This window comes from Asterias rubens, chromosome 3 (assembly GCF_902459465.1).
Source record: "Asterias rubens chromosome 3, eAstRub1.3, whole genome shotgun sequence".
Taxonomy (NCBI): domain Eukaryota; kingdom Metazoa; phylum Echinodermata; class Asteroidea; order Forcipulatida; family Asteriidae; genus Asterias; species Asterias rubens.
Window position 1 is genome coordinate 16,739,636 of NC_047064.1, and position 250,838 is coordinate 16,990,473.

The 250,838-nt window shown below is 39.0% G+C and overlaps 10 protein-coding genes and 1 non-coding gene across 14 annotated transcripts; 5 read left to right on the forward strand and 6 right to left on the reverse strand.

Annotated features, from left to right (window-relative positions):
* The first annotated feature begins 5,201 nt into the window (after nt 1–5,201).
* LOC117288516 (isoamyl acetate-hydrolyzing esterase 1 homolog) lies at nt 5,202–15,028 on the forward strand. The gene is made up of 6 exons (XM_033769405.1): nt 5,202–5,591; nt 8,377–8,429; nt 10,540–10,738; nt 11,298–11,406; nt 11,965–12,083; nt 14,721–15,028. The coding sequence occupies exons 1-6, from the start codon at nt 5,373–5,375 to the stop codon at nt 14,889–14,891; spliced, it is 870 nt and encodes a 289-aa protein (XP_033625296.1). The 5' UTR covers nt 5,202–5,372; the 3' UTR covers nt 14,892–15,028.
* Nucleotides 15,029–26,113: 11,085 nt separating this feature from the next.
* On the reverse strand, nt 26,114–29,844 carry LOC117288334. Its single transcript, XM_033769147.1, has 2 exons — nt 28,499–29,844; nt 26,114–28,254 (listed from the first exon to the last, which is right to left on the reverse strand). Exon 2 carries the CDS (start codon nt 28,248–28,250, stop codon nt 26,139–26,141), a length of 2,112 nt encoding a protein of 703 aa, XP_033625038.1. The 5' UTR covers nt 28,251–28,254; nt 28,499–29,844; the 3' UTR covers nt 26,114–26,138.
* A 20,449-nt stretch (nt 29,845–50,293) lies between these two features.
* LOC117287953 (glycine receptor subunit alpha-3-like) lies at nt 50,294–91,200 on the reverse strand. 3 transcript variants are annotated; one of them, XM_033768613.1, is made up of 9 exons: nt 91,124–91,200; nt 80,386–80,456; nt 62,040–62,107; nt 58,235–58,461; nt 57,765–57,847; nt 54,542–54,676; nt 53,674–53,903; nt 53,025–53,114; nt 50,294–51,260 (listed from the first exon to the last, which is right to left on the reverse strand). In XM_033768613.1, the coding sequence occupies exons 1-9, from the start codon at nt 91,150–91,152 to the stop codon at nt 51,036–51,038; spliced, it is 1,158 nt and encodes a 385-aa protein (XP_033624504.1). In that variant the 5' UTR covers nt 91,153–91,200; the 3' UTR covers nt 50,294–51,035. The 3 variants fall into 3 exon arrangements, with proteins under 3 accessions (XP_033624504.1, XP_033624503.1, XP_033624505.1); XM_033768612.1 differs by having other exon boundaries at nt 58,235–58,479; XM_033768614.1 differs by lacking the exon at nt 91,124–91,200 and adding an exon at nt 82,843–82,983 and having other exon boundaries at nt 58,235–58,479.
* A 3,605-nt stretch (nt 91,201–94,805) lies between these two features.
* Nucleotides 94,806–124,307, reverse strand: LOC117288553 (protein timeless homolog). The gene is made up of 29 exons (XM_033769453.1): nt 124,059–124,307; nt 122,267–122,447; nt 121,224–121,377; nt 120,725–120,902; nt 120,034–120,135; nt 119,214–119,369; nt 118,350–118,483; nt 117,766–117,942; nt 117,125–117,212; nt 116,812–116,924; nt 116,213–116,317; nt 115,613–115,795; nt 114,396–114,486; nt 113,589–113,800; nt 112,385–112,563; nt 111,056–111,106; nt 110,365–110,443; nt 110,007–110,214; nt 109,283–109,431; nt 107,438–107,520; nt 106,833–106,959; nt 105,778–105,857; nt 105,238–105,443; nt 104,524–104,566; nt 103,753–103,983; nt 102,974–103,092; nt 102,072–102,445; nt 100,420–100,592; nt 94,806–96,586 (listed from the first exon to the last, which is right to left on the reverse strand). The coding sequence occupies exons 2-29, from the start codon at nt 122,367–122,369 to the stop codon at nt 96,441–96,443; spliced, it is 4,044 nt and encodes a 1,347-aa protein (XP_033625344.1). The 5' UTR covers nt 122,370–122,447; nt 124,059–124,307; the 3' UTR covers nt 94,806–96,440.
* Nucleotides 124,308–124,637: 330 nt separating this feature from the next.
* Nucleotides 124,638–124,709, forward strand: Trnat-cgu. Its single transcript has one exon. It is a non-coding gene; the product is annotated as a tRNA-Thr (tRNA).
* A 4,486-nt stretch (nt 124,710–129,195) lies between these two features.
* LOC117288472 (dnaJ homolog subfamily A member 1-like) lies at nt 129,196–139,630 on the reverse strand. The gene is made up of 7 exons (XM_033769350.1): nt 139,396–139,630; nt 136,900–137,070; nt 135,748–136,027; nt 134,043–134,270; nt 132,801–132,904; nt 132,027–132,153; nt 129,196–129,838 (listed from the first exon to the last, which is right to left on the reverse strand). The coding sequence occupies exons 2-7, from the start codon at nt 137,029–137,031 to the stop codon at nt 129,516–129,518; spliced, it is 1,194 nt and encodes a 397-aa protein (XP_033625241.1). The 5' UTR covers nt 137,032–137,070; nt 139,396–139,630; the 3' UTR covers nt 129,196–129,515.
* A 3,174-nt stretch (nt 139,631–142,804) lies between these two features.
* On the reverse strand, nt 142,805–152,014 carry LOC117288522 (fucolectin-1-like). Of its 2 annotated transcripts, none has more exons than XM_033769413.1 (5): nt 151,791–152,014; nt 146,646–146,784; nt 145,491–145,619; nt 144,649–144,738; nt 142,805–143,912 (listed from the first exon to the last, which is right to left on the reverse strand). In XM_033769413.1, exons 1-5 carry the CDS (start codon nt 151,863–151,865, stop codon nt 143,683–143,685), a joined length of 663 nt encoding a protein of 220 aa, XP_033625304.1. In that variant the 5' UTR covers nt 151,866–152,014; the 3' UTR covers nt 142,805–143,682. The 2 variants fall into 2 exon arrangements, with proteins under 2 accessions (XP_033625304.1, XP_033625303.1); XM_033769412.1 differs by lacking the exon at nt 151,791–152,014 and adding an exon at nt 148,396–148,505.
* Nucleotides 152,015–155,879: 3,865 nt separating this feature from the next.
* LOC117288240 (scavenger receptor cysteine-rich domain superfamily protein-like) lies at nt 155,880–163,443 on the forward strand. Its single transcript, XM_033769018.1, has 8 exons — nt 155,880–156,047; nt 157,406–157,537; nt 158,805–159,131; nt 159,374–159,727; nt 160,251–160,613; nt 161,044–161,237; nt 162,248–162,404; nt 163,016–163,443. Exons 2-8 carry the CDS (start codon nt 157,459–157,461, stop codon nt 163,117–163,119), a joined length of 1,578 nt encoding a protein of 525 aa, XP_033624909.1. The 5' UTR covers nt 155,880–156,047; nt 157,406–157,458; the 3' UTR covers nt 163,120–163,443.
* A 214-nt stretch (nt 163,444–163,657) lies between these two features.
* Nucleotides 163,658–176,103, reverse strand: LOC117288241 (glyoxylate/hydroxypyruvate reductase A-like). The gene is made up of 9 exons (XM_033769019.1): nt 175,963–176,103; nt 172,811–173,025; nt 171,914–172,042; nt 170,491–170,659; nt 170,062–170,135; nt 169,190–169,286; nt 166,850–167,120; nt 165,624–165,668; nt 163,658–164,753 (listed from the first exon to the last, which is right to left on the reverse strand). Exons 1-9 carry the CDS (start codon nt 176,004–176,006, stop codon nt 164,667–164,669), a joined length of 1,131 nt encoding a protein of 376 aa, XP_033624910.1. The 5' UTR covers nt 176,007–176,103; the 3' UTR covers nt 163,658–164,666.
* Nucleotides 176,104–176,302: 199 nt separating this feature from the next.
* On the forward strand, nt 176,303–215,301 carry LOC117288510 (transient receptor potential cation channel subfamily M member 2-like). The gene is made up of 26 exons (XM_033769398.1): nt 176,303–176,564; nt 179,067–179,163; nt 181,096–181,221; nt 183,566–183,695; nt 184,237–184,414; nt 188,685–188,854; nt 191,334–191,514; nt 191,779–191,956; nt 193,287–193,462; nt 194,012–194,109; nt 196,808–196,945; nt 197,422–197,475; nt 198,591–198,720; nt 199,298–199,499; nt 202,039–202,264; nt 202,733–202,819; nt 203,199–203,287; nt 205,034–205,178; nt 206,121–206,249; nt 208,600–208,848; nt 210,472–210,646; nt 211,199–211,349; nt 211,831–212,030; nt 213,125–213,257; nt 213,968–214,061; nt 214,814–215,301. The coding sequence occupies exons 2-26, from the start codon at nt 179,123–179,125 to the stop codon at nt 214,964–214,966; spliced, it is 3,633 nt and encodes a 1,210-aa protein (XP_033625289.1). The 5' UTR covers nt 176,303–176,564; nt 179,067–179,122; the 3' UTR covers nt 214,967–215,301.
* Nucleotides 215,302–219,555: 4,254 nt separating this feature from the next.
* On the forward strand, nt 219,556–239,997 carry LOC117288223 (multiple epidermal growth factor-like domains protein 6). The gene is made up of 8 exons (XM_033768992.1): nt 219,556–219,708; nt 224,519–224,617; nt 229,242–229,351; nt 230,536–230,631; nt 231,077–235,855; nt 237,065–237,176; nt 238,413–238,584; nt 239,255–239,997. Exons 1-8 carry the CDS (start codon nt 219,557–219,559, stop codon nt 239,396–239,398), a joined length of 5,664 nt encoding a protein of 1,887 aa, XP_033624883.1. The 5' UTR covers nt 219,556; the 3' UTR covers nt 239,399–239,997.
* Nucleotides 239,998–250,838: the final 10,841 nt, after the last annotated feature.

Sequence of the window (250,838 nt, forward strand, 5' to 3'; positions counted from 1 at the left end):
CGGGCTTTTTTTTTTCAATGAATAAATTGTTTTTCTCCAATGTTCAACACGTGCCGTGTGTATCATGCATTAAATGCCATAAAATTTGGGGGTGTGTCGGTTCCACTCCCTGGCAACTAGCCTCGCTTCGAAAATCACCATAGCACTAAGTTTAGTACGAGATGAAAGCCCTTGAAAATGTCCTTCTAATGGTGCTAAACTTGATTAGATTGAGCATTGATTTGGGGTCAAATTTATCCGTCGAACTTTTAATTTTCCCTGTGCACAAAAATCCAATAGGAAGGCTTGTTGAGTTTGTTTCTGAGCACAGCTGCGTACTTGTCATTTTCGGTATCAAGAACTCTGGAAGCCTCCCTAAAACTTTGAAATTCGTATGCAGGGACATGCCAGAATGATTCAGGTACAAATTCCGTCTTCCTAGCATTTTTAGTTCCAGAATGAATCAAGAGTATAGCTGAAGGTTTTTATAAGTCCGGGCTTTTTTTTCAATGAATAAATTGTTTTTCTCCAATGTTCAACACGTGCCGTGTGTATCATGCATTAAATGCCATAAAATTTGGGGGTGTGTCGGTTCCACTCCCTGGCAACTAGCCTCGCTTTGAAAATCACCATAGCACTAAGTTCAGTACGAGATGAAAGCCCTTGAAAATGTCCTTCTAATGGTGCTAAATTTGATTAGGTTGAGCAATGATTTGGGGTCAAATTTATCCGTCGAACTTTTGATGTTCTCTGTGCACAAAAAACCCGTAAGAAGGCTTGTTGAGTTTGTTTCTGAGCACAGCTGCGTACTTGTCATTTTCGGTATCAAGAACTCTAGAAGCCGCCTTTAAACTTTGAAATTCGTATGCAGGGACATGCCAGGATGATTCAAGTACAAATTCCGTCTTCCTAGCATTTTTAGTTCCAGAATGAATTAAGAGTATAGCTGAAGGTTTTTATAAGTCCGGGCTTTTTTTTTTCAATAAATAAATTGTTTTTCTCCAATGTTCACCACGCGCCGTGTGTATCATGCATTAAATGCCCTCAAGTTTGGGGGTGTGTCGGTTCCACTCTCTGGCATCTAGCCTCGCTTTGGAAATCACCATAGCACTAAGTTTAGTACGAGATGAAAGCCCTTGAAAATGTCCTTCTAATGGTGCTAAACTTGATTAGATTGAGCATTGATTTGGGGTCAAATTTATCCGTCGAACTTTTAATTTTCTCTGTGCACAAAAATCCCGTAAGAAGGCTTGTTGAGTTTGTTTCTGAGCACAGCTGCGTACTTGTCATTTTCGGTATCAAGAACTCTAAAAGCCGCCCTAAAACTTTGAAATTCGTATGCAGGGACATGCCAGGATGATTCAGGTACAAATTCCGTCTTCCTAGCATTTTTAGTTCCAGAATGAATCAAGAGTATAGCTGAAGGTTTTTATAAGTCCGGGCTTTTTTTTCAATGAATAAATTGTTTGTTTCCAATGTTCAACACGTGCCGTGTGTATCATGCATTAAATGCCATAAAATTTGGGGGTGTGTCGGTTCCACTCCCTGGCAACTAGCCTCGCTTTGGAAATCACCATAGCACTAAGTTTAGTACGAGATGAAAGCCCTTGAAAATGTCCTTCTAATGGTACTAAATTTGATTAGATTGAGCAATGATTTGGGGTCAAATTTATCCGTCGAACTTTTGATGTTCTCTGTGCACAAAAATCCCGTAAGAAGGCTTGTTGAGTTTGTTTCTGAGCACAGCTGCGTACTTGTCATTTTCGGTATCAAGAACTCTAGAAGCCGCCTTTAAACTTTGAAATTCGTATGCAGGGACATGCCAGGATGATTCAGGTACAAATTCCGTCTTCCTAGCATTTTTAGTTCCAGAATGAATTAAGAGTATAGCTGAAGGTTTTTATAAGTCCGGGCTTTTTTTTTTCAATAAATAAATTGTTTTTCTCCAATGTTCACCACGTGCCGTGTGTATCATGCATTAAATGCCCTAAAATTTGGGGGTGTGTCGGTTCCACTCCCTGGCATCTAGCCTCGCTTTGAAAATCACCATAGCACTAAGTTTAGTACGAGATGAAAGCCCTTGAAAATGTCCTTCTAATGGTGCTAAACTTGATTAGATTGAGCAATGATTTGGGGTCAAATTTATCCGTCGAACTTTTAATTTTCTCTGTGCACAAAAATCCCGTAGGAAGGCTTGTTGAGTTTGTTTCTGAGCACAGCTGCGTACTTGTCATTTTCGGTATCAAGAACTCTGGAAGCCGCCCTAAAACTTTGAAATTCGTATGCAGGGACATGCCAGGATGATTCAGGTACAAATTCCGTCTTCCTAGCATTTTTAGTTCCAGAATGAATCAAGAGTATAGCTGAAGGTTTTTATAAGTCCGGGCTTTTTTTTCAATGAATAAATTGTTTGTCTCCAATGTTCAACACGTGCCGTGTGTATCATGCATTAAATGCCATAAAATTTGGGGGTGTGTCGGTTCCACTCCCTGGCAACTAGCCTCGCTTTGGAAATCACCATAGCACTAAGTTTAGTACGAGATGAAAGCCCTTGAAAATGTCCTTCTAATGGTACTAAATTTGATTAGATTGAGCAATGATTTGGGGTCAAATTTATCCGTCGAACTTTTGATGTTCTCTGTGCACAAAAATCCCGTAAGAAGGCTTGTTGAGTTTGTTTCTGAGCACAGCTGCGTACTTGTCATTTTCGGTATCAAGAACTCTAGAAGCCGCCTTTAAACTTTGAAATTCGTATGCAGGGACATGCCAGGATGATTCAGGTACAAATTCCGTCTTCCTAGCATTTTTAGTTCCAGAATGAATTAAGAGTATAGCTGAAGGTTTTTATAAGTCCGGGCTTTTTTTTTTCAATAAATAAATTGTTTTTCTCCAATGTTCACCACGCGCCGTGTGTATCATGCATTAAATGCCCTAAAGTTTGGGGGTGTGTCGGTTCCACTCCCTGGCATCTAGCCTCGCTTTGAAAATCACCATAGCACTAAGTTTAGTACGAGATGAAAGCCCTTGAAAATGTCCTTCTAATGGTGCTAAACTTGATTAGATTGAGCATTGATTTGGGGTCAAATTTATCCGTCGAACTTTTAATTTTCTCTGTGCACAAAAATCCCGTAAGAAGGCTTGTTGAGTTTGTTTCTGAGCACAGCTGCGTACTTGTCATTTTCGGTATCAAGAACTCTAAAAGCCGCCCTAAAACTTTGAAATTCGTATGCAGGGACATGCCAGGATGATTCAGGTACAAATTCCGTCTTCCTAGCATTTTTAGTTCCAGAATGAATCAAGAGTATAGCTGAAGGTTTTTATAAGTCCGGGCTTTTTTTTCAATAAATAAATTGTTTTTCTCCAATGTTCAACACGTGCCGTGTGTATCATACATTAAATGCCCTAAAATTTGGGGGGGGGGGTGTCGGTTCCACTCCCTGGCATCTAGCCTCGCTTTAAAAATCACCATAGCACTAAGTTCAGTACGAGATGAAAGCCGAGATGTTCTCTGTGCACAAAAATCCCGTAAGAAGGCTTGTTGAGTTTGTTTATGAGCACAGCTGCGTACTTGTCATTTTCGGTATCAAGAATTCTAGAAGCCACCTTTAAACTTTGAAATTCGTATGCAGGGACATGCCAGGATGATTCAGGTACAAATTCCGTCTTCCTAGCATTTTTAGTTCCAGAATGAATTAAGAGTATAGCTGAAGGTTTTTATAAGTCCGGGCTTTTTTTTTTCAATAAATAAATTGTTTTTCTCCAATGTTCACCACGCGCCGTGTGTATCATGCATTAGATGCCCTCAAGTTTGGGGTGTGTCGGTTCCACTCCCTGGCATCTAGCCTCGCTTTGAAAATCACCATAGCACTAAGTTTAGTACGAGATGAAAGCCCTTGAAAATGTCCTTCTATTGGTGCTAAACTTGATTAGATTGAGCAATGATTTGGGGTCAAATTTATCCGCCGAACTTTTGATGTTCTCTGTGCACAACAATCCCGTAGGAAGGCTTGTTGAGTTTGTTTCTGAGCACAGCTGCGTACTTGTTATTTTCGGTATCAAGAACTCTAAAAGCCGCCCTAAAACTTTGAAATTCGTATGCAGGGACATGCCAGGATGATTCAGGTACAAATTCCGTCTTCCTAGCATTTTTAGTTCCAGAATGAATTAAGAGTATAGCTGAAGGTTTTTATAAGTCCGGGCTTTTTTTTCAATAAATAAATTGTTTTTCTCCAATGTTCAACACGTGCCGTGTGTATCATGCATTAAATGCCCTAAAATTTATGGGGTATGTCGGGTCTACTCCCTGGCCTCTAGCGTCGCTTTGAAATTACATATAGCACTAATTTTTGTACGAGCGGAAAGCCCTTGAAATTGTCCTTCCGATGGTGCTAAACATGTTCAGATTGAACAATGATTTTGGGTCAAATTGACCCGTTGTACTTTTGATTTTCTCTGTGCACAACAATCCCGTAGGGAGGCTTGTTGAGTTCGTTTCGGAGCACAGCCGCCTTCTTTAAATTTTCGGTAACAAGAAGTCTGGAAGCCGCTCTAAAACTTTGAAATTTGAATTTAGGGACACGCCAGGAGGACGCAGGTACAAACTGCGTCTCTCTATCGTTTTTAGTTCCAGAATAATTAAAAAGCATAGCTGGAAGTTTTTATAAGTCCGTTTTTTTTTCAACGCATATAAATTATTTGTTTTCTCCAATAATCACCACATGCCGTGTGTATCATGCATTAAATGTCCCAAATTTATGGGGTGTGTCGGGTCTACTCCCTAGTCTAGGTTCCTAGACCATTGGTGTTGCGTGGTCACACACAACCAACGTTCCGATTATGCACGGCAAAAACTGTACACGCTTGTAATGAACGAACGCTAGCGGGCGCTCTGTTTTTCTGATTTCATAGACCTTATCGCAAATACCAATGCGCAAGCGCAGACTGTTGAATGAGGTGCATTGTGGGATAGATATGGATGAAATTTTGATACCAGCAAGACCACAATGCACCTAATTCCAAGCTTTACGCGCGCGCCCCGGTATTTGCGATAAGGTCTATGTAGAGATCCGGAAATCAGAGAAACAGAGCGCCCGCTAGCGTTCGTTCATTACAAGCGCTTGCGCATTGCGTGTACAGTTTTTGCCGTGCATATTCGGAACGTTGGTTGTGTGTGACCACGCAACACCAATGGTCTAGGAACCTAGACTATCTACTCCCTCGCCTCTAGCGTCGCCTTTGAAAATCTCCATAGCACTAATTCTTGTACGATAAAAAAGCCCTTGAAGTTGTCCATCCAATGGTGCTAAACTTGTTTAGATTGTGGTATTAATATTTTACTCTGGGGTGCAACCATGGAGCAATAAACTCCATGGTGCAACGAACGAGCGACTGTTATGACATGTGTAGCGCCCTCCAGCTGCAGTTCTCGAGACGGCTGCATAGATACTGTATGTACTACACGTGCACAATGGAGTGCAGCAGCTGCAGCAGCTACACGTAGCGCGCCCCACACAGGAAATAAAGAAAAGCACATTTCTTTGTGCGTCTTTCTCGGCTCCACAATGAAAATGTCTTGGCCTAAAGTCATATTATTTGGAGACTCTCTCTCACAGGTAGGTAGATATCACTGACATTGAAAACATAAGTAAGTATCACTAGAAAGGTGCTGAGGATATCCAATATTATATCCATTTTTGTGAGACGACGTGCTATATATGTGCGATTCGTCGGGTGACCTGGGGTGGATTTCACAAAGGTAGTCCTAACGGGTCTTACTACTTGCCGTCTACTCGCCGTCAACTCGCCGTCAACTCCTCCAATCTACATTTAAAATCCACAAAAGAAACATAGAACTGTAAAGTATCAGCTCAAAGAGAATTCGCGAAAGTTTTAGGTCATATTTCGGAATAAAAATTGAGTTTTTTTCTCGTGAAAAAATTATCTCGAAACAGCAAAACCGTCGGCCGCCATCTTGCTTTTTCACATTGATTAGTCTTGGCCCAAGATGTCAATGATTGGTACTTTTTTTTTATCAACATAAAGTCGTTTTTGTGAATGAATTTTTACCGAAAACCATGAGAAATATGTAGTTTAGCCCAGACTTAACACTTCCGTGTCCCATTTATAAATTTTTCATGTAAATTTAATGAGTTGACGGCAAGAAAATGAGTTGACGGCGAGTTGACGGTAAGTCGGCGAGTTGACGGCAAGTAGTAGGACCGGTCCTAACTTTAGGACTAGTCCTAGGCAATGCTAAGAGATAGGACTGGTCCTAAGTTAAGACCAGTAACTCATCCTAACTTAGCTAAGTGCTGCGAATTCACGCCTTTTTCTTTTAGTTGACAAAAAATGCACTGATGCAATACCAATTGATGCCCTAATTACTTTCCTTTTTTTATTAGAAGTATGCAAAATACATTTTCACTGGGTGTGAAACCACGGTGGAGCACAACAACGTTTAATGTCGTCAATCAATTTCTGCTGGATAAACAAACCCAATGACCTGTTAAATTGGTTATTCTAATGGATAAATAATAGTTAAAATATTGTGTATTACTTTTTATTTTCTATGAACCTCCCTACAAACATTGCTTTGTTTTTTTGGATTTGCTTTGGGGTGGAACTGGAATTGCAATTATTTAATTAAAACAAGTGTAGACCTTCTTATTTTCCCATCATATGAAATAGGCCCTTGAAAAAGTAACTTTGTATCTAAGATAAGGGTTGTTTACATGAATATTCGTTTTCATCGTGCACTGACGCAAAAGACCGCCCAACGATATAACAGGTCAGAACGGATACAGGAACACAAATACAGTTAGCATTACTTCGAATAAATCACACCATTCAGGACTTAATTAATGCCGTGTCCGAAACTGTGTCGCCGTTTCGGACACGGCGAGGGTTCCTATACTTCAACACCCCTGACAGGACACAGACGCACTGAGCTAGCTTGTTGTCGCTAGCCGTTGCCGAAGCCGTTGCCGAAGTCGCAGTTTTGGACACACGGCCAAAAATGCGTAGGGGGCGACTGTCGTGACTGTGTTGGGGGCGACTTTGTCGGGGGCATTGTGTCGGGGGGGGGGGGCGACTTTGTAGGAGGCGACATTGTGAGGGGGCGAGTTTGTACCTGGAGGGGGTAAGCTTGCTAGGGGGCAACTTTGCAGGGGGCGACTTTGCGGGGAGGCGAGATGACTGGTTTCCACTCATGCTACTACACTACGTAATGTGTGTGCTTGCCGTCAACTCGCTGACTTGCCGTCAACTCGCCGTCAACTGATGTTCGTGCCATCAACTCATTAAATATCAACAATTTATAATGGGACATGAAAGTGTTTATGATACCTCTTATGGTTTTGGTAGAAATACAAATAGAACACAGGGCCACTCCACTTATAATCCACGCTGCATGAATGCAATCAGGGATAGGCAGGGTTAGGGTTAGCCGAGTGTGGCCCTGTATTCTATAGCATGTATAGTATAGTTAATCCTAACAAATATGCAGGAAAGCGCCCCCACCCCAGTTCACCTTGTTGTTCAAGCTCTGTGAAAAGCAAGATGGCGGCCGACGGTTTTGCTGCTTACTCAATTTTTTGTCCGAAATGTAACCTAAAACTTTCTCTAAAGAATTCTCTTTTATTTAGCTAATAATAGATATACTTTACAGTTCAATGCTTCTTTTGTGAATTTTAAATGCATATTGGAGGAGTTGACGGAAAGTTGATGGCACAAGTGAGTTTAGGGCGAGTTGATGGCTACAGTTGCGATAACGTAACCCTCCTGCCGACGGCGGAGCCGTAGGGTTACAAAGCTTTCACAATGTGTGCAGGGCGAAATGGTTAAACACGTACAATTTTGACATTTAGTTAGCAGATTTGCTCCATTTTTACCACTTTTGAAAATTATGACACAAATTCTTGGAACACAAACTTGATCCTCAATGTCTAATGAATCCTTCCATATCACTCAAAACACCATTGAGGAAATAATTTGAAGAAAAAGGACAAAAACTTACCAGATCCTGAGCGAAAGAGTAAAACATGTCCCAGGTTGAGAATTTGAATCTGAGTAGGGCGGAAATTTTCACAGGTTTGTTATTTTACGCATCTATTGAGATACACCAACTGTAAAGGCTAGTCTTACCAATAGTGTCCAGTGTCTTTAAACACGGTAGACCGATCTACATGTATGACATTTAAAGTTTGGTGATTTTTAGGTAGGAACTGTACTCGTGGGGTGTTTCCATAATTTTTTTTTTTGATTGACATTTATCCAGCTTATATAATCCTAATCAATTGATAAAGGTTGGTGTTTTTTTTGTCCCTTTACCCACACAGGAAGAGTACTTTATAATAAACCAAATTAATTTTGTTTTCTGTTTTCTTTTTATTTCAACAGTTTGCTTTTAGTGAAGGGGGATGGGGCTCATCTCTTGCAAATTTATTGCAAAGGTTTGTTGCCGGCAGATTTTTTTTAAAGTTTTTAAAAAGTTGTTTTCAGTGAATGATTTAACGTGGCTTTTTGGTCGAGTGCACACTGCACCCAAGCTCAGGTGTTTCTGATCAGCAGAGTGGCGGGTTTGAGTCCCGTTCCTGACACTTGTGTCCTTTTGTAAAGCAGGACATGGAACGGATGGAACATAAAGCCGTGGGTTCTGTGTGTTGTGTATGCAAATAAAATAACCCAGTTTGCCCCAGGGTTTTTTGATGGTTGACTGCAGATGGCGCCACAGCTCCCGGTAAAACTTTACGAATTATGTAGACCAAGCATTGCCAAGTAAAGAGAGAGATGGAGCCTTTTTATTTTGATATATGAAGAAATTTGAAATTATGGTATCAGCTTTTAATAATTTGGACTTGACTGTGTTTCTGCATATGTCACTTAACTTGATTGTATTTTTCTATTATCATGCAAAGCTTTAATCCCTACATTAGCTGATTACCCCCATCCCCAAACAAACAAAACAAACTAGAAAAAGCAAAAACAGTGTATAAGACAAAACTTATAATAAAAGCACTCCAAACAGACCGAGCAAGTTTTTGTGAATGCTAAACCAAGGAATTTTTGTTTTCCCTGAATGGGTTCTTTGCTGCTGTTTCTTTTGTTTCTCTCTGCAGCTCAATAAGAAAAGTTTGCAAACTGAGTCTGTAATTACTGTAGACCTTGCGGACAAGTCAATAATGTCTGTTGCGGTGACAGTCAAGGTCTTGGTACATGTACATGTCGTGCGTAGTGATTCAGGCTGAATACTAATTGACTAATCCCACATGAGACTGCACAGCGCGAGAGCAGTAGTCTCGCAGGGGGCGAGCAGTCTTGCGATATCACTGCTCTGGAGCAAAGCTGCTGGCTATTAACTAATTCCACATGAGACTGCACAGCGCGAGAGCAGAAGTCTCGCGGGGGGCGACCAGTCTTCCGAAATCACTGCTCTGGATGGAGCAAAGCTGCTGGCTATTGACTAATCCCACGCGAGACTGCACAGCGCGAAAAAGCAGTAGTCTCGCAGGGGGGCGACCAGTCTTGCGAAATCACTGCTCTGAAGCAAAGCTGCTGGCTATTAACTAATTCCACATGAGACTGCACAGCTCGAGAGCAGTAGTCTAGCGGGGGGCGACCAGTCTTGCGAAACCACTGCTCTGGAGCAAAGCTGCTGGCTATTGACTAATCCCACATGAGACTGCACAGCGCGAAAAAGCAGTAGTCTCGCGAGGGGCGACCAGTCTTGCGAAATCACTGCTCTGGAGCAAAGCTGCTGGCTATTGACTAATCCCACATGAGACTGCACAGCGCGAGAGCAGTAGTCTCGCGGGGGGCGAGCAGTCTTGCGAAATCACTGCTCTGGAGCAAAGCTGCTGGCTATTAACCACATGAGACTGCACAGCGCGAGAGCAGTAGTCTCGCGGGGGGCGACCAGTCTTCCGAAATCACTGCTCTGGATGGAGCAAAGCTGCTGGCTATTGACTAAATCCCACGCGAGACTGCACAGCGCGAAAAAGCAGTAGTCTCGCAGGGGGGCGACCAGTCTTGCGAAATCACTGCTCTGAAGCAAAGCTGCTGGCTATTAGCTAATTCCACATGAGACTGCACAGTGCGAGAGCAGTAGTCTCGCAGGGGGCGACCAGTCTTGCGAAACCACTGCTCTGGAGCAAAGCTGCTGGCTATTGACTAATCCCACATGAGACTGCACAGCGCGAAAAAGCAGTAGGCTCGCGAGGGGCGACCAGTCTTGCGAAATCACTGCTCTGGAGCAAAGCTGCTGGCTATTGACTAATCCCACATGAGACTGCACAGCGCGAGAGCAGTAGTCTCGCGGGGGGCGACCAGTCTTGCGAAATCACTGCTCTGGAGCAGAGCTGCTGGCTATTGACTAATCCCACATGAGACTGCACAGCGAGAGAGCATAGTCTCACAGGGGGTGACCAGTCTTGCTAGAACATTGCCAGTGTTGCGGGAATCACGGACAGAGTTGGAACGCTATCACTGCGACAGTCAATTTACGACTTGTTTACAAGTCTAAGCTTACTCATATTGTATCCTATTACATGTATTATTTTATAGGAAGTGTGACGTTCTAAACAGAGGGTTCTCTGGCTACAACTCCACATGGGGTCGCATCGCTCTACCGAGATGCATTCCAAAGGAAGACATACCCTACATTGCTATGGTTACCATCTTCTTCGGAGCCAATGACTCTGTTCTGGAGGAGACGAGGGGTGCTAAATTTGTCAGCCTGGACGACTTCTCTGCAAATCTGCAGGTAGTTTGTGACACAATTCCATTTCAAAAGTCAAAAGTTGTAATTTAATGGTGAACACTTATGTACACTAGCCCTTTTCACACTGTATTTCTTATCCCTGTGGAACACAGCCTCGAGAGGCTCAGGAGTTTTTTACCCCTTGGTTACCTCGGCACTCTTTCACATTGTATCACCATATCACCGGGTTTGGTTGAACACTACAAGAGTACCTACATGTATGGTTTTACCGCTCACCCCTTTGTGTACCCCAGAGGAGGGGTGGCTATTCACACCCTCCCCCCTCCTACCGGGGTATGCTCATTTGGTCGGTAGCTCAGGGTTTAAGCAATCCAAGCTTGGAAGGGCCAGCTGTTATTCCCAGAGATTTTGACGTCACAACTCTGTTTTTGTCTCCCAATGTTTCACAGGAGTTGAGCACATTTCAACTTATGCAAATTGTTTGTTGCAATTTGTGACGTTAGAATTTTTTTCGCATTTGCATTCACAGGAAGTGTGAACCAGACTTAACTTAATGCTTTGCTCAGCAATATTCAACCCATTTGACTCTTGTTTTTTACAGGATATGGTTCAGTATTTAGTAGATGGAGGCATGCAGTCAGATAACATCATTATCATTTCACCACCACCACTAGACGACAAAGTCTGGAGCAAGGGATGCCTGAAGAATGGTATGTAGTATGGGAAGCTGGTTAAGTTTGATGCGAAACACTGTTACAGGCCTGGGCCCAATTTCATAGAGCTGCTTTTGCACTAAAAAGCAGTTAAGCACAACAAAATTATGCTTACCAAAAGAAGGTTGCCAGCCAAACTACTATATTATTTGTACAATTTCTGACTGGTATCCTGCTCATTCTTGCTAAGCATAGAGCTGCTTTTACACTTACAGCAGCTAAGCACAACGGAATTATGCTTACCCAAAGAAGGCTGCCAGCCAAATTACCATAATAATTTGTACAATTTGTGACTGGTATCCTGGTTATTCTTGCTTAGCAGAAAATTGTTAAGCAAGTTATGAAAGTGTGCCCTTAAGTTTCATATTTAAGAGGTCAAGGCCATTTTCATTTAGCAAGGCCATTTTCATTTAGCAAATAACTTTGTCCCAAAAACCTGAAAAAAATGTAGCAGTACAAATCACAATTGGTGTTGCTATACCATGTACATGTAGACCTACTTTTGTGTTTATTATTTGAAACACCAGATGAGGGTCTCTGTGTTGTGTTTTACAGACAGTCCTGTCAATCGGAAAAACTCCAACACTGGGCTGTACGCCAAGGCATGCTGCCGAGTATCAAAGGAATGCTCCGTTGAATGCTTAGATGTGTGGACACTGATGCAGGAAGAGCAGGTAAGACCGGGGCATCTTGAGTGCTCTATTTGTCTCATAGTTTACCCCCTTTTTTGTGTTCTGGAAATCTCAGGAATCCTTTCGAAATATTGACTCTTTCGCGTACATGTAATACATGTAGACCAGTTTCAAAGAAACGATCATTGCGCTTAAAGTATTATTACCTCTGGTCACATGGGCTATTTGTTTCATACTTTAAACCACCTCAGCTTCCTTGGGAATATTAAGCTTGTGCTGCCATGTGTAAACATGTAGCCCACCAATACCCCCATCACACCAAACTCGTTCTCACTATGTTTTTAAAAATGTAGTCTTGGTGCAAGATATTGTTATTCACACTATCACTCAACTTTTGCGATCCACCCGCGCTCGCTCCCTCCTCGCCGTGCACATTACTATCATAGTGAGAATAAGTTCGGTGTGATAGGTGGGAGGGGGGTCAAGAAACATAATACATGTACTTGCCTAATCTTATTACGCATCAAACAGCACAATTTGTGCCAATCAAGAGGATCAATAGGAAACTTGAAGAAATGTTTGGGCTAATTTCGATGCATTTTTGTGAATAAGTTCTTGCATATTTTTGTGTGTGAATAATTATGCAGATTTGTGATTTACTATGTGCATTTGTGAACTTTTTATGAAGATTTGTTGAAAATAGTATGCACTGTCTGTGAATGTTAAATGCATTTATATTTGGAATGATTATGTGTGAGTTTGCATGCAGATTTTGTGAATAATGTGTATCTTTGTGAACTTTTATGCAGATTTGTGAATAATTTTGTGCATGTCATTCTCAATACAAATCACTGCTTGTTAGTAATAATAAACAAACCTTTGTTTTTTATGTTTCATTGAATTCATTTATGCCTTTACTTACATTAAGACTTTTCTCCAACAGTGCAGTAACTTTCCTCACAATATATTGAGGTGTGCCTAGAATATTTTTTTGCACAACTTTCATGACTCAAGCATTTCATGCCATGATGTAGCCCTGGCGGCCTTACACTTTCGTATTGTACTACAGTGACGTCCTGGACATTAGGGTACATTTCTGGGGCGGAAAATGTTCACAGCTTCATAACTCAAATCTTACCTCCAACATGCCACTAATTTCAACAGATTCACATTCCATGGCAGCATATATTTTTCTGCGGTGGGTTTTGGTCGTCATACATTCTTCACAAATTCGTCATTTTCATGAAATAATGCAGCTCCCAATGTTAAGAAATTCAAATTTTTGTTCGTACTCTAACAGTCTGCTGTGTGTACGCAAGACGCACAACGCGCAAATATTGTGTTGCGTTTGCGTGTTTACGCTGTGCAGTCAGGATAATGGTGACCAAGAATTCATGCGTCTTGCATCATGCGTCTTGCACGCGAATTTATACGCGTGCGCACGGCAACAGACAACTGTGAGAAAACAATCAAAACAGGAATTTTTTAACGTTGGGAGCTTCATCATTTCATGAAAATGACGGATTTGTGAGGAATATATGAGGACCAAAACCCACCGCAGAAAAATGTATGCCGCCATAGATTGTGATTCTGTTGAAATTAGTGGCTTGTTGCAGGTAAGACTTGAGTTATAAAGCTTTGAAAATTTTCCGCCCAAGAAACGGGCCTCAATAGTTCGGACTATGTATCTGTGTACAGAGGAAGAGTCCTATGTAGGGCTAGCCATGATAGTGCTTTATGATTAGTTTGAATTTCCTGTGAATTTATCTTTGTATGCATTTGTATCTTTTTAAACCTTTTCTTTTGTGTTTGATTTAAAAATGCAATGGCTATTTTATTCATTCATTTCCTTTGTAGAAACCTGTGATGAATATTTAATTAGGCCTACATGTGTGTGTTATCTGCTGGTGCACTTAATACCACGAGAGGTTTGTGGTAACACCATGTGACAATCACTTTTGAGTAGTGTTGGTTATCTGTAAACAGCTCAACGTTTTCAATCATTGTGCTCTGATCGTCTTCAGGAGAAAAGTTGAGTCATAAGTCCAAGCCTTCAAACGTGCTTTCAAAACCCTTTCGTTCTCAGCGCCTTGAATCCTTTGGCAATTTGGCGCTTATAAATTCTGTTATTATTATTTATTATTATTATTAAACAATCGTTTCTTTTTAGACCCTCAAAAAGAGATATTCACATGGTGTCACGGCAAAACTCTCTAAAGTTATACTTCCACCCTGCGAAGTTTCAAACCATACTTACCTAATACCTTGTAATTTGATCCCCTGATATTTCTGTTGAAAAATTTGTTCCAAGTTTCTGTAAGTTTCTGTCACATTCCTTACATGTTTTACCTGCTTGCCTTGCCTGTTAACACACAGACCTTGTAAAATTTGTTTCTTAATTTGATAATCTCTTGTTGCTGAATTTTGTTTGTGTGGTTTGATCAATGTTATCTGTAGATACTTGTTTTGTGAAGTACATGTACATGAAACCTACTGTATAAGAGCCATAATTTATTAAAAAGTACATGTACATAGTTTGTTGTGTACTAAATATCAATAAACGTAGAATGAATGTTATTGAGTATTATTAAATAGGCCTGCTACCCTATTATATAAATATTAAACATTATTTACACATGAACTATCAAATTAATTTACTGTTGTTGTTTGTGACTTTAGAATTGGCAAAGGTTCCTGGTGGATGGTCTTCACCTATCCGAGGAAGGTTCCAGATTCCTCGGACAACATCTTCTGAGAATGGCAGAGGTAAGAACAAGCAAGCTCTCGACGCAACTCCCCGACTGGAAAGATATCGACGTCGCCAATCCTGAAAAAAGCTTCCCCTCATGAAATTTCAAAGGCTCTAAGGTTTGTGATTGTTGTTAAATCATGAAACTGATGAGAGTTCCCGCATCTGCGGAAATTTCTTTGGGTATTTTCCTAAGCCTTATGGACGTTTGCAGGGCTTGGACTTAATACTGGACGGCATCAGGCCCCAGGCTAGTTTGCATCGGGCCAGGAAACTCATGACAGAATAAGTCTGGTGGTCTAGTTTGAATAATAATACCTCACCCCATCAAACAAATATGTTCAAAAGCTGTCTTTCGAATATCTTTCAATTGTTTTGGGTATTTATGAAAGTTGTACCCATAAATAACGATAACCGTGACATTGCTGAATCATATTTTGATTCTGGTCTTGTTAATAAATTTTTCGTGGCCAGCACAATATTTGAGGAACATGTACAAGCCCTGCAGTACGATTCACTGAAAGATTCACTGAATGCCTAGAACCAAAACAAGTTTTTATATTTTTTATATTTGTGCATCTTGCCATTATACACAGGCGTTCACATGATTGTGCTGCTCCTTACTGTGTATGTGAATAGCGTGAATATAACTTTGTTGTAGGTGAACCCAACCCCTTCTCAAAACTAATATAAAACAATTAGAATCCAACCTTGATATCTATTTAGGGGTTAAATATTTATATTTATAAGGTTTATTCCACTTGTGTTGTGGTTCAGGGTGTCATAGTCCAGTGTTTAAGAGCATCGGACTCTGGCTGAGTCATGGGTGGGGATCATGTGGGTTCGAATCCCAGTCATGGTCATTGATCAAGATGCTTTACTATAAAATTGCTTCTCTTTACCGAGGGTCACTAAAATTGGTTCCTGCTAGGCTAGAGGTTGATATTGTGTTTGAAAAAGTCACTGGAGTGCAACGGCAGCTCAGGGCTGTGTACTCCCCAGGGAGGTGAGAAAAAGTAAAGGAATGTTATCGGCCCCATGACAATGCATGACCAGGGCACTGATGTGAAGCGCATTTAGACATTATTGTGAAATGCACTATTATGAGAACTACATGTAGTTTACAATGGTTTACTAATCATGGAGACCACCCACCATGTTTACATGTCCTTCCCCAGTGGTTTACGCATCCCTGCCATAAAACATTCTCGTTGTGTGTGGCATTTCTACCAAGCCCGGGAGGCATTGCGCTACAATTTAATTGGCACTTGACAACCCCTGCTTTTTTTGTTAATTTTCCACTGTCTGGGATAAGTTTTGCTTCTCCAAAGAAAATTGAGTCCTGCTCTTTAGAAACAGGTCTGCAGGAGTTCTACCTGTACATGTAGTTGCATTAGGGGTGTATCGGTAGGTTATAAGAAAGTAAGCTAACTTTTGGTTTATTTTAAATTGTTTTTTTTTTTTTCTTCTTGGGTTTGGATCGAGAATTGCTGAGTAGTAGTGCTATTTTCACTGGTTGTACTGTTCTTTCTGCTGCTCCATTTGAAGCATGGTGATTTTGAGGAACTATATATTATACTGTCATACACTCATGAAATTCTCTTGTAATGGAAAACCATTCGTCTTTTACCTCGCCAATGAGATCCTTGATGACTAGCCTCTTTACATATATGCACTGTAGTCCCCTGTAGTTTGGAACTCTGTGGGATGAATTGATCGTGTTCTTATGAAATGGTCGACATTTGTATGATGCCGATGTACATGGACCAAAACCATCTCTCTGATAAACGACTAGTGTGGTTGCATGGGTTGTTCTCTTTTCGTCAATGGTCTCCTCATTTATGTCATTGTTATCTCCTGTTATCTCTAGCACTGTCAAATGAAAGACAATGGCCCATTTGACTCGGCATTGTAACTAGTTGTTTTGATCCCGTGATATGACAGATTACCATTCCTATACATACATGTAGGCTTGCATGCTTCTTGGGCATCTTTGTGCGAGCTTGAGAGGCACAATGGATAAATCGTTGGGCCAGCATTACTATGCGTCTTTCATCAGCGGCATTCCTACAAGTTGATCCTGTAAACTTGTCCCCTTCCTCTTTTTTTTTCTTTTTTTTATTCAAAAAAACACGTGGAATGATTGATTTCAAAGAAGTCATTGACATTTGGAGGTCTGATTGAAATGTCACAGTGGCACTTCCAGATTTCTGCTTTGATTATGTAGTTTGGCAAATCGATATCGTTTGCCTTGATCATCACTTCCTTTTGAGGTTGAATTTCCACTCTGTGGATTAATGGTGGGTGTATAACCAAGGAAGACCTCTGACAGTTAAGTTCCCTAGAGTGTGTAATGACTTATTGCTTAATTAAGGAAAGCCTGAAACTTGCAGTACTTTCAAGACGTTTTAATTCCAACAGATACGTGGCTGCTGTTTCACCTTTTTCGGATCTTGTGTGTGGAACTTAACTCTTTCGGCTATGACTAGCGTTTCGGGAGTGTAGTGGTTCTCGCTAGCACTTTTAACTCTTTAAATGACTTACATGTACATGTAGGCCTATCACTTGGTTTTCCTGGTGAGACTAAATTCATTAAAAGCAGACCATACAACTTTGGTCCAATCACCGTCAAAAATAGGCCTTTACCACTACATTTGTAGGTCTTCCGCAATTGCTTAAGTGACAAAGATTTGCTCTATGTGTTTCTACATGTAGGTAGAATTCAAACTGTTCTTCTCCCTTCCAATATTCACCTATCTTGCCTATATCAATGATGGCATTGGGTTCCCTATATGTTCCTATTACTTGGCTTGGAACTTTAGTATGAAACCCTAGTGCGTTTTTCTAAATGTACATGTACACCTTTTTTAAACACCCTGTGTTGTGGGGTTAGGTCTAAACAAGAGACCAGATGGCTGTTGTTAAAAAGAACACTTTGACATTACCTCAATCCTTTGCCAACAGAGGGCTCACTTCATATATTACCGTTTGCCAAAGAACTTATCGCAAATACTCACTACGCTCATTTAGGCGTGAAATGAGGTGCATGCTGAACTTTATGCAAGGTGTTGTTGAGGGAGAGGATATTGTCAGCATTCTTAACGGCTGTCCAGAGTGGTTCGGTTATACATTTATGCACGATACCAATTGACCTTGATTCAGCTTGGTAAACTTGGTCTCCTGTACTCTGCTACCGCCTTCAGAAGATTATTTGGATCAGGTAGTGCAGTTACAAACTTTCTAATGTGATCCAGATGGAAAAATCTAACGACCCCACCTTTAAATAAGATAGTGGCACGATTTCCAACGTATTGAGTTAGATGGTTGGACATCTCAAACTGATTTTGAATACGCCGTAAATGTATCTTCCACGCCGTTTTTATCAGACTGTCTGCTTGTTCTTGATGAGCTGCCTTACCCCTGATTCGCTTGGCTGAAGTGTGTGTTTTGTTTAACCACCAGCATAATGTCCTCGTTTTGCCTACATAACTTTACCCACCTCTGCAAAGTGGATTAACGGGTGCATTTTGCAATAGTGCGTTGCAAATTGACTGCAGGTAAATTTATATGTTGTCTAATAAAGTGTCCCAGTTGTTGACAACCACCGTCAGCAATTCTTCCTTGAGGATCTTGGTTTCTTATTAAACTGGGGCATAGTTGGCCCATGATCAGTCATTGTAGTACTTTTGATTGTATTGAGGATATGGTTTGTAACTTCATCTGGAGTCAATGTTGAATCAGTTACACTCTCTGTAAGGGGGGGGGGGGGTATAAAAGATAACAATTAGGGGACTATATCTATTCAATGTTGTACTTCCCATATTTTTATTCCTCGGATTTTCTCGTTTAGCTTGTAGACAACTTTTTCCCATCTGGCTCTTCATGGTCTCATCTGAGGTGGGGTACATCTTGAAAATGTGTGCTGAAATAGAAAAGAACACACTTTTAAAGATGTCGTTGGAATTTGATCTGGTGTTGCCAAGTGTTGTGACTACACTGGTTGGGGCTGGTTGACTCTTTAACCAGTTCTAGAGCGATGCCCCATTGAACCCCTGTCGGGATTTCACCCACCTTGACCCCACTAAATGCAATTGGTATCAAACAAACATCTTGGTGTTTAACATCATGAAAGAAATTGCATTTACAACTCACATGCCAATGCCTTCCTTTTATTTTGGTCTAGGGCTGTTTTACCAGGCCGAACTCCCATGATTGTTAAGGTTTTGCACGGTACATGTACATGTACTTGTGTCACAATCAGCTCGATCAAATATAGAGACAACTTCTCAACAGTTGGTGATGTTCTCTCACTGTTCTTTAGGCGTACTGTGTTAACCAGCACTCCGTATTTGGAATTTCCCAGGTATGCAAGATCTGTATGAAGTGGACCAGCAATTACAATTTGAATGACTTTGTGTAAGAGTCTCTGATGAGGAACAAGGCCGAACACCTTTTTAAAGTCCATGATTAAGTACATTGTACATAGTATATCGTCTGGTTGACTACTGCTGTCTAGGATTTTTGTATGGTCATCGACAGCCAGGGCTAGTTGAGCCTCACAAGATCGACCTTTGCAAAAAAACATGCTGCCTATTCTTAAGGACATGCTGTTTGAGATGGATCATGATGTTTGAATGGATTATGTGTTCAAGTAGTTTGCACGGAATTGATGTCAATGAAACTGGTCGGTAGTTGGCTTGATCGGAGCGATTTCCTTTATTTAATGTAGGAGAAACATTCGCATTAAGCCAATTATCAGAATGTTCTTTGTGACCGTAATTTAAGACTTTTGGTAGATCTGTTGGAGTATGAGCAATGTATCTGCACACACATTTAAGACAATTTGAGTGATGTTGTCAGGTCCTATGCTTTTCAGTAGTTTCAGTTCTTTTACGTTGTAGCTTTAATATGCCGCATGTTGTGATTTTAACTGGGGTATGCTGGGTTTTCCTTTTCCTAACTGTTGGAATGTTACTACAATCATCTTTGGTACAAACAAAAAAGATAGAAATTGCTTGTTGAAGTGGTTGCTTTCTTCAGTGCTGGCACAGCAACATACAATGTAGTGAGTGCCGACACTCCAGATGAACTCTTCCTCAATCTCTCTTTATATGGTGCACGTCATTTTATTGTTTAGTGATAGCCCTAAATATTAACGCATGTTTGTGTTACTTGTGGGTATAAAGATTGTCCTTGATCAGTCCATTAACCACGGTAATGTGTACCTGTTTAAGTCTTAGCTGAATAGATAACGAAATGAAGAACATAGCGCGCCAACATACTTGTTTGCGTTTGCTTATCATTTGACTGTCATTGCACATTTCATTCTAAAACCTTGTGTTAGCCACGACGAGGAGATTGGTGGCGTATTTTAATTTCAATCTTTGCAATACGAGAACCATTCAATTCACTAGCTCTAATAACTCGTTTGTATGAACCCATAGTATTACCAGGTTTGATATATTCAGCATTAAGGGTATTGGGCCGAATAAATAAAAACTAGCAGTTACTTATCCTAATGGCAAAAAGATGTTGCGTTTTCGAGACTCTTGCAGTAAATTACAAGAAACGTGGTTTAAATTCAGTTCAAAAGATACATAAGGGCGATTCCATTGTGACGGACGTTACTTTTGCACAAAAAATAGCCCACAATTTGTCTTGTATATTTTTAACCAAGGTATGCTGGGAAAGATAGTAGTTACAATATGATAGCTTAACAAGTCAGTAGTAATAAAACATAGTACGCAAGATCTTGATTTTCTTTCAAACTTTATTAGGGTTCAACAAACTTTTTGTGACGGACGTTACATTTGAACCCATAGTATCACCAGATTGGATATATTCAGCATTAAGGGTATTGGGCCGAATAAATAAAAACTAGCAGTTACTTATCCTAATGGCAAAAAGATGTTACGTTTTCGAGACTCTTGCAGTAAATTACAAGAAACGTGGTTTAAATTCAGTTCAAAAGATACATAAGGGCGATTCCATTGTGACGGACGTTACTTTTGCACAAAAAATAGCCCACAATTTGTCTTGTATATTTTTAACCAAGGTATGCTGGGAAAGATAGTAGTTACAATATGATAGCTTAACAAGTCAGTAGTAATAAAACATAGTACGCAAGATCTTGATTTTCTTTCAAACTTTATTAGGGTTCAACAAACTTTTTGTGACGGACGTTACATTTGAAAGACGAGCACTTCTGACTCTTGACATTTAGTTCAAAATCCCTGTGACTTGTACATATTTTTGAAAAATCCTATTGCATCAGTGTGTGAGGGTCTGAGGTAGCCATTACAAAATATTAAGTTTTCAACATCACATGGTATCAGAAGAAATCGGCCATTGAAGCTTGTGACGGACGTTACAATTTCTGTGACGGACGTTACAGTCTGTGAAATATCAATGTAAATTGCATTGCCCATGGAATATTAGGTTAAAGTTTTCAGAAATGCCTTGGTATTAACAATGGTATAACTCATCTACAATCAAATTGGAGATAACCAAGGTGGGAATCTTACATTTTGTACATGTACAAATGTATGAATCTTATTTGGCCTTATTTAACAAAATACTAGCACAGCCGAACAACATTGCATTCACTGAAGGAAAACAGTCTTTTGAAAGTATGTAATAAAGCAAAGAGCAGAAAGAACTGTACAACATCCAGTCTATAAATTTTAAAATGTTTCACATACATGTACATGTAACAGAGTGACCCAAATATTTAGGCCTGTACAGTATAACCACTGGTACCTGAACTTTCAAGTACCACACACACTACATATCAAATCCATGTCAGGGTAGTTAAAGAATCATGCACAAAAGACACACATCAACATTAGTATTTGATTCATGGGATGCCAATAGTTAGGTGTTCTGGCATTAGCCCTAAACACCTATTGTTTTTTTGTTTTTTTTTGTTTTTTAATTTGTGTATTACTTACTGCCTGTCAGCCTACTGTGTATATTAGTTTCATTTTATTCTTCCCTTCTCTGAAACACTTCCATTATCTCTTGAACCGTATTACTTGGGATTTCACCATATCGCAGGCGCCAATCCGGCTCTTGCACTTTCATGAGAACAAGGTTTTTATTCAGAAGAGTGATTTCTTCTCTCACTGGCCATCGGAATTTCCCATTCCCTACTTGCTCTAACCACTTGACAATAAGTACATCTTCTTTGTCATCAACAACCTGGGCTAAAAACCAAGACTTATCATAAATGGCAGCAATATATTCCCCTACATGTAGTTTAGGTGTTTCAGTAGTGGATGGCCCTGTGCTAGCTGTAGAGGTGGATGTTAGGATGGAAGCTGCAACTGGAGTTTGGCGAGACTCATTGTGTGTAGAAGTATTATGGCCATTGCTACATGCAGCCAAGGCATTAGCGATGGTATACTTCTTTGCTCGAGAGAATCTCTTTGTGATTATCTGCGTGACATTAGACTCAACAAGTACATAGTGAGTCTCTTTGATCCCATGAATTGGGAGGGCTTTTTCCCAAAGTTGACCAATTGCCATTTTGTCCCCATGTGCTTTGATCAAATCAGAAGGGACAAAGTAAGTTATTATGTTTGGACAGACATTTTTCGCAGTCGCTGCGAATGTTGCAGCATTTTTAACTACTGCATTCTGTGTTAGAACAGCCATCCAGACACAACGTTTCGCAGACCCCCCAATTCCATCTACTGGACCTTTACCGTGTGATGTGGCAAAATAATTCCAGTGCATCTTTGTCAAGGTATGTCTGAGCTTCAGAAAATTAATGAGAGACACAATATATCTATTCTTGAACTGACTAGAGGGTCCATCAGTCCAAAAAGAAACTTCATCAATTTCAGGTGACTTTGACTTGAGATCACTTAGTAGCATATCAACAAAAACTGCTATGCTTTGTTTGTCATGATCCAGATTATCAGACACATAGATGTGGGATTGAGGGGGCTTGTTTGGCTTTGTCCAAATGGCGACAGTGAAAACAGTCACCTGTGTCTGATGCCAGTGTGCACTTTGCACTTCATTTTGCCACTGGCAAGTATAGTTTTATGAGAAATCCATCTGAATTACAGCATTTTTGCTATCAAGATGAATTTTGTCGGTTTCAAAAGAAATGGCCTGTTGCTTTTTTATAAAGCAATGCTGGACGAAAGAACCAAGCTCTTGTACAATGGAATTATACAAATCTGACACCTTGCCTTGCTCCACTAATTTAACTACTCTTTTGTCAGCAGTATCCCACTTCCACCACTCAACAGGAAGATCAGTCACACCTTTATCACTGAGAGGAAAATTCTTAGCAAACATTTTCCCATCCTTACAAGCCTCACATTCATTCAATGTGCATTTTGTATCATTCACATCGCACACAACAGATGTAAGAAAATCTGAATTATATGTGGCAATGGTCTCTTCATACTTGTGTATGGTGTTTAGATAGTTAATCATGTTTTCATGTGTTTTGCAGTTGCATACAGAGTGAGGAGTTTTACCCATTAACAGAACATGTTTAGGACGTAATTCAGCGAACTTTGATTTTTTTACATGTACATCCTTATTTTCATCCTCAAAAAAAGCATGGGTTTCTTTGAGTGACATAATGAGATATCTTTTCTGGACATGATCTTTACCCTCCGGTGTTCTGATTGTAACATAGTCTTTTTTGCCAGGTGCCATCCGTGAAACATCATCTCTGTTGTAGAAATCTATGATTGTTTGCTTTGATTCTTCAGAGAGAGCATTCCCATGATGCTCTTTGTTTAGCTCTGCACTAACTGAAATACCAGTATTCTTAGCCAATTTCTGAACAACAATTTTACGTTTTCTTGGGCTGATAGGAAGGGACCTCTTTGCTCTGATGACTGCCTTGCCTAGAGCCTGTTTAGATCCATACACGCTCAGTGGGTTAATAGGCTGCACATTTGGGATTTTCGGTTCTGTTTCAAGTGCTTGCAGTTTTTTTCTTTGTCGAAATTGTCTGACACGCAGCTTTGTACTTTCTCTCTTTTGTGCAAGTTGTGACCTTGTTAGTTGTCTCTCCTTTGCTCGCTGTATGCGTTTCCTCCTCGCTTCAATCTCTCTAAATTCAGTAGCATTTCTCTGCTGTTTTCTTGCTCGGCATTCTTGTTGCCGGATCTTGTCATTTTTAGGCATGTTGAGCTTTGCAGGGCCCCATTCTAAAAAGAGAACATATGAACCAATCATACAGATTCAGCATTGCTACAAAAGATCAGCATGAGAATTCATGTACATTTTAACCTTTCTGCAAGTTGTTCAATTCTACATACATGTAAATATTTATTCTAGTGACTAGTAGCTAGTAGTACACATGTACATGTATGCACAATTGTGTACAAACATTCATGTACATGTATTGTTAACTTATAGCCTGACCCCCATCCCTTCAAATTGTCACGTCCTTTATTATTTATAACTTAAAAATAACTGGGGTGGGGGAAGAAAAAAAATATATCCAACTACCACAGGTGAATAATGTATTCAATGATGTTTTACTGTCAACCCAGTGTTAATCTACATTTTATGTAGGTCTAGCCAACCACCACTGCAGTAGGCCTAACCCGATATGTAGGCCTACGCCTATACTGCACACTACCATGACTACAATACAAAGTTTGTATGAGGTGTTTTTTCCTAATCAAATAGTTCTGAAACAGATAATTTATATAAAATTAACAAAGTTTCTACTGTAAAGAGTAATTGCTTACCTGACAAGAAGTACACAAATTGTTAAAGACAACAAAAAGTTGACTTTTTTTTATTGGTCTTCAGCACATGGTAATCATGTGGCCAAGCTAGAGGGCATGCTGTGACCTACTTTACATTCTCAGTCTGCTGCCCTCTGTTGCTCCTTGTAATAAACTTGGAAAAGTTTGATTAAAATACATGTACCATGGGTCTGACCAGTATAATGTTTACAGTCCACACTATAAACAATATTTTATGGTTAGCTTGTTTGCAATAATTTTATGTGTAAATTGTAAAAACTATTAAAAAATGCAAGTATACTGTAATTTACACAAAACTGGTCTAGTGTAACGTCCGTCACGTAACGTCCGTCACATTTTACCTATAAGAAAAATAAAATTGTTTTACTTAAAAAGTTGCAATATTTGCACGTATGAAAGACCATGACAAACTAGCATTTAATATCTAATGACAGGGGAAAAAATATTTTTGAATATATAAACAATTTAAAAAAGTATTTTTTTTGTGACGGACATTACGTGACGGACGTTACTTTTTCTAGGACAGATCCCTGCAGAGAAAACATAAAGCCCAACTCAATTTTTTTTAAAATTGTTACATAAGTATTCCATGCTTATTGTGTCCCAATCACATAAATTTGTGGGGCACATTCCAACTTGTACAAACTGAGCAAGAATGATGCCATAACTTAAACGCAAGAAAAATGTTAACAACAGCGCCCTCGGTGGCAGACTGAATAATTTCCCGCAGAGCGGAAAAATTTGACCCAACTTTGTATTTTTAGAAAGTTCAAGTAATTTTCTTTAATATGATATAAAACACTTACTGTAAAAATTATTTTTAAAAATTTACCCTCATGTCCTATTTTTCATGGAATCGCCCATAAGCTTGATATTATAATGTAGAGTTATCGTATTTTTGTTGAATGATGGGCAGTTCCACGGGGTCGGACGTACATTTCAGACACTTTAACAGAGTGTATTATTACAGTGGTAGTATCAAAAGCAATTTTTATTCTGGATAGAGGTATAAGGTGGTCAGTTAAGTTATTTAATAAAAAAAAAAATCATCCATATCTTTGGATATATATAAGACACTTGCCCAAAACACCATGGTGTCGGACGTACTCAGAGAAACGCCTTTTTCTGTAAAACAATATTTGGACTTCAAACTCTGTGATGTGTTTGAACTTTGATGATTTTTTTTTTAATTTGTGGATTCATTAGACCTCTGTCAACAAACATCAAGATAAGACACTTGTTTTGTAACTTTAAATCTTAAGAAACAGCCTTTATTGTATCGGTGTCGGACGTACATTTCTCAGTGTCGGACGTACCTGTCCGAATTTACAATTAACAAGTAGTTAACAAAACAGTTTAAAAGGTTACTTTTTAGGTGATTGGGGGCCTAGCATTTAGATTAACAGCATTCCATGCCATACTTAACAAGTTAGACAAATTATCATAAACACAAACTGCATCATGTAGCATAACAATAATATGTATTCAAATTAGCGCAACATGAACCTTTGAAAGCCTTGAGATATGATGGGAACATAGTGGTGTAACATGGAATGTACATGTGTGAGGCCGTAAAGTTTCCCAATGTTTGCAAATGTATCATGGTAAGTCAAAAGTGAATTGCCCTCTATTTCCAGCCACAATTGGAGGCTTAAGCTTCTCAAGAACATCTTTTCTGGCATAGAATATGTGATCTTCATCTTGTGGCCATTTACAGTGACTTCCTGATTTGTGCATGACATTCACTTTAATGTCTGCAATAAGTGTATGACCAAAATCTGTGACTTCTCCTGGAAATATGTCCCCATCATATCTCACTGCCACCCAGTCACCGATATGCAGAGTCATTTCTGTCCCCGCAGTTTCTTGGAGAAGTTCTGCTTGACTTGTGAGAGAGTCATTTAAGTCAGCTTCTTCCTCCTCGAGAATTCTCACCTCTGAATACTTAGTTGATTCTGATGTATCACTTACTACAAGAAAGTGCTTTCCCTTGGTTTTCACACTATGTATTTTTTGAGTGTTTGGTACTGAAACAGTTTTTTCCCAGTGGGTTTCTAGCATAGTTTTACTCTGTTCAATTCCTGTTTTTGGTATGAAGTGGATGCAAACATTTGGGTTTCTTTCTGCAGCCACTTGGAAGAATGACATTGGGGTCACAGCCTCAGCCTTACCACTTCGCACATACCGCCAAACAGAGCGTTGGACAGTTCCCCCCAAACCATCTACAACACCCTTCCCATGGGAAGTTGCAAAGAAGTGCCATCTGAGCTCTACATCAAATTGCTCTTCCCACATATGCAAGTTGGAAAAAAGAAATCTTTGTTTGAACTGGGAACTAGCACCATCTGAGAAGACACTTATCTTTTGGATAGATTGGTACTTCTGCTTCAAATCAGAAAAGATGTGAGTCATAAAAGCATGGACACTCAATTTCCCATGTAGGAGCTCATCTGACACTAGTACATAACTTTCCCTAGTACATGTAGTATCAGGGTTTGATTTAATCCATGCATGGGCTGTAAATAGTGTGGCCTGTCCATGATTCCAGTGGGCACTCTGTGTCTCGTTCTGGTGGGCTAGACTAGCATTTTCGGAAAAATCAACTTGTAAAACAATTTCCTCTCCATCAACATTTTTAAGCAACATTTCTCTGTACGCAGATTGCTTACGCTTTACATACACATGGACAAGAAATACTTTCAACTGATTCAATAGCTCTTCAAATGCCATGTGTACTGTTGATGTTATTTCAACTTTTTCTGTGTTTCCATCATTTTTTTGCCATTGACTATATTTAACAATTGACTCATCAGTGAGTTCAGGGGCAAAATCATGTATTTTGCCCTTGCACTCAGGACAGTCTTGCGTCATACACTCTTTACTGTTGGTGTCACATACAATAGTGTCAGTGAAGACTGATGTGCTTTCAGGAAGCCCAGTACATGTATCACCCTTAAGTGAAATCAATAGGAGCCTCACATTCTCATGATAGGTACAGACACATACATTGTGAGGGATGCTGTCAAACAGCTTAACATGTTTGGGTCTCAGGTCGCAAAACTTGCTCAGGCCAACAGAAATGTCATTTTCTCGGCAGAGTAGTTTATGAGCTTCAGACAGAGCCATCAGCATGTATCTAGCCTGCAATGTAGTTTTCATTTTGTTGCCATGTTTATCTGTGCTCCGTATGATAACGCGATCCTTTCTTCCAGGGGCCTGCCAAGATATGTCATCTTTCAAGTAGAATTCAATCACTTTTTTCTTTGTGTCCTCATCAAGCCCATAGTTTTTGGCCACATGTGGTTTGTTCATTATGACATTAACTACAACTTCTTTGGCAATTGCTGTTGCAACTACCTTGCGTTTCCTAGGAGAAGAAGGTAAGGAGGCCCTTGCCCTTTTGACTGCCTTCCCCAGTGACTGAGGCGATCGATAGGGTAACTGTTTTGAGGTTGAGGGTTTGGTTGCGTCGACCTCAGCATTGATGGCACCATTGCCACCTGCTCGTTTTGAGTAGCGAAATGCTTGAATTCGTGCATTCTCAGAAGCTCTGTGCAGAACCAATTCTGGTTCACTCATTTGGCTCTTAGCAAAAGCTCTCTCTGCTTTCTTCCGTTTCCTGTCCTTCTCAAGGTGGTCCGGGTATGCTTGCAGGTTTTCCTGTAAATGCGCTCTTTTTCTTGCCATCTTCTCTTTGTTTGTTAGTGGCATTTTGCTGCAGTAAAAAAGAATTAAAATAAAAAGATAAATAGACTACCTACATGTACATGCACTATGTACTTACTGAATCCTACAAACATGTATACTCTTCAGGCCAATTTGTATACTAATTTAATGAACATTGGTCTAAGTGCATTTTGCATTTAAACTTTTTAGCATTTCAGATTACAATACATTACACAAAATTCAACAAAATAGTCAAAATATTTTTGTTATTTTAAGAATAAGAAAACACCTACCTTGGCTATGTCTTTGATGATCTTCAGAAAGTTACATGCAGCACCAACTAATCAAGCTCTACCTTGTACATGTATAATGTCAGCTATAATAACAGTGTAATAACAATGTATAATAACAGTGTACTGGCTTCAATTAATGCAGTACATGTTGTAGGCATCACACCATATGCAATCTGAACTTCACAATATATGACCATATTAGGACATGTTTGTGTGTCAATGTTACTAATGAATATTTAATTAAATGCAAATAATTGAAACAAAGCAGAAGACTGTTTGGTTGACCTTCAAGTAGGGTTGGGCTTATGCAAATTACAGGTGTGGTTGTCTCTTCTATTTGAGTGTTGGGAGTGATTAGCAATACTTTTGTACATGTTTTCGAGGTGTCGGACGTACTGGTGTCGGACGTGCGAATAAAATGTACGTCCGACACCATGATTTTGTACAGTTAAGAATTTTTTTTAAAGAAACAATTACAGGTATAGATAGAGGGTATCAATTGTGCTTTGTACAGTAACTTTGACAATTTTCTGCCCAAGGTTGAATTCAGGAGATTAAAAAATCCACCTTTTAGGTGTCGGACGTACATTGGAAAAAGAAGTTTCCTAATATAATGAATAAAAAATTAAAAATATCAGAAAAATAAAATCCCACCCCATAATTTGGTTGTCATCAATGCACACTTCAAACAGTAAAAAAAAAAAAAAAAAAATATTTGTTCAGGATACAAACTAAGACAATTTTCTGAGACATGGATTTTTAACTCAAAATCACTATTTTTAAAGTATTTTTGCAGTCGAAAATATCAGTCGACCTGGTGATTATTTTTAGTTATAAATTTGATTTTAATAAACTTCACATAATAAGCTTTAAAATGGTGTATCATTTGTCACATAAATGCCATTTTGAAATTTTGGCAGTGAGGTTTACATTTCCGTGGAACTGCCCTGATGCAATAAGATAACAAATTAATTCAGGTCCGGAAGTGGTGAGTCATTAAGGATCAATAGGTGCCACTCGTTAACTGGTACTGGCAATTTTCATGGTGATTGCATTTGTATAGGATTGACCGAAATTAGTTTATGATGGCTTTTTACCTGGAATTAAATGAACGAAGCGATTAATTCCAAAGTCATTAGTCTTGACAGTATCACGCTATGGCACAATTTTATACTGAAGTTCACTCCAGTGAACCCTAGAGTAAACCTTACACACGATAGCTGGCATGGTACCGTTTGGTCTTATTTCGCACATTGGCTTCTCACATAATATTAACTACTTTTTTTATATATATTTCAATGCTGTCATACAAAACAATAATACAATAGCGTACATTTATGTCAAAATAAAACAAGCAATATAGTATGAGGTATGATTAGGTACACAATACTTCAAAAAAAAAAGAAGTAAACAAGTAGTAATTTAAAGACAACATTTAGGTGTAAGGTTAAGCAAAATGCTTGTGTGCCCTAACCTATTGACAGACAAACATGATACTAAGGAACACAAACAAAGACAAAGACAAGGGACAACATGGTCAGACGATACATTGTAGGTGTAGGCCTACAAACAACACAAAGGCGAGTCATCATTAAATGGACTCTTACTATTAAAGTCATAATTATAGGGTTATAAGGAATATGCTTTCGTGAAGTAAGACGCCGATTGCTACTAGTGTACCAAAGTATTCCCTATTTGAGAGACACAGACACACAGGTATACACAAGCTGACAGCTAAGACCAAACAAAGCAAACGATTAAAAAGAACACCATTAGAGTTTGATGGCATTACAGATAAGTATCTAGCAAGTAGTGTTTAAGTTTTCTTGAAAATGTACTGATTGTAGAAGGTTGCTTAAAATGTATGGGAAGACTATTCCAATATTCTACTCCTCGTTGCACAACGCTATTTTTATGAATTGAAGTTCTATTGTGATTGACATACAGATCCCCCTTCAATGCTTTACGAGTACCATAGGAATGTATTGATGAAGCTAAAGTAAACATTTCATTGAAGCTATTAGGTAACAGGCGGTATTTGTTCTTGAACATGAATTTACCCAAGTTCAGACAATACAGGTCATTAAATTTGAGCACTTTAAGTTCGGCAAATATAGGAGCTGAATGAGAAAGATAATTGGCTTTTGTAATAATTCTAACGGCTTTCTTTTGCAGTAGTAAAAGTTTGTTACATAGTGCCTTTCCGTGACCCCAGGATAATATTGCGTAATTTAAATATGAAAGAATGAATGTATTGTATAAAGTTAACAAAATCTTTTGCGGTAGAAAATATTTCAATCTATTCATAATACCAAAATTTTTTGAGATTTTGGTGGTTAAAACATCTATGTGTTTTTTCCAGGACAAGTTCTCATCAATATTAATACCTAAGAATTTACAACTCTTTGTTTGGTTGAGAGCACTGCCATTTAAACAGAGGGGTACATGGCGCACATATTTTCTTTGCCTAGCACAGAAAATGATATAGTTTGTTTTCAGAATATAATTGACAGTTTATTTGCTAGAAGCCAGTTACTTATTTTAACAAGCTCTACGTTAAGGTTTTGTATAGCTACGTCGACATTGTGGTGTTTATATAAAAGGCTTGTATCATCTGCAAACATACAGAAGGAGATTACAAATACGAATTACAAATACAAATTACAAATATCATTTATATAGATAATGAACAATAGAGGACCTAATACGGAACCTTGAGGAACTCCACAAGAAATATATTGATTGGGTGATTGTCTGGAATTATACGAAACAAATTGCTTTCTGTGTGTTAAGTAGCTCTTAAACCATTCCAGGGCCAACCCACGAACACCAATATTCTCTAATTTACTAAAAAGAATGTCATGGTTAACAGTGTCGAAAGCCTTGGATAGGTCCAAGAAAACACCAATAGAAAATTGTTTATTATCAATGGCGTTAATAATTTTCTCTAACATACTTGTAATAGCTAACTCTGTGGAACGTTGTGCTCTGAAACCGTATTGGGATTCTGATAAAAGGCCATGCTTGTCAATAAAACAAATTAGTCGCTTGTATACCAATTTCTCAAATATTTTAGAGAACACAGAGAGTAGCGATATAGGTCTATAGTTACCAATGTCATGTTTACAACCTTTTTTATATACAGGAACTACTTTAGCTATTTTTAAACTGTCTGGAAAGACTCCAGTGCTGAATGACTTGTTAAAGAGCAGCATCAATGGCTTGGCTAAAGCATTCTTTGCTTCCTTTATTACAAATGAACCTATACCATCACTACCTGGGGCTTTACCAGAGGAGAGTTTAGATATAACAATAGTAATTTCTGCTTCAGTGATTGGAGTCAGGTATAATGAATGAGGGCATTTATCTCCAAGAAAGGACTCAACAGACTGTCCAGATGGTGGAAGTTCCTCAGCTATACTATTACCGATATTCACAAAATAATTGTTAAAAACATTTGCTATAATCTTCATCGTTACTAACTCTCACATCATTATTAACAAAGTATGATGTATTTTGTTTAATCTTAGATTTACTGAGTAACGAATTAATAAGTTTCCACGTTCCTTTAACATTGCCCTTCTCTTGATTAAACTTTTTACACAAATACTGTTGTTTAGCTGTTCTTATCAGCTTTGTTAGAGTATTTTTATACCGCTTATAGATAGATTTATTATGAGGGGTTGGGCTATTGAGTAATTTTTTGTACCAGAATGGTGTAGTATAACTTGCTGTAAAGTTTTCACCCATTTCATGTAGCTAAAAGAAGCTTAAATAAAGCCATCAAGTCGAAGGTAGGAGCATAGACCTGTTGCATCAAAAGCCTACATGTATGTAATGTATGCTCTCGCAGTGAACTCCAAAAAATCAGGATGGCTTTGCCAATGAAAAAACAGAAGCACAATTGCAAATACTCTTCTTGTTCATATGATTCCCCTATGTGCTTTTGTTTTTTAATATACTGATGACAGTGTATACAGTGTCAAAAGCAATATTGGTTAAACAGATACAATATTAGACATTTAGTGCAAGCTGTCTGTTTCTAAGTCCTTTTCAGTGCCTTGCAACTTCTTCCAGCTGGTTATCTGAGAGTTGGTTAGGCCCTTCTGTTGAACCGTCATGAGGTCATTCAGCACCTTATTGGAAAGTTGGTTTCGCAATTTGGTTGTTATTCTTTATATCAGACATTTGTCTCCTACATACTTTCACTATGTGACAATGAATTATTGGTAATCTACCAATGATCAAGGCAGCTGCCCCAACTTTAGTAAGGATTGGGTAAAGCTGGGTATAGCCAGGCTTTAGCAGCTCCTTCAACCCTGTTCCAACCCCTACAACCTGGTGCTTTAAATTGGTGGCCATCAAAGCACGTTATGAGTACCATTCTCTCTCACCGTCAAATTGGTTTAGCTTGTAGTGGCTATCAGTTCATGATTGACAGCAACGATGACAATGTATACAATGTCAAAAGCAATATTGGTTGAACAAATCACTTTCACAATTTTTAAATATTTAGTGCAGGCTGTCTGTTTCTAAGTCCTTTCCAGTGCCTTGCAACTTCTTCCAGCTGGATATCTGTCGCAACCATCATGAGGTCATTCAGCACCTTGTTGGAAAGTCGGTTTTCGCAATTTGGTTTGTATTCTTTATGTCAGACATTTGTCTTCTACATATTGTCACTCTGTGACACGAAGTATTTGTAATCTACCAGCAGTTGACACATGGATGATCACAGCAGCTGCTGTAGCTTTAGTAAGGATAGGGTAAAGCAGCTGGGCATCTGAGCCAGGCTTTAGCAGCTCCTTCAACCCTGTTCAATCCCCTACAACCTGGTACTTAAATTGGTGGCTATCAAAGCACGGTACGAGTACCACTCTCTCTCACTGTCGAATTGGTTCAGCTTATAGTGTGCTAACAGTTCTTGTTTGACAGCACAGAGATACTCTGATGAGTAAGATCTTTTTTTACCTCTACTGCTTCATCACCATAGTCATCACATTCTTCCAAATCAGGAACACTCGATGGATCAAAAACCATCTTGGCACTGAGCTAGCTGACATCAGGGAAGCGTTCCTTAATGTTGTCAATCAACGCCAAGATGAACTTATCGTGGACCTGAAATTATTTGAAAAAGCTTTTTTCTTTCTTGTTTTTTACACAAAACATCAGTTCATAATCATTACAAAAAGTAAAATAATTTCAATAAAAAATTAATTGTCACATTTAATAATAATTAGACTTGTAATAATAAGACTTAATAATAATAAGACTTTTAAAAATAATGACATTATTTTGAAACCCCTTCTTTCATGTTGGTCTTGAAATCTGGTAGTTTTTGCCTGAGTTCTTCAAGCACAGTGCCTTGTTGCATTTTGGAGATGTTTCGGCCGGGCCTGACCTTTAGCCTCAAGAACTTCGATCGTCATCGTGTACTTGCTTCTGGATGACTTCAAAGTCCATTGAAGTTTCCTGGATGATAGAGGATACATGTAGTTGTAAAAGCGCCACTCCTTCACCAGTCGGGACAGTCTTATAGCCTTTGGATCTCCTCTCTCTAATCCTTCAACGTTGCAGTCTTACGATGTACCATCATTGCTGGTAGCGTCTTTGAAAGGGTATCTATCACAAGCCTGTCCAATCATCAGCGCTTTTGGTTAACAACTTAACTGCGTTTACAAAGAAATCAGGGTCTAAGTCATCTGGTGATCTGTGGTGGTGACCTTGACGTTGCATTTTTAGTGGTTTGCGACATGCAAACTGAAGAAAAAATGTTGTTCTTGCCACCTTTTGAGCAGTTCTTGCTGTATGCTTGGCATTTGCTTGTAGTCAGTGATGCGGAAGTCAAGCAGTGCTACATGTATTGATAACAGAAGTACGCTCCTCTCCAGTGCAGTTCTCATCCAATACAAACAGCGCATACCTGGTACATAATCATGCGACAGTTCGCGCCAACTGTAACCTGCGACATGCGTTGTGATTGCCAGAATGTGTTTGCATGGTAAGCTCTTGTATATCTTGAAGTCGATACACGTACATGTACATGTACATGATGGGAATGCCTCCTTAAACGAAACCGTATACATGGTCCAATGTTCCATCTTCACTGTCTACTTCGAAGATTGCAGGTTCTTGGTGTGCTATTGATTTAGATTGGGTGTTTTTCTTTGGCGGAAGCCGATCCAGACTGACGTTCTAGCCAATTTGCTGTGTTTATGCGTGCATTTTCCCGGTCGTTCCTGTAGCAGGTCACCCATCTTTCTTTTTTCTTTTTTTATTAACAATGCATTTCAATGTTATTTATTGCAATTAAACGCTGTTTTAGATTATTTCGTCACAACTTTACGTGAGGCTTTGTAATGGCTAACACAGTCAAACTTTAAAGCAATTAACGTGTAAGGTAATTATTAAAATTTTATTGGGTTTGCGGTAACACCATGTTCGTATAAAGGTCTCAACTAGCTGGCTCTAGTCATCATCAGGAGAACACAATCAACATTCATGGTGTTACCGCAAACCATAATACTGATACCTCACAATGCAATGCATCAAATCCTATACATGTAATTAGTATTCTAAAGAGACACAACAAACGGAGTTTAATTAATAGTAACATCAACAAAGGAAGATTCAACAACCCAGTTCTTATGACTTTCTGCGAAATGGTAATTATTGATGCGCAGCATGGAGTTGGCCTAAGTCATCGAGTCGATCTACATCCTTCTGATCTTTTAAAAATTGACTTTCAGTTACTTTGATGTCTTTTTCAATTGGCTTTGGACCTTCACGTTTCCCACAAATTTCCCTTTTTCACGAGGCAACATCAGGGGATGGTGTTCGCTAATGTGTGATCCTTTGTTTTTTGTTACTGAAGTGCGTGATATCCCTTGAAGAAAAACGATGATGAGATGGAGGAATTTAGGCCTGGCTAAATGATGGTTTTGAATGTACAGTGTGTAGTTCCCTTTCCTGATAAAGTCTCTTCCCCGAAATCAATATAGTCCAATCCAGGGTGGTTAATGAGCCTATCTGAACATCTTCTGGGACAGGATTGTCTCCCAAACTATTTGCTTTTATTAGCGGTATCATGCTCAAGCACAGACATTGATGACGTGCTGTGTCCCAATCCATTTAATACAGACCAATAACTTGGGCTGAACCGGTCAGGTGTCTCACAACCATAGACAATGCAGTATGCTTAGGTGTGGCCGACTTGCCTCGGCTTGAAAAAAAATACATCAGGTCTTAACTTATAGAAAGCAACTTTTGGTGTTCCTGAGAATTCAGGTTGACTTTGATTGTGGCTCTTGAAAACAACAAAAGTTGTACAGCTGATCTGGAACATAATGTACTGTTCAGCAATCTTCTGAAGTTGATGGTCGTGGTAGTGAAGTGACAGGTGAATTCTTCATTACATTACGTAGTGCAGCTGATGCAGTGAAGAGTGTGTGAAGATTTGTAGTTTAGGTAATCGGGTTTGGGCTTGACGATTTCAATATGTGCTTGAGAAGTTCAATAATAACTCACCACAATACGGCAATCTGGGTTTATGGATCGGTGCTCTGTTCGTGATCTGATTCTGTGAAGTGAAACTCCGAAGGACAATCCTTGGTCGGCGGTCGCGGTCAGAGTATCGAAGTTATATAGTTGCGATGCGATATATATAGTGTTCACACGGGGACAGACAACTGATGATGAACAATACTCAAAACAGTTAACAATAAAAACTCCAATGACTCCTCTGTAAGGTATAAAACTGGTTGTCAAAACTGCGAGGACTTAAAAGCAAACGTGTCTGGAAACGGGGCAAACTAACTGAAGGACGAATTTACATGTGCCCGAAAGCAACCAGCGAAATATCAACGTTAAACGATGCACAAGCCGTGCACCAACAGGAACACAAAACGGGCGATGATTGGTGGATTGAAAACACGTGATATCAATATTATTATATACAGGTACATGTAGTCACCACAGTAGTGTCTTGTGGAACTCTCTCTGCTTCTACAGCTGCTTTATTACCAGTTCTTTTTCCACCAGTTCTTTTGCAGCAAGAGAGTCGCTTGTATTTTTAGCATTCTACATGTATGACCTCTGATTTATTCAATTCAATTTAATTCATCACAACTTTAATTGTCCTACCATGGACGAAATTTACCATGCATACATGCATTACACAAAATAATTAATTACACACAAACAAAAATAAACTACTGGAAATATATGAGTGTGTATGGGGAATGTTTTTTCAGGCGTTTCTTCAGATTGTGGGACCAGTAATTAGTACACTCGACTTTGTCAACCTCTTGTATACATGTACACACTTGATGAACTTGCGCCGCAGTGATGTTAAAACAGACATTTAGTATTTTCAATAATCCTCTTCTGGATGACCTCTTCGCAGAACTTTGTGTAAGCATCATTGAACCTGGGTGCTTCATCCAATGGACCAGACCTTGTCAATATTCGGGTATACTCATTGTAGCAATGACGACAATTGAAGATTGGACAATTGAAGATTTATGGGTTGTTTTCTGCTTTCTTTTGAGTGTATTTGCAAACTTTTCTAAAGCTCCTGTCAAATGAGGCGCTGTCAACTTGTTCATCTCTCTCCAGCTCTCCTTCAATCTCCATGGTTTCTTGATCTTCTTCTTGGGTAAGTTCTACTACATAGTTGTAGCATCTTCCTTCTCCAGCATGGGTGTGCCTTCTTTTGCCAGCATGACATTACTTGCTCCAGAATATGAAGAGAGTGAACCAAGAATCACGCCCCTTGGCTACTTTGAACAAACAGGTGCCTGAGACTCGGGCTGTTCTGTGGACTTGTATTTAAGTTGCTGATGAAGAAATGCTGTGTTATCATATGCCAAAGTTGTTGGATTTCTTTTGAGAAAGTCAACTAATTGGTGTATTCACTGATGGTGATCGACCATAGGACTATTCCTTGTCCTCTGGCTTGCCATCCCTAGTGATCTGTGGCTTCATTTCAGAATTGCTTTCACATTCTGATCTTCATTCTGATCTTGATCGATGTCAGAAGTACGCTCCTCTCCAGTGCAGTTCTCATCCAATACAAACGGCGCATACCTGGTATAATCATGCGACAGTTCGTGCCAACTGTAACCTGCGACATGCGTTGTGATTGCCAGAATGTGTTTGCATGGTAAGCTCTTGTATTTCTTGAAGTCGATACACGTACATGTACATAATGGGAATGCCTCCTTAAACGAAACCGTGTATACATGTACCAATGTTCCATCTTCACTGTCTACTTCGAAGATTGCAGGTTCTTGGTGTGCTATTGATTTAGATGGGGTGTTTTTCTTTGCCGGAAGCCGATCAAAACTGACGTTCTAGCCCATTTGTTGTGTAAGGTAATTATTAAAATTTAATTGGGTTTGCGGTTACACCATGTGTGTATCTACTTGCCAGCCAGATTTGTGTTCATAAAGAAGTGTCTTGCTTTATAAAATCTACTATCGTGGGGTAGGATTTATCCGGTTGTTTGTGAGACTTCTAGCTCAAAAAGACCTGTCCTGCTTTTTAACTACTACCTGGACGGACTACTCCTTTAGTTTATAGTGGTTCGTTATAGTGAGTTGTAGTGAGAACCGGTAAGGTGTCTCCATAGACAATGCAGTATGCTTAGGTGTGGCCTGACTTGCTTCGGCTTGAAAAAAAATACATCAGGTCTTAACTTATAGAAAGCAACTTTTGGTGTTCCTGAAAATTCAGGTTGACTTCGATTGAGGCTCTTGAAAAAAAAAAAGTTGTACAGCTGATCTGGAACATAATGTACTGTTCAGCAATCTTCTGAAGTTGATGGTCGTGGTAGTGAAGTGACAGGTTAATTCTTCATTACATTACGTAGTGCAGCTGATGCAGTGAAGAGTGTGTGAAGATTTGTAGTGTCTTGTGGAACTCTTTCTGCTTCTACAGCTGCTTTATTACTGCTTTCTGTTTCAGTATTAGTACATGATGTGTCTGAGTCAACTACTGTCTCCACCAGTTCTTTTGCAGCAAATGAGTGGCTGTACATCAAGTTGCTTGTATTTTTTAGCATCTACATGTACATGTATGACCTCTGATTTATTCAATTCAATTTAATTCATCGCAACTTTAATTGTCCTACCATGGACGAAATTTACCATGCATACATGCATTACACAAAATAATTAATTACACACAAACATAAATAAACTACTGGAAACATATGAGTGTGTATGGGGAATGTTTTTTCAAGCGTTTCTTCAGATTGTGGGACCAGTAATTAGTACAGTCGACTTTGTCAACCTCTTATATACATGTACACACTTGATGAACTTGCGCCGCAGTGATGTTAAAACAGACTTTTAGTAATTCCGATAATCCTCTTCTGGATGACCTCTTCGCAGAACTTTGTGTAAGCATCCTTGAACCTGGGTGCTTCATCCGATGGACCAGACCTTGTCAATATTCGGGTATACTCATTGTAACAAAGACGACGAAAGCATTCTTCCTCACTTCCGAGTTCCTGAGTTCTATTCTTAGTCTTCTCCTTTTTCGTATACATGTCAACGATCTACACCACTGTTCTGTTTACTCTCTTTGCAGATGACCACTATTCTTTTTTCTTATTTTGACTTGCCTACTTTGCCTAAAGAACTGAATAATAATAAACTAGTGAAAGTTTCCTCCTGGTTTTGGTACAAACAGACTCTCTTAATTCAAAAAAAAACCCAAAATATAATGATCTTTTCCAAATCTAGGTGTTCCATCAATGACGCCTGTATCAGCAAAACCATGTTCCTGGGTTGTTGTCTATGACAAACTGCATTTAGTAGCCTCTCGTTCTTCTTTGGCTTGCTGCTTCTAACAGTTGGCCTGCAGTCAAGGTTTGGCACTGTGAGTATTTGTCACGCACAGTTTTCCTAGTTTTTTTCTCTCTTCTCCATCTGCCTTTTCTTATTGCAGACAATACAAACTCTTGCAGGAACATGAGGTTGTTCTAGGTTGCCAGGGATGAAGTATGATGAAGACCTTTCCTTCTCTGTGGTTTCTTCATAGGGTCTTGTTGAAATTGGAAATTGGTCCTTGTCGTCACTTGAATTCTTTACCTAGACATTAGAACAGTCAGCTTGCTTCACAACCACAAACTTAACATCCCCCTTTGCCCTTTCAATTCTGCCCTTTCCGTTCTTGGGTTTTGGCTGGCTCTCTTTTGCTTTTTACTGAAGTTTCCCTTGCACATGTTGCAACATTTAACAACACAGTCCCCCCACAGATTTCAAACATTAGGCCCACAAAGTTGATGAGTTGATTTCTTTGTTTAGCTTGGGGAAGTGATTCGTATGCATTCTGAATATGTCCTTGAGGACAATGGTATTAATAATTAGTCTCTTTGAACCAATGTGTCCACTCTGTCTGAGGAATAATTAAAGTTTCAGAAAGTTTCTGCAGAGGTTACATACATGTAGTTGTCAAGTGTAACAATGATCACACAGTAGTAAATAGCATGGTCTTGTGAAAATTTCATAAACTGGCACCATTTTCATGTACCGGTACGTGTAAATTGCTGGTCCTAACAGTTTAAATCAGTGTCAGCATTGAAGAACTAGATTTGTGTCTGAATAGTTTTGTTAAGAAAATATTGTGAACACAATTTCGAAATATGTTTCTTATACACAGACTTTTCCTTCTTTTCTTTTGCTTCACTTGTTTCTTCTTAAATATGTGGCCAGCAAAGCTAGCAGGGCATCAATGATCTCTGTTACCGTAAACAAGCTCCTGTTGTTCGCAATTCACAATTACCATATCAATGTGCTTTACAAGAGTGCCCTGGTCATAAGGACTAATAACATCCCCTTAATGTTTATAAGCTCCCTGGGGAGTATACAACCCCAGCTGCTGTGGCCCTCCGATGGCGTTTCCATACACAATATCAACCTCTACCCTCGCATGTACCCGTTTATACCTATGGGTGAAGAGAAGCAATTATAGTAAAGTATCTTGCTCTAAAGCCATGACACTTGTGTCCTTAAGCAAGACACTTTAACCATTGCTTCGTCCTTCAGATGGGACGTAAAGCCGTTGGTCCCATGTGTTGTGTAATGTATGTAAAAGAACCCAGTGCACTTATCGAAAAGAGAAGAGGTTCGCCCCGGTGTTCCTGGCTGTGGCTGCTGTATGCTCCGTAGCACCTTGTAAACCCTAATAAGGTGCTAAATAAATTGGGTCTCAGAATTCATCACTGCAATAACCTCTCTTTCTGAAAGTTTGTATATACTCAGCGCCTTGAGTACCTTGTTTGGTAGATACGTGCGCTATATAAGACTTTGATATATTATACTATTATTATTATTAAAGGACACAAGTGTAACGACCCAGAATCGAACCCACACCTGTGACTTAGCACCAGAATCAGAATGGAAAAGTTATGATCATGTGGAAGCAGTGCTTGGTGCTATGTAGTGTACAATATTGTAGACTCCTGCAGTCTGCTTCCAACCCTAAAGATTCCTGCATCATTGGTAGATTGACTCAATGACTTGAACATGTTGAACTCTCCACTGTCTCTGTGTTTGTAACTTTGTTGGGACACAGAAGGAATTCATTACCCTTTTCTTTATAGCTGAACAATCCGAACTGAAGCAAGGCTTGTGCTAGTTTGCCTTTAAGGTTTTTCTTTTATTTCAAGAAGTACTTTGTAATAAATTTGTTTTTTTACCCATACACCGATGTGTGTTAGCACTGTATTCTCAGTACTTTCCCCGAGTCCTTTGAAAAAATATCACAGGCATATTTACTGTGGTTGGATTGGAACCCATGACCCTTGCAATTGTAGAGCAGTGTCTTACCAACTAGACTACCAAGATTGCCCGGTAGCTAGAGGCAGTTCGAATTCTATGTTTTGGCAGCGGGTACCGCAACAATATATTAGATGGTAAATTTGCATTGGGGATAAAAAAGGGATGTGGGTTCGAATCCCACCCGAGTTATTATGCCTGTGATACTTTTTTCTCAGGACTCGGGAAAGTAGTGCGTATAGTCTTCAACATAATGTACAATGGCAGCTCGATTAATGTTTGTTAGAAAATGATTGTCCCTCGCGGTCAGGCCTACCTTTAAAGGCACTGGACACTATTGATTATTACTCAAAACAGTTATCAGTGAGCTGTTGATAATATAAAACATTGTGAGAAGTAACACAGTTTGTGTGAAAGTGATAATTTCAACTGATTAAAAGGCTTTATCGTGAAGCATTTTATTAGCGAACTGAAAGCACACAAAATTGTGCAACAAGGGTGCTTTTTCTTTCACTATTCTGTTGCAAATTCACTGACCAATCGAGCGTTAATGTTCACCAGGTTGTTTTTTTATGCATAAATATGTTGGGATACACCTAGTGAGAATACGTGTCTTTGACAATTACCAAAGGTGTCCTCTGCCTTTAAGATCCTCCCTGTATGGAAGTATTGTTTCCTTGGCAGAGACTGTATGCGCTCTAAGGTTTAACAAATCATACAAATCCAACACAATCCAAGTTTTGATAATCTTTGGTAAAGAGAAGCACAGTGTCTATGCTCAAAGAAGTCATTGTGCCATTTCTGGATGCGAACCCACATTCTGACACGGCTACCACAATTTGAGTTCAGTTATTCAAATCACTCTGCAGCATAGCAATGGTCCCTGAATTTTTCTTATGCTCATGATGTCTTTCAGTAGGGCGCCCTTGCCTATATAGGTCAAAGGAGGGTGTAAGTTTGCAAAACCTGTGCTGAATTATCTGCTCATTGTTTTATCTCTAAGATGGCGACTGATAAATGCATAAGGTCTATAAAAGAGATTTTGTGGATATGTCAAAAAGTAATGCCTTGTTTAAGAGGGTTGTGGGGGGGGGGGTTGAATCTGCCTTTTCATGTGAATACTTGCCAAAATATATTTGTCGTTGGCAGGAGTCTGGTTTTACACATGCAAAGGTGACAGTTTGTATGCTTTTGTAACCTTGTCCAATGTTTAAGCGTTGTTTATATGCCCAAAGATTTAAAATGAACAAGTGTGAACAATATGATTTACTGTATACATTTTGTTTTATTGTCTTCTAATTTTTATTGTATTTGCGCTTACATTTCTGAACAAACATCAGGCAACATCTGAAAAGACCAATGTCACACATTAGGCAAATTTAAAGGCACCCAGGAAAAAAAAGGTATTCAAATTTGAATGTTCAGACTTTTTTTCTTGGGGATTGTGAGACATTTTTCAAAGAATGACTTATGTGCTACCAAAGTGGTCTTGTAGCATGCACTCTGTGATTGTTTCAAAGTTGCCTTTAAACGTTGCCTTCTGTGACAGTGCCCAAGGGTAACAAGATCCAACACCAATTATTATTTTATTCTCTGAAATGGTAAACAAACAGTATGCGTAAAGCAAACAATTAACTGTTTGTTTTCAAGTTGCCTTAATTATTACAGTTTTTAATGACATGTCAAGTTCAGCTTTTGAGGAAATGATATTCAAACTTAAAGAGATGAGTTGCTTTCTGCCTTGTTTTTAGCCATACCTTCTAATATCAACTGTATACAAATGATTCGTCAAGTTTCTTGATTAACAATACAAATAGTATGGAGTTAGTAACATAACGAAATGTTGTATTATTTTAAATGTCCTGTTTGTGCTCATTAAAGCCATTATACACTTTCGTTAAACAGTATCATATTGTCCAAGGCCCACACTTCGTGTTTCACAACTTACATATAAAATAACAAACCTGTGAAAATTTAGGCTCAATCAGTCATCGGAGTCGGGAAAAAATAACGGGAACACCCACCCTTGTTTCCGCACGTTTGGCCGTGTGATGACATGTGTTTAAAATAAATCCGTAATTCTCGATATCGAGAATTTATAATTGTTTTAATGGTTTCTTAAAACATAAAGCATTTGCTGGAATAATATTTCAAGAGAAGTCTTTCACAATTACCTTCTGTAAACCCTATAAGTTACTTGTAAGTCTGTGAACTTTTTGTTTCTGTTCTGTTCCAAAAGTGTCCAGTGGCTTTAAACTGAAAGTAAAGGTATACGTTTTGTAACCGCTCTTTATTTGATAGGCAATACAACTTAAAGTACAGCAGCTTTCGATAGTATATAAAACGTTTTGAGAACCATTCCACTTTTTGAAGTACTGTGGTTATGGAAAAAGATATCAGTTTTTATCCATCAATTTAATGTTGTATCTCAGAAACGTCACTGCCCTAAACGTTTCTCGTAGTGTATTCCCATAACCGAACCGCACTGGGATTTTCGGCGACACCTAAAAAGCCCTTTGAATTTCCAGTTAGTTTCATTGTTTAATTTACAGTTTAATTTTTAAATTCATATTATTGAAATATACGAACGGTTCTGAAAACCAATTAATGTTTCCTTTGCAAAACTTGGTAGGAGCTTTTTTCAATTAAAAGTAATTTACTTGCAGTGTCCTTTTTCTGCATTGTTGAACGAGTTTTCCCATTAATTAACCACCGCAATATAGTGCTGTTCGTTACGTGTGTTGAAGCGTGAAGACACTGGACACTATTGGTAATTTTCAAAGACCAGTCTACACACTTGGTGTATCTCAGCATCAGAAATAACCAAACATGTTAAAATTTTGGCTTAATCGGTCGTCAAATTTGCGAGATAATAATGAAAGAAAAAACACCAGTCACACGAAGTTGTGTGCTTTCAGATGCTTGATTTCGATACCTCAAAATCTAAATCTGAGGTCTCTAAATAAAGTTTGTGGAAAATTACTTATTACTCGAAAAATACATTACTTCAGAGGGGGCTGTTTCTCACAATGTTTTATATTATATAACTGACATACAGATCCTCGTCATTTGATTGGTGGAACTTACTTCACATGACATTCACTATTACTCCCATCCGCATCGGCGATCAAAAAGACCTATTCGCCCATGGGGATCAGCATTTCCCATTCAACAGTTAGGATCATCCTTGTTCCCAATGTTTTTGAGCAGTACAGCGCCGGCGCGCCGCTGCTGGAACAAAGGAGCACCTGTGCAAAAGGTTGTGTTCCGATTTTGTGTGATTTTTCATAATGTTATACTATTTTTTTAATTCATAAAATGACAAAGATCTATATGTCAGTTATATAAAACAAATATTGAGTGGCTTTAATTCGTGGAATGGAAGGAATATTATCGCTCGGTAAAATTTGTACTAGTCCAGCCTCGTGAAATGGAACAGTCCAAATTTTACCTTGCGATAATATTCCTCCCATTCAACTCTGAGCCACTCAATATTTGTATACTATCAACCTCTCCCCATTACTCGTTACCAAGTAAGGTTTTATGCTAATAATTATTTTGAGTATTTACCAATAAGTGTCCACGGCCGGAATTAAGTTGTATACGTTTGGTATTGGGACCCATTGTTCTTTTAAAGGTGGTAGTTTTTTTGTTTGTTTTTAGGACATTGCCGACAATCTGTAGTGGTTAATATCCACACAATAACAATAATCTGCAATTGGAAAACTCAATCTGAAAAGCGTTGCTGCCAGTGACGCTTCTCATATTCAATTTTTGTTTGTCATAAAAAGTGATTTTTTTTCCATCGCAGTACTTCGAAGTGGAACTTTCTTAAATGCATTTCAAAACTTCTGCACTTCTTACCAGTATGTTTTTATTGCTATTTATTAATGTTCAAGAGTCATAACCAAACGTATCAAACCCTTTTGAGTGAGGCACTCCATACAAAATTAACAAAATTGTAAAGATGAACTAGTCACACAAACTTTTTATCATTGATGACTGGAATCCTAGAACTTCAGAAGCTTTCAAAAGTTTTAATCATTGTGTGAATCATTTCACTTCGAAGTTTTGTGGTTATGGATAAAGATACCAGTTTTATCACTTAACATGTGCATCTTAGAAACGTTTCTTTTAGAAACGTGTATCAGCTTGTGTATTCCAATTGCGGAATATTCTTCCTGCGTGGACATAACCGATCCAGATTTTAAGGAGATATATAAGAAAACGCGACCGCGACCACCTTTTGAAAATAAAATCTGCCTAGATTAGTTTTATTATATACAATGTATATCTACATTAAGGATTAAAACAATGTAACGATTAAAATAAAAAATAAAAAAAAGTTAAATGTTTCATAAAGCATGTTATTTCCCCAAGTGTAATTAATGAGTTAATGGATGTATTCGTGAGCGACGTGTACTGGTTAACGAACATGAAAATCCTTTGAAGGTGTAAAGGCTGTGTGTCCTGTCCGACAGTACTTATTCGATGGTGCATCTATTGGATTGTAGCTTCCACATAACGATTCCTACTGAAGTTTGACATGTTCACCGTAGTGCTGTAGTATCCCTGCGGCTTCTGAGGACACTGCCAGTTAAGCAGTCTCCCTATCGACACCTTTAATTGTGGATTCCGTAATCCGTACACCACGGGAGCTACGCCCAAATTACACAAATATATGGTGATGGTGAATTTGATGTAATTTGTCTCGCCGATGGCCAGAGTAACGCACAGGGGAAGACTGAATGTGATGGTGGCGAGGATTGGGAAGAAGATGTTGCTAACTATCTCATTCTGCGCCTTGCACCTCCGCCTCTGGATGTTGGTGCCCGCAAATGCCGAGTCGGGAGGTAGGGATGACACCGGTGAGGTGCAATTACGACCCCTTGGAGGTGACACGTGGCTCTGCTGACGTCTGAAGTGAGAGCGTATATGCCAATAGATTAGCCCGTACGAAAACACAATCACCACGGTTGGGATCGGGTAGTATAGCGCGGCCAGCGCCCTGTAGTACTGGGGTGTCAATGTCTGAGAAGCGCAGGTTCCGTTATGAGTGACGAACAGGGTCTGGTGGGTTTCTGGAACGATGAAAGCAGCCAGAGGTGGGAGTACCCATAAAGCAGTGATTATAACCGCCATCTTGAAATGAGTGAACAACCAGTTGTAGGTGTCAGGTCGTGTCACCAGGAGCAAGCGGCTGACTGCTATGGCTCCCGTGTTGAACATGCTCGTGCCGATTGCAGACAGTGTCCCCAGGCCGTCGTAGCGGCACTGCAGCCACGTCTCATAGCGGCAGATCATCGTGTAGATGTCCCATGCAATAGAGACACAGGTGAGCAGATGAGACAAGCAGAGGCTCATGATGAAGATGTTTGTGGCCGGGTGGTGCTTGAGAAGTGTGGACTTCACCACGGCAATGAGTACCAGCATGTTCGTGAAGAAACCGAAGATTGCGATCATGAGCCATGAAAGGCCTAGCGAGGCTAACATGAATAAAGTTTGGTCATCGTAGTCAAATATCGCGGAGCAATTCATCATCAAAACCTTGTTATTATTAGCCCGACTCCGAAATAATCCGTAGATTTGATAAGATAGTCTCACTTACCCGACACCCCAACTCGAAAGAGCATCTAGTCAGAACAATTGGATCTAGTTATAGCGACTCAATTATTCATGACCCAAATCGAAATGCTGTTTCTGTTGAGTTTATTGCTTCACCAGAACTATAATATATTATCATTGCCTTTAAAACAATTGTCACGCAACATTGTTTCTCCCACTTATGATCCCAGTTTCATTGTATGTTGAACGGTAGTCTTGGTGCAAGACGTCCCTGTTTTGTATTTCCACAAATTTCCGCCGCCCATAGAGGGCGCTATCACTCCACCAACCGCTATCACCCACGAACCGCTATCACAGGCCGCCCATAGAGGGCGCTATCACTCCACCAACCGCTATCACCCACGAACCGCTATCACATTCGTGGGTGATAGCGGTTGGTGGAGTGATAGCGCCCTCTATGGGCGGCGGAAATTTGTGGAAATACAAAACAGGGACGTCTTGCACCAAGACTAGTTGAACGGTAGCGTTTTGTGATTTTTAGCCAGCTTCAAGCAATATATAACTATCGGTTTTGGTGAGATGATGTAACCCCTATTCAGTGTTAACACACAATGGGACATAATTATATTCTTTCACTTTTATATGAAACAACTTTTTTATTTATATATTTCAAACATTGACTTAAAACGGTCGTGCAAAGTTTGTGAACAGTTCAACGTGTATAAAAACATGTTCAAGGCCAACTTTTAATTACCGGATAACAACTAGAAATTGAGTGTGCAACTTCCTTATTCGTCAGCAGATTCTGTGATAGCAGATTCATTCAAGGAACATTAAAGAATTGGTAAAAAAAAATCGTTTAAGATCACAGATTTACATACAATTTACACGATTTAATGATAGTAGGAAATATACCTTTAATTGATAACTTGATATCATTAGTGTATCACATTGGGGGGTTTTCTGGAGTTTTCTGACAAACTTGTGGCTGTGACTAGTCCTTGCCCAATACGTTCCTGTTGAGTTTGTAAAACAGGAGTGAGGGTCACTAAAGCTGAGTGATAGTGAATAACACCGTCTTGCACCAAGACTAGACTGTGACTCAAAAGAAATCGTTCTGGCGCCGCCATGCTGTTTCCATTGGCGAAAGTCGGATGAAACCAATGAGGGCTCTACACCATCTCTACGTTTTGGTTAATATTCAGTAACTTGTATCTAATTATAGGGGCGATATCTGCCCCCCCCCCCCCTATTGTAAAAATAACGAGCTGGAGGAGGAGGATGCAAAAGAGGGAGCAGTCCGAAGAAGTTTGTGAACAGCTTTCCGGGGTTTGGTGGGGGGGGGGGGGGGCACCAGAATCTCCTGCCACACCGGATCCGTTTTAGAGCGTACTTTAATCTCAGTGATTGAGGTTAATTAATATCGTTGGGGTGGTGTCAACTATAAAAACAATTGTAATAGGGGACTTTTGGAACGCTAGGTGGCAGCAGACTAACTTGGTAAATCCATTGCTCGTATAGTACGTGTGCTCGGAACAATAGGGACTTACCTAGTAAGTCTACTGCAACTCAAAGTTCCAAAATCTCCCTTTAAAAGGTGCATTCGTGATACAAGTGACTTACATACCTGCACAGCCCAATTTTATAAAACGTTACTAAGCACAGAAAGGTATTTCTTAAAGCCATTGGACACTTTCGGTAAACAGTATTGTCCAAGACCCACACTTCGTGTATCACAACTTCTAAATGAAATAACAAACCTGTGAAAATGTAGGCTCAATCGGTCATCAGAGTCGGGAGAAAATAACGAGAAAATCCACCCTTGTTTCCGCACGTTTCGCCGTGTCATGACATGTGCTTAAATTAAATTCGTAATTATCGATATCGAGAATTGATTGTTTCAATGTTTTCTCAAAAAGTAAAGCATTTCATGGAATAATACTTCAAGAGAGGTCTTTCACCATTACCTTCTGTAAACCTGTAAGTTATTTGTCAATCTGTGAATTTTTTATTTTTGTTTCTGTACCGAAAGTGTCCAACGGCTTTAACGGAAGCAGATTACCAGCTTAACTTATCTTAATTCACGCTGTTGTGACTGGTTCCTCACTTAATGTTTGCTAATCAAAGAAATTTATCAGCAGTATTTTCTGCTGAACAGCTTTATGAAACTGATTCCAGGGAACTGACATCCATAATGCAGTTTATAACATCAAAAAGGTAGTTCCAACGTGCCAATTGTCTCACTTAGAGTTAATAAGCTGCAAGTTTGTACATGACTCGTACTTGTAACGCCCGCGTTACGTCATGGATACGTGCGTAAAATACCGTTATTTAAATTATTATTTTCTCACGTGTATAAACCACATAGACCCCTTGCATTTTGACGACACACAAGCCCCCAATCAAAACAGTCCATTGACTATAAGGTAAATGAAGAGCTATCATTGGCTTAGAGTTCCGCGCAGCGCGTACAGATGTGCATGTTTCCATTTTTGACATCAAGATATCGGCCAATAGATTAAATACATGGATCGCTATTATATGGTCATCTTTGATGTAAAACAGTTATGTACGCGCTGCGCACATGACCTACCATGCCAATGACAGCCTTTCAAATTTCACGCGTGCAGGTTTCATCAAAGATAGCGGCCATTGCTAGGGGTCTATGCAAACCCAGTGCAAATTTTGTTATGTGGACGTGAACACCAACATTAAACTTTTATGCGCGCCCTGTTACGTACACCTTACACACAACATCAACACTACCTCTCGACCAGAAAACAACGTGCATTTAAAGATTCTATGTCAGATTTTTGGCCGATTTGACCCAAAAATTTTGATTTCAAATTCAATAGGTATTTTGATGGGGGTTTCATTTGAGCCATTGCTCCGCCAATTATTAGTAGCAGTGAAATAAAGTGCTCAAAATTATTTTTTGTCTGGATCCCGACCATTATTATCACGTGGCCAATTCTTATGTGTTTATAAGAAACGTTTAAATTTTTTTGTCATGGTTCCTGACCATTAAAGGCAGTGGACACTAGTGGTAATTACTCAAAATAATTATTGGCATAAAACCTTTCTTGGTGACGAGTAATGGGGAGAGATTGATGGTATAAAACATTGTGAGAGACGGCTCCCTCTGAAGTGCCATAGTTTTCGAGACAGAAGTAATTTTCCACGAATTTGATTTCGAGACCTCAGATTTAGAACTTGAGGTCTCGAAATCAACCATCTAAACGCACACAACTTCGTGTGACAAGGGTTATTTTTCTTTCATTATTATCTCGCAACTTCGATGACCGATTGAGCTCAAATTTTCACAGGTTTGTTATTTTATGCATATGTTGAGATACACCAACTGTGAAGGCTAGTATTTGACAATTACCAATAGTGTCCACTCCTTTTAAAAATAAAAGTTAAAAATGTTTTCGTTAGAGCTCTTTGAAATACCATTCACTCAAACAAAATATATTTTTCAATGTTTGGGGCCAAAAATCTTTAAAAACAATCTGTGAATGATCAAACTGTTTACTTCTTAAACTGATCCGACCTGACGAAGGGTATTTATTAGTGCCCCTCTTCACGAGGTTGGTTACCCACTCAACGTTCGAGCTACTCTCTGATTGATTTGAGCGTTGGCCTGTGTCGAGAGTGATTTTGTACCCAGGTAATTATACATACGGTAAATTAAAGGTGAAGTGCACAGCCACTATCATGGGTAGGCTTACATATTATTTTTTTTCGTTTCTTGGGTTATGAACAGCTGTTTGAAAACCAGTTGTTTTAAGGTTATTTACAATAATATCATTTAACGATCGCCGTGTCAATGATTAATACACTGCTTGAGTTTGTCGAATACAAAGATCTGCGAAGAGTTTACTCAATGTGTTTCAATTGGTGTCTTTGTAGCAAAAAGCGTACCCACGATTGTTGGCTGTGCGGAAGTCGATAGTTCTGGTAGTCTTTGTACACACAAAGGGGGGATCATAATTAACTTGTTTCTAGTCTGACATAAAAACTAACCTGTGTTTGTCAAATACAAGATGTACAAAGAGTTACTCAATATCAATGTTGTTCTATTAGATAAGTGTCTTTGTAAACAAAAAGTGTACCTCGATGATTGTGGCTAAAGTGCCGGCGGACAGATTTCCCTGGGACACCGAAAGTGCCTTAACAATTGTCCTGTGTCATCTCAAATAAAACGGCCAGTAGACAACGTTGAAGATGACGAAAGCGAGTGGAAACGTGAACCGAAATAATCTATCTAATTTATCGGCAGTCAGTGGTTCCCTGTAGCCTGGTCTCCGGACGGAGCCCAGGTTGTAGTGGCACTCAAATATTCCCAGGTGGTCTATCTTCTCGTTGATTCCGTTTCCAAGTTTCTTTGTATAATTCTTCAGCCGACGTTTATTCTGAAAGGAGAAGCGAATTTACGTCAAATTTAGTCAACAGATGCACACCCTGAAAATACAAAAGTGAAGGGACTTGATTCTAAAAATGTAATATTTATCGTCAACAGCTGCAGTGCAGTAATTTTCTTTAGGTAATTAATTTTTTGAGCAATATGAAATTGGGAATTAACAATGTGGCCACACGTCATTTGTCTATGTTGATGCGTGTCGGAAATTTTAATGAAATATTTTGTGAGATGTGTAGCGTGGTTTGAACAATCCCCCATTTACCCCTTCTCAAAATGATACACATTATCAACAGTTGCAGTGCTACTTACCAAGTATTTTATTTTGTAATAATTAAGTTGAGCAATGACCTTGCTTCCCTGTAAATCTGATTTGAATTTTAGAGTTATCAATGTAGCCACATGTCACTAACGTCTGGTGGAGCATTGATGCGTTTCAGAACTTTTAACAAAATCATTTGTGTTAGGGGGAAAGATTGTTGAAACCACTGTTTTTGTTAATGGGACTTGTTTTCTCAAAATGTTATACATGATCAACAGCTGCAATGCTACTTACAATTTTTTTTTGTAATTAACTTTCAGAGCACATACCATGTTTCCTTGTAATTCTGATTTGAAAACAGGAGTAAACAATGTGGCCACAGTCGCTTGTCTGGTGGAGTATTGATGCGTGTCAGAAATTTTAATGAGATCTTTTGTAAGTTAGACATGGGGACAAATTGTTGATAATTTCTCTGAACATAAGTACTACCCATTTAGGTAATGGCATCATTTACACAAAATGCACTAAATACATGCACTTTTGTTGTGGGTGCAAGGCCGGAGGAAACGTGTATTATTTATGTTGTTTATTAAGCTGTTTGTCAAGTGATGGTGGCTTTAGTGTTCCAATAAATCAAACCCACACCAGTCAGTGAGACTATAATATTAGCGTTTTAGTGCGCATTGTACTCTGGGTTGCAACATGCAAGTCTTCACGTCAACACTCTAAAAGAAAACGGATCAATTTTATACAAGTTTCGGGTCACACTGATGGGTCGGGCCCAAGCACTTAACACTCATCATCTCCCGTATCCTGGGTCTGAGGAGCCTGACCCATTTTTGGGTCAGGCTGACCCGGAAACTGGTCAACAAAATATATATATATATTTTTGTATTTTTCAGCCCGGCGTCAGTTTGACCCACTTGTTGGTAATTTTAATACAGACTTCTGTTCACAATGACCAAAAAAAAGTCAGCCGTCGATTTCACAAAATTCTTCCTAAACTTAAGACTTAGGACGAGTCCCAACCCAACCCTGCACTGTAGCATGCAGACCTTAAGATGAATCCTAAGTTAGGACGAGTTACTCGTTCTAACTCGAGATAAGACGAGTCCTAATTCTTTGTGAAATCGACCCCAGGCATCCTTAGACATTTAACCGGGTCAATTATGACAGGGATTTTTTGGGCGGAACTAACTTTTCAAAGAATGTAAATCTTGTTGTTAACGCCATTTAGGCCGAGGTATCACTTGGTCTATAATGGTGTAACGATTCAATGAATGGTGTTGGCAGGGGGGACCATTTTATACGCTACTTTGATTTCGCTTAGAGACGGTGTCGGGAAGTTCTGATGTCTTCCACACGGCAAACTGTACAATTACTATACTAGCGCCCTCATTTGAATCATCCTCATTCAGGTCAAGTTAATTTCCCATATGAATGACAAAGTTCCCTACTGAAACCGGATTTACAAATCTTTGACAGCAGTTTCCTTACCTCTATAATAATTAAGTAGTTGGCTCCAGCATACTCAAGTAGTGAGAAGAAGACAAACAGGAGACACACTGCTAACCACACGTCTATTGCCTGAGAATTTAGTAGGAAGGCAAAATAAACATAAGTTTTAGTTCAATATCACTCTGACTCAACTGATTTCTTCACACCCAAGGGAGCGAAGTCCAATGTATAACTTGTCTTCTGTAGTTTTATTCAGGCATTACGTGTGACGTTGGAGGTAGACTGGTCCCCTTTTTGTCATCCGCAAGGATAATAGAGGTGTTGGCTTTACATAACCAGTTATTTAATTGGTTGCAATGATTTAATTCGATGAACGTAAAGTTGGGTGAGCTTTCCACCTGTGTTTTAATTGATCTAAGGTGTTGCAGTTGCAGCTGACATGTCAAATGCAAGTAGGTGAAATGTGATTATCGAAAGGGATTGACGTAGGCTCAACGGTAGATCTCTAGTGTAAACCAAGATCCGCGAAATTTGACGTTAAATGTTGACTCTACGAGGGACGTTGTTTATGAGTGGTGACATTGGGTCGCAGCCTAAAACATTAAATGATACCATACTATTCGTGAATTGTTTCAAATAATATAGGCTGGGACATTAAAATTGAAAAGAGTGGGTATATGTGACTGACCTTTGCATACGTCACAAGAGGCATTGTCTCCTGTACTCCCGCGGTCATTGTCGTAATCGTCAATACAGTCGTTATGCCCAGCGACACCCTTGCTGGAGCCGCCTTTGCATCAATCCAGAAGGAAAGCCACGCTATGGCGACTATGAGTGAGCTGGGTATATACACGGTCAGAATATACGACTGGAGATGACGGCTAAAATAAAACGTCACTTTCGCCACGCTGTAATCACCTGAAAAGAGTGAGCAAAAAGAATCAAATGAGGGCGCTATATTTGTAAGACAAATCAGAGCTCTGAGTCAAGTATAATACACCGCTCCATGTGCCTTTAAAGGCACTGGACACTATTGGTTATTACTCAAAAGACTGTTAGCATACAATGTTACTTGGCAACGAGCAATGGGGAGCTGTTGATGGTATAAAACATTGTGGAAATGGCTTCCTCTGAAATAACGAAGTTTTTGAGAAAGAGGTAATTTCTCACTTAATTAATATTAAAATACTTTAAGCCTGAAGCCTTTAGGCATCTGAAACCATATTAATTTGAGCAGCAAGGGCGTTTTTTCTGTCATTGTTTTCTTGCAACTTTTATGACCAATATTGCGCTCAAATTTTCACCGATTTTATATTTTAGGTATTGGTGGTGTATGCTAAGTGAGATACTGGTCTTCAAAGATTTCCAGGGCTCTATTTCACAAAGTAATAAAATCCTCGCAAGACAAATCGCCAGTATTACCATAGTGATTTGAACATCACACGTTACTTAGCAACTATACGATTGATTTGCAGTTAAGATCAATAGCTCCTTGTGGAGAGCACCTATGCCTTTACGATGATTGAAACAATACATGTATAATGAGGCATCCTTACCGGTTGCGCCGTAAGCAATGTGTGTGATAGCCGTCTTGAATTCATCCAGGCTGAATTTAGGAATCATAAGATCTTTATCAATCTCAAGGGAAGAGTCAGTAATGTTTAGCGTCATCTCGTCTGAATTGTAGGCATCTGTATTGGAGATGAGATTAAAGTCAACAGCTTTTATACATGTTGAATTCACCATCGTCATAATTGAGGCTGTTTTTTTTTTAAAGATGTAATCCTCATCATGTGTAATGCCATTCATCTGTACTTCGTGCAGTTCTGGTTCATGTTGTTCCTGCATAAACCCTGATGTCATCTCTCCATCTTCTTCTCTGTCTACCTCTTTTACATTTTCTCTGTCTACCTTTTTTTCATTGTTTAATTGTTAGTGTAATTTCTTCGGGCAGTGTGTCCAGCCCATCTCCATTTAGCATGTAGTTATTGTCCTTGATGTCTCCTCTTACTTCAACTTTCTTTCGTATTTATGTGTATTTAACCCCGTATCTCATCGAGACGTGTAGCATCCCACATCCTTTGCTCTTTGTACTGTGCGGACTTGTTTCGTTCAGTTCTTAATGTTCAACTTAGCCCAAAAAGCACTGCTTTTGAATGTAAATTTATATCAATGGCTGACATCACGAGAGAACAAGTGAAGTTCGCGAAATTCAAACATACGCAAACATCAGAACTTGGGACTGGAATACCAAGACAGAGAAGACGTTGGAAGTTTTAACGAGGAGGGCTTCATACAGGAATGGACAAGCACAGCCTGATAATAATAATAGTGATGATGATAATGATGATGCATATCTATTATAACTTGAACCTTATGGCAACAGATGTTACAATCAGTTATATATGTTTCCATAAACACCGATGATCGACCCCAGTGGAAATTGCATGAGGAGGGCTTCGAGGTTGTAATGATGATGATGATGATGGTGATATAATAATAACAACTTTGATTGGCTGTAATTTTCCCGTCTTTTCTCAATGGATATGTTTATCTTTGTATACTTGTGTATGCCTCTGATGATGACGAAGGTCCGGTTTGGTTTGGTTTGAAAAATAAGGCCATCTCCCCTACTTGTTGTAGTATAAATTGATATCCGTTTGTATGAATCCATAACTTGAAAATTTCACAATAAATATACAATGACAACAGATGTTACATTCAGCAAAACATGTTTCCGTAAACATCAATGATCATAGCGGTGTATAATTTGAAGTAACTTAGCTGTGAAATGGCCAAACTGAATGCAGCACAAGTAAAACCTTACATTGGATTTATCCGTTTGGCCTTTAAGGTGTTGCAAATAGGCTTCGATTTTACCACATCCCCAGCGGATTTAGAGTACACACTCGAGGAATAAGACGGCCGCGTTTAATACCGGGCTTGGATGTATTGCTATTTGATGCGCGATTGACCGTGAGGCATCTAGGATGGGGAATCAAGCCACTGACAGCTTCTTCTTGCCACGTCTTAAAGGAGCTGGACAAAGGCACTGGACATTTATAGTGATTCTTCAAAATATTTGTTATCGTAAAGCCTTACTTGGTATTAACGAGCAGCGGAGAGCTGTTGATAGTATATTTTAAAGCATTGTGAGAAACGGCTCCCTCTGAAGTAACGTAAAGGTTTTGGGAAAGATGATGTCTCACTCATTCAAATTAAAAGTCTAAATTATCTAGTGCATCAAACGTGTTTTTTCTTTCATCGCAGCGTTAAAGACCAATTGAGTCGACAGATTTTTTATTGTCTGCATATCTTAGTATAATGAAAATACTGGTCTTCAACAAATTAGTTATCAAACGTGTCCAGTGCCTTTAAGAGTGAAACCCCGTGCTCGATAACGACAGTGTTTTCATCTCGTGTCTTTATCCATTCGCACGGTCCGACAACCACCGCATGAAATTTACAGCACAATTTTCTAATTTGACGGGAGAGAACCTATACCTCATCTAATTTCAGCGGAATCCACTTTAACAATTGGAGCGGGTAGCAAGCTTTGCAAGGCTCTATGTGACTTCATGATTCGCTGAGCTGCAGTATCCGCGGGGTCTAACTTTATTGCAGATTTTTTAGAAGGGGGTTTCTGGTTTCAGAAATTCAGCTGCTTGCTGAAAAGACTCCCCGAGACTGCTTTGTGGAAAGGTTTGTTGATGTAGAGGACAAGTGATGTCGTATTTTCCGTTACTTTGGTTTCAGGTTGCACTCGCAGTGTTTTTCGAGGAGACTTGGGTTTAAAACTCATCCCTATCATGGACTGGTTTCGTGTAACAAAGACGAAAACAGTTGAAAAGGGTACTTCCTTTCAAAAAGAATGCCTTCTTCTTCTGTGTATATGAAAGTTTGGCTGTATTTATATAAACACAAAAAAAGTATTTTGTAGCTCATTCAAGACATGACAAATATATAAAGGTCATTTTCCCATGCTGGACCCACTCTCTAGAATAATTTGCCTCTTCAAATTTCAAATTCGCATCATTTCTAGTATGGTAATTTTCAAGATTAAGTTGAAAACCACCTTAACTAATGTCGCTTATGTGTTATTGTTCTATGTCTTACTTTCCTTGCTGTGTGTGGTTTCCCTCTTGTGCGCCTGGAGCACCTCATTTGGTGGATTTAGGCGCCTTATAAATACTCTTTATTATTATTTTGTGTTTTTATGATTAATATTTTTATATATATTTAAATATACATGCTGTAAAAGCGTTGCAATTATTTGATGTCGTCCACCTTCTTTGTCTGAATCCCAAGTGAATAGGTGTCCAGTCTGACACGTTAGGTTAACTCCCCATCACCTGCCATCTTGCCTACCATCTCCACTTCTTTGATTGTATTTCCTGTACATGCATAACGTGATTCAGTATCTAAAGATACTGACTCTGTTTGCAGCTCGTTTCGCAAAGTGGTTTCCGGCATTTTCTGATTTGCGAGTTTCTTTTGTGTTTTGTCATCTTTCTTCAATCTGTAGAACCGAAGAACTCCGAAACATTGGACCATCACGCATGTTTAATGCGCATAGGTGGCCGAGCGCATAGTCGTCAATTTAATAATGGCACACTCTTATACAGATATGACACGTATTTTTTTTTGGGGGGGAAACACAGTGTGCTGGTTTTGGGCAGAAAGTTACGTCAGAAACTTGTTTTCGTCCATGGTTGCTAAAACGAACCCCCTATGGCCCTTTAAGTTTGACTACAGACGAACATTGATATTTTGACTTACAGCTCATCATTATGACCTGACATTCTTGTTTGTCCATCGGGAACTTGTAAAGATCCATGTTGCAGGAGAGCGTCACGGATATTCTACAACAGGAGAGAAGTGAAGAGAAAAAAATGTGGACAGCTTAAAAACTACGTCAACCTTTCAATGTATCTGCACGAGGGACGCGTGAACTGATCAATATACCCTCTACAAGGTTCCGGGTACTGGTTCGGGTTCTGACCCACTACTGGGGGGTCACTATGACTCGGGACCTGTCAGTGTGACCCGGAACCTTTTGCATGGGTAACAAAATGACCCAGAATCCGAATTCCATCCGGATCAGCCATTATTTGTTTGCAACTTTCATGACAAGTGTTAGTCACAACTTTCGAAGATTTGTTACTTGATGCATATTGGGATACACCAAGTCATAATACAGTTACCAAACGTGTCCAGTGCATTTAATGCAAACTGTCTAAGTGTCTCACCTCGAGCTCATCAAAACCGTCCCATTTGGATACAGCCTGATCATTCGGTTGTCAACCGTGACGTCATGGAATGTAGACGCCTTCTCGTAGAGAAAAAAGACGTCTGGGGTCCAGATGGAACTCATTCGGTCTCCTTTGAAGTTGACAACGCTCTTAGACGTGGTGTCGTTGGATTTCAGTCTGGGGTCTTGCCAGAACTCACGGAAGAACATCGTCATGGTGAAATCCTGGGTATTCGTAGACGACTGATAGTTACGGTTTAATAATAATGTTTTAATAGTTGATAATTCACTTGAAAAGTGACATTCATTCTCATTCCCGGGAGACTATTCATAACTTAGGACTAGTCCTAATTTAAAACTGGTCCTATAGGAGGTATTCAAAACGTATGGCTAGTCCTAAGTTAAAATTAGTAGCTCATCCTAACTTGAGATAAGGATAGTTTGAACTCTATGTGAAACCCACCCGGGAGAGTCGGCCTTTTGTCAAGGCCTTCGTGCTTGACAAACTCGTAGATCTGCGATCCCCAGCGACTGGAAGGGGATATCACGCACGAGAGTGGCGAAGCCACGAGGGCTTTGACAAAGGTGACAAAAAAGCTCACGATCAGTACTGATCCGGATTGCGAGGGAGGACCCGACTCATTCCTGGGTCAGTCCTGGCCGAAAGGTGCTAAAATTTTGATTTTAAGTTAGATTTTTTAGTATAGTTTGACATGGAGTGACCCCACTTCTTGCCCAGCTAAGCCCTGTAAACATTGAATCGTATGTCTCGTCGTTTTCAGTAACCCCTTTTTTATACCGGTCAATAATTATGCATTGGGAATAAGCCACTTGATATTTAACGCGTGCTTCATCCCAGCTGTTACTTTGAATCAAATCAGAGTCGACTGCTGAAACATGAAAGCGATCGAGTCATGTACGCACATTGCACCATGTTAGCGCCTTATCACACAACGCCTACGTCTTGGTGTGTATCGCATTACTCAATTACAGGTGAGACAAATGTCTCACAAATATCAAGTAGCTCATATCTGCCATATCTTATAGGGAAGTCATGTTTTGTACGGCGTTTATATCGCCGTAGTAGGTCTATCGTTATATCGACATGCATAAAGGATTGCCCCTTTTAAAGTATTATATTGCGTCAGATATCGCCAAACTATGCCGATGCATGATTCTCAAAACAATCGTTTTGTGGGTGGCTGTACGTTCATATAGAAAAAGCATACATGTATATTTATTGTAGTTTAGCTTAGTAAAGTAAGTTACGCGCAAGTGCAGCTCTCCACCAGATCCAGAAGCATCACATGGAAAAGCCCCAAAATACTACCATTTATAACAGTTTCTGAAATCTGTAAACAATGACTAAGTGTTTGATGGATCTTGAAAAGTTGTATTGATCGTAACTTGTTGTGAGGAGCGCGAGAGAAGGCTTTCAGACAACGAAGATTATTGACTTTATAGTGCGCAGTAGTTACTCTATACACGCACTTGTTTGATTTCATCCTTCAAATCTGTGATTCGTTGAGTACGAATCACGAAGTGTGGGCGTAAGAGTTGTTCGAAAAACTTGTTTTGTCTTTCCTTGGCTCTCCAGTAAGGACTACCACTTCAGTAAAATATAAGAGCCCCGAAATCGATTAATGTACATATTCCTTAACTGCACTGTCTATTTACTGTGCTAAAGATAAACAAAACCCATTAACTGAGTAAATATAGGGATAAGTTTTTTCAGATGACAATGCCAATGACCTTTAAATTTTACGATTTTCTGTGGTGAAGCGTGTCTTCTATAGTAAGCCTACACACAGGGTCCATGTGATGTGATTGTACCTGATACAAGTTCGGAATTTAGCAAACATTCAGGGTATAACATGAAAAAGATAATTTGCTATAGGGTCATCGCAGAGTTGTCCTTTCTTATAACAAAACAGGTAATAAAACAAACAAAAGTGTTGAGAATTGATGTTTGTGCTTTTCTTCTTTCCTTTCCACTCGGCAAAAATATGCAATAAAAATTGAACAAAATGTGAAAGATGATGCTATCAAAAATTTTAAGTTTTTCGGTGAAGTATTTCGCCAAAAGAAATGTTCTTATACAAGTTTATCCCTTTGAACGAATTGTTATGTTGTTTCAAAACGAAAAACAAAATAGTCATTATCCCAGAGACAAGGCACAACAATAAAACATTGACAAATTGTTAGTAGCTGGCTTATGGACGTGACATACTGTCGGTATCCCGACATTAACCCATTTTTCGTTTGTATCTTAATATCATTGTCGGCTTCTTCCCCTGAAAAACCCTTCAATGAAAGCTTACCTCAAATACATTTGTAATATTATGATGTGTTTTTGGTCAAATCAACCGACAAAAATAAACAGTCCTTGCATCTTCTAAATGACTACTGCGAATCATTAAAAGAGACGGAATACCAAGCTTAATGCCAATAGAAAGAGCAATTAATAAAAACTACTCTCAGTATTTTCTTGTTCGAGTGATTTATATTGACATTGCGGTGATTATGTTCTAGGCCATAACGTGGATGCGGTTATTGTCGGCAGAGACATTTGCGGATGAAAGGTTTTGAAGAATGATTGTGTTTTGATGAGTTTTAGATGACAAGATCCGCTTTAAAGACGGCGCATCTCCTTTTAGGAATTCTCAATGGCAATGCCGGCTTTTTGTTCGGAATGGTCTTGTAAGTGATTGGTTCAATGGGGAACAATGGATTTTGTTTAATCGGCTCAAAATTGTTTTGTTTTTCCTTTGTGAAATGAAAGAGGCTTTTGGAAGAGTGTGCTACGGTAGGGAAAGAGATGAAAAGTTAGACACAAAGTAAAGCATGGTATGGTCCAGTGCGTTTTGTGGAACCCAGTACAATTGTAGTAAAGAGAATATAGGCTTGCCTGTGTGTTTTCTGGTAGTGTGTGGCAGCAATGTGTCACCTTAACTTGTTTACCTTTCAAGATGTAGTGTTATTACCTGCTTTGTCTTAAGCAAAATAATTACTGACAATCTAAGAAAGAGATAAGAGGTTGGACGGGACATAAAGCCGTAGGTTCCCTTGCGTTGTGTAGAACCCGCATGCCTATAACTATCGTAAAATAGAAAGTGCTTGTCCTGTTATGGCATGGTCAATCAGATATGCGTCCCCTAACTTTTACATCTTTCAAGGCGTAGTATTATTTTTTCTTCGTCTCATAAAATCATTTCTTACAATCTTAACCCGATTAAGACAGAGTTGAAAGGTTGGACGGGACGTGAAGCCTTGTTACAGGGTCCAGTGTGTTGTGTAGTATCCGGTATACACTTATCGTACAGAGATGGGGCCTCCCCTAGTGTTTTCTCGGATGGCCTTACAATTGCGTACCTTGTATCGCTTTCAAGGTGTTGTATAAAGTTTGTTCTGAACAATCTCCATCTAATTGGGAAAGAGACGAAAGGTTGGACGGGACGTAAAGCCGTATACGAGCCCCGTGAGTTAATTGTGTAGAACCCGGTACACTTATAGTTCAGAGAAATAAGAGAAATGGCCTTCCTTTGTGTTTACTGGGATGGTATGGCAACAATACGTCACATCACCTTGTATCTCTTTCAAGGTGTCATGATCGATTCGTCTAATTTGTCCTTGTTCGACCCCAAATATTAAAAAAAATTACCCAGTCAGCTTCCCTTGTGGTTTATTTTTGTATTAATATATAATTTTGGTAGTAATACATGTATTTAGTCTTAGGGGAGATGCTGACATGGTTAAAATTTAAAGAAAAGACAAAACGGGGGAAAAAGAAATATAAAACAAACCATCGTTGATTCCTTGATTGTGCCCATGCTTTCAATGTACAAGTTCAGAAATACATCAACAGGAGGCCCTGCGTACATAACGAGAAGAAGAAAAAAACCAGAATGAAATTGAATAATTGTACATTGAATAATTTAGTTTGTGAAGACCTGTGCTTGGTTGCTCCGGGTGTGACCGTTAATCTAATAAGACTGAATGCTCTGGGCTACAACACGTGTGTCAAACTCCCGTTCATTCTCTATTATAAAGGTGTTTTTGCCAGAGGTCATTTTCCGTGACATGTTACTTTCGAAGAAAAGTCATGATCGAATCCTTGAGGACTTCTGGAGGAAAAATAAACAAGGCTTTGTTTGTTCGTCATCTTCGAAAAAGCATGAAGCTGTTTTAAGGGAAAGTTTACTTTGGTTCCTTCCTGTCGGTCTTTAAATCCTATATAAATGTAGATTGTTATTTGCTCAGTTTTTGACCTTACTCCCGCTGTGTTGATATACATTACAAGTAGCCTTTTACGATATTTTCACATCGATTTGTGGTGCACGTTTCATCTTTCTCAAGACGGCAACCGTCATTTAACTTTTGGCGAGAACACCCGCCGCCATCTTTGTTTACTTGGCTTAGTATATTTTAATTTTGATAAAGCTTACAAATTTGTGTCAATGGTTGACTTTTTGTTTTATTCTTTATTAAGTAATTTATGGCTAATTGTTTAGATAATTCGAACTCGAAGACGGAGAAACACCATTTCATATTGTCGTCCGTATTCTTGTATTTTCAGAACTTTAAAATAAAACAATGAGTGAATCAACATCAGTTGAAAAGCCACATTACACATAAAGTCTAACTTGTGAAAAATATTTTAAATGGTTGCCCCAATCCGGAGTGATTTTGGCCACGCAGGAAGAAAAGTCCGCAAATTGGAACAACAATCTGTTAAAACGTTTCTGACATAAACGTTTCTCAGATTCAGATTCTGGGGTATAAAAGATTACATCAGATTCGAATTCGGGGATAAAAATTGATAAAAGATTCATAACATTGATTGCTATAATTTTTAAAGCGATAACCAAACGTATACACTACCTTGCGGGGGAATACCATGCAGTCTATGTATTACAATGATTATAACCTGCTCAAAACATGTCCAAGAATAACACAAAGTTCATTTAAAGTGAAAAAAATACCCGTTTTGGTGCCCCTTTATGTCAACCTCACAGTCCCCCCAAGATGAAGAAATTAAAGTTTAATTTATGATCTAACTCAATCATGAGCAAGCAAGTGGACGGTCTAATTAATTAAGTGGCTGTGGTTGTGCAGTGAGCATTCCACAACCCACATTCTATTCATCATTGGGTCAAGCATGTATAGTGGTAAATTGAATGATGTAGTTGTGCGAGCTTTTCCGTAAGCATTAAAGGAATACGTTGCCTTGGATCGGACGAGTTGGTCTATAAAACGCGTTTGTAACCGTTTTTTATAAAATGCATAACGGTTGGAAAGATGTTTTAAAAGTAGAATACAATGATCCACACAAACTTGCCTCAAAATTGCGTGGTTTTCCTGTTACTGTGCGAACTAACACAGTCGGCCATTTATGGGAGTCAACAATTTGACTCCCATAAATGGCCGACCGTGTTAGTCGACGAGGTAAAAGGAAAACCGTGCAATTTAGAGGCATGTATGTGTGGATCATTGTATTTTACTTTTACAATATCTTTCTACCCATATGCATTTTATAACAAACGGTTACAAATGCTTTTCAAAGACCAACTCGACCGATCCAAGGCAACGTGTTCCTTTAATATTCAGTGGTGCCTAGTGTTGTCCGAAATGGTGTCAAAGTCACGATGTTTCAATAGTATTGCACGGGGTTGATCAAATCAAGCGTAAACCAAAGATTAGCGTGCGCGAGGCCACGTAAGCGCCGTAGCACCCGGTAAACCCTTATAAGGTGCTACACAATTGTGTCTCAGAATTCATCTCTGCAATAACCTATCTTTCTGAAAGTTTGTATATACTCAGCGCCTTGAGTACCTTGTTTGGTAGATACGTGTGGTATATAAGACTTCGATATTATTTTTGTTATAATATTATCGCTGGTGGTACCTTCCTTCGTACATGTTGTTGTTGTTTGGAATCTACACGGTTAATGTTTGAGATAATCAAGCGTCGGGACCCTATTTCTAAGAGGTGCTTAACGCTCGATTTGTTGCTTACTTCGCTAGTTTTCATTTCATAGCGCTGCTAGCTGTAGGCGGATGAACAGGCTAGACTGGTCCCCTCGGTATATATGGTCAGGTGTTTTGATTTATGTTTGATTTATGTTTACATGTACGTCGGATTTAACTGTGAATGTCCAGGATCATGAAAGCCGTGTCAAATGATTTGAGGTCAAAGTTGGTTATGTAGTATGTACTTTGCGAGTTTCCATTTCATAGCGCTGCTTACCGTAGGCAAACGGTAAGCCTTGCTAACCTTCCAGTGTTTACTGCACGAAATTTAACGTATTCACAATACAAATCACTGGTGAACGCGCAAGATGGCTGCCTAATTGTCTATAGATGGCACGAACATTTGCCACCCAAGTGCCGTTCCAGAGAAAAGTATTTACATTCAAACAATAAATGTCGTGGCCAGGCGAATGAGAGCACCGGACTCAGGCTCTGGTCCTTCTGTTCAGCAGAGTGTGGGTTCGAGTTCCGGTCTTGACACTTGTATCCTTGAGCAAGATACTTTACCGTAATTGATTTGACCTTTCAAAGAAGGGAGGGCTTAAAGCCGCAGCTCCCTTGAGGATTGGTTGTTCACATAAAAAGAACATATTAGAAGACTAATCGTGCGTGGGAGCTTTGGTATTTCTGGTTCAGACACCCTCGTTTAAAGGTTTCCTCTGGCTTCCGAGCCACATTGTTACCTTCACTCATGAGGCATCCTTGGTTTTATTGCCAGAAATTATATAATAACAATGACAATGAAGGACAAATCATCTGACATTTCGAGAGTGATTCACCATGACGTTGTATTAATCGCCTTTATGCACAATAATAAAAAGGACGAGAGACGATAAAACGGTTCAGAAACGTTTTAGAGGCCGAGTGACCATCGTGCCAGAATGTTCGGAAAAGCCCGCACTTCAGCTCAGGAAGTTAATGCACTCAACACAATTTGATAGCCGCTTCCATCCGTTGTAGATTGACTGAATTGTGTTTAGCAGGGTGTGTGATCGATCAAGTCTCGGTCCACTGTAGTTCATTTCAATTAAGTTTGTACCGTCAAAAGGCAATATAAAGTCATTACACGGTACGGTATTACATTACCGCTTTCTGTTAGTGGTCGAGGCATCGCAATAAAACCAAGAAGGACTTTTTGAAATTGTTGATTTAATTCTTGTCAGTGCCACTCAAGTAATTTGGTTTGTTCCACGTACATTTCAATGCAATTAAATACGACTTATCTATTTGACCAAGGTCCAAGGACGTGTTTATATCATTTCACAAATTAAGGTTCAAGGTATGTCGATAGTAGGTTTTTGCAACGCTTGCAATACATGCCCTTACTGTCCAATATGTCCAATATTGTCCTTAATAATGTAGAGACACGAAAGGGAGGCAAGTCCTCTACATGGGCGTCAATCAGGGGGGGACAGGGGGACATGTGTCCCCCCCCCCCCACCTTTTGAAGGGTGTGGACACAATATCAAATGTCCCCCACCTTTTTGACCACCTTTATCATGATCGCCCAAGTTCTGCACTATGTAAGACGAAACCCTGTGTCCCTATGGGCATTAATCTTGTGGGCAAAGGATGACACAATATCCCCCCTCAAAATATTGGCCATAGATTGCATCACAGAGCATGTTCCCCGTGTCGTTTGACCACCTTTATCATGAAAATCGTGTTTTGCACTGTGAAACTGTGGAGCACTGGAACACAATATTCACACAGCTCATTGTTCTGTTTCGTTTGCCATTTGGCCGCTATGATTGCACCACAGAGTATCTTGAAATACAAAATTTTCACACTCACGTGCTGATATCTTTGACAGTATTTGCCCCTAAAGCTTGGTTCATAGATCCGCACTTGAAGATGCTGTCAACCCAAAATGTTATACTGCTGCTTACATTTTACAGATGTTCTGTTCCATTCTGTATGCCTCTTATTGGCCTAAGATTGCATCACAGAGCATCTAGAATGCCAAATTTTCCCGGGCCCTTCTGCGGGCCCGGACCCTTGCCGTAAAAGTTTCGTACTCGTGAGCTCACTCTTCGACAGATTTTCCCCCTAAAACTTGGTTCATAGATCTGCACTTGAAGATGCTGTCAAACCAAAATGTTCTATACTGCCTCACATTTTAAAGATGTTTTGTTCCATTCTGGTGATGATAGGGATGAAACGCCGTCTGAGCATTATAATGCAGAAACAATATGGATATAACGAAGCTAATTGAGTTGCTTTGTAGGTACAATAACCATGATAGCAAGAATAGGTGCATCATAGCTTGACATAGGCCTTAAATTCCAACATCTGAGAGGGGGGAACATCTAACCTCAGATTCACTAGATTGCACCAGAGAGCATCTACGGGCTAAACAAATTCCGGGCTCTAAAGCGGGCCCCGCACCCCACGCCGTAAATGTTATGCCCCCCCCCCCCCCCCGCCTTTCAAGACGTATTGACGCCCCCTGGTCCTCTATATGCACTGGACACCTTAGATAGTATTGTCCAATACCATTATTCTCAATTGGTGTATCCCAACATTGTTCATTAAACCATCTAGAGAAACAATCTGCTTCGAAATGATGTTGTCGTGAAAAAGATATAAGTTTTCAGCCCAATTGTTTTTAGAAATGTTACTGTCATATACGTTTCCCATTATTCCCATCACGGAATATTCTTCCTGACCGCCTAGAGTGGTATCATAAAACGCTGCCACCTTTTGAAGTGACACTTTTTTACAGGTTAGTTTGATATTATATTTCTACATTTATATGTGTCTAAAGAAAACAGCTCCAAAAACCAACAGGTACATGTTACCTTTAAAGCTATCATGCTCCGTGTCGAAAAGAAATTAGGTAAACTTTGCCTTTAAGCATGACTTTTTTAAACGCACAATTAGATGGATCGTGGGACTCCATGGTTGCATGTGCGGTGATCCAGAGGGGTGTCAATCAATTCATTACACACGCAGGTGAAATATCAACGACCCTGTAGGGACATCTGAGTAATCCCCTCCACCTACCGGGGAGGAGGCTGAAGTTCGCTCGAACCCGTGTGCTGAGAATACATGGATTGATAATGCCTCAAGGGTGCTTAATCTGTTGATGCGAGGCGTCCCCCGTGAAGGAACGAGGGGAGTTAATGTGCCAAAGTTGAAAGATATCTTTTCTACCATTCAATGTGTGATATTAAAGTCAAACGTTGCTTCGATTAAGCCTTGTGCCTAACAGCTTTGTGAATAGTACATGTTTAAGTCTATTTATGTGTATGAGCACTACACAAGAAGCAAGGACCTTAGAACAAAAGAGGTCCACACAATGGATGGTTTTGAACACCATGTGGACATCCAACCGTCCACAGAGTATTTTCACACAATGGCCAAGTGACACAAATTATATCATATAATCGTAGTTTAATCTGAGACATAATTATGTATGCATAATATTTAATAACGTCATAATCGCTGGTGTGTGTACATGAATGCTGGCTGCTAATGTTCGTTATAGCTAGACATTCATAAGTTGCCCTCGGGTTGATTAAGTTGTCAAATTGGAGCCAGATGTATTGATATCGCTATCATCTTTGAAACAACATAATCTGCATTAAGATCGGACTATTACCATGCGTCAAAATCAGTAAACAAGTACCATCGGTGTAAGTTATGTTTGTATATATCGCTTAATGCAGACCGTATGAACGATTGGGATGGACTGCCTGCCATCAGGCAACCTAGATACTTGGGAGTTTACAGGGACGAGCCAGCGATTCAATACACATGTGTTTTTAATGCTTTCCACCATAGTCAAAGCTATTTATATTTAAGAAATTCTGACAACGCCAGTTTAGATTGTGCTTGGATCAGTCATGGCTTAGCATCATGTGGGAAGGAGGATAAAGTCAGCTTCAAAATATAGCAGGGGATTGTGGAACAGTTTAAAAGTAACTGAGAAACACTGCATGGTTGCATTTAAACAGATTTTCTTGTCACGTCGTGACCAAGGGTCTACTCTACTACACAAAGTAGCAAATCATAACAAAATTACGCTTACCATAATAAGGTTACCAGCCAAACTGCCATGTCACAAGTACAATGTGTGAATGGTATCCTGCTCATTTCTGCTCAGCAGACAACTTTTTAGCAATATTCTCTGCTTAAAGCAGCTCAATGAAATTGCTCTGGTGTTGTGAGCAGCATGTAGAGTGTGGGTTCGAATCCCGGTCACGACACTTAAGCAAGGCACTTATAGTTAATTTTTGAAAAGTTGGGAAGGTAGTAAATTTTGATTTTAAATCCAGCCAGGCCATCACTAGATGATAGCCATCTCTGTCCTTCGTGAAGGGGTGACCATGTCTCAGCCCCAGGAGTACATGTGGCAACGCGCCTCTGCCAGACGTTGATTTTGATCGATAGCACCAGCAAATCGGTTAAGTGTAGCCCTCACCTTGTAGTGGCCGTCCGGTCTTTTGATGTAAATTTGATCTCTCATATAACATATAACAAATCTGATACACATCTACAATATTGGTGCATGCTCAGACAAGATAAGATCCAGAACTTCCCGGTCGGCCTTTCAGAAATGACCTACACGCACAATGAGGTCTAAGTAGATTTGAGGTGCTAGGCCTCTTAAGTGCTTTCTGCTCAAGCTGAAGGCTGATTTTGAGAGAAAAACAAGTTAAGTTTTTAATCTTATCCTTTAATCTACGAAATTCTTTTTAACAGACATAATGCAATTCGAGATGAATAATTTTAAGCTCTCCAGGATTCAAGCTACTTTATATAGATTCTTTAAGATTTTTAGAAATTTCCTACTTTGTTATGTTGTACTGTAATGGGTTTTTCTCCGTGGAGATTGCAAGAAAATAATCAGATTATTGCATATAAACGCAAATCCCACGAGAGTTTTCTTATACAAACCATATAACAAGAGTGACCTTGCACAGTCCATGGCATTTCCTGATTGGCGAGATACCCCATTCAGGTCATACTGCACAGTGAAATCTCCTTTTACAGACACTGGACACCTTTGGCAATTGTCAAAAGACCAGTATTCTCACTTGGTGTATATCCCAACATGCACAAAATACCACATCTGTGAACATTTTTACTCAATTGGTCATCGAAGTTGCCAGATAAAAATGAAAGAAAAAGCCCAAATTGTTTGCTTTCTGATGCCCAGCAAAAGGCTTCAGTCCTTTATGTTTTAATATTTGAGTGAGAAATATACCTCTTCAATTTTTAATATTTGAGTGAGAAATATACCTCTTAAAAAGGAAAAAACTGTACTTCAAAGGGAGCCGTTTCTCACAATGTTTGCACTATCAACAACTCGACCATTGTTTGTTACCAGGTACGCAAACAATTGTTTTTAGTTATTACCATGATAAATGTCCAGGTCCTTTCAAATGTCAGATTTCCATCGGGCTTTATAATTTTGTGCCTGAAAATCTAACACACAGAGCTGATCATGATGGAATAGTGAAAACAAATACAAATTCTCATCAGAGTCTGGCATTACGGGAATTAAGCAAATAAATTCCGGTGAATTGTCTTATTAGGAAGGAAGCATTCTTTCAAAATTGGATAGATCCAACCATAGCCAATCTATCATCGAAAATAACATAAAGAACATGGAATCAGTCAACTAAACACAGTGTGTTCTTATTCATCAATGCGGAAACGTATTCATGCACGTTGGGCACATGAACAGTTTTGTTTGTGCATCAAGTCCAGGTATGCGGCTCTGCTGAGGTTCAATCTATTGTTTACCCTTTGCTCACTTTTGAAATTATGAAATAAAACCAATTGGTTAGAAGTCTATAACAGTTTACGATAGTATAAACCATTTTGAGAAACATTTTTTCACTTCGAAGTAATGTGGATATTTGGAAATAATATATAACTTCTATGCCCCAAACTTTAATCTGAAAAGCTTTCATGTAACATTTTCCGCGATCTGAAAAGTGCGACCAACTTCTCAATTTCCACATGTTAGTTTCTACAGATTTGTGTTTATCTAGGATCATAATAATCGAAAGGTTCCAAAAATCAAAGGTAATACTTTGCCTTACATAATCTAATAGCTCAGTTTTACGAAGCCGGAAAGGCAAGACAACATGCGTCATTGGCTCATTGATGCTGACCAAAAAAGACGTCAGAGAAACGTGTATGGGATAGACATATAGACATGGATGAAAAGTAGCATCGACTATCAATTAATTTTGTTTTCATCAAACTAAGGAGTGGTAGGTCTCATTCATTAACTCATTCATACCAAACCTCCTTCTCGTGTCCCAGTCCAGACGTTACACTAAACACCTTTTGTTAATGTTGATAAATTGATCTAATATATTATATATGTTTCTGTTTGCTTGTGTTATTAGATTGTGTCTAAAATGACGTATGCATGGACGTTTTCCTCCATGGTAGGACCAATAAACTGAAGTGATTAAATTTAAATTAATAGTGACACTGTCGGCAAAATAGCGACCAGTACCTTTATGTTATTTAAAACTAAATATTTAGACCCTCCACATTTTAATGACCACTTTTAATTTTTGAAAACAACCACTCGATGAAGTGTTTTTGTCACTACATTCAAACCGTTTTTACCACCACGCGAACTTATACCAAGGTTTTTAAGGAATCTCTGCAAAATACATTATTGAAAGGAATGCAAATGATGCTTGAACCCAGCGCGGAATAGGTGACAGTTGTTGACTGTCAATATTACTAAATGAACTTTGGGCTGTTCTCTTTACTTGTACACCTTTGATTTGTCTCCCCTACACCTTTGATATGTCTCCCCAACTCATTTAGAGATAGTCATTACATGGTGTTACCGCAAACCCTTCTATATCTCCCCATGTATACGAAGCTCATAAACAAAAATTGTTACGTTCCCTCGAAATAATACTTTGTTAACTCAGCGTTATTTCGCTTCCTCAAAATGTTATTTTCAGGTAACGAAATATTATTTTTGCAAATAGTGCACTAGTACATTTTTGGCGAACAAAAAGTGCTTGCTGGCCAGTTGCAGCTACACGTCAACAACTCAAAACATGGGTAACGACACAACAATGACGATATTCTGGTGTCAACTCTTGGCATGCGACCACTGATAATTAGATGCATGAGTTTTAGCCAACTTGTCAGACGGCACTCAGCTGCAAATAGTGCACTTGTTGGACAGTAGTGTGATGGAATCAGCTTTTTAGACAAGTCTCGCCCAAGGGTACATTTGCTTATCGTTTGCATCTAACCATTGATGATTCAAAATGTCGCAGTGCACTTGTGCACTTGCTGGCCAGTCACATTAAAAAAACTCAAAACATGGGTAACGACTCATAATTACTTTGGTGTCAACCCCCTTTTAAAGCTATCTTTGATTGATTACTGATCAAAATAAACATCAAGTCTTTAGCCAACTTGTCAGAGAGCACTCGGCTGCAAATAGTACACTTGTTGGACAGTAGTGTGATGGAATCTGCTTTTTAGACAAGTCTCGCCCAAGGGTACATTTGCTTATCGTTTGCATCAAACCATTGGTGATGCAAAATGCGGCAGTGGGATGCGGAGAAAAGACACACAGTGCAATTGACCACACGTTGGCTATGCGGCGATCGCTAAAAGGCACAACATAATTACGCTGAGAATTAAAGGCACTGAACACGTTTGGTAAATGTCAAAGACCAGTCTTCTCACTTGGTATATCCCAACATAAGCATAAATAAAAAGCCGTTTCAAATTTGGGCTCAATTGGTCATCGAACTTGCGAGAAAATGTATTTAAAAAAAAAAAAAAAAAAAAAAAAAACATTGTTGGACGGATTTTGTGTGCTTTCAGATAGGAATAAAATACTTCTGGCTAGAAGTATTTTAATATTCTAGTGATAAATTACCTTAAAATCTACGCTACCTCAGAGAGAGCCGTTTCTCACTATGTTTTATACTATCAACAGCTCTATAGCAATGCTCGTTACCAAGTCAGTTTTTAAGTTAGTAATTGTTTTGAGTAATTACCAAACGTGTACCCTTCCCTTTAAGAACATCCTGAAAGAACATCAAGTAAACATAACGCCGGGAGAGAATAATTCAGCCAAGGTTTCAAAACGTTCCTCTACCTTTCTAAACCTAATTGATTTGGTTGAATTGCGTTTTAAAATGTAATTCCCGTTCCGGTTCGAGAATGAAAAAGGCATTAGGCCTTATACCCTTGATCTGGATTTTCCGTGAAGCGTGTGTTTAATTTGAACGGAAGAATGCAGAGTTTTGCAGACAATGAACACAACAATTTAATTCATACTTTGAAGAAAAGGTAATTCAAAGAGGCTTTTGGCTGATGAGATTATTCCTTTGTAAGAATCTTCATTCTTTGCTCGACCCATATCTTCTGTTATTATTACTCTTGTCGGTTTGGGCGATGGCTTAAGGTTTTCTTTTTAAGATTGAGGATGCAATTCTTGAGTGCAGATTATTCGTTTGTACGAATATCAGTGTTGACTTTTCGATATTGCACAATGAATATTAACATAGATTGTTCATGTTTTTTATAACTTAGATTTCAGCCTTGCTGCTATGGGCATCGCGCCGCATCAATAAGCCTTTTGAGGTATGACCGACGTGATAGGTGTGTACTGTTCGGTTCTGGTCTATACACACAAATTTACCCAACCTTCAGTGTTGTAGTATTGTGGCTTATACCGCTCGTCCCAAACTCGCACTCGGGAAATGAGAAATTCAACATTGTGATGTACACAGTTTCAAATATACCTATATCATGGTGCCTCCATCTTGGTCACGTTCCACGTGACAATAAAGCATGTTAATAATCAGTTTGTAATAAGGAACCCTACTATTTTGTTCTTTCAGCCTCGGTTGAGTAACATTTATATCAAAGGGGGAAATTCAAGACGGCTGTCCCGTGATAAAGGTCAATAGACTCCTTGCATTGGCGCAATCGTTGATAAAACGTTCACTTTTTGCATTTGTTTTACATCAAAGATGGTGGTCAATGTGAAGTCATGTGCAATCCACCTATATAAGTCCTCAATGCGACTTGCATTTTTTCCACTCATATTATAAAGACTCCTTTTAAAGTATTTTTGTATGTAAGCACCAAATGTATATACTCTTCCCATTGAGACAACTTCAATTGGAGAGAATGTTTAAAAACAGCGTCTTTACAATAGCACGTCACTTACAACATTTGCTGCAAAGCCTTTTTTAATGAAATAATAACACTGTATCGGAGCAGTAGTGTGGCTGCATATCAGCCCCTACAGCTTCACTTTTCATTACAGAGCTTACAATAAAGAAATTGACACGTTGGAAACAAATTGCTTCCTTGATCATCGAGAGCTTGTGATGGAAGTATAGTCGGGTCATTAGAGCTTGAGTTATACACTTATCATTCCATTATAATCCCCTTTATAGGAGTGATGTGATTTATCAACATGATCCTGATGAATTTTAATCATTAGACTAATCGTCCGGTATATTAAGCGTTTATAAATTGTATCAAATCGCCTTATTACAGCTCGGATTACTTTAAAACTAACATGACTTCTGTCAGCCGCCAAATTAGCCGCAAAGCTGCTAAGTTAGTATGACCCCAAGACTTTCACTACAGTACTTTTGATAATTTTTTTCGAACGTTTTTTTTTTCCCCTTTCTTTATGGACACAAAAGAAGTGCATAAAGAATCGACAATGAATTTTTTAAGTGGGCGAAACTGAATAATACACCAAAATAATTCTAGTTAGATGTTCTCGGAAAATGAGTTGGCGTATAATTTCAGGATGCGAGCTGGTTTCTTATACTCATTATAAAAACAAAGTTTTGTTTTTAGGCATTTCAAAACAAGCCATCGTGGCTTCATGACCCTCATGTTTGCTTGATCCGTATCAATTACATTAAATATATTGTTTATTTTATTTTCATTATTACTTTTTTACCAACTCTTGACTGTCTGTACCGTTGTTAGCCTTCTGCGTTTTTTAGCAATATGGAAATAAATGTTGGTTGAATTGAATTGAATTGAATTAGAGATGGTAATTAATAACCGCAAACCTTTCCATATAATTTCGTGAAGATAATCTGGGAATTTAAGTTAAACCCATAAAGAATGACTCGGAAGGGTTACATTAAAAAGGATGCACTCGGAAAGGTATTAACTCAGAATAAACTCGGAAAATTACTCTGAAAGGTAAACCTAGATGGATGCATTGTTTTCCACAAATTAGAGACACTGGACACTATTGGTAATTGTCAAAGACCAGTATCACTTGGTGTATCTCAACATATGCAGAAATTAACAAACCTGTGAAAATTTCAGCTCAATCGGTCGTCGAAGTTGCGAGATAATAATGAAAGAAAAAAACACCCTTGTTACACGAAGTTGTGTGCTTTCAAATGCTTGATTTTCGAGATCTCAAAATCTAATTCTGGGGTCTCAAAATCAAATTCGTGGAGAATTACATCTTTCTCGAAAACTACGTTACTTCAGAGAGAGCCGTTTCTCACAAATTGTTTACTACCAAGCTCCCCATCACTCGTTACCGAGTAAGGTTTTATGCTAATAATTATTTTGAGTAATTACCATAGTGTCCACTGCCTTTAAGCTGTACGAATACAAAATAATACAAGTTGTTGCGGGTGTTAACAAATACTATGATTTTCTTGTTGTGTGTGTCACTAAACATGCCTGGGAGTCTTGATTCATAACAAACCATAGCACAATGTGTAGAATGATATGTTATGATGAGTGCATGGGATGGGATTGTAATTACCACCTGATAAATATACACTGACACAAGGATTTGTTGTTGTAGTGAACTCTGCCAAGAGTAAAACGCCAATTCATAATAATATAAGGGATTTCCCTTTATTTAATTCCATCCAGTGATATCCACTCATAAAGTATACCGGTTCCAATTATAAATACACTTTGCAGCCAATTCGCAAAGGTTCCCAATTCCTCACTTTGCGAACGGTAAATTTCCAATCCGCAAAGGTTCCCACTTCTCGGCGATTTGCCAAAGAAGGTACCAGACCAATTACAATTATATTATAATTATAAATGCACTCATTGACTGGAGAAAACTCCGGGTCAATGAGGTTCCCACTTCCAGCGAGTTGCCAAGAAGGTACCAAATTAATTTACTTCTTTATATACAATCACATCATTTTATTACCACCATATTTATCCATATCAATTCACATAAATTAATTTACCACTTCCTCACAGGCTACCAAGCCTATTAGCTTCTTGTTTATAGGAACAACCTAAACTTACCGCTTTAAGTGTAAGTTGTAATTTATTAGTCAACTCAATCTGTATCCCGTATGCCGTAATACCCTGACCCTTCCATTAACCCCAGGGAGGGAGGGAGGGCATTTTGCGCAACTATACAATCTATCTTAACTCCTCGGTGGCAGAATATTCAATGACGGTTCCCAGAAAGACAAGCACCCTTTCCCCGAAATGCATTGCTTTGGTTGGTTGAAAAGAACAGTGGAACCACGTCCGAATGCGCCCTGACAATCCCAATCGCTTAGCCCCGACTGTGCAACGTGACTATAATTATGCATATTTTCTGATGTTAAATCGGTTTACTGCGTTACGCATTCAACCCTGGTATGTTCAGACGGACGCAGGAAGCTGATCGCCATGGTAACCTGTCTCTTTCAATGTCTCGCGGGCATTCAAATATTGGGCCCTGTGTGAACGTGTGACCTAGTTTTCCGTAACATTGTGAAGCAGTGAGGCAAACCAATATCCAATATCGATGTTTAAGGTGGACATTCACTGTGTAAGCCCACGAGAATGTCCATTATCAAATATCGATAAACAAGGTAGACTAGACATCTACTGTACATACATAACAATGTCCAATATCCAATACCTTAAAGTCAACATCGATATTCGCTGTACAAACATGTGAATGCTCAATATATCCAATATCAAACCAACCGGTTATTCAAACCAACCATAAAAAAACCTCGACTCGGGTAACTGGCATTCGACATGGATGGAAAGTTGCCCCGGGGGTAGTACAGGTCCATTGGGATTTGAACATGCTCAATTAAACACAAAGTCTTTGTAAATTGGCAAACGATTTTGAAGCAACTCTTGTTGAATGTCCTGGAACACGAGACCTGCCGACAGGGGATTTGGGAATTTGCCTTGAAACTTTGAGATCTTGTTACGCTGTGACGCTAGTTTCAGGGTTTTTACTCTCTTTGGCTTTGAGGAGATAACTTTACATAACTCCAATTTTAGTATAGTAATATGGTTTTGATAGATATTTGTTTTATAGCTTATCGAATGTGAAGCGGGAAATTGTAAAGTGACGTAAATATTCAGTCATTAAAAAAGTGTTTAATTTTGAATTTTGATTTTTTTTGTTTTTTCAAAATAACCCTGATTTACAGGCAAAAAAGAAAGAAAATAGAAACATTAAAAAGTCACATGTGAAAAAAATTGAGATAAACACAGTCTCTTCTTGTTATAGAAACAACCGAAAACTGTCCCCGGTGCTTTCACAAGAACGTCTTACCCGTCCACGTTTAACGAGGTGAAAGAAACAAGTACCATGCAACGACATTACCAACGCCCACAAATCTGAGATACGGTTCAAGCACTAGTCCTTTCTCAGATTCAAATGAACTATTATTATTGGTTTGTTTCATAAAAACATTACAAAGAAATGAACAGTATGACAACCGATACGGTTGAATTGCACTAGATCATGTACGTTATAATAATAACAAATATTTAAAAAGAGCTAAAGGTTAAACATTTAAAACACACAATACACGATAGTTAAAACACACAATAGCTAAGTATTACAAACAATCCGAACAACAAACAATCACCCAGCACTTAAAACAACAATGAGACTTAACAAAAATAGACGTTAACAAAGGGACAAGTTGTAGATCCTGTCACAAGATAGATTGCACCTCCAGCTGTTATTTTTAATACTGCATGCCACTGCGAATGCGGTACTATTTTGACGTCACCAAACAAAAATATGCCCACTCCTGCGAAAAATCTGCTGCGAAAATAGCCCATGCGACGTCAACGTTCGAATATCATTCGCATTCACGTTCGCAGAAAGTATACACCGGGCTTAAGTTTGTAATATGGCCATAAATGTTTGGAGTATTTACCAATTATGACCCTACCTTTAATATGGGTATGTCATCAGTAGAGTTTTACCTATACAGTAAATCTACAATTTGTGGTTCAGATATATGCATGTTGCTTTGCAATTAAACCATAATATGTGAGACATAGGTTTTCCATCATACATTTCGCCTCGATCCACTATTGAAATCAACCGTTGCGTTTCACACTACGATTCGTTTATATTTATATTGAAACGATCCATCAACAATGCTCAGGTAGTCACATTCACGCCATCTCATCACCTCGGCGGCACCATCAGGTAAATTGAACAATATTGTTGAGACAGGTTGACATTATGCGTACGGTACCCGATAATCAGTTAAATGTAGATGGAACATACCGAGCGCATGAATCACAACCAAACCAGAAAAACATATTCCACTACCTGACGTCAATACGGAAGCATTGCATAGGATATTACACAAAATAAGAGGAAGCCGTACGTTTGACTTAGGCCTGCGCTAAACGTCGCGCTTTTGCCGTGTCGAACTCAATGATGATTTTCGCGCGACAAAAGTGCGGCAATAAAACGAATCGGTGACAAACGCACTTCAATTAATTAAAAATGGCGACGCGGGGAAAACCGTTGCTAAAGAGCCATGTGACATAATGACAATTCGAGCTGTGACACTAAAAATTGCCCACCTGAAAATTTAATTCGACTCGTCACGGCAAAAGCGCGACGTCTGTCACCAGGGCGTGCAACTGCCGATTAGCACGGCAAGCAGGGCTTGGCGTGCCACACGACGGTGTCGATATCAAATAAAACGTTTGCGCTAAACGTCGCGCCAATAAAATCATCTTTAGGCCTATAAGATAAGGCCTAATTGCGACTTAAAGTCACAATTATTAGATATCAGTCATATTTATAATTTCTATCAGATAATTATGATTTAGCTTAAAGTCAGTCCCTTTAAATCACAGTTAATATTTGTGGCTATGAAGTCATACAAAAATGAATTTTTTAAAAACATAAAGACATGACCTATGCCAGAAGTCATTGTACAAACTAAGTCTCTAACAAGTTATCAGTCATGACTTGCTATAAGTCATAATTATGAAATGTAAGTCATTTATGTCTTAATAATTGTCTTTCTCTCTCAGTGTCCCCTTTAAGCAGCTCCCGTATATGACAACAACAAAGCGTACTCTGATAAACACTTATCACGTACAATCAATATTTCTTCAAAAAAGGTTCCACGTTAGTCGATTTGTACCTCCAAGGTTCGTTGAAGACGGCATCCCGTAAATTACCATTATTTTGTTTGCATGGTAGTAAGATATCTCTAACAGTGTAATCAACCCTACAGCGAAGGGCCTGCCATTAATGTAACAAATACCACACTAACACAGCAATCTGTTTTAATATCGAATTCAATACGATACCAAGTGCTCATATAAAAGGTAATTGTAAGTTATTCTATTTCAAAAATGATGGGATGTATATGGCTCTCTTTAGGTATTGATAATTGTTGTTCTGTATAATCACTTTTCATTCACCAGAGAACGCCAATACAAACCCTTGAGTTGGCTCGTGTTCATGCGTACGCCGTTTTCTTTTTGTATATGTCTTGAAAGTGTGCACCACCACTACAGTGTAAGGTGATATTTATGTTTGGTCAAAACAATAGAATAGTTTTTCCAAGTGTGTTAGTTGGTCGAAATGATCTTTGTATTTCACCCAATAGTAAATATAATTATATTGGAGGAATCGATCAAATAATCGTTCACTCAATCAACCAATCAATCGTTCAATCAAAACAGTCATTTATAGAGCGCCAAAATCAAAAGTTTGCTCTAAGGCGCTGAGGCACAGATGAAAAGTTAGCAAGCCTGCTAAAACAGGTGAGCTTTAACGTGTGTCTGGAATGAAGTAAACTGAGCTGACATTTCTAATTTGTATAGGAAGCTTGTTCCACATTTTGGGGGCATATACAGAGAATGATCTCTCAGTCAAAGTTGATTCAAATAGAGAGTTCTTGGCCCATCAACAAAGGATCACGATGTAGATGGACGAGGGTGTCTTTGAAATGTCAATTGATACCCATTTTCTACATCCATGTGCATGTAAACTGTTGTATTCGCCTTTGACCCCGTGTTTGTCACTCCCCCATTAGCTTTGTGTGTAAACATCATTGTGGAACATCCTTTGGAACTCCCCTGGGCGTGCATATCCTGATAATGTACTGTAGCGACTGATAAACACACCGCTCTAGTGTTGCAGTCACCGAGTGTAAACATGCCTTTGTTCTGTACACTCAAAAAGGCAAATCATATTACTCTTCAACTCTGAAAACAACACTGTGAGAACGTGTGTAAGTCCACAAAGTGCTTCAAGGTCCTACACTTTGTGGACTTTTTCTGTTCTCGAGTCCATTCTTCGTTAAAAGCGTCGAAACACATTGTTCCGACGAGATAGTATCTCGACATACGAAAATAAATTCAAATTTCACATCCAGGTCTCCGTAAAAACCCTCACGCAAGTAATACTTTCATTAATCCATTCATTTATGTTAGTTTTTCCCATCCTCAAAGAAAATTGGCATTCTTTACATTATTTTATAGTAATTCGGGAAACATAAGGACATTATGTTTTTTTTAGTGAGGATGGAGGTCTCCAAGAAGTCAACTTCTTGGAAGTCAAGTGGAGACCCCACTCAAACAATAACAAAACATAGAACAAAACAACAAAATGAAACAATATTACACTTAAATTACAACTTAGATATAAGTACAGCTAGCATAAAGTAAACTCGAGGTTGGCAAAAAAAGTTAGCCGCTTATAAATATATGTTGATTAGTTGATTAATGTGATTGCGTTAACATCCTATTGACAAAATAATAACTCAACCTTGGACATAACCTTGTCATTGAGGGTGTATTTGTATGGAGGTCGGGAGCAATTATCAAAAAATTATAATGAACTATGTGTTTAACTCACCATTGCTGTTTGGTCGGATGCGTTGATCATAATCTGTAGTGTCGACACTGGCTACCATCTGACTGGAAACCCTATAGGGTTTCAAACAAGAAAGAGTAGTAAACGTGAAAAACACAACGATTGCATCGAGTTTGTTTAGCCAAGTTTATATGTTTGTTTTGTTCTCTCAAATAAACTCTCAGATCCAAGTCTCTCTCATATCTCCTTGTAACCTTTATATATCTTGAACCCTGAAACTTTTATCACATTACTCTGACAAAAAAGTAATTATCAAAACGTACTGGTATATTCCTGCCGTCCATTGTTTATTCTTCAGACATTGTTGTACAACATTGTGTTGCAAGCACTTAAAGTGTCTATGTACTTTTTGTAGGACAACAAACACAATGTCCACAGATTTACATTAAACTTGCAGAGTTTGAAGATAATGATAGAAGAAAGCTTCCATGAAATTATTAATTTCTGAGGCGCTGTAGTTTTTGAGAAATGAGTACAAAATGTTATGAACTGTCGTTTGTCTCAGTGATCATAAGACATTGTTCTACTCATTTCTCAAAAAACTACAGCACCTCAGCAACTAATATTGTAAGGTACGCTTTCTACCATCATTACCTTCAAACGGTGTAAGTTTACATGTAAGTCTGCGGACAATATACTCTGCAAAATAGTTATAAAATGTGGCCAACGGTCGTCAAAGTACACGAACAGAGAATTATATACTCTAAAGTGTAGATTAGTGACTGTAATGTACCACGAATCTACACTTTCTCGTTTATTCTCATGTGCATTCTGATAAGCATAATCGTTCTTTGTGATGGAGATAATCTCATTGGAGATAGTACAGCTTTTTACTGCAGCTCCGATTCAGCAAGAGCCGCACTTTTTAATCAAATTATATTTAAATAAAAATTATATGCCATAAAATTGTAGGTACCAGCAGCCATTGTACAACAATTACTTGTTTGAAAGTACGTAGCTTTGTAGTAAGTTGAATAGCCATCGGTGTTGAAGTAGTGATCTCATATGAAAATTACTATTATTTTGTTGATAAATTTCCCTATATTTATATTTTGTATAATTATGTTCCTAACATGTTTATTATGTGTATTCTTTCCCCTAAGTTTTTTTGTTTTACTTGAACAGTTTTATAAACATCTCCGTTTGTGTGTGAAGTAGATTTAATTTAATTTAATTTATTGTTTTACTCAAGACTGTTAATTGTGTTGTCTTTGAATAGTTTTGTCAATTAAACCATTGGATGGGGGTGTATAGGTACCGTGTAATAATCAAGTGATGTACTGTAAAAAAAAAACCCAAAAAAAACAGAACATCAGGTTGCAGCGGCCGACCGCACCGCGTGCATAAAATAAGAACAATAATAGTGCAGCATATCGATGTTGCTAATTCAATATTGCATATTGGATATTACCATGGGTTTGTGTAGTGAATGTCTATACCTTGTACATCGAAATTAGTGACACTTCCATAGGCTTGTACAGCAACTATCGATGTTGAGAATGTCCAATATCCAATATCAAAAAGGCAACATTGATATTCGCTGTACAAACATATGGGAATATCTAATATCAAACCATCAAACTATCTTGACTAGCATAACATGATCGCGAGTTGCTCATGCGACACTCACGGCTCCCGCTAGATTTCCGGACACTTCATTGTGATCGTTACTGTAATTACGTTGTCAGCGGAACATTCTGACAGCCGAGATGTTCAAATCGACCGTGATTGGAGATTGTGCCCTTCGAATTTTTTTAAAACCTGCACACAGTTCGTCAGGACAGTCAAGCTTACGGAAAACTAATATAATGGTAGGCTTTACTTTAACTGTACGCTATCGAAACTGATCGCTATTGTTTTTTAATGGCAGTCGCAGTGCTACTCAAGCGCATCACTTCAACGGTCTTTGGCACTGGCGCCAGATCAAAAGGGAAATAGTTTATTCAATTTCAACAGTTTCAATAGGCAGTTAACGGTGTTGTATGAAAATAATAGACATCGTAATTATCATGAAATTATCATGACACGAACTTAAATTGAATTCTCACTATAATAATTATAGCGTATGTTGACTTCAGGTTATTATCGTTTTGAAGAATATTCACACATGTCGGTCATCATGCACAATTTTGATTCATTTCAAAGGCTTATTTAAACCATGATCAAAGTCGTAGATCCCTTGGACTGGCCGCCACAGCCTCATCTGACGTCACACTTATAGATACCAGCCTGGAGCCTACGTCAACCCCCTTCCAAAAGCACCTTTAAAATCTCACTTATTTCATATTGAGATTCGCAGTCAAATCATACGAATATATAACACAAACAGCATTTTGCATGAATATATAATTTGTACTAGATGCATGCTGACGCAGACGACCGAAAGTGCAGCTTGTAAATATCACCTGTCGGACCTATCAAAACACATTTAAAGCTTACCGTCACTGCATGTTTATCTGTTGAAAGAATATTGTATCAAATGAAATCGTTTGTTCTGTAAAACCAATGCCTGTGCTTATCCTTGCGAACAAAGACAGGGGACCAGTCTATAACCGCCATCACTTAGTTCAAGCAATGGAAACGAACACTTTTCAATGACGGCGCTGTTTGGGCTTGTGGCGTCACATATAAGGGGTCTAAACATCGGTCAAATTGATTTGTTTTCCTCAGTTTTCAAAATATGTTTTGGGGTACTAACTGTCCCCCATCTTAACGAGCCATGATGATTCCCCTCTTACAAACAACCGGTGATGAAGTATATTAAGGCTATGCCCGATTCTGCATCGTATAGGCAGAACAAGTACCAAACCACTATAACGAAAAGCAAAAATTGATAAATGCAAGTTACATTTTTATCGACCTCATTACGCTTGCTCTCAAAATGTGAACATCTCGTGAGTACAAACCCTAAAACCATAGAGCAATGTCTATGGTTTGAGATGCTAAAACCCAACCCCAAACACGTAGCTGACCCCGATCCGTTAAATCGTTCGTTACAACCCGCCGGGGGGGGGGACCCAAGACCGATCGTTACCCATCTCAGCCTAAACCCCAAGGCCAAAAGTAAACAAGGCGGTATACTAACACGTTTATAAATGGTGACTTCTTGATTAAAAAGCTCTCGTCATACCATTAAAAGATGTTGGATTGTTTCCCTAAGAATCACTCGACCTGCAGGCCGTGTTCTTTCGTATCAATATTGCCTGTCAATATTCTTCGACGCGCGACAACGCCGACCGCTGCGCTCTCTTTGTATATTATTTCCTGTCGTCATATTTCCCGCCAAATATTCCGGATATTTCCCGCCGATTATTCCGCTGTTGACCATACACGGTATACTCGTTGATGCGCTTATAAACGGACAACAAATACAAGTCAATCATTCAATACAGAGTGCGCGGCAACGTAAATAATTTGCCCTGGCAAATAATGTTTTTTTTATGAGTAGTAGTACAAGCTCCGAAAGAGGTTGTGAGGCCGGTGTCAGATGCAATTGTGTCCGCCATGCAACACTTGCCCGCTCCGGACACTTTTGCATCTGCAATCGTGTCCGGGCTATGCAAACTTACTTGTGTTTTTTTTACTCGGAAACCCTACTATTGCCAAATAGAATAATATAGTCAGGTGCATGGGGAGTGGTTTCAGCTCCCTTTCGTACAAAACAACATCCCTTGAAAACTCAAAGAAGGAACTGAATTTACACTTGTTTACATAAGGTTTACTTTAAGTGCAAGTATAGCAATATCTATCATTTTCATTTTGTATGATAGTGTTTCCTTTTTGTGTAGGCGGCTCGATCGTTTTTGTTTATGGAGAAGTGCGCATTAAAATCCTTACTATTATATTAAGGCTCACCTTATTTTCATGTCGTTAATACAATTCATTTTACGATCGAGTCGTGTCATAATCTTGATGGGGGGAATCAAATAAAAAAATCAGTTCTTCAGATTACATGCCACGTATATATTATTTATTCTGGTCGTGCTCAACTGCTTAATCAGTTATAAATTACCTCCATGGTCACCCATAGGTCTATCATAATATAAAGCGCATTATGGACGTCCAGTTCAAAATTGTATTTTCTTCGGAACCCGATTATTTTCAGCTGCCGTGGATTTATTACAAATCTCATCCCACTCAATAACGACCAATTTTACATTATTAAGTAAGAATAAATTTTACACAACCGGAGAAAATAATGATGAAGCTCTATTGAAGTTTCATAGGGAAAGTATTCCTTTGGTTTTTGAACCCTTTAATTTTGTGTTATCCTTTTACAAATGTAGGTGCATACACTAAACCAACATGTGGAAATTTAATTTCAACGTGTCACGTTTTTTTAGATATCGCTTAAATAATAATAAATAAATAAATAAATAAATAATGTATTCATTTATATTGCGCCCATTCCATAAAATGTACACAAGCGCATAACAAAATAATTATAAAAATATTATATTGTACAACAGGAAAATATACAGCAATCCAAACAAACTGAAAATACAAGAACCTTACAGGACAATCCGAAGAGTTAAAATTGCAAAACAGTAAGACAGACCAAAACAAACCAGTAAAGGAACAATATATTTATATGCACAATCAGTAAAAAGCTTCTTTAAAAAGATAAGTCTGAAAGACAGATTTAAAAATATCGAGGCTGCCAGCGCTGCTAATATGAGGGGGGAGTTTGTTCCAGAGGTGGGGAGCACTATATTCAAAGGCCCTGTCCCCGCCGAGAGCGGCCTTACTACAACCAACAGGGTGACAAAGAAAAACACCCCTATCAGAACTGCGAAATCCGTAGCAGTCATGTCCACGCAGGAACTTTTTCAGTACATTGAGTACACATTCAAAGAAACCAGACAAAAAGTTTCTCAAATGCAACTTCGGGTGGATAGTATACAAATATTGACTGCTTCGAGTGCTATGGTTAAATACAATGACTCCCAAAGTGATCCCCGGAGCGTTCTATTTTCCCGAGGAGCAGCCGAGGGAAAATGGAACCGTCCGGGGATCACCGAGGGAGTCGTAGTTTTAACCATTGCACGAGTTAAAGCAGTCAATATTGGTTTTATAACACCCAACAGACTATGTATTATCTTCGTATATACACGTTATCGTTCGTCGTACGCGCGTTTCAGATACACAGATGCACAACTGATTGGGTTCGAGGTGGGTAAAAAGACGTCTGGGTACTGCACGCCGTGTTATAGTCGTGGGACTATCACACGGCAAAACGATGCACTATCACACGGCCGCCGTCTAGTAAAACTAAGACATATTAACCAATGGAAAGGCAGAATATGTGTAAGGGGTGTTATAGTGTTATAATAATCAACAGAGCTGCATAGGCAGAAAATATTGCTTAACAGCATGAGCATCAAAATGTTCACGTATTAAATTGTTATTTAAAGGCAGTGGACACTATTGGTAATTACTCAAAATATGTATTAGCATAAAACCTCACTTGGTAACGAGTAATGAGGAAAGGTTGATAGTATAAAACAATGTGAGAAACGGCTCCCTCTGAAGCTATGTAGTTTTCGAGAAAGAAGTAATTTTCCACGAATTTGATTTCGAGACCTCAGATTTAGAATTTGAGGTCTCGAAATCAAGCATCTGAAAGCACACAACTAGGTGTGACAAGGGTGTTTTTTCTTTCATTAATATCTTGCAACTTCGACGACCGATTGAGCTCAAATTTTCACAGGTTTGTTACTTTATGCATATGTTGAGATACACCAACTGTGAAGACTAGTCTTTGACAATTACCATTAGTGTCCCGTGTCTTTGAAGAAAAAGTTGGGATTCACCAAATGAAAATACTTGTCATTGACAGTAACCAAAGACTTCCAGAGTGTCTTTTTAGCAGCCACATGAAATGAAGCATAGGTTAATTGCTAGTTGGTTTATATTGTATCTCCTTATACCAAGCTATATTATGCTAGCAGATTTTTGTATAGGCCATGTACGTTCAACACAAGCATAATTACATTGCTGTTACACATAGGCCTATACCACTAAAGAACAAGTCACTTTGTGTGCGCTTTCTTTTGTAATTGAAATGATCAACGTACACAATCCATTGGTTCTACATCACATAACCAAAGACAATGTTAGTAAAAAGGTGAAATTTTGTATTGTTGTGTCCTTACCAATGAAATTACTAACTAGTGAAGTCGCTTTTCCTTTGATATCACACAGAGCCTGGGTATTTTGCACACAAAAAACTGCATCTCTTTTGAGAAGAGAGTGGAAATGTTTACAAAACAATTGTTTCGTTGTGCATTAGCCCCTGGCCACAGCATTATACAGGGTGCGTTCGTTTAGCTTCCCTGGGTCGACCCCGGTGTGTGTCAAAGGTTTTTTCCAGGACGAACGTGGGTAATTATCTGCACACTTTCATCCTGGAAAAAAAATACGCCACACACCGGGGTCGACCCGGGGAAGCTACACAAACGCACCCACTGTGACCAAGTTTATAAGAAAATCCTACAGAAATTCCCCCCGTTGATCAAGTATTTAAAGAAATCTAACAGAAATCTCCCGTAAAAACACATTACACACGAAAACACACATTATCAATGCAGCCCATATTTGGAGACATCTTTTGTTATTTTCTTTGTCCCTGTATAAATACTTAAGATTTTCCCATAGACTGTGTACACAACAATTTCTTGTGGAGCAGCCCGGGGCCTTATTCATGAAGCCTTCTTATGGGCCTTAGTAAGCCCTTACGTGTTACTAGTTCGTTCTTAGCGAGTTGCGTCATATTCACGAAGCACTCGTAACTTCAATCGAGTGCGTAAGTCCTTCGTAGCGTTTTCTTAAGCCCTTTTTCAACATTCTGGCCAACATTTTCGGGTGAATTGAGCTTTATGTCAATAACAACAACTTTTGATATTTTATACAATCCTTGCGACATTTTCTCAAACATTGCGAAATTTTGGAGAAGTTCCCTGACCTATTTTTTATCACTTTTTAATAAATTCTTCTTGATTTTGTTCTTTTATTGCATCATTATATAAATTATTTGTTTATTTAGTTATTTAATAGTAATAATAATAATGGGCATTTATAATGCGCCGGTATCCATCTAAAGATGCTCATGGCGCAGTGACACTATAAAAGTTATGAAGTCCTCATTATATAGATGAGTCTTGAGGGAAGTTTTGAACAAAGCTATTGATGGAGAAAGTTTAACATGATTCGGCAAGTCGTTCCATAATGAAGGAGCAGCAGAAGTAAATGATCTTTCCCCCCATGATGTTTTGGCCAGGGGTTTCTTTGAAAGATGTTTGTTAAATGGAAATATGGGGTTGGAGTCCTTCTGAGAGATATGGTGGTAAAGTGCCTTTTGATGAGCGATAGACATGCACAAGGATTTTGAAGATGATTCTGTCCTTATAGGTAGCCAATGTAGATCTTGTAGGATAGGTGTGATGTGTACTCTAGTGTTGAACCGGGTTACAATTCTGGCGGCAATATTTTGAAGGCGACACACGAGGTAAATTTATTATGCAGTCCATAGAGGAGAACGAGTTGCTCTGTAGTATTTACTTCATTTACTTTATTTAATTCGTTTAATACTTCGTTTATTTATTTATTTTGTATTTTTAGTTTAGGGGTAACCAACTACATTTTGTACTCTCATTGCATGTTTGCGTCGTGTGGAAGCTTGCGAAATCTCTGAACGTCATCCCAGTTGGTGATGAACCACTTTGGTAGTTCTGAGGACTTGTCCATCACAGTTGACTCTCCGCGAATTGTTTTGCCCAGGTGGCGGCCTTTCTCTTCAGCGTTACAACATCTTTGTTGTTAAGCACCTACCAATTCAATACAACAAGGTCAACTAACTTCACTATCTCAGTGGGCGAGAAACTTCACCTTCCAATGATCCACTTTCCTTTGCCTCCTCCTGTTGTTGCGGGACATGGTCTTTCTCCTTACTTTAGTCTGGCGCTCCATGTTTGCAGGATGATAAATATCTCCAAAATGACGCTGGCCAGTCTAGTCACTGTATAAATTACATAACAAATCCATGACTGTTCATCTCAAGCTCGTTCCCGCTTAAGAAGGCGTTACGAGAGTTTAGCAAGTAACGCAGTAGTAAAGCGATAAGAATGCTTCGTGAATAACACGTAAGGGCTTACTAAAGTCTTACTAAAGTCTTACTAAGAGCCACGTAAGTGACCGATTTACGAGGGCTTCATGAATAAGGCCCCCGGTCTTTATTTCCCAATGGAGTCATTTTGTTTCCCCTTTCTTCTTTTTCCTTGGTCTCCAGAAGGCACCGACTATTAGAGCTAGTGTTGGCGATACCGTAGAGCAAATGGCGATACCAAACTCAAACTCGATGCTGTTGTAATCGAAGAGTGGTGTTTGGCTTTCGGTTCTTGAGTATTTGTGTTATACATTTCAAGTACTTTTAGATACACCTCTGTTTGTTGAAACTAGATAGGAATGAATTTGCTCCTTCCAAAAAGAAAAAGTTAGGACCTCAATTCAATTCAATAAACATTTATTTCATGATGTTATTTTTCCACTATGCAAAGTTTCAAATCCTACTGATGTTAGTTTTATAGACAGGTAGGCCTATACAAGTATTAGTATGTATGTGTGAAAATACATTACACAATCATAACCAATGGACATGTGAAGCATAGTGCTTTGATGCTTTTCCATATCCTCACCTTAGTTGAACTCAGTGACATGTGCTGTTAGCTTTTCTGTCCTAACATGTGCATCTGCGATTTAACTGGCTCATTTACACATCATTATTGAGTACGGTACGCCAGCCATCATTGTCAAGGCAAAGCAGAGTCACTGTAAAAAAAACTAATGGTTCCCCCGTACAAGTTGCAGCCGTGTTTGGGTTCTGCTGGTTAGGCTATACGGCGCCGACGAGATTTATTATACCCAGTATAACATGTGTTTATTTGTAAAATAACATTATTCACGAATTGACATTATGATGCGAGTTCTTATAATGTGTGTTATAACGCTGCATGTTCACTTCAAAGAGATGGCTTAGGCACTTTCCTGATTCGGGCAATATCGACTCAAATCAACTGCCACCAAGGGCACGTTGCCACCTACTCCAGGGGCTAAAACAAGGTTACCCCCTTAATGGTCTGAAACAGGGTTACCCTCTTCATAAATTCCGTAAGAACTTAGGCATGGGTATCATCCTGGTTGGTAGAGCATAATGCACCACCTCTCCAACTTTTAACAAAGCACTTACGGTTGAGTGCCATACTCAATGGCACAAGTGGCATTACCGGGATTCGAAAGGTGGTCGCGTTTTGAAATATCGCCGAAAATCTGGAGCGAAAATGTCTCCGCAGGAAGAATTATCATGAACAAGGTTACACAATCCGAAAATCGTATCTGACTGTTACGCTTTTCAGGTTCAACTTTGTTAATATAACAACTAATATCTTTTTTTACATAACCGCATTACTTCGAAGTAAAATGATTTTCAAAATGATTTTTACTTTCGAAAGCTGCTGTATATGCTAAGCTTCTATATAAACCAAAAGTTGTTATTTGATTGTCATTCATTTTCAGGATGATTACCAAATATTAAAGGCACTGGGCGGCTTTGGTAATTGTCAAAGACTATTCTCACTTGGTATATCCCAACATATACATATAATAACAAATCTGTGAAACTGCTGTGAACATGATTTTTACTCAATTGGTCATCGAACTTGCAAGAGAACAATGAAAGAAAACACACTTTGTTGCAAAATTTGTGTGCTTCCAAATGCCTCTTGAAAAGGCTACAGGCCTGAACTTTTTAAATATATTATGACTGAGAAATTGCCTCTCTCTCCGAAACTATACGTTATCCCAGAGGGAGCAGTTTCAAAATTAAAATGTATACCATCAACAGCTCTCCATTGCTCGTTAACTCACAATATTTTATGCTAACAATTAATTTGAGTAATCATTAGTGTCCAGTGCCTTTAAAGGCAGTGGACACTATTGGCAATTACTCAAAATACTTATTATTAGCATAAAACCTTACTTGGTAATGAGTAAACGGGAGAGGTTGATGGTATAAAACATTTTAAGAGACGACCAATTGAGCTCAAATTTTCACAGGTTTGTGATTTTTTGCATATGTTGAGATACACCAAGTGAGGATACTCGTCTTTGACAATTACCAATAGTGTCCACTGCCTTTAAACCGCTAAAGTATCAAACCAGATTTACATAATGAATAGAGAACTTTCTCCATCCATTGGAATCAGCATCCATTTTACGGTGTAGTCGGTGTGTGCATGCATGCAGTTGTTTTCCTTGACATTGAAGTAAACCGACATTGGTAATAAATGCATCACTAAACGCATGAAGAACCTCACAGAATAATGAGATACTATAATTATTTATTGTTTTAAATATGACGCCTACTCGGTGTATAAACGGCTGTAGCCCGTCTTTAATGGGCCCTGTCAGTGTATCAAGGTATGCGAGATAAATACTAAACAATTTTTATAAACTAAAAATGGTCTTCCCCTCTCAATTATTCAAACTGTGTATGAGAGATTATACAGACCACAACAATTTTAATAAGCTCGATATGTTTAGGTTAAGTGGAGAGCTCTTCTTGAAACAATGGCATTTAAGCAGTCGCTTGTCAAACCATAAACACACACTGTATCCAATTTTGACATTAAAAAAAACATTTCAACATCTACACTGCAGTTCCTACCTTCGGTCGCCTGATACTAACCACAGCATGCCTATATATATTATCCATGCCACAGTGTTGCTACCTGTGCCCCTGACATATTCCTCCATTTTCCCGCTCAAACTGATAATCCCGTCGTCTGCTCTTAGCTCTATGTCATTTCAGGCAGGTTTTCCCCCGCATCACTGTCTGATTTGAAAAGACGCAAAGACTGACTTCTATACCACTGCGCAGCTGTTCGGTGATCGGATGGTTCATGCATATTCAACGAATGTAGTGCTTACTGCCTTGATTCTTCGCAATATGTTGATGTTCATGAATATTCAGTGTCAGCAAACTGTTACTCGTAGGCCTACGTCAATTAACGTGTCCAATAAAACAACCAATTCCCGCTAGCTTGTGTAAAACACCATTTGTTAGTCGTGTGTACGTCTAACCTAGAGTTGTATGTTTAGATGAACAACGATTGGCTATTGATTGTTTTGTTTAAAGGCACTGGACACAATTGGCAATTATTCAAAATAGTTTTTAGCATAAAAACTGACTAAGTAACTACAACATTGTGAGAAACGGCTCACTGTGATCAGAATTTCTCACTCAAATAATAAAATACTTCAGGGGCCGATTTCACGAAACTTAACGCAACTGCGTAAGTCCACTTGCGCAACGTTTACGGCGTAAGTTGCGCCATAAACGTTGCGCAAGTGGACTTATACGCAGTTGCGTAAAGTTTCGTGAAATCGGCTTTAGGCCTGTAGCCTTTTGTAGGCATCTGAAAGCTCATAAATGTTAAATGTTTGTGTTCAATATTACTCTCTTGCAACTTCGACTACCAATTGAGCCAACATTATCATAAATTTGTCATGTTATGCGTGTTGAGATACACCAAGTGAGAATACTGGTATTTGACAGATACCAATAGTGTCCAGTGTCTTTAAGGTGCCTTTGTCTATGTCATGATCATCACATAAAGCTATTCACAAACATTGATTCTCGGTCAACGATATAAAGATAATTTCCCCCTAAAAAGCTCGTTTTATATGTACGCAAATTGATTTCATTTATGAAATAATCATCTAAAAACACTCGGGTCAGATCCGCCCCCCGGAGATTCGGTCCGCCCACCCATGGCAAACTGTGGCCCTTTTTGAATCCACGGCTTCGGCTTTGGATTTGGCTTCAGGCTCCGTCCTCTCGTCTGAAGCCCCGATGAGGACGTACGCGAAGTACGAGCAAGTTCTCAGAGCATCCGCGGGTCCCAGTACACAAGGCTATATATAGCCTTGTTATTTTTTCATGCAAAAATTGATAAGTAAACAAGGCTACACTTTTTCATGCAAACAATTGACAAGCCCACAAGGATTTTGACAAATACACAAGGCTAACGCAATGTTGGACAAGTACACAAGGCTTTTTCATGCAAGACTTGTTCATGCAAACATTGATAAGTAAACAAGGTTGTAGCATTGAACACTTTTTTCATGCAAACAATTGACAGGTACGCAAGGATTTTGACAAGTACACTTTTTCATGAAAAATTTGACAAGTACACTTTTTCATGCACAATTTGACATGTACTTTTTTCACGCCAAATTTGACACAAGGCTATATAGCTTTTTCATGTAAAATATGACAAGTACATTTTTTCCATTTGGCGTGAAAAAAAAGTACTTGTCAAATTGTGCATGAAAAATGTAATGTCAAATTGGCTTGAAAAAGTTTACTTGTCAAATTTTCCATGAAAAAGTGAACTTGTCAAAATCCTTGTGTACTTGTCAATTGTTTGCATGAAAAAAAAAGTGTTCAATGCTACAACCTTGTGTACTTGTTCCAAAATTGCGTTAGCCTTGTGTACTTGTCAAAATCCTTGTGTACTTGTCAAATTTTGCAAATCTTGTCATCAAATTGTTCATGAAAAAGTGTACTTTTCGAACTTTTGCGCGAAAAACTGACTTGTCAAAAATGTGTTGTACTTGTCAATTGTTTGCATGAAAAAGTGTACAATGCTATAACATTGTTTGTGTACTTGTCAAATTTCGCATGAAATAGTCAAAAGGCTATATATAGCCTTGTTTACTTGTCAAATTTTGCGTGAAAAAGTGTACATGTCAAATTGTGCATGAAAAAGTTTACTTGTATAATTTTACATGAAAAAGTCACAAGGCCTTGTGTACTTGAAAAATTTTACATGAAAAAGTGTACAAGGCTATAGCCGTGTGTACTTGTCAAAATCCTTGTGTACTTGTCAAATGTTGCATGAAAAATTGTACTTTTCGAATTCTTGCGCGAAAACGTGTACTTGTCAAAATCCTTGTGTACATGTCAAATTGTGCATGAAAAAGTTTACTTGTTAAATTTTATATGAAAAAGTCACAAGGCTGTAGCTGTAAATTCTTCATTGAACTTTATACAAATCTGCCGCAAAAGAAACCATTCTTCATAGTTGCCCCTCGATGATTGTACAGTCTACCTGCAAACTTTACTATCTACTGCACAAGTGCTCATGAAGAACTTTGACAGAGTTCCACAAATTCCGTGCGATAGAACTTGTTTTCTAGTATTTCTACTTATAGAAATCGTGGCGCTGCTACAGAAAAATCAGGAGTTTTATTCCCCATAGTATTCGGGTTGATATTGTAAAACTCCCCCGTATGACCCGTAGAGTGGAAACTTATTACTGAGCCAGTAGGGCAAATTATTTACAAGCCAAACGGAACGGCCGTGTTTGAGCTACAACAATTACGGTGCATTTAAAAGATGCTTTGTCAGATTTTTGGCCGATTTGACCCAAAAGTTTTGATTTAAAATTCAATAGGTATTTTGATGGGGGTCGAGAAAGTTACAAGCTTTCATTTGAGCCATTGCTCGAAAAAGTCCGCCAATTATCAGTAGCAGTGAAATAAAGTGCTAAAAATTTGTTTTTGTCGGGATCCCGACAATGTGTTTTCTAAGAAACGTTTTAAATTTTTGTCATGGTTCCTGGCCATTAAATGTAAAAGTTAAACTTTTTTTCGTTAGAGCGGGTGATACTCTTTGAAATACCATTTTTTAATGTTTGGGGCCAAAAATATGACATAGCATCTTTAAACTACTTCTGTGACGTCACTCTACCATACAAAGGCTTAAGGCTCGCATTTATTTCAAATTTGGCGGGGTGGGGGGGGCGGGTACGGTAGCCTCGCCATAAGTAAAGTCTTTGTATCAGGACTACCACAAAGCGAAGTTTAAAGAGGATGTTTCTGAATCCATTTGTTAAAGGGAAGGTACACGTTTGGTAACTACTCATAACAATTTTACTTCAAGAACTGACTTGGTAACGAGCATTAGAGAGCTGTTGATAGTAGAAACCATTGTGAAGGAGGTAATTTCCCACTAAAATTATAAAATACTTCTAGCTAGAAACCTTTTATTCGTATCAGAAAGCACACAAATTCGTCCAACAAAGGTGTTTTTTCTGTCACCATTTTCTCGCAAATTGAGTAAAAAAATTCAAAGGCTTGTTATTTTATTGTTATGATGGGATACACCAAGTGAGAAGACTGGTCTTTGACAATTACCAAACGTGTACCTTCCCTTTAACTTCATGCAATTAAGAAAAATCAATGAATTATTTTAAGACATTGTCTTCAATAATTGTTGTCACATCCAGTCAAAAAAAATTACACAAAAACCTGAATTATCTATGATTATCTGGACTCTTTTATATAATAACGGTAGTGTTAAAAGAGAAACGTGTTTTTTAAGTATATATTTACATTATACTTATCACAAATTACCTGATAATGACAGTTCCTATTATAAAGATTTATGGCAATGTATATAGTGTCTATGTGTCCATAAAAATTCACAAATCATTAGGTGAATTTTTCTGTTATAAAAAAATAGTTACCAATTATTTTTGTTAAAGATCAAGAAAACATATTGTCCATCCTTTATATCTCTGCATATTTTGTTGTACGATTCAAGTATTTACTGCCCCCTCCCCCAGATTCAACACAAATCTGTTCAACCTTTCATTTATACAATAGTTGTGTTTCTCTTCAATATACAATTTCACCTGAAAGAAGGTTTAAAGGCACTGGACACTATTGGTAATTACTCAAAAGAATTGTTAGCGGAAAAAACTTACTTGGTAACAAGCAATGGAGAGCTGTTGATAGTATAAAACATTGTGAGAAACAGCTCTCTCTCTGAGGTAACTTAGCTCTTGCATTTTCGATTACCAGTTGAACCAAAATGTTCCCATTGGTTTATACTCAAATACAAAGATGATTGACCAAACAAACTTACTTGGTAAAGAGCACTGGAGAGCTGTTGATATTTAAAAACATTTTTGGAAATTTCACCTTTTCAAGTTTTTTAGTTTTATAGATCATCAAAACCAATTAAACAGCTTCCAGCATAAAGGCTTTCTCTGGTATCGGAAAGCACACAATTCTATGCAACAAGGGTGTTTTTGTTGTTGAGAATACAGGGCTTTGAAATTTACAAAAGGTATATCCTGCTCTTATTTTTTCCCTGGTTCAAAAATGTTATCATTACAACTATTTGTTTATCAACCTGCAATTAATTTCAAACAGTTAGAAGATTCGTGTGATTGCTAGTAATCATTAGATAATATCACATTGGCTTGCCGTGAGAGTCAAATCGAGGATGACTGATTAATTGCCGTGAAAAGCTACTTGAAGACAGATGTGTAACACACACTCCAAGGAGAGGTTGGAAGGGTAAGGAACACACAGTTGGTGCTGGAAGTGTGGCATAATAATAATTTAGTAAAGCGCCTTTCCAGCAGTTGCAATTAACTACAACAAAGCAAATGAGGACAGAGGACACCTATTACACAAACGTTAGTGAGGTTTAAGATGCTTTTTGAACTGGAGTTACTTCATATATTTTGTTCTTCATTTGATGTCTTTGTAACAAAAAGTGTACGGCCTGGGATTGTGGCTGTGAACAATATCTATGTGATATTTTGAATAAAAAAATTCTATATTTTGAGAAGGAAATAAATGTTGAGTTGAGTCGAATCAAAACCTAAAATTACTATTTGGAACATACAGCCATGCATTTTGCACGAGAACAGCGTGCAGCACGCGCAGATTTTACAAAAACGCCTGATTGGTTAGTAAACAACGTGGTTGCTTAATAAACTGCCCCAGGAACACGCTTGCAAGTGCAACTTGCCTGTAAAGATGGCGTCTATTGCAACTTATCTATACTTCAGACCCTCTTCTCTTCGATATAAAGTATGTAGCGTAAACTGACAAGTCTTGATGACGGAGCACCCCAGCTGCTCTCTCCTCCTGGAGACATTGATGGAGCAGAAAAATACTCTCTAATCTTCCTCGCTATCTGACTCGATGATGCGTCTCTTAGCAACCTTGTGCAGAGGCATGTCATCATCAGAGTCTTGGGTGTCCGACTCGAGCGTCAACTCAGTGAAGGGAACAGAGGAATTATCCAGACTGGCTGACGGTGCTTCTGCAAGAACATGAAAAATTTAAACACTGTTAGCTTGAAGGTTGTGTTACTATCTGTCACCCTGTTGACCAGTTGGGCGTCTGATGAGTGTTTTTTTGACACCTTGCTATTTCATCTTTCCTTTACAACAAACATGTGTGAGAAATTTGAACAGCTTATTTTTGGTTTTTCAATTGAGAACAAACCTAGTCATCCTTTTTTGAGGTTATTATAAAATCTGTGTTTCAGAAAATATAATTAGATTAGGTTGCTATAAACTGCTCACCAACCAAAAGGACCTATCAATAAATACAGAGAATAGTTAATGGCCTGACGTTTCGACCCATGTACATGAAAATTTAAACACTGTTTCAATAGCGTAAAGGTTGTGTTACTATTTGTCACCCTGTTGGTCAGTTGGGCGACTGGTGAGTGTTGTTTTGAGTGACACCTTGCTAGTATATCTTTTTTACAACTAGGATTAATGTGTGAGAAATTTGAACAGCTAAGTGTTTTGTTTTTCAATTAAGAACATATGTGACCCGCTCTGTGAAAATGAGTCAGATGTAGGCAATTTCAGGAATTGAGTTATATGCATGGCTGGAAAGAACACATCAGCAGCAGTAATTTGGTATGTGTCTAAGCTTTGGGGTGTATCGCGTTGCTGAGTTACTCCCGTATGAAATTAGCCACTACGCCTTATTTTTAAGAATTACAAGTAAAATGATATTTTAAACTACCATTGTGTGCAAAAGGATACAAATTAGACATAAGTATGATCACAAAATTGTTGTATTCATAGCTTTATTGCCTACAAGTAAGTGTTCTAAAGGTTAACCATGCAACTAAAGATCTTAAAAAGAAAAAAAAAACGATTTTATTTTTATTTTTATTTTTATTTTTTTCCCACATAAAACTGTTCATAACTTAATATTGCATTGGGCGACATGCGACTTATTTTCACAGAGTGGGTCACATATTTGGTCATCCTTTCTTTAGGTCGTTATAAAACCTGTATTTTCAGAAAATATAATTAGTTGTTCTGTTGCAAACTGCTCACCAACCAAAAGGACAAACACATCAATAAATACAGAGAATAGTTAATGGCCTGACGTTTCGACCCATGTACATGAATATTTAAACACTGTTACGTAGCTTGAAGGTTGTGTTACTTTCTGCCACTCCTGTTTGGCCAGTTGGGCGACTGATGAGTGGTGTTTTGACACATTGCTGTTTTACCTTTCCTTTACGACAAGCAATGTGTAAAGAAATTTTAACAGCTTATAAGTTTTGTTTTCAATTCAGTAAAAATGTTGTCATCCTTTTTTCTGATGCTTGTTAGAAAACCTGCCGGCCAACAAAAAGGACCTTCGGTATTAATACACAGAGTAGTTATAAATGGCATGACATTTCAACCTACAAAACTGTACAAACGTACATACATGCATGTACATGAAAATTTCACATGTGTTTGTTGTTACTGATACTTGATTGTTTCCCTAAATTCAAACCCTGACAGACACTTCCATGAGAATATTTTGAATTGGTAGTGTTAAAAGTACAGTTATGGCACACCTATCATGTGCCTAATCAAGCAATTTTGTATTTTATAGACTCAAAATAACAAATGCGTGGAAACACTTCCGACTTTTCATTCTACATTGGCTTAGCAAGAAGAAAACAAAATAAAACACCGACAGAGGCCCCGAAGCTCCACTCGAAATCAGCTAAACCCTTTGAGCCTGCACAAGCATATAGACAAGTCCAGTCATTTTAACTAAATCCATCCTTAATTGATCGTAAACATTCGCTGTCACACTCGGAGCACTCTTGCACTTTAGCACTGTCAAAAAACATCAAGTGGGGTGATCTCTAAAATAGATCGAAACGATTTGGTATTGATCGATACGATTCAGAGGAATGTTTCAGAATGCAATAACAGGTCTGTGTTTAAGTCTCTCTGAATTACTTTCATAATGAGAAGAAACAATCAAGCGTTTATGAATAAATATAGACACTCTTATAGCATCCATTATTGATTACTGCATCCACTACAGAATCTAAAATGACAATTGTTTTACAAACTGCATTTCAATTGACAAGGCCTCCATTGCCTGCGCTTGAAGGATTTGGGTACTTTCTGTAAACACAAAACACAATGTCAACAGGGTTGCATTAAACTTACACTGTTTGAAGATAATGATAGAAGAAAGCATACCGTACCTTAAACATGTTAAAATGTTAGTTTCTGAGGTGCTGTTGCTTTTGAGAAATGAGTAAAACAATGTCACGAAAGATACGTTTGAAAATGCTAAAATAATTTTCGTCTCATGATCACCGAGACGTAAATTTTTTCATTACATTGTTTTACTCATTTTTCAAAAACGACAGCACCTCAGCACGTAATATTTTTAGGGAAGCAGTCTACCATGATTATCTTCAAACTGTGTAAGTTTAATGTTAATCTTTGGACATTGTGTTTTTTGTCCTACAACACTGTACAAAAGTACATAGACCCTTTAAAGGCAACGTGGACACTATTGGTAATTACATAAAATAAGTATTAGCATAACACCTTTCTTGGTAACGAGTAATAGGCAGAGGTTGATAGTACAAAACATTGTGATAAACGGCTCCCTCTAAAAAAATGTAGTTTTCGAGAAAGATGTAATTTTCCACGAATTCAATTTTCAGACCTCAGATTTAGAATTTGAGGTCTCAAAATCAAGCATCTGATAGCACACAACTTCATGTGACAAGTATGTCCAATGACCAATTGAGCTCAAAGTTTCACAGGTTTGTTATTTTAAGCATTTGCTGAGATACACCAACTGTGAAGTCTAGTCTTTGACAATTACCAATAGCGTCCAGTATCTTTAAAGCCAGGCCTGTTCTCGTATTTTTTCCTCTATGAATTAGAGCCCTGACTCTGCATCCTCAAGATGATGTCTTAAGAACTCCACTGCTGAGCTTGCCCTTGTGTTCAGAGGCTAGATGAATTCTTGCAATTTACTTGGAGTAACACAATCTACGATTCTTGCATAGCTCATTAGTTTGAGAATGCCCGCCCTTCATTGATACAATTATCTCATCTCGTTTGGAATGAATCCTTGTAACTTCAACGGCAGGGTCCACTATGACCAATTAAGTTGAAGGTAATGCAATATACAGAATGCAGTTCATTCGTTAGATGATTTGCTCTTCTGGTTACAAAGTACTGTAAACTTCCAAAAATGTGCTGTCAACAATCAGGGATGGGGTACATGTACTAGGCTGTTTAAAAAGAACTAAACTGTGAGCTCAAAGCTTGAAAGCTTGTTAGCGCATAGCCTGCTTACATACAATTATCTTTGGTTTTAAAAACCCTACTCTGCAATCTGGGGTGTTCCATCTTTGGGTTTTCTTAACGAAAAAAATGAAAGAATAAAAAAAAAACATATTCATGGTTGTTGTGCTGTCACATAGCCTTCAAGAAAGACTCTGCTAGGGTCGAAACGTCAGGCTATTCATTATTCTTTGCATTTATACAATAAGTTCCTTCGGGTAGTTAATAATAATAACGACAATCAATATATTTTTATTGCGCAATATCCGCGAAATAAGGTGCTCAGAGGGGATAAAAAGAAGGAAAGCTTAAACATAGAAAGGAGAAACAGACAAGCGGCAAGAGGGAACAGTAAGATGAAGGGAAATAAAAGAATGAAAATACTACTGAAAAGCTGTTTGAAATAGAAATTTTTTTTCAGTCTGTCTTTAAATGTGTCCACGGTTGTACTATCCTGAATGTGTGAGGGCAACTGATTCCAAAGGAACGGTCAAGCTTGTTTCTCATAAATAAATGAAGTAAATCTTACCTTGTGACTGGCTCAAAGTCTCTTCAACCCTTGACCCCTGCGTGTCTCCCTCATTATCGCTGTCATCATCACTCGACAGCAACAACCGGCTTCTCTTAGCAGACGGCTTATTGGTTGATGAGGGTAGGGCATCACTGGTACCCAGGTCAATGCTAAGCCCTGGTTCCGCATCGCTTTGAAGATATCAAATAAAAAACACAACTTGTTATAATTGAATTTGAGGCATTGCATTGTGTGGTATCAATATACATCTCGTTTGTGGTAACACCATGTAAATATCTACTTGCACAGGTAGATTATGTTCTTTTGTCTTGCTTTATATTCTACTACCACGGAGTAGATATTCAGAATATGTTAGACTTCTCAGTTCTGAAAAGAACTGTCCTGCTTATGCACTACTATCTGCAGGGAAAGAAGATGATCGGCCGAGACTACTACTATAGCTTTAATCGATCGAGGTGACTTTACAAATTATTGATGCAAACGTACATTTTTCAAACACGACTGCAATCATGAAAAGTTAATAAGACTTGGCAACCTGTCTACCTAAATAAAATCATGTGTAAAAAAGTTGTCAAGATATTAAATATGAAAACACTTGACACCCAGCAGGAAAAGTAGCAGGATGTATTCACTTAGAGAGGTTTGCGCTAACACCATGTGAACATCTCTTTTGAGTAATGTTGGTTCTCAAAAAGAAAGTTCTGGTAAATCACCCGCACAAATTGTTTATCGAGTCCTCAGAGACATTGAACACTATTGGTAATTGTCTTAGACCAGTCTTATCACTTGGTGTATCTCAACATATGCATAAAACGACAAACCTGTGAAAATAAGAGCCTGATTGGTCGTCGGAGTTGCGAAATAACTATTTAAGAAAAACACCCTTGTCACACGAAGTTGTGTGCTTTCAGATGCTTGATTTTGAGACCTCAAATTCTAAAATTGAGGTCTTGAAATCAAATTCGTGGAAAATGACTTCTTTCTCTTTCTCGAAAACTACGTCACTTCAGAGGGAGCCATTTCTCACAATGCTTTATACTACCAAGATTTACCACCATTCTCCCCATTACTCGTTACCAAGTAAGGTTTTATGCTAATAATTATTTTGAGTAATTACCAATAGTGTCCTGTGCCTTTAACCACTTGTTTTGTTCAGAACCAGCACAACTCAAAAGTGATATTCACATGGGGTTTCAGAAAACCTCTTTTAGTTTATATTTCCACCATGCAAAGTTTCAGATCCTACTTAAGGATGTTATTTTTGTGTTGAAGGCACTGGACACTATTGGTAATTACTCAAAATAATTGTTAGCATAAAAATTACTTGGTAATGATCAATGGAGAGCTGTTGATAGTATAAAACATTGTGAGAAACTGCTTCCTCTGAAGTAGTTTTTTGTTGGGGAAAAATAAATTCTCACTCAAATAATATAAAAGGACTTCGGGCCTGAAGCATTTTATTAAGCATTTATTACATGTATCACAAACATTTGTGCAACAAGGGTGATTTTTCTTTCATTACTCCTTGCAATTTCGATGACCAATTGAGTCAAAATTTTCACAGATCCGTTTTGTATGCATATGGAAATACTGGTCTTTGACAACTACCTAAGGTGTCTAGTGCCTTAATGATTAAAAAACTGACCAACCTGTCATCATCTGAGGAGTCGCTCTGCAAGGCTCGCTTGACCCGACCTCTCTTATGAGCTGAGGATGTCGTAGGCAAGGTGGGGAGGCGGGTGCCTGTCTCATCTTCACTGTCCTCCTCATTGTCTCCATCATCCATCACCCTGGAAACCACCTCCGTGACGGGAACCTCCTCTCGACGGTCTCGTCGTTTCTTGCCTCCTTTCTTCTCTTGCCTCCTTGTCCTGGCCATCTCTTTCAGACTGTCATACCTCGGATTGGATTTCTTTTTTCGCTCGGCTGCCGACAGCGCTACGCCCTCCTGGGGCTCGATGGAGTCTGCCATCTGCCGGAGCTGGTCATGGCTGAGACTGCCTGGGATACGCCAGAAAGTTTCCTGCAGAAAGATTTTTAAAAAAACATCTTGATAAGATCATCTCATTATGCTGACTACAAGATCTGAACCAAACTACTTGGTTATCCTACAGCAGCATTCTCGAATAACCCCTTTGTATGAAAGTGGCCACAGCGTAGGGCAGGTTGTAGTATACATGTAGGCGTCTAAATGCACTTCAATAAAGCATGCAGCAGTCCTGGTTTGATTCACAGGCACAGTACACCTATGCACACCGACACCAAGTTGTGGCTCAGGTATTTGAATAGTATCGGCATTATTTGATACAGTCTATACTGACCAAACACAAGTCAAAATTCTCTCAAGCATGAGATTTGATACTTGAAAAAAAAAAAGGTAAATTTGATCAAGTACAAGGGATGCCAAAAATTCAACCACATTTTAGTCAGGGCAGCTGCGTGCGGGACACTTTTATCTGGACTGTGACCGCATTATTGCTCTTTCTTTCCAGACCTCTACGCGTCGCTCGCCCCCGCTTTGAATGTAACTGGGGCATTACTGGAGCTTTACCTCATGGCTGCTGGGTGCAGAAATACCAACTGTCTTGAGGAAATTCTGGAATACTTTATTGTCCATGGCGTCTTCATTCTCTTCTGACAAAGGAACAATCGGAATGGCCTGCTCATCTCCTGAGGAAAAAATAAATAAAAATACACAGATTTGTGTTACTTTCATGTTTTGATGACATCATTAAATGTGAGGATCTATACCAAACTCGGGCAGCCCTCTAAAATAGTAAAATTACATTAAAAGAGAAGTCAGGCGAAACATTTCACTTTACTCCAATTCATTTCTTCCATAAGTTCTGGTTGGAAGCCAAGGACTCCCAGAAAAGTCAACCAAATCACTATACATAGCCAAGAACCCTATGGAGAGAAGACAAAGAAGGAGGTTTCATTTTTAAATTGAGGGAAAAGTTGAAGGCAGTGGACACTATTGGTAATTACTCAAAATAACTATTAGCTTAAAACTTTACTTGGTAACAAGTTATGGGGAGAGGTTGCTCCCTCTGAAGTGGCGTAGTTTTTGAGAAAGAAGTATTTTTCCCTAATTTGATTTCGAGACCTCAGCATTAGATTTCGAGGTCTCGAAATCAAGCATCTGAAAGCACACAACTTTGTGTGACAAGTGTGTTTTTTCTGTCAAAGTTATCTCGCATCTTGAGCTCAACGTTTCAAAGGTTTATGCGTATGTCGAGATACACCAAGTGAGAAAACTGGTGTTTGACAATTACCAATAATGTCCACTGTCTTTAAGACGAATTGGGAAAAATTAAGAAGAGTTTTTACCATCTTTTTCTCTGTCCGCGGCTGTGCTCCTCAGCCCGTTCTGTATCCAGCGAATCTGTTCAGTAAAGCCTTTTTCCTGGACCTTTCTGAGGACATCTCCTAGTGGTAGTTCCCCGTCTCCGTCCTCATCCTTGTTCTCCCCATCACTTGAGGAGCCAGACTCACTCTCCGTCTCACTGTTATACGCTGAGGCTTCAGGAGCATCTGGCTTCGAGTGTTGAGCAAGGAATCCTAAGGGTTACAAAATAAACAAGGGTGATATCCATTTTTCAAACTTTAACTTTAAAAATTGAACCATGCCCGATATGGGACAGAGGGTAATCCGCCATATTTTTTTTCTCCAAAACTTGAACACACTCCTTTCCTCTTTTGCAAAAGTACTCCAACCCTCAAAGTGCTCTTGGATTACCAGAACGCAATGAAGACACCAATAGGTTCTCTAATAGACCTTTATCACGGTGCAGCCATCTTGAATTTCTCCTATGGATATCAATGTTACCAAACCGAGGGTGGAAGAAAAAAATAGGCTGGTTCCTACATTTGTAATTGTAAGATGATTAGTAGCATGCGTTATTGTTATTCGATGCAAGGAACATGACCAAGATGGACGCAGCTTGATAAAGGTCTGTACATGTAGGTTCACCATGCCATATTTTTGCACTAGCAGGGCCAATTAATCAAGCCCTATTTAGTGCCCCTGTTGTATGTTTGAATTGTCTGTTCCCCATCAATGTGCATATGGGTTTCTTTCTCCGTTTGAGAGTCATTTACCTTCAAAATCTGCCTCTTCATCCATGTCGTCAATAAAGTTCCTCTGCAAAGAAAACAAATATATATATAAAATGCTGTCGCCTTAAAGTAATTAAACAAGTTTTGTAAACATCTTGCAATGGTGAAAACATTCTTCTTCAGTAAAGCATGGTTACAGCTAAGCCAACTCTTAAGCTAGTAAAAAGGTTTCGCAAGGCACCATGTATGGATCCGTCAACACTTCAAGTGTTCACATGACGCGTAACCGCAGCTTCCGTGTTTTGCACATTGATATTTGAGAACGAATATGGGAGCTCATACACAAAAGTAAGAAAGAAAAAAAAAACGTTTTGCTGATTTTAGTTGTACTTTTGCCTTACATTAAAAACATTATCCCAGGTGTTGCTTATGAAGGTTCATTTTATGAAATAGATTTATGAGCGGTTTAGTCCACGGTGGAACAATAATTCGCAATTGGAATACACAATACCAGGAAACTGACAGTAACATTTCTACAATTCTTATTTTGGGGGGTAAAAACTAATATCTTTTTCCATAGCCATATTACTTCCAATTGAAATGATTCTTAAATAAATGCTTCATTCTGTCACAAGCTGCCGTACCTTTATAACCATGTAAGTTTTTATTGCCATTGAGCTTTAGGAATGATTACCAAACTTCCTTTAAGCATTACTCCAAGTTTATTATGAACAAAACCTATTGATTTGTACGTACTCCGTTGCCCTGAGGACCATCTTCCTCATCATCACTATCATCATCGCTGTTGCCATGGCGCCCCCTCCTCCTCCTGGCTCCTCCCTTGCCTCTCTTCTTATACAGCTCCTTGCGATCTTGCACCAATCCAAGACCCATGAGCTTCTCTATCACTTTGGCCTTGGATCGTTTCTCCGTCATCCCATTTAAGATATTGCCGAGGACATCTATATCAGAGAGAAAGATAGTTCAGATTAAAGGCACTGTACACTGTTGGCTATAAATAAAAACATATATTAGCAAAAATACTTACTTGGTTATGAGCAACGGAGAGCTGTTAATATTTAAAAATGTTGCGAGAATCGACTTTCTCTGAAGTAACGGAGCTTCGGAGGAAGAGGTAATCTTTTTACTAAAATATTTGAATCTGAGAAAGCCTCTTCAAGCATTTGAAAGCTCACATTTTTTTGCAAAAAGGTTGTCTTTCCTTTCATTATTTACTTGCAAGAAAATTCCTGAAATCTTGAAAAATCTTGATTATATCACATGCCTGGTCCTTACCATCTGAATCTCTGTGCTGCTCGTAGAGGTTACGAAGTTCAAGCTCGTGTTCTTCCCGCCAGATTGTCAGTCGCTTGGATCTGTGTACCGAAGATATATTAAAATCCCTCTTATGGTTTTTATTTATTTATTTATTTTTTTTATTTATGCAAGTCGCCAGACTTCAAGGCCACTTCAAGGTGTGGGCTACAATTATTTTTTCCAGAGGCCGTTGCCACCTACTCCTAGGGCTGAAACAGGGTTACCCCTTTCACAGTCCATACGAATGTAGGCTTGGGTATCATCAATTCAAAGCCTGGCCGGTAGAGCAGAAAGCACTACCTCCCCAATTTTATGTAGCAAGCGTCACGACCAGGATCCGAACCCACACCCTGCTGATCAAACACTTGTGCTTGAATCTGGTGCTCTTAACCGCTCGGCCATGACACTGGTTGCTTTATCTGTCACTTGGGGACTAAATTAAAACTCCAAACATGTCCCGAAAATGGAGACAAGTCTAATTTATCTGTTTCATCCGCCTCTTATTGAATTTCTTTGGCCCCTTTAGTGGGGTGTCATGTGGTTTAAAGCATCAAATTCAAGTTCTAGTGGTTAAGTCATACATGTAGGACTGGCGTTCAAATCCCGGTCATAACACTTGTGTCCTTGAGCAAGACTCTTGACTATAATTGCTTCTCTTCACCCAGGTGTATAAATGGGTACCTGCGAAGGTAGAGGTAGATATTGTGTTTAGAAAAAAGTCTTTGGAGCCCTAGAGTAGCTCGGTAGCTCGAAGCTGAGAAGATTTAAGGGCATTTTTTTGCCTAATGACCAGGGGTCGATTTCACAAAGCAAAAAAAATCCATTGTTATACAAATTATCAGTATCACCATAGTGATTTGCATTGTGACATCACACATTACTGAGCAACTGCGATTGATTTGCAGTTAAGATCAATCTTGGCTCTTTGTGAAATCGTCCCCTGGGCACTAATGTAAAGCGCATTGATACGTTATTGTAAACTGCGCTATTCTTTATTATAAGAACTGGTCATTCTTGTTACTGTTGACCGTTACCCTTTTTTCCGTTTGAGGTCAGCAGCGCTGTCAATGACCCCTTGCCTCTGAAGCTGAGTAATGATCTGTCGTCTCGTCCTGCTGTCATCGATGATATGCTCCATTATGTGGTCCACCACATCTTTGTCTGAAAATAAGGAAGATGAAGGCAGCCAGTAAAAACACTAATTGAGTTTTGTTCGTTTCTGAGAGGGACATGTTTGATTCACATCCATAAATAGCACATCATGTTTGCCTTTGGAACTTTGAAAAGGAAACAAAAATGCCTCCAACTCACCCAGAAGTGATCTTATAAAAGAAACCAACATTTTCAATGGAAGAGCTGAGCTGCTGTACATGTACTTCAAACTAATTAAGTTTTTATTGCAATTAACTTTAGTTAGCGATTACTAACCTTGGCCTAATTTCATGGCTCTGCTTACCATAAGCAAAGAACCGACCATTACGAAAGCAGGGAGTTCCCGCTTACGTCAAGCATAATCACGGGCTAGCAGGGAATTTTTGCTTGTGCACCTGCATACACCATACAACTAGGCATTCTTCGCTTACACAGCTAGAGCCATACAAAAATGGCCCGGAATGTTAAGAGAGGGATTTAGTCTTACCTCCTTCCTCATCTTTGTGTTCTTCATAGAGCTGAGCGAGTTCATGCTGCTCCTCCTCCCTCCATTCAACAGACTTCTTATTCCTTCAAAAAACAAAATTCCAAATTGATAATACAAAAAGTTTAATAGAAGTTAAATTTGCAATGGGATTATAGAATATTAAATTAGTTTTTTACCATTTCAACAATGTATGCTCAGAGACTTCCTTGAGTTCTATGACAAAATCACAGGCATATTACTCAGGTAGGATTCAATTCCACGACCTTTGCAATTCTAGAGTAGAAGTAACACCTACAGATCAAATTTGTCCATCAGAACATGGAAATAATTGTCCATTTTCAGTGAACTTTCAGTAGAAACAGAGAGTTGGCAGTTCTGCTCTGGTGCACGTGGTGTAGGTTTTAATAGACTTCAAGACCATATTAATCTAAACTTTACTGATTTTTGCAAGGGCTCAAAAAAACGGGGGGGGGGAACAGACTAAAGTAGAAAGAATATCAGTCTTGAGACGTAAACTGAACCAGTGTAGCAATAACTGGGACAAATCCATCAAGGCAAATTTTATGATGATTTCACTTCAGTCTTGTTATTGCAGCATCAGAATAAGATCCAGGCTTTCAGGGTCAATAAGGATTTTTACTCTGATGCATGTCAATTATTCATTTTTTTTCCCAGATAGAGTGATTTTCCTTTAAATAATTCATGAAAGTTTGACGAACACCTGCATGACCCAGATAGTTGTTTGACATATTGCATAATTGAGCAAGTGAACAAAACACAGTACCCGTAAAAGTTAAGTGACTCAATTGACAATCAGAGCTAAATGTCAGAGCAGCAAGAAGTGTTTCAAATTTAAGGCGATTTAATTTGCAAAGTAATAGACCTTTTCGCAAATTCCCTTTACGCAAGTGGGAACAGTTGAATAAGATGCATGCTGGTCTTGCTAGCTATGCTGATCTTGATCGCTAGCTATACCAGCATGCACCTCATTCCTCGCCTACACGTGCATAACAAGTATTTGTGATAAGGTCTATGTAGGTAACCCAATTGCGCCCTTAGTGTTGAAGTGTCTGATCCAACTTTGTGATTAGCACAGTTCACAATCAAAAATAAAGTTTGGGGTCGCGACCTTTGGGCTCACCCACTTTTCAATATTTGTTTTTAGCTTTGAGCAAGAGGGAGCCATTCATTTTCTGTTAGTATTTCTCTCTGATTTTAACTCTTTCATGGACTAACCTAGCGATTGGTTCAAATCCCTTCAGAAAATAGTTTTAAAATGAAAGCTAAAGATCGCACGGCCATACAGTTTTCAGAATAGGACAGAAAGACTCTTGAGGGTGCGATTGTGACCTGACACACCACAATATCACTATTATTGTTGTAGATATTTCTCATGAGGAACCAGAAAAAAAACTGTTGTCAGTGAAAAACAGGGGCAGTGTTGCAGCCACGATGGGCGGTGCTGGACGGGCCTGTCCAGAACAAATGTCGCCCTGCACTCTGAGCAAAATACACTGTGCTGCCCAGCACAGATTTCCCCCAGATTGCACTTCAGCAATGATGGCCCCATATCTAAAATTATTTTGTTGAACCGCTCCCCCTTGGTGGACTAAACTGGATTTAGAGCCTACCACTAGAATTGGTCTATCTACAACACTGGTGATAAATGATTACCACTGTGAATGATTTCCTAAGCAGAGCGAAATGCTACACAATATGTAACAGTTGCTAATCAAAAATCAGAATTTGCTAATGAACATTAGCATTAAGTGTGCACAAAATAAGCCCAGTCTAAATTTCCTGCTATGCAAAACTGCTTGAGGAAATCAATCCCTGAACACTTACTTCTTTTCCATCACGGCTCCATATCCTTCAGTCAGCTCATAAATGTCCCTAGTGTCTTTCCAGAACAACAGCTCCATAAACATCTTCTTGTTAGAGGCAGCCATCTCAAAAAACTTCCCCAACGCAAACTTGGAAAACTTCACTGTTTCCTATAAACAAAAACAGTTTGGGTTTGAACATGTATTTTCTCAGATTCCAACTTGGGGGCATAAAATCTATTATATTTTACGTAACCACATAACTTTGAAGAGAAATGCTTATCAAAACGCTTCAAACTACTGCAAGCTCCAGTATACGTGTACTTCTAAATGAAAATATTGCAATTTTATTGGCGGCCTTTAGTAATTGTCAAAGACCAGTATTCTCACTTGGTGTATCCCGACATGCATAAAATCACATATCTGTGAAAACTTTTACTCGATTGGTAATTGAAGTTGCAAGAGAATAACGAAAGGAAAAACACCGTTGTTTCAGATGCTTAAAAAAGGCTTCAGGCCTGAAGTCCTTTAATATTTTAATATTAGTGAGAAACTACCTCTTTCTCAAAAACTTGTACTTCAAAGGGAGTCGTTTCTCACAATGTTTTATACTATCAACAGCTCTCCATTGTTCGCTACAGAGTAAGTTTTGATGCTAACAATTACTCTGAGTAATAGTGTCCAGTGCCTAAAAACTATTGCTTTAAATGAGGCACCTCAGCCCACTGAGTTTGAGACCCCCCTACCTTCATGCTTGCGGTAGCTGCGATCGGGTCGTTCAGAATCTTCTGGAAGACCCTGAAGAGAGAGATCTGGAAGAGTAGAGGGACCTTCTCACAGTCCCAGGCGATGCGGTGAAGCATCTTGACGATGCAGTGACAGGTGAAAGTGGAGTGATTGCGATAGTCGCTCAAGAGTTTGACGTAGCAGCGGATGATATCGGGATGGCTAAATCTGGTGAGGAAATATTGTTTTTAAAAACGGAAAAATTGTATAATCCCTGTACACTTTTTTAAACATTATTGTATTCTTGAAACAGAGAAAACCCCTTCTTGTATCACTCTGGTTTTCGGTCCTGTTTATTGACCTTGTAGTCAGACTTACTTGTTTACAAAAATATTGAAATTGAACTCCTCTTCTGTCCTCTGACTCCGTTCTTCCTCCAGCAACTCATCCTCTTCATCTTGAAAATAAAACAAACATTCGATGTTGCAATAAAAAAAATAAATAATAATAATAATAATAATAATAATACAATGTAAAAGATTGCAACAGAAGAGAGTAAAATAATGGTCAATTCGTTTTTTACAAAGAGCCTCTCCTGTGTGCGCGTGATCACATGACTTGCAGGCCCCTTTTATACATGTACACACATGTAGGTGGAAAACTCGTTATCCTGATGGGAGTTTAAGAAGGACATCTCACTTTTATGGTTTCATGAAGAGACAAGTATCTTTGACTAATGGCAATTGGGCAATAAATGTAAAATAAAAAAAAACATTTAATTGAGAAGTTAAAGTTACAGAATCATATTGGAGGTGTGTTTTAACTCTTTAACGGGCCGCCAGCGACCGGTTTAAATCCCTTCAGAGAACAGTTGTTAAACAAAAACAATTAACACCCCACAGCCACACAGTTTTCAGAATGGGAAACAGGACTCTTGAGGGTGCTATTGTGACCTTGGGAGGGTCTGGTTGCCATTTACAAAAGAAACAAGTAAACACCTGATGTTTACATGTATAAATCTATCACTAAAATAAATGGTGCATGAATTGAAGAAACATTCGTATCGAACCTTCCATTTCTTCTTCGTCATCTTGTTCTTCAACAGGCGTGGGCACAACAACTGAATTAAGAGATGAAAAAAAAAAAACCACAAACCTATAAATAATTGTTGACAATTTACTGTTAGTTAGCCTGTACACCGAGTTATTGCGTAAAGTTTCAAATTAAAAAATTTAACCTAGGGAACTTTCTTCATGAGTAGACAGGAAGACATGTAGAGAGAGTAAACAAATTTCCAAAACTATTGACCTGCACATAAAGTTACCATGTATCATTGTAAACATAAAAATCCTAAATAAATCTTGTCAACGCAATTGTAAGATTTTTTCACTTAACATACAAAAAGTGGGTGACAAGTGGGTTACAACTTTCTAGACAAAAGGATGAGAGTTGCTGAAAAAGTGTGTGAGAATTATTGAAAAAGGTTTGCGCTCCTGGGTCCCCTCTCCCTTATTCTAGACCCCAAAATAACAGATGTTTCCAGGTTTACAAACTTTGTGTATCAACAATAATACAATTTGTCTGGACAGCAGAATGTGTAATATTTCTCTTTCTCTCTTTGATGACTGCTTTACTTCTACTTTTAAGAATTTCTTTTTGCACAAGAAGATTCTGAGAAAATTTGAAAATCAGGAAAAATCCTGACAAATCACACCCCGATAGACATAACGACCCAATTTCATAAAGCCAGTAAGCACAAAAACTGGCCAAGCACAGAAAAGTATTGCTTAAACGGAAACAGGTTACCAGCCAAAATTACAAATTTACACTGTTGTGACTGGTGCCCCACTCAATTTTTGCTTAAGGAAAGATATTTCTCTATCACTTAGATATAGGTTTTCTCAGTCAATTTAGGCAAATGAGCAGCCAATTTAAGCACCAAGCTATTCTATTTCGCGCGAAATGGTAGTGAAAAGGGTCATTCGATTTCGTTTTATGATTAATCAAATGTAATGTTGCGTCATTCGATTTGACAAAATAATAATTCAATTTAACAATTCATCAAAGCAGCATTCCAAATGGCAGACGCTTCTTGAGGCGTGTGTGTCACGAAAAAGAATGACGATATGCTTAATTGAACAGAGTGTTAAAGGAATTTGACTCAACTCAAAATGAAATTGAATGGCCAAATTCTGAATTTGAAACGCAGTAACAACTGGAGAGGCAAAACTGCTTTAACTCGAACGCATGAATATGAAATTGGCTGCTCAATTTCTTAATTTGACCGAGAAACCTATTTATGCTTAAATTGAAATTGGGCCCCATGCACTTTTATTTCATTAAAAAAGTCGGCGCTTTTCCGTGTACCATTAAGATTTGTAAAGTGGATTTTACAAACCATTGAGGTTGGTAAAGTGGATTTCTCTGAGTGCCATGAATTCTTCCTCTGGGCTGATGTCTGCCGCTCCAAACACATCATTCTCTGGCCACACCTCCCTGGCTGCTCTCAGTAGAGCTAAAGACTCCCCAGCCTCCCCCGAACGAAGACTTCGCTGGATTCGAACCATCCCGTCGGCTCTTTTGGGAAATGAGAAACACAAGATATCAAAACTGTTGTCAAATTCCACTCCATTGTACAAGACTCTATCCACCCCAGGGCTCTAATTTTACACTGGACCCAAGGTCGGTGACGGGCAGTTAACTCAAGACAGGACAAGTCCAGTGGTCTTGTTTTTATTCAATTCAACATCTTTGTCTCAAACAAATAATGTTTAGTGTTGAGTCTGAGTCTCACAAACATTTTTCAATTCTGCAGAGTATCCTCCATTAAATAGAAGAGATCAATCTTCTCTTTGTGTTTTGTTCAAATGAAACAGTTTAGATGATAAAACCGTGTTCTCGTTTTGTTTCTAGTCTCTTCTCATTTTGATTCTGGTCTTGTTAAAAAAATATCAGTCCAGTAAAGATTCTGAGCTACAAGTCCTGCGGTCTTGTGGGTTTCTCTCCCAAATTTGAACCCTGGTGTCACACACTTTATGCCTCAGTGATCCTAAACGATTCGGGAAGAGTTCGTGCTTCACGCACCAATACAACTAGTTTTCGCAAATCCTTTTAACCTACTGCCAGTCATCTTTTTAATTCTTAGTTCAGAAGGTGATAGGTCTTTGCTTGTTTGTTTTTTTAAGCTGTGTTTGATAGCTTTAATGGTATACATTTGCTTAGGTCTTCACTGGCTGGTCCTGTGTTTTTTTAAGCTGTGTTTGATAGCTTTAATGGTATACATTTGCTTAGGTCTTCACTGGCTGGTCCTGTGTTTTTTTATTTATGTTTTGGCTTCTTGTTTTTGATTATTATTTATAACTTCTGTCAAATCGCTTGTCGCTTTAGTTTTTCAACATGTATATGAATTTGAATTCAAATTTTTGTGAATAAAAAAGCACTACTTCGAATTGAAATATTAGAGTGCACTTTACTTCCCAAGGCTGCTACATTGTACCTCTTACCATGGCAGTTTTTGTTGCCATTAATTGCTAGTGTCATTACCAAACATATACAGACCCTTTAAACTAAATGATCTCTTGATGAGTAAAACGTTTTGTTACCTCTGTTCCTCCACTGGCAGCTCTGAGGCTGCGTCAAATGGGACCACATCTTCAGGAACGTCTTCTCTTCCCTGCAACATGGCTGAAAGGTCAGAGGTTATGTTATCCCATAATGCATTGAGCTCCTCATCAACTTCCTGAGGCTGGTCTCCATTTTGTTGCTGGGCAGTTGGTTGCCGTCTGCGACGCTTTGCCTTTTTCTTCTTCTTTTTCTAAAAAACAAATGGTCGTAAATCAAATCTTTTAGGAAGAAATTAACAAACATTTGAAGTTTGTGACAGAAGGAAATTTGCAGAAGCCAAAAGTCGTCATAAATTCACACAAACTGTCGGGCACTCTGGACCCTAAATTTAATATGAACTTTGGCTGAAGTTCTCTCTTAAAACGGGTTCCACAGCATGTTTTATATAATGGGTGTTTATCATGATATTAAAAGTCCTACAGAAGTACAATCTAGCTGAAGCATTTTCATGATATAGTTTTATCTTGATGAATTTTCATTAGTTTTGCGCCGGCATAAACAAATTGTTGTAGATCAAATCTTTTAGGAACATTTGAAATTTGTGACAGAGGGAAATTTGTAGAAGCCAAAGGCTGTCGTACATCCACACAAATTGTCAAGGTAAATTTTCTGTCAGTTTACAATGTTTGTTTGTCATACAACATGTAAATTGGAAAAATTGGTAAATCACATCTTGTTTGATGAGATGTCAAGTGCTTAAACTCTTTCAGTGGAAAGCGTACATGTACGATCAGTTTTATGTACTCAAAAAGAAATGTTCTTTTTCGTTGACTCCGAGTTCGTACCTGCACCATGACCGTCTTCCTGCCCTTGCAATATCTCTCCAGCATCTTGATGAAGGTGTGTGTTGTCTCTATCAGGTCCTTCAGGTACGATCTAAACATATCATTTAAAGATATTTCAAGAATTGTTACATGTCCTAAACCCTAAAATGACTGACGCAAGTATTGATGTACGTTTATAACATTTATTGTCAACTTCTTTGCTCCATGGCTGGAATGAACTCTAGCTCACAACTCAACTCTAATTATCACTACTTACAACAACTCAACAGCACGAGCGCAAAGCTTGAAGTGGCACGCGACTACACTACAATAATGAAGTAACATTAAAAGCATCTCCAAAGTTTACCAACCATCACTGATAGAATTATTTATAAAATTTGGAAAGTCCTTCTTAGAATTTGAAAACCACACGCACTGGCATGACTCCCACCAAATGAAAACAACAACTTGCACAATGCCAATAAAACATACCCTCCTTTGTTAAAATACTTATCAAACTCTCATATTGGTGAACTGATTAACGGATAGGCCTACTGATCTAGAACACCAAAGCTTGAGTCTGGTGTGCTTGACCGTCAGACGCCCTAAACATATCCATTGTAAATCTAAACTCATCGCATTTATACTGGGGATGACACCATTCACTGTGTCAACTCAATTTTGCTAGCGAGACCTTCCACACTGTATACAATTTGTTGATATGTGACTTTCACCTCTCTGGGCCCGATTTCACAAGCTTTCATGGCTAAACAAATTAGTAGGGCACCAGTCGCAACTATGTGAACTTTATGGAATGTTGGCTGGTTACCTGTTTTTGCTAAGCAAGATTTTCTTGTGCTTAGCAGTTTTTTGTGCTTACAGGCTTTATGAAACTGTGCTCTGGCCAACCAACAACGACCAGGAATGATATTTGGTCCTTGGAAAAAAGTAGGAACATTTTCCCAGGACAAGGGCTCAGCTACACATGGTGGTGGCTGTAATGGATTTTTCAGGCCTAATAATAACTTTTTTCAGATTTTTCCAAGGGCAAACAAATCAGAAAAGAGACTTAAGTATAGGAAGAATATCATGCCCTCATTAAATAGCTTTGTTTATTGGTTATTCCTTAAAAACCTTGTTCGTATTCTGTTTTCATAAAGTTTGGAAATAAATATCAGTTTGAACGAATGATTGAATGATTTACTTCCTCCTCATCTGTCTTCTCATACGTTAATTACCTTGTACATCTGACCTCGTCGTACTTTTTGAGTAACATCAAGAAAACCTCCCGGTACTCGATGACGTAGAAGATGTTACCCTGAATGACCTTAGCCGAGTCTCTGATTTTGAGGTCGCTGGACCGTGACATCGTATCCAGAGTCGCCATTAACTCTCCGTAGGCCTTCATGGCCAGATGCATTCTGGGAAGATACGTAAAAAATAAACTATCAATAAAAATAAACTCATGGGTACAACCACATAACAGTTTCGAACAGTATACACTTTCTCACACATAACATTCCTCATCTTTCTCAGCCCCCTGGGGAGTATACAGCCCTGAGCTGCCATGGCACTCCCGTAGCTTTTTCATAAAGTAATATCACTCTCTACCCTAACAGGTACCCATTTACACCCCTGGGTGAAGGGAAGCAATTAGTAAAGAATCTTGCTCAAGGACACAGGCGTCATGACCGGGATTTGAACCCACACTCTGGTGACTTAACCAACAGAACTTGAATTGGATGCTCTAAACCACTCGGCCATGACACCCTGGTTCAACTCTTTTCAAAACAAACAATAATGCTCTATAAATCCAAGAGAAGAGGGCAAGTGTTCACCTTTTGGACCAGGCTGGAGCTTCCTTTTTATCGGTTGTCATCATGTCCAAGTACTTAACAATTTGGGTTTGAACATAGTAGAAAGTCTGGACGGAAAAAGTCTCACTGTGGAGGAAACAAAATCAAATTAGGCCTGGGCGACTAGTGACATTTACTACTCGACTAGTCACGCCTCAAATTGTTAGCCACAGGCGCAATATAGTAAATTAAAGTCATGGATTGTGTCAGAGATGTCTGATTGTTTTTTTAAGTACATTATGTTGTTGTGAATAGTCGTGAGCGACTGATTGGTTCACCAAACAGGTAGTTCAGCAGTTAGTTTGGTAGGATTCAAACCCACAACCTTGTGATTGCAAGTTCTGCAGTCACTGTCAAATCAGCAATTAGTTTGGTAGGATTCGAATCCACAACCTTGTGATTGCAAGTCCTTCAGTCATTGTCAAATCAGCATTTAGTTTGGTAGGACTCAAACCCACAACCTTGTAACTGCAAGCACTTCAGTCATTGTCAAATCAGCAATTAGTTTGGTAGGATTGGAACCCACAACCTTGTAATTGCAAGTCCTGCAGCCTAACCACTGGACCACTGGACCACTGTACCTTATGATGTCTACCCTGAATTGATGAACTCGATTAAACGCCATGAAAAACCTCATGGTCCACAGGTAGAACGAGTCATCGTTTTCTTGGGCTCGTTGATGCACTATGTGATCCTGGCAAACATATAAAAAAAATAAAAATTTTCAAGAGTTTTGATACCTTTTGTAGATAATTTTTCGGCCATCACAGAGCAATGTTTTCAGGAGAGTTGTGTAAATACATTGTACACGCTAAAACACTTGTTGTCTCCTGGGATGATAACAATTATCGTGACATTGTTTTACTTTTTTCCTTGCAGTTTCACTATACTAACCTTAACTGCATGCATCAGCGAATTGTAACAGTTCTCCACAAACAAAATGCAAAATTCTTTCAGAAACAGGCGTATGCTAAGAGTAGATCTGTAACAAAAAGAAAGAATGACACATTTAAATAACAAGATTTCAAAAACACGCACCAGTAAACACATGACCGGACAAGTCTATGGTCTTGTGTTTCTCAGTTGAATTATAATACTTCAGTGTGTAATTAAGCCTTTGTGACAAATATATTAGTCTGATAAATGTATTTCAATTCTGTTGAGTATTGAAGTATACTTACCAAAAGAAGAAATTAGATAGATCTTCTGTTAGTGCTTTTTCAACACATTTTTACTCTGGTCTTGTAAAATAAATTCCAGTCCTGTCAAACAATTTGAGCTTCCAGCCCTACAGTCTTGTGGACTTTACCCACAAATAAGAACCCTGGTGTAACCCATCTAAACCCCAGCTCCCTACACCTTCCAGTTGCCATTACAAAGTTGATACTCAAAGTGAATAATGCAAAGTAGATATTCAAAGTGATTATGCAAAGTAGATATTCAAAGTGAATATGCAAAGTAGAAATTCAAGGTTAATATACAAAGTATATATTCAAGGTGAATATGCAAAGTAGATATTCAAAGTGGGCACATACCTGCGGGTGACTGATGTATCCTTCATGGGCATTCGATTCTTGGGCTTCTTTTTGGGTTCTTTCTTTTTGTCGAAGGTGATGTTGTTGCTGTTCTGGACGGCTGAATGATAGATGATGTCACGGTCACTGATAGATTTCAGATTCTTGATGCAGAATGTGCCACCGAAGCGTGAATGCCTGTCAACATGATTAACAGATTATTGTTAATAAAAATTAGAGCAATAACATCAGTGAGTGACGCAGAACAAATGATAAAGTTCTCATTCTTTTGCACCTACATGTAGGACATTTAACAGGTAAATATTTAGCTGCACTGGGTTCTTATGCGTTATTTTACACAACACACAGGATCTACGGCTCTATGTTGCATTCGAAGGAAAAGAAATAGTGGTTAAATGACCATGTTCAAGGACACTAGCGCCACTACCGGGACTTGAACCTACACTCTGGTGATCAGAAATACCAGAGCAGAGTTTAGTGTTCTTATCCGCTCAGCCAAACAAGCAAATCAAAATGGCCCAGGGTTGATGAACTTCAAAACCTGAATCTTCTCATTCGAATATGCTGATTAATTAACCCCTGACCTGGCACTTCCTGCCTTGACCTTTGCCCTCTTCTCAGCAAGTTCTCGTTGTCTGATCATCTCAAGCTCTTGTTCGTCTTTCTGTCTCTCACTGGCAAGCCTGGCTTCCCCAGCAGTAGCTACTTGCTCTGGAGTCTGCACATAATCAAACAAGGTTTGACAGAGTAAAACAACTGAAGACATTTCAACACAGTGTGTTGGGTTATAGTATTTGCAAAAAATAGTTAAAGGCCTGACGTTTTGACTCTAACATAGTCTTTCTCAAAGGCTCATTTATTTTTTAGAGGGATGCTAGTTTTGCATCACTTTTGGGTCTGGTAACTTACTGGCCTGGTAAGTTAACTTACCAGCCCAGTAACAGCAGAACAATGGAAACGCAGCTATGCTTTTAACTGACATTTCATTACCCAGACAGAACTCTTATGCACTAATGTCCAAAGGAATTAAAATGTAGAGTAGCGAGTAACATTGTCAAGACAACCACAGACCTGATTTTGACATTTTGTGATAGTTCAAAGTGGGTCTGTCTTTCTGTATTGACCCGATTCAACTGACATCATCATATCAATCAGAATAATCTTGGATGCGCCATTGGTGGGCAATGTCACAGTGTGCATTTAGTGAAGTGCGCATTTTAGGCAATGCAGCAAGTACACAGAAACCTTTTGCCCACAGAAATAGTGAGCATGGCACAGTCGCCGCCTGTGTGACATGCGTGCGATTTTGTCAACCCTTCTGGATTGGTAAGGATATAATTTGATCTAATTTACGGGAGAAATAATGATGGTCTCATACAGAATTTTAGCCATTCTTTTCCTTAAAAAAATTATTTCTATCCAAGATATCAAAAGGAACACACTCCTACCTGTTCTCTAAACATAAGTGTGATGATCTCAGCAGCATGCATGCACCACTGCTGTTCAGCCTCCGAGCTCGCTATGTACAAGATTAATTTATCCATCCCGCTCAGATTGAGGGCCCAGAGAACTTGATCATGGACGCTGGCATCGTCATCCGTACGCTGTAAGAGATTGATATTGTAAGTTAGCATACAAGAGCGAGTGGAATATGGAAAAACATAATGCTTCTGTGTCCCGTATCCAACAAGGGCGAAGGCGTGTGTGATAAAAAATTTATCTGCAAGCAAATTTCAAGCGTCGCATGTGACGATCAGCATGTGACCTAATGCACCACTTTTGAATTTACATTAAGGCGACGCACACCACACGATCTAACACATCCGTTCCGCCTCATGCCCTCTCCTTGCCTTATTCCTTGACCCACAACCTCGATGAAAGTTACTTGTAGAGGGAAATTAGAACTGGGAACAACCTCCAACAATTTCCGTCAGAATGCACAAGCATCTTCTGTCGAACGCCTTCTCTTAACGTACAGAATACTTTTATTAATCAGAGCTTGGTTGGTCTGTAAGCAGGTGTCGACAAGTTCCCTGTCTTACTACGAGCACCTGTGAATACTGTTTTGGCTGAACTTGTTCCTTAAACTGCTGGAACAGTGCAGTGAGATCAGGGCCCAATATTTCATAAAGCCTGTAAGCACAAAAACTTTCTAAGCACAGAAAAATAATATTGCTTGGCAGAAAATGGTTACAAGCCAAGGTCCATAATAGTCTATAGTGTAGTGGCTGGATTATCTGGGGTGACAACAATTTGAAACGGTCTTACCTTCTCATAATTGGGATCAGCTGGGACGTGCAGAATGTTCCTGACCAGTAAAAGAATCCTCTCCATCAAAAGAGTGTGATCCTCACGTCGACTTTCCCACTCCTACCAGAAAATGGGAAAAAGAGAAACAAATATTTATGTTTTTAAAACTTAAGCTTTACAAGAACAAAATAAACCAGAGCATAATTTTATCAGTCGGACTTACATGTAAGCCTGGCTCACACTTCTTGCGAATGCGATACAAATTTTGATGTCACAGGGCTGTTTTCACAGCCAATGTTTTGCAGGAATTCAGCACAGTCAATTGATGCAAATTTCTCGTTGAAAATTTGTGACTTCAAAATTTGTATCGCATTCGCATTCACGGCAAGTATGAACCAGGCTTCAGTCAGACTTTGTAAAATCAAAGATAGGTGTGTCGTGCTGAGTGGTCAAACGCACTGGCGCTGATGTCTCTGATCAGTAGAGTGTGGGTTTGAGTGCAAGACATGACACTTGTACTTTGATACTTGGTACTTGGTAACTCAGGCCTGGAATTTAACGGTCTTGTTATAATGCATGTAAAACAACGCAGTACAGTTATTGTTTAAAATAATGTTGTTGAACCGCTCGCCCTTGGTGAACTAAATTGGATTTAGAGTATACCACTAAGATTGGTCTATCTACAACACTGAGGATCACTACACTGTACCAAATCTAAGAGTTTCTTCAGTTTGCGAGCCAGAATTCCCATCACTTCCTCGTCAGCGAATGCCTCCTTGTAAGACTGGAGCTGCGACAAAACCTCCAAGAAGTAGTTGCGAAACATCTTGTCCTCTGGGACCTTTTGGAAGCATATCTCGGGCGACTGAGTCAAGTTAACCAAAAGCCTACATTCATAGAGAATAAAGGGAGTGGATGAAAAGGAGTTCGCACAAATTTTAGTAACTTTTAGAAGATACATAAAAAGTAGGGAAATGTTAATAACTATAAGGGAAGACCTATGAGTATCCCTTTTTTCTAATAATTTTGTTTGCCTTCTTACATTTCAAGCCAAATATATAGACTTCTCTGTAAATGTGATGCGCAACACAAGAATGGCTCATTATTATTGTTATTATTACAAATGGTACATGTAGAGGCTGCAGGATTAACTTTTAAGTTTTACTACAAAAAGAATTCCAGAAATTGGTTTTCTGTTGACGACAAACCTTATGCATGTCTCAAATAACTCTGTGTCTTTGTGGTATTGCTTGGCGATGTAGAGCAGATCATTCTGAAGAATCTGTGAGTTTCCAAGCTGCCGACGGATGTCACACGTTTCATCTTCCCGTCGAAGGAAACGAATCAGGTCTTTTAAGGTTTCTGTGGTGTGAGGAATTGAAAATAGTAATAATAATAATAATATTTAAAGATTGGTAATGCACACATATCCACCCTCTGCTGGGTGTTGAAGGAGCATTCATAAGTACCTCAGACAGTTTCACTATTCCTATTGGTGGAGAGCGCGTCACATTAGTGTGTATAAACCTTTGTTTATGACCGGTAAAAAGTGTAATAATTCATGGGCGTGACACGCGACCTTGCACCTGTTCTTATTAGACAGTTTCTTCATTCCTATTGGTCGAGAGCAACGGCTGAAACAGTTTTGCCACATCACGCGATATGCGCGACGCCCACAGCATTCCCTTATAAGGAGTTGTTTACCTGAGGGCGGCGCAGGGCTTTACCATTTCATAGCTGGAGGGGTGTTGTGTTGAAAGAAATCCTTTAACAATTATAATTTTTGCATTTATTCTACTTTTTGACCAAAAAGTTATGATGTTTTTGACCGAAAAGTTATTTATGAATGGGAATCAAAGTGTGTTGAATCGGTTTTCAACTAGTGGTTTAAAGCCGCCGAGGCCTGGTTCTTTATAATTCACCATGACTACGTCTCGGTAAAATTATCAAGAACCAGGCCTCGTTGGGATTAAACCACTAATTGAAAACCTCTTCACCACACATTGATTCCCTTATTTCAATTTCAAACAAACACATCCTTACTCAGACAGGTCTACACCGAACACCTGTATGTAAATATAAAAACACTACATATTGTTAGATTTTTTTCAACATATTTGATTAGAAAAATTAAAAAAAATTATTTTATGATGGACAGTATGTTTGGTTCATAAACAAGATGGTGCCAGTCAGGATTTGGTATAATTAAATTTTTTGGTCGTTTGGGTGCTTTCTTTATGAAAGATCTTACCAAGACAGTCTGGTTCTTTTTGATACTTATTCCCCTCCAAACAGCCGAGAGCGCTGCAGGCCGAAAGCAGCTCGACATTCATCATTGCAGACACCGACTCCATCTTCAGATTGTTCTAAAATGTCTTTCTTTCAGTTTAGTTCAGTTCTTTTTTCAATATTCTGTCCACACACACTATCATCTATGCAAATTATAAAATAAATATAAGCAAACATTCAGTCACATTTTTTTCACAGGATAGCAATATTGAATACCAAACCAGTCAAAGAAATTATTTATAAAATATAATAAAGTAAAGGCAAAATTAATTATAGCATTTTAGTAATTATGACAAACAATGACAATATACGTGATATAGATAACATGCATCCTAAACTCTCCTTCCATCATAATCACACATGGATGGAACACTAAACTATTTCATTGCTCCATCCGGCCAAGGGGACATGACTTCCAGGGGACATGACTTCCAGGCCAAAGGGGATGGACTTCATCCACCATATGTCACATGGTGGATGAAGTCTGGACAGTGGGTGGAGAGCCCTCAATCAAAAGGCATTGCTTCAATCAATTCAAATACAATGCTTGTCTTACCATGGAGCTATACAAACCATGGAGCTCCTTTTCATAGCTCCATGGTCTAACTTTACATATATGCGTCACGTGATATATGTGTACGACTATGAATGAACTAAGTAAGGTACTGACTGGAGTCTCTGACTCTGGACCCCCAACTAGTATAACTATTACCCACAAGCCAAGGTCGCAAGGAGTACAAAAAACGTAAGGGTATGTAATTCTATGCCCATCATTTGCCATAATGGTCTAATTTAACATGTTTAGTTAAATATTCATAAATACCTAAGACAGTTTATCCATTCTGATTGGTCGAGAGGACATCACGAGGGGTTGTTTGAACAGATGATCAGTAAAAAGTGTTATATAAAAAAAATAACATGGGCGTGACACGCGAGCTTGCACCTGCGCTTATAAAATACAGTTTCTTCATTCCTATTGGTCGAGAGCAACGGCTGAAACAGTTGCGCCACATCACGCGATACGCGCGACGCGCACATCATCTCCTTATAAGGAGTTGTTTACCCGAGGGCCTTACCATTTCATAGCTGGAATCTGGAGGGGTGTTGTGTTGAAAGAAATCATTGAAGAATTATTTTTTTTGCATTTATTTTACCTTTTGACCAAGAAGTGGTGTTGATGTTTTTTGACCAAAAAGGTATTTATGAATATGGGAATCAAAGTGTGTTGAATCGGTTTAAAACTAGTGGTTTCACTTTAAACCCGCCGAGGGCCTTGTTCTTGATAATTTACCTCAACTTCGTCTCAGCATGCTCAGTAAAATTATTAAGTCCAGGCCTCGGCGCGGGTTTAAACCACTAGTTGAAAACCTCTTCACCACTCATTGATTCTCTTAAAATTACTTCCCTTTTACTTTTTACTAGTAACATTAACAACTTTTTGAAACTTGACTCAAGGGGAGTCAAGCCTTTTGAGTAATTAAGTAATTTTATCCATATTATTAATACTAGTTAGCTTTACTTAGCTAGGACAGAAAAAACAGACAAGACATCAGCTATTTTTTTTTTATATGGTAATTGGTATAATCCAGCCCAATGGATGGCACTATTAACACACAATCCAACCAAGTCAATCATGTCAAACTAACACACAACACAACAGTCATCAGGAGTTGTTCATATTATTATAATAAAATTAAAAAATTACACACTAACACTACAGTGACGTACACAGTATTTTATTTATGCCTACTCACTCCACTCCAGCTCACCACCACAGCAACAAACCCCCACCCAACAGAACAAGAAGGAGTTCCTCTTCTTTCACAGAAGATGAACGAAGTATTAAGTATGCTGTCGTCAGTGTCCGTTTCACATCACATTCCGTTGAGCTACTGTTTGTGGTTTGATCGTATTATTCCATTCTACACGAAAATTCAATCGCAGTAAAATTCCGGTGTTTTTATTTTTTGTAGTGGCGCGCCAGTGTGTATAAATTTCCCGCGAAAGGCGAGTTCGATGACATTAGTCTGTTCGCCTGGAAAAATTTACATGTGAACTACAACAGGTGAACACAGGGCATGAGACTTCACAAGGTAACTCGACGTGAAAATACTTCGTATCGATAATGGCTATTGTTTATAAATTAATAAATAATTGTTTACTACATTCATTTTATATACAGTACACTTCAAATACATTTATTTATTGGTTGCATTGAAGTATAATTTATTTTAAATATTGTACTAAATGTTGTTTTTATTTGTCAATTAAGCGACCAAGGATGCAGCTATACAGTGTTTATATACCGTTAAATCACAAAGTGGGTGATGCATGGCTTGGTGGCCAAGTGGTAAGGCGTCTGTCTCGTAAACAGAAGATCGTGGGTTCGAATCCCTCCCAGGCCTGCTTGAACTTTTTTTATACCCCGTTTTCATGAACACTTGTGTGCTATGTTTTATCACGGTGCTTTTCGACCAAAGGTTCACTGTTTTTTTTTTTTTCATTTGTGTAAGTAATTGTTTATTGTAGTATTTTTTATTCAGGGTGGTTTTCAGCTTTAAAATATCCAATCAAATTACCAAAAATAGTAATTTTTTTCATTCAGTGATAATCAAATTTTAACAACAAATTAAGTAAATAAAGTGAAATGCATTGCTTAAACCATAGCTTCAACTAATAAAGTTCATTAATCTAAAACAGAAAAAGATCAATACAGAAACACACAAAAACAGTCAAATTAGTTTACCTTTTTATTGAAAGGTTCCCCCAAACTACATTACTGTCACAATATTAATGGAATGCTACAATATTTTATGAAAATAATTAATAAAACATGCGCAATTTTAATCAAAATTAATATAAAAAAAACAATATGTGCATAGTAAAAACCAGCCAAAATACCATGTCGTAAAACTTGTGACTATTAGACCTATCCTGCTCATATTCCTGCTAAGCAGGAAAGTTTTAAGCACAATTTTCTGCTTAGCTAGCAGCTCTATGAAATTGGCCCAGGACATGCACATCCAGCTTCAGGCAGAGCCTCAATATAATTTGTAATAAATACCCTAAGTTAATTTGATCCGCAATTTGATGATTACATTAATAAAGATACAGTAGCTCACCGGGTTATTTCATAGACTACTCCGTTTGAGATAAACATCTTCCCTAATTGTGCTTCAATGGACAATATTTAACCCTGATAGAATCTTTTCATTGAAGGAGTCTCAGAAAGTGCAAACTTAATCACTGTAGTAGCCATGAACCGCATGTAGAGAAGACAAGGAAGGAAGTTTTAGTTTTAAAAGCCCCATATAAAATTGTTTCAGGGAAAACCATGCAATGCAGTCAGGTAAGGACTGTAAAGTTGAAAACCCAATCCACATTGTGCCCCAGCAGGATTCGAATTTGGGTTCTAGAGATGGAAGGCGAGGAAAGATACCATTTCGTCAACAACCCGACTCGGAACATACGGTTGTCGGAACATAGGGGTGTCCGAAATATGGAGAAGTCACCATCAACATTATTGCACAAAATATTAACAAAAGCAAAGAAAGAAAATAAAAACACAAATATTATTGTTATTAACTAAATAAGTAGTTGGCACAATCCAATAGCTGCATGGTTGACTTATACAAAAATGGAAATTCCTAAAAATGGCTCGCTGGCCTTGCTTTCCCCCTTACTGAAGACCTGGAACCTCCAAGATCTTTAAATTCATCAGGTTTTAAACTTCATGTGCATCAACAGAAATACAAAACTATAGATCTGGACACAATGTGGACTATATTTTTTTCTCCAGTAAAAGCTTTATTTCTTTACAAGACTTGGAGAAAATCCGAAATCTGAAGAAAAAAATCATGAGAAATCACACTCCTGAGATTTGTATGCGCTTATATTAGAAGAAAAAAAAATTGATTTGTTTCGTTGGATGCTTTTTGGACAGAATGGCATAATTGAGATAAAAGTATCTAGTTTACAAGGACTAAGCTTCTGTATAGAAACATTTTGATCCATTTTGGATTGTGAGGTATGCATGTACCTGAAACAACATTCCAAGAGGTTTACAAACCTGATATTTCTTTTCACGACAACAAGGGCTGTAAAGGCCCTTGTCACACACGAGGCAACTTTTGCAGGCAAATTGGAGGCAACCAAATGCAGTGCATGCTACAGGACCACTTTGGTAGCACTTGAGTGATTTCTCAAACAATGTCTTATGGTTCGTAAGAAACACATGTGGAAGTTCAAATGCGAATGGATTCTCTTCTTGGAGATTGCCTGGAACTGGTTGCCTGTAAATTGTCTCTTGTGACATGACCCTAAGGGCATTGTCACACAAGGCAACTTTTGCAGGCAACTTGGAGGCAACCGACTACAGTGCATGCTGCAAGACCACTTTGGTAGCACAAAAATAATTTCTGAACAATTTCCTAAGATTCCCAAGGTGTATTGAAATGGAATTTTGCCTGGAACTGTAGCTGATTTCTCGAAATGCTAGGATTACTCCCATCTCGAGTTAGAACGAGTAACTTATCCTAACTTAGGATGGGTTCAATGCGTCCTAACGTCTATATTACAGAACTTAACTTGTCCCAAGTCTTAAGATAAATCCTAGGTTAGGAGGAGTTTGGTGAAATCATCAGCTGGTTGTCTCATGCGACATGACCCTGAGACTTATCTACAACATAGATATTGAGATCTGTGGATATAACATTGTATAATTTACTAAAAACATTAAAATTAATAAGGGAGACCATTTTAAAACAGACATTGTTTATTACCTTGTTAAAAAAAAATACAATAAGCTGAAAATTCCAGAAGTTTTTGTTTGTTAACCTGTTGGGTTCTCATAGGAGCTATATTGTCACACACTTCCCTGAACATTTCTTTCACCGACAAAAATCAAGTTTTCTTTTTTGTTTTAAAGGCAGTGGACACTATTGGTAATAACTCAAAATAATTATTAGCATAAAACCTTTCTTGGTGACTAGTAATGGGGAGAGGTTGATGGTATAAAACATTGTGAGAAACGGCTCCCTCTGAAGTGTAGTAGTTTTCGAGAAAGAAGTAATTTTCCACGAATTTAATTTTGAGACCTCGGGTTAAGAATATGAGGTCTCCAAATCAAGAATCTGAAAGCACATAACTTCGAGTGACAAGGTTGTTTTTTCTTTCATTGTTTTCCCGCAACTTCGACGACCGATTGAGCTCAAATTTTCAGATGTTTTTTTTATGCATATGTTGAGATACACAAAGTGAGAAGACTGGTCTTTGACAATTACCAACAGTGTCCAGTGTATTTAAGAAAACAAAATTACCTCAGAAGGCTAACAGACCAATCCACTCAGCCCTAGCTTTCAAATCACAACCTTGTAAATGGACTCTCAAGATATGGGGTTTCTAATCCACAGAGTGTGGGTTTGAGGCCTCGGCAGTGGCACTTGTGTCATTCGGCAAGCAGATCATACATGTAGTTGCTTCGTCCTTCAGATGGGACATTCACATTAAGCCGTAGGTCCCGGCTCCCATGTTCTATGATTGGTATTGCACTTCAAACAATCCAGAACACTTATGGTGGAAGAGTAGGCGTTTAACCCGGTGTTTCTGGTTCACATGGTGTACGCAGTTACGCCATTGTTTACAGGTTTCCTCAGGCTTGTAGGCTTAAGTTATAAATTGAAGTTCACTTACAGGGCATCCTTGTGACACTTTCCTGCTAATCAAAATTGAGTAAAACACCAGTCATAGATTATACTAGAGGAATGGTTTTAGTGGCTGGTGACCTTATTCTAAGCATTATTTTGTTGTGCTGAGCAATTTTGTTCTATAAAATTGGGACCAGTTCAAGAATGGATCAAAAGATGAAAGAAATAATTTCTCCGGGAAATTGTGACAAGACAGCACTTTTAAGGTCTTTGTGATGAGGTTAAAGACCACACACAATTTAAATATCACACACTACATTACGTTCAAAGTAATCAATATAAATGTGCATTCATACTCCAAACCAGTCAAATATAAATATTTAAAAAAAGTCCATGGTTGTTTTCTTAATTCACATTTTTTTTTAATACAGTAAACAAAACAACTACTGGCACAGGCAATCTGGGCCCAATTTCATGGCTCTGCTTACCGTTTGGCGCTTGCAAAAGCAGGGAATTATGTTCTCACGTCAAGCATATTTCACGGGTTAGCAGGGAATTTTTTGCTCACTGGTGAGAGTGTGTGTGTACTCCACGTCCACGATACTAGGTATTCAACACTTACACAGCTAGCGCAGAAATTCGGCGCTTGCGCTTTAGTGGAGAATCGTGATCGTACAGTATGTGTTGAATTTGGTGGAAAGCAGAGCAATGAAACTGGGCCCTGAAAAAATCGTTTATAATACTTCAGCTTGTACTAAAGGAGTGCACAAGCATATGAATTTAATATAACAATGCTCAAAAATCATATTTAAAAAAGATTTAAACCAAACTTTACATTACATTGGGTGAAAATAAACATCAAACTACGTTACATGAAGTAGTAGTTTTAAATGGACAGGTCTAAAATGAGCACCCATAAATAGATAAGCACATACAAAGGTTTATATCACATGTGGCGCTACATGAAGATTTGTGGCATCGTGAACTTTTAAAAAAATATTAAAAGGCATGGACACTATTGGTAATTACTCAAAACAATTGTTAGCATAAAAACTTACTTAGTAACAAGCAATGGATAGCTGTTGATAGCAAAGAACATTGTAAGAAACGGCTCCCTCTGAAAAGAGGTAATTCCTCACTCAAATATTAAAAGACTTCAGGCCGCCTGAACCCTTTTATTATGCATCTGAAATCACACAAATTTGTGTAGAAAGGGTGTTTTTATTTTTATCATTCTCTTGCATTTTCACAGATTTGTTATGCGTATAATTGGGATACACCAAGTGAGAATACTGGTCTTTGACAATTACCAATGGTGTCCAGCACAGAGTGGAGTGAATTACAGCCAAGTGAGTTTTCCTCGCTGGTACTTCATAAAGGTGGATAGTTTCATGTAATACCTCTCTCAATATATTAAAAACCTGAAGACAAGGGCGTCACTTGTGACGTATTTACTTTTGGTATTTTATTTGAGTATTCATGGCTCATAAAAAGTAGTATTCCTATTGTTTTCAAATAATAATAATAATTCTGTGGAATTGTCAAGAAGTCCTTTTTTTTCCCCCATCACTGGGTTTGACATTGAACTCCCCCTCCACCTCTTCCATGAAACTCATCTCCGTCTTCTTCGTACGCGTTCTCATAGCGCCCTCGCTGCTTTGGTTCGTAATTGATTAGATTCACCTCTTCCATGTCGTCGCTGACGATGCATTCGGGCCGTTCTGGGAGGACTGCTTCCAGCTTGGGTAGAGCATCCAGAGGGATCTGACCCGACTCTGGGAAGTCAACCTCGAAGTGGATGATGAGACGTCCCTTCTCGAAAGGTGACCTGTAGATAGGCATCCCTTCGTTCCGCACAACTTTCACATCGTCGTGTTTAATTACATCACCTGCGCAAAAAGTAAAGGACAAAAGTATTGAGGTCAAACAGAATGTCTTGGAACTTGAAGGGAGAAGACAGGATAGCTAAGCATTCATACAATAGCAGGGTTCTCCCCATGTACAAGCTGTTGGAGTATGGAGCCAATACACGCGTCGGGCTGAAACGCGTGAATATTGAACTTACTGTGTGCCAAAAAAGTGTGTGAACTGCGTGCCAATCTGTATGAACTGCGTGCTAAGCTTGGGTGTCTGGCAACTAGTGCGACTAGTGTCAAAGTCACACCTATTGATAGCTGACGATACTATCATTTCTTCAATTACTCGGTTAATGGTGCTGCCTAACTACTACAAAAATAGTCGTGCCTTCCTGCTTGGTCATTGGTGAACCAATTGTGTCACTCACGACCATTCCCGACAACATAATTTACCTACCAAACACAATCAGACATTAATGGCACAATCCTAAATAGTGAGAAGTTGCCTATTTTTAAAAAACAACATAACTTCAGAGAGAGCTGTTTCTCAAAATGTTTATACTATCAACAGCTCTCCATTGCTTGTTACCAAGTACATTGTAAGTGTGATGCGAACAGTTATTTTGAGAAATTACCAATAGTGTCCAGTGCCGTTAAAGTACATTGTACACCCGTTCCTGTACTAATCAAATAATGTGTCATTTAAACATTGCGATCAAGCAAAATGAGTCGTTTGTCAACCCAGGTAATTTTTTATTTTTTTTTTATTTTTGAAAAGAGCATAATCTATGCTTTAATACTGTCAAAACCCATGATGATACCACCTTTGGTTCAAAAGTTGTGGAAGTAGAGTTTAGAAATACAAAGAAATGTGATAGAATAAAACCGTGAAAAAGGAGTTTAATGTGAAGTTGTTTATTGAAAATGCATCGGCACAATTTGTTTCAATGCTAAACCACTTGTTGATGTTATTTATCAGAAAGGAAGTTCCCAATATAAAATAAAACATGCTGTACATGTAGCATGTGGGTTTACAAATGACTCACATACGTATCACATGTGTGGGTCTTGAAGAAAATTGTGCAGATTTCACAGACACTGAATAATCAGCCTTTAAAGGCAGTGGACACTATTGGTAATTACTCAAAATAATTATATCATAAAACCTCACTTGGTAACTATTGATTGGGAGAAGCTGATAGTACATGTATAAAACATTGTGAGAAACGGCTCCCTCTGAAGTGACGTAATTTTTGAGAAAAGAAGTAATTTTCCACAAATTTGATTTCGAGACCTCATATTTAGAATTTGAGATCTTGAAATCAAGCATCTGAAAGCACACAACTTCGTCTGACAAGGGTTTTTGTTTTTTTAATATCTCGCAACTTTGACGACCAATTGAGCTCAAATTTTCACAGGTTTATTATTGTATGTTTAGATACACCAAGTGAGAAGACTGGTCTTTGACAATTAGGGGCCTACCAATAGTGTCCACTGTCTTTAATAAAAACATCTTGAACTGTGATTCATCACGACATGACTCATACTTCCTGAAAGGATCTGGTTATTACAATTGCTGTGGGTGCCGTTATTTAGAGGGCTGCCCCTAGAGTCAGGGCTCAATTTCATAAAGCTGTTAAGCTGAAAATACTACTTAGAAAATTCTTGGCTAAGCAAGAAATGCCCGGTGTACCAGTCACATCCATAGTAACTGTATTTTTTGCTATAAAGCAAAGTTTTTGTGTGCCTAGCAAGTTTAGAGGCTTTATGAAACTTGGCACAGGACTTGTGTTTGTAATAGTCCGGCCGAGCGGTTAAGAGCAACGAATTCAAACTCTGGTGTTTCTGATCAGCAGAGTGTGGGCTTGAATCCCAAGCTGTGACACTTGTGTCCTTAAGCAAGACACTTAACCATTGCTTAGTCCTTCGGATGGGACGTAAAGCCGTTGGTTGCATGTAAAAGAACCCAGTGCACTTATCGAAAAGAGAAGGGGTTCACCCCGGTATTCCTGGCTGTGGCTGCTGAATGCACCGTAGCACCTGGTAAACCCTTGTAAGGTGAGCTACACAATTGGGTCTCGGAATTAATCACTGCAATAACCTATCTTTCTGAAGGTTTGTTTATGCTCAGCGCCTTGAGTACCTTGTTTGGTAGATACGTGTGCTACTATACATAACACTTTGATATTTGATTTAATTCGATTGACTGTTTGAAACTCACCTGCATGTGAGGTAATGACTAACTCTCTATCATCTAACGTCTTGATGATATGCTTGAAACCACAGAGTGCTTCAACCAGATCTATCTTCTTGTTGATAATCAAGTCTGTTCCTTTCCTCTTGAACAACTGGATCGAAAACAAATAAACAATATCAATAGACTTTCATCACGGTGTGGTTACTCCATCCCAACTCATTGTAACCAAACTGAGGCTGGATGAAGTAATAGTCTGGTGTCAGGCGCAATTGAATGATAGCAATCATTACTATTATTGGAAATAGGGAACATGATCAAGATGGTGACAGCGGAATAAAGGTCTATAGAAAGAAACTATAAATAAATAGTAAACTCCTGAAGAAGTGCAGAGAATACTGTTCGGAACGTCGAGATCATACCAGCTTTTTTCACAGTCAACGCTCCCACTAAAGAGATTAACCCATGGTTGACACAAATGTTTACTACTTATTCATAGTTTCTTCCTAAACAAAATCAATGTTTACAATATCTAGACTAGACAGTATTTATTATCATCTGCATGTGTCATGTCGTTTCAGACTAATACTTCGTTTCATTGCACATTAATTTGAACATTTGTATTTTTCTGTAATGCATTTTTAATCTGTTTTTGTTAACTTGTGCAAAGTTTCTTAGTTTGTTCACATTTTTAAGCTAGATATAAAGTGCCTCGGGACTCATTATTGGTTAAGGGCGCTACACTGATGAAAGCAGTTTGATTAATATTATAACGTGGACAACAGTTACATGTAGTTTTACCTTGTTTGGTTTCTCTTCAAGAACTATGATCATGTCACCTGGTTCCAGCCCTGGTTCTTGATCTCCTTCGCCGCTGAATGTGATTTTCTGCCCATCTTTCATCCCTAGTGGAGTAAGGGGAAACATTTTCAGATTAAACTTAGGATCTACACGTACATGTACATGTAGTATGTATTAAGGCCTTACAGGGTGTCATGGCAGAGCAGTCTACAGCATCAAATTCAAGTTCTGGTTTTTATCCGAGATTTCAATGTTACTGTCAAATAAGTTTGTCAGATGGTGTATTCCAAATGACGGATTATTCTTCCTACATTTTCATAGATTAAACTTCCAATCTAGTACAATGTATTATTAAGACCTTGCAGGGTGTTATGGCTGAGCGGTATACAGCATTAAATTCAAGTTCTGGTTTTTATCCCAGAAGAGTTACTTTCAAATAAGTTTGTCAGATTGTGTATTCCAAATTACGGCTTATTCTTCCTACATGTATACATGTAAGCTATGTAACCGCTCCTGATTCTTAACAGAACGGACCACCTTTTGAAATAAAATGTTCACAGGTTAGTTTTATTGTTCAATGTACATTGACATGGATTATAACAATCAAACGGTTACAAAAACTAACTGGATACGTTCCCTTCAAAATATAGAAAAATAAATAATAAAATATTAAGCCCTGTTAAACTTCCTGCGAAAGCGAATTTGACATTTAGTTGACGTCACAACTCTGTTTTCACTGCGATATTCGCAGGAGAGTCGAGCACAACTCAACTGCTGTGAATAATTCGATGCGAATTTGTGACGTCAACATTCCTATCGCATTTACATTGGCATGAAGTATGAACCAGGCTTTAACCGTTTCCAATGTAGTACATTCAAGGATATGATAGGCTGTTGACAAAAACTAACTGAACTAAATGAGCAGAAAGCATGAAAGCTTGTGACTGCAAAGCATGAAGTATTTTGAGTGCAAAAGCTTTCAAGTGCAATGCAGGCCTACTACGGTACAAGAACATGTACACCATGTATCTTTGGTTTTGAAAGGGCCTTCTCTGCAGTCTGGAGTGTTCCATATGGTTGAATCTTTATTTTCTTTATGAATCTTACATATCTTAATTACATGTATATAAAAAACAAAATTATAATAATAAGTTTGATTTCTTTCTGGGGTTGGGAGTTTAAAAAAACAAAAACATTTCCGATTAAAAACAGAGACACCCAATCCCAGCGCATATGATTTACCTTTGTCTATATGCACCTCCAGAATCTTGCTATTTTTGATGATTTTCTTTCCTTGGCACTGTTTACAGCGATCCTTCGCGCTGATCTTCTCTCCTTGTCCCTGGCAATCTCCACAAGCTGTTCGGATCTGTTGCACCATTCCCGGACCAATGGGGCTGAGATGTACCTGTATACGGGACCCCTTACATGTACCACAAGTCTCGACTGCACCCTTCTTGCCTCCGCGTCCTGCACACATGATTCAAGGTTAAATTCACATGGTATAAATTGTTAAAAGTGCGCATGTATTTCACCTCGCACTTTTCTTTAAAGACACTTGACACTATTGGTAACTATCCAAGAAAAGACCAGTCTTCTCACGTGGTGTATCTCAACATGTATGCATAAAAAAAAAACTGTGAAAACTTGAGCTCAATCGTTCGTCTAAGTTGTGTGCTTTCAAATTCTAAATCTGAGGTCTCGAAATCAAATTTGTGGAAAATTACTTCTTTCTCAAAAACTACGTTACATCAGAGGGAGCCGATTCTCACAATATATTACACTATCATCAGCTCTTCATAACTCGTTACCAAGTAAGATTTTTATGCTAATAAGTAGTTTGAGTATTTGCCAATAGTGTCCATTGCCTTAAAGGCTTGAACCCCTTTTTCAGGCATCCGAAAGCAGAACATTGTGTGCAAAAATGTCCCCATTTTAAGGCTTTATGCTGATAATTATTTTTAGGAATTACCAATAGTGTCCACTGCTTTCAAGGATACATCAGATACAAGTTCAAGAAATCAAAGATTTGTGTCTAACTTTATAATCAACTGAAGACAATTGAATTTCCACTTTTGATTTTTGATTATTTTATACTGAAAATCATCAGTACTCTCTTTGAACTACCCCCAAAGGATCATAGAATTGGAAACCACCACTGTTCCCGGTTTGATCGGTAGCCGTGACACTTAACCATTGCTTCGTCCTTTGGATGGGACGTAAAGCCATTGGTCCCATGTGTTGTGTAATGCATAATAATAAAAAAACAGTGCGCTTGTCGAAAAAGAGAAGGGGTTCGCCCCGGTGTTCCTGGCTGTGGCTGCTAAATGCGCCATAGTACCTTGTAAACCCTTATAAGGTATTACATAATTGGTCTCAGAATTCATCAGTTCAATATCTAAACCCCTCTTGCTGAAAGTGTGTATGTGTATGCTCAGCGCCTTTAGTACCTTTGATATTATTATTATTACATGTTTTGCGCCACATCATCTTGTGAACCATGGTGCTTTAAAAAAACAGTTTCATGCTTCAAAAAAGTAGCCCATAATACCATGCAGAAAAAATACTGAGCACTTTGTTAAATGCAACCTTATGGGTGTGATAAAGCACTATATGAACCATAGAGTTATAAATATAAGAACTAGAGGGCGCACTGGCCTATATACGCGCCTGGCATGCGCACAGGCCGCCCTTTTCTAAGTTGAACAAACAGGCATTGCTTAGCGTGTGTTTGTTCGGCCTATGTAAGTTGACAAAACAGCATCACATCAGCGTTCAATAAACACAAACTCCAACGTGTTCTTCATATTCAACGGGCAGACAGAATGGCCCGAATGTCTAATTGCGGTCCTATCGCGTTTGTGCAGGTAGCATCACCAGTGTGCCCTCTAGTTCTTATAACTTTATGTATAGAACCTATTATTATTATACAAACTTGTGTTCATACCTTCGCATTTATCGCACACTACATTCTTCTTGAGTGCCAGCTTACGCACTGAGCCGTTGTACATCTCTTCCAGTGACACCCCCAGCTGGTGAATGACATCTTTGCAGCGTCGCTCGTGCGTCCTCGAGTGGGTGCCAAAGAACATGTCGAATATATCCATGGGGTTGTGGCTGCCGCCCCCAGCACCGCCCTCCTTCAATGCCTGCTCTCCACCCTCATCGTAGATTTTCCTTTTCTTTGGGTCACTAAGACTCTCGTAGGCTTGGGACATAAGCTTGAACTGTTCAAACATAACATAAAGAGGGATGAAGTGACATCGCAGAGTTCAGGGGCCGATTTTCACCAAGACCTAATTGCCAAAGAGCTACAACTGAATACTAACCCCCTCCCCCCCCCCCCAAATGATGTTTCATACTGTACTACTTGATTACTACTTGACTATGGTCAAGCTGATAGTAAATGAGTCATTTATCAACAATCAGTATGGAGAAACAAGCCAAAACATGTCAACAGGGGTGAAATTGTCAGCGCCTTGTATCCTTTGGCAATTTGGCGCTTTATAAATACTGTTTTTTTATAAAACCCCTTTTTTTTTCCTCAGGTTTATCCCCCCCCCCCCCCCCCATCTCTTTAGTTTTATGGTACCAAGGGTGGTATCAACATGGGGTTTTGAAAAGATAGATTTAAAGGCAGTGGACACTATTGCTACTCAAAATACTTATTAGCATACGTACAGTTAAACCTTTCTTGGTAACAGTGATGGGGAGAGGTTGATGGTATAAAACATTGTGAGAAACGGCTCCATCTGAAGTAACAGAGTTTTCGAGAAAGAAGTTATTTTCCACAAATTTGATTTCAAAACCTCAGATTTAGAACTAGAGGTCTCGAAATCAACCATCTAACAAACAAAATTTCGTGTGACAAGGGTGTTTTTTTTTCTTTCATTATTATCTCGCAAGTTCGATAACCGATTGAGCTCAAATTTTCACAGGTTTGTTATTTTATAGTTATGTTGAGATACACCAACTGTCAATTCCACTGCCTTTTTAATGCTCTTTTCAAATGTTTAAACAAATCAGAAATGACCTGGGTCGACAAACAACAGATTTTGCTTTGAGCGCATCAGAAGTGTGAAATATTAATTATTGTTACCTTCTCTGGGTCTTCTGGGTTCTTGTCTGGATGGTACTTCAACGCCAGCTTGCGATAAGCTTTCTTGAGTTCCGTCTCCGTGGCGTTGGGTTTGACACCGAGCAGGTCATAAAATTTGGTCTCTTTCACCATGATGAGGCAGTTACGTCGCAATAAATATCTAATCTGGAGCTGGGACATCAAAATAAATTGGGATGAAGAAATTAGAAAAAGTGGATTTAAAAGCTGGCTAATTAAAAATACAGTATTTTTGAGATTGCGGAGTGGATTTTCTGTTGATGGCCCCAGACAATGAGATATCAAAGGATAAAGTCTAATTTTGGCGAGATAAAAAAAAAAAAAAAAAAGCGATTTGCGATTACAAATTTCATTGATCCAGACTAGTGCCATCATCGTAATGTCGTATCGTGAGGGATATAAACCTGTGAGGTTACGGGAGACAATAGCAGAAGAAACCAAAATAGTTCTAGGACTATAGCTAGCCCAGGTTGGACTCCTCCGTTGCAGGCAACATGACGGAGTCCAGGGTATAAAGGTGCCGTACCATTGCGAAAAAAATTCAAAAATCTGTTACAAATATTTCTACCAAACTCGGGAGCAGTCGGGAGTCTGAACTTTTACTCACATGTTCCTTACAGTAGTAGTTAGAACAACTCCAAGCCCTCATTATTTTAAAACTGTTGAATTTTCTCCTTTCGTGTTAACATTTTGTGAAAAGAAAATTGAAATTTACGTTTTCCGATCCCACGTCGTGCACTAACTTCTGTGTAAACACTTTGTGCACTGATCACTGGTGGCCACTAATTGCAGCCAAATCGCCGTCAACCAAACACTAAACAGATGGATAATAGTCACTGAGCATGCTGAGCAATTTACACAAAGCGCAGAACTATGCGATACGGAGCATTGACGTCAACTCTCCTCCCGACTTACTAGGCCATCCGTCGACTTTCTTGACCCCAAGGGCAAGTTGAGTTGTCTGACAGTTGAATAAATCATCCGTCGAGTTGTATGAACCGTTGAGTTGTCCGAACGGACGACTTGTCTGGTCTCCTACACTAGAGTCCTAGTCCTATGTATTACCATGGAGGTAGAATTCTACCTCCATGGTATTACTACATACATGTACTATCTACTATCGTATTCGTAGCGTCATACGTTATCGACCCTCATATGTTTTCGGTCCCCAACTTTGATTTCCGTTTATCGCGAAATTGTGCAAGCTGCACCGATGACAGAAGCTATGCAGTTTACTCACGGTCTGTATTTTCATCAGGCTTAATCATGCTGAGAAAAAAATTTCCTGTCGTTGGTTATGCTCGAACATTTATAAAATTATTAATTTTTGGTACTAATCACTAGTGCATTATTATGCCAACATTCAAATGAGTCAAAGAAACATCATCCAACCTCGAAAGTTCAAAACAAAATTACTATCTGCTAGATTGAGTTTCATTCTGCTTCAGTCACTAGATGGATCACACGAGGTGGTTACTATTTTGGATTCTATGGTGTGCAAATGTGGGGAAAATATTAAAATATTTTAAGTGAAAATGACAACAATTTTTTTTTTTATATACTCATGCATACTGTAATAAATTCCGATAAGCATTATAAATATTAAGTCTACATTAAAGAGAAAATATCATAGATTGGTTTCTTATCTCCTGAAACAAAAAATTACTGGTCTGAAATGGGGGAAAACGGATTGTTATGAAGTGTGAGTGCATCAAGGGGGGTGGGGTGTTTTACTTTCATGCCTTTATGATATCTCTGGATTCTATAAAGTTGCCATAATGCCTTAGGACAAAAATGTAATTAAATTTGTTAAGTAGTAATTGAATAATATTTTTGATTTATTTTGCACGCCATACTAGCTTCTGAATATTCAATAAAATACCAACCAATGAAAGGTGTGAAAACATATGACGTTGCTCCAGTGTCATGCATGCATTTAAAGCACTGTTAATGGCGGACTGTCTCTCGCAACGTAAAACCCAAACTTTGAAAATTTAAACACACCATGAAGTGAAAGTGTTATTGTTAAAAAAATGGACAGATGATTTGAAAAAAAAATATTTAGTTTTTAGTTGTGAAAAATTGTCCTGTTATCCTACTGAAAATACATGACACCAGGATACTTTACTAGTACTTAGTAGTACTACTACTACTAGCATTCCACTAACTAAGTAAAAGTAGTACTATCTACTAGTGTTTTTAATACCTTGCTTGATTGAATCATTGAATGAAAACAGGACAGTGGACTGGAAGGAGGATAAAGTTTTCTTTGTTTGGAGGTGAACAACCAAGATCACTACTTCATTTTCAAGAAATTATAAGGGGGGCCTTATAGTTTCTAGAAGTACAAGATCACTAACAACTGTAAATGTAATGAGACCGGCGAACGCAAAGGAAGGAAGCCGTTTACTACATACCTACACTCAGCGTTAATTATTATGCCCGGTTCATACGCCGTACTTAGCGTACGGAACTTACCCAGCAGAATCTCCACACAGAAAACCGTAAAATGAAAAGCACTCCCTTCAAAATCCTCTCCTATACAGTAATGCCAGTTACACGGCAGTCAAGATACACTTCAAGTAAATAATTATATTATACATCAATTCATCTAAAAACAATAATTGAGTCAGTGAAAACGTCCTGTGCTGGCCACTATTACCAATACTGTAATTTGCGCATGTGGTTTGCGGTGTGCTGTGTGTTTTTTATAATGCGCGTGCGGTTAAAATAGTGAAACTCACTCATTGGTCCCATGCGGAAAGTTCTGGAATGGTAATAAAAATCGGTTGGTAATAATATTATAATGTCGGAAGTGATGGGTACCAGGCACTTTTTTCCATTTTGTGATTTTCTGCCAATAGAGGGCTCTTTGTACAACCGTTACGGCGGCGGCTAATCGAGTCGTATGCCGGTTTCAATAAGCATCCGGAAGTTTCTCTAAAAATGCAGCAACACTAACTAAATACCAGCAAAACTAACTAAGCAGGGAAATTTAAATGAACAAAACGAAGTGAAAAACAGATCGATCATCATACGTTTGGACCGAAAGCCTCAGTGAATAAAAGGCCTTTTTGTAGTATGATCGTGGTTTATGAGACTGGTCTACATACACGGGCAATTATTTTGCTGTAAGAGGATTTACAAAATAATTATCGGGATGTACACGTGCAGGGGACTGAGCAGCAATGATTTACATGAAGTGAGCCCCCCTGATGATGTTACCCATATCCATAGCTTGAAGTTTACTCTTAAAAATACTAATAGTTGGTGCGTCGCGAATATCCTGTGGTAGTTTGTTCCATTCTGCAAAGGATCTTGGGAGGAAGGAGAATTTGTAACAGTCTTTGTTTGCAGAAGGCTTGATGAAGGCAGACAAAGACTGAAATTTGAAAGTAGCATAATTATAATTTAAAGTTACAATTGGTGAAGAACAAAAGATTGAGTCTCATTGTGCACTTTGATGATCATCATGAAGTAGGCCTTGGCGGATAGCCTGTATGCATGCTCTCATCGGCGGCATGCGTCATCTTCGCAACTTTGATCCATTTTTTACGAGGTTTTCTCAACGCGTACGGTCATCAGCATGCAGGGGCAGATCCACACGCAGGTTACGGAAGCGGGGGGGGGGGGGGGACACTGAAATTCACCGGCTACTTTTGAACCACGTGTGGGCACAATATTCAGATATTACTCACATCTTTCATGGTGACAAAAAAATAAGCATCATCATGAAAGTACTATTAAGTTTTAACTGACATCATCGTGAGGGAAAAGTTTCCGTATGGCAGCACCACTTTTTTCATTTGATTTGAAATAAAATAGTATCTAATTTACCTCAATGAGATATCCCTTTTTGTAAAAAAGAAAATAGTGAAAAAGTGGTGGCGCCGGACGGAAAGTCATCCCAACTTTTTACTGGTGACAGTATTTTTATGTGAGCAATAAGGCCAAAGGAATTTCCCATGAAAGGACAAGAAAGTTGTATTGTATTGTTGTATTGTATTGTGACTCTTGGTTACACCATTATTAGTTTTGTAAGGACTCGGGAACTAGCGGGTTTTTTTTTGTTTTTTTTTTTACTTTTAATGTTATTCATTATCACTAGCTAAGTTCATAGCTTGAGACAGTACATAATAGCATGCATTCCATTTTATAATATTATACTATTTCTGAATGTTCTTAATTTTACATTCGCGTGTTAACAGGTGTTCATGCTAACTGAGTCTTAGCCTGAACATCTGACGTCACACTTCTAGGCTCGTGAATAACGCCAGAGAGTGGCCTACTAGCATGGGTCAATCCCCGTCTATTATGCACCACATTATATGTCACATAGAGATACGCAGTTCAATTATAAACCAATTAACTTGCATGCAAGTAGGCATAACGTACATGCAACAAATTGTGGGTGCGACATTGTCAGGGGGTGACTTTGCTAGGGGGCGACATTGTTTGGGGGCGACATTGTCAGGTAGCCGACTTAACTCGGGGCGGATCGGTTAGAGGGCGACTTTGCAGGGGGCGACTTTGTTGGTGGCGAGCTTGCAAGGTGGCGAGCTTGCAAGGTGGCAAGATGACCAGCCTCCGAATGAATGTCAGCTGCACCCAACATCACCTCCGAGCATTCAAATCAAAGCAATGGGTGCGTTCGTTTAGCTTCCCAGGTTAGACCCCGGTGTGTGGCGGGTTTTTTTTCCCAGGAAAACCGTGGGTAATTATCTGCACACGTGCGTCCTGGGAGAAAAACCGCCACACCCCGGGGTAGACCCAGGGAAGCTAAACGAACTATGTAAAGATTTTGTCACTGCACCACCTGCCTGCCTTTATCCTGCGGGTGATTGCAGGATACCAGTTTATAAACTGGATCTGTGGGTGCGTTCGTTTAGCTTCCCTGGGTCATCCCCGGTCTGCCCCGGTGCGTTCGAATAGCTTTTGACGTCATTCCAGGGGCATGTTGTTACCAAGCAAGAGAGGGCGAGTGTGATCGTTCGATTAGCTCTTGTCAGGGGCTTCCCGTTGTGCAATTACTGCGTTTGATTTACTGCAAGGACGGTTTTGCACGGGGGCGGACACAACTTATATGCAAATGTGTCCAGGCGGACACAATTGCATTATGCAGCAGCATCCGGGCGGACACGATTGCATAAGCAAAACCGTCCTGTGGACATTTTTGCATAGGCAATAATGTCATTCGGATGCATAGGACATAATTGCTTGCGACACCGGAACAAACGTAAGCCTAATTTGGTCATAATTATTAGCTATGGAAGTAGAGAAGTGCTTCACGAAAACTAGCAGCTAATTGGTGTGGGAAAAAAAAATCATTAATCTTGTTTATGTGTGTTTTTTTCTAGGATAAAACTACCATTCCAGAAGGCTAACCTGACAAATAAAAATCCAAAATAAATAGTTTTCCGAAAATAATGTTTCATTCATGTTTATAGACGATGTGACCTATGTTTGCATTCAAACCGCCCTCTTTTGACAAAACACTATTACGTCATGTTTGGCCGGGCACATATGAGTTGCGTAGTCATAGTAAGATTGCGTACACTTTCGATCTAGCTGGCTGCCAAAACACAAAGGTTTTGCCCGGCGGTATGCGCGCGAATCATGTTATGGTTTTCGTGTGACGTCAGAGGTCACATCGTCTATAAGGCCGAGAGAAAATTTAGTTTTTTTAGACCCTTTTTTTTTTTTTTGGGGGGGGGACACACTAATTTTCTATTTTGAACTATCACTTTAGTTTGTACACTCAACTGTAACAGTTGAGTGTATGATTCTTTAACGAGTTGTATTGACAGTTGAGTGCAGATTCGTTACGGGTCTACGGTTAAGTAAAGATTCGTAAATAATAATCAACACTTTCATCAACAGAGTGAAGTCACAGAACCAACCTTGCTTTAAGATTATTTGTTTATTATCAAAACTATATGTTATATCGTGACACCCCTTCATGTTGCTTCAGTACTCTACATCTTTGATGGGTTTAGACAACTAGCTCTCTACGTGAAAATGGCTTTACAAATCGTTGCTTTACGCTCTTTTACACAACAAAAAAAGAAAAACTGTGACAAACAACTGGCTGTTCGTTTGTTGCTGTTTTTATGAGGACGTAAACAACATTTGAAATAACAAAACCAATTCTTATACTTTGCATTTTTCCCCACATTTTTTTAGAGAGAGAATTATCTAGGGGTATTACGGACCACCATTATGTACGCTTTCCCTGAACACATTACAATAATACACATACATGTACATAGTAATAACGTGTATAGGCCCTATCAGCGACAGAAGGGTTCATTTGAAAAAAAAATTGTAAGTAATTAGCAATAACTTTTTAATCTTAATGTGTGTGGTGGTAGCTTTAAACAAGAAATATTGTATTTAAAGGACATCAGCGACATAAGTTAGACAAAAGCACCTCAACCCCCAGAACCAACAGCAACAACAAATGAAATTGAAAAAAGACTCAATCATGTAGACACTCTTAATGTTAAAAACGTCAAATTTCCGTAGTCTTGATTTTTGGGCTTTCCACATTTATTTTTGTTGTTGTTGCTCAATTCCGGTTATGAATAAAATTGCATTAAGAAAAATAATGCTAAGCCTTTAAACGAAAAAAAGTTCGACAAGTCGGAGTTAGGTCAAAAACACATTGTCCATGTTATTGTTTACAAATTTAGCTAAAAGTTGCTTTTAAAAGTCAAAATCAAAGTCGTAGTCAGTAAGTCAGTAAGTCAGTAAGGATTATAATTTCTAGCAAGGGCCAACGGTTCCCTCCACCAGGACTTCACAAAGTTGCAGAATCCGTACAGCGGGAATGTCGACGCTGATGTATCTCGCCGTCAACGGGCGGTCGCACGTTTTATCGATGAGGCCGCCACGAGGCTTTGCTTGGCCGGAGGTAACTGGCAAACCGCAAACTGGGTTGTCCATTACATGCTTATTGCAGCCTGCACGGACAACAGCACCCTCCAAACGTTCACCTGTGGACATTATTAGGATGAGACAATTAAAACATAAAAATAAATAATAAAACAAAACAATTGAAACACACAAGCAAACGAGCGTGCCAAACAGTAAAGCAAGCAAGCGGGGGAGCTAGGAGGGGGAGAGAGCGATCATGGAACCAAGTACACAAGAGCAAGCAAGCACGCAAGCAAGTGGGGTAGCTCGGAGGGGGAGCGAGCGACCATGCAACAAAGCAAACGAGCGAGCCAGACAGCAAGCAAGCAAGCGGGGGAGCTAGGAGGGTGAGCGAGCGACCATGCAACCAAGCAAACGAGCGAGCCAGACAGCAAGCAAGCAAGCGGGGGAGCTAGGAGGGGGAGCGAGCGACCATGCAACCAAGCACACAAGAGCAAGCAAGCAAGCAAGCAAGCAACAGGCAGCAAGCAAATAAGCAACGAGCAAGCAAGCAAGTAGTTAGGCAAGCAACACACAAACACAAAACCATAAACGATAACTTATTTATGCTTCAGACAAACCAGGTATTGTTTTGTAGTTGTGTCAGCCAGCACACTGTTGGTCTTGGCCCAAGACGTCAGCTGGAAAGGCCACTACAGAATGCGAGCCAGTGAAGTTATACCTCCATGGTTAAAGCAACCCATAAGAAGGCGTATAAAAAGCGATTTACAACCAAACGCAGTACATCGAACCAAGTTAATGAGAAGACACTTCAACACACTATTATCCTTAAAAAGAAGTAATGAATGCACTTACTGCAGCAGTCTCCTCGGTTCAAAAGAGTAACTTTGGTGATGCAATGTTCACCATCAAGGGCAACCTGCCACCATGGGTTCAGTTTCTCCTCTAGATTCACAAAACAGAGGGTAGTCAAAGTTAGAATAGGACTAAAATGGGAGGAGCATTGGCTTCGTAATTAGACGTTGTTTGGTCTTGGCAAACTGTGCTCGTCTTCAAGAGAAGATGATACTACATGAATTCGAAATGTAGCGGTCACAACGGCTCCTATCGGACCCAACACTAGCCCATTATTTGTATCAGAAATTTTACTAACAATCGCTTTCTATTTATTCACAACATATCTTGAAGTTATATACCTTTGAGAGGAAAGTTATTGATGTTTCTTAAATGTTTAAACTTCTGAAGTTACACACTAAGTTTGGACTTAAAGGCAATGGACACACAAATTTGTAAATACTTAAAATAATTGTAAGCATAAACACTTACTTAGTAACGAGTAATGGAGGGCTGTTGATGGTATACAACATTGTGAGAAACAGCTCCCTCTGAAGTCACGTATAGTTTTTGCGAACGAAGTAAATTCTCAGTAAAATATCTGGAATTGATTTCGAGACCTCACGCGTCAGGTCTCCAAAGAATCAAGCATCTTAAAGCACACACCTTCATGTGACAAGGTTGTTTTTCTTCCATTATTAGTCTTCGACGACCAATCGAGTTCAAATTTTCACAGGTTTGTTATTTTGGGCATAATGTTGAGATACACCAAGTGAGAGGACTAATGTATAGGGTTCACCAAAGCAAAATAGGTTTGCCTTCTATATCTTTTGGTTGCTTTTAAATGTATTTTACAATCTTACGTGTGCTGGTGCAGGCATTGAACGGGTATTGTATCGTGTTCCTGTCCCCGTCCGCTGCGAGTTCAGACGTGTACAAGGGTGCTGAATAGTCGGAACTCTGAGAGGTAGGCCGGCCAATGATGGAAATTGCTGTGTACCAGAAGAAGAAAAATGCATTTTAAGATAACGAAGTGGATTCTTAGATGGAAGTTTCATGTCAAAAGAGTTGATGAATTAAATACTATTATATCGATATGTTATAATTTTGTGTGTGTGTGCAGTGCATAGAATACTAAATAAAGAGGTTTCAACACCATGTAAAAATCTCTTTGAGTCGTGTTGGTTTTGAAAGGAACCCGTGGTTCACGCCTCAGTAATTCGATCAGAAAGCTCTGATCGTCTTCTGGAGAAACTTCTCTTCATGCAATAGGTGTGTTCGATTATAGCTTCCCTGTGTCGACCCCGCGGTGCTCACTCGGGTGAGCCCCCGACAGGAGCAAATCGAACGATCACTCACTTCTCGTTGACGGCATGCACACCAGGTCACCCCCAAGTGACCAATTCCAAAAGCAAGGCACTTGGGGCTCACCCGGGTGAGCCCCTGGAATGACGTCGAAGCTATTCGAACGTACCGGGTCAGACCGGGGTTGACACAGAGAAGCTAATCGAACGCACCAACAATTTAAAATGCTACTGGCACCTATATAACTTGGCTTTTTTTCTATGTAATGTACACCCACCCACACACAACCACAATATTTTGGTTGGTACTTTCTATTGAATGTCACAACGTTTTGCACAACGTTTTGCCCAATATTCATTAGTAGGAGCACAAGTCGTAACTATTTGCAAATTAATATGCATGAGTAGTAACAACATTTTGATGAATACTGACGTCAATTTATTATTTATCCCTCAACCTCCTCCGCCTCGCCTCAACTCCAAAATCCTACCAGTTGGGAAGTCAAACCAATTAGGGTAGTAAACCATGTACATTTGTAATTGTATGCCTTTGTGGTTTAAAGGTTTTCTGTATTTTTTATTTTATTTTAGCATTTCTAGACGTGCAAACCGAAGTGAATTTCACTGTCTATGTATATGTACTATATATTATGTGTGACATTAACAATTTAATTGAATTGAATTTAACTGAAATGAATTAAAATGAGAACTCACTCGAAGCACGTTTCATCACTTCACCCTCCTCCATCTTGACCTCCCTCTTGTCACCATTGAGGTATTCTGCTTCCCTGTTCCGTTCCTCCTTCTCTCCTAGAAGTTGTTCAAGACTTTCAATATCTCGCTCCAATTCTTCCTAAAGAAAAATTAGCATTCTTGGTAATGTGGTGAATAAATTAAAGTGATATGAGCCAAAACTGTCCAACAAAACGACGGACACGTTTGGTTATTACTAATATAATAATATATAAAGGGTGCGTTCGTTTAGCTTCCCTGGGTCGACCCCGGTGTGAGGCGGGATTTTTTTCCAGGAAGAACGTGGGTAATTATCTGCACACGTTGGTCCTGGAAATTAGAAAGCGCAACACACCGGATCGACCCGGGGAAGCTAATCGAACGCACCCATGTCTGCTGCCGAAAGGACTCGCCTTCATAGGGTGCGTTCGATTAGGTTCCCTGGGTCGACCCCGATGTGGCGTATTTTATTTTTTCCAGGACGAACGTAAGGTAATTATGTGCCCACGTTCGTCCTGGAAAAAAATTAAATACGCCACATCGGGGCCGACCCAGGGAAGCTAATCGAACGCACCCATATGGGCAGTAGGGCCAAGTTTCACACAATTATTTTTTAAAATAAAAACGTGACTTACGCCAGAGGGTGATCACCTCAACCGAAAGTAAGCTTTTTTGATTGGTCCGAGGTGATGTTTGCCAGCTGCACTACCAGGTGCGTTGTAATAATTATACAACATTGTGAGAAACAACTCTCTCTGATGTTTTGTAGTTAAAAAAAAAAAAGGTAAACTCATGCTTAAATATTTGAATCTGAGACGCTGGACACTATTGGTAATATTGTAAATTTGACCTCAAGTGGTCGTCAAAGTTGCAAGATAAAAAATGTTAAAAAACTACCCCGTCGCACGAAGTCGTGTGCTGTCAGATGCTTGATTTCGAGACCTCAAAATCTAATTCTGAGGTCTCAAAATCAAACTCGTGGAAAATTACTTCTTTCTCGAAAACTACGTTACTTCAGAGGGAGCCGTTTCTCACAATATATTACACTATCATCAGCTCTTCATAACTCGTTACCAAGTAAGATTTTTATGCTAATAAGTAGTTTGAGTATTTGCCAATAGTGTCCATTGCCTTAAAGGCTTGAACCCCTTTTTCAGGCATCCGAAAGCAGAACATTGTGTGCAAAAATGTTTTTTTATTTTCAATGTTTTAAAAACAATTTCGTTCGAAAGGAAATATTTACGCTTTCCCTGACAACGTTTCGTATCCCAGGGATTGAACCTTCGAAGGGAGCGAAATGATATTTCAAAGGTGCGAAACAATACTTCGAGGGAACAAGATTTTGAAAGGGAAAAATAGTTCACTTAAAAAATCGGAACAAATCGTTTGAGTTCAGATGCTTGGACATTTAGATGTTTTTGAAGGCAAGTTATACCAGCCTTGGTTTTTAGAAAGATTTCGTTGTTTTATAAGTGTGGATTTAAAAAAAAAAAAAAAAAAAAAAAAAAAAATACTGTGGAATCGCTTTTTAAAAGGTGTTCCAGCTTTTGAGATATCGCCGTAAAGTCGGAGCAGTTATTTACACGCAGGAAGAATAATCCCAAGTAGAAAATCACAATCTGAGAAACGTTATACGCGGTAACACACTTCTAACTGTTTTCGTCATTCATTTTAGAGTGAGTACCAAACATAAATACATTGCTTTTTTACTCAGCTATTGTTTGACTCTTACCTTGTTCAGGAGGTTATCTGGGAAAGCCAAGACTACCTGGCAGAGGGCCACAGAGAGCAGAAAAACACGCAACATTATGAAGTATAAAAGCCGTCTGTTTCGACAAGCAAAGTTACAAGCTGTGGTTCTGCTTTTGATAAGTTTGGTTCTTATATGGGGACTCAACTCCAATAAAACAAAGCGCAGGATTTTAAAAGACTATTGTAATGGCATCCCTGGAAGCCTGGGCAGGGGGGCCTCGGTTTCTGGCCTTCGGTCTTTTTTGAAAAGGGAGCTATTGTCCCGATTTGCACCAAAGCAGAGTAATAATAATAATATCGAAGGCTGAAAGGATAGTTAAGATGCTGACATTGGCAATTGTGTTAAAGAAGCAACCGAGGGGAAATGGATTAAATCACGAACAAAAGTCTAGACGAGTATTAAAGAGTATTGTTGTTTAACCTTGCACCGAGGTCTAAGCACTGTATACTGAGTAGTTTCCAGAGTTGTGATGCGAAAACAAATCCACAGGCAAACGTTCGATGAAGCTCAGGTTATCGTCAAGTGAACATTTTGACAAAGGGCACGTCAATTATGTCTGCTGAAAGCAGTTCTTGACAGAAGGGGGTGGAGGGTCAAACGAAAGGGCAAAACTACGGTGGCTCATATCCGCCAATTCCTAGAGAACCCTTGTTTTATTTTATTATATAACGCAATAAAATACGGCGATATTATACACATAATGAATGTTTATGAGTGCAATGGTGCGAATAATTATGTTCATGACTTGAAAGATGGAATGTTCTATTCAACGAGGCGGAGCCGAGTTGAATTGAACATTCCAGCTTTCAACGAATGAACATTTCGCACCATTGCACGAATGAAAAACATTCATTATTTGTTTTATATAATATCCAAGTAGATCTTTGTCATTTTGATTAAAAGATACAACTTTCAAAACAAACAAAACGTAGGCCTACAATTTTTAATTGTAGAAGCCGAATGTTAAGTAATTTTACTACCTTGCAGTAACACTGCTGCGTTACCAAAGACACGCACACGCAGTGATATGTGTTTACTCAGCTTTTTCGTCCCATCCGAAAAGTACTATTGCACGCTGGCAGCGTGCAATGGTACTTTTCGGATGGAACGAAAAAGCACGGTGAGTGACTCTGCGCAATGGCACTTTTATTTGCTATCACGTGACGGACAATCCTCCAATCAAAATAATGGCAAGGATCTGCTCGGGTGTTATATAAAACGCAATAAAATACGGCGATATAACGCAATAATACGGCGATACAACGCAATAGTACGGCGATATTATACACATAATGAATGTTTATGAGTGCAATGGTGCGAATATGTTCATGAGTTGAAAGATGGAATGTTCCATTCAACGAGGCGGAGCCGAGTTTAATGGAACATTCCAGCTTTCAACGAATGAACATATTCGCACCATTGCACGAATGAAAAACATTCATTATTTGTTTTATATAACATCCAAGTAGAACTTTGTCATTTTGATTGAAAGAAACAACTTTCAAAACAAACAATTTCAACTGTAGAAGCCGAATGCTAGTAATTTTACTATGCCTTCTTGCAGTAACACCTGCTGCGTTACCAAAGACACGCGCACGCAGTGATGTTTTTACTCAGCTTTTTCGTTCCATCCGAAAAGTACCATTGCACGCTGGCAGCGTGCCAGCGTGCAATGGTACTTTTCGGATGGAACGAAAAAGCACGGCGAGTGACTCAGCGTGCAATGGTACTTTTATTTGCTATCACGTGACGGACAATCCTCCAATCAAATGGCAAGGATCTGCTTGGGTGTTATATAAAACGCAATAGTATGGCGATATATCGCCGTAAAATAAAACAAGAGTTCTATAGGAATTGGCGGATATGAGCCACCGTACAAAACTACAAGGAGAGCAGCTAGACCTGTGTGTGTGTGCGTTGGGGGCGTGTTGGGGTGGGGCAGGGCAGATTGGAGGGAGGGTGCGAGAAGGAAGAAGACTGAATGACTAGGCGCTGTTCTTCCCGAAGATTCTACCAGTACAGGAAGTTCTGAGACTTCTAAAGACATTGATACTGAGATTTATGTTGGTTGATAACTGGAGCCTGAAGTATATAAAATGACACCATGAAGTGTACCACGAGTTACCGTGGAATTGCCCAGATGTACAACAAAAATAACATGTGGAAGATCCTTTTTTCCTTTTGAGATATCGCCGTAAACCCGGAGCGGTTATGTCCACGCGGGAAGAATACAAGTAAAAAAACACAATCTGAGAAACGTTACGTGGTAACACACTTCTCAAATTCAAATATTTTGGGGCATTAGAAACTTTTATATAACACCCAAGCAGATCCTTGCCATTTATTTTGATTGGAGGATTGTCCGTCACGTGATAGCAAATAAAAGTACCATTGCACGCCGAGTCACTCGCCGTGCTTTTTCGTTCCATCCGAAAAGTACCATTGCACGCTGGCAGCGTGCAATGGTACTTTTCGGATGGAACGAAAAAGCTGAGTAAAAACATCACTGCGTGCGCGTGTCTTTGGTAACGCAGCAGGTGTTACTGCAAGAAGGCATAGTAAAATTACTAGCATTCGGCTTCTACAGTTGAAATTGTTTGTTTTGAAAGTTGTTTCTTTCAATCAAAATGACAAAGTTCTACTTGGATGTTATATAAAACAAATAATGAATGTTTTTCATTCGTGCAATGGTGCGAATATGTTCATTCGTTGGAAGCTGGAATGTTCCATTCAACTCGGCTCTGCCTCGTTGAATAGAACATTCCATCTTTCAACTCATGAACATATTCGCACCATTGCACTCATAAACATTCATTATGTGTATAATATTTTTACCTAACCACGTTTATTATAATAGTGAAGTGTTTCTCAACACGCCTACAATATCGAAAGCTGCTGTAATAGGCTTCTAACAGTGTTTTCGCCATTAAATTTTAAAGTGATTACCAGACATGTACCTTGCTCTTAAGGCAGTGGAAACTATTGGTAATTGTCAAAGACTAGCCTTCACAGTTGGTGTATCTCAACGTATGCATAAAATAGCAAATCTGTGAAAATTTGAGCTCAATCGGTCATCGAAGTTGCAAAATAATAATGAACGAAAAAAACACCCTTGTCACACGAAGTTGTGTGCGTGTAGATGGTTGATTTCGAGACCTCAAGTTCTAAATCTGAGGTCTCGAAATCAAATTCGTGGAAAATTACTTCTTTCTCGAAAACTATGGCACTTCAGAGGGAGCCGTTTCTCACTATGTTTTATACCATCAACCTCTCCCCATTACTCGTCACCAAGAAAGGTTTTATGCTAGTAATTATTTTGAGTAATAACCAATAGTGTCCACTGCCTTGCTCTCAAACTGTTGTTTGACTCTTACCTTGTTCAGGAGGTTATCTGGGAAAGCCAAGACTACCTGGCAGAGGGCCAAAGAGAGCAGAAAAACACGCAACATGATGAAGTTAGAAGCTCCGTCTGTTTCGTCCAAGCAAAGTTACTAACTGTGGTTCTGCGTTTGATGAGGGACTCTACTCAAGCTCTTGTCAGGAGAGTAATTATACACCGACATAACATGCAAGGTGCATGCAATACACTCATCCGGCCGTGTACGTGTGGACACAGCATGCCAGCTTTCCATAAAATTCTGTGTTTTGATTGGTCGTCCGAGGTGACCTCAGACTAATCAAAACAAACCAAGCTACGGTAGCGTTTAGTCACTGCATTTATCCATGATATCAACCATTGTATCCAATGGAACCACTGGGCTCAGTCTAGTTAGTGTTCATGCGTTTTGCACGTACGTACAAGGCTCATTAAGCTCCTGGCCAATAAAAAGGTCTGCTTTGAAGACTCCATCCCAAGCCCCTCCCTCTACGACTGTCTACATCCTTATAAATCCTACAACGAGCCCCGGTTTTTCATTGTTCGTTTCTTTCACCCGCTTGGTTCGTAAGGAATGCCGTCGAGAATACAATGCTAACACTATACTCTTATACTAAAGGAGTATTCCAATCCCAAACCCACATCCCCAGTCGTTACGACTCTTATCCTTTAGGTACATCTTTTATATCTCATATGTACAGAAAAGGTATCGTTTGAAAAGACACCTAAATCCTTTGGGTACATCTTTTATATTACATTTTGACAGACCAGGTATCGTTTGAAAAGACACCTAAATCCTTTAGGTACATCTTTTATATTACATTAATTTTGACAGACCAGGTATCGTTTGAAAAGACACCTAAATCCTTTAGGTACATCTTTTATATTAGTTGAACAATCAGCTACTGGACTCATTGTTAAACTCTATAGACGTCAATGGTCAAAGTGTGTTAGATCTTCCTGGATCTTTGGGCGGAGTCAGCAAAGCAGAGCTTTTTATTGGCCAGGAGCTTAATGAACGTTGTACGTACGTGCAAAACGCATGAACACTGTTTAGACTGGGCCCATGTCTTTATCCGCAAATATAAAGGGTGCGTTCGTTTAGCTTCCCTGGGTCGACCCCGGTCTGCCCCGGTACATCAGTAGCTTTGATGGGGCTCACCCGGGTCAGCCCCCAGTGCCCTGCTTGTGGAGTGGGTCACTTGGGGTGACCTGAGGTGCATGCCGTCACCACGAGAGGGCGAGTGTGATCGTTCGATTAGCTCCTGTCAGGGGCTCACCCGAGTGAGCACCGCGGGGTAAACCCAGTGAACGCACCCATAGATGCCCAAATAGTCACTGCTGTCAAATCCGCAATTGAAGTTGACAGCGTATCATTGGGTGCGTTCGATAAGCTTCCCTGTGTCGACCCTGCAGTGCTCACTCGGGTAACCCCCCCCCCCCCGGCAAGAACTAACCGAACGATCACACTCACCCTCTCGTGGTGACGGCATGCACCTCAGGTCACCCCAAGTGACCCACTCCACAAGCAGGGCAATGGGGCTGACCCGGGTGAGCCACGTCAAACTATTAGAACGTACAGGGACAAACCGGGGTCGACCCAGGGAAGCTAAACGAAGGCACCCATAGATTACTGGTTTTTGGTGCACCACACTCTAATAAACTCCCATAGAAATCAATACTAAATGCTAAATATTCAGCAATACTCATGGCAATATAACATATTAAAATCGCTCAGCCTCTTGAAAACCAATCAATCATATTTTCGGAAAAATTTTTCTTTTCAATTTTCGGCAGCTCAATTGGACATCGAAGTTTCGAGAAAATTATGAAAGAAGAAACACCCCATGTTGGACGAATTTATGTGCATTCAGATAGGAATAAAAGACTTCTAGCTATAAGTCTTTTATTATTTTAGTGGGAAATTACCTCTTTCTCAAAATCTATGCTACTTCGGAGGGAGCCGTTTCTCACAATACCATCAACAGCTCTCAATTGATCGTTACCAAAGTCAGTTTTTTAAGTTAATTTTTATTTGTTTTGAGTAATTACCAAACGTGTACCTTCCCTTTAAAACAATCCTGGAAAAATCCCACTGATAAGGTTCCGTTCCCAATCAATTTTTATTTTTTTATACCTAAGTTTTAAAAAGAAATGTTTCCAGATTATGTGTTTTTGTTTTTAATTTGATCAGTTAAATGTATGTCAATCTTTTCCCCTCATACACACAGGAAATGCATTTGAACAACGTGAGACTATTGAAAAATAGTCTGAAAATAAATATTGGAAAAAACTCACATTAGTTCAATGGTACAGTGACATGCAACTTTGTATTTTATTATTTAAAGGAACACGTTGCCTTGGATCGGTCGAGTTGGTCTTTGAAAAGCGTTTGTTATAAAATGCATATGTGTAGAAAGATGCTGTACAAGTAGAATACAATGATCCACACAAACATGCCTCGAAATTGCACGGTTTTCCTTTTACCTCGTCGACTAACACAGTCGGCCATTTATGGGAGTCAAATTTTTGACTCCCATAAACAACGCAATTTCGAGGCAAACTTGTGTGGATCATTGTATTCTACTTTTAACACATCTTTCCAACCAAACACATTTAATAACAAACGATTACAAACGCTTTTTTATAGACCAACTCGTCCGATCCAAGGCAACGTGTTCCTTTAAAGTAATGTTAACCGGTATTTCAATATTGCCTATGCTTTGTTTGTTTAAGGTGTTAGAGCTTCCGCCGAACACCTCTGGTAGACATGTCGCTTTATTGGTAGTATTATGTTATATTTAAATACCGTCAAAATAAGCTGATATCAAAGTTATAGGCACTGGACACCTTTGGTAATTGTCAGATACCAGTATCCTCACTTGCTATCCCCTATTCCAACAAATGACTATATTGCCTTGATCATCGTAGTTACAAGGAAATAAATTATTGAGAATAAAAACACCATCTGTGTGTTTTCAGATGCCTTAACAGAATATTAAAAGACTTCAGGTTTGAAGCATTTTATTTCTGATCAAGAAATTACCTCTTTTTCAAAAAAATAAGTTGCTTCAGAAGCAGCTATTTCGCACAGTGTGTTACTGGTACTGTCGACAGCTCTCCATTGCTCGTCGTGTAAGTTTTTATGCTAACAAAATTTCTGAGAAGTGCCCAGTACCTTTAAAGGCACTGGAACACAATTGGTAATTACTCAAATGTAGCATAAACACTTGCATAGTAACGAGCAAGGGAGAGTTGCTGATAGTGTAAAACAATGGCTCCATCTGAAGTACACGTAGTTTTCGAGAAAGAAGTTATTTTCCACTAATAATATTTGAATTTGATTTCGAGACTTCGGAATAAGATTTTGAGGTCTCGAAATCGAGCATCTGAATTCAAAGGACACCAGTTCGTGTGACAAGGTTTTTTTTTCTTCTTCTTATTATTATTATCTCGCAACTTCGACGAACAATGAGTCCAAACTTTCACAGGTTTGTTATTTTGTGCATAATGTTGATATACACACCAAGTGAGAAGACTGGTCTTTGACAATTACCAAAGATGTCCAGTCTCGATGCTACATGGTGCAATATACAACAGAGTAGGCCCTATATACACACTAAACATACTGGGTCTTTTTTTACGTGGATCCCGGGTCCTATTGCATGGGGTCTGAGCCATTTCTAGGTCAGGCTGATGACCCATTATAGACTGAGGTTAAAAACCAGACTTTAACTCAGATAATGCGTCAGCTGGAGCCATTTCGTGGTCATGTTGGCATATTCCGGGGTCATACTGACCCATATAATGGGCCAATCGCCCATATGGCCCAGATCTGGGCAAATTATAGAAATGTTAGAGAGATCAAATAAGATTATGAGAACTTTGAATTGAGTGAAAACACCCTTTCCCTTGTTTACCGGTTTAAGTTGCGCACCTTTTCCCAGTCATTAGGCACGCATCGACGGCTCTATAATCAAAGCAATGAATGCATAACCCACGAGATATTATTATTGAATACAATAATATCAAAAAATGGTTTGACAGCTTTAGAAATTTTCCATTTAGTGGGTGAGAGTAAATGCACCTTTTTGCCGGGCACCATTGTTGCGCACTCAATCGGTGATAGCGAGCAAGGTCGAACACGGACCTACATACAAGTAAGGTTGGCTGGTGTAGTCAAACAACTCAATTTTCTGGTAAAAAGTCTGAGAGAACATCAGTAGAGCAGACGAAAACACCGGATTTTAGCAGTGTAAGTACAGTAATGTTTATGAGGAAATATTGAAATTAGACATGAGCTGCTGTGTGCAAGCAAGTCATGGGATGAGACCAAAGTGTGGCACGAAAAAAGATTTGATGGTCGATGTGGACGCACTTTGGCAGCGTATAATAATTTGTTAGCACAGGAAGGGTTAAAAGAAAAATGTTTTGAGCAAATTGTTGAAACTATTATAAAGTTTACTGGTCAACGTCAACACAAAAGCGCAACATGTTTAGACTTGGAATGTTTCGTTTGAGAAGGTTTTTTTTAGTTTTTGAGATATCGCAGAACATCCTGTGCGAATACGGTCCACTTTAATAATAATAATAATAATTGTTCGGGCAAACACAAATACAAGCACATACACAATAACAATATTTAAGGCAACAAAATAAAACAACAGTGGGGTGCCCATGAGAGCATAAAGGTTAAACAAAATAACTATTGGCAAATGCGTTTACTCCCTTTTAACTGGAATACACAAACTGACAATAGCGTTTTTCAGATTCAAATTTTAAGGTATCAAAACTGATGTCTTTTTCCATATTAACCACAATTATTCGGGGTGAAATGAATTTTTAGTATCGATAGATGCTTTATTTTCAGCCAGAACATTCGTTTGTCACAATCTAAACAACAACAAACAACATCGTATCACATATAACGACTGATCGATCTGTGTTTATTGTTTTTAGTTTTCCTTTTTTTTTGCTCTATCAATTTGATGTCTTTGTATCCTTTTATCTGTATTTTGCATGTCAAAAAATCCATGCCACACTTATAACTGCATTATCTTTGTCACAACTTTTAATGTATTCAGTGTGTTTTTGCTCTGTCGCGATAATTAAAGCATTTAACCTTGTAAACCAGCATAAGTTGCTTGGACATTTTGTAACGATACGTGTATATTTTTTTTGCGCTTGTAGGGTTTTGGTACTATGCACGACAAAAAGCACTAATGTCAACAGATTAATTAACTTTAAACACGGTTTTAAGATAATAATGCTAGAAGGCACCCCTTTTTTTTAGAAAATTGAGTAAAACAATTTCACGAAAATAGTTTGGACGACTAATGAAGCTGAAACTTCTATGAGTAAATTTACAAACGATTTTATCCACAGTGGGATGGCCAAAAACTTATACAAAGTGTCAAAACCATAAAATTTTGCATTATAAAATTGTTGTTTCGAAAAGAAAAGAAAACATGGTTCGTATTTTTTTTTCCCCACAGAGGAAACTATTTATTCATGCTTAATTTTAAGACAACTCCTCGTTTTTACAAACATGCTAAAAATCGAAGTTGCGTCATATTATTCATGATTGATAAAGACAATTTTGTATGAATACAGGTGATCTAACACTGTGACGGACTTTTGCTGTACACTTTACAGCAGATGGCAAGATGACTATGGAAGCCTCAGTCAAGATAACGGTCTTCATATCGAGCTTGTTGGTAATTCTTACAAGATGCAAGGCACAAGGTATGCCTATACTATTTTAATAACACATCCCGGTGACAGGATAGTAGTGCAGCAAGGGTTCCTTGATTTTTTTTTTAACATACGTTGTTATTTGTTCAAAAATATACCTGGTATGAAAGGACAACAATTTTGTTTTGTCCAATAAAGGGGTTGTATACGTTTGGTAATGACTGAAGATCGTGACAATGTGGGAAGATGTACAGCAGCTTTGGATAGTATGGTGCATTTTGAGAAACATTTCACTTTTTAAAGGCAGTGGACACTATTGGTTTACTCACAATAATTATTGGCATAAAACCTTACTTTGGTGACGAGATGGGGAGAGTTTGATAGTATAAAACATTGTGAGAAACGGCTCCCTCTGAAGTGACATAGTTTTCGAGAAAGAAGTAATTTTCCACGAATTTGATTTCGAGACCTCAGATTTTAAAATTTGAGGTCTCGAAATCATCCATCTTAACGCACACAACTTTGTGTGAGGGTGTATTTTTTCCATCTTTATCTCGCAACTTTGATGACCAATTGAACTCAAGTTTTCACAGGTTTGTTATTTTGTACATATATGTTGAGATACACCAAGACAGAAGAATGGTCTTTCACAATTACCAATAGTGTCCAGTGTCTTTAAATACTATGACTATGGCAATAGGCATGGAGGCACGGACTTACAACGTCTTCTGCTACACCTTTGAAGGAAAACGAGACTGAATCTGTAGCGCTAACCGACTTTAGTTTAGAGTAAATGCTATTGCAGGATCAACTTCAACCTGGAAATCAGGTGATTTCACAACAACAACCTTTTGCAAGAAATTTCAAAACGGAAAAAAAATGATTTCTAAGCTCCATTTATTTATACGTGATTTGTTGCGTTAAAAGCAAACTGTAATCCATTCTAAGCCTTTTCTTTACGAAGGAGTCAGCCAAGGACGGTTGGTGTATTATTGCCGGATGGCATTATTAGTGTTAGTCCACATCAGTGGATTTTCTCCTTTGAAGTTCAGTCAAGGTTGAAGGGTATTTTTCGGTCATCGCAATCACAATTAATTTTGAGAGTGCGGTTGTCGCATTTTTTTTTTAAACAACTCGAATAAATTGAGTAGTTTGATTTTCCTGGAACAACAATTTATTAGGGCCTAACATTTTATTTTGAACTTTTTTAGTTCATTACTTTCTTGGAGTGAAATAAAAACAACTCGAATAAGTTGAGTTGGTTTGATTTTCATGAAACAACAATTGATTATTGGGCCTGACTTTTTATTTTGTACAGATATATTTTCCCTGCGTGTTGTGAATTCAACCTCTATCACAACCCCACACGGTCGGCTTGAAGTGTTCTACAAGGATCAATGGGGTAGGATCTGTGCGGAAGGATGGGACTTCTACGATGCTCTCGTCTCATGCCGTCAACTTGGATACCATTGGGTCAACTACCTCGGCTTAGACGGTGACAAGGAGGGAAGGGGTGATGAACCAGCATGGCTGAGTAATGTTGGGTGTGTTGGATCTGAGAGGTCCTTAGAGAGGTGTCCAAACGATGGCTGGATGCGCCATGAATGTAGCGGGTCCTTTGCCACGGTCTGGTGCACAAACGAAGGTGAATATACGAGAGCAGGGTTTGATATTTAAAGGGACGCGTTGCCTTGGATCGGGCGAGTTGACTTATGAACATCGTTTGAAACCGTTAATAAAATGCATATCATAAGAAAGATGTTTTAAAAGTAGAATATAATGAGACAACTATGCAGTTTAAATACAGGTCTACTGGTGTTGTTTATGGAATTTTTCAATTAAAATAACAGGGATAACTTATCTTTGCTTTTCTGTTTGAAACATCAGCATCCAGCCTAGAGGTGGAATTCTTCTCCTACATCCACTTTGCCACGGAGGGAGGTCTTCTCATCCGGCCGTACCCAGATTCAGATCCCTACTTGGTCTGCGATAAAGGCTGGGACAAAGCAGAATCGGACGTCATCTGTCGGCAGATGGACTTCCCATCGGCCGTCAGGGCGACCACCGGTTCATACTTTGGGGAACATCCATCACGGCTGGGACACCAATTGAAGTACATAGCCACTGGGCTGGAGTGCCAGGGGAACGAGAGTTCTATTGGAGAGTGTCGTGCCGAGATGTGGTTTACTGAGCAGTGTCCTCCTAGCCACGAAGCTGGTGTGGTTTGCAATAGAAGAGGAGGTGAGCATAATTATATTTAAATACTTTTTAAAGTCTTAAAATTGAGCAACTCCTATTGTTCAGTGTTTTTAGAAGTGGTGTGATGCAATTTGTTCAAATAAACCGGAAGAGAAACCCATGGTTTCCTTTCAATTAGTGATTTGCTTTCATCAAGTGATGTTTTTTTTTTTACTTGAAGCCTCAATTAAAACGTCTTATCAAAGGCATCTGAATGGCACCCCGAACAAAAACCCTGAAAAAAGAGGGAGACCAACAACATAAGGGCTAGATAGCCCAGTTCGTCGTGCACCTTAATCCGGTGGTCGCAGGTTCAAATCCCGCTCCTCGAAATTCGTCACTGTTCAACCCTTAATAAATTCTTCAGACACAAGACTGCCGGACTATGACCTATCAAAAGTTTACTGACACCAAAAACTACTGGCCGTCCCATGCAGATCTCTGCATCTTGTTGTAGAGAAGTCTTTTTTGGAAGAAAATAATTATTGATAACAAAACTGCTTTTCTTGTTTGCATTTCCTTTCAGAGCCAGCAGGCTTTCAAGTTAGACTCGTCAGTGGCAAGAATCAGCATGAAGGACTCCTGGAGATTTTCTACAAGGATCGCTGGGTCACAATCTACATCGAATCGGGAGATGATTATTTCTCCAGAACGGTTCTATTCAGTGTCGGTACAGTAGTCTGTCGCCAGCTCGGGTACGGATACCTAATGGACGTGACAACTGATGATCGGTTCGGTGAGATTGCAGTGCCGATCGCTATTGAGAATATGAGATGTTCGAGAGATGAGGAGTCGTTGGCGCAATGCGAGTTTGACGAGATGGATGCTGATGATGGCTCACCAGTGAACGGTGCTGCCGTTGGGTTCATATGCAGTGGAGCACTTCCAGGTATATAAGAATCAATTAAATGCCATACTTGAAATAAGAGTTTGAGCTTCTACCTCTTCAGCATAGGCGCTGTCCACCTGGATCCAATTCCAGCCCCCCAAAATGCTTTAAAATGGGTTGCTTAGCAAACCATAGTGGATCGACACCACTCACAGATGATACATGTGGAACTGCATACAAAACGAGCGATTGGGTAACACATGATTTTATTTATTTTTATAAAAATATCTTTACCAGTGTAGCCTACTCAGGAAAATTATGTGAAAAATGAAATGTGAACACCCTTCCTTTTTGAAGATTGCTTGGACCTGGTTGCCTGTTTTGTTGCCATGTGTGATATTACCTATAATAATTGTGGAGTGTGGGTTGTGACCATGCTATATCGAGCATTCAAAAACTGATCGCCGAATGTTTTTATGCACATTTTCAGAAGGGAAACACCCAATCCGATTTGCATACCCTGGAGTCAACCGTGGCAGTCAATCGGGGAGATCAACATATCTGGAGATATTCTATGATGGCAAATGGGGCACAATTTGTAACACCGGTTGGACCCGAGAAAACTCCATTGTCGCTTGTCGCGAGCTCGGCTACAGTCATCTCTGGTATGATGGGAACGGATTGGTAAGTTCATAATCAGAACAAAGCTTTAAACTTACTTTAGTCATCACTAATGAGCAATACGAATTTGCTCACAACACTAGAACTTTCTTGGTGGTAATAAAAAAAAATACAAATAAATTAGATAAGTGATGCTTGAAGCTTTGCATGGTGTGGAAACAGGAACTTTAGCATTTTGACATTTAACCATAATTGCCCCATAACTACTTTGGACGGTTTTGCATTCAGGGGTCGATTCCACAAGACTAGTCCTAACTCTTTGTGAAACCCACCCCTGTTCTACCAGCAAGGCTCATAGGACGATACCCATGACTACATCCTTACATAATGTGAAGGGGGGGGGGGTAACCCTGTTTCAGACCCAGGAGTAGGTGACAACTGGCCCCTATCATGGTGGCAGTTGATTTGGGTTGATATTGCCCAAATCAGTTAAAATAAATTCTAGTTCATCAGTAAAAACTGTGAACTATGTCCTGCAGTCTCAAGGGTTTCCCCCGTAAACTCTAGCTCTGGCATGACCACGCTCGCCATATCTTTGAAGAAGAGAGTGAAAATTAGCATTTTTTAAAGGCAGTGGACACTATTGGTAATTACTAAAAAAAATTATTAGCATAAAACCTTACTTGGTAACGAGTAATGGGGAGAGGTTGATAGTATGAAACGTTGTGAGAAACGGCTCCCTCTGAAGTGACGTAGTTTTCGAGAAAGAAGTAATTTTCCACGAATTTGATTTCGAGACCTCAAGTTTAGAACTTGATGTCTCGAAATCAAGCATCTGGAAGCACACAACTTCGTGTGACAAGGGTGTTTCTTCTTTCATTATCTCGCAACTTCGATGACCAACTGAACTCAAATTTTCACAAGTTTGTTATTTGGTGCATATGTTGAGATACACCAAGTGTGAAGACTTGTCTTTGACATTTACCAATAGTGTCCAGTGCCTTTAAGGTATGGTGGACAGTATAGGAGTGCACGTCTTGTTTAAAATACCCTTTCTTTGCTCCGGTTGATAGGGAAGTGGAGGTTCCGGCTACAAAGGACCAATACTACAAGAGGGCATAACTTGTAAAGGTGACGAAGAGAGATTGGACCAATGTGAACTTGGGACATGGTCCCAACACCACTGCAGTCATGACCAAGATGTCTCTTTGGGCTGCTCTAAATCTATAGGTACATTTTTTTTCTCTTCATTTTCCAACTTTTCAAAAGTTACAATTTTCCAAGTTGTGTGGTAGTTTTACTTTGGTATACCTTTTGCTCTATATTCCAACACCCTATGTTTCGGGGAAAAAAAACGAAAAAAAAAAACTCTCATGATTAACACTCTATAGGAATAGGGTTGAGTTGCCCAGACAAAACCAAAATTCATATTTCACTGTATATATTTACATGGAAATTAATAATAAATACTTCCTGCGAACGCGATGCAAATTATTTTTACGTCACAAATTCCCAACAAAATCTTCGGAAGAGTGGAGTTGTGCTCAATCTCCTTCAAGGTTGCAAAAGAATAATTAGAAGAAGATAATAAATAAGATAGAAAACCATTGCACAAATTTGTTTGCTTCTAGATGCCTAAAAAAAGGTTTCAGACCTGAATTATTTCAATTGTTAAAGTCAGAAAAGTCAGTAAAAGTTTTTCCATGTGTATAATTATGTAGTTAGCCCTTGTACTTACTCCCACTTTTTCCCCATGGGCCAAATTCACGCAGAACGATTACTAAAAATGTCCAAAGATTCTGGTGTCGATTTATTGGCTTGCCCTTTTTTCTCCTTTACAGAGTCGACTACCAAGAGGTCCCCGCCAACAACCGCCGACGCGCCCGTACACCAGGGTCACGCAGCTCAATTGTTCTTCCTTTTGTTTCTCATTTCATTTATTTAATTGTTTAAGGAGTCAAGGTAAAATCATTGGTAAAAATCCGTTTTGATGTCTCGTCGAATGGGGCATTAATTTAAGATAACTTGCAAACGTTTCAGATTGGCGCTCCAGAGTCACGCCGAACCAAAGTCTGAATTAAGTACATACAAAATGGCTTCTGAATTCGTGAGGAGCGACTGGACAAATGTTCGGCTCCCTCTGAAGTAACATAGTTTTTGAGAAAGAGGTAATTTATCACTCGAACATTCAGCACAACCCTTTCATTAAGCCTCTGGAAGCATACATGTACATGTGCAACAAAGGGGTGTTTTCTTTCATCATTTTCTTTCATTCTCTTACAACTTTGATGAACAATTGAGTCCAAAGTTCCTGTTTTGTTTTATCGTATACACATGTTGGGAAACACCAAGTGAGAATGCTGGTATTTGACAATATCCCCAAACCTGTCCAGTGTCTTTAAATATTTAGGGACAATTTGTTTGAAGACTAATTGGTTCTGCTATATGCTTTATGAAAGAACTCTTTCACACACTTCACAAAATTAACGTCCAAATATCATATTTTATTCATTACAAAAATAATTATACTATGATTATATCGCACAAACATTTATGAAAACAAAGGGTCTTTTAATAAGTCGTTTTACACAAATGATTAAAAATATGACACAGTTAAAAACTCCTATTGGTGGAGAGCGCGCCACAGGGGGGTGTTTAAGCGGTTGATAATGACAAGTGTTTATAACCGGCTGGCTTCAGCATGTCAGGCACGCAAGATTATCCTGCGGAACGCAATTCATAGCTATTAGTAACAGCACGTAATCTACTTCTAAGCGCGCGCACGTAATCTATTTTAAAGCATGCGCATACACACAACCCACGCACAACAGACTCTTCAAAAAGTTTTTGATAAAAATAGTTCAAACCTCAAATTTTCAACTGTCAAAGTGTCTGTAATTGTATTTTTTTAACAAAAGGGCATTTATGAATGGGAAAAAAAGTAAGATTGTTATAGTAAGATGTATAATATCTTATATTTACCTTCTAAAGTCGTACATGTAAGCCCATGTACTAATTTGTGTTTAATCTGTTTTCTTCTTTAATATATTTAGTCTTACACTCTTCAATAATCTTTGAATAGTTTGTTGGAATACAAATGGAAGTAAATTAACTTGTACCGGGTAAACACATTTGAATTCTTTTAGCCCAAAACATTTTGGCATCAGGCGTGTAATTTATTTGGCCTTTTTTTCTGACTTCTTTGTTCTTCTCAAAATATCCTTCATCCTTCAGGGCCAATAAAAAAAGGACCATTAAGACCCAGTCACACAGGCCCAATAACGAGAACGTAAACAAGAACGATAAATATGCACACCCTCGATTGGTTGAATGAGTAATGAGCGACTTCTGCCTGGAGCAATTCAACCAACAGAAATGCGTTCTCTTTGCGTCGTTATCGTTATCACGTTCGTTATCACTGCAGTGTGACTTGGCCTTGAACCCCGAAAAGGGTATCAAAATAGACAAGAAATTCTCCAGACCTTTCCTCTGTCAATAACCTTGCTTCCAGTCTACGATGAACTTAAGAGGTTTCCCATTGATGTAACGGTCATAGTTCTCTTCAAGTAAAGTAATGAGCTAAACGAAAGAAACAGGATGCGAGTACAAGAATTAAAACGATCATGAAGCAACTCACTGTTAAAACAATAACATCAATTAAAGGGAAAGTACACGTTTAGTAATTACTCAAAACAAATATCAACTTAAAAACTGACTTGGTAACTGGCATTGGAGAGCTGTTGATAGTATAAAACATGGTGGGAAACAACTCCCTCTGAAGTAACGTAGTTTTTGAGACAGAGGTAATTTCTCACTAAAATATTAAAAGACTTCTAGCTAGAAGTATTTTATTCATTTCTGAGAGCACGCAAATTCTACCAACAAGGGTGTTTTTCTTTCAGCATTTTCTCGCAACTTCAATAACCAACTGAGCTCAAACTTTCACAGGCTTGTTATTTTATGCTTATGATGAGATACACCAAGTGAATATATTATCAAACGTGTACAGTGCCTTTAAAACGTTGCGGTAAACACTGTGGGGGGGGGTATCTTTAGACCACCTCAAGTCTATCTTTTGTTTTGAAACAATGTGTGTGTACAGAATTACAAAAGAAGACCACATCCGGTTTAATTCCACAAAAGATGACCCATTGACCTCCGTGATCGTTACGGTAAACACACAGTGACCAATGGACACGACAAGCATCTGTGAATAAAACGGATGATAGAGTAATGGAGTCGCGTCTGCTTTGACCTCTTAAAATCGACGATAATCGGTGTTGGGTTTAACTCAGTGCTGTCTGAACGCACGGGGAAGAGATTTATAACACCACCTTGCAAATTTAAACCGGTTTGGGTCTAATGACTTAGTACCATGCCTGAAAATACCCATATGGATGAAATGCGACTGGAATCTACTTCCCAATAATCCCTTTTGTTTTTACTTGCCTTACTGGAGAAGGTGTGGCCGGCTGAATGTGGTGAAATGGTCACCTGATAAAAAAAATTAAACAATATACAATAGTTTATTTATTTGATTAAAGCCATTATACACTTTAGGGACAGAAAAAAAAAATAAAGTTCACAGATTTACAAATAACTTACAGGGTTTACAGAAGGTGATGGTGAAAGACTTCTCTTGAAATAATATTCCATAAAATGCTTTACTTTTTGCATGTTTTGAGAAAACATTAAAACAGTTATCATTTCTCGCTAACGAGAATTACGGATTTATTATAACCACATGTCATGACACGGCGAAACGTGCGAAACAAGGGTGGGTTTTCCCGTTATTTTCTCCTGACTCCAATGACCGGTTGAGCCTAAATTTTCACAGGTTTATTTTATAGATAATTTGTGATACACGGAGTGTGGGCATTTGGACAATACTGTTTACCGAAAGAGTCCAATGGCTTTAATTATTAAAAAGCCAACTTGATAGTATTTTCACAACATCACAAGCTCAGTGCTCAATTTCATAAATGCCATTTAGCAGAAAATTCTGCTTGACAAATGTGATTGCTAAGCAAAACATTTAGTTGGGCACCAGTCACAACATTGTAAACTTAATGTAATTTTGGCTGGTAACCTCTTTCCGCTAAGCAAACCTAATCTATGCTTAGCAAGTTTTTTTGATTACAGGCTTTATGAAATTAGGCCCAGATGGCCACTTCAATGTGAAGGCTAGGCTTAACGAATTTGTGAAGTGAAGCAGAGTGCATCTGCTTATATTGGGCTGTCAACCGTTAGCATGGTAAGAGACGTCATAAGGACAATAAAACAAGGTAAAAAATGAAGTGGGCTGGACACTAGCCAAACAAATGACAACAGATGGACAACAAGAATGATGGATTGGCAACCAAGGACAGGGAAAAGGAAAAAGAGGTAGACAGAGAAGAAGATGGAGAGATGGCATCAGGTTATTATGCAGAAACAACATGGACCAGAACTGCAAGAAACAGAAATGAACAGAGTCTTCATGAGGAGGGTAACATCTACACTGGATGAACACAGCATATATGATGGGCTCTGTGAAAATGTGTCACAAGGGGGAAAATTAACTTACTGGGTTTTATACATGGCTGAAAAGCATAAAATGAGCTTCATTTTGGTGTTTCACCCTCCCATCAGTGGGTTGTGTGACAAGCGACTAATATGATGATGGTGATAGATACCTTGGAAGATGACCACAGGGGACTTTCCTTGGGGAGTGGCTCCTCTCTGAACACATCCAGGACTGCATGTGAGATCCAGCCTTTCTCTAGGGCTTTCAGTATGGCGTCTTCACTGATGATATTCCCCCTTCCAATGTTAATGATCATTGGTTTCTTGGTGCAGTTGGACAAGACGTCGTTGGAGAGAATGTCATCAGTTTGTGGCGTTTGGGGTAACACGCTGCATATGTAGTCACACTCAGCCAGTAGATCACATAATCCATCCATCTTTCTGTGAGTACCAAATATATAAGAATAAAAAAATACTCCTGGATGAGGCACATCATAACATGGGTTTTGAGGCATTATAAAAGACGCTGGAAACCTATGGTAATATTGTCAAAGACCAGTCTTCTCACTTGGTTTAAGCTACTGGAAACCTTTGGTAATATTGTCAAAGACCAGTCTTCTCACTTGGTGTAAGATACTGGAAACCTTTGGTAATATTGTCAAAGACCAGTCTTCTCACTTGGTGTAAGACACTGGAAACCTTTGGTATTGTCAAAGACCAGTCTTCTCACTTGGTGTATCTCAACATATGCACACAATAACAAACCGGTACAAATTTGGTCGTTGAAGTTACAAAACAATAATGGAAGAAAAACAACCTTGTCACACAAAGTTGTGTGCTTTCATTCAGATGCTTGATTTCAGGACCTCAAGATATACATGTAATTCTGAGTTCTTGAAAAATTAAAATATTTTAGTGGAAAATGACTTCCTTCTCGAAAACTACGTTACTTCAGGTTCTTATATACATTGTACACGCATGACATTTGGCCCTCGGAATAAAGTAAACACATTTTATTGAGTACATGGAGTGACCTACATGTACCTGTACACATGGTAGAGGCGTGAATACACTTTTAAATCAGAATTTTCCTGATTTTTCTGAGGGCTAAAATGGAAATCACATTTAAGTATGGAGATTATCATGCCTATACACAGTGCAATATCACATCCCTAGGGGCATATCAAAGCGCTCATTACTTAATGACACTGGACACCTTTGGTAATTGTTAAAGACCAGTCTTCTCACTTGGTGTACATTGTATCTCCACATATATGCACAAAGTAACAAACCTGTGAAAATTTGAACTCAATCGGTCATCAAAGTTGTGAGATAATAATAATTTTCATACAAAGTTGTGAGCTTTCAAATGCTTGTTTTTGCGGGACCTCAAAATCTAATTCAGTGGTCTCGAAATCAAATCAAAATGTTTTAGTGGAAAATAACTTCTTTCTCCAAAACTATGCTACTTCAGAGGGAGCCGTTTTTCACAATGTTTTATACTAGTTAACAACAGCTCCCCATTGCTTGTTAACAAGTAGGTTTTTATGTTAAAAATTATTTTGAGTAATTACCAATAGTGTCCAGTGCCTTTGACTCCTTCAAGGTATGTGGACTGTGGAGCAACATGTATGGTTGAAAGTATGAGACATATTCCTTTGAAGCACCATATACATGTAATGTCTTTTACGAGGTGCTTTGCAGCACTGGTTATTTTACGAGCAGTACACAACACACAGGACCTTTATGGCTTTATGTCCTATCAAAAGGATGTGGCAATAATGGTAGAGTGTCTTGTTTCAGGATGCCATTGTCCCACCAGGGACTCGAACCAACACTCTGCAGTTAAAAAAACACCAGGAGCCAAGTATAAAAGTAATTCAGTTTGCGGTAACCCATTTGAGATTAAAGTGTTTACATTACATTGTAGATTTGTTCATTCTTGAGAACACGCCTCCTTTTAACAACAAAGGGTGTTGATGAATTGGAATAAAAAATAGTGTCTAAGTAATGGAGGACCTCGTTTAAATACTGCAGGGTCGTGGCTGTGCGATAAAGGCCACCACCCTGCTCGTTTTTAACGGCAGTTTTGAGACTCTGTCGCCACTCTTTTATTCTTTATGGTTGTACACAGCTTTAAATAACACAAGGATGTAGCTTTATTTATACTCAACAAGTCATGAAATTACACAAAGCCGAGATCTAAGCCAGAGCCTGAGGGCGCCCTCTCTGGTGAGCAGATTTACTGATCAGCCTGTAGGAGTCGTGTTGGAGCCCCCTTCTATCGTCCCACAATGCCGCTACAACAAATCCCTTACAAATATTCAATATTTTGGCATGTTCCAATCAGTGTAGTAGCATGTGTACACTGAGTAGTTTGGGCTTTAACACAATGGAACAAAGGTCCCCACAGTGTTTTTCTTTGATAAACAGAGTCCCCTCAGAAAAGGGAATAGAACAACAATAGCAAGTCCCCACAATGGCATGTGCAAAAGACTGGGTGTACTTACTTATAAACATCCACATGCTCACTTCGTTCTTCTTTGGGCAGGTCACGCCTGACTAATCCCCACGTCGTCATGTTGAAAGCTTTACATACTCTTGCAACTAAAAACAGACAAACATCACACTTGTTTTCAAATAGCATTAACAAATTTCAATAATTTATGGCTGTATTGACTAAAGCCTGGCTCATACTTTCTGCAGATGCGAAGCAAATTTTGGCGTGACAAATTTTGATTGTGACAAATTTCCCACTGGAAGAGTATCACATAGAATGACAAATATACAGCATTGGCAAGTGGTAATTGTCGTGAAAGTATTGCAGCCTTCTGATAGCCTGCTGACAGATCTACATTGGTTACCTGTTAAGCAAAGAATCTGTTTCAAAACCTTCACTCTGATTTACATAATTCTTCATGCTCAGGCTCCCTCGTATCTTGTTAATTTGATTCACTTACAATATGGTATTTCTAATGCACACAGCCATCGACTCCGCTCCTCATCAGACTTGGCCTGGCTCTCCATTCCTAGATCCAAAAGGAAAGCCGGGGACAGAGCCTTTGGGGTTGCTGCACCGCGCTTGTGGAACGCGCTGCCAGCGAGTCTGAGAGGGGCTGCGTCGTTGGCTGTGTTTAAACGCCTCCTCAAGACATTTTTATTTCCAGAACCATCCTAATTTGCTCTTCTTTTGTTCTTTCTCTATATGCCTGTCGTTGGTCTTGTTTTTGTTTTTTGTTCTTGTGTTGCCCTCCCTTTGTTAATGTTAGGCGCTCTGTTCTTTGTATAGCACCTTCTAAATGATTTGTATTATTATTATTTAAATAGTTGCTATTATTAGAACAAACCATAGTTTTTCCTTGGGCCAATATCAATAACTTACTTTCCTCTCCTATGTCTCCAGCGCCTAGTATACCAATTGTGATCTGGTCCAAACTGCGGTACGGGATTCGCTTCCTAAAATGAAACAAGTGCAAAACTTATGAGCACCTAATAGGCTCTTCAACTAGGATTAAGGCAGGATGGAGCTCGTTTGGCCGATACAAAGGAATACTTGGTGATAAGACAGTGTGTGCTACCATCTACCAACAATAACTTATGGAGCAGAAACATGGACAACAACAAAACTATCAAGGATCAACTTCTCGGTTACTTCAAAATTAGTGGCGACTTCCTGCTTAGTAAACCAAATATGTCAGTCAGCGAGACAAACCTTCAATCCTATCAGCGCCTATTTAACTTTATTGCGTGTTTGGCAATAGCTTCTTTTCGTGCTTAAAAGCCAGAATGGATTTCCATTAATACATCTTACCATATTTTCTGTTCTTGATTGCTTTTCAAGTCAAAGAAAGATCTCTCATGAGCGATTATGTGGCCTATGGTGTACTCTGCCATGGCCGCCCTTATCCCTTGACCAAAACGTGTAAATGTGAAGGTTGGCAGTTCATTGAAATCAAGGTGATGGTAGAACTCATCAATACCTGTACAGTAAGAGAACAAAATGATTAAAAACGACCCATTTCAAAAAGCTTGGGCTAATTACAAACTCAAGTCTTGACACTCCTGGGGTAACAAGTCTTTTTCTTCAGCTTCGCCATGCATCAGGAACTCATAACACTTAATTGTAGATGCTTTCTTTGTACCACAGAATTAACATTTACTTCTTTAACATGTTTAATATACCAGGTTTTCAAGAACTAATTTAGGTGTCTCTGTTTGTTTGTTTGTTTTTTTTTTGTTTTTTTTTGGTTTACTGCGCCTTAAACACCCAGCAGGGTGGATACGTGCGCATTACAATACAATTTCAAAGAGCTGCTCAAAGGAACACGTTGCCTTGGATCGGTCGAGTTGGTCTTTAAAAAGGATTTGCAACCGTTTGTTATAAAATGCATGTGGGTAGAAAGATGTTGTAAAAGTAGAATACAATGATCCACACAAACGTGCCTTGAAATTGCACGGTTTTCCTTTTACCTCATCGACATTTATGGGAGTCAAAAATTTGACTCCCATAAATGGCCGACCGTGTTAGTTCGCCCAGTAAAAGGAAAACCACGTAATTTTGAGGAAAACTTGTGTGGATGATTGTATTCTACTTTTAAAACATCTTTCCAATCATATGCATTTTATAAAAAACGGTTGCAGACGCTTTTTATAGACTAACTTGCCAATCCAAGGCAACGTGTTCCTTTAAGCACAGAAACAAGCTAAGCAAGACAAAAATATGCGAACCAGAATAAGGTTACTAGCTAAAATAGCATGTCACGTGTACAATTTGTGACCGGTATCCTGCTAAAAATTGCTCAGTAAGGTTTCTTTAAGCAGTAATTTCTGTTTAAAGGCACTGGACACTATTGGTAATTACTCAAAATAATTGTAAGCATAAAAACATACTTGTTGAATGGAGAGCTGTAAACCATTGTGAGAAACGGCTCCCTCTGAAGTATTGACGTAGTTATAGATAATAAAGTGATTTTCCACAAATTCTTCGAATTTGATTTCGAGATAGATTTTGAGGTCTCAAAATCGAGTATCTGAAAGCACACACAACTCAAGGGTATTTTTTCTTCCATTCTAGCAAGTTTGCCAAGCAATTGAGTTCAAACTTTCACAAGTTTGTTACTTTTTGCATTTATATGTTGAGATACACCAAGAGAGAAGACTGGTCTTTGACAATTATCAAAGGTGCTCAGTGTCATTGAAATTGGGTCCTTGTCTGGAAGTTGGCACAAACATACCTGCCCATGTGGACTGAATCCACTTTGTCTTTTTCAATTTGGTATAAATTGGTGGGATAAGGTTCGTATCACTCAATATTATCTCTGCTTCTTGAAGAATCGCAAGCACCTCTGCTTTAATTATCTCTCCTATGAATAAAAAAAGAGGGGATTTAAGACGAGCACAAAGTAAAAACCAATTTGATGTATTAAAACATTTGTCCATCCTGAAAAACAGTCAGTGAGAATTGTTTTTTGGAAGACTCTTATTAAAGTTGCAATAAATACTCCAGACTCACACCATGGGCCCAGTTGTATGGTACCGCAAGCATAGAATCTAGATATAGAGACAACATTGGCTTTTGGCGGCCATATTGGCGGCCACTTTGAAAATTGGTCGCCAAAATGACTCCTCTATCCGTACAAAGTGCGCAGTCACTTATTAATAGTTGCCAACACCTTTGCAGACCAGTGTTGTAGCCTCGTAGAAGCTCACATTTAAAAAGATTTTGCACAATACTATAGAGACATAAGTGGCTTTTGGCGGCCATTTTGAAAAATGGTTGCCAAATTTACCCCTCTATCTAAAGAAGGTACGTCGTCACCTATTAATAGTTGCCAACACCTTTGCAGACCAGTTAAACAATTTTGTAGCCGCATAGAAGCTCACATTTAAGAAGATTTTGCATAATAACATAGTGACAAAAATGGCTTTTGGCAGCCATTTTGGTGGCCATATTGAAAAAAAGGGCCGCCAAAATGACTCCTCTACCGTATAAAGTCCGAGTCACTTATAGTTGCCAACAGTACGCCTAAGCAGAGAATAGTGACCATAAGCACCTGTAGTCCAGTGTAAAATTGAGCCCTGAATAGTGAATATTTATACAGTAACATTGGCAAAACTTTGTCTATAGCTACCTGGTGGCTGGACGTCCACCAAGACATAAGGGATGTCCGAGTGTCGTTCCTTCAATTGCTGTATTACAGTATCATTGTATGCGGTATATATCACGACAACAGGTCGATTACGTGACAACGCTTGTCTATCCATGACTGTTTCATTTTCATTGACTGAGGCCATACCAACACTATGTCTGTCACTCACTTTAGCAGAAACTGAGGGTTTGATGAATCTGGAATGAAAAAAAAAAACTTTAGCTGTTGCAAACTGCCTATCAACCACTATTCTTATCTTGAAATGTTGCAAGGTTTTGGGCCCAACTTATCTCCAAAAGCTCATCCAAAAATATCATCCGCTCTAAATCCGAGTCTCTCTTAGTTTGTCCATGGAGCTATAGCCCCATGGTTTGTCCCTCGACTTCCACTAAATGTTATGGGCCCAGAGGTTTTGCTGCAGCAGCAGAAGAATTACGGAATAGTTTTCTGGACAACATAAAACAAGCTCAAACAGCACGAATTTATTTAAGACAAAGTTAAAAACACACTATATTTTTGCTATAGCCTGCCGTATCAACTAAATTTTGCTAATAAAAACTCATAGTGTCCTAAAGCCTTCTAAATCCTCCTGTGCTGCAGATCACTATAAACCCAAATCATTCTTTGTCATACACTTCGGCAATGAGAATACTGAAGGAGTTTGGCCCTTTACTTCACACCTCTATTAATTTTTACTTCTTTTTTGTTTTCATCTCAAAGCGCATGGAGACTTCCCTGTGATTGTATTATACAAGAATGGTTCAAGAAAGGATCTGCAGTATATGCACAAAACTATATAGTTAATGACCTGACATTTTGACCCTACATGTAGCAGGGTCTCTCTGGAAGGCTAAATAGGGACCTTTAGATTTGGGTGAACGCGGACATCGTTCACGTTGTATACCTAGTTAGCCTTTATTTAAGGCGCTTCGCTGCGTCGGTACTTTCGCTGGTCTCTTTTCTTGAGTGGCATGAGTGACATAATTGGTGCCGCATGCGCCTTTCTAAAGGCTACGTTCACGTCGAGCACGGCTTTGGTTTTTCTGAACGTACGTCAAAACCATAGTTTTGGGGTCCTCAGCTCGTGCAGACAACATTGGTGACGACTTGACGCATGCGCAAAGCCTCAGCAAGATGTAGTCACATGTCAGTCGACGTCTTGGATGCAAAATCTAAAGCTGCATGTTGTCTGCACGTTGTGTCGTATGAGGCGCCAAAAATAACTTCATCCACTATTTAAATTGTACAACACACAATTATATGTGTATAATTAAAAGAACGCTTTCATTACCCTATATAATGAAAGTTGTCCAATATGTATATCAAAATAACTGCATGAGCAAAACTAACAATTTACATATGAAAGAAATCATCATTGTTTGTAAAAAAAAATAAAAAATAAAATGGCGTGTAGAATTATATATAAAAGCTTTGTACAACAATGAGTGGGTAGATGGCCTTATATTTACATGTAGCTTTCGATCTAAACTGGACCTTCAGAGGCATAAACAAGTACGAAAAAATACATTTCCTTTTATAGACAAAGGGGGAAATGGATTAAGGGAAGGATCCATAAAAACGGGAACATTATAGCCAAACAAATTTCTATTTGAAAAACCACTGGGCCCAATTTCATAGAGCTTCTAGGCACAAAAATGTGCTTATCATTACATTTCTGCCTTGATAAAAACAGGCTTACCAGTCACAGATTGCATATTGCTTGCTACGTAGTCAGCTGTTGCTTGCCTATACTAAAAACCACGGGGAAATTTTGTTGGTAGGGCTAATCCTCTTTTATCAAGGAAGACTTGTTTTGCCAAGTAAAAGTTTTGTGCTGAGCAGCTCTATGAAATTTGGCCCAGCTGGCTATGAACCAAAGATCGTGGTTGTAGTAGGGGCAGGCACAATGCTACGAACCCCAATAGGAGTATGAGGACAAAGGATGGTCGCATGAAAGAATGGATTACTGGACCACAAAAGTGGGGTGTAATGCATTGTATGTATAGCAATACAGGGAAACGTGAAAGGGTTGGAAGAAACGTTCACGTCCACGTTCACCCAAATCTAAAGGTCCCTATTGACAACACAACTCACATGAACACATACTTGTATTTTGTAAACTAGGTGTAACATAAGCAGTCAAGTGTAAATACATGAGTAGAGAGAGAGAGAGAGAGAGTCGGAAAGCACACAGCAAAACACAACCTGGGTTGAACAGTGAAGGGGGCAGGGGGGGGGGGGGGGTTGAGGAAAGGTGCTATGTTCGACCACACAAATAGTTTGGATATGAAATGGAGACAAAACTCAACGAGGCATGCCAGGGCTACAATGATCCTTGTAAAAGAATTTATGTACAATTAGAAACACAGTATACTATCATTTTTGTGTTTATTAAAAGCAACAGCACTTCAAAATAAAAACTAACCAACACAGGACAGGAAAATGACATCTTTGGCGGATAACTTTCCGTATGGCGCCACCACCTGTTCACTCATTTTTACAAAAAGGGATATCTCATTGAGGTTAATTAGATACTATATTATTTAATATCGAATGAAAAAGTGGTGGCGCCATACGGAAACTTTTCCTCTTTGGCAGCTGCCTAACTGCAAATTCAGACTAAACTCTTGGGAGCCACAATAAGTTTTCCCATGCATGCTGCTGGTGTGGTAAACTTTCTCAAAAATTAAACATCTTCAAGAAATAGTCAACATAGGCCCGGATACTAGGCATACATCAGGCATCCATTACATTGCGACTGTGACAGCTCAACAAGGTGGGCTAGCATCCTTCATGATCCAGGCCTTCAAGAACATTGATTGATTTTAGACCCAGTGACTGGGGCGCTAGATTCCTTTTTTCGAAATGTTGACATCGGTCATCTAGATTCTAGATGACCGATCATGACCTATCCAAATTTTGACATAGTATCGGTCATCTAGATGACCGATAATGTCAACATTTGGAAAAAAGAAATCTAGCGCCCCAGTCACTGGGTCTAGATTGATTTAGTACTCAATCAATACAAATTAAAATCATGGGTACATCATGGTTTAGTTTTACTTTAAATGTTTACGTACGTGTAAACATAATGGAATGGTTCCAATATTATAACTATTTTATACACTACAGACCTTTTAACACAATGTACTCGGTAACACATCCAGGACAGCAACATTTGTCACTAGTAAAAGTGATATGATCACATGTAGCTAGCTGATGAGCTGAATCATCTAGGTTATCGGCGAGGCCACTACCGGATCAACACACACACGAACACAGCACACATTGGACCCGGTCACAACAAAGTGCGCCCTCTATAATTTGTATACACACATCCGGCCGGCTGCTCGTGGATGATTGGCCGGATATCCGGGAAAGTTTGTTGTTATAATACATTGTATTATTTTGAGCACCGAGGAGGAAGTTTTTATGGTTTGATTGAGTTTGGCGCTAGAGCTAGCTGGCTCGCTCGTCGTGGCTGAACTTGAGACTGTTCACCCCCGTTGGTTGCGGTGAATGATTTGGATAGTTTTGTTTTACTATCTAGTGTAGTAGTGGACTCAAACTGATCCATGGAATTGGTCGTATAATCTCGATTCTCCAAAAACTGATTACAACCTAGTATAGTAAGCAAGCGTGTGGTTTGGTTTGTCGCTTCAGCAGAGAGCACCCAACACCCTAACCGAAACTTTGGATTGTTGAGGGCATCGTAGCAGAGCGATACGGTCAGACGGTAAGAAACTTATTGTGACTCCTCAGTTGCACAACACGACGTTCACCACCATGGCCAAAGTACCAGCCAGGGATAGGTTTTCTTATTATAATATTAATTAATCTCAATTTACAATACTACAACAACCTATCGAGTTGGATTTCTGACTCTGTTGATGCTTGGAGAGACCCGGGTGCTATTATGTAGCTTACTTAGTTACTACACTAGCCTGTTCACCTTTTTCTCTCGAAATAATTTTATGTCAATTAGGTACGACCGATGTTAAAGACAAATTAATTTCGAAAAGAAAAAAAAGAGTACAGCCCCATGAGCTCCAAGGTAGTTAAAGTAACTGGGTCTTCTTGAGGAGAGACTGGGGTTCAATGGCAGAATATCCCGCAGCCCATAAATACTATTTTTTTTTTCCCTGCAAAAACGGAGTCGCGGTCACAATGTCATTTTGTGAAAGTTCGAATCCCCCAGCTAACTGCTGATTTCACAATAATATTGTCATCTAGCTAGTTACTGAATCACAGATTTTCTTGATTTAATTCATAATCATAGACGTTAAACCATGTTTGTATGAGAGAGATTGGCTGTTGCCAGCTTGGTGTTTATATATCCCTTTGTTGGAGTTTGCCGAGCTCCCTTGATGGGAAGATCATTCAAACAAACAAACAAACAAACAAACAAACAAACAAATGGATAACTTTCCGTATGGCGCCACCACTTTTCCTCTCATTTTTACAAAAAGGGATATCTCATTGAGGTAAATTAGATACAACATGTATATTTCATATCAAGTGAATAAGTGGTTCGCCATACGGAATCTTTCCCCCCATCAAACTACTTGGGCGCTGTATTGGCCTACTCCTTTTGCAAAATTTGTAATTATCGGGGGTACTACCAATAATGACAAATCGAACAACCGATAATGACAAATTTCTCTAGGAGTACAGCATCCAAATTACTGGGTCTACCCCATGACATATAATATAGTGCCAACTACATAGGGAAGGGTAGTAAAACTAACTTGTACATGTATTGTAGTGCATATGTACTGGTCTCCCCTACTCCTAGAACTATGAGATTCGTTCCGCTATCGTCTCCCGTTACAGAAACGATAGCGGATTTCTTCCTCCATGGTGGAACAAACCTCATACATGTACATGTAGTTCTATAGGAGTAGGTCTCCCCGTCTGCTTCTTGGTGAGTTCTTGGTTGACCCCACCCATCACAGCTTCTCCTCTCAAGTCAAAGCAGGAAATGTAATGATCTTTTGAATGGAAGTCACCCTCGCATTCTATTTTTTTGCCAGATTTTAAAATAACAGCCAAGATGCAGAATGTACTCACATGAAGAATTTCTCAAAGTAAAATGATGGGAAAGAAAAATCCTGGATGCATCAATTGAAAGATTTATATAGCGATGTCCAGGCACCAGTCATGAATCGCCTCATTTTGAAACTTTTCATTTAGAAATTGACAATTTCCTTGCCCTTTACAAAGAGAAAAGGCCTTTCAAGGTGCCATTTCCTTTTTAAAGACAGTGGACACTATTGGTAATTGTCAAAATCCAGTCTTCTCACTTGGTGTATTTCATCAAATGCATTAAAGCGATTGGACCCTTTCAGTACAGAAAAAGAAGAAAAAAGTTCACAGATTTACAAATAACTTACAGGGTTTACAGAAGGTAGTGGTGAAATACTTCTCCTGAAATATTATTCCATGAAATGCTTTACTTTTTGAGGAAACAGTAAAACAATATCAATTCTCGTTAACGAGAATTACGGTTTTATTTTAAACACATGTCATGACACGGTAAAACGCGCGGATACAAGGGTGGGTTTTCCCGTTATTTTCTCCCGACTCCGATGACCGATTAAGCCCAAATTTTCACAGGTTTGTTATTTGATATAGAAGTTGTGATACGCGAGACAGTCAGTCACAACTGTGCTCTTTCTCCTCCAAGTTGATGGCTTGAACCAACCGGTTCTTGCACAGAGACAGTCAGTCAAAACTGTGCTCTTTCTCCTTCAAGTCGATGGTTTGAACCACCCGGTTCTTGCGCTCCGATGGCCTAAAACCCACGCCCGGTTTTGAAGCTCTTCCTAGATGGCCTAAACCCATGCCAGGTTTGAGGCTCTCCCCAGATGTACCAATCTAGTGCCAGACGTCAATTTAGAAGAGACACCGTGTAACCAGCACATCAAACCCAGTCATCAAACTTCCGGTAGCTATAATCTTAGGGTCTTTCATTTGAATTGTATTAAATCTGCCATGTACATTATTAATTGTTCTATTGCTTTAAATATTGTTGTTTGAGTATAAAATAAATTATCATCGTGAATATAATCGCTGGTTAGGTTTCACTTTTCCTTGTCAAATGTCTCTGTCGTGCCTTAGTTCCTTTTTGAAATTGTAATGAATTAGGCGCACGTAACACTAGGTACGTACAGTGTAGTGTACTATTAATTATACATACCCTTTCATGCTTCCTGTCATGCTTTTGGTTTCGTTTTAGGATCAACGATGGCATTTTGATTTACTGAGTTAGAACACTTGTCAGCTCTAACCAGGATGGAGAACGGGAAAAAAGACAGTGATCCTGTGCAGTCATGGTAAGAACTAAGGATTTGAAAGTTTGCATAAAAAAAATTGTGACAATACAATCAAGTGAGGTTTGCGGAGACACTGGTAAATACATTCCCTGTTCATGATCTGGGGCCGTTTTAAAAAGAGCTAAAAAGATTGATCTTAAATTGGTAATTACCCAAAATAATTATTAGCACAAAACCTTACATGGTAACTAGTAATGGAGAGATGTTGACAGTATAAAAGATTGTGAGAAACAGTTCCCTCTGAAGTTATGTAGTTTTAAGAAAGAAGTAATTTTCCACGACTTTGATTTCGAGACCTCAGCTCAGATGTACATAGATTTTGAGGTCTCAAAAACAAGCATCTAGGCCTAAATGAGCACAAAACTTCATGTTTGGAAATGAACGACATGTGGATGTGAATGACAGTGATGAGAGTTATAAATTTGAAATTAATTCATAACATCCATACTAATTAATGATTTCTGCTGACTGGACTTGGGCTTATTAATTTCACTTTACTTAAAGCCATTATATACTTTCGGAACAGAAACAAAAATAAAAGTACAGATTTACAAATAACTTACAGGGTTTACAGAAGGTAATGGTGAAAGACTTCTCTTGAAATATTATTCCATGACATGCTTTACTTTTTGAGAAAACATTAAAACAATTATCAATTCTCTATAGCAAGAATTCCGGATTTATTTTAAACACATGTCATGACACGGTGAAACGTGCGAACAAGGGTGGGTTTTCCCGTTATTTTCTCCCGACTCCGATGACCGATTGAGCCTAAATTTTCACAGATTTGTTATTTTATATATAAGTTGTAATACACGAAGTGTGGGCCTTTGAACAATACTGTTTACCGAAAGTGTCCAATGGCTTTAAAAAAGAAATTACAACTTAATATTGTATTCGTAGGAATGAATTCCTGAAGATCTTTCAGATTTATACCTGTATGATGTTAATTTTGTTCAAAACATTCTTTACAAATAATCTTTTTGGATTTCAGCAGAAAAAAAAAATCGTTTAGTTTGGAAATAAAAACACACAGACGGAAAGTTTAATAATTGTTTAACAATTTATAAAAAGTAACAACTAGGATACAACTTCTTACTTCTATACTTTCCATAAAAACGACAAGATCTCAAAGTTAGTGAATTATTACCATAGCGCAATTTGCTCTATGATTGTACGCGCGTACGAGGTGGTGTGTGCAAGAATTGGTGCGTGTACGAGTTTTCGTGCGTACGAGCTGACCAGCATTCGCTTTGAGCAAGCACTAGAGGGAAGACTTTGCTTAATCTCATATTTCTTGTTCAACTAGACATTTATCGGACTCAAAGGCATATTTGAACACTACAATTACACAGTACTATGCAGTTGGCATCACACTGGACTTGCCCTGTCCTGAGTTTACTGGCTCAATGGGCCGTATTCATAAAACATAGAAATTGCTTTTTCTAGGCTTTTGCTTACATCTTTATACAGATCTTTGTATTAAAGATGAAGGCAAAAGCCTAGAAAAAAAGCAAGTTTGTATAAGATGTAGGCAAAAGCCTAGAAAAAGCAATAAAAATCAATGGCCTCGATCGGGCCTGCAGTTCTGACTAGTAAAATGATTCACATTTTATTTTTCATTTTTAAATTATTTTTATTTGCAACCACATACGATTGGCTTCGTTATAAAAAAATACATTAAAAGTTACAAAATACATCACAACAACTTTAAACAAGAAATTAAAGAAGGTGAAATAAACAGTTAAAACGGGAGTGATATCGGAGGTGCAGCCGCATGGTATCACTAAGCCACTGGACTGGCATTTTGCAGAAATCAGAAATGAGCATGGAACAAGTTTAATATGTAGGCCTAACAGAGTAAGGAAACATTGTGTAAAGGAACAAAACTAAACATGTTGACTGAAATCTTGTTTCTATTCAATTTTCTAGCCAGGTAAAAGTGAACATTGACTCCAGCAGTTATGAGATGGTTTCGACCAGCCCTAAACTTTCCAAGAAAATCAAGAACCGAATTCGTGGTAAGATCCCGCGAGGCTCCAAGACAACAACAGAAAGGTAAGAGAACAATACATTTGTCAACCAATTTTCCTCTGGTAAGTGACATTTCTAAATATTATTATTATTATTACTATTATTTATTCGACCAATACAAAAAAAATAAACCAAAGTTACAATAGCACAAGACAGAACATTAACGGAAAAACTATTATAAAAACTGCAAGAAATAAGGAAAATGAATACAGAAATAATATAAAATGGGGAAAATTTGTATAAAAACCTTGCAAAGGGCACCATCAGCAAAAAAGACAAGGCACCATGGCAATTTCTGTGGGTGCCGTGGGTTAATTTGAGACCTACATCTCAATGGTCATCGGTCAAGGCTATAGGACTAGGAGGAAGAGAGGAAGCGCTTCCTGCCAGTTCACTTTTTACTAACAGAGCCAATACCAAAGCACTGTCACACATAGGAATGGGAAGGTATATTTAAAGCCAGTGGACACTATTGGTAATTGTCAAAGACTAGCCTTCAGAGTTGGTGTATCTCAACATATGCATAAAATAACAAACCTGTGAAAATTTGAGCTCAATCGGTCATCGAAGTTGCGGTATAATAATGAAAGAAAAATAACCCTTGTCACACGAAGTTGTGTGCGTTTAGATGGTTGATTTCGAGACCTCAAAATAATTATTAGAATAAAACCTTTCTTGGTGACGAGTAATGGGGAGAGGTTGATGGTATAAAACATTGTGAGAAACGCTCCCTCTGAAGTGACATAGTTTTTGAGAAAGAAGTCATTTTCCACGAATTTGCTACAAAAGGAAAGTGTCAATACAGGAAGCACCTCCTGTAACTAGCGTGCACAGTTGAATTCCGATGGTTGCATTTCTAGTGACCTTCCATCCTAGAGGTACATGGGTTGCACCCGAATGAAGGGTTTTCCCTACTTGCTTGTTTTACATGAATTCATAGAATGTACTATCCTTGATCATTTCCTCTTCCTGTTTGTCTATATTGAAGTGTTTGTTCCATTTGGGATAAGACCTGACGAGGAATGAACTGAAATCCTGATCGTACGTCATTGCTTTTACTTTCATATTGTCAGCAATATTTCTCAGATTTCTACTGACAAGTGTTTCCTATAAAATACCCTGGACTGTTGCGTATCTTACTATCCACTGGCTTGAAAAGCCATAGGAAAAAAATATAAAATAATATGGACAATTATATTTCTCCATCGGTACGCACTTGGACATGGTGTGATCCAGATTTTTGTTCTGATCCAAGAAACGAGTTTTTTGAGGCTGTTTTGCATAGCAAACTTTGTGGAAACTGCTGGGTAAAAGTTTACCTATTTTATAGTCAGTTTCCCTGGTGGGCTGTCGGGTTGGCGCATCTAGTATCTTTCCTCGCCTTCCACCTCTATTAGGGTGGCATGATTGGCTTGTGCGTATATGCGCCATGTAGAGAGGTTAAAATATTGACTTTGAGTCTGACAATTATCTTTCAATTCTGTGTAATATTAAAGTATACTCTTTTGAGTATTGAAGTTTACTCTGTTGAGTATCGGAGTGTACTTTGTTCAGGGTAGTATTACTCTGTTGGGTATCAAATAATAGTAACAGCTACCTTTAGTTCTTTAAGCGCATTTCACACTGAAGTGGGCCTATTCTGTGTTGAATGTTGAACCACATTGAGTATGGAAGTATACTCTGTCGAGTATCAAAGATTTGTGTTATTATCAAAGTTCACTCTGATGAATATCAAAGTATACTTTTTTGAGTTTCAAAGTGTATCGAAGAATACTCTATTGAGTATCAAAGTATACTTTGTTGAGTTTCGAAGTATATCAAAGAAATTGAGTATTGGAGAATACTTTGTTGATTATCAAAGTGTATCGAGGTACACTCTGGTGAGCTTCAAAGTTTATCTTGCTAAGTATAAAAATTACACTCTGTTGAGTATTAAAGTATACTCTGTTGAGTATCGAAGTATACTTTATTATACTTTACTTTATTATTAAGAGTTTACTCTGTTGAGTATAAGAGTTTACTCTGTTGAGTATCGAAGTATTATGTACTCTGTTAAGTATCAAAGTCATTTTGAATATCGAAGTATACTGGTTTCAAACGCTTTTCATTGACCAACTCGACTTATCCAAGACATCGTGTCCCTTTAAGAGACAAGCCTGTTGTCTTGTGGATTTTCCCCAACAATTTGAGCCTGCATATTCCATGATTATAATTCACAAACATGCAACCCAAGCTACTTTATTCTAACTTAGTTACATGTATCAAACCTCTTTCTAGTAATACTTGTATTCAATGTTTTTTTTTTTGTTAGTTCATTGAAATCTTGTTCCCAGTAAGTTATGCTACTTTTTCTGTTGGTATTTAACAGTGTTGAGCTGCAGGATATGGGCTTCAGTCGCCAAACCTCTGGCTATGAATTGGGATTCAGCAAGAACTATATGAGCGGCAGTATCCAGTTCGTGTCAGATGGTGCTGATCTTCGCTACAAGAGACGCAAGGTATCAACTACACCCTTTAATAAAACTGTTGAACATGTTTTGCGGATGGGGCATGTTGCCTTCAGTATTGGAATGTCACTAGCAGCACATTTTTAATTTTTGTTTGTGTTTGGTTTTTTTTATTAGAGATTGCCTGAAGCTGGTTGCCTGTTTTTGCTTTGTATGACAGTATGACAGTGGCCATTAGATTGTGAAATGTATTTTTTAATCATACGTAGTTCGTCTTAGACTTGATGACAAGTCGTTAGGCGCTGCCTATTTGTTACAAAACACACATTCCGCCGTTCATGCAACAGTCACAGTGCGATTATACATTTGTGCAACGGTCGTATAGGTACATGTAGTTACCACTGACTCACACACATACTGGGACCGAGGATGGGTGTACCGTCCCCAGAGCTACACCGCGCTTAACAATTACCAACTTGATTTCAAGACTAAGTTCATCCATGAACTGGTACTCTCCCTATTCTCCCGCCCATATATATTGCCATATGTGTTTCGCTTGAATCTTTCAAACGATTGCTTGCCCTTTTTTCAGTATATGGTTGTACATCCCGATGAAAAACCTGACACGATTGTACATGCTATGACCAAGAAATGGAATGTACATCTCCCAAAGCTGCTGCTGTGCCTTGTTGGTGGTGATACGACGACAGCCAGTTTGCCTATGCAGAGAGCCTTCAGCAAAGTGTTGGTAGAAGCCCTGCTGCGCACTGGTCAGTCTTTTCAAGTGTTGTTCTTAACAAACATTACATATGGCAAGTTGTGGCAGAGCGGATAAGAGCCCGGGACTATAGCTCTGCTGGGTCCTATTTCATAAAGCTGTTAGTAATCAGAAATTTTTGCTTGAACAGTTTAGTGGGGCACAGTCATCACAATGTAAACTTTTAAAAATACACGTTTTTGTGCTTACAGGTTTTATGAAATTGGACCCTGGTGTTTCTGTTCACTAGAGTGTGGGTTCGAGTCCCGGTCATGACAATTAAGACACTACAACTATTATTAATGTGTCCTTCGGATGGGACATTATGCCGTTGGTTCTGTGTGTTGTGTAATGCACATAAAAGAACCAAGTGCACTTGTCGAAAAGAGAAGGGGTTCTCCTTGGTGTGCCTGGTTTGATTGGCTGCATATTGTGCCACAGCACCTTGTAAACCTTTACACGGTGCTACGTAAAAGGAGTAGAGTGTCACTGAGTGATGGATATGATTGCTATGTAAGAAGCCACTATTATTACTGCTACATGTTTGAGTAGGTTGGAAACTGCATGCTCTACCAACTCAAAGGGCCTACCGGGTATGTATAAATGCGAAAATTAGTTTATGACCTGACGTTTCGACCCTACAGAGTCTTTCTCAAAGGCGTAATGACAACACAATAAACATTAACCGGTAGAAGGGCTATTCCAGCGTCACTCGCAATTTCACTTTTTTGCATCCTTTCATACATGTTTTACAAGCTTAGTGGTGTATTTTTTTAAATACAGGGAATTACTCTTTCATTTTTGGTATGGTTATATACTCAGTATGTAAGGCATTACCCTAATGGTATCAACAAAATAACACGATACTAAATTTGAGCATGACACTGTTGGACAAAATCGTCACTCGCATTTCATGAAAAGGACATGCCAAAAAAAGTCTCTGTTTTATTTGAAAAGTTTCCTCAAACCAGATGTACTACAATCAAATTGTTATATAAACTAAACACCTACCCTACTGAGGTATAAATGAGGGTATAAACAAGAATCTAAAACAATAAACATTTCCGTCACTCGCATTTCACTTTGTCCGCTCATTGTGTTGTGCACAAAATGAAGCTTTTCCTCCACAATCCTGATCAAGTCTTGGCCAAGTCTTTTTAAAACAACCTTTCTAAACATTTTAAGGGAGCTGAGTGCTCAAAATACTAATTACATAAACAAAATGTATTTACTGAAATATTTACAAAACAATGAACTGTAATTAAATTATCCGAGCAATTGGTTTGGCATTACTCAATATAAGGCATTAAAGGAACACGTTGCCTTGGATCGGACGAGTTGGTCTATAAAAAGCGTTTGAAACTGTTTGTTATGAAATGCATTATGGTTAGAAAGGGGTTTTAAAAGAAGAATACAATGATCCACACAAATATGGCTCGAAATTGCGTGGTTTTCATTTTACCTCGTCGACAAACACGGACGGCCATTTATGGGAGTCAAATTTTTTACTCCCATAAATGGCCGACCGTGTTAGTTTGCAAAGTAAAACGAAACCCACGCAATTTCGAAGCAAATTTGTGTAGATCATTGTATTATACTTTTCCAACATCTTTTTAACCATTGCATTTTATAAAAAACGGTTTCAAACGCTTTTCAAAGACCAACTCGACCGATCCAAGGCAACGTGTTCCTTTAACACAATGGTATTAGGAAAATTAAACAACACTTAATATTCATGAGCATGACATAGGTCACACATTCACATTTTTGTTCAAAATCGACCAAGGAAAATTTAACCAGGATGACTTTGGAAAAATGGTGCTTCCCGCCTAGGAGGATGACCAAAGATTCTCCCAGAATCTTGCAAATCCCTCTAGTGTATCTGCCTATGCATCGAAAGGAAGCTTTTCTTTTTTGTTTGCTTTTACTGGAAGTTTCCCTGTGTTCTTGTGATCATCATACTTTCCTGCTGCTTTCTTTTTTTCAATGTAACGCTTCTGCCTCATTTTGCCAGTCAACACCATTTCTGAAATACATGGGATAAACGTAATAAGATTATATTAAATAAAAGAGTTTATAAAGGCCTATTACAATAAATGCAGATAAAAATTAAATTGTGTAAATCATCTCATAATATACCAAATTATCAAATTATAGTTGTAATAAATCAGAGAAACTGTTTTACTTTCTATAGTTTTTTTACACCTAAAACATGCGAGGGCGATCTGAACAACGAGAATATTTGCATGTATCCATTTTCTAAGGCCTACCGTTTTAAATTGTTACAACCCTCAACACCACAAATATTATCTTTTAATTACAACAAATAATTTATTTTTATTTACTTTGGTAGTAAGCTACTACATACTACACATAATAATGATATTAAATTACCTTTTGTTTCAATACAACCAGACTGGATAGCAGAGAATTGTAGAAAGCGTAAGGATCAGTAAACTGCAGAAGCGCATGTCCTAGTTAGTGCTACATGCGGCTTTGCGATGACGTTCCTATGGAGATGCAATGCATTCTGGGTACCACAAATTATGCCTGCCCTCTATAGGCCTAAAACAATAGACTTAAGTAATGCTGGTACATGTAGTATACTTTTTTACACATTACTTCCCTCAAATCTATCTTTGAACACATTCTTATAATGAAAAATGGTACCGTCAGTCACATTACATTTCGCCACTCACATTTCAAATTTCAAGGGCCTCCTATTATAATGTGGTCGGTACAATATTTTGTTTTAATACTTGGTGCTTTTATACTTGGTATTGGTGGGAGAAGCAAATTTTCAGTTGCCAACAATACAATCACAACTAGTTGTAAAAAAAAATTAAAAGGGGAGCTTTTCGACACTCGCATTTCATACCTCTCTGCACCCAACAACTGTGCACCTACAAATCTTAAAGACAAGTCATGGGCAAATTTTTGTTTTATTTGTTTAAAGGTATAAGGTCATACTACTAAATTTCATGAACATTTTGTAAAACTGCTTTTTATGGGAAAAATGCAAACAAATGAAAAAAATGCTCATAAATATTTTATTTTTTAAAGCCATTGGACCCTTTCGGTAAACAGTATTGTCCAAGGCCCACACTTCGTGTACCACAACTTCTATATAAAATAACAAACCTGTGAAAATTTAGGCTCAATCGGTCATCGGAGTCGGGAGAAAATAACGGGAAAACCCACCATTGTTTCCGCGCGTTTCGCCGTGTCATGACATGTGTTTAAAATAAATCCGTAATTCTCGTTAACGAGAATTGATATCGTTTTGCTGTTTTCTCAAAAAGTAAAGCATTTCGTGGAATAATATTTCAAGAGAAGTCTTTCACCACTACCTTCTGTAAACCCTGTAAGTTATTTGTAAATCTGTGAACTTTTTGTTTTTTTCTGAACCGAAAGGGTCCACTGGCTTTAAGCCAAACATAACAAGGACGAAACGTGACATATTTCATAGAAAACAATAACTATTTGACTAAAAAAGTTATTTTCCTGGTCCTTACATTCGATAGCAATAACTTAAAAATAAAAAGGAAGTTCAGCGGTGAATTTGATTCTTTGGGTCTATGTCCCTGTTTGCTTGGAATTGCCCATAAGCAACTTGTAACATACAAGACCAAGTGTTACAAAGAACAACGGAGGTTGATTTTTTTTTTTTTTTTGGTTGTTAACACTGCTTCTGACTGGAACACCCAAACAAAAATACTGACAGCATAAAGATACCACCAACATTAGGGCTAGAGAGCTCAGTTGGTAGAGCACCAGCCCAGTAATACGAAGGTCTCAAGTCCAACTCTAGTAAATCATTCTTTAGTTATGAACATTTGTTGTACTGTCTGTTTCATACCAGGGGCCAATTTCATAGCACTGATAAGCACAAAAATTTGCTTAGCATGAAATTTTGGCCTCAATAAAAACAGAATTACCAACCTGCGATATTCCACGTTTTTTTGAGGATAAACAAACAACAGTTGAATACAAGTAACAAGCAATATGAAAAAAATGGAAATATGGTTGGTAATCCTGTTTTTATCAAGGGAGAAATTTCATGCTAAGCAAATTTGTGTGCTTAGCAGCGCTAGTGGGCCCAGATGGGTGGTTGTTCACTGGTTGGCTTGTGGTGATTCGATGTGTCGGCCAGGATTGACTATGTAAGTTATCGGCTGTGCGATGGTCAGTCACCAGGATGTTATGTAACTGTGTAACCATCGCAGGCTTACTTTAGTCAACCCAAAGTTAAACAAAAATTTGTACTGACTGTTTCATTTCAGATGGGTGGTTATTCACTGGTGGGCTTAATTGTGGGATGATTCGGTGTGTCGGCCAGGCGTTGACTAAGTACGTTATCGGTCGTGCCATGCTCAGTCACCAGGATGTTGTCGCAGTTGGTGTGGCTCCGCTCCATGTGCTGAGCCAGAATAAAAAGCTGCTTGGATCCGAGGTAAAGAATGGGTCCTGTTGATTTGGGGGAAAACCAATCTATGTCTTGACTGTATATATTTAGACCTTCCTGAAACCCGGCTCATACATGTACTTGCAAATGAGAAGCAGATTTTAATGTTATGGGGTTGTTTTCACAGGAGTAGATGCAAATTATTTGTTGTGATGAACATGTATCTTTAAAATTTGTATCGCATTCGCAGCTGCAGCAAGTAAGAACCTGGATTTATAGGCTGTCGATCAGCTTGCTAACGCGACTGATGTCAAGATAGTATTCGTTTTTGGTTTTTACTCGTACACCGATGTGTGTAAGCACTGTATACTCATTACTTTCCCGAGTGCTGTAAAAAAAAAAATCACATATTACTAGGGTGGGATTCGAACCCACGACCCTTGCAATTCTAGACCAGTGTCTTATTACCAACTAGACTACCGAGATTGCCCGGTAGCTATAGAGGTAGTTCAAATTCTGTGTTTTGGCAGTGGTCGTGGGTTCGAATCCCACCCAAGTAGCATATGCCTGTGAATTTTTTTCACTGGACTCGGGGAAAGTACTGAGTATACAGTGCTTGCATACATCGGTGTATGGGTTAAAACCAAAACTAAAATTCTTTATCCCCGATGCAAATTCAACATCTATTAGATGTCATGTTACGTAGTCAACTTAATTGATTCAGTCAGGTGACCTGTGTTGGATGCAGGCCATAAGCTCTTTCGTGTGAAAAAAAAGTCTGATCCTTGACGTCACATCCTGATGCGATTCAATTTTCTATGGGGAAGGTATTAGGAATGAATGGGATATTAAGCTAAGAGTCATGCTGCACCATTTAATTATCACCATTTTAAAGGCAGTTGACACTATTGGTAATTGTCAAAGACTAGCCTTCACAGTTGGTGTATCTCAACATATTTGTATTTGTATTTGTATTTGCACACATTTATTTCATTGCTGCCCTACATTTAAACTTACACTTTACAAAGTTTTATAAATATATTCAAATTATGAGTAGTTTACAGTATTACTTAGTATCTTAGGATTTGAAAGTTTACAATGATTTAGATAGTTATATATTAGGAAGCTTTTAAAGTAGGACAACAATTAGGTTAGGGTGAAGCAGAGGCTTTTGTGCCTTAACCTATGGACAAACAAACAACATAAATACCATACAGAAGAAAGAGAACACAAGACAGACTAGACAAACAGAATACACGACAGAGGCTAATATATGATGGTGAGTAAGTTAACAATATACTTAAATAAACCTACGAATAAGCATCAAGAAGTTGTTTTTTTAATTTTCTTGTGAATGCAGGAAGAGTGATTGAAGATTTAATTGTGTAACTCAAATTATTCCAAAACATAACGCCACGTTGAACAAGACTATTTTGGTATAATGTTGTTCTCTGGCGGGAAACGAACAGGTTTTTCTTGGCAGTGCTACGAGTATAGTGCGAATGGATTTGGTAGTTAGTGTGAAAAGTGAATTAATGCAACTTGGCAATGCGTTATTCATAGCTTTATACATAAATTTACCCAAATTTAGTTGGTAAAGGTCAATAATTTGTAGTAATCTAAGATTACAAAATAATGGAGCCGTATGGTTACGGGCACCAGCATTAGAAATAATATGAACAGCTCGCTTTTGCAAGGTGAGAAGTCTACTGTTTTGTGTTAAAGAACCACCCCAAGTAAGAATAAAATAATTTAAATACGGAAGAACCAAAGAGTTATACAGGGTCAGCAAAATAAACCCAGGAACAAATTTTCTTAAACGGTTAATTATACCAATATTTTAGCTACTTATTTTTAGCTACATATATGCATAAAATAACAACCCCGTGAAAATTTGAACTCAATCGGTCATCAAAGTTGCAAGATAATAATGAAAGAAGAAAAGACCCTTGTCACATGAAGTTGTGTGCGTTTAGATGGTTGATTTCGAGACCTCAAGTTCTAAATCTGAGGTCTCAAAATCAAATTCGTGGAAAATTACATCTTTCTCGAAAACTATGGCACTTCAGAGGGAGTCGTTTCTCACAACGTTTTATACCATCAACCTCTCCTGTTACTTGTCACCAAGAAAGGTTTTATGCTAATAATTATTTTGAGTAATTACCAATAGTGTTCACTGCCTTTAAACTGTGAAGCTTTGTGGATTTTGACCTCTGTATAATGTCGGTTTTGTACTAATTATAATTGGATATATGTTTTCATTTCCCGTGTCTAAATTTGTTTGTTTTGTAAATTGTTGTGTTGTATTGTCATGATTGTTGTGGGAACCCTAGGCACTCTGTCGGTGCTGGGTGCGTGTTATTAGTTTTGCTTATTATTACACAACTAAATACTTATTTGCTTACTGATTTTTGGGTGTAATGTATATTTTTCAGTGATTTCCTGAATGTAAAGCGATTTTTTTGTTATATGCTACACTGTATATCAAGAACAAATTTGTATTTCTTTTCTTTTATTTACTTATTAGAGGGACCCAGTTGAGTACAACATGATGAGTTACGAGGAGGACAGTGGGATGAAATGCCTTGAACCGAACCACACCCACTTTATCCTGGTTAAAGACAAAGACAAGGAGAGTGTGGATGAAGCTAAGATTAGAGATAAACTAGTCAGTATGATTGCATCACGCAAAATCAAAGGAAGCAAAGGTACACGTGGATCTTTTCTTGAATTACTAAAAAAAAGCTACTTGCTGTCTTGATTTGAGAATTGCGTTCCTGTCATCTCTTTGAGTTGTGAAGAAAACTTGTGCCTAATCTTTTCAACGCCTATTCATCCAAAGTACTGTTGTAGAGAACTGAAGGACAAACGTCCGTCAAAGCTGATGCCAATAAGCAGATGACGCCATAATGCAGAATTATCCCGTCATCGAAAACGAAACCCCTCAAATATTATTATTATTATTTTTCTAGCAACTGTACCTGCTCTGTATCTGGTGTTTGGGGGTGGCGTTGCAGCTATTGAGACTGTGCATGATGTGGTCATCAACAGGAAGTTACCAGTTCTCATTGTGCCGTTTTCTGGAGGGGCAGCGGAGGTGCTGACTGAGGCCATTGAGGCATCACGACGAAGTGACGATATTGAGTATGGGTATGTGTTCATGTTTCCTCTATTTGGATATTAGTTAACTGGCCCGACACTAAAACCACTGGTCCCAACACTGACTGGCAGAGGGTGAAACCTGGACACACCAACTCCATAGAGGTGGTTATAAGCAGTATAAATGGCTTAATAATTTTCTGCTAATCAAAGTTGAGCAAGTTTGGCCGGTAACTTCATTCTGCCGTGGTGTCCACTGGCATTTGGCAAGCGGAGCAGCGTTAAGGTCAAACGCTGTACGAACTTCATGCGCCTTGTTAGGATGCCTTACAACCTCAAACTGAATGCAAAAATGAGCACGATAGTCACAGATGATAGGTTAAGAAAGGTATTTCGGCCTGTAACTTTATTCCGGGTAACTACCCTTGGCAAATCTAAGGCCAATTTGGTGTCAAGTTGGTGTAGTTTATTGGTGTCATCTGAAAAAAAAATTGGTGTACACTAAAACTACGCAAGAGTCCTCTTACTGGTGCACTTTTGTTGTAAGCATGGTTTTGTTTTGCTTAGCTTACTTTTTGTGCTTTGTAGAAGCTCTATGAAATTCAGGTCCCCTGTTCTGCCTACCCGCTGACAATCAGTTTACTGGCCAGACGTTAAAACCAGTGGCCTTGAACCTTGACTGGCAAAGGATGAAATCTTGACCAAATCCACTGAGCTGGTTAAGCAGTTATTATGGCTCAATAATTTTCTGCTAAGCAAACAATTAGAAGGATACTATAGTCACAGATAATACATTTGGAATGGTATTTCGGCCAGTAACTTTATTCCGGGGTTATAAACCTTGGCCAACTCTAAGGCCAATTTGGTGTCAAGTTGGTGTAGTTTATTGGTGCTATTTGAAAAAGATTGGTGTACACTAAAACTACACCAGAGCCCTCCTATTGGTGCACTTTTGGTGTATCATTGTTTTGTTTTGCTTGTACTTGTTGTACTTATAGTCCATGTGAACTTTGTGCATTCTTTGTGTATTCTGGCAGGCAAGATACTACGCAGGTCTGATGGGAAAGTTTGCATTAGTTTGTGTCATAATTTCCACATAAATCCAAGAATTTGAAAGTAAAAGCTGTTTTGAGATGTTGCCCCCTTTCATTATATCAATTAGGATAGGAATTAGCAGTGCAACGATTTTATGTTTTATTCCATTTGGCTGTGTACAAATCCTGCCTGCGGGATTACCTGGCTCTCTGTGGCTCTTTTGTAAATAATAATGTGACTACAAGTTTCCTCTTTTATTATTATTATGTCACAGGTCACATCGTCTATAGATATAAGCTCTATGAAATTCAGGTACCCTGTTCTGCTTTTTAAATCTCTTCTTTAGGATACCCTACAACCTCATACTGAACCAAATAATTGGAAGCAAGATGAATATAGAGGGTAAAAATCACATCCGCACCAAAGATCAGATCAATGAGATCATCAAGAGGAAACATCTCATCAATATTTACGATAAAGACGACAGAATCGAAGAGGAGATGTTGAAAGCACTCATGAAAGGTGAGGATGAGACAGAAAAGATGAATCTCAATGGGATGCAGTAGACTGCTGTGCAAGTCTCGCACGTATTGGTAACAGTTGGTGTATCTCAACATACATGTACGCATAAAATAACAAACCTGTGAAAATTTGAACTCAATCGGTCGTCAAAGTTGCGAGATAACAATGAAAGAAAAAACGTCCTAGTCACACAAAGTTGTGTGCTTTCAGAAGCTTGATTTCGAGACCTCAAATTCTAAATCTGAGGTATCGAAATCAAATGCGTGGAAAATTATTTCTTTCTTAAAAACTACATTACGTCAGAGGTAGCCGTTTTTCAAAATGTTTTATACAATCAGTCTCCCTCCAATACTCGTTACCAAGTAAGGTTTTATGCCAATAATTATTTTGAGTAATTACCAATAGTGTCCACCGCCTTTAAGGTTAGTCCTAAGTTATGACGAGCTCGTCCTGAGACTAGTTCTAACTCTTTGTGAAATCCACCCCAGTGCCTTTAAATACAACTCGGTATTGTTTGACAAGTATCACTTTTGGTCTTGACTGTTGCAGCCAGCCGAGGGAGCAAAGTCGAAGATGAACTCCTGCTCGCCGCCATCTGGAACAGAATGGAAAGAGCCAAGGAGCTTGTGTTACAAGCATCACGGAAGGTAATGGTTGTTCCAAGACATTTTTTCCTTTGTTTTATTTGCAGAATTTTTCAGTGATTTATTCGAGGAAGTATCCTAACAACCAGAGTGTTTTTGACAAGGAGTGATGTTGATTTTAGTCGGTGACTTACACTTAAGTTGCCATTTAAATTAGTTTTTGACTTGACTTGTTGAAAAATTACACGGCCCAACTTCACCATGTTCTCTTGTTCAAAATTCACTTGTGATTTTAAAAGAATTTACCCAAATAAATTTTTATTTTACGACAGCGCAATAAGAGTAACTTGGCAAAATCGAGCTAATTTTTGGTGACTATGCCGCTGGTCACGATCACTATGTTTCATAAAATATTACTTTTGACTAGACTTGTCCAGAAAAACTGACTTGGTTACAATGCTTGACTTGACTTGTCATAACCCGTGTGGGTTTTGTTCTATATACATGTGTATATTTGTTTATCTCTTGTTCTGTGTTTTGCTGTTTCTACAGGGCCCCCAGGGAGAACAGTGTTTTTACACTGATGGGGCTATACCCTGTATAAATAATACTTCATAAAAATAATAATAATAATAATAATATTAAATGATTTGTAACCCTACTTAAAGCCATTATATACTTTCAGAACAGAAAAATATATAAAAGATTCTCAGATTTACAAATAACTTACAGGATTTACAGAAGGTAATGGTGAAAGACTTCTCTTGAAATATTATTCCATGAAATGCTTTACTTTTTGAGAAAACATTTAAACAATTATCAATTCTCAATAGCGAGAATTACGGATTTATTTTAAACACATGTCATGACACGCCGAAACGTGCGGAAACAAGGGTGGGTTTTCCCGTTATTTTCTCCTGACTCCGATGACTGATTAAGCCTAAATTTTCACAAGTTTGTTATTTTATATATAAGTTGTGATACACGAAGTGTGGGCGTTTGAACAATACTGTTTACCGAAAGTGTCCAATGGCTTTAACTCGAGCAAAACTGACTTGTGACTCAACTTGACTTGAGAAACACTTATATGTACTTGTTAAAAACACTGTTGATGAGATCTCAAAAGCCTAGTCTAATGTAGGTTCCTCAACCATCATTTTGCTACTTACTGAAATGCCCAAAAGGCTCTCAGACCCAGCTGCTCAATTGTAACAACATAGGGAATATTGAGGGTGAAGAGTGATGACAGTTCGCTTAAAGGCAGTGGACACTATTGGTAATGACTCAAAATAATTGTCATCATAAAACATTTCTTGATTTTTGGGGTTGAACAAAGAATTGACTAGAGTGGGATTCGAACCAACGACCTCCGGATTAACGTGCCGGCGCTCTACCAACTGAGCTATCTAGCCCTATATTGGCGGTGTCCCTATTTTGTCAATATCTTTGTTCGGGGGTGCCAGTCAGAAGCCATACAACCATTAACTGCCGTGTAGCCAGGGATCACACCCAATTTACGATACAACCTGGGAAGCGGCAGCTAGGGGATCACCTTAAGGGGATGTGACTTTTTGTTTCAGATATCAATATAAACCACAAGGGAAACTGACTGGGTAAATTTGTAAATGATTTTTGGGGTTGAACAAAGAATTGACTAGAGTGGGATTCGAACCAACGGCCTCCGGATTAACGTGCCGGCGCTCTACCAACTGAGCTATCTAGCCCTATATTGGCGGTGTCCCTATTTTGTCAATATCTTTGTTCGGGGGTGCCAGTCAGAAGCCATACAACCGTTAACTGCCATGTAGCCAGGGGTCACACCCAATTTACGATAAAACCTGGGCAGCGTCAGCTAGGGGATCACCTTAAGGGGATGCGACTTTTTGTTTCAGATATCAATATAAACCACAAGGGAAACTGACTGGAAAACATTTCTTGATCACAATTAATGGGGAGAGGTTGATAGTATAAAACATTGTGAGAATCAGCTCCCTCTGAAGTAACGTAGTTTTTGAGAAAGAAGTAATTTTCCACGAGTTTGATTTCGAGACCTCAGATTTAAAATTTGAGGTCTTGAAATCAACCATCTAAAAGTTTGTGTGACAAGGGCGTTTTTTTCTCACATTATTATCTTGCATTGTCGACAACCAGTTGAGCTCAAATTTTCACAGGTTTGTTATTTTATGCATTATGTAGAAATACACCAAGTAAGAAGACTGTCTTTAACTATTACCAGTAGTGTCCAGAGTCTTTAAAGGGAAGGTACATGTTTGGTAATTACTCAAAACAAATGTTAACTTAAAAACTGACTTGGAATCAAGCGTTGGAGAGCTGTTGATAATATAAAACATTGTGGGAAACAACTCCCTCTGAAGTAACGTAGTTTGTGAGAAAGGGGTTATTTCTCACTAAAGAATTAAAAGACTTCTAGCTAGAAGTATTTTACTCCTATCTGAAAGCACACAAATTCGTCCAAAAAGGGTGTTTTTTCTTTCATCATTTTCTCGCAACTTCGATGACCAATTGAGCCCAAATTTTCACAGGCTTGTTATATTATGCTTATTATGGGATACACCAAGTGAGAACACTGATCTTTGACAATTACCAAACGTGTACAGCGCCTTTAAGATCACCCTCTATTGATACTAGTTTGTAGGTGGTAATAAGCTAGCATGCAATTGTTTGACGCAACTCATATTGCAGGGTTTTAATGAAAATTGTAGAATTCCGTTGACGCCTCTGGTATTTTGTTACCCACCAGAACAGTGATCTCTTCAGTGTTGTCTACTATTCTCTAGTCAACAACCAGTCAAAGTTCGTCAAACTTTGCATTGATGAGACGCAGTTTGACCTGAAGGAGTTTTTGTCGCAGAGTATGTTGGTCAAGCTCTACAACGAGGTGAGAAATTTCAACTCAAACACTCCAGGGGAAAACTGACTGGATGGGTAGACTTGAAAAAATCAGGGGGGGGGGGAGGCAACACAAAAAAACTTCAAAATTTACGAAACCTCAAATTCAAAATTTGAGGTCTCGAAATCAAATTTGTTAAAAATTACTTTTTTCTCGAAAACTATGTTACTTCACAGGGAGCGGTTTCTCACAATGTGTTATACCATCAACAGCTCCCCATTGCTTGTTACCAATTAAGGTTTTATGCTAATAATTATTTTGAATAATTACCAATAGCTTCCACTGCCTTTAAGAACAAATACTTGAAAGAGGAGCAAATACATTGTATCCACAGAAGGTTCTTCTCTGATTTCTGATTTAGGAAGTGAATAGGTGACCCTTTAAAAGTTAAAAGTTTTACATAGCGTGGTTGTTTTGACAGTAGAAGTTTTATTTTGTCTCTTTGGTCATCTTTCTACATGTAGGTCAGTACGTCATCGGTTTTGCATCAACTTTTGTCAAAAGAGAGAGCCAAAAGGGTGAGTCTTAACACTCGGTTTCTGTTTGATTGCCTGGTAAATATTTTGATTTATCAGTCAAAAAATAAGCAAAAAATAGTAACTGGCCTGACGTTTCAACCTTAGCGGAGTCTTTCTCAAAGGCTAAAGAGAAAGACTTTGCTAGGGTCGAAACCTCAGGTCATTAACTGTTTGTTGCATTTATACAATCGGTCCGTTTGGTTGGTATTTTGTTTGCAACAGCTACAATTCTATTTTCTCAAAAGTAAGCACTTACAGAAAGGCACAAATCCATAGCATACAAAAAATAACATAAAATGGAATGTAACCATCTGACTTAATGACATTTTCAATTATTTTCACAGTTATTTTATAGTTACTTCGCGGTTATTTTCACAGTTTGATTGACATATGTGATGTTCCTGTTGAAAACCAGAGAACAGGATTAATATGCACTACAAATTTTCAGAACCAATGTTGTAGCAACGCGAGCGTTTGTCTGGAACTCCAAATAGAAAAAAAAAGTCAGAACTTGTGCTTGTAAAGATTTTTCAACAAGTTTTTAAACAATTTTAAAATTGATAATAACTTTAAATAGTAAACTTACAGGTGCCAACCATGTGTACAAATCCTTATTTGAAACAGCCAGTATAGATTCCACATTTCAAACAGTATACTCTGCTCGTCTTCAGGAGAAAGCTTTCCCTTGAAGATGAGCAGAGTATACTGTTTGAGACGTCTTCCCTAGAAGTCAAACAGAGTATACTGATTGAAACGTCAAAACCATACCGGTTCTTTTCAGAGCTAACCTTTCTCCTAAAGACATTTTAACACATGGTTTAACACATACATAGGCTAGTGGGATTTCTGAAAAAAAAAGTGAATGTTTTTGGGGAAAAGTGGGGAAGCAGACTTTTTAACACATTTCAGGTAAACATATGCTGAATCCCATAAAGCTCATTCCCAAGTGAAACTAGCTGCCGATTGGCATGTGTTGACCTTTCTTGAACCATTTTTAGCAGAACATATGTAACCTGGCAACCAACAATTATAAGTGATACGTCTGTGCCCTGATGTTGAAAGTCACAGAACAGGATTGAAACATTTCTGTGTTGCGATCTTTCAATCTTATGCAGAAGGGTTGTCGTTTCACACTTGGTGATGTTGCTAATGTCTTGAAGCGTCTCATCTTCGACACCTACGAATCGTCGTACCCAGCTGAAAAAGAAGACAAGGTGAAGATGAATTCCAGTGGCATTGATGACGGTGAGTAGATCAACTTGATCGATGGTTGCCACAGCCACAGAATCGAGAGAGAATTGAAAAACACTTACTTTTTACAGCTGACTGTTTCGCATGGTCACAAATAGAATTTTCAAAGCATCTCGTGCTTTGGAAACTGACCAGAAAAGTTCATTTTAACATCTCAAATATCTTACCTGTTTACAAGTTTAAAGGCCTGTCAGGTTTGATAACAGATATCCTAAGAAGAGACTTTGCCCATGTGTCTTTTTGCATTACCTGCAAGCTCCATTAAAGCAAGAGGTTTAGAATACAACATCCTTTTCATCTGACAACTAACACCTGTTATCTCCATGTAATTCCTTTTCCGAACAGTACTTTGGATCATGCACAAATCAGTTGGGGTGCTTACTGGCCCGGGCAGATTCTCATCCATTAAGTTAAATAACCCAAGTAATTCAATGTAAACACACCCACTGGTAAATAGGATGTTTTGGTTTTCGGGCAAAATGCAGAAAATGTTTATTGGAGCTTTACCGTAATACATGTATGTCTTGTTCCTTTTTTTCCCTGAGAGTTTTCCCTTTTTCCCTCTCTCTAGATGGAAGCACCTTCAAAGACCCCATGAAAGAACTGTTTGTGTGGGCCGTTCTCCAGCAGCGCTTCTCGATGGCCAAGCTCTTCTGGAAGAGAGGAAAACCTTCGATCGGGGGTGCTTTGTTTGCCAGTAAAGTGCTGAAGGAAATGTCAAGTATGGTCACGTTAAACCCTCAAGCGTCTTCTGAGATGTTTAAGAATGCCAAGTAAGGAATCTTTTCTACACATGATTATTTTCTACATTGATACTTTTTTTTAAAGGCATTGTTAACCTTTGGTAAATGTAACCCACTGTGTTGTTTCAATCCTAAAAGGTTGTAGACCATAAACTTAAACTGTGACGATTTTATTGAAAAGATGAGCGCTTTTAGAGATATTGCTGACAGATCTGGAGCGTTTGTGTCAACGAGGGGAAAGTAATGAGCAGTATGAATACATAATCTTAGAAACATTACTGCAGTAACTCTTCAGCAACCACTGCCAAAAACAAGGGGGCCCAAACTTCTCTTAGTGATGAGTGTAACTGCATGGAGACTTTTACGTACCATCCAAAGGACAAAGCAATAAAGGTTACATGTAAGTGGCTTCCTTATAAGGAGCTAGGTGTCAAGACAGGGACTCAAACCCAAACTCTGTTGATCAAAAACACCAGAGCTTGAGTCGTAGGTCTTCATTGCTTGGCGACGACATGCCTCGTCATGATAATTAATAACAACAATAATAAAGACATTTGTAAAATGCCTAATGCAAACAGGCTTTTAGCGCATTAAAGACACTATTGGTAATTGTCAAAGACCAGTCTTCTCATTTGGTGAATCGCAACATATGCATACAATATCAAACCTGTGAAAATTTGAGCTCAATTGAACGATGAGGTTGCAAAATAACTATGTAAGAAAAAACACCCTTGTCACACGAACTTGTGTGCTTTCAGATGCTTGATTTTGAGACCTCAAATTCTAAATCTGAGGTCTCGAAATCAAATTCGTGGAAAATTACTTCTTTCTCGAAAACTACGTTACTTCAGAAGGAGCTGTTTCTCAAAATGTTTTATACTATCAACCGCTCCCCATTACTCGTAATCAAGAAAGGTTTTTTGATAATAATTATTTTGAGTAATTACCAATAGTGTCCACTGCCTTTAAAGAGAACAATGAAATATTCAATGAGTGAAGGATAGATTACAATGAAGCAGGTTACAAATAAGCAGCTTCAAAGAAATGTGTTTGATTATTCACAGGAAGACTATTCCAAAGAAATGGAGCAGCGATATGAGAATGATCTTTATTTTTTATTTTATTATTTTATTACCTTCATTGCACAAATACATAAAAAAATTACCTTGGTGCAAAAGGGAAACCCAGAACAGGCACACAGGCCCACTAAATGGGGACCCTTGTTTACACATCAAAAACTAAAGGACATGCACAACTACAGGCAAACAACCGAAGAAAACAAAGAAATACTATAAAAATAATATAAAATCATAAAGAAGAAGGAAAAACTACAATTTAAAAATGGCAAAAAAATTATTGCACAAGTATGATACAAATATACAGAAGAACCGTTCTATCCAAATTAATCATCACTGGCTGGTGAGTAGTGGCCAAGGAGGCCAGCTTTAAAAAGAGAAAGAATCTTTGACCACACACAAATTGGAAGAAGCTCTTGTAGTTGTTGTGAGCAATTACTGTTGAGATGATCTTGAAGTCTGAGTATAATACATGTAGGGGAAGTATGGTGAACAATGTATATTTGGTTTGCGGTAACAAAGTCTAATTTCTATACCATCCGCCCTGGTAATAGTTAAAAAGCAGGACAGTTCTTTTCAGAACTGAGAAGTCTCCCGAACCTCCGATTATCTACTCCACGGCAGTAGAATAAAGCAAGACAGTTCCCTAAGAACAACTCTACCTGGCAAGTAGATACACACATGGTGTTACCGCAAACCAAATATACATTGATACCTCACCATGCAATGCCTCAAATCCTATATGGTGAACAAGTTCAGATAAATGAGCATAAATTGTAGCTTTGCCAGTTTACTAGCCCTCCATGCCAATAGTCAATAGCCTGTTTTATTGTCACACATTTTCTATACAGTGAAATTCACTTTGGTTGGCCAGTCTATACACTACATGTGTATATAAATAAGTTTTCTGGGAGTCTGATGATAGGCTATACCCTATAACAAATGAACACTATGCGCACATTCTGCAAAGATAACAACAGTGACAAGTTGCAGACCCCCATAAAACATATTTAAAAGTACTATAACCATTCAATAGCCTCATTGCAATGGTCAACTGTTGCGAGTATGATTGCAGTCAGCTCTGATAGCTCTATACTGTACTAATAACCATTGCTTTTCGTCCTTCGGATGAGATTTAAAGCTGCTGGTCCTGTGTGTTGTGTTATGCGTGTACATGTATGTAAAAGAACCTAGCATGTGCACTTATCAAAACATAAAAAAATAAAAAGGGAAGGGGTTCACCCTGGTGTTCCTGGTTTGATTGGCAGCATATTTTGCCATACTGAGCACCTTGTAAACAATTACATGGTGCTACACACATGTACACGTATATAAAAAGAGCAGGTCTCATAATTCAATGGTAGCCCCACCCTTGCAGGAAAAAACTGTATGTTAAAGCTCCTTGAGTGTCACTGAATAACGGATAAGCGCGCTACAGAAGAATCCACTATTATTATACTTTTGTTATACCTTAATGTGTATTCTCTTCACAGGGAATTTCAGATAATGGCCATAGACATTCTAAGCTTATGTTTTGCTGAGGACAGGCGCCGGACATCCACACTCCTCGTACGCAAGATGCCTGATTGGGGTCAGCTGACGTGTTTGAGCCTGGCTGGCGCGGGCAGGAATAAAGAATTCATTGCCCAGGACGGTGTGCAAAATCTACTGAGTGAAATCTGGATGGGTAGACTATCACGTAGCACTGGGCTGTTTAAGGTTAGTATGTAGGATTTGGAAACTTTGCATGGTGGAAAGATAACTTATAGGCTATAGAGAGGTTTTCGGTAACACTATGTGAATATCTCTTTTAAGGTCTATCAGTTCATTTTGTCATGGACTTGCCTCTTATATGAATAATGAAGGCCTAAGGATTTACCAAGTTTGGCTAGCAACCCCCAGATATTGACAGAAGGAAGACCGCCAACTTTCCCTTGTGCATTACTACCTAAAATTTGGTTGCATGGCTTTGGACTGGCACCCCCGAACAACGATTTTGACAAAATAGCGAGACCACCAACATAGGGCTGGATAGCTCAGTTTGTAGAGTGCTGGCACGATAATCCAGTCCAACACTAGTAATTAATTTTTGTTCAACTCCAAATTCTTTAAAATTCACCTAGTCGTTTTCCCTTGTGGTTTATAACTCAATTTTTTCTCATTCCACAAACTTGTTTTATTTGTCAGATTTGGTTCTGCATATGTGTACCGTTTTCTTGCCTCTGTTTGGTTACCTTCATGTCCAAAGATGACCCCAGTGTACCGGTCAAAACAGTGAGTCATGTCTTTTTTGCTTTGTCATGTTTTTGACATCCAAGTTTCAATTTTCAAGTTTCAATTTTCATATGATGTTCACTTTTATATGTGTGCATTAACATGATTTTAAAGGCACTGGACACCTTTGTTCTTCTCACTTGGTGCATCCCTACATATGTTAGAAATAAAAAATTTGTGAAAATTCTGACACAATTGTCATCAAAGTTGAAAGAAAATAATTAAAGAAAAACACCCAAATGAGAATACTAGTCTATGACAATTACCAAAGGTGTTGAGTGCCTTTAAGATTAATACAGGTGCATTATAATCGCCTATTATTATTATTATTACCATTATTGATGTGGAATTTGCAAATTGATTGCTGACTGCATTGCAGATGATGAAACGTAAGGCTCAACAAAACGATGACTATGAGGACCTCCCAAAGATGAAAGTCAAGCAGGGTTCTGTCGACAGTTACCAGTCGTGAGTTTGAGAGCTTTTTAGAATAACAATAATATTTGATTCATTAATACCCGAGACAGTTTCTCTACTCCTATTGGTAGAGAGCGCGTCACGTGGGGGTGTTTAAACGGTTGATAATGACCAGTGTTTATAACCGGCTGGCTTCCGCGTGTCAGGTGCGCAAGATTATCGCGCGGAACGCGATTCATAGCTATTAGTATTAGTAACAGCGCGTTAATCTATTTCTAAGTGCGCGCACAACAGACTCTTCACAAAGTTTTTGAACAAAATATTTCAAACCTCAAATTTTCAACTGTCAAAGTGTCTGTAATTGTATTTTTTTAACGTTTTTTAACAATAAGGCATATATAAATGGGAATAAAAGAGTAGTGACTCGTTCTTAAACGTCCTGTTAAAACCTTGCAGGGTCATTGCTTTGTGCTAAATTCGACCCTGCCGGCTTTAAACGGCTGTGTAAGAACTCGTCGCTACCCTTTTATTCCCTTGTTTTTATTTAGCACTTTACACACCAGAAGGGCGTCTCAAAGCGCTTCCAACATTGTTACCCCTGTATGGGCTGTTTAAGTTATTCCTTAAACCATCTCAGCTCCCTGAGAACAGCCTAGGCAACAATTATGTGCTACTAAATAAGCTGAATCTATCACAAGAATGATCTCTGACCTCACTGATACCCATTTACCCCTGGGTGGATAGGAAGCAATTATAGTTAAGTGTTTTTGCTCGAACAGCTTGAATTCGGTGCTCTTATCCATGTGGTCAAGACACCCCACAGATAATGTGTATCTTTCATTTATTAATTCTGGTTGTAAAGCCAAAGATTCTAAGAGAATAACGTATAATCATTATACAAACGAAGAACCCCACGAAGAGAAGATAAAGAAGGAAGTTTCAACTTTAAGATGTGGGAGAAAACTATAGGGAAATATTCCAGGGAAAACACACGCAGTCAAGTACATGTAGGGAGTGAAAACCCAATCCACATGAACGGCCAAACCATGATGTGGAAAAGGGCCTAATCTGTGTAGTTGCCTTGTCATTCAGATTTTACCCTATTAAGACATTAGGGGAAAGTTCTGTTAAAGAATGTCCTAGTTTGGCCACAAAAAGTCAAACGATTTTTGGCTTTTCAGTGAGCGAACTTCAAGGCACTGGTAATTTCTCAAATAGTGATGAGCAATGAAGAGCTGTTGATAGTATAAAACATTGTGAGAAACGACTCCCTCGGAAGTAACCTACATGGTGTTTTTGAGAAAGGGAATTTCTCACCACTCAAATAATAAAAGACTTCAGACCTGAAGCCTTTTTAGGCAGCTGATGATAAAGCACACAAATTTGTGCAACAATGGTGTTTTTTCTTTCATTATTCTCATCACAGACAAAATTTTCACAGATTTGTTACTTTATGCATACATGAATTTTTTTTGGGACACACCAAGTGAGAATACTGGCCTTTGGAAAAGCAACTAATGGAGATAACAGGTGTAAAGACCGGTTCATACTTCCTGCGAATGAGAAGCGAATGTTGACGTCACACAATTCGCAACAAATATTCGCAGCAGTTCAGCTCTGGGCAACTCACTTGCGAATATCGCTGCGAAAGGGCAGTTGTGACGTCAAATTCGCTTCGCATTTGCATTCACGTTCGCATGAGGTATGAACTGGGCTTAAGTCGCCAGACAAAAAGGATGTTTTTTTTTTCTTCTAAGGAGCATCCCATAATGAGATCTTTATGATTGAATATTTTAGAGTTGGTGCTTGTGATGAAACTGATGGCAAGGAAAGAAATCGACACACTAATCATCGAGGTGGCTGTCTACCTTACATTTATAACTGCCTCTACAATATGAAATTGTTCTACGGAGCGCCAGTGATAAGCTTCCGTTTGAGCTTGGTAAGCAACAAAAAGTTCAAAGTTCAAGTAGTTCTTCCACAACATCATCATCACTTTTTATGTCAGACATGCAACTTTTCAGCTTGTTTCCTTGTTTTCTTTTTTAAAAAATGCCATAGAAAACTGAAAAACATTGTACAAAAGTCGAGTGTGATTGGCCATTTCCTTTTTTTCTTTTTGCAATTAGAAAGATGAATGTCTGTTTAGTTGATCAGTTCACACACTGAAGAGATGATTGTTTTTGTTTATCAGAAATCAGCTGTTTAAATGATTTCTGTGATTTTATCCTTTTTTTCTTCCCTGTGTATGTTGGGTGATTGTTATCCACTGAACCTTACAAGTTTAACAAATTTCTCCTCATCTGTCTAAAGCCTTCTCCATATCACGTTATGTTAAGGTTTTAAAATAAGTTGATTTTTTTTTAAATTTGCATGGAAAACCAACGGTAACTTCAACTTTCCCAAGTCTGTACAGTATGTGTACTAACACTTTGTCTTTTTTGTAGATTTGATCACTTTCCATGAACTTTAAAGGAACACTTTGCCTTGGATCGGAAGAGTTGGTCTTTGAAAACCATTTTTTATGAAATGCAAATGATTAGATAGATAATTTTAAACTAGAACATAATGATTCACACAAACATGTCTCAAAATTGCACGGTTTTCCTTTTACGTTGCGAAGAAACACGGTCGGCCATTTTGTGGAGTCAAAACTTTGACTCCATAAAATGGCCGACAGTGTTAGTTCGCGACGTAAAAGGAAAACCCTGCAATTTTGAGTGATACTTGTATGGATCATTATGTTCTACTTTTTAAAATATCTTTCTAACCATATACATTTCATAACAAACGGTTTCAAACGCTTTTCAAAGACCAACTCGTCCGATCCAAGGCAACCCGCGTGTTCCTTTAACAGGACATTTTGTTTTCTTGGTACACAAAGGTTGCACACTTTTTGTTCCTTGGTCTGTTCAGCTACATTTTACTGACTAATTTCCATGAGAAGATCTCCATTCCTGAGATGGTGCTGATCTTCTGGGCGTTCACTCTCTTCACCGAGGAACTCAGTGAGGTAAAGATGCCTATTTATTGCTTATACTAAACAAAATTTATTAATTCTGTGTTTTTAAAATGTAATGTTTGTTTGTTTTTCTATAAGTACCTAATTTGAATCTTTTTAGTGCACACAGGGAAAGCAATTTTCACTTTTTACTTTTTACTTAAATAAATTGAATTGAATTGAATTGAATTGAGTTGAATCATTTTGTGAAGCTCATTTAGAGGCATGGACACCTTTTGTAACTGTCCAACAGTTTTCTCACTTGGTGTATCCAAAAATATATGCATGAAAATAACCCTGTGAAAAATCTGCTTGGGCATTCAGCAGAAACACTGTTATCGCCTGATCCATTTAAATTCCGTGGTTTGAAAAAGCAATTACATGGAGATAACAGGTGTAAGTTGCCAGACAAGAAAGGACGTGTTTTTTACCCTTTTGGAGGATTCCCCTGATGATGTGACCACAACAAATTTGCAGTGTTTTATTTGAACAACAGGATCCATTTTTGTTGTAAGACATGTAAGAGCCAAAGTTAAAAGGGGCCATATTGGTAAATACCCCTGAACCAACATCCAGTAAAGTTAAAAGGCACTTGACACCTTTGGTAGTTGTCAAAGACATTCTTCTCACTCGTGTCACTTGGTGTAACTCATATATGCGGCATAAATTACAAACTTATTAAAATTTTAATTCCATTGGTGATCAAGTTGCGAGAGAATAATGAACGAAAAAACATCATTGTCGCACAAGTTCTGTGCGTTCAGATGCTTGATTTCGAGACATCAAATTCTGAGGTCTCGGAATCAAATTCAAATATTTTTGTGGAAAATTACTTCTTTCTGAAAAACTACGTTATACTTCAGAGGGAGCCGTTTCTCACAATGTTTTATACTATCAACAGCTCTCCATTGATCGTTACCAAGTAAGTTTTTATGCTACTAATTATTTTGACGGATTACCATTAGTGTCCACTGCCTTTACCTTTAATACATTCACTCACTGTGATTTATACTTTCCGTGGCCATTGTACTGCAAAATGAGGTACAACTTGCACCATACTCTATGCTTGCACATATGTACATGTACTGATCTTTTTGTATGCCAAGAGTTTTGTCCGCATCTGCTAGTTTGTACTTCAACCAGTTTGTGAATATTCTCCAGATGAGGTTTTTACATAGTGTAGGAAGATGATGATTATGATGATGGTTTACAGTTTTTGATCTACAAATGCACCCATGAAATGGCCCCAGTTTACCTCCAAGACTGGCCCTTTTTGACCGCGTGAGGGCGCTCTCAATCACTTCCGAGGGTATATTCATTCATACCCAAAACAGTTATTAAAGATTGGAACACATTAGGGCCTACCACCACAGACATCTAATCCATGCATCACGGACAATAAGACTTTTAAAGGAGTCGTTATAATCCACCTCTAAAGCAAATTGAAACTACGGCGCAACAAAAGTGACAGAACGCCTATTAATCTGTGCAGTGCAAGTTGCGTATACCCCAGGAAGTGATAAAAATACTATTTATAGCGCCCTCGCGCTGTCAAAATTAAGCAAATTAATCAGCAAATATCATCCATCATGGACTCTTCGCTCCAGCCGCGAAGATCTTCTCACTCCGCATCCAGTCTCGCCAAATCATACGGTCAACGTGCCTTCCAATTTACTGCTCCTGAAACATGGAACAATATACCACACCAAATCAAAAACTGCCCCACCCTGGAACAATTTAAATCGCAACTAAAAACACACCTGTTCACCCACCCAAGCGCTTAGAGACTTCTTTTGTATTATGTGCTTAATAAGAACTGTTATTATTATTATTATTGATATTATTAATATTACACTTTCATAAACACCCCAGACAGTTTCTCTACTCCTATTGGTGGAGAGCGCGTCACGTGGGGGTGTTTAAACGGTTGATAATGACCAGTGTTTATAACCAGCTGGCTTCCACGTGTCAGGCGCACAAGATTATCACGCGGAACGCAATTCATAGTTATTAGTTACAGCGCGTAATCTACTTCTAAGCGCGCGCGTGTAATCTTTTTCTAAGCGCGCGCGCGTACACACAACCTACGCGCAACAGACTTTTCACAAAGTTTTTGAAAAAAATATTTCAAACCTCAAATTTTCAACTGTCAAAGTGTCTGTAATTGTATGTTTTTAATGTTTTTTAACAAAAGGGCATTTATGAATGGGAATAAAAGAGTAGTGCTTGTTCTTTAACGTCCGTTTAAAACCTTGAAGGGTCGTTGCCGTGCGTTAAAGGCTTCGGCTCGGGCCTTTATCACACAGCAATTCGACCATGCCGGCTTTCATTCCCTTATTAGTTATTACTATCTATGTCTCAGCTATTTAATCAGGACTACTGTACACTATACAACTGCTTCAAATCCTGGCTGTTTGGATACTGGAACTCTGTGGATCTTGTCTCACTTCTAATGTTCGCCATCGGCATCGGTCTGCGATTCCATCCCGTCACCCTGGAAGCAGCGCGCATCGTGTTAGCGCTCGATCTTATCGTGTTCTACTTGAGGATCCTTCACATCTGCTCGGCTAGCAAGCTACTCGGGCCCAAGCTCATCATGCTCATAAGAATGGTAATAAACTCTTTGGTACATTTTTAAAAATTTGATTCGATTGTTTTATATTTTTCCTCACAGTTTGGTCTATCACAGTCATTAATGATAAGAAAGATGTTATAATAAATGTTAAATTTGCGTCGGGGATAAAGAATATTAATTTTGGGTTTTTTTACATACACTGATGTGTGTAGCACAAACTTAATACATACAAGTATACTTTCATGAGTTCTGAGAGAGAAAAAAAAGTTACAGGCATATTACTCGGGTGGGTTTCAAACCCACGACCTTTGCAGTATCATACCAACTGGACCAGCGAGATTGCCCGGTAGCTAGAGGCAGTTCGATTCCTACAATTTATGTTTAGGCAGAGCGGGTACTGCAACGATTTAATAGATATTAAATTTGCACTAGTGATAAAGAAAGATGTTGTTTAAGGTTGCTCTTGCATGTCAAAACTGGTGAGTGTAATGATGAACCTGATGGCTTGTCACAAACTCGGGTCTGCTTTCAATAATGGGTGTTTCACGTAGTTTGGACATGTGGACAAATGTATGTCTTTGACTTGTAATTTTGTTTAGTTATATTATTATTATATGTTTGAGGGCAAACTCCCCTGTTTCCCATAAGCTTTTAATATACTTGAGTTGGCTGCCAACTAAACTTTAGACCCAGTTATTCTGTTGGGAGTCCCTGGCTCTCCTTGATTTATGGTTTGATTGGCCACAGTTTTAAACCATAGACTGCAGTTTTAGAATATGCGATCAGATAGCAGTTTCGCAGCAGAGAAAGCAGATGTGTATTTTCCGATAGAGCTAGTAAAGTTGTGGACCTATGCTGCCTTCCGCCAAAGGGAGTAGATAAAAACAGGACAGCTTTTTCTGAACATAGAAGTCTCCCGAAATGTGAAACTATACTCTAGGTGATAGAATAGCAAGACCGTTCCCTAAAGAACAAAACTTACCTGGCAGCTAAACACACACGTGGTGTGATCGAAAACCAAATCAATGCCTCAAATCCCATATAAGCTGCTGTTGTTTCTCCCTTTGCTGCTCAATAATAAGGGAATAAATAATTTAAACCGGTTTAATACCGGTTGAAGTCAGGATGGAATAATTACCTGAGCTGGATGCGAGGGTAATTATCAGCATCCAGACTGCAACCAGTTTTAAACAGAGTGTTTAATACCAGCCAAGCACATTTTTATTCCCCTTCATAAATACCTTTTCGGTCAAAGAACATCAAAACTTTTTGGTCCAGAAGTAAAAAACGAAACTATAATTGTTCAATGATTTCTTTCAACAAAACACCCCTTCAGCTATGAAATGGTAAGGCCCTCTGGTAAAAGTTCCTTAATAGGAGATCTCGTGTGATGTGGCAGAGGTGTTCCAGCCGTTTCTCTCGACCAATAGGAATGACTAAACTGTCTTATAAGCACAGGTGCAAGCTCGCGAGTCACACTACATTATGTTGAAACACTTTTGGTCATGTCTTTATCAGCGGTTTAAACACACCCGAGTGACAAACTCTCAACCAATCAGAATAGATAAACTGTCTTAGGTATTTGTGAATTCTGGTTAATGTCGGAGTGCCTTCAGATGAGTTAGCCACCTAAGATGTTCCGTTATTATCTTGCAATAGATGGTGGATTTGTCCATATTCATCTGTATCCTGCTCGTGTTCATGGTGTCCTATGGAGTAGCCTGCCAGTCCATCCTCTTTCCCAACACTGAGGACCCTCTGAAGATTGCGAAAAGTGTTTTCTTTAGGTCCTACTTCCAGCTGTATGGAGAGTTGTTCTTTGACGAAATGGACAGTAAGTTGCCTATATAGTAGCGCATAATGTTGCACGCACTGTATACTCCCTATAGGGAGCTGAAATTGTTTAAAGACATTGTCTTACACTTTCACAGTCTTATGACTTGCTGTTTTCTCTGTGAAATTTGAGTTCAAGCGGTCGTCGAAGTTGCGAGATAATAATGAAAGTAAACCCTTGTCACTCAAAGTTGTGTGCTTTCATATCCTTGTTTTCACAACCTCAAATTCTAAATCTGAGGTCTCGAAATCAAATTGTTGGAAAATTACTTCTTTCTCGAAAACTACTTCACGGCAAAAGGGGGCCGTTTCTCACAATGTTTTAGACTATCAACAGCTCCCTATTACTCGTTACCAAGAAAGATTTTATGCTAATAATTATTTTGAGTAATTACCAAAAGTGTCCAGTGTCTTTAAGGAATTAATTAAATGACCCAGCGAAAAATGGGTAATAATGTTGGAAGTGCTTTGAGCGGCCCTCATGTGTGTAAAGCGCTATGTACAAAATTTAAAAATTATAACAACCATGTTTTCTTTTCTTTAAAATAACAAGGGGAAGAAATGGATTGTGTCGACACTAAGGAAGAGATAGTTGGTGACATGGAATTGTGTCCGCGCCATTCTTGGTTTGGTGTCATCGTCCTGGCAATCTATCTCTTCTTAAGCAACATACTCCTCTTGAATCTCCTCATTGCGATGTTAAAGTAAGCACTTTTTGTTTTTCTCACCGAAGGTCTGTAGCCAGCCTCTGCCTGTTTTACAGATATTTCCATGGTAAATGTTCCACCAGTCTATCCAACCTTGTTCCTCGTGTCAGGGTGTTTGAGCGCGAGACCAGGCTTTCTGCTTGCTCTCATCCTTATACTGTGGCTGTGTCAAGATGTAGATCAAGGAGCTACATGTACTCCAGTAGCTTTTTCCCTCGTACTGCAACTCTTTGGAACTCCTTGCCTGGTGCATGTTTCCCTTCATCCTATGATCTTCCATCTTTTAAGAGGAATATCAATTCCTACCTTCAGCTCCACTGACTTTCTGCTTCTATATGTTTTCTTCCTTGTAGCCCTATATCTACATGTAGAATGGCTTTAAGCTTTGTTTTGGGCGAACTTGCATAAATTTTTTATTTTTATTTTTGTTTTAAACATTATTAGGGGGTTTTGTAATTTTTTTTCTTCTTACCCAAAGTAACACATTTACACGTGTCCATGAGAAAACGGATATTTTCTGGAAGTTCCAACGTTATCAACTCGTCGAGGAATACTATCGACAGCCTTTCGTCATCCCACCGTTTATCATCGTGGTTCATGTCTACCAAGTGATCCGCTGGGCATGGAGTAAATGCTGTCCATGTAGGAAAGAGTTGTATCGGTCAGACAATTTGATGAGTAAGTTGACGATTTTCCCTATAATGATAAATATTAATGAAATATTTGGTATGCCGTAACACCATTTTTGTGTCTACTTGCCAGGTAGAGTTTGTTCTTTAGAGAACTGTATTTCTATTTATTCTACTACTGCTGAGTACATTTTCGGATTTCGGGAGACTTCTTAAAGGAACTGTCCTGCTTTTAAACTACCACCCAGGCGGAAGGTAGAAAATTGGCTGGGACTACTTCTTTAGCTTGTGGAACTTTGTTGATGTTCACTACCGCTCAATGTTTCGACTAGCTTGCTCTAGAGCATCCCCTTAAAAGGTGTATCCCAACATATGCATACAATTAAAAATCTGTGAAAATGTTGACTTTTTATTAGTCATCGAAGTTGCTAGAGAAATATGAAAGTGCATTTTTGTGCTTTCGGATTCCTAAAAAAATGCTTCAGGCCTGAAGTATTTTAGTATTTGAGTGAGAAATTACCTGCCAAATATGTACTTCAGAGGGAGCTGTTTCTCACAATAATTTGTTTTACTATCAACAGCTCTTTGTGCTCCTTACCAATGGTAACATTTATTTTGAGTAGTTACAATTACCATAGTGTCCAGTGCCTTTAAAGTGCTGGATACACTGTTATGATTGTAATTTCAAACAAAGTAATTTGGAGTGACCTAGGAGGAGAGGACATGTAAGGATGGAGGCCACTGCTAAAAATATTTAAGCCTGTTGGTGTTGATTGAAGGATACCAGGCTCTCTGTATGTTGCTTTACAACAGCCTGCCTCGGTTCATAAGACGAAGTAACATAGTTCCTGGTGACTATGACTAGAGCAAGCTAGTCGAAAAGATAAACCAAATTATAAAGAGCTCACTTCGATCCACTGAAACTAATGTACATGTAGTAGTCCCGGCCGATTTTCTGCCTGCCGCCAACCAGGTAGTAGTTAAAAAGCAGGACAGTTCTTCTCAGAACTGAGAATTCTCCTGAATCTCGAAAAATCTACCCTGCGGTGGTAGACTATAAGCAAGACAAGTTCTCAAAAGAACATAATTTACCTGGCAAGTACATATACCTCACCATTCATTGCCTTTTTACTCTCTTTGTAGAGAAAGACCTTGGACTTAACGAAGAGATTGAGATCTCAACTTGGGAAGTGATTAAAGGGGAGGACTACCTCGCCCAGAAGAAGGAAAAGACCAACGAGGACCTGGTGAAGCGGTTAAAGATGACCGAGGAAAAGTAAGTCATCATGGATCTAGAAGCCAGTCGATCGTGGCCGAGTGGTTCACAGGACCCAAGCTCTGGTGTTGTCATCAGCAACAGAGTGTGGGTTTGAATCCCAGTAATGAAACTTAAGCCAATGAGCAAGACACTTTAAGGCAGTGGACACTATTTGTAATTACTCAAAAATTTATTAGCATAAAATCTTACTTGGTAAAGAGTAGTGGAGAGCTGTTGAAAGGATAAAACATTGTGAGAAACGGCTCCCTCCCTTAAGTAACGTGGTTCTCGAGAAAGAAGTAAATTTCCCCGAATTTGGTTTCTAGACCTCAGATTTAGAATTTTTGAGGTCTCGAAATCAAGCATCTGATCTTAAAGCACACACTTCAGGTGACAAGGGTGTTTTTCTGTCATTATTTAGCAACTTCTACAACCGATTGAGCTCAGATTTGATTGATTCGATGTTGATTTGATTTGATTTGATTTGATTTTGATTTGATTTTTCACAGGTTTGTTGTTTTATGCATGAGATACACCAAGTGAGAAGACTGGTCTTTGACAATTACCAATAGTGTCCAGTGTCTTTAAAGCACATGTACATGTATAACATTTGTACTGCACTGTTAGTGACCTTGTATAGACATGAGATATACAAACCTGTGAATGTTTAAAGCTCAAGCTTAACATTTTCTCAGTGAACTAATTTTTTTTCTTATCTCTTGGTACAGACTGGGGAGTTTGTCATACAGCATGAAGAACTACTTTGAAGGGAAGAGACTAGGCAAAGCACTCGAGGCACGATTCAGTTCCCTAGAAGAACAGGTATGTTATTGTTTCCATTTGAAACTTTGGGGTTGAACAAAGTACAATTGCTTGGAGCATGTTGTTAACTTGTAACCCCTGGAATAACATGCCAAGCTTCCTAGCCCTTTTGTTAGCGGCCTGTAGCTGGCACATAACGCCGGGGATCGCACACAAGCTAAAGATACAACCTGGAAAGCAGCAGCAGAGGGATGGCCTTAAGGGGAATCAACTTTTATAATTGCATTGAATGGCTTCTGACTTCTGACTGGCATGCCCCCCCCCCCCTCCCTGAAAAGGATCGTCAAAAGACGGGTTCAATTACCAAATATTATACAATCCCTATGAAGGCACTGGACACTATTGGTAATTACTCAAAATGATTGTTAATGTTAGCATTAAAACTGACTTGGCAACGAGCAATGGAGAGCTGTTGATAGTATAAAACAGTGTGAGAAAAAACTCCCTCTGATGTACATGTAACATAGTTTTTGAGAAAGAGACTTTTTTCACTTTAATAAAAGACTTCAGGACTGAAGCTATATTAGGCTGAGGCGAAAGCACACACATTTTGTGCAACAAGGGTGTTTTTTCATTCATTATTCTCTCGCAATTTCGATGACCAATTATATTGAGTCTACATTTTCCCAGATTCGTTATGTTATGCATATGTTGGAATACACCAGTGAGACTACTGGTCTTTGGAGATTACCAGTGTCCAGTGTCGTTAAGCGCAAGTCCTGATGGATTGTTTATAATTGTTATTGTTTTAGATTTACGATTCAATGGAGAGAAGGAACAAGAATCAGGGGGGAGACACTACTGTGGATGGAGGAGGAGGCAGTTCATGTTTGCAGGTCAATTCATCACCTCTGGTGCGTAAATTATCAGGGAGAAAGTCCAAAAAAGCTGGTAATAATTATTAACGGACTATGACAGGGCTAAAAATCGCCATCTAAATGGCATGCACTTCATCTCAAGAGACCCCACAGCTGTCTCTCTCTCTATATATCTTAAGTCCATTAGCGCATCCGCCCTCCTGTGGTGGTCCGAGTAAAGAACTCTCTCCAAGCCTCTCTGTCCACAAATGTTGTCAGTCCATCTGGCTTTCGTCTTCCTCTTTCAGCGCAACCAGCAACAAAACGTCCTGAATTCCATGCACTGCTGCTCAACTTCTCAAGATTTCCCCTGTCCATCCTTGCAATATGCCCTAAAAACTCCAGCTTCTTCTTAGGTATGATGTTAACTAAGCTTTTTAGGTTGTGAAAACTGATGTTAGTTGTATGGTCTTGCCATTTGATGGTTAGCATTCACCTCCCAACATCAAAGCTCGAAACTTGTTACCCTTGTTTTCTCATCCTGCATCAATGTCAATTTCTCAGATCCATACCATGCGTACACTCATATCATGTGGGCATCAATGTAAGGCACTGGACACTATTGGTAATTAGTCAAAATAATTATTAGCATAAAAAGTTACTTGGTAACAAGCAATGGAGAGATGTTGATAGTATAATACATTGTGTGAAACGGCTCCCTCTGAAGTAACGTAGTTTTCGAGCAAAGAAGTAATTTCCCACTAAAATATTATTTGAATTTTATTTTGAGACCTCAGATTTAGAACTTGAGGTCTCGAAATCAAGCATCTGAAAGCACACAACTTCGTGTGACAAGGGTATTTTTTCTTTCGTTATTATCTGACAACTTCGACCAACAATTGAGTTCAAATTTCCACAGGGTTGTTATTTTGTGCATATGTTCAGATACACCAAGTGAGAAGACTGGTCTTTGACAATTACCAAATGTGTACACAGTGTCTTTAAAAGGAGCTGTTCAATTATTGCATCAAGTTCTTCGGAGCTGGTGGTCCCCCAACAAAGTCTACCAAAACGGTTTTCCCAACTGGAAATGAAATTTAAATTCGGTGACTTTTTGGCCTCAAACCATCATTGCAAATAGCGCACATTGTATTTTTGGATCTTTTTCATTTTGCCAGTGTGGGCGAGCTGAGAGTCTGTTGAAGACCATATTTTGAAATTTGCCGCAAGTCTTTCCAAAAAGAATAAAAGCGTCATTGGCGACTGCTGTATTGCTCTTTGTTTCAAACCAAAAAATTAAATGTGCTGGTGATTTTACAGAAATCAACACAGGTACTATAAAATGGTGGATTTGTAACCAAAGATAGGAAGTTGGAAAACGTGCAGATACATATATTAAATGAATTATGCAATGTTTGATAATAGTTTTGTTTTTATGTTTAAATTGAGGAATTTTATACACTGCTGCACTCAAAGGTATCCTGTTTTAAGGATCCCTTTTCGAAATGTTATGTTAGAATGATAACAAGTCAACTTAAGAGGGAAAATATAGTATTTGTTATTTTTGCAAGGGTATTTTTACACCATATTTTGAAATTTTATATTTTATATTTTTGAAATTTTTAAATTTTATCCATGCTGTTTTTTAAACAAGTGTTGAGATCGGTTTTGTTTATTGTCGAGTAGTATTTCCTATCGACAATCACAACTGCATTTTGACAATTTAAAACTTGCCGTGACTTTAATATTTCATGTGTAAAATGATGATAACGTTTATATATATATTTTTTTACATTTTGTATACATAATCCAATTTATAAGATGTTATATTTTTATAACAAGTGTTTGTTTTTCAAGTTAAGTTGCCCGATGTTTTATTTTATACAAACAGAACTATTTGTAACAAACAAAATAAGGAAAGACTAAACATTCCAATTAAAATGTTACAAAGTACATTGTATGTATTAAATTAAATACTACATGTACATACTTTGTAGAATTAGCTGATTCCAGAATTTATACGGTACATTGTAACTTAGTGTAAATAAAATGTTAACTGACTTTGGACCATTTAAACGGACACGTTGCCTTGGATTCGGTTGTTACTGTGGCTTTAAAAAACGTTTGTTGTTTAATTAATTAATTAATTTAATTTCTTTTCCAAAAATTCGGTTGTACAAACGGCGGACGGTGAACCACGCATTTTGAGGCATGTTTGTCTATATTTTATTTTACTGAGTTAAAAAAACATCTTTACAACCATAAACAATTCATTTCACAACAAGCGTTTTTTTTATATCCAGATTTGCACAGTCCAAAGTAACTTGATTACCATGATTACCCATTGATTTAATATAATAATAATAATAATGAAAGCATTTATATAGCGCCCCACAAAGAACGGAGCGCTTTACAATATACAAAGGAACACACAATGCAAAGACAAAGATACAAAAAAAAACAGTACAAGCACAAACAAAAAATGACCAGATTAAACAAATAAATGGGTTTTGAGAATATTTTTGAACCGTTCCAGTGTGATGGCTTCCCGGATGATACGGGGAAGGGAATTCCAGAGCCGGGCGGAGCAGCGGCTTGAGAGGCATGGTCTCCCGTGCCTGATTTAGTTTTACTGATGTGAAGAAGTGTTTTGTCGTACGATGAGCGGGTGGCAAAGGCATTATTCGCTGTATTAATTAAACGGTGTTTTTGTGGGGGGAGAGTGATAAAAAGTTAGTTTGTGTGTGATTGTTTTTTAGCCGTTACCGATAGGATGGCCAAGAGTGCCATTTGTTCCCGCATTTGACACCATCACAGCGTGATCGGGGCCCAATCTCATGGCTCTGCTTATTACCGCCAAATTCTGCGCTTAAGATTAAGATTCCCCGCTTACGTACAAACGCCGAATTTCTGCGCTAACTTTGTAAGCATAGAACACCTAGTAACGTGGAGTACGCACGTACAGAACCCCCAAAATCGCCGCTTATCCGTGAAATACGCTTGCCGTAAGCACATAATTCCCTGCTCCCGTAAGCGCCGATTCTGTGCTTACGGTAAGTACATGTAGAGCCATGAAATTGGGCCCTGTTCCGTTGTCGTCTTCCAACCAGGAGAAAGTTCGAGTGCCCACATAATATTAGTCGACCCCTTGATCCGATCACGGGTCACCATTTATACCAGCTCCGTACATGCGTAGTTACGACGTACTCGCTCGAACATCCTTGTCCAGCTTCAAGTGTCATTGTAATATCAAGGAGAAACTGTGGATACGGCGACTTCAGTCCATTCTTCTTCATTGTCTGATCATCCAATTAACGAAATGACTAACAAACCTCTGTCTATATATGCCTTCTTTTCTGTCTATATATGTATATGCCTTTTTCGTTTCCCCACAGATTCCCCGTTTAGATTCAAGCCTCATTAACAATTAACTACTTTTTCTCCTTCCCACTTTTGATCTGTCCCTTTGTGTCTCTATCTTCTTGTGGTCACACCAGCCCCCCCCCCCCCCCCCACCACCCTCCAACCCAAACCCCATGCTCGCCCCTTGATGTGTGCTTTCTGACGCGCTATTTATGCATTTCCACCTGACGACTCATGTTACACTTACGTCATGCCTTCGAGAGAAACACTCTAGGATCGAAACGTCTGGCCTTACCAAGTTTTGAATTTCTACCACAATATTAACACGTAGGTAAGGCACACGAACCAGTCATCGTGCATTGAAATATCACACCGCATGCCCCGAGCATCCTGTTGGACACTGTTGGTAATAAAATTGTCAATCGCATAGTCTTTACAGTTGGTGTATCTCAACATATGCATTAAAAAAAAAAAAAAAAAAACTAGAAAGGTTTTATGATAATAATTATTTTGAGTAATTACCAACAGTGTCCACTATTTCAGTAATAAATTGCTTTATGTTTATTATGTTATTTCACGTTGAGTTTGGTATTATTTTATTGTACAATTTGGAGGCAACTTAATCATCCGATTGTGTTGTAATCTTTTACATTTTGGAATGTTATCTATCTGTATATTAGAATTTTGGCAACGCCCATTGTCCCGACGTTGACCTATATTGCCGGTATGCGAACATTGATTTCAAAACAATTAATGTTTTATATCGTGTTGTGTACGAGATACTACGAGATCGGGTGAAACCTATCGAGTAAAGGCCACCCCATACTTTCATTTCCACAATAAAGATTTCATCAAAAGAAGGGATGACCTTTTTGATTATGTTTAATTTTCCAAATTCCAAGCACATCATAGTGGAGGAAAAGAGAATGTTAAACTTTCACAAACAAAAACATCTTTTGAGGATGATTTGTCCACAAAACCATCCAGTATCGTGTAGACAATGTTAAGTAAACAGACTATTCACTAGCTTCTTAACATTACAAAATAAGATAGATAAAGATCGGGGTGCAATTTTATAAAGCAGCAAATATTGCTTGAACAAAAATTATTTGCTAAGCGAGAAAAATGAATGGGGCACCAGTCTCAACAATGTACAATTTAATATCATTTTGGGCCGGTAACCTGTTTCTGTTAAGCAATATTATTTTGTGCTTAGCTAGTTGTTGTGCTTATACATGCTTTTTGAAGTTGTGCCCGGGAGGACTCCCCTAAATATAAGTCTGCGTGATGCCGGAATGTTTCCATAGAGGTTGGATCTTCCATGAGTAGCGGATCATGGCTTGGTACTACGCGGTGGTCCTGCTCGCCTTCGCGGCCTTCGGGGGGAGCTTTGGACAGGACAGTTACGAGAATGCAACTGCCCTATGTGTTCCTGCTACCCACATACCAGTGGGTCTTCATACGGGAGTGTGTGAACATGACCAACCGTAAGTTTGTCTTCTATTCGGACCAAAACATTTCTCAAAACCCTAATTCTTGAATTTCTTTTGAACTCCTTGCATGGTGCATGTTTCGCTAAATCAAAATCTAGACTGATTTTTATTAGAGGAATATCAATTCCCACCTTCAGCTCTCCCGAGTTTTTTCATATTCAATCATTGTTATAGCCCTATATCTATGGTTTTAGCCTTGTTTGGAGCGAACTTGCATCAAACAAAACTTTAAAAAAAAACTAAACAAAAAACCTTCACACCGAACTCGTTCTCACTACGTTCTGAAAATGCAGTCTTGTATTAAGACGATAATGTAGTAATGTGTGCGGCCAGGAAGGAGCGAGCGAGGGATCGTGTGAAAAACAACGTCTGGCACCGATACTACATGAATACTTTTTTTCCAGAACGTAGTGGGGATGAGGACGGGTTCGGTGCGATGGGGTATTAGTGGTTTCAGAGGCAAAAGTTGTGTTCTAATGTTTTGTGGGAAAACTTAATAACGAATGTTAAAGGAACACTACAGGATTGGTAAGAAAAAAACTCGCGTCAAACATCACAGATTTACATACAAGTTACACGGTCTAGTGATGATGATAGTTGAAAACATTTCTTGAAATATTTCTGTATGAAAGGACATACATTTGATGAGAAATAGTTGGAACTAATTTCCCGTTTGCAGATTATCGCTCGTGAGCGTTTTTAAGTATTTTTGTTTTAATCGATGTCATGCAAAATGTGTAATCGGTTTTTATGATTATGGTGGATTACACTGTGCTTACACTGCCAGCAACCTTTTTTCTTGCTGTTATGATTATGATTATGATTATGATTATGATTATGATTATGATTATGATTATGATTATGATTATGATTATGATTATGAGTATGATTATGAGTATGAGTATGATTATGATTATGATTATGATTATGATTATGATTATGATTATGATTATGATTATGATTAATAATAATAATAATAATAATGGTAACATTTATAAAGCGCTTTACGCCCTAACGACCCCAAAGCGCTGTAACAAGAAAAGAAAAAATATTAAAATGATTTAAACAGAAAACGATTTGAAACTACAATAACAATATGAATGAATTTAAGAATAACTAACAATTAAAATAAAACATAAAAACCCGAGCCAGTCAGGAGTGATTAAAAATATACACAATTTGGGTAATCTCGAAAGGTGACAATACAACTAAACACTTGACAACTATGATCACAATATAAATTATTTAAACAAATGACAATTTAAAAAGATAGGTTTTCAGAGCCTTCTTAAAATGGTTTAGTGATTTTGCAAATTTAATGTCATCGGGGAGTTTATTCCATTCTTTTGGAGCTGCAATGGAGAAAGCTCTGTCCCCATAGGAGGACAGTGATGTACGGGATGCTTGTGGAATTGTCAGTAATCCTTTGGCACTGGATCTCAAGGAGCGGGTAGGGGCATATGGATTGAGGAGATTCCTAATGTAAACAGGTGCCATGTAGTTAAGGGACTTGTAGACCATCAAGAGTGATTTGAACAGTATGCGTTTGCGAATTGGGAGCCAGTGGAGATTGTGTAGAATGGGTTTAACATGGTCGTGTTTTTTGGCACGGACAACGAGCTTAGCAGCTGTGTTTTGGACACGCTGCAGCTTAGCAAGTTCAAAGTGAGGCAATCCATGTAATAGGCTGTTGCAATAGTCTAGCTTAGAAGAAATAAAAGCATGTACAAGTATCTCAGTTGTACCACGGTTCAGAAACTTGCGTAGTTGACCGATCTTTCTAATCGAATATGTAGCATTCCGGGACACCATATTTACATGGCGTGACATTGTGAGGTGACGGTCAGCCATAGTACCAAGAATACGTACTTGTGGCACGGGTTCGATGTATGAAAGTCCAATTTTCAGCGGTCGTAAAGGTTGTGTCGTGCGGAAGCGGGATGACAAATGAACGATCTCCGTTTTTGAGTCATTCAGCATGAGCTTGTTTGCAATTGTCCATGCTCTAATATCAGCAATACATGCTTCCACACAAGCAAGTGCAGTGTCTCGTGTTGATGGATCAAAAAACGTGTAAAGCTGCGTGTCATCTGCGTAGACCATGCCTTCAATGCCATGTGCAGCTAAAATATCATCAATTGGAGCAGTGTACAAAGTGAATTGCTTGGGGCCAATGACTGAGCCCTGTGGTATGCCATAGGTAAGTGGATGCTGTTCTGACACAGACTCACCGATGGCAACAGATTGTCCACGCTCAGAGAGATATGAGGAACACCACTTGAGTGCAACATCAGATACACCATATCTATCTGCAAAACGTTTTAGCAACAACTTGTGGTCGATGGTATCGAAGGCAGCAGATAAATCGAGTAGCACAAGTACTATTTCCTTGTTGTTATCCACAGCTCGGAGTAGATCATTGTGTACCTTCAACATAGCTGTCTCAGTGCTGTGATGATGCCTATATGCTGACTGGATTTTGCTATGAAGACTGTTTTCCTCAATATACGACATTAACTGTGATGAAGCAGCATGTTCCAGGACTTTGGTGATGAAGGGTATGTTAGAAATTGGCCGGTAATTGTGCAAACCTTCGGAATCAAGATTGGCTTTCTTAATAACCGGAGTTATTATGGCTGACTTCATCAACCGGGGAATGTAGCCTTGCATTAGGGAGAGATTGACGATGTTAGTAACAACAGGTAGTATTTCATCAATACAGTTCTTCAACAAGGATGTAGGGAGAGGATCCAACAAACAGGACTTGTTTGATGTACCCATGATGATTCTTCTTACAGCATCCATGGAGATTGAAGTGAATGTACCAAACCTGCTCGTACAAGACTTATCAATGTTGACTGAGATGGGTGTGGCTGTGGTATGGTCTAGACTGTATCTTATGTCTTTGATCTTGCCAGTGAACAAAATTGGCAAACTGATTTACTAAGTCGTGTTCAGGTACAGTCGGAAGAACCCGTGCTGAACTACCTGTCATGTTGGACACCATACGAAAAAGCTTTCGAGAGTCACATTGTGCGATCTGATTACTATGATAGTTAGTTTTAGCGCTTTGTAGTATATGGCGGTAGGTGTTACAGCTCTCCCGAAACACTTGACGATCAATCTCAAGTCCAGATTTTTTCCATTTACGTTCGTGTCGGCGTTTTACACGTTTAGATGAACGAAGGATGTCAGAGTACCAAGGTGTGTGAGGGCGAAGTGTGATGGTGCGAGTGGTTTCAGGCACATGTTTATCCATCAGACTACGCAAGGTGTTGTCATACTGATCGACTAAATCATCTAAATTGGTGCATGGGTCAGTAGTTAGTGGTGACATTTCAATGTCATGTCGGAAATCTTCCAAGTTGATGTTCCGTAGATTACGAGAGGTAATGGATAGTCGTGTACAGTCTGGCTTGGAGATTTCCACTGTCATCATAACTGCTGCATGATCTGATGGTAAACTATGATCCAACTCGATATGATGTACAGTATCATCTGCCTGACGAGTAATGAGCAAATCAAGTGTGTGACCATGTCTATGTGTGGAGCCCGTAACAAGTTGACGAAGATCAGCTGAAACAAGCATATCTAGAAACTTCTTTGCAACTGTATCATTGGTATCATCAACGTGGATATTGAAATCTCCAGTGAGTAGCATACTGGTTGCAATCACAGACAAGCGTTCAATCAGTGTTGAGAATTCGTTCAAAAACATTGAGGCCGTAGTATTGTTTTTGGAGGGAGGAGGTCTATAGATGACAACTAATCTCAATGACTTACTTGCAGAGTTGACTGTAAGGTCCATATGCTCAAAGGATGTAAAATCTGAGCATTTATGATTATGATTATGAGTATGATTATGATTATGATTATGATTATGAGTATGATTATGAGTATGAGTATGATTATGATTATGATTATGATTATGATTATGATTATGAGTATGAGTATGATTATGATTATGATTATGAGTATGAGTATGATTATGATTATGATTATGAGTATGATTATGAGTATGAGTATGAGTATGATTATGATTATGATTATGATTATGAGTATGATTATGAGTATGAGTATGATTATGAGTATGATTATGATTATGAGTATGATTATGAGTATGAGTATGATTATGAGTATGATTATGATTATGATTATGATTATGATTATGAGTATGATTATGATTATGATTATGATTATGATTATGATTATGATTATGATTATGATTATTATTATTATTGTTGTCGTCGTCGTCGTTGTCGTCGTCGTCGTCGTCGTCGTCGTCGTCGTCGTCGTTATTATTATTATTATTATTATTATTATTATTATTATTAAGTATTTAGTCATAACAACAGAACACCAATGGTTAGACTGCTGGACATTGTTGGTTCGAATCTTGCCAAGATAACCGTTGATTTCACATTGACATGAGTGAATACTGGCGTCTATTTATACTGAATCACAATTAATTTATTGATTTGTGCAACTCATTATCATAGACGTTAAACAAATGTTTGCATGAGAGAGATTGGGCGCTACCAGCTTGGTGTTGTTATTCCCCTTGTGGGAGTTGCCGAGTTTCACTTGACGGGAAGATCATAGGCCATACAGACTTGAAAAGTTCAACAAAGGCGAACTTGGAAAACTTTATCGTACCAGTAAGATGGTCCACCTGCCAGCTATACACCTAAAAGCTAAAACCAGTGCAGCAGATTATATATAAAAAAATGTTATTAGTTTTTGTATATATATTTTTTTCAATAATGTGTTATTTTAACTTGTTAATTTTTGTTGTTATTGACAGAATGCTTGTAACTCGAAACCGCCAAATCACTGCATTTCGGACAGAGGCGCACAGGGTACCATGCGGATGGCAGAACACTGACTCATGTATAATGCACAGGTAAGATCTAGATTGGTGCTTATACTTTGCTTGTGAGTAGATCTTTTGTCACGGCATTCAGTATAAGGCCCGTGTCCAAATCGGCGGCTACAGCTCCGGCTACGGCTATATTATTTCCGCGTCATCATGCGTTGAGGTATAGGACGTCCTAAGCAACACACTTAGCAACAGCCGAAGCCTTAGCCGCCAATTCGGATTCGGCCAAAAATTCACAACATTTTCATGGCCAACGTATTCGATCAAGTGCGGAAGGGTCCATTTTGGACGTTACACTGAAACCATACATTAATTTGACAACTGGCAATGATTATCTCAATATAGGCCAACCGAGGGATACAATAGTGACAGCAATCACACAGTCTCCCAGATCTAGAGATTGTAATAGACCATTCCATGTAGGGTGTCGTGGCCGAGTGGATAAGAACACCGAACTCAAGCTCTGGTGTTTCTGTTCATCAGAGTATGGGTTCGAATCCCGGTCGTGACACTTGTGTCCCTGAGCAAGACACTTAACTATAATTGCTTCTTTCCACCCAGGGGTAAATGGGTACCTGTGAGGGCAGATATGGTTCTTGTGATTGATTTAGCCGAGTAGCCCATATTAATGTTGCACAAGGCTGTATACTCCCCACCAGGGAGCTGAGGTGGTTTAAGGAGTGATTTAAGGCCCAGTGACGAGGGGTAATAATGTGAAGCGCTTTGGGACGCCCTCCGGGTGTGAAAAGCGCTATATAAAAACGGGTTATTAAAAAACGGGTTATTATTCCAGTGGCGGACCCACTCGTGTACGAGTCAATGGGGAGTTCTCTTGAGTCAGCGGACCTGTCTATGTAAATAAAAATCCAGCGATTAAACGACCATGCACTAGCTACTCAAACTTATATGTTTATCGAGCGTATTCTAAGGGAAAATGTTATTTTAATCAGATTAAATTCATGCGATCAAGTGCAGAGAACGTTAAAAAATGCTCCACTTGCTACTGTCGATGTAACGCCATATTGTACGGAGCTCTCTTTAACAGTGTAATTGTTGAGATTCTAAGATATATTACTGCAGGATGAGGACAAACGTGAACTTTTTATGACCTAGGTCTGGGAGGGCACACCTTTTTTTTTTTTTTTTTTTTACTTTTGCCCTTCCCTGGACGGCCTTTGCTTACTTTATAGTTTTATTTCGAAGAATTAAAGTAAAGTAAAAATAAACGGGACGACGACAATCTTGAAAACTGTTGGGTTGCCTTCACACGAAAATTTATATTGGGTTCTCAACACTTTTGGGATGTAACATGTCCATGATGAATAAACTCCGGGAGTCGATATCTAGTGCTAGCATAATCTCGACATTAGAGCCAATCAAGATTAAATATATTTTGAAGACGACATCTTCAGGATGTCGTCATCCCGAGATAAATTATGTGATAATGTCAACATGTCGGATGACACTTCCATGGCTCCGTACCAGTTTGCATTAAATTTTGCTTAATCTTGGCCGTATGGATTAGACCATCACGAGCGTGTATGCCTACGGAAGGTGGGGGGGGGGGGGGGGGGGGGGGTCGGTCGCCACGCGATGTCGGCTACACAAAAGTGAAGCGAGTTCTTTTTAAGGAATACGGTTTATATCATTATCACCTAGGTATCCGCGCAACCGACTGTGCAAAATGGTCTTCATGATCCAAATTTCATGGAGCTGCTTAACACCCCCAAAAAGAAGCTACTCAAAAGAACACGCTCTCCAGAACAGGGTTACCAGCCAAAATACCATGACACTTGTACAATTTGTGTTTAGTATCCTGCTATTTTTTGCTGGGCATTAAATTATTAAGAAGTGTGAAATTGGGCCATTGAAATCAAAAATACTTTATTTTCCTCAAAATAAGACATGGTCAAAAATTAAAATAAATGCAACAATTATAATTGTTCAATGATTTCTTTCAACATAACACTCCTCCAGCTATGGAATGGTAAAAAGGCCCTCCGCCGCCCTCGGGTAAACAACTCCTTATAAGGGAATGCTGTGGGCGTCGGGCGTATCGCGTGATGTGGCACAACTGTCCCGGCCGTTGCTTTCGACCAATAGGAATGAAGAAAGTGTCTTATAAGCACAGGTGCAAGCTCGCGTGTCACGCCCAGGTTTCAACAAGTTTTACCGGTCATAAACAAAGGTTTATACGCACCCACGTGACGCGCTCTCCACCAATAGGAATAGCGAAACTGTCTGAGGTATTTATGAATTGGCTTCCAAAATTACAAAGATTCAATTACAGGCTTATGCTGCTCAAACTGCCTTTTACAAAATCGAGCGAAACTTGCGGCCTGTGTGAAGCTGAGTGACTTTATGTGACCAGTGTGTGCTATAAACTGGTGAAATTGAATTATTCCTTTTGACTTGTGAATGCTGATTCAATGAAGCATTCATTTGAAAAGAAACTGAATGCGCCGGGTGTTTAAATTAGTAGTTTTTGTTGAAATTGAAAATGAAAGTCGATAAAGCATGCTGTGCAACCGACCTGTGGTCATTTCAATTTTAATTTGATCATGAAAAGAACGTCATGTTTCCGAGGTTCTCTTTCAAATACAAAATCCGTAATTTTCTCGGTCGAAGTGAGCAATGGTGGTTTTATTTGTCATATAAAACAGGCTTGGTAGTGTATACATTTTTCGCATAACGCAGTGTCGCAGCATAAAGACAAACATTAACCATTTAAACATTTACTCATACAAATAACTCGATTTTTTTTGCATAGAAAACGGTAGCTTTGAACACGAGTGTTGTGCATTTCGAAAAGCTGTTTATCAAGCAGGGGTCAGGAAAAAGTTCAAAATATTGTTACAAGTTGTCGTCGTATGATCAGTTGGAATGTAAATACATAAACGATAAATGTTGTTTTCATTCCTGAGGTGATATAAACCACATAATCTGTAAAATATTTTAACCGATCTTATAAATCCATCAATGTAGACCTTTGCATTGCATTGCTTTGAGGAAATGCGAAAGGTCAAAGTGTGAACGCGGTGCAAGCCATGTTTGGAAACATGAACTACTGACTATGGTCTTATACTGTGTGTAACTATACATTTACACATGTGTGAACATGAGAACTTAAGTCCGTAATGCAGGAGATTCTGATCCTCTCAACCACAAACACAAAGAACCTATAGACGGACAGCACCTATGGAAATCAACGTCCAGATACGTAATTGTGACGGCACCAGACTATACCCCAAACCGTGGGCAAAATCTGTGAAAACGCAAGCGAAAACACGACGTGTAAAGCAATGGGCGAGTGAAGAGATGACGACAGAAAATGTGTGTTTTTAGGGTTAACAAATCACCACAGTCTAAGAAACAATGTAAGATCATTAGCTAGATACCTTTTCTGCCGTTAGTTGTTTGGTGTTTCTCCTCCTCTTTCTGAACTTTCTCCAAAACGATGAAAGTAGAAGAATCTAATAAAAAAAATATTTTCGTCACACACTTTCCGACCGAAAGACGCATCGGTGCGTGTTTTGCACCGGGCGCTGATGACGCGTACCGCATAAACTTACGTGCATAGATATAGAAGTTGTGTGCTTTCAGATGCTTGATTTCGAGACCTCAAATTTTAAACTTGAGGTCTCGAAATCAAATTCGTGGAAAATTACTTCTTTCTCGAAAACTTTGTCAGTTCAGAGGGAGCCGTTTCTCACAATGTTTAATACTATCAACCTCTCCCCATTACTCGTCACCAAGTAAGGTTTTATGCTAATAATTATTTTGAGTAATTACCAATAGTGTCCACTGCCTTTAACTGTGTACATTTCTTCTGATAGCGCCCTCTTTTGAACCAGCCTACTCCGGCTCATGTTAATTTCCCCTATGAGGGGATAGAATTTCCGGGGGACAGTGTGCATTTAAAGGTGTTTCCAACACCATTTGAAAATCACGCTTGGTCGTTTCCGATATTAGCGACTAGGCTGTTTATGGATACGGCAAGGGGATTCCCGCGTTGTCAACAATGTTGAAGTAAGGAACGTCTTTTAGCAACACAATTAGCAACAGTCGTGGCCGGAGGCCTACCGATTGCCTACCTGTAGCTCCAATTTGGGTACGGTGAGATTCTATTCCCGGAGATTCTGTCCCCCTTTACTGCAAACTGCGTACAAACTACTTCCGATAGCGCCCTCTTTTGAATCAATCTCATTGAAGGGACACACCGGCTTCGTTGGGCTATTTAGGCTACAAAATACACTGAAACATGATTCTAAAGGTCTTCTAGTAATGGAAAAGTATATTTGATAAAAGAAACCATCAAATGTTGCCGTTTTAACGCATTTTTCAAAAAACGAAGGTCACGTGGGTTATCCGAACCACTTTTGGGGTTCGGATAACCCACGTGAACTTCTATAAATTATTTATGATTCAACACCCCTAAATTGCGTAAACGATGAGCCGTGTGTCCCTTTAAGCCCACGTGCATTTCCCATATGGTGGACACAATATCCAGTGGACAGATTTCCCAGGGACCGGGTGTCGCATGCAGTTATGTCCTCCGTGCAATACTATCCAGTGGACATTTTTGCAACGTTAGACGAACTGTCAAATTTGTTGGATTTATGAAATGCTGTTCCTTTTTATTTGGCAGACCTACTTATTACCTTGCGTTCGAAGAGGTGAGACAAATGGAAACGAGGAAGGCGATTTTCTGCTGTCCAGGCTACACCGGTGACCCTAACACCCAAGCTGGATGTAGCCGTAAGTTTGTGCCGAATCACGGGCGTATTTGTTTATTTATTTTTAAAAACTTCGTATACAAAACATGTATTATACAACAAGTTCAGAATAAGAGCTAATCAAAATTTGACCTTCTCCAGAAGGCGATCAGAGCATACATACTACATACACGATCTCCATCTCTTGACACCCCGTACAACTAGACCCGGTCTAAGATCTATTAACAATACGCTCCATGTTCCTCGAACTCTCCTGGCCAGTTGCGGGGACATGGTTTACTCTAACATAACACCTAGACTCTGGAACTCACTTCCGGAATACCACATACAAATACACAACATCACTCTCTCTTCCAGCAGAAACTCAAAACACACTTGTTCTTGCTTTTTGCTTTCCAACATCTTGACAAAACTTGAGCGGCGCCATTGAATGTTCCTCTTTTTCAGTAAAGTGCGCCTTATAAATGCTGTAGTTTATTATTATATTATAGTGCTGATCGAATTGAATCCAATGGTTCTTTTTAGAACCACCCCAACTCATGAGAGACACATTATACATTTATAGTTCCCTAATACTATTTTTTTGGTCTAAACATTGACAACCCTATAATTTACCATGTGGATTGAATAAGGGAATCAATGTGTGGTGACGAGGTTTTCAACTAGTGGTTTATTCCAACGAGGCCTGGTTCTTGACAATTTACTTCGACTTCGTCTCGGTAAAATTATCAAGAACCAGTCCTCGTCGGGTTTAAACCACTAGTTGAAAACCCGATTCAACACACTTTGATTCCCATTCACAAATACCTTTTTCGGTAAAAAAAACATCAACACTTTTGGTTAAAAAGTAAAATAAATGCAAAAATTATAATTGTCCAATGATTTCTTTCACCACAACACCCCTCCAGCTGTGAAATGTAAAGGCCCTCCGCCGCCCTCGGGTAAACAACTCCTTAAAAGGGAATGCTGTGCGCGTCGGGCGTATCGCGTGATGTGGCACAACTGTCCCGGCTGTTGCTCTCGACCAATAGGAATGAAGAAACTGTCTTATAAGCACAGGTGCAAGCTCGCGTGTCACGCCCATGTTTCAACACTTTTTACTTGTCATAAACAAAGGTTTATACACACCCACGTGACACGCTCTCCGCCAATAGGAATAGCAAAACTGTCTGAAGTATTTGTGAATCTTGTTTTTGCCCCATACAGCGGTTTGCTCAAATCCTTGCGCACACGAAGGGATCTGTGTCGCACCAAACGTCTGTGCATGTGTTTCGGGCTGGACTGGACCAAGCTGTAACACACGTGAGTTGTACATCTAAATCACGATTTCACTCTTGGACACTTTTGCTAAATGTCAGAGACAAGTGTTCCCACGTGTACTCCAAAAATCCTAAAATAAAAAATCTTTGGAAATTTGGATTCAATTCGGTCATCGAAGTTGCGAGGGAATAACAATAAAACAGTTGAACAATTTCTGTACTTCCAGATGCCTATAAAAAGACCTCAGGACTGAAAGTTTTTGTCTATTGGAGTGTAAAATTACTTCTTTCGCAAAAAAGTCTACGTTTCTTCAAACGAAGCCGTTTCTCACAATGTTTTATACTATCAATTATCTCTCCTTTGCTCGTTTACCGAGTAGTTTTTATGGCAACAATTATTTTGAGTAATTGCCAATAGCGTCCAGTGCCTTTAAAGGCCGTGTACTACCATATAAGTTGACCGATACCTTTGTTTTGTGTCTCAACAGCTTGCCCGGTGAATATGTATGGTGTTCAGTGTCTAGAGATGTGTAGGTGTGAAAATGGGGGCATATGTAACCCAATGACTGGTGCGTGTCAATGCCCGGCTGGGTACAGAGGTGTTTACTGCGAGATACAATGTGCAGAGGGAACTTACGGTCTTGAGTGCACCGGGCTGTGCGAGTGTCACAACGGCGCATCGTGTGATTTTGTTACGGGAGCGTGCTTCTGTTCTCCAGGCTACCAGGGCCAATATTGTGCAGCGTTCTGCGACCAGGGTATGTTTGGTGCTCGGTGCAGCAAAACGTGCCGCTGTTCGCAGAGCGATAGCTACTGCTACGCTGTTGACGGACGTTGCTCATGCGGGCCGGGATACATCGGGGAGTTCTGCCAAGATAGGTGCGTGGAGGGCTTGTACGGCATGCGGTGTGAGTCGCCGTGTCTCTGCGAGAATGCAGCCACGTGCAATCATGTCGACGGAATGTGCGTGTGCGCACCTGGATACACTGGGGTCCAATGTGGGGTTGTTTGTTCTCCAGATACATACGGGCGAAACTGCGAGCAACGATGTCGATGTCAAAACGGCGATTGCCACCATGTGACCGGGGAATGTTCATGCTTTGCCGGTTGGATTGGAGATGACTGTAACACTCCGTGTTCAGCCGGTTTCTACGGACAGGGTTGCTCAAAGATGTGTCGCTGTATGAACGGAGGGGTGTGTCATCACGTCACCGGTGCATGCAGGTGTACTGTGGGATGGCAAGGTGAATTCTGTGCGGACCCCTGCACATCTGGGTCATTTGGTCTCGGCTGTCTCAAATCATGCCAGTGTCAGAATGGTGGCTCATGTCATCACATCGACGGCTCATGTATCTGTTCACCAGGATGGAAGGGCTCTGTTTGCAGTGAAGTTTGTGCTTCAGGCTTCTATGGACGACAATGTAGCGAGAGATGCCAGTGTGCAAATGGTGCATCCTGCTATCACATCACAGGGGCATGTCAGTGCACTGCCGGGTGGCAGGGTGAATTCTGTGCGAGTCCTTGTCGTGAAGGTACTTTTGGTCTTCGATGCACCGAGAACTGCCGGTGTGAAAACGGTGCGGGCTGTGACCACATAGATGGGCAGTGTTCGTGCACTCGTGGCTGGCAAGGGATGTTTTGTAATCTACCGTGTGATCACGGGTTATTCGGCTACGACTGTCAAACAGAGTGTCGCTGCCAAAACGACGCACAGTGTCATCATGTTGATGGGTCTTGTAGTTGCACAGACGGTTACACTGGTCTTACATGCTCTGATGTGTGCACCGCTGGATTTTATGGTCGGAACTGTCTCGAAAATTGCTTATGTCAAAGTGGAGGTGTTTGCCATCATATCACGGGCATATGTAGTTGCCTTGCTGGGTGGATAGGGCCTGCCTGTGCCCAACCATGCCCTATTGGTCGGTATGGACTTGACTGTTCAACTGATTGTTTGTGTCAAAATGACGCCTCTTGTAACAACGTTGATGGAAGATGTAACTGTGCGCCAGGGTGGATGGGAGTAGTGTGCGACCAGCCGTGCAGTCCTCCTTACTTCGGTATGGGATGTGAGAAAGTGTGTAGATGTCTGAATGGTGCTGCTTGTAGTCACATCGATGGTATGTGCACATGTGCTGCTGGTTGGAAAGGGGAGCGATGCGACTTACCGTGTGATGAGGGCTTCTACGGTTTCAACTGTAACCAACGGTGTCAATGTGTGAACGGTGGGATATGTGATACTGTGAGTGGAGCTTGCACCTGCCCACCGGGATGGAGATTGTTCTGTTCTGATCCTTGTGAGACAGGCTTCTATGGTCAAGATTGCTCGGGCATATGTAGATGTCAGAATGGTGCTGAATGTAGCCGTTTCGATGGTACATGTGTCTGCTCTTCGGGCTGGTACGGAGCCTCATGTGACACTCCATGTCTGCCTGGTACATTTGGGTCTGGTTGTGAGAAAACATGTAGATGTAACAACGATGCCACTTGTTCACGTTTCGATGGCAGCTGTACGTGTCAACCAGGTTGGACAGGACGGTCTTGTGAAACACCATGCACACAGGGCTTCTTTGGAAGGGACTGTGCATCTCGTTGTCTTTGTGAGAATAGTGGATCTTGTTCACCAGTGGACGGAACGTGTTCTTGTTCAGATGGCTGGATGGGCCAATACTGTCAGGACCCCTGCACGGAATCGAGGTATGGTCCCAACTGTGTTAATTATTGTCGGTGTGAGAATAGTGCAACTTGCTCCAGAGTAAATGGTCAGTGTTTTTGTACAGCTGGGTGGACAGGCAGATCGTGCAATCAAGAGTGCAACAGAGGATTCTGGGGTGCCGGGTGCACGGAAACTTGTACGTGTTTGAATAACGCCATGTGTTCTCGTTTCGATGGTTCTTGCGTGTGTGCGGCAGGCTGGACAGGAACCAGCTGTGGTACTGAATGCCGCCCTGGACAGCATGGTCCCGACTGCACGCAGCAGTGTCGTTGCTCAAATAATGCCCCTTGTAATCGGTTTAGTGGAGCTTGTACGTGCCCAGCAGGTTGGACCGGCGATTTCTGCGACCAAGCTTGCTCAAGGGGTCTTTACGGACCAAACTGCGAGAACAACTGCCTGTGTGAGAATGATGGATCCTGCAATCGATTCGATGGAAGTTGTGACTGCCTTGCTGGTTGGACAGGGACTTTCTGTAACATACCTTGCGAGATGGACAGATGGGGTGTAGACTGCCAGAGAGTGTGCAACTGTCAGAACGGTGGACTTTGTTCACGGTTCGATGGGTTGTGTGCTTGTCAGGAGGGCTGGATGGGAGACACTTGCAGGATGCCGTGCCAGGTTGGATTCTATGGCGTTAACTGCGAGGGTGTCTGTTCTTGTTTGAACGGTGGGACTTGTTCAAGGTTTGATGGTACGTGTTCCTGCCCCCCAGGATTCACTGGACCTTCATGCGCTCAACGTTGTCCAAGTGGTCAGTATGGACTCAACTGTATTATCTCTTGCAAGTGTGCCAATCAGGCGTCCTGTTCTGCTGTTGATGGACACTGTATCTGTCGACCGGGCTGGACCGGGGACCTCTGTGACGTGCCGTGTCCTCCATTGCGATGGGGTGCTAATTGTGCTCAATCTTGTTTGTGCAGAAACAATGCCAACTGCAACCGATTCACTGGTGAATGTACCTGCCTTAGTGGTTGGATGGGCGAGTATTGTGACACAGCCTGTCTCCCAGACTACTTCGGGGTAAACTGTAACTCAGTGTGCTCATGTTTGAACGGGGCAGCTTGCTCTCGATTTGACGGGTCATGCAGATGTGGTTCAGGCTGGACTGGAGCTAACTGTGATAGGCCTTGTGCGGAGAATTTCTTCGGAGAAGACTGCCAGAACGAATGCGGTTGTCAGAATGGTGCAGGTTGTAGCAGATTCGACGGGTCGTGTTCCTGTTTGGGCGGTTGGACAGGAAGGTTTTGCGATCAGCCTTGTGAGGAGGGAATGTTTGGTGTCAATTGTAACTCTCAGTGTCAGTGTGGGAATGGAGCAGCGTGCAATCCTATTGATGGATCTTGCTTATGTGGGTCAGGGTGGACTGGGATGGGGTGTCAGACCCCCTGTTCTGAAGAAAGATGGGGACAAGGGTGTCAGAACAGATGCTACTGTCAGAATGGTGCTGTCTGCTCCAGGTTTGATGGGACATGTTCTTGCAAAGCCGGCTGGAAGGGACGCTATTGCCACCTCTCATGTCTCCAAGGCAGGCACGGTCCTGGATGCACATCACTCTGCCAATGTAGAAATGGCGCTTTGTGTGACAGATTCAGTGGACGGTGCATGTGTACTGCTGGTTGGGAGGGCTCGCTTTGCAATATTGAATGTAATGAGGGGATGTATGGAGTCGACTGTGCTCAGACCTGCCAATGTCAAAACAACGCGAGGTGCGACAAAGCTACGGGGAGTTGTTACTGCGCCACCGGCTGGCACGGTGAGTTTTGTACAGAATATTGTCTGACGGGCACCTTTGGTCCGGACTGTCAAAGTCAATGCAACTGTTTGAATGGTGGCGAATGTGACCGGTTGACGGGGTCTTGTGTGTGCATGCCTGGCTGGTTTGGTAGGTTATGCGAGCAGTCATGCCCACCGTTGAGATATGGGGAAGGTTGCTCCAAAGTCTGCAGGTGTATGAATGGGGCTTCGTGTGATGCAATTACTGGTGCATGCAGTTGTTTGTCTGGCTGGATGGGAGCACGCTGTGACATCCCGTGTTCACACGGGTCCTATGGAGCAAATTGTCTGTTGTTCTGCAACTGTGAAAACGACGCACAGTGTTCAAGGTTTGACGGTCAGTGCATATGTCCACCAGGGTTCGTGGGCGATCGATGCAGCCAGACATGCTTTCAGAACACCTTCGGACTACAATGCACGAGCGAGTGTCAATGTCAGAATGGGGCCACCTGCTCGACATTCGACGGTTCCTGTGTCTGTCTGAGTGGCTGGATGGGGACGCTTTGCCAGGTCCCATGCGACGAAGACTCATACGGGCCGTATTGTACGGGCACGTGCAGGTGTTCCAACGGAGCTTCATGCTCTCGGTTCGACGGTAGTTGTGCCTGTCAGGCAGGGTGGACGGGTCCGTCTTGCAGCAATGCATGTCCGGCTGGCCGCTACGGAACGGGGTGTTCGCAGATATGCCAGTGTCAAAATGGCGCTTCTTGCGACAAAGTGACTGGTGCGTGTACATGTATACCATTTCAAGGATGGACAGGCCCGTTCTGCACACAGAGAGGTAAGTTGATTTTTTTTTTTAGTTTGATGAAGTGTTTTTATCCCAACTTTTGGAATAAGAACATTGATTGGCTTGCGAAGTTCTAACTACAAAGTACATTGTAACATAGCAAAAACAAAAAGCGACGGATCACTTTGTTCATTATCAAAAACAAATGTTCACGACATAGCGATCTTGTTTTAATTAACATGTTTTTTATATGTAAAGGTTTTTAGATTAGATTTTGTGTATCAACCTGAAAGAAACCGAATGAATGTACGAGGAAGTGTTCTAATAATGTGCATTCTGTACATTTTAACTTCTAGATATGGATTAAACATGACTTAATTTGGCCTATACCATTTTGTTAACCCCACCAAAGGATTGGTGAAGTACCATGTGGATAAGATTTTAATTTCAAAGGCTCACAAAACCAATTTTGAGTCCGATTGAGACAGTATGCTTTGCTCCAGAGGGTCTGAACCATTTCTGCTCAGCCTGACCCATTTTGGTGTCGAGCTGACCCTGTTACTTAATCAAAAATGAGTAAAAAAAAATGTGGTTTGAATTAACTCAGTTCTGCGTCAGTTTGACCCTTTTCTGGGTCGTTTTTACTCAGATTCCGGATGATACTGACCAACCAATGAGTCAGTTCCAGAGATACTGGTCAAATTTTTACCCAGTTGACACGGTAACTCGACTAAGTCCGACGCAAACGAAAATGATTCTTCAAATTACTCATATCGATCTTGTTCCGTTCACAATAACGTTTTTCTTTAAATCTTTGGGTGTATGTAACTCTATAATAAGAGGGCATGGGTTTCAGCACTAGCCAGGTGCTCTACAATTCACTCATATTATCGATCTTGTTCCGTCAACACCAATATTTGTCTCTTTAATCTTTGATTGTATGTAACTCTATTAGAGGGCATGGGTTTCAGCAATAGCCTAGACTTGTGGACAAGTCGTTAAATCGGCCCCACGCGCTGAGATAGTGCTCTCGCGCGAACTGATGGCTCCCCGATTTCGACTAGTCGAAATCGGGGAGCCATCAGTTCGCGCGAGAGCAGTGATCTCGCGAGACCACTATCTCAGCGCGTGGGGCCGATTTAACGACTTGTCCACAAGTCTAGCAATAGCCAGATGCTCTACAATTCACTATTATATCGATCTCGTTCCGTAAGCACTAATATTTGTCCTTTAATCTTTGTATGTATGTAACTCTATAAGAGGGCATGGGTTTCAGCACTAGCCAGATGCTCTACGGGAGGAATGTTCAATGTAGCAGAGCTTCTACTTTCAACTTGAATGGATACCACATGTTCGAATGTGCAGACATCAGGTAAGGACTCACTCCCAAAATGTTTTATGTGTTTCTTACAAGTGTTCAGTCATGGTAAAAGAATAACGGATTCAAGCTCTGGTGTTTGATTAGCAGATTGTGGGTTCGACCGAGTCCCGGTCGTGAGTGTCCTTAAAGTCAACTGGAAGTGGTATTTTGTCAAAATAAAGCCTTTGTCACTAAAATAATGTGTTTTGATGAGTAGAATATGAACAAACAGTTAACTAAGGTTTCATTTACTTTCCATTTTGTTTACAAATTTAAAAGAAGGCCCGACCCGAAAGGGCGCTGTTCGTGACGTCAATCGAGGTGCGATATTTGAAGCTCGACGGCTCGAAGTGTTTGCTGCACAGCGCTGGAAAAGACGTCGGACCGGACCACTTTGCAAACTGACCCCATTTTTAGTTGTTTTGCTGCATCCAGCAGCAATACACCAGCAGCAATACACCTGGTCGACTTTGCCTGAAAAATGCAAGAAATAAACTTTTTTTTCGAAACGTACAAACTTACGACTGGGACTTGCATGTACTTGCACGTACGTGTGTTCGATGTTCGATCGATAAAAAGTCTGCCTCGGTTGACGTCACAAAATGGGTAGGCGGAGTCACCCCCAAACAACTTTATCTGTTTTTTAAACATATAAATCTTTACAAACAATTACTCAACAAATTTTATATTGTGCATTAACATATACTCCAATGTTTGAAGAAAAAATATATATTTCCAGGTGACTTTAAGCAAGACACGATTGTTTAACCCCCTCATACCACAAGTTCCACCCCGGGAGAACACAATCACCCAAACCACCATCCAGTGGCCATAGCAGGAAACAGCGCCACCAACCGAGTGGTGGTGCCTCGTTCTGAGAATGACTAGGGATACTATAGTCGAAACGTAAACGAAATGGCTGTGTTTCGAAGAAAATTCATTTGATAAGACGACTGCTTCGTTAAGTTGGGGTGGTAGTGCTTTCTGCTCTATCGGCAAAGGGGGATGATACCCAAGCCTACATCCGTATGGACTGTAAAGTGGTTAACCCTGTTTCAGCCCCATGAATAGGTGGCAACGGCCATAACACCCTGAAGTGGCCTTCAGGCCTTGTGTGTCTTAGGACTTGCAATAACAAATATTTATTAACACAATATACGCCAAGGGGCATGACAAAATAATTGACCGATTCCAGTGAGATCCCCTTTTTGGTCTTGAATCAATTTTTGTCGCACCTAATACTTTCAGTGTTGACACTAAGAGGTTTCCCAACCTGATGACATGCCGTCAAATGTGGGTGGATAGAGTACCCTCTATGAGCGACCGTTATTACCAAATCCGAACGGACCACGTGGATTTTTGCATCAACCTCCTAAAGGCATCAGGGCTGACTGGACGGTTCCAGGACGACGATGTTTCGGTAGGTACCATTCTAAGATATTTATTGTGGTTTTTAACCATTATACACCGATGGGTGTTTAGCACTGTAAGATCAGGTACCTGCACGAGCTCTGTGAAAAACAAAATCACAGACTACTACGAAAGTGTCTGCGACCAATTTATAATTCACATTATGCATTGTGGCCACATGTGCCGCAAGCGCCATGTAGTGAAATTATAACTTGAGTTTGATATTTTTTAACAGATTAATTGAAATAAAATAAATGATTGTCATGACTTTTACAACTCAATTCGAAAAAAACGTATATAGCACTTAAAGGGTTAAAAGCAATTTTAGAACCTTCACCTTTATTTTAAAACAAATAATACAAACAAAAATTGATATAGCACCAAATCCAACGAAAACAATGTCCCATGACGCTAACGGAGTACAATTAAAAAAAAAAAAATGCTATATATAAACACAAAGTCATTAGCAGAGTTATCAACAGGTATAACAATAAGTTGTAAGTCAGCAACAATTTGCAAGCGAAAATTGCAAGCAATTATTAAAATATGCAATATTGAAAAATGCAAAACTGTTTAACAGTATCTTAGAACAAGAGATTGTTTTTAATTTTATGTTTTTACTTTTTACTTTTATCTGATTTTTTTCTTCTTCATAATTGATGCGCTTCTCTGTCATTCAGATAGAAGCATGGTACACATGCACAGATGCCGTGGAGTATCGTATTCAATGGATCAATGGCGGATGGCTGTACAAGGAGTCCCAGGACGCCGGTTATACCAGAGACCTACGTTGCAGAATCCCACATGGAAAGCTCGTGCTGTAAGGACCGGGACGAGAACTACACCGGAAATGGGAGAATTTGGAACGCTAGATGGCAGCAGACTTACCAGCTAAACTTCCATAGACCTTTTCGCAAATACCGATTGCGCAAGCACTAACTGTTGAATGAGGTGCATTCTAGTCTAGCTATGGATCGAATTTGATCCCTAACAAACCAGAATGCACCTAATTCAACGCCTACTGTGCCCGCCCAGGTATTGGCGAAAAGGCCTATAAACCTTATCGTCAATACTCGGTACGCGCTCGTTCAGCGTGAAATGAGCTGCATGCTGGTCTAGCTAGCGATCAAGTTTGACTGCTGGCTAGACTAGCATGCACCTCAACAATAAGCGCTTGCGCAATATTGGTATTTGCGAAAAGTTTTACTGTTCATGTAGTTTTGAGCGTGCGCACGTTTACAGAGAACAACTGATTTACCTGGTGAATATGCTGCCACCTAGCGTCTCCAAAGACCCACATAGACCCCTGCATGGGCCACCACCTGTCATGGCAAACATTCGTGCACTGTGCATTACTCCCTGCTGATGATATAGACCTATCTTTTGTTGATAAACAAACAGCCTTGGTTGGCACGGTCGGCCGAATGTTAGTAAAACACAAAATTGTAAAAACAGATGTTTTAACAAAATTCAACATTTTCTGCAAACTTTCAACTAAACAAAATACCTCTCATAACTAATCGTTTTTTTTTTTAAACAAAATCAACAAATTGTGTTACATTGTTACCCAAAAAAAGCGATCTTTTCTTGATTTGCACTTACGGCTTTCCATAGTTTTCCAATCTGGGTTGGCAAAAACTCGGGCTGTGACGTTGCATAAGAAAGGTCTATGTCTTCATTTACCTCATCAGTGAGGGCGGGGGGGGGGCTGTGTTTTGGTGACGTCATATATGCAAGTGTTTCTGTATAAGCCTACTGTGCAACTCTCGCGCTTAATAATTTTAACATTGTAGTAGATATTAAATTTGCATCGGGGGATTAAGAATCTTTAAGGAACACGTTGCCTGGGATCGGACGAGTTGGTCTTTGAAAAGCGTTTGTAACCTTTTGTTATAAAATGCATACTATTAGAGAGATGTTTTAAAATTAGAATACAACAATCCATACAAGTATCACTCGAAATTGCACGGTTTTCCTTTTACGTCGCAAACTAACACGGTCTGACTCCCATAATGGCCGACCGTGTTAGTCAACGAGGTAGAAGAAAAACCACGCAATTTTAAGTTATACTTGTGTGGATCATTGTATTCTACTTGTAAAGACAGTGGACACTATTGGTCATTGTCAAAGACCAGTCTTCTTACTTGCTGTATCTAAACATAAGCATAAAATAACAAACCTGTGAAAATTTGAGCTCAATCGGTCTTCGAAGTTGCGAGATATTAAATAATGAAAGAAAAAATACCCTTGTCACACGAAGTTGTGTGCGTTCATATGCATGATTTCAAGACATCAAATTCTCAACCTGAGGTCTCGAAATCAAATTCGTGGAAAATTACTTCTTTCTCAAAAACTACTCCACTTCAGAGAGAGCCGTTTATCACAACGTTTTATACCACCAACCTCTCCCCCCTACTTGTTACCAAGTAAGGTTTTATGCTAATAAATATTTTTAGTGATTACCAATACTGCCTTTAAAACATCTTTCTAACCATATGCATTTTATAACAAACGCTTACAAACGCTTTTCAAAGGCCAACTCGACCGATCCAGGGCAACGTGTTCCTTTAATGTTGGTTTTACCCTTAAACCGATTGTATGCTCAGTAAGTTTACTTTCAATAGTGCACAGGGACCCATTGTAGTGCGCAATGTACGTGGGACAAAAGTGGTGTCCAAATTAATACAACTTATTTTAAATCGTGCGAGACATTGAAGTTTTTGTTAGTTGTCATTGTAGTCATTTTGCACCTTATTATTTAACTTGTAATTGATTGTATGTTTCACAAAATTGATTAGAACTGACGGTTATAGCATCGCAAAGAATGTAATTAGGTTTAGTTGTACAATTACAATTGATAAAACAGTTATAAGAGTTGAAGTTTTAAATTTTCAATGAGGACTTATCAAGTCGCCATTTCAGTATAACTTATTTGAATGAAAACACATGATAAACCAAGCCCATCTTGTCTTGATCAACAACCCCTCTAGGGGTCACATATAATAATATGCAGAATCTGTTGTGCGCGTGAAAACGCCAAGTATGCAGAAAACACCGGGGCGAACCATTTCTCTTAAAAGGGATTGGGTATGCCACCTTATAGGCAATTTAAATCCACTGTTTGTTTCAATCTTGTATACATTTGTCGATAATACACCAAAAACAACCCGTGAACCTGTCATTGAAAATGTATAGTAGCGTTTTCGAAATGGTGCCGAAAATCTGGAGCGGGTTTTGTCCACAGGAAGAAAAATCTGCAATGGGAGACTTTTGGAACGCTGGGTGGCAGCAGACTTACCAGTTAAAATCCATTGTTCTCGGTCATGTGAACACGATCAGAACTACGTAATCAATGGAAACTTACCTGGTAAGTCTGCTGCCACCTAGCGTTCCAAAGTCTCCCATTGGAACGTACACAATCTGGAGAAACGTTACTGTCAGTAATGCTTCTCAGATTAATGTTTTGTTTTGTTTTGTTTTGTTTAATTAACAAGTGATATGTTATTCCATTGCCACATTACTTCGAAGTGAAAGGCTTCTCAAAAATCATATATATAGGCCTACTATCCAAAGCGAACGTCGTACTTGGTGAATTTGTATCGCCATTAATTTCCAAAGTCAATGTTTTCCCTTTCCATCAATTTTGCTCAATATCGCTGGGGCCGATCACCCACCAACGGATGGGTGTGCAATTACCATGGCAACCGTTCAGAGTTACCTTTATACTAAATGGTTTTTAACATGTTTTTCTAATGATCTGTATCATACACTTTTGACCAGCCTATAGCTAGCAATGTCGTGCTAGACCTATTGTATTTTTAAGTGATTAAAAGCAAAGTATAAACAATGTTTTTTTTAACTGTTCGACTGTTTTTATTCTATTTTTCTATGTTAAAAACTAAACTAGCATGTGAACAATTCATTTTAAAAGGTGGTAGAATTTCTGAGATATCGCCGAAAATCCGGAGCAGGTTCGTCCTTGCAAGAACAAAAAATGTAGTATGGAATACCCAATCTGAGAAACGTTACCGACAGTAACCTTCCTCAGAATCAAAATTTGGCGAATACAAGCTGATATCTCCATAACCACATTATACTCAAGCATTGTTTGAAGCTTTGCATCGTGCGGAGGAATACGAGGAAACTATAGCAAACGTGCGGGTACAACCATGTGTAAATCTATTAGGATGAGTGTGGGCTCCTGAAGGCGAGCAGAGTATACTGTTCGAAACGTCGAGACCAAACCGGCTCTTTTAAGAGCCAACACTCACCCGAAGAGATTTACACATGGCTGTACCCGCAAGTTTACTATTTAATATAGTTTCCACTCACATTACTTCGCACTGAAACTATTCTCAAAAAATGTTAAGGCCATTAAAATTAGGAGACCAAACGTATACACCATTCCTTTAAAGTATAACTACTCTCTAAATGTAAAAGAGTGAAAAACACCACTCTTTACATTTTGAGCTGTCCCTCATATGGCTCTTTAAAAAGAGTGGTGGTTATTTCTCTCTTTTACAGAACAGGGTGAAAAATCACTCAACAAGATCAAGCTTCAATCAAAAAGAGTGGAAGACCACACGAAAATGAGTTGTCCTTCATATGGCTCTTCAAAGAGTGTTTTTTTTTCACTGTTTTACGTTAAGAGAGTGAGAACCACTGTGGGAATTCAATATGGCCGCCCAAACTGTTTCCGTTTGTAAAATTTGGTGGGCAGGGGAGTGTCGAGGAGACTGGCTGTTGAGTAAATGGGGGGGGGGGGTTAGTGTATGACCTATAAAAGGTTTTCAGGTGGCAGTTCTCTTCTCTAAACCAGGGCCTTACACTATGTGGTGACTAAATAATTCGTTTACAGAGATTGAAAAAAAACATGGCTTAGATTCCAAGTGGGGGAGGGCACCAAAACATTGTTGTAGGCATATTTAAAGACACTAGACACTATTGGTAAGTCTTCCCACTTGGTGTATCTAATCCTGAGGTCTCGAAATCAAACTCGTGGAAAATTACTTCTTTCTCGAAAATTACTTTACTTCAAAGGGAGCCGTTTCTCACAGTGTGTTATACTATCAACAGCTCCCCATTACTCGTCACCTTTTATGCTAATAATTATTTTCAGTAATTACCAATAGTGTCCAGTTCCTTTAAACCAAAGTTGAACCACCACACATTGCACCTAGATGACACCGAGCCATGAGCCCACACAGAAATGAGCGAAGTAAACAAATCTGAGCATTTTAATCATTTGAATGAATCTGTGTTCATTATGCTGCAAATAACATGCGAAGACACAAAGTGCAAAATTGTGTATATAACAGAACTACAACCTAAAGTTTACGATAACCAAAGACAAATGGCAATCACCAAAGCCAATACAAAGACTTTGGGCCGTATGAATGCAGGAAAAAGAATTCATAACTATCGGAATGCACTATCTGACTATAAGGTTTCATGCAAAAAACGTTTATCCTATTAAGTTTCTTAAATCTCTCAGAAGTTGATCAACATTATAGCTGCAGTGCTCCTTACCAAGTACATTTTAGAGTCTTTAAAGGCAGTGAACACATAATGGTAATTGTCAAAGACTAGCCTTCACAGTTGGTGCATCTCAACATATGCATAAAATAACAAACCTGTGAAATTTTTAGCTCAATCGGTCATCAAAGTTGCGAGATAATAATGAAAGAAGAAAACACCCTTGTCACACAAAGTTGTGTGCGTTTAGATGGTTGATTTCGAGACCTCAAGTTCTAAACTTGATGTCTCGAAATCAAATTCGTGGAAAATTACTTCTTTCTCCAAAACTATGGCACTTCAGAGGGAGGTGTTTCTCACAATGTTTTAAACCACCAACCTCTCCCCATTACTTGTCACCAAGAAAGGTTTTATGTTAATAATTATTTTGAGTAATTACCAATAGTGTCCACTGCCTTTAATCCAAAGGAATACCCTACCTTAAAGTTATCGAGTTATGAATAATGCCTACCAAAACAAAATTCGCGAAAGAGGAGTAACTTCTCACACTCTTCATTCCAATGGAAACAAAATGAAGTCCGAGTCCTGCGTCTTAATTTTTTTTAGTTATTGGAATTTACTCGTCTTATTGCGAATGTCAATAAATGTTTACTGAACAATAAATGCAACTGGGAATCTTGTGTATACTCTTACCAGGATTTTGATGTACCCCACACTGTGGAGAGAAATCAAGTAGAGGGGTCCACTTTAAGAAGTCTATTGGAAAATTGAGTTGTTATAAAGTTTTGAAGGTCTTGTCTTTTCGACAAATCTCATGAATTAGTATACACATAATGAATGTTTATGAGTGCAATGGTGCGAGTATGTTCATGAGTTGAAAGATGGAATGTTCTATTCAACGAGGCGGAGCCGAGTTGAATGGAACATTCCAGCTTTCAACGAATGAACATATTCGCACCATTGCACGAATGAAAAACATTCATTATTTGTTTTATATAACATCCAAGTAGAACTTTGTCATTTTGATTGAAAGAAACAACTTTCAAAACAAACAATTTCAACTGTAGAAGCCGAATGCTAGTAATTTTACTATGCCTTCTTGCTTGCAGTAACACCTGCTGCGTTACCAAAGACACGCGCACGCAGTGATGTTTTTACTCAGCTTTTTCGTTCCATCCGAAAAGTACCATTGCACGCTGGCGCAATGGTACTTTTCGGATGGAACGAAAAAGCACGGCGAGTGACTCAGCGTGCAATGGTACTTTTATTTGCTATCACGTGACGGACAATCCTCCAATCAAATGGCAAGGATCTGCTTGGGTGTTATATAATTCTGAATATCACTCAATTTCCTCTGCAATAAGAGCCAGATAGCTGCCTTCAAGACCAATGCTCTGAAGTAGACCATTTACTTGATGAAATGAAATTCTAATGTTGCTACATTTCAATCGAAATGTTTGAAAATATTATCCATCTTTTGAACAACTTATATCTTTCACCTCATATAACAAATAATTGCTGACAAAAAAGATTGAGTTGAATGATTAGATTTTTACAATTCTAGCCAGGCCCCGACAACAGCTTTAAGGCAATTATTTCTTAAAAACATGACATTATTATCACTTTTGGAAACATATTTAACTTCTAAATAACATCCAGAATATCAGCATGATTAAAAACGTAGTTGATAAAAAGCTTCTATATACCATAATAAGAGAAGAAATAAGAGAAGTATTATTTTACCCAAACTTCAAGTTCATTCAACTTTTTTCTACGGACACAAAAATTAGCATTATATTTGGCATTTTACTACAGATTTTTTGCAATTCTGGTCTACGACAAAAGCAACAGATACCAGATAATGTTAATTTGTCATTTGGGTGTTATATTCTTTGTTAAAGGATGGTTAGTAATTTAACTTCAAAGATTATGTGAACCCAAAAATCACTTGCATTGTTAATAGTATTTAATTTGATATTATTATTTGATGTTATTAATTTGATAGTTGTGGACTGCTTGCCATCGATTTCCCCCTTTGCTTGGTTGTCTTCATCGATTGCTCAACATTGGAGCTTATGCATTCTGCAAGCTGAATTAAAACTTTAATTTCTTATAAAACTTGTTTCTAAAACTATACCTAGTCGGTTGGCTGAATCAAAAGCTTTTTTTCCCGACGGATTTTACCCAAAGATATAGTCGACCAGGCTACCAAACTTCTCTTTCATGAATTTTACAAATTCGCCAACTTTCTTGGCAATATCCTGAAACTTGCTTTTGATCCAGTTCCAGAGGCTACGGAAAAACTCCTTGATTTTTTCGAAAACTTCTTTGATGAAATCAGTGAGCCTTGAGATAATGGTCAGTGCATACTCTACATATGACTTGTACTCTCTGACTTGCTCTTCATAGTCAGCTTGTTCCTTCGGGTCGTCGCCGGTGGGCTTCTTCGGCTTCTTTGCTTTGACATCCTCCCTCAGTTCATTTGAACACTTAAAGAATATTCCGTTGAGCTTGTCGAATCGGCTGTCTACAAACTCGTCAATCTCGTCTGCTCCAAGTCCGCTCTTCTCCATTTCTCTTTTCGTTACCTCAAGCTCTGTCTCGAATTCGGATACCACCTGATGCTGCAGCTGATTAACACGGAGGCGTAGAGTCTGCCTTTGCTCCGTGACAACGGTTCTTACTCTACTGGAGGCACTCATGGTGTTTCCCTGCAAAATAACAAAGGCCTATAATGGGTGCGTTCGTTTAGCTTCCCTGGGTCGACCCCGGTGTGTGGTGGGTTTATTTCCAGGAAGAACGTGGGTAATTATCTGCACACGTTCGTCCTAGAAAAAGAAAACGCCACACACCGGGGTCGACCCTGGGAAGCTATTCGAACGCACCCAATAAGGCAGGCGCACACTACCCACAATGGATGTATTACCAGTTAAAAGCAGTGGACACTATTGGTAGTTGTCAAAGACTAGTCTTCACAGTTGGTGTATCTCAACATAATGCATAAAATAACTAACCGGTAAACATTGAGCTCAATCCGTCATCTAAGTTGCAAGATAATAATGAAAGAAAAAACACCCGTGTCACACGAAATTGTGTGCATTTAGATGGTTGATTTCGAGACCTCAAGTTCTAAATCTGAGGTCTCGAAATCAAAATCGTTAAAAATTACTTCTTTCTCAAAAACTATGGCACTTTAGAGGGAGCCGTTTCTCACAATGTTTTATTCCATCAACCTCTCCCCATTACTTGTCACCAAGAAAGGTTTTGTGCTAATAATTATGTTGAGTAATTACCAATAGTGTCCACTGCCTTTAAAAGTATTTGGTCGACTACATTGATCTACAACTGTTTATGTACTATCGTATGTTGTCTATTTTAAACTGAAGCTTGTGCTCATCATCAGCGACCATTTTTTTGAAAAGTCGAAATGCCATTGTTGATACTATTATAACAATATTATTACAAAGCTATGTTTAACTAAGGGCGGCCGAAAGTGTAAAAAAAACACCTAGTTTTTACATGTTTTGAAAACTTACATCAACAACGAAATACAGAGAATAATTCCAAATTAAACAAACATCACATAACCATACATTAATGGTGTATATTTGTTTCTAATTCTTTTTTTTGGTATGTTTTATATTTTTATATATTTTATAATTGTTTTCAAATTTTGTTAATTTTGAACTTTTGGCGCTTAGTGTTAGAGATCAATCTTTGGTTGTTTATAAAAATTGAAAAGCGTTTGTTATGAAACGCATATGGTTAGAAGGATATTTTAAAAGCAGAAAATAGTGATCCATACAAGTATCACTCGGAATTGCACAGTTTTACTTTTACGTTGCGAACTAACGGTCGGCCATTTTATGAATTTTGACTCCATAAAATGGCCGACCGTGTTAGTTCGCGACGTAAAAGGAAAACGGTTTTAAACGGTTTCAAACGCTTTTCAAAGACCAACTCGACCGATCCAAGGTAACGTGTTCTTTTAACATTACAAAAAGTCCCCTTCGAACCACACGATAGTCTTGAACCACGCGATCAGTTGTTTTCTTCTTCTATATTTCCTCATAGCCAAGACGATCTTTCCCTTTTTGTGACTATCTTGTTATTTACATTACAAAAATGTCCCCTCGTATCCACACGAAATGCTATGTAGTTTGGGGTTATCTATTTCTGAAACATTGCGTTTATGGGGTGGGGGGGGATCGGGGGCTAGAACCATAACAAATTGTCTCACGTTTATTTTTTTGTTTTAATGGTGACGATAAACAACATTGTTTTTCTTTTCTTTTCTGAAGCCCAGTCGCTGGCTTTGTAAGATATATGCCTCCATTGTATGCGTATTTACACGGCTCGTTCCGTGGATACGAGGGGACTTTTTTGTGATGTTAATTTCTAGGAAAACCAAAAGGGAAATTCCAGTCAGTCCAGACAAGATTGTCTTGGATATGGGGAAATATTGGCAGACTCCCGGTGTTTGCAACTGATCAGCTGGGGCCGATTTCACTAATGTCTATGTTTGCGATCATCGCTAACACACTTGCGATGAGATCGCAAACCTCAAATCCATCGCAATTGCGATGTCGCTAATTCTGCGTTTCACTAAAGTCATCGCAATTGCGATGACGTTAAAAGGGGAATAAAGTTTTTGTACGAGGCTAATAGTAGTGACCTTTGACATCCCGCAACAAAATCGTCGGTCGTCGGTCGTCGCTCGAAATGAAATGGCATTGTGCAGTTTATATGTAAGTCGTTGTCATGTTGGTGCATACGAACTATTGCGGACGATGTTTAGGCATTCATTTACAAAGGGTTAAAGCATTTATAGGCCTATGGCCTCTATTATAATTTTAGATTTTAATAAACAGTTTTCGTAAATGTTGTTACGGTGGGGTTGATGAAAATTCTGACATATCTGTCTAATAATATAGCTTCACACTGTCAATTTGCCAATACATTACACATTTTTTCTCAAAATGATGGTTAAAATAATCGAACCCATATAGTATCTCCTTTTTACCGATATTAAGGGGCTCTTTGCTGCAGTTGCGTCGCTGATAGTTGTCATCGGCAATCTGAGTCTACCAGGTAAAAGACCGCAAGACTAAAATAATGTAACACCACTCATTTTACTCTAAATCACGGGCAATTTATACGTCAAAACGTACACCGCTATAACTATAAGCACATAATGGCGCGATGTATCATAAGTTTGCGATGAACTTTTACTTTGCGACCACTAACATGTCATCGCAAGATTGTCATCGCTAAATAAAACTTTGCGACGAGTATATTCATCGTTAAGTTTTAGTGAAATCGTCGGCTAAAAATCCATCGCTAAGTTGCGATGGATTTTAGATTTAGCGATCGATTTCGGCGTTTGCGATGACCAAAACGCGTTAGTGAAATCGACCCCAGGCTTTTTTGGGTAAAATGCACGATAATATCAAAAAGGGGAATTCCAGAATTTATTGTTAACACACTAATTTCATTCAAGCGAACCAAAAACTGTTTTATTTAGAATTAACATTACTAAAAGTCCCCTGGGATCCACACGATGGGGTTTTTCCGCATAAACGCCAGAGGCCTATGAAGCAAAGTTATCATGGGGGTCATGAAAACAACGCTGAAAGCGGTCAACAGTACTTTATCATGAAACCGATTTGTCAATTTCGAGCTTTTTTTTTTTAATACTTACAAAGACGTTAAAAGCACTGAACATGTTTGGTAAATTGTCATTCTCACTTGGTGTATCCCAACATATGCCTATAAATAACAAGCCTTTTGACTCACTTGGTTATTGAAGTTGCTAGAAAATGATGAAAGAAAAAACAGTCACCCTTGAATGTTGTACGAAATAATGTGCTTTCAGATAGGAATAAAAGGCTTCTGCCAGAAGTCTTTTATTATTTAAGTGGGAAATTACCCTTTTCTAAAAAACTACGCTTGGGGAGGGAGTCGTTTCGCACAATGTTTTTAATACTATCAACAGCTCTTCGATCGCTGCTCGTTACCAAGTAAGGTTTTATGCTAATAGCCAAACGTGTGCATCAGTGCCTGCAAACCTACATGACAATCTAATACGCTTTTATATGACTTCGATATTGCAAACAAAGCTAGCCGATATAATGAATTTATTGTTTCTGTTTGTGAAATTTTGCAAAAACTGATATTTTTTTTAAACATTGTCGTCATATAAAGCAAGTTTCAAACTCTTTTGGTTTGTGTAAAAACTCAATTATGTGTCCGCTACCGATGACACTATAGAATGTACACCTTTTTAAAGAACAGACACATACTACTTTCAAAGGCATTGGACACTTTAGGTAAACAGTATTGTCCAAGGCCCACACTTCGTGTATCACAACTTAATTATAAAATAACAAGCCTGTAAAAATTTAGGCTCAATCGGTCATCGGAGTCGGGAGAAAATAACGAGAAAACCCACCCATGTTTCCGCACGTTTCGCCGTGTCATGACATGTGTTTAAGATAAATCCGTAATTCTCGATATCGAGAATTGATATTGAATTAATGTTTTCTCAAAATGTAAAGCATTTCATGGAATAATATTTCAAGAGAAGTAAACCCTGTAAATTATTTGTAAATCTGTGAACTTTTAATTTGTTTTCTGTACCGAAAGTGTCCAATGGCTTTAAAGGCATTTGACACCTTTAGATTGTCAAAGACTATATTCTCACTTGGTGTATCCCAACATATGCATACAAAAGCAAACCTGTGAACATTTTGGGTCAATTAATCATTGAAGTTGCAAGAGAATGATGAT

What these genes read in the sequence shown, in the direction of transcription:
- LOC117288510 (XM_033769398.1), top strand. Translation starts at nt 179,123, where the DNA reads ATGGAGAACGGGAAAAAAGACAGTGATCCTGTGCAGTCATG. An exon ending in TTCCAGTGGCATTGATGACG is followed by an intron (nt 198,721 to 199,297) that starts GTGAGTAGATCA and finishes CCCTCTCTCTAG; the next exon opens with ATGGAAGCACCTTCAAAGAC. An exon ending in GTTCTTTGACGAAATGGACA is followed by an intron (nt 210,647 to 211,198) that starts GTAAGTTGCCTA and finishes TAAAATAACAAG; the next exon opens with GGGAAGAAATGGATTGTGTC.
- LOC117288241 (XM_033769019.1), bottom strand. Translation starts at nt 176,006, where the DNA reads ATGTTGCTGTCCTGGATGTGTTACCGAGTACATTGTGTTAAAAG. An exon ending in GATTCAGTCCACATGGGCAG is followed by an intron (nt 170,660 to 171,913) that starts GTATGTTTGTGC and finishes CTTACTGTACAG; the next exon opens with GTATTGATGAGTTCTACCAT. An exon ending in TGGAGACATAGGAGAGGAAA is followed by an intron (nt 169,287 to 170,061) that starts GTAAGTTATTGA and finishes GTCTGTTTTTAG; the next exon opens with TTGCAAGAGTATGTAAAGCT.
- LOC117288522 (XM_033769413.1), bottom strand. Translation starts at nt 151,865, where the DNA reads ATGTTGCGTGTTTTTCTGCTCTCTTTGGCCCTCTGCCAGGTAGTCTTG. An exon ending in CAGATAACCTCCTGAACAAG is followed by an intron (nt 146,785 to 151,790) that starts GTAAGAGTCAAA and finishes ATTTTTCTTTAG; the next exon opens with GAAGAATTGGAGCGAGATAT. An exon ending in GAACCGAGGAGACTGCTGCA is followed by an intron (nt 143,913 to 144,648) that starts GTAAGTGCATTC and finishes TAATGTCCACAG; the next exon opens with GTGAACGTTTGGAGGGTGCT.
- LOC117288472 (XM_033769350.1), bottom strand. Translation starts at nt 137,031, where the DNA reads ATGGTGAAAGAGACCAAATTTTATGACCTGCTCGGTGTCAAACCCAAC. An exon ending in TTGAAGAGAAACCAAACAAG is followed by an intron (nt 132,154 to 132,800) that starts GTAAAACTACAT and finishes TTTTCGATCCAG; the next exon opens with TTGTTCAAGAGGAAAGGAAC. An exon ending in AGTCATTACCTCACATGCAG is followed by an intron (nt 129,839 to 132,026) that starts GTGAGTTTCAAA and finishes CTTTTTGCGCAG; the next exon opens with GTGATGTAATTAAACACGAC.
- LOC117288240 (XM_033769018.1), top strand. Translation starts at nt 157,459, where the DNA reads ATGACTATGGAAGCCTCAGTCAAGATAACGGTCTTCATATCGAGCTTG. An exon ending in TACAAGATGCAAGGCACAAG is followed by an intron (nt 157,538 to 158,804) that starts GTATGCCTATAC and finishes TATTTTGTACAG; the next exon opens with ATATATTTTCCCTGCGTGTT. An exon ending in GGTATGATGGGAACGGATTG is followed by an intron (nt 161,238 to 162,247) that starts GTAAGTTCATAA and finishes TCCGGTTGATAG; the next exon opens with GGAAGTGGAGGTTCCGGCTA.
- LOC117288334 (XM_033769147.1), bottom strand. Translation starts at nt 28,250, where the DNA reads ATGCCACTAACAAACAAAGAGAAGATGGCAAGAAAAAGAGCGCATTTA.
- LOC117288516 (XM_033769405.1), top strand. Translation starts at nt 5,373, where the DNA reads ATGACATGTGTAGCGCCCTCCAGCTGCAGTTCTCGAGACGGCTGCATA. An exon ending in TTGGAGACTCTCTCTCACAG is followed by an intron (nt 5,592 to 8,376) that starts GTAGGTAGATAT and finishes TTATTTCAACAG; the next exon opens with TTTGCTTTTAGTGAAGGGGG. An exon ending in CAAGGGATGCCTGAAGAATG is followed by an intron (nt 11,407 to 11,964) that starts GTATGTAGTATG and finishes TGTGTTTTACAG; the next exon opens with ACAGTCCTGTCAATCGGAAA.
- LOC117288553 (XM_033769453.1), bottom strand. Translation starts at nt 122,369, where the DNA reads ATGGAGTCGGTGTCTGCAATGATGAATGTCGAGCTGCTTTCGGCCTGC. An exon ending in CTGATCCCAATTATGAGAAG is followed by an intron (nt 119,370 to 120,033) that starts GTAAGACCGTTT and finishes AATCTCTTACAG; the next exon opens with CGTACGGATGACGATGCCAG. An exon ending in GCTCCAGCCTGGTCCAAAAG is followed by an intron (nt 115,796 to 116,212) that starts GTGAACACTTGC and finishes GTATCTTCCCAG; the next exon opens with AATGCATCTGGCCATGAAGG.
- LOC117288223 (XM_033768992.1), top strand. Translation starts at nt 219,557, where the DNA reads ATGGCTTGGTACTACGCGGTGGTCCTGCTCGCCTTCGCGGCCTTCGGG. An exon ending in CCCGTTCTGCACACAGAGAG is followed by an intron (nt 235,856 to 237,064) that starts GTAAGTTGATTT and finishes TAACTCTATAAG; the next exon opens with AGGGCATGGGTTTCAGCACT. An exon ending in TCCAGGACGACGATGTTTCG is followed by an intron (nt 238,585 to 239,254) that starts GTAGGTACCATT and finishes TCTGTCATTCAG; the next exon opens with ATAGAAGCATGGTACACATG.
- LOC117287953 (XM_033768612.1), bottom strand. Translation starts at nt 91,152, where the DNA reads ATGCTGTGGTTAGTATCAGGCGACCGAAG. An exon ending in CATCCGACCAAACAGCAATG is followed by an intron (nt 62,108 to 80,385) that starts GTGAGTTAAACA and finishes TTATGTACGCAG; the next exon opens with GGCCTCCTGTTGATGTATTT. An exon ending in ACGGTTTTGATGAGCTCGAG is followed by an intron (nt 57,848 to 58,234) that starts GTGAGACACTTA and finishes CTCCTGTTGTAG; the next exon opens with AATATCCGTGACGCTCTCCT.